The sequence below is a fragment of the Lissotriton helveticus genome, chromosome 2_1 (genome assembly GCF_964261635.1).
Source record: "Lissotriton helveticus chromosome 2_1, aLisHel1.1, whole genome shotgun sequence".
NCBI classification, from domain to species: domain Eukaryota; kingdom Metazoa; phylum Chordata; class Amphibia; order Caudata; family Salamandridae; genus Lissotriton; species Lissotriton helveticus.
The window spans coordinates 1,680,216,544-1,680,504,901 of NC_136059.1; positions in this window are offsets into that span (position 1 = coordinate 1,680,216,544).

The window sequence follows — 288,358 nt, forward strand, 5'->3', positions numbered from 1 at the left end:
CTGTACCTCTGCTTTAAAAACTCTGAAAAAGGCTTTGCACACTATTCCGCGATCTTTAGAGGCTATCAGGCAGGCTAGACGCCATTACCGCGAGGCCATTAGGAACAGAGAGAAAGCTTTGAAACAAAAGGCCTGGGAGGCATTAATGTCCTCCTCAAAAAATAAAGATGCTACGGCCTTCTGGAAGGCAGTAAATGCCCCCTTTGTATGAGGTAACCAACCAGAAAAGCTAGACATTGCTATAAATGGGGATATCTGGGCTGCCCATTTAAAAAATCTGTATGATTGCCCTGAGCCAGAATCTATCCGCTCGGAGGGTAGTACTGTGCTATCCGATAATTCCGGATCTCCCAAGAAAAATCTCCCCCTGTGTATTGTCTTCTCATGTGAGGAGGTGAGTCTGGCTATTAGAGAAAGCCCGTCTGGCAAGGCACCGGGCCCGGACTTAATACCAATCAAGGTTTTTAAAGCTAAATTAGACCTCTGGGCCCCCCTGCTAACCTTAGTGATGAACTGTGCAAACACCCACGGCTTAATACAAACATGGTCAGAAGCAATAATGGTGCCCATTTTAAAAAAAGAGGACAGGCATGATCCGTCCTGCCACCGTCCAATTTCTCTTATAGACGCCTTAATGAAGGTAGCGGGATGTATCATTTTAAAACGTGTGCAAAACTGGGTCGAGGAAACTAATACCCTCTCGATTTTCCAGTATGGTTTCCGACAAGGCATGGGGACGGTTGAGCAGAGTCTTAATTTACATCTTTTAATCTCAAAATAAACCTTTTTATTACTTTTATAGATTTAAGTTCAGCTTTCGATTGTGTTGAACATAAACAACTGTGGGCAACTCTAAAAAGTTTTGGTCTGGACCCCCCAATCCTCAATTTCATTAGAGAGCTATATAGGGATGCAGGAGCGAGGGTACGCTTTGGACAAAAGGGAGAGTGCTCGCCAAGATTTTCACTCAGGAGGGGAGTAAGACAGGGGTGCATTTTGGCACCCCTACTCTTCTCCCTCTATATAAACGATATTGGCGACCATCTGAATAGCTTTTCCTATGACTACCCCGCAGTGCAGGGCCGCCCTGTCCCCATCCTTTTATATGCGGGCGACGCCGCAATTTTATCCCGGACCAGTCTGGGCCTTCAAAGGGCTGTCTCTAAGTTTACACTTTTCATGAGGGAAAAGGGACTGAAGGTCAACATTACAAAAACTTTTTCTATGTTCTGCCGTCAGGGAACGAAGAAAATACCCTGCCCCATTTTTATTCAAAATAGAAAAATAGAGACAACAGACCAATTTCCGTATCTTGGAATTTGTTTTCATAAGAAATCCACTTGGAAAAATGCAATTATAGCTAGAAAATTAGCCTTTTCCAAAGTGATTGGAGCACTGCAGAATTTTGCTATTAAAATTGGGGGTAGACCTGTCAAGGAGTTGTCTGTTATTTATAAGGCTAAATGTGTGTCCATGGCCATCTATGGTTCAGGGTTATGGGGGATTGACCCTGCACTCTGTATCCAACAAACGGAGAATCGTTTCCTCCAGTACCTCCTAGGGGTTCCAAAATCAACCCCTACCTATTTCATTCACATAGAACTCGGTCTACCACATATTTCAGACATTATAACAACGGTACCCATTCTGCTATGGCATAAGCTCTGGTTAACCCCTGAGACAACCTTTAATCACAACACCATAACTGACTGCCTGCAATTAGACGGTGCAAAGCGAATTAAATGGCTGTCTGTGGTAGAAAAAATTATGAATGACATTGGTCACCTGGAGTTTTTAAAAAATCCGCTTAGCATGGAATCAATCTCAAGGAAAGGGTTACGCAAATTGGTCATGGACCATTTAGAGAATAAAAGATGGAACATGGAGAAAATAAAAAAGTCTGTCCTAGCCTATCAACACATTACTCCTCAACTATATCTTATTAGTGATATTAATTGCTATGCTAGAAGGCTCCTAACTAGATTTAGAATGGGTTCTTTTTTCCGACTAATCACATTTCCATCCTGTAACGATTGGTCGAGACAAATGCTGCCTTGTCCCTGTGACGATATAGCCCCCCAATCGAACTTACACTGCACTTTATTCTGTAAATGTTATCAAGTTCCCAGAAAAATTTTGCTTAGACCAATTCTCAAGGAGTGGGGTCTCCGTTCTTGTAGAGACGCTTTTTTTAGACTACAAAGGATGGAGACCCCGGAAGTGATTTATACTCTAATTAAATTCTTGAAATTATTGGTAAAATTCAGAAATTCGATGTAACAAATAAATTGATTGTACATATTTTATAAATTGTTTTAATGCACAGGGTTCTGAGAACCGGATACATTTTTAGTTATGAATGTGATTAATATCTCCCCTACTTTTATCTTAATTGAAATGGCATTGGCTCCTTGTGACATACATCTGTATGCGTACTGTGTTTTTTTATTTTTTTGTTGTATGTATACGTGTTTTGATAACTGTATGCTTTTATGATATGAAAATTTTATATCGAAATAAAGCTTATTTTGACCTTTTTTTTTGAGTAACACATAAAAGTTTCAACAGTTGTTGATCTCTTTCTCCCTCCCTCTATCCACTGTATAATATCTTTTTCCTGGCAGGAGACTTTTATTGTGATTATCTTTCACGGTGTAAGTACACATTCTGAGTAAAAGGGCACATTTGGCCTCTTTCCAAGATCTTGGGACGGTTACCCCCTGTCTATATATTGAGTTGAAGTGGATTTCCAAGACTGGAACTAACTCCTCAATTAATAGACTATAAACTTCATTCGGTAGGGCGTCCATACCCATAGCCTTACCATTCCTACTATTAGCTAAACTTAAATGGATCTCCTCCTTAGTCATGGGGGCGTCTAGTATATCCCGACTCTACATAATTAGACTAGGCAGTTGTATCTTGCTTAACCAAGTTTAGAGAAGGTCTTGGTTGGTACAAATCTCCTCCTGATACAGTGTAGAAAATAGGTAAATTAGGTAGGCTTGCATGTCTTCTGTTTTGTCTGAAAATTTACCTCTCGCAATCACAACCAATTATTTGATGGTGTTCCTTGATCTGTCTATTTTAGCTTTTCCATGCCAAAAATGCACCTGCCCTTTCGCCATACTCAAAATTCTGCATACATCTGGCTTGCAACTGCGCTCTGCACTTTTGATCCAGTTTGATCCTATAATCTTGCCTTGCCTCTTCTAAGATACTCTGTACCTGCTCCCTTGCAGCGATTGATCCCGAACCAACCCGTTGTAGGTCAGCCTTGAGCAATACTAATCTATCCTGAAGTTGTTTTAGGCTCGATCTCTCAGCGTTAGTTTTAATATATCCCAGATTTTGCAAAACCTCTCTTAACTATGCCATGGAAGCATCACATACGACATCTAAAGAGGTGGACCCAATATTACCATTAAAGTAAGCCACACTAGACCGGTTTAGTGCCTCACCCGTCTCAGGATCAGATAGGATGGCTCTTTTTAGTGTCCATCTTGGCCTAGACTATCTACAATATCCTACTAGGGACATACTAATCGTAGCATGAGCTGAAATGTGACCAGGGAGGATACTAATTGTCATTATTGCCTCTATGATAGCCCTGTCCACAACGAGGTAATCTAGCCTGGAAAAGTGACCATACTTTTTACTGTGAAAGGTAAAACCTTGACTAGCTCCCATTCTATACCTCCATACATCTAAAAGCGCCAGATCATGAAGCATATTCTTTAAGGTCTGACGCACTCAGCGACCATAATCATGACTCTTTCTGTTTGACCTATGTTGTATTGGGTCTAATAGGACATTGAAGTCCCCCCTATCATTATTGAAAAACTTACTTCCATCAGTTTCCATTCTAAATCAGATAAATGGGAATGATAATTATGCATGTGGTTATTCCACATTACTCAGATCAAAGCCGGAAATTTTAACTGAGCTTTGGCTCCAAGTTTATTAAGCTCCTCCATCCTCTTCCCCAGCTCCCACTGTTTCTGAGCTATAGCATGGCCGACGTCTGATCTTATAGAGAACGAGTATGATCCAGCGGTGTAAGGGCCTTCTTTTAATACTGTAGTCAGAATCGCCTCCTTACCTGTATAGGTAAGGAAGTTGATTCTGTAAAAAGAATGCCCCTACATCCCAATTCTTAAATACCGGTCGGTAACGGCCGAAATCGGCCGTTACCGACCGGTATTTCGGCTCCTACATCTGGCCCTTTATGTCTTACTTTTAAAGCTCTTCATAATCTCAGGCCAGAGTTTCTCGAAGAGAAGCTTATTGTTTATCGCCCCACCAGACAATTAAGATCTATAAACTCGCATCAACTAGTGGTACCGCGGACCAGGACTGTTACATGGGGAGACAGATGTTTTACCAACACTGCGGCCAGACTCTGGAACTCCCTTCGGCTGGTGATTAGATCAACTCCTTCATTGTTTCAGTTTAGGAAACTGTTGAAGACCTGGTTGTTTGACCAGTAATCTCCCTTTCACTATCATCACTTTTAGAATTTGTTACTGTTCCCATTGAGACACTAATCTGAGTCATAGCGCCAAGACGCCTACGGGCATTCGCTGCGCTTTATAAATTGTAAAAATAAATAAAATAATAAATAAATAAATACCTGAACCCTCTGTAGACTCGGGTACATTAAGAAGCCTAAGATTATTCTTTCATGAGTGGTTTTCAAGGCGTTCCAGGTCTTTCTTCAACTCCTTATTTTGCTTGACGAGCCAGCTTACAATAGCAATGTTTGAATCAATGGCCTGCTTCCTTTTCGGGATTTCTTGCTTTAGGACATCAGTTTGGGCGGAAACTTCTTCGAGCTTCTGAGCTATCACACACTGATTCTGCTCTGATATTGTGAACCTATTCTTCATTCCCTCTTTAAGGGCCAAGAGGATAGAGGTCAAAGAGGTTTCAGAGACTGCCGGGGAAGAACTTCCAACATCCAGATCTGAGTGTGGGACTCTTCCTGCTCATCCCCCTATCCTCTTTGTGCGCCTCCAAGACTTTGAACCTGTTTGATGTCGGAATTGCAACTGGGGCCAGCTATCATCGACTGACGTGGGAGTCTGGACCCCAAGAGAGGGGGATGGGAGGACAATGCACTGACCTCTGGGATTGGGCATGCCACTTGATCCATTCTGATAGAGTTAATATCCTCACTAGCGGAGGAGGAGCTTCGCGGGCATCCAAGATGGTCGCGTGAGCACAGAGCTCCCCGGACCCGCGCTGCCCCCTTACAGATATCCTGACTACATCCTGATTCCGAGGACGGGCTTTTGTTCGTACATCCTTGCTGATCTTCGTACCCTTTGAAAAATCGAACTTGGACGCTGGGGTCCACTTTTGTATCATCTCTACTTTTTGCGGCCCACCCCGAGGCAGCCCGGGGGCTCGGTTGCTCGGCAGGCCGAGGAGTAGTTGATCAACAACGGCTGTGGAGGTCCCCTCTGGTCGACCCCTCCTGACTTTCGTTTTCGTTTTCTGCTCCCGGCTCTGATTGGCAGAGGTGTAGCCCTGATCCACCTTCGGCTGGCCTGTTGTCTCTTTGCTGTTCGGTGCTGGCCCGACTGACTGCCAGCATCCCGGCCTTTTGTACCTACAACAATCTGATCTGGTCTTGTTGACTGCCTGGACACTCCACGACCGGCCATTTTCACCAGGTCGCGAGGCCCCCTTCGGGGTCCCTTTTCCAATATGGCCTCCGGACCGCCTCTTGAGAAGCGCAAGACCAAGGCACCTCTCCGTGGTGGTCAAACTCAGACGAACATTATGGATCACTATTCGCAGGTCAAGGGGTCGCCTGGCGCTGCGGGCCGCGCTTCGGATAATCCTAAGACCGTCTTCTCAGGAACTTCGGACCCATCCTTGCAGGACGTCATGAGTGCCATTGCCAACATGCAGGCCTCTATGGGACAGCAGTACGAGGCCCTGGCCTCTAAGATCGACACGGTGGCTGTTGACATTACGCTGATTAGAGCGGATCTTGCGAAGACTAATGAGCGGGTCGAGTCATTGAGCTTGAAGACTTCTAGTCTTACTGCGGATGTCACGGAGGCACAGACTGAGATCGGTAATCTGCGTTCCTCGCATGACCTGATGGCTTATCGTCTCGAAGACTATGAAAACATGGCCCGTCGCAACAACGTGCGCCTTATTGGTGTCCCGGAGAATCCCGAGATCCTGGGGGTTGACCTCTTGGTGTCCCGCTGGACTCAGCAAGTTCTTTGCTGTTGAGCGCGCTCATCGTGTCCCTGGCGGAAAGGCTTAGCCGGGTCCTCCCCCGAGGCCCATTATTGCCAGGCTGTTCCACTTCAGAGACCGGGATGCTGTTCTGCAGGCCTCACGGGACAAGGGCCCAGTGAACTTTGAGAATGCCTCCGTTTCTTTTTATCCTGACTTTTCACCGCTTGTCCAAAAACAAAGACTTGGATTTCAGGGAGTGAAGAAACGACTGCGGGACTTGGGTTTCAAGTACGCCTTGTTGTTCCCTACCAGGCTCCGGATTAAATATCGGGAACGTGTTTTCTTTTTTGATCGACCCGAAAATGTCAGTGACTGGCTCGACTCTCTACCTATAAGAGATGAACATACTGGGCACCCCGAAGGCGCCGATGGGGGTGTGGCGGAGTGAGGATTGTACCTGTGGATCCTGGCGTCTGAACTTTTCTGCTGTTTCAGCTGAGTCTGGACTTTGGTCTTCTGTTAGGCCTATATCAGCCTGGGGGTGGCGGGGGTTGAATGGGGACTCTTCCTCCTCCTGGGTTCTTTGCATAGCTTAGTTTAGTAATGGGGCGACAGGCACACTGCAAGTTGGGGTGGCTTTTTAGTCGTACGCAGGGTGCAGGGTGGGGGGAGTAACGAGTTCAAGTTGGGGGGTGGTGGGGGGGGGTGTTTCTGTTTCTTCGCAAGGCATCGTATTGTTTTCTTCATCTGCATTGATCATGGCGTTCTATGTGGGTCCTGCTCTGTTTACTTTTCGGGGATGGGGGGTGGCGAGTTGAGACTGTTATCCTGGAATGTCAATGGGTTAGGGGACAGAATTAAGCGAAGTATTGTTTTGTGATTCCTTAGGCGTCACTCTCCCGACATTGTCCTCCTACAGGAGACGCATTTAATAGGCAATGCATGTCAGGCGATGAATAGGCGTGGTTATAGGTTGGTGGCCCATGCGGGGTTTACTTCTGGGTCCAGGGGGGCTGGTATTCTCATTCGGTCCTCTCTCCCTTTTGCAGTTGACGAGGTTAAACTTGACGACAGGGGGCGCTATGCGGTGCTCACTGGTAGGTGGGAGGGGAAGACACTGTCCATACTTTCAGTTTATGTCCCCCCGGGTCTGCAGGCTTTAACCTATGCTGATCTGTGTAGAGTCCTTTTGGACCTCCCTGAGGGCCTTTTGATTTTGGGTTCGGATTTCAATTCGGTTGTTTCTGGCGCCTCTGATCGTCATCCTCCCAGAGATTTACCCAGGGCACAAATGTGGTTGAGTGACCTGCTAGAGACCTTCGGGCTGGTGGACGCTTGGAGACTACTCCACCCTACGCAGTTGCAGTACACCTTCCACTCTGGGGCACACGGCAGCCTTTCTAGATTGGACTATTTCTTAATGCCAGCGGTCCAATCCTCCTCCATCAGAGAAATCCGTCAGCTCCCTAGGGGTATTTCCGATCACTCCCCCTTGTGGCTCCGATATGAGGTCGGGGCGGGCGATGAGGGTAGAGTTGCTCCCATTAATCATCCATGGTACTTTCGCAACCCCAAGACCCGTTCGGAACTAGTAAAAGCTATTGAGCATTATTTTGACGAAAATGTGGGGTCTGTTTCTTCTGCTGTTTCTTTATGGGAAGCGTTTAAAACTGTTGTACGTGGTCAGTCCCTGTCCTTGATTGTCGCTGCTAAGAAGGCTGCAAATATGGAGGTGGTGCGATTGGAATCTGAGATAGCCGCTTTGGAGGATGATCTTCGATTGGGCGACTCTAATATGAAGTTGCGCTCCCTTGCTTTGAAACAAGCTGATTACAAGGCTCTTGTAACTGATGCTGCGAAAGTGATATATAGGGAGCAGCAGGGACGACTGTATGATGTGGGGGACAAAGCGGGTAAATTGCTTGTGTGGTTGGACAAGAAAGAGAGGGTTAATCGTGTGGTTCCTATGATTGAGCGGCCTGATGGTGAGTGTGTCACTGATCCGTCTGGGATCGTCCAGTGTTTCGCGGACCACTTTGAGTCGGTGTACACCTCTGTTTGTGATAGGGATGAGGTGGACTCCCGATTGCTGTTGCGGGACATTGCTTTGCCTCGCCTTTCTGGCGCTGACAGAGACCTCATGGATGCTCCGCTTACAGTGGATGAAGTTGCGGTGGCTATTCGTTCCCTCCGTTCTGGTAAGGCAATGGGCCCCAATGGTTTGCCCATTGAATTGCACAAGTTGCGACCCGAAAAAATGGCGCCCTACTTAAGGGACATGTTCCTCGAGGCTCTGGAGTCTGGCTCCCTCCCCTTGGACCAACGACTCACTACTATTGTAGTCATTCCTAAGGAGGGTAAGCCACGGGATCGTTGTACTTCGTACAGACCTATCTCTTTGCTCAATGCCGAACCCAAGATTTTGGCTAAATTATTGGCTAATCGCTTAGTAACTGTGATCGGGGACTTGATCCATCCGGATCAATCAGATTTTATCCCACACCGCAACACTGCTTTGAATCTGCGCAGACTCCATGGAGTTCTCGCGAGAGCCGGGACGCTCACTGAACCGGCCATTTTGGCTTCTCTTGATGCTACCATGGCCTTTGACACGATCGAATGGTCCTACCTTTGGGCGGCCCTCTCGAAATTCGGGTTTGGGCCGGGCTTTATAGCCTGGGTGAAGCTTCTTTATGAGACTCCCCTGGCCCAGGTGGTTGTTAATCGAAGAGTGTCTTGTGTCTTTACGCTTGGACGGGGCACCCGGCAGGGCTGTCCGCTGTCTCCTCTGCTTTTTGCTCTCGCCCTGGAACCTTTGGCAGAGTGGCTCCGTTGGGAACCGTCTATGCGGGGCATCCGATGGTCTGCTGATTTCGAGGATCGAGTCTCGCTATACGCGGACGACATCCTCCTATATCTCACTTCCCCTAAAAAGTCCCTGAACGTACTTTTTGATGTTCTGACCTCTTTCGAAAAGAACTCCGGTCTTATTATTAATTGGGCTAAATCCTACGTCTACGTTTTGGCGGAAGATCTTCCTCCACTGCCGCGTAGATTTCCGATTCACGTGACGGAGACCGGTTTCAAGTACTTGGGGATTTATGTTTCCTTGGACCCCTCTAGGCGCTATGAGCTTAATTTACTACCCTCCCCTTCAGCGGCTCACGCTCGACGTGGCTCGCTGGCGTAGGTTGCTGCTGTCGCCCCTCGGTACAGTGGCGCTTTTCAAAATGATGTCTCTACCTCGATTTTTATATGCGCTCCAGAATTCCTTTGACCCGATTGCTTCGGGCTATTTTCGTGCAGTGGAGAGCCTACAGAGACAATTGGTCTGGGACGGGCGTGCCCGTATTGCTCTCTCTAAGCTCACGCTTCCTTGGTATGACGGCGGTATTGCCCTCCCGGACATCAAGCTTTATTACTGGGCTTCCCAGTTAAGTGCGATTAATCATGCGACCTACGCTCCAGGCACTGCCCCGGCGTTCTCCATGGACAAATTTATTCTGCCGGGGGGGGGGACCTTCAGCAGAGTGTTGTACTCTGGGAGGCTCCGTGGAACGCTGACTGGTCCCACTAGGATTGCAGTGAGAGTGTGGCGTGATGCGAATACGGCCTTGGGATGGTGTGGTAGGTTCACTCGGGCCACCCCTTTGTATGATTCGGAATGTTTGGGTCATCTGTGGAAAACGAAAGGCTTTGATAAATGGGATATGATTGGTATCAGCAGAGTGGGCGATTTGTGGTCGAAGGGTACTGTCAAGTCCTTTGACGAGCTGCGAGTGGAGTATGAACTTGGTGACAATGAATTCTTTAGGTATGCCCAGGTCCGTCATGCCCTGTTGTCCGTGTTTGCTGCGGGTGATGATATCCCTGAGTCTTCCCCTCTGGAGGACCGCATTTTGGATGGTCATGTACCCGACAGCACGATCTCATTGATTTATAAAAAGCTCATCAATAACAGAGCTGACTAGCTGGTTCGCCTCAGGGCCGCGTGGTGTGCGGACGGACTGGAATTGGACGATGAGGACTGGCAGGCTGCTTTGTCCTCTCCCAAGGAGGTCGCTATTCCTGCTCGTTTGAGGTTCGTCCAGCTTAAGATTCTTCACCGTGTGTATGTCACAGGGCCTTGTCTGGTTCGAATGAGTTTTTCCTTGGATGGGTTATGTAAGCATGGCTCTGGGATGTCTGGTACCTTTCTCCACATATTGTGGGAATGCCCGGAGATGGTTAAGTTCTGGTCCCGAGTGCATGATGTCATGGAGGGTGTCACGGGTGTGTCCCTGCTGCCCGAGGCCAGCGTTGCTTGCTGAATGTTTGGGAGCCCAATGACTACGGCTCAGCACAGATTGTATGGGCGACCCTTGGAAATATGATCGCGAAAAGGGACATTGCCCAGCTCCGGGGTTCACATAGACTGCCCACCTTATCCAAGTGGAAAGAAAACATGGACTGGTGCATGTTTCGGGAGAAGACTGTGTACCTTTCCCGGGGACGGCCCAAGAAATGGGGTAGAATCTGGTCCCAATGGAACGCCTACCGTGGTAATATATGTACTCCCCCACACGATGTACCCATTGATGTGTCCTCATCCCCCTAATTGACATTCACTTTTTACTTATTGTTAATGATTTCGTTGGTTTCCTTGTCCGCCCCTTTCCCCGTACTAGCCGATTGCGATGTATTCATCTACCCTATGAGCTCTGCCCGCACGGACTCATGATACTGTACTACTATGTCCTTGCCTTGTGAGATTTTGTTTGTTTTTATGTATGTTTGTTTAATTTCAATAAAAACTTTTTTTTTTTAAATATATATATCCTCACTAGCAGTGACTTCAGTGTCCGGGCCAGGGAGGCAAACACCTTATAGTATGATTTTAATGAGGGGTGACTCTCACTTTAGCTTGCAGTGTCTTCCTTCCCCTGCCTCTGGTCCTGGCGTTCTTGCCCACTCCTGCCAACCCGACTTTCTCAGTTTTTCTCAACTAATCCCCTTTCTTTCCCAGTCCGTCCAGTTGGTTTACTCTGAGCCTTAGTAGTGATAGCTATTATGTTCACAGATGCCAGCTCATTAGACGGAAGGCTCTGTGCTAGCCCCTCTAATCCTAGTACTTGGGTGATAGAGGCCCCCTAGTCGGAAGAGTATATCTACAAACTCTACCCGTAAGTAAGAGGTTCCTGGTTTTTTTTTTTTGCTGTCTCCATGAACAGGAGCCTGCCCCCTCCCTACTGAGCTAAAGCGATCCGCAGTACCCCCACCAACCTTGTCATTAGGGGACACTAATGGATGAATCACTGTTGACTTGATGTGGCCAAAGGTCTCAGGCGTGATTAAGTTACCTCTTGAATCACCATCCTTCCTAGGATGAAACTTGCCCCTTCCTACCTCCCGGCTGAGAACCTATCCCCTTCCAAGAATTGCAGCAGGATGGCTCGTGTGGCAGGCAGTCTCCTGCTTATCCCATCCGATGCTAGCTCTGCCTCTGCCAACCTGGAAGAGGAGCATGGCCCGCAGCATCGACGCAGCTCTCTCTCCGCGCACTCATAGAGTGGAGCCCGCAGCGAGGGACAGCCAACGCCAGCACCATCCATGGCTACTCCCCAGCTGGGAGGCCCGAAGACAGCAACCCATAGGGAGTCAGGAGCAGTTGGAGAGTATCAGGACCGCTGTAAGAGCCAGCAATAGTGGGGGGTCAGAGAGGGTAAGCCCTCATGAAAGAAGATCAACCAATGAGCTGCCCAGAGGCCGGTTAGCTTGCGGCCGCCATGTTCCCCAACTCAATATATAGACAGGGGGGAATCCATCCAAAGATCTTGGACAGAGCCACAATAGTTCTCATTCTGAAGCCCTCTAAGGATCCTAGCAGAGCCGACACCTATAGACCGATCTCCCTGCTGAATGCAGATTATAAATCTTGAGGAGTATTTTAGCGGGGAGACTGGGCAAGCTGGCCCCACAGCTGATACACTCGGATCAGAAGGGGTTCATCCCCAAGACGCAAATACAGGAGCAGACTCAACAACTTATTGGTACAATAGGCCTTGCCATTGAACGATCTGCCCCATTGGTAGTGATCGCTATGGATGCGGCTCAAGGATTTCGACCGAGTGTGTTAGATGTTTCTGTGGGAGGTCATGAGAACTATGGGATTCGGCTCTTACTTTCTAGACACACTTCAGCCGATGTATGAGGGCGCATCAGCTAAGATCCTCTTAAACGACACACTGACTTCTAGTTTCAGTATTTCAAGAGGGACACCGCTGGGTTGCCCCCTATCTCCCCTATTGTTCGATATATATGTATATAAAGAACCTTTGGCCCAACTTCTGAGATCATACGCCCTGGTGGTACCTTTTAGTTCTCCATCTTATAGCAGTAAGGTCACTCTTTATGGAGACGACCTACTGAATTACATGGCAGACCTATTCTGAAAGCAGATTATCTTGTAGCCAAATGTTGTGCCCTCTCAAGACATTCAGTGAATACTTTTAAAACTAAGGTAATGTGCTGGAATGTTAGCGATTGGGGCGGTAGAGTGAGCTCTAACTTTAGATATTTGGGGATCACAATTATTGATATGTAGATAAAATCACCCAGATCAATTTGCAGAGGGTTGTTAGAGAAATAGATTGCCTACTTGTCAGGTGGAAAAATCTCCCGTTAACCATCTTTGGGCGTGTCAATTTGATAAAAATGATGATATTTCCCAAATTGACTTACCTCTTTAATGCTATTCCTCTTGCGTTACCAAAATCTAGCATTAACAAAATTCAGGGGAAGATCTCCAGTTTTATTTGGGCCTATAAGGGGGCTAGGCTGGCCTGGACAAAACATAGGCGAAGGCTTAATAAGGGGGCGTTGGCCTTGCCTGATTTTAATTTATATTGTGCAGTGTTCCAATTTAAAAACATTCGGATGCTTCTGGGGAAGCCTGATGATTCCACGTGGGGGATGCTATTAGGGGAAATGGTGAGGGAGGGGAGCACAGAGGGATTTCTGTACAAGTTTGGTGCTCCTAGATTTTTACAGAAAGTTTGATTAAAAGTATTGAGTTTCTCACTGAACTTATGGTACAAGATGAGGAGCATGTGGGGCCTAGGTTACTACACAGATCTGGACCCAGTTTGTGAGTCCCCTGGTACTCCGTCATGTATGAAAGACAGATTAAGTCTCCCACTCAGGAGGACAGGCCTCATTACATGGGCAGATCTGTTGACAACTGACTGGTTGCTTCCCTGGGAAGCCCTTAAGGCAAAACAACGGAAATAATCTGTCTAAGTTTAAATGTATCCTACTATATTCCTAGTTTATGGCCTCAAAACAGGAGATAGGGGCGACTGGGAGCTAAAGACTTTTCTCCAAGACACAAGACCAAGGAGGTTGCAAGGTGGCATGAGAAACTTATGGAGACTGAGGAGAAGAAGTTATCGCCTTCCCCACCTAGTATGGAGAGTAGTCTTTCAGGAGAGGGATATTAAATTGACTTGGGACAATTCCCTGAGGGTCTTGTATTGTATCGTCAAACCCGCTAATCTGAAGAGGAATCACTTCTTCACTATTAACCACATTTTCTGGACACTGTTTAAAATTGCAAAGTTCGCCCCTAAGCCTCCTCCTAAGTGAATAAGGTGTGGATATTTGGATGCTGAGGATGTCCATATTTTCTTCCAATGTCCTAGGTTAAGAGCTCATTGGGGTGACAGAGAGCTCTCTGAAAGATATCCTGGGTGTGGAGATTACTCTGAGTGCACGGCTTGTCCTCTTTAGAGTAGATGAGATAACTAGCAATCTCCTGAGGCGACCGCAGAGAGGGCTGCTCTTCTACCTGATACTAAGTGTCAGAAGAGAAATTTGTATGAAGTGGAAGGACTCCATTCCCCTGAAAGTTAAAGACTGGATCAGGGCTGCTGTCAGGGTATGGTGGTTAGATCAGGGCACAGGAATGAGCTGCTCTCCGGCGATATGGACTGATTTCCCATCTTGGTATTGTCCTCTGGGTACCAGCAATATATTCCAATGATTACACCAAGGCACCAACAACGGTGAAGGTCCTGTATGGTGTCAGGACCCAGGTCGAATGCAGTGACCGTTGAGTGGATAGCTAGATGGAGCAGTCCCCTGAGATTTGCAGACGCTCTTGGTATTATGAGGATTTCATATTTTTTTTTTAAAAGGGCACATTTCACAAGAGGGGATTTCTGAGGAAAACAATGGTAAGCCCACTAGAAAGTTGTTTAAAAAGCTATCAGAAGAGAAAGGTTTAAAAATCTTCACCAGATAGCCCTCCCAATGAAGGTAAGGATATGAATTTCATAGAACATGTTAAGTAGTTTACAAGTTAGTGTAGACAGGGAGAGGGAAGGTACAAAGTGTAGCTGTAACAAAGCCTGCAGGTGTATTGAAGACAGGTTGCATACATACAAAGCTGTAATAACAAAATAGGAGAGGAGCAGGCCTCACTGGCAAAAACAATTTTGTGTGTTTAACACCACCAGGACATGTAAAACTGAACAGCACATGCCCCACCTTTTATTTATACAGCACCCTGCCTCATTAGCAACCTGATAGGGTATAGGTACCTTCAAGGGATTTTGTTATTATGTATTTCAGAGCAAATTTCAAACAATACTTCGCGGCCTTTGTCTACATAAGACCAATAGTGCAAAGCAACAATCACAAATATTCAGTCAATATATATAGGTCACTTCAAGTGATCCAAATGGAAGAGAGGGAAAAGATGTGTATGAAAAAATGTATTTAATACTCAAAGCATAAATTTGAAAAAAGGGTACAGAATAAGTAACAATGTTATAGGAAAAATATTTCAGGAATAGTAATCAAAAGAAGGCTCTCTATAACAATTCTATGCGCTTATCCGCCTGTTTACAGTGGATCTATTGGTTAAGCAGACAAAGCGTGTAAGTCGACGTTTCGGTCTCTAATCTTGAGTTGATGAGACCATCCTCAGGACATATGAATCATATCTTGAAAACCCTGTTAAATGAAGTCTTGTTGCCTTCAAAAATAGTATACTGAAGTTTTAAAAAGGCAATCAATGGTGCCCTACTGTGTCTTAGATATCATGGGGTATCTTCCTCTCAAATTAATTCGCTAGATTCAGCTCTAGATGCTCTCAAAGTTTAGTGCGTAAATGTTAGCTGTGCAAAAAATCGTTATAGAGAGCCTTCTTTTGATTACTATTCCTGAAATATTTTTCCTATAACATTGTTACTTATTCTGTACCCTTTTTTCAAATTTATGCTTTGAGTATTAAATACAATTTTTCATACACATCTTTTTCCTCTCTTCTATTTGGATCACTTGAAGTGACCTATATATATTGACGGAATATTTGTGATTGTTGCTTTGCACTATTGGTCTTATGTAGACAAAGGCCGCCAAGTATTGTTTGAAATTTGCTCTGAAATACATAATAACAAAATCTCTTGAAGGTACCTATTCCCTATCATATCTTTTGCCCAAACCCTCAAGGGTATATTGGGTTGCTCATTTTTGGTTACTATATCATTGGCAACCTAGCACCTACCTCAGAGGTGTCTTGTGTGTAATAAAAGAGGAGTTGTTTATGGCTTGGGAAGTAGTTTTAAATGCAAAGTCAACGTAGCAGTAAACTGCACACACAGATGGAGACAGATGTAAAAGGCACGTGGTATACTTCTTTTTAATAGTCTTTCAAGCAAACTAGAATTATTAACAAAATTTGGAAAGGGAAGTGTACCTCCCAACTTCTGCCAGTCCCAGCATAAGCACTTGAAAGCTTTCTTCACCCTCCAGATTGGCCAGAGTTTATAAAATAATAGTTCAAGTTGAATTTGAAATGGGCTTACGGACCTTTTTTACACATATCTGCACAGCCAATGTACCTACGTCAGCAAAATAATTTAAGCACATATCATCAAAACCACCAGTTGTTAATATAACATTGGCACCAGTTGCAAGAATATTCTGAATAGGCTCCTGATTGATATCAGACTCTCTCTGTCTAATATGGTCCAATTTTTTGAGGGTAGGAAATAAAAACATGAACACCAACTTTTATATTATTTTTTAACAGAAGTGCATGCAAGCGATGTTTGATATTTTAACGAGAGTTAGTTCACGTGTGGGCAATGCCTTGTGTAAAACTGGCAATATGAGCATCCACTGTCATCAGGCCCAGGGTGCTGGGAGTCCTGGACTGCTATTACACAAAAAGAGATTATACTTCCAGCGAGGGGTGAGGAAGAGCTTGTGACTAGTGTGGGAGCAAGTAACTTAAGGGCCAGATGTAGGTAATCCCAGATTACCTATTCTTAAATACCGAATCATACCGATTCGGTATTTAAGAACTGGCAATCGGGATGTAGGTAATTTTACCGATTTAATTACCGAATCGTTATGATTCGGTAATTCGGCCCATAGGAATGAATGTCAATTACTGAATCGGTAAATACCGATTCAGTAATTGGGGGAAACATTGAAGGGTGGCAGGGTGTCACTTTGACACCCTTAGGGCATGTATGTCTGCAACATGGCACTGTTTAAAAAGCAAAAGAAATGCTTTTTAAAGGGTTTTCATTATTTACCACAAACTTCTAGTTGGTGGTAAATACGAATTCTTAAACCCCTGTAGTAATGATTACAGTGCTACCTACATGTCAAAATACAGATTCGGTAATTTTAGCGATTAGGGGCCAGATGTAGGAGTCTAAATACCGGTCGCTAACGGCAGATTTCGGCCGTTATCGACCGGTATTTAAGAATTGGCATGTAGGGGGCCAATTTTACCGATTCGGTAAATTTACCGAATCGGTAAATTTACCGAATCGGTAAAATACCGAATCGGTAATTTTACCGATTCGGTAATTTCGGGATGTAGGTGGGACTCTTCAGAGTCCCTAAGGGCTTACAGATTTGGTATTTTACCACCCAATCCAATTGGGTGGTAAAATACCGAATCCAGGTGTGCATGCACACCTATGCCATGTGACAGACAGACATGCCCTTAGGGCATGTCTGTCTGCCACATGGCACACATGCCAGTATTTGGGGTGCTAGAGGGTGTCAAAGTGACACCCCCTGCACCCTTGCTGGAATCGGTATTTACCGAATCGGTAAATACCGATTCGGTAATGCCCATTGATTCCTATGGGCATTGAAGCCCATAGGAATCAATGGGCATTACCGAATCGGTATTTACCGAATCGGTAAATACCGATTGTTACAGAATCGGTAATTCAATTACCGATTTTTCCTCCATCTCCCCCCTTCTATTTTACCGATTCATAAATACCGAATCGGTAAAATTCGGTATTTATGAATCGGTAAAATAGATTTACCTACATCTGGCCCTAGGTATTTTACAGATTCGGTAAAATTACCGAATCTGTATTTTAACATGGCCCTACATACCATACTCCAAATACCGTCGGTAAGGGCCGAAATCGGACGTTACCAACCGGTATTTGCCTTCCTACATCTTGCCCTTATTTCCTTGGCAAACTTTTGCCCAGTAAAACATTACACCTGTGTTTGTTTTTAAAGGAACAGATGTAATTTATTGCCAGGCAAGATTTATGAGTCTGTGCACACAGGCTATAAACAGAGTAACACCTGTCCTTGGGCCACCTATGTGAGAGTTTCAAAAGGGAGGGCAAAATAAATAAAAAAAATTCATACAACTTTGTTCTCCCTGTTTTATGACAATGAAACGGGGACACATTTTTCATTTCTTTTGCTGGTGGTGCGGTCACCAGCGCTTCTTTTTATTGCCTTTAACAGCACCTCCCCAAAAGTAAAATATCCACTACAAAAACTGAGTCTGCAGTTTGCCCTCCTTGCTTTCTCATCAGTGTTAGAGAATTGCTCTAGTGCTAGCTGATGGAAAGACACACATACATTTTTAAACGGTAATGGCAGAAAGCAGTCTTTCCAGACCTGAGCAGGACTTGACTACATCTGTAGCACTTTCATTCAGACAGTAAAGAAAATAGAATGATAAAATGCTGACTCAGTACAACCACTGGCATTGTTATGGGCTGCTCATCACACTAAATTCATCCGCTGTGTCATTCTGAAAAGGAGCCTCCCATCGGCTAATAAGCTGTGCCCCTAAAAGCGACCGTCTACCATACTAGACCAGGTCTCCACAACCTCACCAGTGATGCACAGACTGCTCATAGTGCCTGTCCCAGCCCTTCACTGAAGAGGCCTAATTAGGCTTTAACATCTCTGCCATTGCTTGTATTTTCCTGCATAGGGGTAATGGAAGGGATTACTATGCGGGTTAATTAACAGTAGGTACATTTATTTTTTCTACTAGCCCTTGACAACAAAAGCAAGCATTTGCAATGCAATTGGTTTCGCCTTTAGGACCTTATATGTATTTAGCTATGCCTGGGTGCTGAAAGATCTACTGTTCTTTAACATGGAGGGAAAGTAACCACCAAACTGCATGACACGCCAGGTATGGGAACACCTCTAGAGAAATATTGCCGTTCATCGGAAAATGGTATAGTCCAAAGCTCTGTTTTTAATATAAAATCAGGGCCTTCGGTGGTCATATCAATGAAAATACAAGATTTGAAAAAAATATTATTGTCTACGGTGCTCGTGGAAGACAATTTCTATAGATTGGAATCTTGAGAATTCTAAAGTGATTCTGGTATTTTATTGACCTCTGCTGGTTATTTTCTATCAATATTCGGATCAGTGACAACAACGAAGTGGCCTGTTGGATTGCCACCAAATATCCTATTTACTGCATTCCAGGCCGGAGTTTGTGGTTGGTCCTTATCACTAATGGTTACATTTGCAACTGTAACATCCACGCGGCTTTCTGGAACCTCTCCATAAAAGTGAAGAAAGAGAAAAAAATGAAAATTACTGCAAAGAGGAATTATGTGGGGATAAAAAAGGGAAAAAAGAAAAATAGGCATTTTCTCCCAAGAATGCATGAGCTTAAGGCACACATTTTCTTTCTAAGGAGTGGGATCTTCAACCATGAGCTCCTTGTACACCTTGGTAATTTGTTCTATGTTTCTTACAGTTGACAGTAAATTTCATCACCCTGCATGCCCGCCACTGAGTCTTCCGAATAAGTAACATTACTGAATGAGGAACATGGGGAAATTCTGAACACACCTCACAAACTTCACATCAGTTTATCTTTGTCCAATTTCAAGCTAACATTTGAAAAGTAGTAGGTGTTTCATGCGGTTGAGCTTTATCGTCAAGCGATGATCAATATGATGTGCAACCCGCTTGTCTGAGGAAGCTGACATGTACTTTATTGAGGGGAACTGTCCTGACAGGCCAGCAGACTTGTGAAGCTCTCTGGAATATTATACTCACACCGACATGCAATTATACCGGCAACCAGCCCTTTGGCTGTGAAGTCAAACAACACTGGTCAGTAGCAACCACTGAAAAGGACCAACCGATGGCACGGCACATAACAGCTGCAAAAGGAACATCAACCAGTTTGTGCCAGTAATAGATTCAAACTGCAGCAGTACTGATACTTTACTTACGGTCATGGCTGTGAAACCGGGAGGATTGCCATTGATGTCTGTTATTGAAATAACAGCAGTCGGGTTCCCCTCCATGTCCGTAGCCTGAATTATCAAGGTGTACTGCTTCACTTTCGGAAAGACAAGAGGACAAGAGCATGCAGTTACACATAACTCAAATTTCAAGTAAAATGGCATATTCCTAACAGAACAGATACGGCCTATGACTGGTACATGTTTGTTTGCATAGTGCAGTAAATTAGGGTTTCTCAAATTGTTCCTTGATGGGGCCCAATTTTCCTTTACAATCCCAGGTTACCAGTGTCAGAGGTGCATCCAGAATCAAATTTCGGGGGAGGTCTAATAAAAATTTCGCGGGGGCTAAGTCTTCAAGCAATAGGCAGAGTGGAGCTGCAGGGGCTCTAAGAAGGGGTGAAAACACAACAAAGCCTTGTTAGCAAGTCATTTCTTAAAGTCTTTTAAAGACCTGTGAAGCGCTCGGTTGCGGCTGTGTGCGCCTGGGAAGCTGTCTCAGCCCGGGCTGACGCACATGACGGGGGTGTGAGTACTTTGAGCCCAATGAGCATTGTGCGCCTGACCAGTGTGGTGGGACGCTACCCAAATTTACTATATTACTAAATTGGTTAATACTTTATTTAGTCCCACAAGGCGAACTCACACCACCCTTCTGATCCCAATGTGTGCTGGAACAAGGGTTTATGAAACGCTACTCAAAATCCCAGGACATTCTAATACTTGAGCTCTTGTGAAGAGGTTCTAAGCAAGAGAGATACTGAAACTGACTAGCAATCGGATATCATTTACAGGGAGTTAGTTTTTTCCAGGAAATTTGGCTCTGAAACGCCACCAAAGACCACACTTCTCACAGGACGACACAAAGGCTTGCATTCAGTCAACGCCCCCATCCAACCCCACGCAAGCAAACAACTCTCATAAATCTCTTTGTTCATCTATTCATTTAAATAAGACAAAAAAAAACAGCGATCTTGGATTGATAGTGGGAGCCGGCACAGGGAGACAAGCATAATTAAATTACACTGCTCCCTCCCGCGGCAAACTCTGTGGGAGTATAGGGAATAAGTTACAAAAACTAAGCACAAAGTCAAGCGCTCAAGTGGATCCTGATGCACTGCAATGAAAGCGCTGCGGCCAGCCGTGAAGCGAGGAGGGAGCGTATTTGAACAAGCTCTTTAAAAAACCAGAGAGACGCAAGTGCAAACAGAGGCATGCCGGGATATCCAATCCGCCTCGTGCATCACAGAAAGAACTTTATAAGCAAGCATTGAAAATGCAATAGGACTCGCATTTATGCGAGACCTATTGCATTAGAATCTGAAGTGCGGGTGGGAAGAAGGCACGTACGGGAGTGGATGTCTAGTGTGGTCTGAGAAGTCACGGACTGTGGGTGGGGTGGGGGGAAGGCAGGGGACGAAAAATATTGTTGGAAGTAAAGGGGCCGGTAGCCATGGAAGGATATCAATGATGAATGAGGAGGGAATAACAAGTTTCAAGCCAATCGGAAGGCAGAATTTAAGACAAAAGCCAATGGGCAGAAAGTGGCGGAGCTTCACGCTACAGTATATACTGCATGCTTAGCAAAGTGATGGCAGCGTATTCGCGCTGCAACGCTAGGCGAGACCTGAAAAGGGACATCATGCAGAAAGTTGCATGCCCTCAAGGCACAATGCATCAGTGTGTGATATATCCTGTGGAAACAGGGATGGAATGTAGAAGCAGGCTTTGGATTACACTTGCTGTAACGCACGTGTCACTATCCAATGGCAGATTATTTTCTTTAAACAAATGAAGATCAAGACAGCAGCAGGGACATTAAAACAATATGCTGAACTTGTGTTTTCCTAAAGTAACGATTGTACATTTGAATGTTCTTTCTCTCTTAACTTAGCGTCAAATTCTTATTATACTAAAAAATACAGCACAGTTTAGTTTAAATGCATGTGAGAGTCACTGGTATATCACTTCCTGTTTTTCCATGTTATTGCAAGTGGTGTTTTCCGAGCACGTTAACAAGATATTGTAATGAACTGATCCAAAATACGAAAAGCAATTACAGAATTTAGCTACTTTGCTCTGACAGCCTCCACTAAGAGTGCTCGTGAAAGTAATTCAGCCCACTCTCAAATATCTAACACGAAGCTGAAATTAACTTGGTACATTATAGGTTAAATGCCACAAAATGAAAAGGAACTGAATTTATAAGAAAATTGTGCGAATGGATACTGCTGTTGAAAGACAGCTCCGGGTACATCAAGGTGTGGCTGCTTTTTACAGTCTTCGTGTTCGTGGCTTGTTAAGCTGCAAAGCACACAAAAAGGGTGACTGCACTGAAAAACATATGGTAGACTAAACTGAGCGATGCTGTGTTCATAAAGCTCCCACTGTGGTTCTATGCCTTTTTACAATGCTCATGGGCCTAATGCCTGCAGTATGTCTCAAATACACCGACTATTAAAAGTCATGCAAAGAAGAGAGAGGTTCTGGAGACAAGTGAACTACAGTTCCTGTCTGTTTGTACAAAATGTCTAGCCGCATACAGGCATTATAGAATACTGGTGTTAATAGGTGCTACAGATCGCACTGCACAGAAATAAAAAAAAAGTTTAGATCCTACCTTTTCACAAACTCAAAGATTTCGGTGCAAAGGCATATTTAGTCAGTCAGGCAGGGCAGACCTCTGATGGGATGTTTGAAATAGGTCAACAGAGGACTGAATTTCCGACAACAGGTCTAAGTGTCAGATGCTGAGTTCTGTATATAGCACTGACTAGCACTGGTGGAAGCAAAATGTAGTGACAGTGAATTTTGAGCATTTTTTTCCACTGTGACACTCCTTATTTTGCACCAGTTGTTAGCAGTTCACTGATAAAATCGATTGTATCTACATAATCAGAGAGAGTCACATGCAGAGGCTCACTAATACAAGCTAAAAGCAGTATTTGAACTGGTTGGAGGGAAAGATATTTCACCGAAGCCATCTCTCCAAGGTTTGGGGTTTCCCAGGAAATAAATAGCCACAGGAGGGGGGGGGACTTATGACATGTTTGGGAATAGAGTGGAAACTGCGGGTCCCATACCACCCCCCAAAATTCAGGCCAGGGGGAGAGGATGCACTGCCTTTAGTACTGCACACCATAAGGGCGAAGCCATCTAAAGCAACTCTGGAAATATGGTCATAGTAAAAAAATATATATATGTTTCTTTTACTTCTTGGTGGAAAGGACCACAGATTGTGAATGGACCCTACACATGGATTAGGGGGACAAGATGCAGAGCTGCACCCCCAACGCCTGAGATGAAGGTACCAGAAATTGATGAACGTCTGTATTCAGAGGAGCTATGCAACACACCAGACAAGGAGAGGACAGACCAGACTATTCCTAAGAGCCACGCTGAGCTGAGGACTCATCATAAAGTGTCACAGGGACAATGACACCAACAGATGCTGTTGAGTGAAGCACACAACGAAGTTTTGAAAAAAGGTGATGGTCTGCACCTGCTGAAAAATAGACTGAGTAGGATAGCGCAGGCCAGGTCCATGAAATCGCCCCTGAACAAGATGACTGCAGACCAGGAGTAGAAGCAGATGACAGGACACTGCATGCCTTTATGATACTAGTAGTAGTATGAATTGAATACTAGCATATAATTTTGTCTGTGTTTCAATAATGATTATATTGAAATTGAATTTGGATAAGGTGCACAGCTTTTTATTGATAATCCAATCTGAGTTTAGCTATGAATTTCAAACAGTAAAGATTAAGGTTGGGTGCTCCTGCAGGTAACGTGTCCGTCCAACACGTACGTCAATTGATGATTGAAAGTACACACATAAGTTATGAGTGCATCCCTGATGGAGGGCACACCTTTGGTTCTTTAGAAAGACTCCTTTAGATGAGTTTATAGATTCATTTATTTTCACAAAATGTTCATTTGTACGTTTTATATCATTTCATATACATGTTCTTAGACAATTTACTCCTTTGTACAATCCATAATGTTAATGTAATGCTTCAATGAAGTATACTTCCCTACGAGGACTTCTACCCCGTATGAAATCCTTCACGCTGAAATGATAACCCGAACTTATTCCACATACTAACTGTTGAATTACAGCCTAAACGCCCGTTAATAGCTCCTCGAAAAAGGGCTGATGAGCCCGAAATGCATTGGAGCATTGCATTAACGGTATGGATTGTACAAAGGAGTAAAAGGGAGTCTTGCGAATGGTTACTTACCACGCTTCAAGGTGAACGCCTTTGTGACGCCCCCAGCACACGGCCACAGCAGACGATCTGATTAATGTACGACCCAGATGGCATGAAGTGCGGAACGTAGCACACGCCCCTAGCGTGCCCCTTGATGCGGCGCAATTGCGTAATTGACGCTTCACATGGCATGAAGGGCGAGCGCGGACACACACCCACAGCGTTTGTCACAGCCCCAGCGTGTCATGCCCCCAGCGTGCCCCTTGATGCGGCGCAATTACGACTCACATGGCATGAAGGACGGAACATACCACACGCCCTCAGCGTTTGTTACGCCCCCAGCACACGCCCACAGCAGAATGCAGACACGCCCACAAGGGACTACTTTGTTGGCACGGTTCTTTTACCTTTTAAATGTAAATGGTGGCCGTCTGCATAGCCTATGTCCTTCTGCTGCAACTGCCCTTTCCAACGCTGTATTGGGTGTTGTGATTGGTGCTGTGGTTACTGAGATTACCCGCCTCAAAGGTTTGGGCTCTCTCTTTATAATATTAGTATATATATATTGATACCCCTCAGTTCCTTTTCGCCAGAATATGCAGCGCTCTCTCGCCGGTTCGTAAATCCCCGCGGCAGAACCACGCCGCATTTAAATCCACAACCAATTCCCCCAGCTGGGAGAAAAACGGGACGAACTCGCGTTTGTCTTCACTTATGTGCTTTTTTATTTAATCCTCACAGCATGGAGTTTCTCAAGCAGGCAGGCACAAATCTATGCGTTTCGGGGTAGCATATCCCTTGTTCACGATCCATTTGGCTCCAGGCTCTCAGTCTCAATATAGTGAGTCACATTATTACATCATTTCCTGTTTGATGTTATTTTGGCCCTCGGCCTTCTGGATGATGTAGTTTTTTGCAATTTTTTTTATACATTATTTTATCCGTCTGTATAGCCTATGTCCTTCTGCTGCAACTGCCCTTTCCAACGCTGTATTGGGTGTTGTGATTGGTGCTGTGGTTACTGAGATTACCCGCCTCAAAGGTTTGGGCTCTCTCTTTATAACCCCTTCGGTGCTCATGACGAGCTCAGCTCATCATGAGGTACACCTCTCGTGTGCTCATGACGAGCTGAGCTCGTCATGACCACACCCATTAACATTATGGCCCAGCACAGGAGGAAAATATCATCAGCAGCCAAGGTGTTAATATTAGTATGGATATATTCTTTTTTTTACACTAAAGTCGTATATGATTATCCTAAAGGGAGGATTTTTTAGGGAAATATATATATATCTCCATATGTATGCACTTAATACACATCAGACCTTGGCTGGACAAGTTTCACCAGCTGTCCAGTACCAACTTAGAGGTCACTTCATTTGCCTGACTACCATGTTAAGCTTGTTCATCAGGTTGTTTAGTTCTGTTTACACTGCATGTCTGTATCATTATTGGCACAGTGCCAATCTTGCATCTCTCTGTTTACCATATTTGGCAGTGCGCGCAACAAAACTAATTTTATTTATTTATATGTTTACTTACCTCTAATTGGCCGTAATCCATAGTTTACTACCCCCACCCCAGCCTGCCCCTCCCCCTCCCCACGTCAGCGTCCAGCAGCACTCCCACTACAGGCCGCTACTGTGGTAAACAATGTTTACTCTCTGAATGCGCCCAGCTCAGGGCAGCTCAGCTCTGGGCCATTCTTGAGATATCAGCTCATCTTTGAATGCGCCCAGCTCAAGGGAGCTCAGCTCTGAGCCATCCTTGAGATATCAGCTCCTCTTTTGAGTTTAGAAAGCTTTATTGAATCGAATAAGCTAAGTAAAACATCAATACAGAAACACAATCAATAAAAGAAAAAAGAAAAGGAAAAATGGGGTAATACAATATGAATGTGGAATATAAAAACAAGAACCCCAAATGGGGAAATATAAAAAATATACTACGGGAAAATGCTTTTTAAATTTTATGGGATGAGGAAAAAAAGAAAAAGGGGAAAAAGAAAAGGAAATGAAAAGAGCGAAAGAAAGGCTATAAAAGGGGGACAGAAAGTAGGAAGATAGAGAAAAAGAAAGAAAGATACAGGGGAAAGATGAGGCAGATCAGGGTAGGCGTCTGGAAAGAAAATCAGTTAAGGGTAACCATAACAAATCTCTTTTAATTAAAAGAGAGGTAGTCGTAGCATGTGCACGATCGAGTCTGTGATGATGACATAATAGGTTCCACCAGGCAGTTAGGAGATCTTTGAGGTATCTTTACAATTTGATGTAATATTCTGCAAAGAAATGGCTATAAACAAATCTATAAAATTACGAACATTACGTGAAACATTCCAAATAGGAGAAGAACCACCTAGAAAAATGTGAACAATATCAAAAATATGATTGGAATTTAAAATCTCATTCAACTTACACCATATATGCTGCCAAAGGGAGGCAACCAAGGGACATTGAAAAAACATATGAAACAGAGTGCCATCAGGATGAGAGCATGACCAACATTGGCTGGAGTCTAGGACTTTGAACTTAAACAGGTCATTTGGGGTAAGAAAAAGTCTATTATAAAAAAAATAAAGAGTCTGAGTGGTGCCAGCTGAATGGGAAACAGTATGAATTTTAGACCAGATGGATTCCCAAATTTGAAAGGAAAAATCCTGTGCTAGATCCTTTTCCCATGCAAGTTCAGGATTGGATTTGGGGCGATCAGAGATAGAACGGGAGAGGGTCTTATAAATGGTGGCCGCTTTATGTGGGGTAGTAAAAGTTAAGGGAATGGAATCAGGAGGGGCAATATCTGATAAAGTAGTGTGGTGTGAGATAAGGGTAGATAGGGCTAAATTGAGATCAGGAAACTGGGAAGAATATTTGTTAGATAATTGAAATGAGGAGCTAATGGTAGGGAAATCCAGTAAGGAACCATCAACAGAGAGCTCATTTACATACATAATGCCTTTGTCAATCCATTCCTTCCAGAAGAGGGCCTTGTTATTGATCTTCAGAGAGTGATTGTACCATAACGGGATAAGGGAATGTAAATGCCCTTGAGATAAGGAGGAACGAAACAATGAGAGGGAAAGCGCCCTAGAGAGCTTAAAAGTGGGAGAAAGGAAACGTTTTGGGGGTTGAGATAAATGGATTGCAGCATGAAAAGGGAAAGGCGAAAGCTGAGCTTGCTCTAAAGCACTCCATGCGGTGGGAGGGGGGGGGTGAATCTGCAAGGAATGGCCAGATTTGCTTTAAAGTAAAGGCAGAATGATAACGTACAAGGTTTGGAAAATTCACGCCACCTAAATGCTTTGGTTGTTGAAGGCGAGATATGGATATCCTGGATTTACGGTTATTCCAGAGGAAACGAGTAAGAATACGATTAATCTGAGTGAAGAAATAGGCAGGAAGAGAAATAGGTAGCATAGAAAGATAAAAATTAATGTTAGGTAGAAGCATCATCTTAACAGTTGCCAATCAACCCCACCAGGAGAGGAATAAAGGGGACCATCGCTCTATAAGGGCAGAAAGCTTAGAAAGAATATCCTTATGGTTAGTTTTAACGGTATCTTTAATACATGAAGAGTATAACACACCCAAACATTTAATACTGGTAGGATTCCATGCAAAGCCCGAACCTTGAAACATATGCGCAAAACAGTATTTATTAAGAGGTAAGACTTCAGACTTATCGATATTTAACTTATAACCAGAGACTGAAGAATATTCGGTAAGTAAAGAAAAAAGTGCCGGTAAGGAGGTAGCAGGGTTGGAGATATAAAGTAAAATGTCATCAGCATAAGCTGTGAATTTAATGTCTAATGATTTATAAACAAAACCGGAATAGGAGGTGGAAAGACGAATTTTTTCAAGGAAAGGTTCTGATGCTAAAATAAAAAGAAGGGGGGAAAGGGGGCAGCCTTGTCTAGTACCTCTATGTAAAGGAAAATAGGATGACTGAGCATCATTAACACAAATAGAAGTAGAGGGGGATGAATATAATAATTGGATAAGTTTAATGATGTGAGGACTAAAACCATGCCAGCGAAGGGCCCCAAACATGAAATCCCAATTAACCCTGTCAAAAGCTTTCTCAGCGTCAAGGGTGATGACGGCGAGAGGGGTTGTCATTTTGGAAGCAAGGTGAATGATATTGAGAAGAGCTCTGGAATTATCAGTATTAGACCTGCCTTTAACGAAACCCGACTGATAAATGTTAATAAGGTCTGGAACAAAAGTAGATAAACGAGAAGCTAAAATTTTGGCATAAATTTGGCAGTCCGTATTGATTAAAGAAATTGGCCGATAATTCTTACAAGGGGAGGGATCTTTATCTTTTTTGGGGAGTAAACATAACATAGCTTGGGTAAAAGAGCCTTTAGACTCACCCGCAGAGAGAAAAGAAGATATCAAAGAGGATAAGTGTGGTATTAAACAATTTTTGAACTGAAAATAAAAGTGAACAGTAAAACCGTCTGGACCGGGAGATTTATCTTTGGGTAAGAGAGTCATTGCTTGTAGTATCTCTTTCTCAGAGATAGGGGCATCCAAAGAGGAGAAATCGAGGTAAGCAGAAGAGGATTTGGGTATATTGAGGAAAAAGGGGTCAATTTGAGAAGGAGTTGGGGTAGATACAGGTGTATATACAGAAGAGTAATACTGAACGAAACAATCAAGAATCTTATCGTCCATGCAGTGACGAATCCCAGCGGCATCAGATATAACAGTAATTTTAGATTTTTGTTTCTTGATTTTAAGATAATTTGCAAGAGACCTGCCCGCTTTATTGCGCCCACCATACATCTTGGAATTACATTTTAAAAGTTGGTTGCAGGCAGAGTCACAAGAAAATTGATTAAATTGAAGTTTAGCTTTGATAAGATTAGAGAGAGCTTCAGGAGAGTTGGATGTATAAACAATATGTTCTAGATCTTTAATTTGTTTGAGAACAAGAGAGGATTTGGAAAGGGCCAATTTCTTTTTACGCGAAACAAAATCGATAATAAAGCCTCTGGCCGAAGCTTTAAAAGCATCCCAAACAAAATGGAATAGAGAAGTAGAATTAAGATTAGTACGAAAGAAGTCATCCATAAAAAGAGTGAATTGGTCAACGAACTGCGGGTCCAAAAGAAGAGAGTTATTGAAACGCCAACGGCGAGAGCTGGGAGTAGGTGAGGGTAAATCAATATCTAGGATGACAGGGGCATGATCTGAAATGAGAATAGAGCCAATTTCAACATTCGTCATGAATTGGAAGGTATGTTGTGTGAGAAAAATATAATCTATCCGGGAGTGTGAAGCGTGGACAGGGGAAAAAAATGAAAATTCTAAAGTATCTGGGTGAGAAAGTCTCCAGGAGTCAATAAAACCTCTAGAGGAGATTGCTCGGTAAAAGGATTTTTGCATTTTATTAGGAATATACCTGGTCTGAGATTTACGATCCAAAAAAGGGTCCATTAACTGGTTGCAATCACCTCCAACAATTAAATCAACACTAGTATGAGAGGAAAGGAGTGTGGAGAAATCAGTCCAAAAAATAGGGTCTATACCATTTGGACCGTAAACATTGCAAAAGGAGAAATCAATATCGTTAACCTTAACATCTAAGTACAACTATCTACCATCCAAGTCTGAAATCTCATTTTTTAACTGAATTAACAACGATTTATGAAACAAAATAGGAACACCATTCTTATTATTAACTGACGGTGAACAGAAAATCTCACCCACCCATTGTTTACGCAGAGAGGAAAGATCTTTTTGGGAGAGGTGAGTTTCTTGCAACAGAGCAACTTGGCATTTCAGTCTGTCTAAGTGGGATAGAACCCGTTGTTTTTTAATCGGGTTACGAAGACCTTTGACATTCCAAGAAATGACACGAAGACCATTCATTTAAAAAGAAAAAAGAAAGGTAAGCATAAAGATAGAATAAATTGAATAAAGAGAAAATAGACAAGAAAAGTAGAGAGATTGTCTAGAACGGAGAAGGAAGGAAAAATCTGAAAGGAGAGAGATAAGCAAAAAGGAAGATAATAAGCCAATGCCACAAGTGTATGAAGAGAGAACACATGTAAAAATTGAGCGAGAGAAGAGAAGCAGAAGTGCATGAAAAAATGCCATGAGGGAAGAAAAAGAGAAGAAGAGAGGAACAGTAGAGGAAAAGAGGAGTGGGAGATTACAGCTCCCCTGAGAAAGTAAGAAGAGAGAAGGATGGCAAAAAAACAAGAGGGTTCCAGCCATACAGAACAACTAACGTGAGGATCAGTAGAGTGAGAGCGGTAGCAACAAGAAAAGACGACCGCACACAACAAAAAATGACGTCAAATGCATGGTTGCAATAACATGAAATAAAGGAATGAAAGGGAAGATACATATCAAATGAGAGACCAAACACAACGGAAAAAAACAAATGAAGGAGACTTACCAAACAATTGTGAAGGGAAGGCAGCGAACTAGGGCGACTAAAACGAACAACAGCACAGTAAATTAGGGAGATCAAGGAACCAAAACACTTGAAGAGGAGACCTAGAAAACAAGGTAGCAGAACAAAGGAATATTACTAGGAGGAACAATAAGACGTGGAGATAAAAGAAACAATGGAGAGATTACAGTGAACAAAAACATTAAGAGATTAAGAGTTGCTGTGTTCCATGGAATCTTCTTTGTGAGAGTGGATACATTTGCGAAGATCAGCCGGATCGTCGAAGTTGAATGTCCGGTCCTAATATGTAACCTTGAAAAAGCAAGGATGGATAAGGCCATATCTGGCATTCATGGATCGAAGAGTAAGTCGTAAGTCCAAAAATTCCTTGCGACGTGCAACAGTCTGCTTTGAAACATCCTGAGAGAAAAAGAGTTTGTGACCCGACCATAATAATTGTTTGTGCTGTTTGGCAGAATGCAGAATAGTCATAAGGTCAGAGTAAAGAAGAAAATAAGCGATGATGCCTCTGGGTTTTGAGGAAGAAGAAGAATTATTGGGGCCAAGACGGTGCGCCCTTTGAATGTTCACATCCACATGCTTAGGCAGACCAACGATAGGTAAAATTTGGGACTTCAAAAATTGGATGATGTCTGACCCCTCCGAATTCTCCGGAACACCATAAATGCGCAAATTATTGCGCCTATTTCGATTTTCCAAATCCTCAGAGGTTTTCTTGAGCATTACAACATCCTTAGTGAGGCTATGTACTTTGGCAGCAACATCTTGAGCGTCACTAATTTTTTGTTCAACATCTGATACTCTCTTGTCCAGGTTGGACCATTTCTCGTCCAATCTCTGTAAAGTGGTAGTAGTATCCGCCATAAAAGGGCGAATGAGGCGAAGTTCCTCCATAATATCCTCAAGAGTAACAGGAAATGGAGATTTGGAAGGAGAAGGAGGGTCTTTCTTGAGGCGTTTACCAGTTGAAGCCGGGTCTTTGCGTGTAGCAGAAGCTGCGGTAGAGGCTTTGGAATTGTGTGCATGCTCCATCATTGCAGTGCTGGAGGGACCAGCGCAGTGTGAGAGAAAAGGCAACTCTGCTTGATGCGTGGCTAGGAAATCACATAACAAGCCGCCTCAATGAAGCAAGAAAAAACACCTTAAAAAGGAGAAAATGCAGCCTGAGGCAGGAAGTGGCGTAATGATGGTACCACAGATAAGCGGGTCACAAAGTGAATGCTGAAGCCAGTGACCGACACTAGGAGAGAGAGTCTGACGTAAAAAGCAGTGTCAGGAAACAGCAATGGACGGATAAGAGAAAAAAAATGCCTCAAAAGCAATAGTAGATGAAGAAGACATGGTTTGAAGGCCAAATCCAAGGAACAGAAGCCACATAAAAAAATGTGCACAAAAAACGAGTGAAAAGAAAAAAACAAAATGGCGGCCGTTTTCGAGGAGACATAATTTTTGCATTTTTTCTACATCAAAAAATGCATGTGGCAGTCTACAAATATACCCAGCAGCAGGGGGGTAGTTCCAACGCCGAAAACAGCAGTTTCTGCCCAGAAACGCTAGCTGGAAATGGGTCCTTCGGCAGCAAAGCGCCACCAAAATCGCGGTGCGCAAGGGGGAGCGGCCATCTTGTCCGCCGTGTCGCGCGCCCATCAGCTCCTCTTTGAATGCGCCCAGCTCAGGGCAGCTCAGCTCTGAGCCATCCTTGAGATATCAGCTCATCTTTAAATGTGCCCATATCAGCGCAGCTCAGCTCTGGGCCATCCTTGAGATATCAGCTCATCTTTCAGCAATGCGGCGATCGCAAAGTAAGTGGTTTTATTCATTTTTTTAATTTAATTTTACTTCTCTCGTCGTATGTCGACTTACCCAACCCCCACCCCGCCCTCCCCGCCTCACCGCATCACCGCTCTTACCTGTGCCAGCAGCCACTGGTGGCAGAGACAGAGCCTGGTTGTAGGAGACTTTGAGGTGTAACAGGCGGGTCATCGCTGGCCATCGAGATCCACTGCTGGACTGTCTTCTGCTGCTGGTAGCTGCATCAATTAATTTATAAGAACATGGACGAGCCTTATATCCACCAGGACAAGGGGAATCATGATATTTGCAGCAGAGGTCACATTAAAAGAAATCCCTGGTAGTGGAATAAATCTGTTATAAATAATCAAAACGATAACAAATATATATCAACACTGTATTGACCAACTTATATGTGAGCCTCTCCTTTCTTACCAATAGAATTATATTTATGTCATAAACCAATCAAAGTACTGTACAAATATTGATTATAGTGCAGACGGCGCAGTGCTCCAACCTGTGTCTTTATATTCAATTGTGCTTAAAGTACTATGGCATCCAAGTTTGCCATAAACATTATACACATTAAGAATCCTTCCAAAATCTTTTTGACATTTTCAACAAGGGCAAATCACTTTACCAACCAATAATGTTTCGTCGATGTTTCAACTCAATGGCAACTTAGTGGGCATCATCAGGACTTTAGCCACTTGTCTATGGACCTACAAAATGAGAAGATGGCCCTTAAATATATACACGGGGAGTCTTGTTGAACAGTCATGTAATGATTAGCTTGTCGCGACGCATTAGATTGCGAACCAAGGGACATGATATTAGTTAGATCACTGAGAGAGAACTACAAGAAAGCAACCAAATTACATGCAGAGGAGGTAGTAAAGGAACGGTGGGATTCCATTGCTTGCGCCGCTGCTCTTAAAGATGTAACTGGGTTTTGGAAAGAGGTTAAATCAATGCGGTCTATGGGATCGAACATTACTCCCCAAAACTGTAATATACCTAGTAAAGCATGGGAGGAGCATTTTTCAAGAATATATACAGCCCATACAACAAGCATCGATAGTTACCCCCCAGTTACTAATGTGACAATATCATTAGCTGAGGTTGAAGATGCAATACACCAAAGCGCAGGGAATAAAGCCCCTGGCTCAGATGGTCTGCCAATTGATATAATTAAATCTGAACCGGATTTCTGGTCCCCTCTTTTATGTAATGCTTTTAATAATTTGACCAATACTCCAACTCCAGAAAACCTGGTCAACGAGTATAATTGTGCCCATTTTTAAGAAAGGGGATAGATTCAACCCTAGTTGCTATTGCCCAATATCCTTGATTGATAATACTTTGAAGATTTTGGGCAGGGTTGTTTTTAATAAGATCAGGAATTGGGCAAAGTACAAGCAAATTTTAAATTGTTGCCAGTTGGGTTTTAGGAGTAGTGTTGGAACTGTTGAACAGTGCCTAAATTTGAGTCTTATATTGGGAAAATATACTGTTGCCAAAAAAGTACCTTTATATTTGGGTTTTATGGACTTAACTTCAGCCTTTGATTTTGTTAACCGTTCACGTTTATGGGAGATTCTTTTAAACTATGGGTTGGACGCGGCACTTGTGCACTTTCTGGCGTATTTGCATAGAGATCTGAAAGCACGGTGAGGATCAATAATGAAGGAGAGGTTTCTAGGGATATTCTAATTGGCAGAGGGGTTAGACAAGGGTACGTTCTAGCCCCCTTGCTTTTTATCCTTTATATAAATGAATTAAATAACTCCCTGTCTGAATTAACATGTGACGTTCCGAAAATTAATGGTCAACTTTACCTCGTACTTTTATATGCGATTGATGCGGTCCTAATGGGCCGCACACCAAAAGCACTACGCACTTTAATTTTAGGCTTTGTATCCTTTATGGCAGGTTTGAGACTTTGCACCAATTTTAAAAAATCTTACATAATGTCTTGTGGGCCAAAAAAGCACCATATTAAGCACATAATGTCGGGAAGTGATCTTTTAAAAAGCACCAGCACTTTCCCTTACTTGGGTTTAGTTTTTTCAGAATCAGGATCATGGCGATCGCATGTAGCTCAAGGTAGAAATAAACTTGGTACGGCAATTAATTCTATCATCCGCCTGCGACAGCCCAAGAAGGCAGAGGTGGTGATACCATTATTACAGATCTATAAAACCCAATGCCTGCCCTCGGCGACCTATGGCACCGAAGTATGGGGGCATGTAAATTGTAATGGAATACAAATGGAGGAAAATAGATTCTGTAGAAAGATCTTAGGGGCACAAATTTCATCACCTACCTACATATGTCATAAAGAATTAAATTTACATTATGTGGAGGATTTTATTAAATCCCGACCTGCTTTATTTTGGCTAAAGATATGGCGAAATCCAGCTGCGATTTTAACTCAAGAAATGATCACAGATTGCCTTAAATGTGATAGGAGTAAAAGCATACCCTGGCTTAGTGCAGTGCAAAATAACCTAGCCAGCGTTCAGCTAGAATATACCTTTCATCTTCCCTTAGCTGCAGACGGTATACATTTTTTTTTTTTTGGACTGGATCGTAAAGGGAAAGGAGTTTTTCACAATAATGCCCACTCCCCTAGAGCCAGAGGTGAAACCAGCGTGTGCAACAAGCTTGTACCCACCCCTGTGTAGTCCAAACAGCGTTTCCCCATTAAATGAGTTTCTTGTAACAGAACAACATCCAGCAATTGTCGCCTAATAAACTGATTCACTGTAGTGCGCTTTATCTTATCGCCCAACCCGTTCACATTCCAGCTAAGGATGGAGAACCCCAGGCCCTGTCTAACGGAAGCCATGCGTCGCATCAGAAAAGAACAGAAGATTCGAAGGCTCCCACAGCAGACCCCGGTCACAAAACACTAAGGGCCCGATGTAGGTAAATCTTTTTTACCACTTCTTAAATACCGATTCATACCGAATCGGTATTTAAGAAGTGGTAAAAAAGAGTAGGGCAGATGTAGGTAAATAATTACCGAATCGGAAGGAATCGGTATTTACCGATTCGGTAAATACCGATTCGGTAATGCCCATTGATTTCTATGGGCATTGACGCACATAGGAATCAATGGGCATTACCGATTCGGTATTTACCAAATCGGTAAATACCGAATTTTGCAAGGGTGCAGGGGGTGTCACTTTGACACCCTCTGGCACCCTATTTACAGGCATGTGTGCCATGTGGCACACAGTCATGCCCTAAGGGCATGTCTGTCTGTCACATGGCATAGGTGTGCATGCACACATGTGCATGCACACCTGGATTCGGTATTTACCACCCAATTGGATTGGGTGGTAAAATACCGAATTCTGAAGGCCTGTAGCACTGTGAACAGTGCTACCTACATCTGGGATTTACCGAATCGATCAAATTACCGATTCGGTATTTTACAGAATCGGTAATTTTACAGATTCGGTAATTTTACCAAATCAGTGTAATAATGGCCCTTACATCTCAATGACCCATTTACCGGCCGGTAAAGGCCGAATTCGGCCGTTACCGACCGGTAATGGCCACCTACATCGGTCCCAAAGAAACTAAAACTCAAACCTCCCCCAACCCCCAGTTGCCACCCCCCACCCTGCATCCCTGCATGTAACAAATACACATCCCCAACTCGCAGTGTGCCTGTCACCCCCAACTAACTACAGGTATCTAAACGCAGAAAAACGGAGGAGGACCTTACAACAGGCCGCCCGCCACCACCACCCCAAACCGACCAGATGCCCCCCTATGCAATAACAGAGATTAAAGCCGATAAATGAAACAGTGCAGAAGGGGGGAAAAAGAGAACAAACAACCCCCACCAATTCCTCTGCGCCAGTGGCAGTCTTTGTATGGCACAAAATGCAAACAGATCATTGTTCCTCGTCGTCTGTCCGGGCCTGCGCCCCAGGATCGGCACCTTCAATACGATCCAGCCAGTGCGCGTCTACCTCCGGAGAGTCAAAGAACCAAGTCTTTCCGCTATGTTCAATCCGCAGACGGGCCGGATACATCATAGAGTACTTTATGTCCCGGTCTCGTAGACGTCGCTTCACGGACGTGAATCCTTGCCGCTGTCTCTGTACCAGCTGGGTGAAGTCCGGAAAAAATAACAGCGAAGCGTTCTCGTAGGCCAACGGGCCGGTGGATCTCTCCTTTTGCAGGATAGCGTCTCTGTCCCGAAAATTCAGGACTCAGGCAATGATGGGACGCGGAGGCGCCCCAACCTTCGGGCGGCCACCGGGGATCCTATGTGCCATCTCCACAGTAAAAAACTTGCTGAGGCCCTTAGGCTTGAGGTGTTGCAGGATGAGTTCCTCAACCAAAAGGTACGGGGTAGCCCCCTCGGATCGCTCCGGAACCCCCAGGATACGGACGTTGTTTCAGCGCGCCCGACCTTCATACTCATCAAGTTTCCAATCAAATTGATGTCGGGCCACCTTAAGGTCGCACACCACCTTCTGAAGTTCCTTGAGGAGGCTCCCAGTCTTAATCTCTAGGTCTTTAACCTTCTCAGAAGTTTTGGTGAGGTCAGCCCTGATGAGACCCACCTCTATGGTAACCGTGTCCAGTTTTGTGTCAATCTTCCCCAGGGAGGATTGAACCCCTTTGATGGCGGCCATTAGTTCCTTCATGGTGGGATCTTCGCCAACCGGGTCTCCTTCTGGACCCCCGGTCGGAGTCCGTTTCGCATCAACTGGGGACCCCCTAGAGACAGCATACTTGTCAATACGATTAGACTGGACCTGCCGAGTCGATTTCTGGATTTTCGGCGGGTTCTTGTCAGGGTCTCGTGACGCCATCTCAACCGCAAAAGCAGGAGAAACCCACCACTCCTCAGTCGCGTGGAGACGGGTCTTGTGACGGACGACCTCAGAATAGGTTAGAGGGACCAAGGACACTCCAGTCGCCACCCGGGTACAACAAAGTAGGATCCGACCGGCCACTTCCGGTCCCCGAGGCCGATGTTGTCGCACTCCACCCCGGATGGCGTCACACCCGGGGTCCTGGTCCCCGGGATCACAGGCCCCAATTCTTCCAGCGACGATATTCAGGTGCCAAAGCAGCCAATCAAGCCAAAATTTCACCTAGCGACTCAGGTGTTGGTCCCCCACCCAATGGTAGGGACGGGGTTCAGGATAATGCACCGGATAGTCGGTCAGGATGTGGCGGCCGGCGGAGCCGATGCTCAAGCGGCCATCTTGGTCGCCGGCGCGGCTCCTCCCCCGCAGACGGTATAAATTTAAAGGCAGTGAGAGGGGCGCTATATGATTTATATCGTGAGTAAAGAGGAAAAATCGAGTTTTGTAAACCGTCAATTATTAGATATATCCCCATCCTGAGGTTATCAAGTAACGATTATTATATGCCACAGGACTATCTCAGGAAAAACATTGGAAGATGGAATAGGAGTTTGCTTTTTCGCCTCAGGGATAACAGTATAAAATATTCAATATGTTTCCCGATTGGTTTTAATAGTAACTTGGAGGAGATATGTTGCCCATGCGGCATTGGTTGCAAACAAACAATGTTACATTTCCTGTTCTCTTGCAAATTTTATGTAAGATATACCAAACAATACTTAATCCCCTATTTTAAGGTAAATGCGATCACTGATTATACCTTGGCGCACCAAGAAATACTGCAGTTGGGTTGTGATGACATGATTTTTCGAGTAAGCTCATTTTTGCGAGCAGTGGTATGTTCACGAGCCTCCATGAATGCACTTTGAAACATGTTATACACTTTTTGATTTGGATTTAGCATATATGTGATAGCCTATTTTGCACTTAGTCGGATGTTTACAATTGCTTATTTTGCACTGTGTTTAAAGTTTACAATTTGCGATTTTTGTACAATAACGCTGTTAGATTTTGTGCTTACTGAAGGTTTACATAGCGTCCACTTGCACTTTATTGCTACGCCTTGCACACTGGTTTTATGTTATTTATTGTTTATGAGACTTTTGTCCTATCCCATTTTTAACTCTTCTTAACTCTTCTTGCATTTATTATTGATGATTGTATGTTATATGTGTATTGGCAGTGATGATTTGTACTTTTATGGATATTTTATATCCGAATAAAGACCGTTTGACTAGACTTGACTTGATTAGCTTGTTATATACACATACCTATGTAATTATTCTGTTGGCATGTGTAAACAAAGATACAATAAGGACCAGCAACTTCCCAAGATATAATCTATCAACATCTCACTGTAGCAAAAATGTTGGAAGATGCGGATATTAATTGTGAAAAATATATGAGCATACATATGAATTATTGATCCCCTGAAGAAACTTGGAGTCAGGAATGTTGGGCCTATTATCTGTTCTGAGTTGCGGGTCTTGTTTCATACCTAAGCGTTGCTTTGTGAGAAATTTAGTACATGGAAAATGGGTTACACACAGATGAGAGAATTGGCAAGGTGTAATTGGGCAGTTGATTCTACGCAAATTGTTTTTAATTGGCTCAAGCACCTTTCTCTTTGGTATGGTTTTAATTATGTGTATACTGTTTGGCTTTTGTAGCCCTGAAGAAGTCTCTCGTGAAGAGACAAAATGTGTTGGCAACTGAATTGTTTTTTAACTCTATGAAGATTTGAATAAAGATGTTTTCTAACGGAACAAGGAGTTTGTGGAGGAATTTTGTGCAACACACGCTGTAATAACCTGTAGACACTTTTTAGCTGTAGTATGGCTGCTTACTCTTTGTAACATTTTCTGACGCTCTCACCCACTAATACTCTACGCCATGTTTGTAATTTTAGTTGACTTTGCTGTTTGACCGATTTGTTAAAACCTGGATAAAACTATTAAACAGATTCAAAAAATATATACATCTTCCAAATTTCATCCTGTAACTCATGTAATGGATTGACCAATAGATTTTTGTTGTTAGCCACATTGCTTAGTTGTCTGATGATCCTATTTTTATACTTTACAGTGTTTTGGGTTAGGATGGCTACCCCCTTTTCAGCAGGTGTTATGGTAATTTTCATATTATAGCTTAATGTCATTAGGGCTGTACATTCTGCTCTTGAGATGTTACGTGGAACATTTGTCTTCTGTTTCTCAAATTCTTTTACTTGTTTTGAGGACCACGTTCTCAAAGTCAACATTTCAGCCGGCATGAGGTTCTAGGGGAATAGAATGTAATAGAATGTAGATGGAAGGGACAAACATGTGTCAATGTTGTTCTTAATTCTTTTGCTTTTCTTTAAAAAAATGTTGTAATCTTATTTTCCTAAGAAATGAAATACCTCAGTCTAGAACACTGGAATGTTGCGAGCTCCATAGAATTGAGTATCTCTGTGCTTATAAAGGCTGGCAGTGACGGCCGCTGCCTACATAAAGTGGTAGATAGCAAGCAACAGTGGTCCTTAATATAGACAGTTAAGATAAAAATTACAATTATAGACATCAATCTGTACTATAAGTAAGCAAGTATCCAGCCGGACACTAATTTAATCACTGTTCAAGATTGAAAGGAATATAAAGCAAACAATTACAAAGTGGGATACAGTCCTGTATCCAGTATATAAGACATAAATGACAACACAAGGGAAAAAGGGGTTTTCAGGCAATTAAAGAAGGAGGCGTTAGTAAACAATCAAAAAATTCAACCAGCTAACCTCATGTAGTTTTACACATTTAAATGACAATTTATGTGTCACTACATAGACAGTCGACGGCGTTTTGATCCTATGTACAATGAAGGATCATCATCAGGACTCAATTAGATTGCCTGAACTTGCAAAGCCTGGGAAGGGTAGAAGCTGCACATAATTGCGAACCATCAGTTGTTCAGATAGGGTTGCAGTCAGTAAGGCGGTAACTAAGGCGGCAACCACGAGGAATGCGGTCTGGTAACCGGGTGGACTAGTGAACCTGTAGAGATTAGGATAGCGCACAGGAGTGCGAAGCATCAGTTGTTCGAGGGAGGTTGCAGTACATAGGCGGCAACCGAGTAGGTTAAGGTCGGTTGATTAGTTGCTTATTCCAGGAGCGATCGTTCATAATAAGAGAGATGCCTGAGTTCCTGTAGTTGGGTAAATTGATATTCCGGCTGTATGCCTGGTAACCTTAGTGTCCTGAATGGGACATCCTGGCGTCCTTCCGGCACGGTGGCGCTGTGAAGGAATCCTAACTTTACTACTCCTAAACGGAGAAAAACTCCTAACTTTAAGACTTTCGGTATTCACAGAAGGCATTTAGGAGTCCTACAGTTAGGAGTCCTAACTTTACTAGTCCTAAACTGAGAAAAATCCTAACTTGAAGACTTTCGGTATTCATAGAAGGCATTTAGGAGTCCTAAAGTTAGGACTCCTAACTTCTGTGAATATCGAAATGAGTAAGTGCCTTCTGTGAATACCAAAATGAGTAAGTGCCTTCTATGAATACCAAAATGGTAGTACGTTTAGGTTTTTGTCTTAAGTTAGTTCTGTGAATCGGTCCCGCGCTCCTAATCTGTTCCTCAATATCAGCAATATATTGTTTCAGAATGGTTAGCTCCTCTAATGATGTATCTATGCATAATACCATTCAGTATCCTGAGCAATTGTTAGCTATAAAGCTAAAAGTTTTCTTACGTTACTCATTTTGGTTAAAGACGATTGATACATTCTTTATTTGTGACCCCAATGTTATGATGCTTGTTTTTAGGTATTCCATTAACAGTTTACCACTAAACTCAGTCCTTACTGCTTTTTTAGGGCTCGGCCTACGTCAACCCTGCGTCAGCAGGGGAGGCGGAGCTCCGAGCTCTTATGTTATAAAAAAAAAAAAGTTTCTTTAGGGGTCCAGGCTGCAACATTCCTTAGTACGCGCGTGTTTTTTATGGCATCTGCATAGTGATTCGTCTTCGCTGTGCTGTGTTTTTAGTAGCCTTGACGCGATAGGCTTAATGTAATTTGTCCTTCGCCATGTTGGCATTTTCTGTGTGGTTACGCGCACGGCAGTCCATTAATTTTAATTAGGAGCTGTCAGAGTGCCCTTGTAATGCAATCCAGATGGTGGGAGCGCGTTCACCATTCTGCATTGCATGTATAGGGCGCGCGTTCGTCTGCAGCGTTTTTGGGGCTGAGAAATGTGGACGTCTATTGTATTGAACTTTTATGTGATTTATTATTGCTCTGAAAAATGTGTGTTTGCAAGGAAGTGTTCCAGATTACAAGGACATGGTGTTCGCTTATTTCCTTTGAAGCGCTGTCTGATATGTATTTCTCTTGAATAGCAATACGTACCACCACCACCAGTACTACCACCTAGTGTAGTAAGTGCAGAGTAGTGTGTGCAGAGTGCAGAGCAGTGAGTGCAAAGTAGTGAGTGCAGAGTAGTGAGTGCAGAGTAGTGAGTGCAGAGTGCAGAGTGTAGAGTAGTGAGTGCAGAGTGTAGAGTGTAGAGTAGTGAGTGCAGAGTGTAGAGTAGTGAGTGCAGAGTAGTGAGTGCAGAGTGCAGAGTGTAGAGTAGTGAGTGCAGAGTGTAGAGTAGTGAGTGCAGAGTGCAGAGTAGTGAGTGCTGAGTGCAGAGTAGTGAGTGCAGAGTAGTGAGTGCAGAGTAGTGGGTGCAGAGTAGTGAGTGCAGAGTAGTGAGTGCAGAGTAGTGAGTGCAGAGTGCAGAGTAGTGAGTGCAGAGTGCAGAGTAGTGAGTGCAGAGTGCAGAGTAGTGAGTGCAGAGTAGTGAGTGCAGAGTAGTGAGTGCAGAGTAGTGAGTAGAGTAGTGAGTAGAGTAGTGAGTAGTGAGTAGAGTAGTGAGTAGTGATTAGAGTAGTGAGTAGAGAGTAGAGTAGTGAGTGCAGAGTGCAGAGTAGTGAGTGCAGAGTAGTGAGTGCAGAGTAGTGAGTGCAGAGTAGTGAGTAGAGTAGTGAGTAGAGTAGTGAGTAGTGAGTAGAGTAGTGAGTAGTGAGTAGAGTAGTGAGTAGAGTAGTGAGTAAAGTAGTGAGTAGAGTAGTGAGTAGTGAGTGCAGAGTAGTGAGTAGTGATTAGAGTAGTGAGTAGAGAGTAGAGTAGTGAGTGCAGAGTGCAGAGTAGTGAGTGCAGAGTAGTGATTGCAGAGTAGTGAGTAGAGTAGTGAGTAGAGTAGTGTGTAGAGTAGTGAGTGTAGAGTAGTGAGTAGAGTAGTGAGTAGTGAGTAGAGTAGTGAGTAGTGAGTAGAGTAGTGAGTGCAGAGTAGTGAGTAGAGTAGTGAGTGCAGAGTAGTGAGTAGAGTAGTGAGTAGTGAGTGCAGAGTAGTGAGTAGTGATTAGAGTAGTGAGTAGAGAGTAGAGTAGTGAGTAGAGAGTAGAGTAGTGAGTAGTGAGTAGAGTAGTGAGTAGTGAGTAGAGTAGTGAGTAGTGAGTAGAGTAGTGAGTAGAGTAGTGAGTGCAGAGTAGTGAGTAGTGAGTAGAGTAGTGAGTGCAGAGTAGTGATTAGAGTAGTGAGTAGTGAGTAGAGTAGTGAGTAGAGTAGTGAGTAGTGAGTAGAGTAGTGAGTAGAGTAGTGAATAGAGTAGTGAGTAGTGAGTAGAGTACTGAGTAGAGTAGTGATTAGAGTAGTGAGTAGTGAGTAGAGTAGTGAGTAGAGTAGTGAGTAGAGTAGTGAGTAGAGTAGTGAGTGCAGAGTAGTGAGTAGTGAGTGCAGAGTAGTGAGTAGAGTAGTGAGTAGAGTAGTGAGTGCAGAGTAGTGAGTAGTAAGTGCAGAGTAGTGAGTAGAGTAGTGAGTAGAGTAGTGAGTGCAGAGTAGTGAGTAGTGAGTAGAGTAGTGAGTAGAGTAGTGAGTGCAGAGTAGTGAGTAGTGAGTAGAGTAGTGAGTGCAGAGTAGTGATTAGAGTAGTGAGTAGTGAGTAGAGTAGTGAGTAGAGTAGTGATTAGAGTAGTGAGTAGAGTAGTGAGTAGAGTAGTGAGTAGAGTAGTGAGTGCAGAGTAGTGAGTAGTGAGTAGAGTAGTGAGTAAAGTAGTGAGTAGAGTAGTGAGTAGAGTAGTGAGTAGAGTAGTGAGTAGAGTAGAGTAGTGAGTAGAGTAGTGAGTGCAGAGTAGTGAGTAGTGAGTAGAGTAGTGAGTAGAGTAGTGAGTAGTGAGTAGAGTAGTGAGTAGTGAGTAGAGTAGTGAGTAGAGTAGTGAGTAGAGTAGTGAATGCAGAGTAGTGAGTAGAGTAGTGAGTAGAGTAGTGAGTAGAGTAGTGAGTAGAGTAGTGATTAGTGTAGTGAGTAGTGAGTAGAGTAGTGAGTAGAGTAGTGATTAGAGTAGTGAGTAGTGAGTAGAGTAGTGAGTAGAGTAGTGAGTAGAGTAGTGAGTAGAGTAGTGAGTGCAGAGTAGTGAGTAGTGAGTGCAGAGTAGTGAGTAGAGTAGTGAGTAGTGAGTAGAGTAGTGAGTAGAGTAGAGTAGTGAGTAGAGTAGTGAGTAGAGTAGTGAGTAGAGTAGTGAGTAGAGTAGTGAGTAGTGAGTGCAGAGTAGTGAGTAGAGTAGTGAGTAGTGAGTAGAGTAGTGAGTAGAGTAGTGAGTAGTGAGTAGAGTAGTGAGTGCAGAGTAGTGAGTAGTGAGTAGAGTAGTGAGTAGAGTAGTGAGTAGAGTAGTGAGTGCAGAGTAGTGAGTAGGGAGTAGAGTAGTGAGTGCAGAGTAGTGAGTAGTGAGAGTGCAGAGTAGTGAGTAGTGAGTTGAGTAGTGAGTACAGAGTAGTGAGTAGTGAGTTGAGTAGTGAGTGCAGAGTAGTGAGTAGTGAGTGCAGAGTAGTGAGTAGTGAGTGCAGAGTAGTGAGTAGTGAGTGCAGAGTAGTGAGTAGAGTAGTGTGTAGTGAGTAGAGTAGTGAGTAGTGAGTACAGAGTAGTGAGTAGTGATTAGAGTAGTGAGTAGAGAGTAGAGTAGTGAGTAGAGTAGTGAGTAGTGAGTAGAGTTGTGAGTAGTGAGTAGAGTAGTGAGTAGTGAGTAGAGTAGTGAGTAGAGTAGTGAGTAAAGTAGTGAGTAGAGTAGTGAGCAGAGTAGTGAGTAGTGAGTTGAGTAGTGAGTGCAGAGTAGTGAGAAGAGTAGTGAGTAGAGTAGTGAGTGCAGAGTAGTGAGTAGTGAGTAGAGTAGTGAGTGCAGAGTAGTGAGTAGAGTAGTGAGTAGTGAGTGCAGAGTAGTGAGTAGAGTAGTGAGTAGAGTAGTGAGTAGTGAGTAGAGTAGTGAGTAGAGTGTAGTGAGTGCAGAGTAGTGAGTAGTGAGTTGAGTAGTGAGTGCAGAGTAGTGAGTAGTGAGTTGAGGAGTGAGTGCAGAGTAGTGAGTAGTGAGTAGAGTAGTGAGTAGTGAGTGCAGAGTAGTGAGTAGTGAGTGGAGAGTAGTGAGTAGTGTAGTGAGTAGAGTAGTGAGTAGAGTAGTGAGTAGAGTAGTGAGTAGTGAGTGCAGAGTAGTGAGTAGTGAGTAGTGAGTGCAGAGTAGTGAGTAGTGTAGTGAGTAGTGAGTAGAGTAGTGAGTAGTGAGTAGAGTAGTGAGTAGAGTAGTGAGTAGTGAGTGCAGAGTAGTGAGTAGTGAGTAGAGTAGTGAGTAGTGAGTGCAGAGTAGTGAGTAGAGTAGTGAGTGCAGAGTAGTGAGTAGTGTAGTGAGTAGAGTAGTGAGTAGTGAGTAGAGTAGTGAGTAGTGAGTAGTGAGTGCAGAGTAGTGAGTAGTGAGTGCAGAGTAGTGAGTAGTGTAGTGAGTAGTGAGTAGAGTAGTGAGTAGAGTAGTGAGTAGAGTAGTGAGTGCAGAGTAGTGAGTAGTGATTAGAGTAGTGAGTAGAGAGTAGAGTAGTGAGTAGAGTAGTGAGTAGTGAGTAGAGTAGTGAGTAGTGAGTAGAGTAGTGAGTAGTGAGTAGAGTAGTGAGTAGAGTAGTGAGCAGAGTAGTGAGTTGAGCAGTGAGTGCAGAGTAGTGAGTAGAGTAGTGAGTAGAGTAGTGAGTGCAGAGTAGTGAGTAGTGAGTAGAGTAGTGAGTGCAGAGTAGTGAGTAGAGTAGTGAGTAGTGAGTGCAGAGTAGTGAGTAGAGTAGTGAGTAGTGAGTAGAGTAGTGAGTAGAGTAGAGAGTAGTGAGTAGAGTAGTGAGTAGAGTAGTGAGTAGAGTGTAGTGAGTGCAGAGTAGTGAGTAGTGAGTTGAGTAGTGAGTGCAGAGTAGTGAGTAGTGAGTTGAGTAGTGAGTGCAGAGTAGTGAGTAGTGAGTAGTGAGTGCAGAGTAGTGAGTAGTGTAGTGAGTAGAGTAGTGAGTAGTGAGTAGAGTAGTGAGTAGAGTAGTGAGTAGTGAGTGCAAAGTAGTGAGTAGAGTAGTGAGTAGTGAGTAGAGTAGTGAGGTGAGTAGTGAGTAGTGAGTGCATAGTAGTGAGTAGTGAGTAGAGTAGTGAGTAGAGTAGTGAGTAGAGTAGTGAGGTGAGTAGAGTAGAGTAGTGAGTAAAGTAGTGAGTGCAGAGTAGTGAGTAGTGAGTAGAGAGCAGTGAGTAGAGTAGTGAGTAGAGTAGAGTAGTGAGGTGAGTAGTGAGTAGTGAGTGCAGAGTAGTGAGTAGTGAGTAGAGTAGTGAGTAGTGAGTAGAGTAGTGAGTAGTGAGTAGTGAGTAGTGAGTAGAGTAGTGAGTAGAGTAGTGAGGTGAGTAGAGTAGAGTAGAGTAGTGAGTAAAGTAGTGAGTGCAGAGTAGTGAGTAGTGAGTAGAGAGTAGTGAGTAGTGAGTAGAGTAGTGAGTAGAAAGTAGTGAGTAGAGTAGTGAGTAGTGAGTAGAGTAGTGAGTGGAGAGTCGTGAGTAGAGTAGTGAGTAGTGAGCAGAGTAGTGAGTAGTGAGCAGAGTAGTGAGTAGTGAGTGCAGAGTAGTGAGTAGTGAGTAGAGTAGTGAGTAGTGAGTAGAGTAGTCAGTAGAGTAGTGAGTAGTGAGTAGAGTAGTGAGTAGAGTAGTGAGTAGAGTAGTGAGTAGTGAGTAGAGTAGTGAGTAGAGTAGTGAGTGCAGAGTAGTGAGTAGAGTAGTGAGTAGAGTAGTGAGTAGTGAGTGCAGAGTAGTGAGTAGAGTAGTGAGTAGTGAGTGCAGAGTAGTGAGTAGAGTAGTGAGTAGAGTAGTGAGTAGAGTAGAGTAGTGAGTAGGACATCACAGGCAGCAGCTGTGCAAGCTTCTTACACTCACAAGGAGACCACAGGCAGCCGAGGTGCAAGCTTCTCCCACTCACAAGAAGGACATCACAAGCAGCAGCGGTGCAAGCTTCTCATACTCACAAGAACGACATCACAGGCAGCAGCAGTGCAAGCTTCTTACACTCACAAGGAGACCACAGGCAGCAGAGGTGCAAGCTTCTCACACTCGCAAGAAGGACATCACAAGCAGCAGTGGTGCAAGCTTCCCTTACACACTCACAGCAGGCACTGTGCCAAGGCAGCAGCAGCAACAGAGCAAGAGTCCCTTACAAAGAACAGGAACAGCACAGAGATGCACATTGCAATCTTCTCATACTCACAGGCAGCAGTGGTGCAAGCTTCTCACACTCACAAGAAGGACATCACAGGCAGCAGCTGTGCAAGCTTCTTACGCTCACAAGGAGACCACAGGCAGCTGAGGTGCAAGCTTCTCCCACTCACAAGAAGGACATCACAAGCAGCAGCGGTGCAAGCTTCTCACACTCACAAGAACGACATCACAGGCAGCAGCAGTGCAAGCTTCTTACACTCACAAGGAGACCACAGGCAGCAGAGGTGCAAGCTTCTCACACTCGCAAGAATGACATCACAAGCAGCAGTGGTGCAAGCTTCCCTTACACACTCACAGCAGGTACTGTGCCAAGGCAGCAGCAGCAACAGAGCAAGAGTCCCTTACAAAGAACAGGCACAGCACAGAGATGCACAATGCAATCTTCTCATACTCACAGGCAGCAGCGGTGCAAGCTTCTCACACTCACACGAAGGACATCACAGGCAGCAGCTGTGCAAGCTTCTTACACTCACAAGGAGACCACAGGCAGCTGAGGTGCAAGCTTCTCCCACTCACAAGAAGGACATCACAAGCAGCAGCGGTGCAAGCTTCTCACACTCACAAGAACGACATCACAGGCAGCAGCAGTGCAAGCTTCTTACACTCACAAGGAGACCACAGGCAGCAGAGGTGCAAGCTTCTCACACTCACAAGAAGGACATCACAGGCAGTAACGGTGCAATATTCTCACACTCACAAGGAGATCACTGGCAGTACACACCACATGAACACACTCCATAACACATAGCAACAATACATTGGCATTTACAATGCCATTAGCTCAAACTCAAATAAATCCGAGCCCGATTGCATTTCTAATGCTTGTTCTTTAGTTTTTCAAGGTTATCCAAATCACACTTGCTGCTATTTTGTGTAGAGGTAGATCTTGATTTCAAAAGGGACAGTCCCCCAATAATTTTAAACTACGTATTCTTCAGAATATGACAGAGTCAAAGTAGATTTATTGAGACATAGTTGGAAGCTTTCTTGTGTACAAACTTGAGCATGGTGCTCAGACAAAGCTGCTTCCTCTCCTTTTGCACATTTCTCTGGAGTGCATGGCAGACGGTGGAGCTCAGAGCCTCTTGGTCATGTCCATCTCAGTCACTGGTGACCAGAATCCCAGTATAACAAAAGGGTCCTCAAATCAAACAAGGCATCACTCTACAGCATCAGCTCTTGTTGCACTTCTGGATGTGTGGCATTGCTAAGTCAGAGTACGCATGGCCACTTCCAGTCCTCAGAATTACTGAGCAGAATATGAAACCAAGAAGTCTGATAGGTGCCGGGTGAAGTGGGCCATTCACAACTTCTCCTGCTTACTGTGAGGAGTGAAGGGTCCTATTGCATCACCTGCAGGTGTATTAGTTGATCTTCCCTCAAAGGGCCTTCAAAGATAAGGCAGCCATATTCTAGGCAGAAAACAATCTTAAAACATTGGAAGATCTGCCACAGTGGTGTAGCGAGGTTGCTTATAAGCCCTCATGCAAGATAAGGAAATTAGCCCCCTAGCCACAAATACCGACAAAATGGGTTCAGTGGGTCTCTCACACACCTGGACCTTCATGCTACTACACCTGCTGCACAAGTGATAAGTATGCACTTGATCAGCCAGCTGTATCCTTCTTGGATTTTAGAAGTATACTCTTCAGGAGCTCACAATTGCCCTTCATTATCTTGTAAGAATGAGAGATAAGCCAAGGCAAAGTTCATACATTGTTGGCTGCTTGGATGAGGTCTGCTAGCAGAACAGATGCCATCAGAATGGGTTTTGCTGCTGTTGTTTAAGGTTGATTAGTCTTCTATACATTTACTAGGCCCACATCTGGCAACAGAAGGTTGAACTGTGAGGTGCACGTTCATGCATGTTGTGAAGTCCAAGGTCAGGTGTATCTGGTTCCCCCTTAACTCTACCTGTAGATCGGTGACGTTTATACACAGCGCAAAGGATGGTGCCAGCTCTTGGTGGGTGGAGAGATGCAGAGTGACTCTGGACAGTCTGCTGGATAATCTCAACTGCCCTGTCTCTCTTCTCGCTTGAAGGGTCTGATCAGGTCAGTGGTGGGACCATTGCTCCAGTACCACAAGGAATCTTGAAAAAGATGAAAGAGAAACAAAGTAACATAAACAGCATTTTTTGACATTATACCAATGCTATGTAATTAATTTAATACTGGAAGGGAAAAGCTCCAAAAAATTAGGAGTTATATTTCTAATTAAACCTTTTGAGGAAATATTAAGCGGCCGTGTACGCAAAAGAGTGGCATCTAAATATAGGTAGAAAAGCCTGTTCCTCCACATAATTCATATATGTAAAACTCCTCTCTGAGAAAAAACTTAATTGTGAAGCTTTCAAGACACACCGGCTTTCTAAGTAACAAGACACAATAGACCATCATGACAGCTGGCGGGTTCCTGCCAGGAGTGCCTCTGGCAGTCACCTCTTGCACAGGGTGTTTTCGGATCTCTCCATCAAAACAATGACTCATCAAACCAGAGTCTAACACTACAGTTACCTTTTCCAGTCAAGAGCACTTAAAGCAGCAAAGCAAAAAACCTGGTGTATCATTTTCCCACAATTCTTAATGAAGTCCGTAATTATTTCAGAAAACTCCGTTCTACTGCTAAACTGTAAAATTGTAGAGAGAGGGTCAGATCATGTGATGATGCTTAATTCAAGATTGAGGAAGTTTAATATATGCAAATGGCAGTATCCACAAACACAAAAATACACTTACCACTCCACTCCTTGAAATTTGAGCAGGGTCACTGATTGTTTTGCAATTTTGTGGTCACAGAATTTTACACATATATATGGATCTTCCGCATTTACCACACATTCCAACATCTGCTGCACAAACTGCTGATTTTAACAAACGAAAAACGTGTTTCTAGCTCACATGTATCAAAAGTTAATAAAACCCCATCAACGAGTGTTGCTGCACACTGGTAGGTCCTTCGCTGAGGTTGACTTGTCACCTTTCTGTTACTTATTGCTCTAGTTGTGTATTAAACTGGTACTAATGAGATGAAACCTTTGTCCAGACAGTGTTAACATTTGTAAAAAATGCAAAATATTGAAGTTACACTATCACAAAATGTGCTGAATTTTGCCTTATAAATTGCCTTTTCCAGCGCCTAATTTTGTCAGGAGCAACTCTCTCTCATGCCCTTAGCTGTTATGTGTATAATTCCACCTCATATGGAGTGCTCACACTGCAATGCAGGAGGTACTATTTTACATCTCAAAAGTGCACTGAAACATCTCACATTAAGTTATTTGAATCATTCATTCATTGTATTGAAAAAGTAACGATTTTCAAGTGTGGATATAGGCAGATTGTTGTATACCTGATCTTATGCTATCAGAACACGAAATAGGGCTTTGAGTCAGCCCCCTTCAACCAAAGTTTCTTTAACATATCATTGTTTTATCAGTCCACTAATCAGCAAAGTCATACCTTTTGCCTTGGTATTTTGAATCTGGAAATTGGTGGTAAAAAGAAATCCATAGTCCATGTTCCTACGCTTCCGCTTACTACATGTGCTGTATTCTGCAACACACATAGAAATGCCTCTGATGAGTGTTTTTGTGCAGGAAAATGTACCTTCCTGCACAAAGCAAACACAGGGAGATCATGGACAGAGCACTGAAACTTTTCAGACACTCACCCCCAGGCACAGATCTTGGTTGAATCCATCATCGTTTTTAGCTCACTTTGCCACCCCAGTTCAGACCCAACCATATGCAAATCAGTCTTGACACTGTGCCTCATGGGCGTACACTGCCAACATAGGGCGAACAATGCAAACACAGTTGATGTACGGTGCACTGAAACTTTTCAGACACTCACCCCTCCCAGTCACAGATCTGTGTTGAATCCATTGTTATTCTTTAGCTCACTTCCCCACCCCAGTTCAGTCCCAGCTATATGCAAATCAATCTTGACCCTCTGCCTCATGGGAACAGTCCAGCCCGAACTTCCAAGCCAGGTCTTCCCTGAACCGTAAACAAGCATCCTGGGAGACTGGTTTCGGGGTACTGCCCCTCATCATCCAGGCTAGCTTGAATCCAGTGGCAAAGTGAGCAAGGGACCCACGTCTGGGCATACCCTGCCAACTTAGGACAAATAAAGCAAACACAAGGAGTTGATGGACCGAGCCCTGAAACTTTTTACACACTCACCCCCAGTCACAGATCTGGGTTGAATCCATCATCTTTCTTTAACTCACTTTGCCACCCCAGTTCAGAATAAGCTAATGCAAATCAGTCTTGACCCTGTGCCTCGTGGGAACAGTCCAGCCCAAACGTCTAAGTCAGGTCTTCCCTGAACCGGAAACACGCATCCTGGGACCGGTTTCGGGGTAACACATCTCATCAGTCAGGATAGCTTGAATCGACTGGCAAAGTGAGCACAAAACCAAACCTATCTACAGCTCAGATACCCTTGCATCATGACCCAAGGGTGCTTGCAGTGGCGCCCGGCATGGCTCGTGGGTGGTGGATGCGGGGGTACAGGGAGGGGAGGGGAGGGGAAGGGCATGCAGGGGGGTTGGGTTTGTGTGAAATTTATAAAACATATATAAGCACTTACCTTGCTGCCGGGTCCTGCAACTTTGATCCTGCTCTCCTCGTCTTGACTCGAGGAACAGGAAGCATAGCCAGGCTCCCCTGACCAATGACAAAGCTGCAATGCAGAGTTGTGATTGGTAAACACCCAGGCTCCCCATACCAATCACAATGCTGCAATGTCCTGGTTCGACGCTCAGCCAGGGAATGGGGGCCTAGACATGTTCTCCATGCAGGCTGTAATGCAGCCTGCAAGGAGAACAGGTAAAGTGCGCATGACTGTTGTAGGCGGCCCGAGAGGGACGGCTACAGTCCTGTTCACTTAGGAGTGGGCAAACCACGTCTCCCCTGCCCTGCTCCGGAAGCAGAGCAGCCCCGTCCACCCGCAAAGCAGCATGGAAACATAAAATGATAACAACTCAAAGTTATTATCATTTTATGTTTCCTTTACATTGCACTGTTTAAAAGCAGTGGGGCGACGCTCCTCCACTGGGTGTCTACATTGGTGCTAGACAGTCAAAAGTGCATCAGCGCTAGGAAAAAACAGGAATGCGCCATATGATATTAAATACGGCACACTTCTACCCCTTCCCTTCCACCCAGCCCATCAAGGTGGCTTGTTGCGTTGTGCTGCATGAAAATATGATAAATATGGGCCCTGGTATACATGTATAACTGACAGATGTTTGTTAACTTTTGGAAACATAAGTCGATGTTCAGACTTCGTCACCCGGCCACACCTGGCCTTTAACCTCTTAAGCAGCACACAAATGCAGAAGAGCTGCTGTCACCTCCTTGTTGTCTCACAGCGTGCAGCGCAATGCAGATCAGAGCTGGGGCAGTAATTCATTTGCCCAGATGTTTCAGAATCTCTCTGACATAAATACTGGAGGCGACCAATACACATCAGAAGAGCCGCTTCTACTGAACTGTGAACTGCAACAAAAGATTATGATTTTCGGGCATACCCTAACTATTAAATTGAAGCCGCCCAACATCCATCCCCGCCTGCCACCAATTTCCCCCAGCCATATTACTATGGCGGGGGGGACCACGTTGGATAGAAAGACCGTCCGCCGCTTTTCCACCCGGTCGACTTGTCGACCGGGCGGAAAAGAGTTTAATATGGTGGCGGTGTCTGCTAGACACCGCCATCCATATTATGATGGGGGCGGACACATGTCTTTCCGTGGCATGTGGAAATCTCTTGCGGGGGCCCGTTGCGGGCCCCCGGGGATTCTGGGGGGTGATGGGGGGCACATGGGGGGGTACCTATGGTCCCCCTATGCATGTCGATATGCAACGTGGCAGGCACCGCACGGTGCCTGTCACGTTGTGCATTGAAATGCATGATGTAGCACCGCCCGCCGCAATGTTAAGAATGCGGGATGCGGACGCCAGTGTGGCAGACGCATCCTAATGGCCCCCACGGGACCCCCGCCCTTATGGCAGGCGGTCCCTTTTTACGTCGGGATGGTGGGCGGAATGACCCTCTAAGTGTCTGTGCTGAGCACCGGAAACCACAGGCTCAAATTAAGCACTGCTGATACATCAATAAAAAAAAAACACAACATATTAATTGCAATATTTACCTATAAAATAAAAAAACACAGGCATGTAAAATGATTCCTTAGTACAAAACATGTATATTGTAGTTTGTACACTTCATGCAACAAGTGTAGGGAGAAGGAAAGGAACCGCCCATGAAACGGGCAGCTGAAGTAGTTGGTGTGATTCTTAGTGGAACCAATTTCGCTAAGAAGTATTGCATGAACTTCCTAACTTGTCAGCCCTCGGTTCATCCGTTGTCCTTTTTTTCTTCCATTGTAGGCTGCAGCAAATTTAAACGAATTTCTTCAAAATTTGTCCCGCATTTCTTAGAATAAAGAAAATTTGACCCAGTCCTGCTCATAATACAATGCAGTTCTCAACTATCAAGCGCTTTGGAGGCCCGCTCCAAGCTGCATCAGTAGATCTCTTAGGTTCGTGCATGCAACTCTACCATAACCTCTGATTAGTGATTGTACTACTGAATATTGACCCCCAGAATATCATGGTACAAGAATATTGAGGACGGAACGTTAAGGGGCAAAACATCGAAAAGTAAGTGTATACAGGGAAGTAATTATTTATTCCTAACCAGGGTTTGGTGAAAGAGCATCACCCCACTAGTCAGAGTCAGTCGCAGAAAAATAAAATGGTATTAAAACAATAATATAATTTTATTTTTCAGTGAGAGGCTCTGGCTGACGGTCCGTGTGTGATGGGGAAATACTGGCAACCTCCCAGGACCAAATGAATGAAACTCACCAGACATAGCAGGTTTGCTCAGAAACAGAGTGAAATGTATTTATTGGTACCAAAAGCATGCATCATTGCTAATTAGCAAGGAAGAAGTCAGATCTGCCACCTTACGGGCTCTCAGACCGCTTCTTCCCAGAGTGACAAGTTTCTAGGTGTTATATACTGTATGAAATGCCATGTCAGCGGAACTAGAATAAGGCACCAAGCCAAATATGGCTGACATGTATGTGCAATGTCTGCACCATGTTTAAAACAGCCAGATATGGGCAGACCAGAAAGGCAGGCTCTGCACTGTGAAAGCAACTTGCACAACCAGAATAAGAAATATAATGTAGTCAGGAAAAGCAAGGTGACCTGTATGGGGGTACAGAATTGCTTGTTGAAGCTTGTCCAGTCAAGGTCAGATAGGGAGCCCTTTTGAGCTCCAGGCCTCATGTTAATGTTGTGATCTTATCTAAGCATGATATCTTTTGAAGTGCATACACTTGAATTTATATGGATATTCATATATATTTTACAACAGTGTGTGCGGGGAAGGGTGGGGCCATCACAGGCAGGAGTGGTGGGCACTTAGAAGTGCGCATGTAAGTTTGGCAAAACAGATATGCGCACCTCTATTTCTCCTACCCAGTTGTGTCCGCAGCTGTGTTGGAGAAAAGCTGCATGCTCCCTGGCACTGTCTGAACGGCAGAGCAGGCCGCATGGACCAATCATGATGCTGCTCTCATAGCATGAGAACAGTGTTTGGATTGGCTGGGCAGCCTGTACCTTCCCAGAGACTGCAGGGAGTCAAGCACCGAGGCAGCCGTTGGGCCAGCGGAAGGTACATTTAAACAAAAATATTATGTTTTCCCTCAATTCCCCGTCCACTCCCACCCCCTACTTTCATTGTGCCATGGCCGCCACTGTTCATTACACCACATCTACGCACCTGGAAGATATATGTACTGCATAGGTACATCTATGTGGCGTTAGCTATCGAAAATCTAGACATGCTTTCCTGTGATATTTTAAAAATATATTTTGTCCTTGATATTTTCTCCCATTGAAATTCCAGGGTTGATATTCAGAGTGCACATCTGCACAGCAAGCCTTCTATTTTTCCTTCAGAATCAAAGCTCAGATGCTTCCATCCAAGGCGCATTTATACTTGAACCTCCGGGCTAGTCCCTCTTTGGCATCAGGTCTTGCAGCTCCCTTTGTGAGGCGCGAGCGACAGCATTTTCTTTTCCGCAACTGTGGTGTTACAATCTCTGTTTCTCAGCAGCCCGTTGGTGGGTCAAAGACCTCTTGTGGAATTGGATGCATCCAGTGCTCTAAATGGAAACATATTGGTGCGGGTACTCTCTATTTAGAGTACCTGTTTGCTCCTGACAAGTGCCAGTACTCGTCCATTGAAATGTATTGCAGCAGTGCTGAGAAGTGCAGGTACTCAGTACCAGGAAGTGCCTGCCCATTTAAAGCACTGGATCCAAGCCTACTAAGATCAACACGAGCCTCAGTTGCATCATTTCAGGAGGCCTCAATGGAAATAAGGAGGTCACACAAAATCATTAGATCTCAACTGATCTTGCTTGCCAAGCCTACTTCTGAGAGATCTGAGATCCCCAAGGCCAGCCCTACATTCTCATAACATTATTGAACTTTTGTGACTAAAACAAGAGTGAAAAAATATGTCATGGGCTAACAGTAAAATTAATAGATGTCATTTTGCTCCACGAGAAATGGTTTTATTTTTTTACTTCAAACTGATATTATTGTTTTTGTTAAAGTACAAAATAGCAACAATACAAGTGGTGGGGTAAACAGCAGGGTGTAAAAATGCTAACAACATTGCACCACACTAGAAAGTGTTGGTAGAGCCACAAACGCTTGTCAACAAATGCACATCAAGTATTTCAGTCTTCTTGGAACCTGTCCCTGGAGAATAAGAACAGTAAATGGCATTTAACTGTGAGGATTCGAGGCTCTCCTTTCCACCCATTTAACAATGAGGCAGTTATCTCACTTTAAAGTCAAGTTGTCTCTACCATCAAATTGTCCTACCACGTTTATCCAGTACTTCTGCACCCTGACTCGTTCAAACAACAAACAATGTAATACAAATGTACCACTGTGATCCCCAAAAGCACTCTTCGCTCCCTTCTGCCAACCACATCTTACCTCCCTTTTCCCCACATCGTTTGAAAAGTTTCCAGTTTCCTTGTCTGCGTGTCTGAGACAGAATATTGCTCACATCAATGACAAAACAACAGACACACCCGCTTTCTTCACTCAGAAAGTGTGAGCAAAAGTAGTCTGATGCACAGCTGCAGAAACTGGCATTGATTCAACCTCAGAGTGCTTTCCAATCTTGTCAAATCAAATCAGGCTTTATTCAGTTGCATTGAAAAAAAAACACATTTAGTAAAAGCATAATAATCACTAAACTATAAGATACATTTAGAATGCATATAACAATTATCTTTCTGAATATACCTCAATCTCATAATAGCTTTTAAAAAACAGGCGACATTAAAAAATAACATAGTCCTCAGATAATACCTTTAAGAGCAGGTCTGACTAGTGAAAGTGTCATAGCCTTCACAAAGGAGCAATACAAGCTTTTCTGGGCGCATCAAAAAACCTACAGCACATAGTAAAATGCATTGTATCTTGCGGAGACACATTGTCGCAGCTTCAAGGACCCAGTGAACCACCCTCATGCCATTCTCAAGGGGAAGCTATAGCAACAAATGCAGATGATTGAGTCTAAATCTGGTGAGCATAAAGCATTCCGTGTTATTTTTCCCAATTGTTAAATACGGTTGAATCAACTGGGTCATATTCAACAAGACACTTGCCTGTACGGTTTTGGCAATTCCTCCTGTTTTCTAACCAACATTTGCTGTTTTAAAAAGTGATCCCTCGCCCATTTCCGATTGGCCGTTCGCATTTCTTCAGGGTCAGAAAATAGCTCAACCCTCTCCATGCTTTGACGCAACTCATTCAAGTTCAAGCTCAAGCTCAATTTATTTGATTTAGTTCTCTACTGAGAACAACAAATTTCACATAAAACAGTTTATGTTACTATACACATAAAAGAATCAATACAAATTTAAAAAAGATTTTACAATTTTAAACAAAATATGACATACAAATTTGTCTGGGGGAGAGTTTAAAAGCGTGATCAAATTTTGCACAGATGCGGTATTATATCTAAATTGTATTGGTTTTAAATAGCGCCTTCTTGCCTCAACTATTATCGGGTTTGAGCAAACCAACAATACATGCTTCAGATTTTGCATAGATCACAATTGGTGGAGACCTGTTCTTAATGGGACCATTTAGGAGTCAGTGATTTAAGAGGGAGTAACCCAAGCCACAGTAAAATAATGCACCGCCGAATTTCATGCCTTAAGGAGAAACCTATATATTGTTGAGCCTGTTTGTGACGTGATTCATTTATGTTATTGAGCCTGGGTTATTAAGTGCACATTCAAGTGACATACAATCCCTAAGAATAACCTTGTTCAAATTAGGTTCCACCCTGTCCAAACCATAATCCAACAGAGCAGGGTATAAAGGGCTAACAGGTCACTAAGGTAAATGACACCCAGTTCCTCATGTACACAAAATAACGGAGGGCTTTGGGGAACACATAGCAAGACCCTTAAAAATTTATTTTCTATAATCTAGAGTTGTTTCACATCTTCATATCCCTAGATGTCACAACTGTATGAGACCTTGGAAGTACACTTTGCCTGATAATCCTTCACCAAGGCCTTAATCGGTCAGCTTCCCAATCTTGATACAAACTAAACACGGCTGTATTGGCCCTTGTGAACCCCTCTTTCTTACCTATGATTAAGGGTTGGCAACTTAAGTTTGAGCCAACCAGTACACCAAGATATGAGAAGGCCCTTACCTTCAATAAGGTGTGGTTACTTAACCTAAAAGTTTTAGATGTATTTGAGCGAGGGCCCACCACCATGCCAAAGGATTTGGTGAAATTGACTGACAAGTCCAACTTATCCATAAAGATCATGAAGGTATTCAGTAAGGTTTTGAAACCCAATGCGGTCCTAGCCATCAGATCCGAGTCATCTGCCTTAAGCAGAACTGGAAGCGGGCGCATGCCTATTTGAAGACAATCTACCTGAACGGCCATCAAGGCCTGTTCCAGACCGTTAATATATAAGGTGAATAAAAACGGGGCAAAGGTGTACCCTTGACAAATCATCCTACCAGTTTTGAAAAGGTGAGTACAAGCAGCATCTTTGGTATATTGAACCAACGTAGTTGTGTTAGCATGGAGGTCCCTCAGGAAATAAACACTATCCAGGTCCGCCCCATGGAGACCAAGATACACCACAATTTGTCTTGGTTTACCTTATCAAATTCGGCAGTAAGATCTATGAAAGCCAGATGGATATATTCAGAACAGGCCACTGTGTATTTGTTGATTACCATATACAGATTCAAACACTGGTCGATGGTAGACTTTCTAGGCCTGAATCTGTATTGTAATTCAGATATTATATTATTCTCGTCCACCCAAGAGGACAATCTATACAACAGTACCCGTCCCAAACCTTTACCACTGAGTCAATCAAAGATATTGGTCTGTAACATTGGGGGTTATCCTTATGTCCATTTCTAAACACTGGGATTATAACTGAAGAGGCCCAGGATGAACCTCGCTGGCCACATTGTTTATAATCTGAGTAAAAGCTGGTCCCCATAATGCAAAATAACTAAAATATAGATCAGGGGGGTCACATCAGGGCCCAGAGCCTTGTTTCCCGAAAGACCTAAAATACCATAGTTAACCTACATGGATAGTGGCAGGTGCAGAAGCTTGCCATGAAGTTATATGGCAAACCCATGCACCACTTGATTTTAGAGAATACCTGGTTGATGACTTTATGATGGCTAGGCCAATTAAAGGGACTGTGTTGGCTGGGCAAGTGCACCTGTGGGGCTGTGATTGATGGACCCACACTGGCTGTTGGTGGCACACTTGCATGGACAAGACTTTGGTTTCCAGCAGTCTAATGTAGATTTTCCAAACTGAGGGAATTTGAAGTGGGGCAGTTTCAAGCAGTGGTTAACCATATTAAATGACTAAATTCAGCACTTAAACACAGAAAAAGTGATGGGAGGAAGGCCTTCAAATAATCTTTTTTATGTTTATTTTATTTATTTGACTAACAATCAGTAAGAACTATTAATTTACAACATAGTTATGTAAAAGTACAGTGTCAGAGGTAATACATTTTCAAATATAAAGCTTTATTGTTACAAGGCCATTTCTTAAATGAGGTCTATTAATTTCAAACTTAGCCTTTTCTACCAGTCTTCAAACATACAGAGAGTTACAAAAAGGCAAATTGTCCGTGCTAGAGATCACAGTATCATCTAATACATTTACATTTCATCTAGTCAACCATTAAACCCTAGGAATCATTTATGTGGCCCACAGTTTTCAGGAGCTCTCAGTTTCCTCCTCATCATCACTACCTTCATCTGACTCCATTGCTCTGGGAAGAGTATTTATCATTTTCACCCACCAAGCAATATCCTCAGGTGCTTTTTCATCAAGCATCTTGTCTATGCGAGAGAAAATGAGTTTTGTGACATCGGCGTAGGAAAGGATGATTATGTTGTGAGGGCGGATGATGCTGGGTAGAGGGATCATATATGCGTTGAAGAGTGTTGGGCTCAGGGAGGATCTTTGTGGAACTGCTCAGATGAGGTTGGGGGCGTGTGAGGTGTATGGTGCCAGGGTAACTGACTGGCTCCTTCCAGTCACGAAGGAACAGATCCATCGGAGTGCGTGTCCTTGGATTACGATGTTGTTTATGCATCGGTGTTATGAAGCAGAGAACATATTGCATTATCAGGGCAAGACAAGGGCATGGGTGGAGGTGAACATGAGTCTGCGTGTAGTAAGAGGCACACAGATTTCATGGCCAGCTGTGCTTCTTTCCAAGTCACCTGACTATGCCTATCTTGGAACATTTCACTAATTATACTCTAGGCGCTACAAGCACTCCCACTCACAGGGTACACTCCTGGACTGCTCCTGACAGTGCCTCTTATTGATTCCACAAACAGGTTATTTCATCCCTTACCCTACTCCTTAATCTTTAACAAGGTGCTTTCCTCTAAAGGAGGCAGAAGCACAAAAGGCAATTGTTTGATCTCAGCCAGGTTTTATATCGGAACTGGTGTTTGTGCAGCTGCGCCCTGTCAATGTGAACATGGTACGTGACAGAGACATGCACAGGGTCACACAGCAACAGCGCTGTTCACAGCCACCTGTGCTTCAGGCCAGTGGTTCGTGTTTAATTTGTAAAACGATAAGTGATGTGGCCCAATGTTTTGCTCAGAAGCCCACGTCCGGCGTTATCGAAGTCTTGATTCCACCTCATGCCTCTTTAATCCACCACTAGACACCCCTATTCTCTTTACTTCTACAACACCTTATGTCACTCTGTTTCGTCTTTCTCTTCCTCCTCCTTTCCCCTTTTGTGTTTTTCTCTCTCTTGCTCTGGATCAAAGTCTGTTGAGGAAACGTTTCAGTGCTGGTTCTCAAAAACACGTGCCTGTGGGCCCCATCCGCAGCCGCGGACCTAAATTATGCACTGGCATTAATAAAGAGAGTCTGACTTTTCCCCCATTGAAAAAAGGTTTTTGACTACAGACCAGCTGATGTTGACTCTTTCTCTGTAGTTATGTTTCCAAGTATCTTTTCATCAGTGCCTAATTTAAGCCGGTGGTTTCCGGTGCTCGGCACAGGCACCTAATTGTCAGCACCTGCACTTAATTGTCGACACCAGCACCTATGACATCTGCCACCTGGTTGTGCTGTTTCTATAATGTAGAGATGAGCAGAACAGCAATTGGTAAATTAATTCAGTATGTATTAAAAACAACTAATTCCTGCCGCCCAAGCTATTTTTATAGCTTTTGGGCCTGGAATAGTTTGAATTGTCACACTTGCAACAGTGTGCTGGTTAGTAGTTGTGCTGTTACTGTAATTGCCAACACTGGGAGTGGCAATGGGTGGTGCAAGCTGCAGAGGCCTCCTGACCAGAGCCCTGGCACTTACTATTATTTTTTTTTTACAAACTAAGCACTGCTTTTTCATCACTTCAGTTAAGTATTTTTTTGCAGCAGGCTGCATCGTTTGCCTTAACCTACGGTTCTCAAACAATCAATCACACACAGCGCTCCACAACTCTGTTTTATGAATTTCACACACAAATCAAACATGGATAGCTGTCGGTTTCATCAAATTGTACGGCTTGGTCGTTTACTGATGCCGTGTGGAACCGAACGCATGAATAATGCTATCTAAAGTTCCCTGCACCATCTTTAACACTTCATGTGTTCCCTTAATTGCTTCTTGAATGATGATGTCGAATAATTGGCAGCAGTTAGCTGAAGTGACAGGATCACAGCCACACATACATTTGAGGAAACGTGGCAAGTCTAATATAAAGAAATTCATTTAGCGAATATAGGGCATATTAACATGGGCCGGCGATAAATATCGTAAAGCGCGCTTAGCGCTTCCATATTTATCGCCGCCTATCGTTGGAATTTATCGCCCAGCTAGCGCGCTATCAACATCGCACATTGCTGAGGCGATAAAAACTCCAAAGATAGGGTGGATATCGGTGATATCTTAGATGATAGGGCCTGTGGTCTTAGCAACAGTATCCACCCCCCATGTTAAGTATGCCTTAGGAAGGAATTTAACAGACGTTTAATTCCTGCGTTAAGGAATACTTAACACGATTTAAATAATCACTACCCTTCCTTGTTAATATCGCGAAGCTGCCTTCGCGATATTTTCCCTGGTTGGTTTCATAGCCACGCCTACTTTGCATCTCATTAGCGATGCAAAGTTAGGCGTGCTGGAAACGGGCGATAAGTCAGCAAAACATGCGATAGAGTGTCTTTGCTGATAAGGCAATGAAATTATTGCCGCTTTTCGTCCGAAAACGGCTGCAAAAGTGGCGATAAGGTTATAGCGTCGCATTGTTAACAGCAGTGACCCATGGAGGGAGTTCCGGTGTGGCAGAAAGGCGGGGCGGGGGAGGGGCAGGGTGGGGGATGCTAAAAACCGGAATATGGATTATTGGAGGTAAGTAAACTATTTAAATAATAAAACGAATTTCGTAGCGTGTGCTGTATCGCATTTTGCGACGCAGGGCGCGCTACGAAATCCGTTTTATTTATCTGATCTGTCATAAGACTTCTGACCTCAGAGACCTCACATGGCCTGCAGCTATTGTTTCTGCTCAAAACAAGTATTTTCTGCCCAAAAATTATGCAAACGGGACAAACGGAAGGAAAACAGAAATGAGTAAGATATGGGGAGTGTCTCATTCGAAGTGTGTGAAGTATCGCGCTTGCCAATACGAATTCTGCACAGGCCTACTCGAAATATACTGATCTTTAGCTAATTCGGGGCTTCCCTACTTCAGGTTCCAGTCTTTGGAAAAGCCCATTTGTGAGACTTCATTGAACAGTCTTTGGTCCTTTAACTGACAAATTATGCTGTTTAAAATTATATTGCCCTCTTTTTCAGTATCTTTTTATTGGTACAGGGCCTGATCTAGAGCTCAGCGGTAAGTGAAAATCTGGGAATTTCTGACGTACACAAGGCATGGGAGAAATTTTAATTACGACAGTATAATTCATGTCATTGCACGCTTATGGCATGCAAGGGACCTATCCGCATATATTCTCTTGTTCCTCGTTTGGATGGGTTAGGTATGATGTAATATATGAAAGTGCAGTAATTTAAATCGGGAATCAGCTTTTACCAAGTATAAAAATGTAACCACTGGCAATCACTCCTGGTAGAATTCCAATCCATCATTTTGTTGCCCACAATGCTACCTCAGATTAGACCCAGGCATAAGGATTGTGTGTTGCCTTTGTAAAGCAAAATTCCAAAATGATGGCATTATTCCACGTCGCAGAATTATCTACCATTCGCTGTTAACATTTACAGCAAAGGTGCCATTCACTATAAACATTTCCTGCAAACAACAGAAAGTGAGCTGCTGTTCTTTGCAGTGGAATTGAGTCTTGCACTATATTTTTGCGTGAAATACTTCCTTGCGTAAAAAATTGACATGGACGTGTCGCAGTAAAATATAGCGCTAAATGGCGAGTTAGCATTTTGTATAATCACGCGTAATTTCACATAATTGTGGCACAATTTAATTCAGCGAAATCAAGTTATGCAAATTTTGCACACCCTTATTGGAAACTCTAATAGCGGAGTAAAATCCACCTGCTGACTTTCCTCCATCATAGAGATAGTATTGAACAGGAGAATTAGCCAATAGATTCTCCTCTGTATTTCAACTAATTGGACATTTTACCCCCAAACTCTAAATCATGCTGTAGTCCATAATATGAGAAAGCAGGCAAATTCAGAGGGGTGTGACAGGTGCTGCAGCAACCCTGAATCAGCTGGAGAGATTTCATCAGCACAAAGGGCAATAATGAAGCCTTTGTGCTGTTTCCTCTTTCAGTCTTTCATTTGCATTCAGGTTAAAAGGGTAGGTTTTATTATACCAGGAAGACACTTTATTTTACAGGCAAATATTATTTGCAAATATTTCAAAATGCATCACCAATGAAAGTAAACATAAAGCACAATGCCTTTCAGTGCTGGGTGTGATGGGAGCAAATATTTTAAGTGCCAGTTGACCAATTGTTTCACATGAACCTTACCTTATCTGATCCACATGAGACTGAAACAGATCTAATCTATTATTGCCCCATTTTCATAAGTATCTATTTTCTAGCTGAATCTGACAAACACACCAGTGTATTTATTTAAAGTGACACCATACACATGTCTATTGCTATGTTATGTTAGGTTAGACTTTTATCTTGTCTGCTGATGTATTACAGTTTAATGTATTCTAGGCCCTGTGATACATGGCCCCCTAAAATAATATAACGTTAATTAACACTGGATTACTAATTAGTAGTTTTGCTTTGGAGTTGCCTTAGGGTCTGATTATGTGCATTACTGTGGATGAAGATGCCAGTTACAACTGCAACATCTTCCCCATTTGTGCACAAATTCTACAGTTATGAACACGCGTTGTGGGTGTTTGAAAGAGAGTGCCAAGGGAGTCGCCATTGAACTTTAGGGCCATATATATGACCCATGCGCGCACGGCAGCCAAGCAAGTCACCTTGCTGCGATACCCTGTGTCACAGGAAAAGGGCAAGAATGTGCTGTATTTATCCAATAAGGCCCGTTCTTGTCCTTTGCCCTGGTGCTAGCGCCGCTTTGGCAGCCTAGCGCCTACGCAAGCACCCTTGCACCACGGTGCTAGGGTGCCTGCGTTGTTGGCAGGATTGTTTTTGTGCAGGAAGCGGCACGTTCCTGCACAAAAACAATCCTGAGAGGCTTTTTCCTCTTTGAATGTGTGCTACAGGATGAAGCACACCTAGGAAGAGGAAAAACAAGGAAAAATAAGGATATAACTCCACACTCCTCGCTACGTCTCACCAGGGGAGGCGTATCTCTTGGGCGCATTCCCAGGTTTACCAGGTTTAATAAATGCATCAAAACCATGGCAGTTGCATGGGAACACCCACACAATGCCATGGAATGCCTCCCTTGCTCAGAGTAATGCAATGCAGAGATCTGCACAATGTTGTATCACTTCAAGGGCAACATTTTTATGCATTCCCAGGGAATGCATCAAAACCCATGGGCTGTGCGTAGGAATGCCCAGCGCAACGCCTATGGAATGCCTCCCTTGCGCAAAATAAGATGATGCAGTAATTTGCACTGCGTTGCCTTACTCAAGATTTATGAGGCCACTCAAAACACCAGAACCTTGTGTCACGCATGTACCACTTTGCGTGGTGCAAACATGACGCCAGGCTCTCATAAATATGCCAGCATATTTTGAAGTCATTCAAAGCCATGCCAAGTGGCTTTGCGTAGCTTAAAAACTATAACTTTAGGTTTGTGTCGCTCTTGCACCACCTTGCGTGGAGCAAGAGTGACGTAAACTGGGCCATAAATATGGCCCTCAGTGAATACACACACAAAGTGGCAACTTTGTGAATATCCATAAACATTGTCAATGCCCCTACCGCACTTTTCCGCAATTCGAAACTTAGACCCAAATGAACCAGGAGTAAGTGATACGTGATGGGAACGAGGGGTGCAGCATTGCCTATATTTATATATATATATTATATTTTTTATTTAGGAGAAGGTAATGGATAGCCTATAAACTTATATGTTTTTACCTTATGATAAAAATAGATGTTCCCTAAATTGAGAAATTCTGGTGCACTTTGTGACATTTTCTACGTTATGGATGCATGTGTTATTTAGCCTGAGTGCTTGGAAGAGTATTAACGTGTGCACAATATGCCCATATTTGATGGTATGGGAGAAAAAAGAGAAAACTTCACATAGAAAATGATTTCTATGTGAAAGAAAAAAGAATGCGTTTCACAATTACGCAAACTTTAAATGCACATTTTGCATAATGCTGACAAAACGTAATTGTAGGTTTAGGCATCTTAGACATACATTAATAAATAAAATCGTAATTATGAAAACAGGGGTCCTAAGATCTTGTGTATCCGGCTTGAGTTTTTAAATAAGACCATAAGTAGGTACAAGCCTTCCCTTGCTGTGCTGGAGAATGTCTTCGTTAATGAGGCCCTTTCGGCTTATCACAGTGGGTTTGTATGTGTCATTCAACTGTTGGTTTAGGGTCCACTCCTGTACCTCCTTCGGCTGTTTATCCTGGTTGGCTCCTTAGGAAAAGCTCGTACACACAACAAACTGACATTTATCAAAAATACTTAAATAATACCACAATCTCAGGGGTAGAAGTCGCATATAAAATTAAATTGAGCTCTTCCTCTCGGGGTAGAGGCCTGCCAGTTGTCTAAAGACCAACACCAGCATTCACGGGTACCACTCTAGGCCAGAGAGAAGCCAAGATGTGGACTGTGCACAAGCAGTGCCTGCCAAAGTCCTTTTCTGCATGTGGCTGTGTTACATCATACACTATGTGACCATATGACCTGCTCAGTTGGCATGCCATCTCGGCCACTGTATTTGTGGTTAGCATTACTTCCTCTGTGACTTGATGTTTCTGAATGACTCAGCCTTGTTGATGCACAAACCTATGTCTGCACTGCAGTTCATTCAAACTTCTAGCGGGAAGTAACTTGTAATTGGCAGTCAGATAGATGCTTTTTGAGCCTGACAGGGCTACTATATCTGGGCTTGGTTGTAAACTGTGAAGAACTGGTTGAATTCACAAGTTTATTAGAGCCTCATAAATTGAGAACGTATGTATGACTCTGAGGTGGACCTCCTGTAGTAGCTTTTGAAATTCATTAGCGTCTACATTTTGATGGAGCATGTGCTTAAAATCACCAGACAACCATAACACATTTTACCCTTATATATAGAAAAATATGTGTCCAACTGCACTGCTGCAGCCCATATTTTCAAAAAATGCCTTTGGAAGGCCCTAATTCTATGTGGCTTGAAAGGCTATGCTCATATGCTATTGTGATATATGTATTTTTCAAACCTCCATGATTTTTTAGAAAGTGGATGTCATTTGCCAGCCCCGCAACACTCTGAAAATTGTTTTAGCTCCTCTGCTTTTAACTGAGTTTTTATTGACAATATATTGTTTTTATGGTGTTGATTGTATCAGAGGCTTAACAAGGCTGCCATGAGTGAGGTAGAGTAGAGTGGTGTAGTATGGCAATGTGTGGAGTGGGGTGGTGTGGAGTGGAGTACAGTACAGAGAAGCAGATTCGAGAAGAGTGGTGTGGAGTAGAACGGAGTGGAATAGAGTGGCGTACAGTAAAGTATAAGGGCGTATCGTAGAGTGAAATGGAGTAGAGCGAGGTAGAAGTTTTCATGGATTATCATAGAGGCTAGTGGCGTAAAGTGGCATTGTGTGGAGTAGAGTGGCGTAGAGTAGAGTGGGGTAGAGCAGAGTAGCGTATAGTAGAGTGCCGTAGAGTGGAGTGGCATAGAGTGGAGTGCCGTAGAGTAGAGTGGTGTAGAGTTGAGTGGAGTGATAAATAGAGTAGACTGGCATACAGTAGTGTGGCAAAGAGTGGAATATTGTGCCATAGAGTAGAGTGGCGTAGAATGAAGTGGATTAGACTGGAGTAGAGTTGCCCAGTTGTGAGTGTAAGTAACTAAAGCATCAGTATAGACTGCAGATAGGGTGAAATCAACGTAAATAAGAAGCACATGGAATCCAGTGCCACTGCATCTGCTGCACTTACATTAGCCATACTTCTGGACTGTGTCGGAAATTTCCTTATGTTGATTTATACTGTCAGAGCATCCGCTACACAATAATATTCTAGTTTGTTATGGCATGTACCCAATCCATGAAGTTTTTTTGCATACTTAAAATGTTAAACTCTAATATGAAACATGAGTAGTAATATGATGCTTGCACCAGGGTTAGACAGTGCTGTTGCCATTATCAGGGAGGAGTTGGTTTAAGTGACAAGCAATGACAGACTTAGAGTATTTCCCATGAGTCCTTTTCTCCTCGAGACAGATCCTTTACACGAATCTCACTTGACTTTTGAACACGAGGTATACCTTCCTTTTACATTTTCACAAGGCCTGGGTGGTAAATTCTGCTCCGCTTGCGGAATTTGTGAAATTTTGGCAATTCCACGTTCCACCAACAATGCAGAATTGCCGAAAATTCCGCGATCCGCAGCGTAGCAGAACTTTTTTCCTGTTTGCACTTTCAAAATGTGTGTTCGCTCTAGTGGGAGCGACATACCGGGATCCCTGGGTTCACCGATGAGTTTTCCTAACCGTTTGCATCCGGCCGTGCGATCCCGCAAGAGTTTACGATCGCGAACACGTCATTCGGACGTGCCATCGGACATCCGCGTTCGCAAACAGGAAACACGCATCGCAAGCGGGCGGGCAAGTGAAACAAGATGGCCGCGACTGCATGGGCAAGTTTGCGAGATATTTCCCCCCAAGCACGCAAACAGCATCCCAAAACAGGAAAAATGTATCGCGAACGGGCGGAACAAGCAATTCCGCGTGCTCGTGGAATTCTGCATAGCTCGTGGAAATTTTTTACCGTTTCGTGGAACTTTGCGTAATGCGACTACGCAATTCCGCCCGCCCCTAATTTTCACGTGAACTACCACAAAATTCACTCTGCTGATTTTTAGGTGATTTCCACATCCCAGTCCTAGCCCTAAGCAAGATCTGTATCTGTTGCGATCAATATGCCTAATTAGTGTTTTTTTATAAGTGTAAGAAAACAATTGGTCAGGCGATGCTGCAAACTCGACCTCTTGTACATGATAATCTAAGACATGTTTCGAATACATTATACCCTTAGGCAGCGAAACCATAAACAACAGATCTCGTCTGAGTCAGTGCACATTCGACAGGGATGAAGATGCAAGGGATATGATATTTGAGCAAAATATGAAATGTATCATAAGTAGTAGCTTTTTGCTGTATGGATTATATATACATGTATATTTAAAATACATCTTCCATAAAAACAGACAAAGTGACATTTCCTTCTGTATTCATAGAAGCGTCACAGCGCCACCTGGCACATACGTTTGAGGCGAACCCATGTGGGGTAACTTAAGTAAAGAAAAATCATCTTTCAAACAGGCACAGCTGTGGTTGGCACAAAAGCAACTATGTGTGACTCCAGCATGGCTATTGTGAGGAGGCAGACTACATTAACACTGCAAACCAATGACACTGGATAATAAATTCAGTGTGCTAATGTAAAGCTAGCCACCTCAGCCATTCTCTCTCTCTCTCTCTCTCTCTCACTGTCTCTTTCCTTCTCTCCGTTTTCTCTTCTCTGATCACTTTCTCTCCACTTCACTCCTTCCTCATCTCTCTTTCTCTCTCTCTCTCTCTCTCTCTGGAAGCCCCCCTACCCCGGTCACTCCTACCCCATGCCTGATTTACCCCAGGGAGCTAAGGAAAATGACAGACGCACCAGCAGCGCCCTTAGGCTTTTGAAACAGGCCTCCAGGGGTTCCAGCCCACCAGGAAAAAGCTCAGTGGAATAACAGGTATGTCCAGCCCTGACTCCACCCGTAATGCACGACACATGCATTCCTTTTTAGGTGCGCGGCCAAGACGGCGACCGGAGCAGACGCTTGAAAGAGAGCCCTAGCCCAGGCCCATCCCTTAACCTGGGCCAGCTGGCCATTTATTGCCTAAAATGAAGTAGTCGCAGTGTCGCCCCAATACCCGAAATTGCGGCTGGTACTTGGCCAGGGACACACTGAGGGACGGCGGTGGCAGCGGTCGGCATCAGGCAAGGCCCCCGCCATTGCTGGAAGGACGAACAGGCCCCCGGTACGCTGGTGATGCCCTACCGTGAGGATAGGGGCACTGGCCCCAGGGACAGATTCCAGGCTCCCGAGCTTGAACGGAGCAGCATGCGGCCTGCGAGGCCTGCCAATTGTCAGGTTGACAATGAAGATGCGGCTGGGCACGGTGAAGAGGGAAGATGCACCTGGATGGCCCCTGAATGGGTGGGAGCCAGCCCAAGAGAGGCCACCCACAGATTTAATGACATTGTTAGTGGGACACCGGGGGCTGCACTAGCATGACTGTCACAACGGGAAGTCAGTGCCCCATCCCCCCCACCTACTTTGCTTCCATTTCTCTGGGTGATTGTGAGCAGCGGAGGGTGCGGACAGGAGGCAGCAGAGAGAAACAGCTGGGGTATACTGAGCCCCTGAATGATATTTGTCCCCTGGAGCTAGGCCCCTGAGTGTGGTGCTGGAGATTGGGGCCCGCTGGGGTGCTGGTGTTCTTGAGGGGTCCTTGAGGGGAGTTTGGACTGCAACAAGAAGGCCCCAGAGAGTTGTGAGTCTATCCTGGGATCAACTGATTCTGCTGATGACAGGCACCCCTGTTGGGGCCCGACAGACACCACAGAAGTGGTGAGTGACATAGTGGACTCAGGGTGGAGTGCTGGACCCTGTGTGCCCCCAACCTTGAGACCCAGAGGACACCATGAATGGTCTGGAATTGGGGTTGCATCCGGGTCATGTGGTAGGGAACCCTACTGGCCAGGAACAGCATGAGTCTTGCAATGGAGGGGCAAGGTGGACCAGCAGGCTCTTCATAGGCAGAGGTGGGATTTCGCTGGGAATCTTGGGCCCGGGCTGCAGCGATAGTGAAACCTAGGCTGTCCAAGGCCTCCTCATTGCCCGATGTGGAGGCCGTGCCCTGCAACGGCAAGGGGTGGTGGTGCTTTGTGACACCAAGAACCTACCCTCGACAGACATTTCGGCCAGTTTGAAAAGATATTACAGGCAATCTTGAACACCAAAAGTACCCTAGAGTAGAAGATTGATGCAGTGTCCCTGGATGTAGGCCTGCTTAAGGTGAACCACCGAAAGCTAGTGGAAAGGGTGAAGGATACAGAGTCCACTCTGACCTTGTTGCGCCCCATGTTGCGGGAGTTACAGTTTCAAATACAGGAGATAGAAGCAGACATTAATCCCCTTCAAAGGAAGGCGGAGGATGCTGAAGGTCGCTTGCGATGGAGCAATATTCACTTCCTGGGCTTTCCGGAGCGTGCAGAAGGCCCTAGTGTGGTACTGTTCCTGGAAAAGTGGTTGGCGTCCATGAGGCTGGCTGGCAAGGTACCTAAGTTCTTTTCGATTGAACGAGCATATTGCCTGCCGGGCCGCCTTCTCCACCGTGGGCACCGTCGCACCCAGTGATAGCATGCCGCTTGAATTTTAGGAGCCGGGATTTAATCCTCCAGCTTTTCCAGTCCAAAGGCCCCTGGCAATTTGAGTGCAGTACCATCCATGTCTACCCAGATTTTACTATGGAGGTGCAGCGGTTCCACGGGGCATATGTATTGGTCAAGCAACAGCTAAGGAACCTCGGTGTGCAATATGCACTCATGTTCCCGGTGAGACTCAATATCACAAAGGGGGAGTATACCCGCTTCTTTTCAACCCCTGAGAAGGCTTGGACGTGGTTGCATGCTAAGTGTCTGGAGACGCCAATGACGTCAGACTGACGCATGGTTGACCCTGAGATCAAACCGTGATCACTATAAGAGGCATGGCGGAGGTGCTGCACCAGAGCCATGATCGGTGGGCGCTGCTTCATCCGGACGATGCCTCCACAATTGGATCTGACACAAATGATACAATAGACTCTCCTATGGGGAGCATCCTGACTTGGGGCGGACGCTGCGCTTGGCGGATGACCTGCTGTAAGGAACTCTGCCTCACATAAGTGGGAAGGCCCGTCCCGGGGTGGGTTGGCGAGGCGGACACTGATTTGGACAATGCTCCGAGCAGGGGCGAGGGATGGATGGGTGGTGGTTGGCTGTCCAGCGGACTACAATGGGCCCAGAGGGCTGAATGCTATAGAATATTGCTTGCCCCATAACCCAGTTTACCGTATTAGACTAGATGTCTAAAATTGATATATATCCGTTTGCAGTGTTTACAATGTTTGTGCATGGCTAGTAGGCACCGCGCGGTGCTCGGACCGGGTGGGTGGGGCGGGGGGGGGGTTCTTTAATTGATTATATGTTGCTGGAGTTAAACTTGTGCAATAGGCTTGCCAATACTGAAACCGCTGCATGCACATACACCTGAGAAGCTGGAATGGTGGGGAGATACAGACTGGGTAGACCGTAGGCCCATTTCATTATTTGATATTTATTAATTCATAAAGCACCCGAATCACCCCGTCAGGGGTATCTCCGTGCTATGGGTTCTACAGCCAACCATGGAATAGGAGCGAATCAGAACAATTAGGTTTTTAGCAGCCTTCTGAACTTCAAATAATCTGGGCATCGACGCAGATAAATGGGGAGTTGGGTCCAATAATAAGGGGGCTAGGTGGGAGAAAGCTTTACCACCCAGGCGAGCCATGGGCTGCGTACACTCTATGGCTGCACCCCCACGCAAGTTGAAATTTCAATATAACATGCTACGTGAGGGGCATGACTACTCCTAACAAGAGACATTGTGTTCATTTTTACTTTAAACGGCATTGTACACACATACCGTTCATATCAGAGAAACACATGATGGTGATGGAACTACACAAACTCTCTGTAAAATGGAGGGGTCAGATATACGGGACAACGACATCGGCATATGTAAAGGGGGTACTAATTTGGATCGCCCCAAGAGTCCTGTTTGAGATGGGAATGCACAGGGTGGATCCTTAGGTACAGTACATGGCAGTGGAGGGTCACTTAGATTGCATGGCCCTTTCATTGCTCACTATTTATGCCCCTATTGCTTGGCACTTGGTGTTCTTGGATGGACTCACTCCAATGCTCATGAGGGACCCGCAAGCTCCTGCTATTTGGGGGGTCGACTTTAACTGTGTTCCGAATATCGCTCTTCTGGACCCCTGGCATGGGCTGGCTGTCACAAAATGACCCAGCACTTTCGGGAATGGGAGACTAACGGCATGTCACATGACATTTGGCACCTTCAACTACCAGAGGTCAGTGAGTTCTCTTTTTATTCCCTGGTGCATCACCTGCATACCAGGTTAGATCTCTTTCTTTGTTGTGAGGCGCTCAGCCCACTAATCATTTGTACTGAATACTTTATAGCAAACACCCTCTGATCATTGCACATTATTGTTGGTACTACGGTGGGAGAGGGCCAGGGCCCAACCCTGTATTCTCACTTGGCAGATGCAGACAGAAGCACTTATGGATGTTCCCTTACACAATACCTTGGCAATGCCCATTATGCAATACTTTGCCTCGAATGCAGGCTCAGCTTCCCGCAGGGGAGTGGGATGCCCACAAGGTGGTTATGAGGGATCAATGTATTACTATGGTCTCGAGGGTTCAACAGACCCTGCAGATAGAACTTATGATGAGGGAGAGGGAGCCTAGGCAGCTAGAATTAACGGTGCTGTTGTATGCCACAGAGGCTGACCGGCTGGGAAATTTAAAGGAGGAACATCGGGATCTTGAGGCATGACTAGGGAAACTGAACTATAACCAGTTCTTGGCCCGCTTACACGGCGAAGGAGGTAGAGCGAGACAACTGTTAACATGGCTAGTACGGGACAATTGTTCACATTCTCCAACTGGCTAGCTGCAGTTGGATGAAGGGCACATTGTCAACACTCAGGCAGCTATCAAAGATGCCTTTGTCACCTAATATTGGACACTGTACCTGGATGCTGCTGGTCCTTCTGCAGAGAGCCTGACGGGCTTTTTCCGGGAACGTCCTCTTCCCTGACTAGGTCCGTTGCAATGGGAGGAGCTTGATGCCCCCCTGCTGGCTGAGGAGATCTACTTGGCTATAGAGCAGATGGCTTGCGCCAAGGCCCCCGGCACAAATAGGTTCCCATAGAATATTATGATTCCTTCAATTTCTCACTATCTCCCAGATTTCTCGAGATGTACAATGAGGAGTGGGAGAGGAGCCGGCTCCCAGACTCACTCCGGGAGACCCTAATAGTGATACTCCCCAAAGCAGGCAGCGATCCACTGGATGTTCGGTCATATCGGCCCTGGTCGCTCTTGAACCTTGACTGCAAAATTCTACGGGAGGTTCTGGCGAACAGGCTGTTGCCTGTTATAGTATCTCTTGTGCACATGGATCACAATTGGTTCATCCTAGGCCCTAATACTTGCCTCAACATTCATTTCCTCCTTGGGCTGCTGGGGGGACCCCATGGCTGGCACCGGGGTTCAAATGGCATTCTTCCCTGTTATAGAGAAGGCCTTTGATACCCTGGGTTGGGGGTACCTATTTGTGACCTTAGAGGCGATGCATTTCAGCCCCCGATACGTTAGGTGGTTATGTGCTTTATACAAGCGACCAATGGCGCGGGTGAAGACTGGGCAGCTGATTTCCAACAGTTTTGATATCCAACAGAACACCAGTCTGGAATGCCGCAAGTCGCCAATGATCTTTGCCTTAGCCATGGAACCACTGGCCTGTAAACTACATTTGCATGCACGTCATTGGGTGATCGAGGCACATGGTATCCGTTACATGGTCTCTTCATATGCCGACAATGCCATTGTCTACCTAGTTGACATCTGAGCTTCACTCCTAGATCTGATGGTTCTACTGGATGATTGTGGGGTAGTATCGGACCTTAGTGTGAACTGGCCCAGTCCTGTTTATTTCGAGAAAGGGGCCACCCCAGCCACCGCCCATTGCAGCTGGGTCGCTAAATAAAACTCATATTTTGGAACCACTAGACTCCTCTCCTGCATAGGCCAGTGGAGCCAAGCAAGCAGCACGAGGCGCCTACCCATGCCCCCACCAAGAGCATATTGAGAGCCACAAAAAAAGCAGAGGGGAAGTGCTGCAGAGAAGTACAACAGGTAAGGGAGAATAAGCAGCTTGGAGATCGCTATCCGACCCACAATACAACATACAAAAATAACACCCCAACACAACCCAACAATAGGCCGTGACAAAAAACACACAACAGCACAAATGTTTAATTGTATTGTGACAGACCGCATTGTGTTTTTGCGTTTCTATGATGTGGTTTAGGGTTATAGTAACATGCTTAAAAATGACATTGAATTTGAGGGAAAATATACACCATGTCGTCCTTGGTTAAAAAAAAAATGTATTAACAGCTTCTGTGTGCTACAACAAAAGGTGTTATCCTTTTCTCTAAAAAAACATAACTTTTGTAATACCTTTCTATTATCAAATTTCTAAAATTAGAAACAGATGAACGCAATGTGTAAGTCCTGGAAATTGCGAAAAGCGTGCACCGTCAGCTGTTGGAGTTTTAAAGCCGTTTCTTACTCGAAAAAAGCAGGAAGGTAGTGTGGGTGGATATTGTGCAATCCTTATGCGGTTATGAGCTCTTTCTTTTGTCGCAACCACAATGAATAAAAAAAAAATACTGAAACATGTTAACACAAGTCGACTAAGGAGAAATAAAGTTAAAATAAGCTTTAAGAATTACCGAAATTTCTGGATCCTGAATGTCAATGGCTGAAGTTTTTATAAGAACCCCTACTTGAACAACATAGGGGAGAAGTTTTTAAGAAGCTTGGGGTAGAATTACTACATTCATATACTTTTCGGTTTGACTTTTATGGCAAATCCTTTTTGGAGATATAAAAATAAGATAAGTGATTATGCTATGGGGAATTGCAGGCTTTGCAAATGCTTGAACGAAATAGTATGCAAAAGCCATGCGGTGGGAATGGAGTTTAGCCTCTGCACCACAGTACTCATATGACATCTGCTGTTTTCATTGGTGCAAGGCTGGCAGAAATAAAAGTTGGTCTGGAAGCTTAGCGGCGCACTTATCTGACCATGGTAACAAGACATGCATTTTAAAGTTCTCTCCATTCAATATATTTACTTTTTTATTTAATGAGTTTTATATAGCGCTGGCTAGACCCGGAGGTATCAGAGCGCTTTACATGAGGTTCCACAAAGTTACAAAATTAGATCAGGAAACAGGGTGCATCAGTTACTAGAAAAACATTTAAAGAGTTTAGAAAATGAGATAAATGGAGGGAAGAAGGGTAAGGGGATAGGGTGAAGGGGTAGGAGGGAGGTACGACGGCGAGACGAAGTAAAATCTGTCCCAAGTCCGGCTGGGTAGATGACGGCCTATGGGGAAGTCCATCGCCCATCTCTTCTTTAGCTATCAGGTAACTCCACCGGGCATCGGCCAAATAGCAAGGTATCATATCCAACATGTCCAAGTTGAAAGATTTCTTGCACATGACTAATTGTCTACAAGGGAGAAATAAGAACTCACACTCTGGATCTGTTAGGCAGAAACCTTATTTCACAAGCAGGCATTAGATGCAGTGAACATGAAGTAACTGAAGAGGTTCATGTACTAGGATGCAAAATTCCAAAGTGCATTTATTCATTTGAAATAACCATGTTAAATTAAGTGCGATTATCCTCATAGTATACATTAAATATATATTTAGTGTAGAACAGGGTTCTCCAAAGTCGGTCCTGGAGGGCTAGATCCATGCCAGATTTTTAGTATATCCACATTTAAATAAATGTGGTTATCTTGAAAATCTGGCATGGATCTGTCCACCAGGGCCGACTTTGGAGAACTCTGGTGTAGAATATTAAACATGTTAAGATCAGTTAATGAACGCAAACTGCATATTGTTACATATATTCATATAGATTGAACGCCGTAAGCCTAATTCACAGAGTCAGAAATGTACTCACAATAACATATTCATATTTTTGTAGTACATTTGAAACTTTTAGAGAACTCTCATATAATTCTATACAACTCTGTGCCTGTCACGGATTCTCAGAAGCACTCATATGAGTAACTGTTCTCACATATTGGAAAAGTAAATGCTGTAAATGTCATGCTGAAGTGCATTTTCACTTTTCAAATAATTTATTTTTGTTTCTTCACAAGGAGAAAAAAATGTCTCCTTTAAAAAGCATCTTTCCTAACATTCCACCAACTGTGGAGGGTTCTCTCCAGATTCCGGCAATAGAAAAGTTCCAACTATTTTTATTCCGTGAAACCACCTCCTAAAGGGTTGTGGTTACCCACAATCCTGAAAATTTGTGGTTTTTCAGCTTTTGTAGGTATCTCCACCGTGAAAAACCTACAAACGCTTAATGTGACGAAGTTTGCTCATCCCATTCGATAAATCAATAATCTGGATTCGCATTCATAAGGTGCCTGCGCATTTAAATGAAATGTGATGGTGGATCAGACACAACCAATCAATTTAATAGTAACTTTAGAACTGTAGAGACTCCGTGGTCAGGGCAGGTCTATCTTTATATGCGCGGAGCATGGGCGTCCGCAGAAATGTTTCCAGGGGGGGGCACATTTTTAACTTCATCACCATCCTCCGACATGATTGAGCACAAGTATTAAATATATTTTTTTTACATCTAATAAGACAAAGAGCTTAAATAGACAAAGAAACCAATAGGGGGAAGAGAAAAATCTTGTGAGGCGCCACAGCAGATGACCTGGCAACTACAATGAAACAGAGGGAAAAACTAAAAATGGCCGGAAAAAAACCAAAAAAATTCTAAATCAGGTTGATGTGGTTCTAGAGAGACCCACATCAGCAAACCTTACAATGATGGTACAGTGGACGATTGTGTCAAATTGAAGAGCTAGTAGGATCAACCTCGCTAAGCCACATCCTATCAAACAACATTAATGAAGCACCTCATTAAGTACCAAAGCCATGACTGATTCCATCTATCTACTTGGACAGAAACTCACAGAAGAGTGTTTAGAGCATTGAATTCTTCAAGATGGTCTGTAAGTTGTTCAGACATTATTTGCTTTGTCTTTTTTTCAAAAGTGGGTAACAGCACCATGAGATCAGAGTTATAAACCTTTGGAACATCCAAACCATCTTTTGAAGGCAGAGGGCTAACAACACTGGATTTCCAAACTTTGGGGACAAGTCCAGCTGTGAACAATGCATTGATAATATTGGCAATTCCCTAGACACTGGCAGTAGATATTCCTTGTAATATTCTCACACAGCACAAGTCATTGGGAAAGCCAGGTTTCAACATGGACAGAAGATTGCCTACCTCCTATATAGAGTCAGTGGAAAAGCAAGAGAGGGAAATCTCAGTGTAGAAGTAAAGCTGCAGGAAAACTGAAACAAGGAAAGCAGGTAGCTGATAAATGGGTAGGTTTTAGGTGTACTCTGCAAGTCATTGAACATGGAAGTGGCAGGGCTACATGTCCTCCAATGCACAATCTCTTTAGAACAGAGGCAGAGACCAAAAGGCAAACAATAACGATGGACAGAATGGAGTTCATGGGTTTGGTGAGATGGAGTTCTGAGAGACTTGAGAGTTACATTCAGCTAGGAGTAGGGGGGCAAGAAAATGGAGGACGAGCTTAGCCCTATTTTACGTTATTCAGGGGCCTTGCCCATTCTAGGGAAGAAACCGTGTTTTGAGGTCACTTAATGACAAGCATTAGCATAGCCAATAGGTCTAGCTTTTTGGACCTTATAAGAATGTAGTTATGCAGCAGAATATCCTTAGTGCAACAACATCAACTGTTGCATGGCTAAACACTTATAAGGTCCGATAGGCCAATGCTTGTTGTTCTTGGAAGTAGACAGCTTGTCATGCCCACATGATCGACCAGTTCACACAGTCAAGGGTATGGTCCGGAATGCGGTTTTGGTGCACGGGATGAAAGTTCCCTATTATGGGTGCCTCCTGAGAGGTATACAGGCTTGAGATTGGTTGATAGCTCATCCTTGACTGCACCTTTCTATAATGGATATTCTAGTTAATTACTTTAATTGGGTCTACAGGGTTTCCAGAGGGGACACTTTTGCACAACATACAGCAGTTTGTAACATCTTGCACTAGGCATTAAGACACAGAACTGATATGCTCTACTATTCAAGATTTGTATATACCCAGATCAATTGAGTGGCCTGTATGTCATTTGAAAAGAACCTGTTCACTGCCATGATATGTATCTGAGGGGACCTAGGAAATCGATAGAGGGCAATTAAAAGTAACTTTCCACCCGTAAGTTGAGATAGTTTGGAAGGCTTCATTCCTTCTTCATGGGTCTTGATGGGTCACCATGGCCTGTTAGTCTGAAGGACTCTTCAATGTATTGCTGTGTCACTGCGTACCCTTGTGGCCTCCATCTTCACCGGCCTGCTGCTATGGATCACTACTTGCTTCCCCTTGGTAGACAAGGGTGAGGTTAATTGGTGGCTTCCATCCTTTACTCATGTCGTTCTGCAGTGGGGAAGTTGTCAGAGCCTGCTTCCCTTGCCAAAATGTTTTGTTATATTACATTATGTTATGAAAACCTTTATAGATCGCACTATTATCTGGAGGCCTGCTGGTAGTAATGGGACCCTTGTTTTATGAAGTTATCAGATAAATTATCCAAAGATTTGACTGAAAAGCAGAGTTAAAAAGCGTCTTAATAGCAAGTGTGAAAGAATAGATATGAGTTGAAGAGGGAGACCTTGTAGAAACCTCAGAACCAAGGTCGGAGAATTGAATTAATTTATACATGTGCGAGTGATCGGTTCTAGACCTTGCTTCATTTGAGCCAGTGGGTGAGGGGGTGCGCACAGCACATATTTTTGGGGACCAGTACTTTTATTTCTTTGTCAGACTTTTATCCAAAGCAAGAGAGTGGAAAACACACAAGGAGCAAAGGAGGAAGAAAAAGGCCGAAAAAAGTGACGAAGGTTCAAAGCAAGAACCTGCAAGAGTGAGAGAAAAGGACAGGAGGTTGTGGATCTAGGAAACAGGCGGCGGAATCAAGACTATGCAGCCATGGCTTTCAGCGTGCTAAAATTCAGCAGCTCCTTCTGAGCAAAACTGTGAGCCCCGGGGCTTCTACTTACAAATTAAGCAACGGTCCTAGAGGAGTGTAGGTTCTTACATAATGCGAAACAAACGTGGGAACAGTCAGTGGTACTGGAAATGTAGATGCAGGAATTAATGAACCAATCCCATAAAACTTGAAAGATTTTAGTAGGAAAATTAACAGTAGAACCCCTTTATATGTTTTTCGTTTGTCATCATTTGGTACGTTTTCTGACACAGACTGTTAAATATCAGGCACCCTTTTCTGGCAAACTGCTGTAATTATTTTAACATGATGACCTCTGTTTTAGTTTCCTTTCTGTCACTGCCAAGTGAGGAAATGTTCTAATTTGAACCGAATCTCCCCGCGTAGAGGTGTATGAAAGGGGAACATTATATCCAGTTCAGAGATTAATTTGTAAAAAAGAAAATAAATCCCTGTCCCCAAACATTTGTTAGTGGCCAGTCTGCCACTACCACCACTTGCGTGGGCTGTTGGTTCATAAGCACCTTCAGATATTGTAACTGTAGCTCTACTTTGGTTGTGGCTGACGATTATGGTGTTGTTTCTCTCTTCAAATATTTAATGTTGTCAATCATAGGAGTTAATCTGTTTTCTGAGTCGGAAGGGAACACCTAGATTTATTTCTTTTTTGCCTGCTCCCCACCGCAGCAAAAATGGTTACATACTGTGTCTGTAAGCTTCGAACACAACCAAAAACCGAAATTGGTAACCGTGCATTGTGTGGCCAGAGACGTGCCATCAGGCTTTGGCCTGTGTGAATGATGCCTTTAGAATTGCCATGACCTGTGGCGTAAGGACGGGTAATGACGAGATCTGACCAACGTTGTCTGGCACATTCATGTACCATAAGTAGTGCTGCTCCTAGGGAAAATCAGACACAGGCCCTGCTGCACTGTACAAAGAAACCAAAGTAAAATCGCTCCCCTGTTAAAAAAACATAAGAGGAAATGCAAGCTTGTCTCTCTGCTTGAAGTTCTTCCTGCCTGCCTTTGGTTTGATTAGATGCCTCCTTACTATAACGAGGCCCTTGAGAGGTTAAGAAACGAATTTGCATCTTTCACTTTTGGATAAAGGGGCCCAACCCGGGCAGGGTTCCAGAATCCACCCCCAGACGACAAAAGATGCTAGAGTACACAAAACAGAATTGTAAAAAAATAAATAATAATAACCGACTGCGGACTCTCCACAGTCCTATAGTTACTATTAAATCATTTGTTTGTGGATCCTGAAAAAAAGAGTTATCTTACACAAACGTGTACGATTACCTTTGTGAATTGGGCCCCATGATTCTACTCCTCAATTACGAATTAACAGATCCGTTCTCTCTGAAATTTGTAATCTTTATCTACTTCATTTGGCCCAATTGGACTAACTAACTTAATAACAATGAGCTGTAAAGTGGAAGCCTGTGATAGGATGTGATTTATTCAGCGTACATGTTACAGTCTGGCAACGCCAAATGTGACATGTTACTCATACAGAGTTGCACGTTTTTTACTGGTGTGTACTAGATATGCGTCATTGCAGCAAGAGGCCAAGGTTTGAATGGGCAAGCATAGTTACCAATAGGTGATCTTTTGAAATAGATAAAAATTGGATGCATAAAAACTGAAACCTTCTATCACCCAGTAAAATGATTTCTCAGAGGAGGTGCCAATATTGAATTGTCACTGATACCTTATTAGTTTCTCCACCTTTGAATATGATGCCTTCAATATAAGGGTTAAATAATAGGTGGACATTAATCCTACCTATGCCCACCACCAACTAAGCAGCCACCCGTCTGTCTGTCCAGGGCCGGACTGGGAACCACAACCGGCCCAGGCAAAGTGCTCGGCCGGCCCCCCCTCCCCCTCTGGGGGGTTGGAGGTGCCGCCGAGCTCTTTGCCGTTTTTCAGCCGTTTTTGGTACAGGGCCGATTTTGCAGCTATGCTGCAAAAACAGCCATGTACCAAAAACGGCCCCCACCCATGCGGCGCACCGGGGGATTGCCCGGTGCCTGCTATGGCCAGTCCAGCCCTGTGTCTGTCCATCTTTATTCCACATATTTAATTTTGAATGTGCAGTACAGCTCTGCCAAGGTCCTGTAGGAGATAGGGAGGACAGAAAACATAGGGGCTTATTTACAATTAACTGGCGGAGCGGGGTGTACCTCCAAGATTTGTAGCGCCACTCGCTGACAGTTTTAAAAAGTAGGGATGCACAGTATTTACGAAAAATACTGCGCACCCCTGCATTTCCCCTAGCGCTGGTGCTAAAAAAGCTGCCTAGTGTCAACGCAGGCACCCTAGCACCATTTGACTAGGGTGCCTGTGCTGCAAGGGTGATTGTTTATGTGCAGGGAGCAACACCTTCCTGCACTTATCACTTATTCACTTAATCTCTATGTAAATTAACATGTACTTTACTGGTGCTCATGAAAGCACCGGTGTTGATGATTGAGTGCCAACACCACCTCTCAAATTAAGCACTGGCTGAAAGTCACTGCTAATGCACTGCAAGACAAGTTCTCCCTCGACCAGATAGACTACAGCCAGCTCTGTTCATGTTCTGATGACCTTGAGTAGGTCTTATCAGATTGTTTTAAATGCTGTTTTCCTTTAATTTATTTTTTGGTTAATGTATTGGAATCTATTACAGACATTTGACAGCGATATGTTTGTTTTTCAACACCATGCAACATCCATAAAAACAGTTCCTTTTAGATCAAAACAGGACCTCACATAATGAGAAATGGCATGGGGTCACAAAGATTATTAGCGATATTATTAGTGAGCTGCTGCTGAATTATAATATTGAAAACACATGTCACTATCCGTGAATATTACATGTAAATACCTTTGGAATTTGGACCAGTGCACTGTGCACTGTCAGCGGCCTGGCCGAAGAGGGCATGAAAGAGCTGAAATTGGATCATAAATTCAAAGCTTTCGCAAACAGGGGCCCACAAAATAGGTTTGGCCCAGGAACCCTGAAATTCTTAGGATGCCCTTGGGCAGGAGAATAGAAATTTTACCACAATCAACTCCACTGCTGGCTTATTATCCGAAAAAATTGTACTGAAGGAAAACTCGCAGAGCTCAGCATCAACAAGGGAGTGACCCACTTGCAGGAACTTCGAGAATCACCTGTAGCTATAACAAGAGCAACAAATGCTCAAATCTACCTGCATCAACTAAATACAACCCCAAAGAAAATGATAATTTTTCACTGCAATCCAAGGCTGAGATTTTTCTTCTTTCTGAGTCTAAAGCTTTAGTCCAAAACTGGATCCTAATTGAAACTAAACTCTAAGGGTCTTATGTACAAGCTCCAAGCTCCTTGTGCTGTCATTGTGTCACTTTTTATGATGGTCCAGTGGCTCAGAGCACAGACCGATATCTACGAAGCCATGCAAAGGCACTTTGTGTGGCTTTCCATGGACTCGTAGATATGGTGTACGGCAATGCAGCACAAGTTGCTGTGGTGTCTTACACTGCATCGGGGGGCACTGCAGTGGGTTTTGCCATGCAACACCCATGGGTATGGACACATCCTAGATTTACAAGGGTCTGTAAAAGTGGGAATGCGTCAAACTGTACACCTTCCAAGGGGAGACGTAACGAGGAGAAATATGTTTAATTCTCCTTGTTGTTTCCTTGTTGTGTGAGTGCTGCAAAAGAGGAGGAAAAAGCCTCCATGGACAAAAACAATCATGCCAACAATGCAGGCACCTTTGCACCATGATGCAAGGGTGCCTGCATTGGCGCTAGGCATCAAATTGTTCACTGGCGTAGGCAGAAAGGACAAGAATGCACCATATCTTGTAAATACGGTGCATTCCTGCCCTTTCGAATTGGCGTAGGGGAGCGCAGCAAAAAGACTTGCAGCGCTGCCCTACGCCAATTCATTGTAAATGAGCCGCTACATTTTTTAATTCTTCAGAGCATTGATGTGCCTGAATATTTTGGTAGATCTTTGCCCCATTTGAAATTCCACTTCTCAAAGCCTCTTTTATATGAACTGGTGGATTTTTACAGTATTCTGTATTTAATATACTCTATATTTTGAGTAGCTTCAGTCAGAAGTGTATACAAGTTTCAGTGAGGTATTGATACTAACGAATTTGTAATCAAATAGTAAATAATAATAGTTTCAATGTAATATAAAGTAATATTGGCAAAACTTTGCAAACTTTGTCTACATCATTCCACCTTTCCATTCTGTCGAAGGCTGACTTTTCTGTTATTAGTAATGCATTGTAGTACTCAGATAGTTAAAAAGAGTATTACTTGACGTGCTTCCAAAGTTCATTAAAACTTTGATCAACGTTTTTAATGTGTACCTACATTCTATTACTACTGGATGCTTTCCAAGCATTAATGTTTATGATTGCAAGATAAATCACTTTCTTGTTGGAGAGTTACAATCAATTCATCACTTGCCCTATGTTATTGTAATTGTGTCTACTCTTTAAAAATCGTCCATGTTCCAAATTTGTTACACCTCTACTCATCGTCTTCATGGTTTATGCACAAATTTAAGTAAAGAAATTACTACACTTGTTTATAAATGAAACACAAAATTGCATCTCTTCCTGGTTTTATGAATAGATAAAGCATTGATTACTTCAGTCAGTGCTACAATACTTGGTTGTGGTGATCCTTGCGCTTTACAAGTAACTTTTCATTCACTCATTCTTTACTATTCAAAATATTTGCCCCAACAAATATTACAAGTTTGACACAATACTGGTCATCTATACATGGGATTCTATTAAAAGAAAAAAAGTTTGTCAGTTGGAAAACTACACATCACAAATAACTGTGGTCTACGCCAATTTAAACAGTCAAAAACTGATATTATATAATTCGTAAAAGTTGTGACACATGAACTTACCAGCTGAGGCTGGAGCTGGTGAAAAGACAACATTTTAAAAAAACGTATCTATGTGTCTTTTCCCCCTGCTTTTCATACAAAAAACAAAGCATGCTGAAGCATGTAATTGCACCTAAAAACACCATGAATCAATTTTCGGAAGCAAAATCGATGTTTACATTTAGAACAAATCTCTAATAAAAAAAGGTGGAAACACAAAAAAATGTCTTAAGGATTTTAGAAGGACACATTACAAATCTGGGAGCAATGAACTGACTATCTAATGATGAATTTCAATCACCTTAGAAAACATTGTGTATTTCCAAAAAGAGAAATCTGGTATTACACATAAAAATTAAATCTGGAACTATGCACAAACATAGAATAGAACTGTGAGAAAAAAGATCAAAGTGCCTAAAGGAACAACTAATCTGATAATTTAAGAATATAAGGCATCTGCAGCGATAAAGAGCATTTCAGAGGTCGAGCGACTCTGGAAACAATCGCCAAAGTACCTAATGTGAAATAACTCACTATTCCACACAGGATTACATGTAACCCTCCCTTCCTTTTAATGTATATTTCCATCCCACTCAAACATGTGTAAACAAATATGTAACAAGTCATTTTAGTCACAGATAACTCCTTTTACATTTTCTTTTAAGTTTTTTAAGTAATTGCTAAATGCTTCGGTTGATTTCGTTTTCATACTCATACACAATAACCACTATCTACAGGACATACGTGAGAGTTTGGCTTTCGATGTTTATACCTTTATTTTTTCTTCTGAATCGCAGACAACAAAACGTAATTAAAAGTTACATTTAGGACCTCTCCATTCATTACTTGTTAAAAACTGAAACCTTTAGTAGTTTTTAAACAAAAAAGCATGCCGTCCTTCAAAAACGATACTTTTATTTGGCCAACTCATTTTTGGGAGGTTTCTAACTTCCAGGACCGCGTAGCTGCCTTTCTAAGAACACCACAGTACATTCAAAACAGAGACGTATTTTACAGGTGAGAGGAATCAAATTACAGGTAGTGTACTGAAGTGAAATGAAAGTGTGGTGGCGGGTTGGTCTGTTTCCATCAATTAGCTCAGACAGAGCAAACATTTATGAAAAACGGAGTGATGTTCAAACTGTCCTAATTATAAACTACTTTACATTATAGGTGACCTGCGTCTCCTGGTAAAATAATATTGTACTCCTAAGGTAGTATGGCTGTGGGTTTGTCAGCCAATTAATGTCAGGGTACTATATCATAACAAAAAATGACAAACAAGGTGAAAAACAATTGTGATTTACCGCTAGAATAAATACTTACCCCTATGCATCCTGGAATTTCCCCCCCCAAAAAACATACTGTGTAAAGAAAAGGAATCTCATTTTTAGGGCCACCATCATTGTCGTGCTCCATAAATGATTCCCCGCATTGATGTACATGCAAAAAGATTCCATCAGAATGTGTCATGATTTTTAGAACCAGCCCGCCTTCATTTGTTCCCCCTAGGCAGGAAGCAAAAAGTATCAGAACATCAGCTGTAGGATCCATGTGCTGAAAATTGAATAGTCTGTAAGCAACAAATAGAACCATCAACCAGAATTGGCGGTGGACTGTGCTAGAAATGACCAGTTAATTCATGCAGCTCACTTCTTAATCGGAGTCTTTCGGCTCTTCGCTTTTTGTTACAGCTGGTCTCGTCCCAGTTGGAGGGTTCTTTTGCCTGAAGGTACTTTTAAATCCTGCAAATAACGATCCTGTTCAGATTTCCTATCGATCAGTTTGCTTGTAGCTTGTATATGTCCAGACCCTGTATCTGTGTAGGATATATCATGATGATTCGGCCTCAGGCTGACTCAAGCTTGGCTCCTGGTGGTCTTCAGAAGCGGGCACCTTGACAGCATTAGTTCGGTTTACATTGATTATTTTCAGCTGTGATTCAAACCCGGAATCTTTGGGAGGATCAGGAGCTGTTGCGGTAGTGGCTCCTCCAAAGCATGAATCTTTTGAGGCACACATTGACCGTGCTGATCCTACTTCAGTGAGCTAGTCTGCACATTATCTGAAGGACCTGAAACCTAAACAGTGGTTCATTGTCTAAATCCTGGAACCAAAGGAGTTTGTGTGTGGCTGTCTTAGACCACCTTGGAATGTGATACAGATTTCACATCATTGGCAGCATCAGCAACACTTGAAATACTGCCACTGCCACAGTCCGGCAATGAATCGTTTTTCTCTTGAGGTTTCCAAACCTTCCCATGAAGGGGTACAAGCTCTATAGTTGAGGATAAATCCATTATGGGACCACTGAGTAAGTCGTTTGATTGTACAGGTGCAGGCCTTTTAACTTGATCATGTTCATCCTGTCTTTGATTCAGTATAATTCTTAAATCAATGGGAGGTTCACCTGCTGGTAGACTGGTGACCTTCCCAGAGTTTGAATCTGCAAAGGTTCTCTTTTCATGATGCTCATTCTGCTTTTGTCCTGAATCCCTTTTCACGTCTGTTATTGGGTCGCCAGTTGGTATGATGGTGTGAGGATTTTGCTTAGATTCCAGTGCTGGAAACGTTTCCTTCAATGGGTCTTGCTCCTGGTTGTAGTGGGATACAGGCTTCGCCTTAGGTGGCTGATCAGTAGCGGAGGCAGTGATGTCCGAGCCTGAAGAAGTAGACCTTTTCTCCTGAACCTTCCTGGGGCTAGACACAATCCTCACATCTACAGGAGGATCATCCTCAGGCGAAGTTGCGATGTTTCGAACATGTGCAGAGCTGGGGTGTAAATCCATTTTAAGCTCATCTTCCTTAGGAGCTAAAACATACTTTCCATCACTGATAGACGTGCTCACTGGTTTATCAGGAAAGTCTTCTGTGAGTGGTGTTTTTGTCCCTTTACCAGGATGATCTGCTTGGAGACGTGGTTTAACCGGCCCTTTGGGCCTAGGCGTGTTCTTGAAGACAGGCAGGATGAGGCCACTGCCGCTGGGCGAGGGCATCAGCAAGGGGGACGAGGCTTCTTCAGTAGCCCTACGCACCCTAACTTCTTCTGGCTGGGATGGCTCTTCCACGGTCTCTTTGCTCATCCATATGCCACATGCCACCAAAAAGACAACTGTCGCAAAAAAGAGAACAACACCAGCGCCAAGTATTCCCAGCGCAACAGATCCAAGATCACGGTAGCCAATGACAATAAGAACCGCTGACCCAACAAATCCAGCACAGGAACCAAAAACCACACCAGCAAGGATGAGGTAGGGTTTTGCTGCCACCATGGGATTGCTGCTGTCGCCCTCGTCGAGTTTTTCACCTGCTTCAGGTGCCATACCTCGCCCCTGCTGCTGTCTGCGACTGCCTCGCACAGAGTTCTGTGTGAAATGAGCTCGGGTTGCAGTTCGGCCAAAAACACAGGTTTGCCAAGGGCCTCACCCTACACATACCTGCCTTCCTTCCGCTTGTCTACCGTAAACCCTCTGTCTGCTCTACTGAATCTCCCTGACACAATAGAAACAAGACAAACGACACCGATAAACGAAAGTAATGGCGTTGAAAGCTGTACAGCTGATCGGAAGGCCTGATCGGAAGGCCTCGCGGTGTTTGACGTCACAGGTGAGTCACAGGCTGTATATATGTTTGTGGTTTCCTTATACTGGAAGCGCACGCGCGCGTTGCTTGGTGGATATCCAACAGTATACGGTAGAAAGTTCTATTTGTTTTAATTATGTTTAAACAAAATATAAAAAAATATGTCTCATTAAGGTCAGCACAGACCGTTCGGTACTTGTGTTGTTTTTATTACTGTTACCTTGGTGCTTTTCTGCAAAGAAAAATAGACAAAGGCCGTTTCAACGCCGCCACAATGAGAGGGTGCAAATCCTGAAGGCAGAAACACTCTGAATATACTATTTAATCGCTCGGTGACATATACTTCTCATGGAACTATAGAGACTTCGTCCTAGGCGCTATCTTTTTTATTGAGGAGATTGATTGAAACGCCGATGAAGGTCAGTGATGAAAGACCTGAAAATTCCCGGAAGGATATATTTTTAACCGTCAGGCTCCCTGATTGGAGAGCAGCATTTACCGGAGAATTGGGCCACAGGTGAAAAGGAAGTGCGCCAGAACATTTCAGCAGGTGTTTTTAGGTCAAAGACTCCCAAACAGAGCAGCTGGCAGATTGTGAAAGATTTACTGGGGACATTTCGATAGCTGACCATTGCTTTGCATTGTTTTTTTTGTTTTACAGCTCTTAATTCTTGCTTTCTATTCAATGGTTTTATTTGTTTTAGTCTCTGCATCTAGTCTTTGTCCCTCCTTTCAAACTTCTACAAGTGTGTCTGCGTTACTGGAACTTTTTTTCTTTTTCTAAAAGCAATACATGAGAGTTAATGCGTTTTCCCCATTCTCTGTTATCCCACTTCTCCGAGCACATTTCTTTTCATCAGATTATAAATATTCAATGTCCCACAACGTTGTCCTTCGAGCTACTCTTACTTAAGCTTTCACTTTTATGCTGCTTCACCCATCGATCCTCCAGGCTCTAACCTGTGCACTTTAACTCCAGATTACGCTCTCTTGTTTTTTCGCTTCCTCCCCATTCACATTGCTCTGTCTCTGTTTGCATCCCCCCACCCTAGGTATTGCTTCCCACACCCACGTACCTCATTGTTGCATCTGACTGCCTTCTCTTTTGCTTCTCCTGCCTTCATATCGATTCCCCCATCGGCATTCTTTCACCCCCCCCCCCCCGTCTTACTTCCACCCACCCACTTGCATTACTTTGGTTTTTATTTACCGATCCAACTCGGATCAGTAAACAAAAAAAATAAAAGAAGTGCTCGCATCGTTTTGCAGGAGTGTGCGAAGTTAAAGATACTTTATTGAATACATTTATGAAACATTACAGAGTAAAAAGATATACAGCTGCTCAAGCATTATGTAAATATGATATATAAGACAGCGAAACATTATACCTGAAAAAGATTTACAATTAAGTATAAAATGTGAGAGGAAACATAATACCTGGAGTAGAAAGAACAGAACAAATATAAAATAGTAGCATATCTTTTTTTTAAAGTGAGAAGAGAGAGAAGAAAAGAAAAGAGGGGAGAAAAAGTAGATTAAGAACAGTGTTAAAATAACATAGGGGCTCATTATGATGGAGGGCGGACTGATGTCCGCCCGCCATCATAACAGTGATGGGACTGACTGCCAGACTTCCAGTGGTCCCACCGGCTCAATTAGGATGCGCCGCCAGACTTGCGGCAGTCCCACCGACTTGCGCCGGTCCCACGGGCTGAATTAGGATGCGCCCGCCATGCTGGCGGGCGCATCCTGGCCTTTTACCATTGCGGATGGTGCTGCTGGCTGCAGCACTGTCCGCAATGGTAAAAGGGCATGCACAGCCTTTCCCTGCACCACGTGGCAGGCACCATGCGGTGCCTGCCACATAGTGCAGGGAACTACAGGGGGTACCATGGGTACCCCGCAAGTGCACCCCTCCAGCCCGGGGGCCCGCAACGGGCCCCCAAAGCCAATCCCCGCCAGCGCTTCCATGGCGGCATTGCCATGGAAAGGCCTGTAAACCACCCACATCATAATATGGCCGTATTACTGGCCCAGCTCCGCCCGGCCGGCAATCGTAACAATTGTCGACCGGCGGAAAAGCGCCAGACGGACTTTGCGTCCGCCGCGATACTCACTGTCATCATAATATGGCGGGCGGTATTTCTCTTTACGATGGCGTAGCGATCATCACCGCTAGCTCAGCCGTGGCGATCGTTACGCCATCGTAATGAGCCCCATAGTTAGCAATCATCTATTAATACCAGAAAAACTAAACAAAATAGTCGCTACCACATGGGGTTCCAAAGCTGTGCACACAGGTCTAGAAATTGCAGGAGGGTGTTGACTAGGTGAGCATCACCTACAAGATGATGCAGCAGGACTCATAGGCTTTTTTTAAACCTATTAATTAGCCATCCTTCACAGAATCTGGGATGCTGTGCCACATGGCTAAAACACTGGCAAAGGCATTACCTCCTCGTCCTGTCTTCCTCGCCACAGTAATTACCCATGGGCCTCCGGCTCCACACAGAACTCCAAGTATAAAAAAACGCTCTAGTCTCCCTCTCCCTCCTCCAAGATGGCCCCCAGTGGCTCCAGCCAATCCTATAAAGGGATACAGATACAGTCAATCGACCTGTTCTTTTTTTCTGCACTACTCCGAGTGCTGTCTCCCTGCTGGACAGGTGAGTGGGGCTGGGGTCTTGTTTCAGCAGCCCCTTATGTCCGTTGGTATTTGGAGGGGGGAAGTTAGTCTCATTGGTAACTGTAATTATGTGTTGTTTTTAATTAAGTTGATTTTTTTTTCCCTTTCTTTGCCGGGCGCCTTGTCCTGCTATAGCGGACTTCCTGGTGCTTTTGGTGTGAGCGAGTACGTCGGTGTTCTCGCTTTGTGTGCCACGCCTGCTCTACCCGCTGAGCGGGGTGTTTGTGTGGCTCCTTCCCGACCGCGCGTCCTGTTTCTTGGACGTTGCGCGGTCGGGTGATTTCTCCCATTGCATTTGCACACTTGCCGTTTGCCGTGGTTTTTCTCTGCTGCGGGGGGCTCGCCTGATTCTCTCGTGATGCACCCAGTTGCAGGGAGTGGGGGTCTCTTTGGGAGACGCGCGCTTGGCTTCCTCTGTTTTATGATGCATAATGGGCGGGCTGTGGGTGATAGGGAAATACTGACACCCTCCCAGGAGCATATCATGAATGAAACTCACCAGACATAGCAGGTTGCTCAGAAACAAAGTGAACTTTATTACATGGTACCAAAAGCATGCATCATTGCTAATCAGCAAGGAAGAAGTCAGATCTGCCACCTTAGGGGCTCTCAGACCGCTTCTTCCCAGAGTGACAAGTTTCTAGGTATTATATACTGTATGCAATGCCATGTCAGCGGAACTTAGAATAAGGCACCAAGCCAAATATGGCTGACATGGATGTGCAATGTCTGTACCATGCAAAACAGCCAGATATGGGCAGACCAGCAAGGCAGGCTCTGCACTGTGTAACATTTGCATATCATGTAGTCAAGACAAGCAAGGTGACCTGTAAGGGTGTACAGAATAGTTTGTTGAAGCTTGTCCAGTCAAGGTCAGATAGGAAGCCATTTTGAGCTCCAGGCCTCATGTTAATGTGATCTTATATAATCATGAACTCTTTGGAAGTACATGCAAATGAATTTATATGGATATTCATATATATTTTGTAACAATCCCCCCTTTTGGATATACCTATCCAACATTAGTGTAAAACCAAAATATATATATATGCCATTAGTTACATATCTTTGGATGGCATTACACAGTCTTTGCATAAAATGCACATATTGTCACATTGATACATCTTGAGGATATCACTATTTTATCAGCAGGCTGTTGTGATACCAGCAGTAAGTGTCCAACAAATATTTTCTCCGTTCAATGCATAGTGCTACAGTGACACTTTTTACTCAGTTCCTGGGCATTTTTGCAAGTGTCAGTAATTTAAAGGCACGCAGTGAGCGGTCGTCTTCTGTTCCTGGTCCGCAGTCGTCTTGTTCAGGGGCTGTGTCACAGACCTGCCCTGCGTTGTCCTCTTCAGTCTATTTTTCTGCAGGTGCAGACCATCATGTGTACTTCACTCAACAGCATCAGTAGATGTTGACACTTTATGATGGGCTCTCATGGATCGTGGAAATGGTCTGGTCTGTCCTCTTCTTGACTGCTGTGTTGCTCAGGTCCTCTGGTGACAGATGGTCATCTCTTTCTGGTACCGTCCTCTCAGGCGTTGGGCGCTGCCTTGCATCTTCTTCCCTCAATCCATTCATGGCGTTTGTTCAGTCTGTGGTCCAGTCCACCTAGAACTAAAAGAAACAGCTTTTATTTTTCTCGCAATGACCATGTATCCATAATCACTTTAGAAGTCCTTGCCACATTGCAGGCAGTCCTAAATTCAGAGCACCAGGCCCTTTCAGGAATGTTCCATCAGTTGCTTTTACTAATTTATTTCTTTATTTTTATTTTGGAGTTAATGTACTCCTCCTGGCCTCAAGTTGGAGGGTGGTATGGGGTATGCATGTTATACTTTATTCCCAGATATAACCTCTTCAGCATAAATGTAGTCACTGAGTTATCCCCTTTTATCGCTATTTATGCCCTAGTGGGTCCTAACCTTGGAGAGATGGCTTTACTGAAGTACTGCGCCCCAGTTGCTGCATCAATCTTCCCTGTTGGATACACCTCCATTCATTTTGAAAACATATCCACCCACACCAGCAAATATTTAAATCCATTCACTGGGAGCAACATGCATCTGCGCATTTATCCTCTCTTGTGCAATATCAGATGTTCCCATACACTGGGAAGCAACTTGCATCTGCACATTCATCCTCCCTTGTGCAATATCAGAGGGTCCCTGCTCCAGTCTTGTAAGGGAAAGTAACATACTGCGTGGGGACACAGACATCTATCTTATCCTGGTAGGCCCATACTCTCTTCATTATTCGGCTCACATCCATCGTCAATCCTCCCTCTATGTTCATCTGGTGTTGGAGACCATTCTGCTTCCTTTACATTAGCTTACAACAATTGTCTCTGAATGAGCTGTATTTTTTGGAATGTTTGTTCATTAGTCCCATCTGCACTGGCTGTAACATGCTTTCATTTAATGCTGTGTCAGCAATGGCATCATCTCTGGCTAACTTAGTATTAGCTCCTGGGTATTCTTCACATTTTATTACCGCTATCCTAGTGTACAATAGTATTTCCTTTAACAAGATCCTTAATAAAGGACCATTTTTAATAAGGCGCCCTGTTTCTGTTATGAATCTGTGATATTTTCACCGCTGGCCACAAATAAGAACTGTAAAGCATAATGTGAGTCAGTTTAAATGTTAACAGTATTACCCTTTGACTAGTATTCATGCTTTTGTCACAGCATACAGCTCATCTTATTGGGTAGATGTTCCAAGTGGCAGAGCTGCACTTCAGCTATTGCTATGGCATACCCTGCTCTGTAATCAGTGTCTATCAGTCTGCTGGAGGAACCATCAGTGTACCACTTCTATAGTCTACCTTTTTTAATGGTGTCTAATCTTGGCGTGGTGCCCTTTTCTACAATCTCAACACCAACTTACTTTGGAGTGTCTTATCTGTTTCTAAGAGAATCGATCTCATCCGAATAACCTATTGCAGGTAATACTTTTGACAAATTAACAGGTCAGCATCTTACATGGTGCCATTATAACCTGTGTGCCTGCTAGCAGGAAAATGTTGTGTTGATCCAGACAGCAACCACTGCACCAAATATGGCACCTAGACAATACAGGTATAGTCCAACACAATGAGAGCCATCCTCTCCACCATCACAGCTGCTGACCCCTGGTCACTGCAGAAAGTAAAGTCACATAGTTGTGTCCCACAGGCCTTTCTTTTCCAGCTGTGTCAGCACATCATTGGCAGCATCACTTCATTTGCAATGTTATTTTGCTCTGAAACAGAGATGGAAAGGCAGTTTGTACTCAGGCAGTCCAGCAGTCCCTATGAAGTTGCAGTACACAATGTCTCTTTCAATTTCTTGAAACAGTTTGCAAGTTCATTTTGTGACAGTCATAGCATCTGCATTCATTATCCATTGGTGGCAGTATTTCATTATCCCCAGGAAGGACATCATTCCTTTCTTGGTGGGCAGGAGCTGAATGCCCTGAATTTTATTCTGTCAGGTGATATGCTGCGGATACCTTGGAATATCACAAAACCCAGGTAAGTCATCTCATTTTGGCAGCACTGGCATTTTGACAATGAGGCTTTTCTTCTCTCCTGGAGGTAGTTCAGCAGAGCTACAGTGTCTTTTGTCACAGTCTTTCACAGGCCTCACGTGATGGAGATGTCACAAGGAGCTTATCAGCTTACTGCAAGACAATCTACCGCCTTCCAGGCATAGGTGGCCCAAGTCTCTCTTTACTGTGTGCGGCTTGACATTGGGACTCACAGTGAACATAGTGGATTTGGTATCTCAGTATGATGGCAAAGAGGTTCACACCCAGTGGATGGACTTTAATGCTAAAACCCTCTGAGGAGAGAAAATACTCTGCCTCTACAGGTATAAATAATAATATTGTACTGATGTCAGGCACAACAGGCTCTAAAGGGACCACAAGTTCACGGTAATCACTTTATGGGGACACCATTTTTTCACCAGCCTCTCTTTTTTTTTTTTTTTATTTACTTTAAATATCACTTTGTTGTGAGGGCATTATATCCTTCAGTATCAAGTTTGCGCTCTAAAAAACTTTATAATAAATACATTTATCCAAAACCTCGCCGTTCCCTAGATCTATAAACTTCTTGTTAGTTATGTGTACATCCATCCATTTCCTTTTCAAATGTAACAAACTGCAGTCTAACAGCATCATTCATCATCTCTCAACACATCCATACGTGCACTACAGAGGTTGTATACAACAGAGAATCCTTACTGAAGCAGTAAGCAGTACTTGCCTTGTTCTAACCTATCATTAGGCATTTGTGAATAAATTTCATTTATAAAAAAAAATATATATATATATATATATATATATATATATATATATATACTGTTGCAAAATTATATTTATTAATATTAAAGTTGTGAAATGTATCCCTTTATCTCCCACATTAGTGGAAACACCTTCCACTTTAGTGGAACCATGATATTCTCCTTGGGCATGTCTGATATCTTCATCCTGATACAATATGCAACAATAAAACTGATAACATACTCTTATCTACTCTCTGGTATTTACGCTGCACCCCTTGATAATGCTATTCAGTGGAATAAACCCACCCTGTATATCTCCTGCAAAGTTATTAATTCTCAAAAAACGGTTATATCCCCATCTGCTACTAAACAATGCAATTTACCCTTTAGCTAATGGTACCTAAACAGACCTTTGGTGTCCAATGTGGTTCCAGGAAGGCTAATGTGATATCCCTAATATCATTACCATGAATTGAGACTTAATTTGGACCCTAATGTCCCTAGGCACATTATACATTTAGACATCATTAGAGCAAAATGTACATTTACCTGTAGTGTTGTACCCTACAATGGTAGAATCAGGATATTTAATTAATATAAAGGAATTTTAAGTTGTTTAAACTACTCTTCAACATTACAAGCAGGTATTATATCTATTTTTTTTCTTTTAGAACCTTGTTATTTGCTATAGGCCAAAATAGAAACAAATCTACTGAAAATGTGTATGTTCCCCCTTCAATCAAACACAGCCCTGTGCACACACACACACACACAGTGGCTAACCTCAGCAAAAAATGCTCAGAACTCCCTGTGTGGACAAACTTCACATTACTTGTACAGGACTGCAGACATTTCTGAAATTATTTCTTGTTAATAAAAGTACCTACAGCAGGAAAATCCCAAACTGCTAATTTTACAGGCATTCTAGTCGGTACATTGTCTTCAAGATCCAAACTATGCAACATCAGCTCTAATAAGCATGGTCAGTTTCTTTACACAGACTAGCTAATAAAGCAATGTAGACTACTTATCCTCTTATTAAAACATCAGTCTGAATGGGCAGTAACATAGCATATATATATTTATTTTATCAATGCTAACACTTTTTAAAACCTTAATACTGAATAGCCAATTAAATGCCTCATGGCTATTTCATAGACAGTTTAGACAGGCTCAAAAGATATTGAGAAAAGGAGAGAGCAACCACAGTTTTTCTGACCCTTAATTTGTACAGGAGTTAACCACCTTGCCCCATTTTGAAAGTAGAAAACCTGAAACTGTTTTCACTTCGGTCAACACTATCGACCACTGTTTGTAGAAACTGGGCCTAAACAAACTTTGAGGAAGTAAATATCATATTTAGGCCATTTAAACCTGAATATCCAACAGCATTTACCCTAGCATCAGTGCATATAGTGCTTGCTTTGGCCAAAAACAAAGTACGCAAACTTCTCAGTCTCTCCCTGCGCTGCCATCTCCTCTTTCAAAGTTCTTTGAGAGGTCAAAATGTCAAAGACAAGCCTTGCTCTGAGCCCTGTTAGGCTTCTAAATGTGGACCTAGACCTTTTAACCCATTAGCAGCTGTTCTTCCAAGGCGTTCCCTATGTGTGTTATTTGTTGAAGGAACTTCTCCAGAAGCAAGACTGAGGGTCCGTGCCTCCGTGGTGATATTTTAAAAGGTACGATCACTTTTGAAAGTATCTCTCAAGAAGCATGGCTGAAAAATATTGCTGCTCCGCGCCAGAACGCCCATTTATCTTTCTTTTAAGGTAGGATCTTTATTATTTATTTATTTTTTATTCTTGTGTACTAAGCTTTTCTAGTAACCTAAAAAGTGGCTCAAAATATTTCACTTTTCAGAATGCTATAATTTTCTCCCAGTATTCTTGTGCATGAAAGCAAAAAAAAATGCCTAAATGAAGGTCTCTAGATCTACTCTGCATTTCTTTTGAAAGCCTTTGTATTTGACACTGCAGCCATATTACATTTTAAGTTTGTCACTAGGAGACTGTAATATTGGTGTTGTTAGATAACTTAACATCCACACTTTTCATGTGGTGCAACAACATAGTTTAACCATTTGGAGATACATTTTAATGTGCACATTAAAAATCTGGATATATACTTTGATATACTTTGCACATATTTTTCAACAGTGCTAAATATTCCAAGCCAGTCTAAATCTATTAGCATTTTTTATTTTACAGCAGCTCATCCTCTGAGCAGCCACCCATTAATGTGAATGCCTTTTAATATTTAATATCATGTATCTAAGGCCACATCAATGTCTCATTTTTTATATTTGTTATGTCCTAGTTTTGTAGAAACACACAAATTCTATTCTCCGTGAGGCCTACTTTTTCCTATTTATTGCCTTTTTCCATGGCACAGCAATGGTGCAGCAAAAGCACCCACTCAATCTAAGTAGTTAGAATTCTACCTCCTACAGAGCGGTAGCTATTCTACAAATATCTCCAAATACAACAGGATGTAGAGAAAGCACACAAAGAAACATTTCAATTAACTGCCATAGATATACAATACAACAAAGTTATAGATATTGCTATCAAAAAGGAGGGATATTGAGGGGAAAAAATATATCTATATGTTTGCATCAGCCAAATAAGTGAATCAATCCCATATTCTCCTCCGCACTATCTTGCTCCGTGCTCCTAAACCCCCTCCCTTCACAAATCTATTAAAGCTTGACCCCAGGCCCTGCACTGCCCTTTCTGTCACGTCCTGGGCCAACAGCTGCTGCCAAAATCTTCTTATTCTACTGAAGGTTATTCCAGTGAGGCTATGTACAATGCTCCTAGTAACATGAGGATGTATGCTAGTATTTTCTAAAATACTTATATTGGAAAATCAGTTTAACTAGTCTAAATACACTTATAAAAAACAATATTAATAAGCATTGCCAAAGCCAATAGGTCTGAAATTGGAGGTCTTTTTATTTTTATTTTTCAATGCATGCCTTCTTCTAGGTATTGTTTTTCTAAACCCATATCAGTGTTGAACAACTGGGATCTCACCATTCTAACAAGCATTGGCAAAAGCAAAAATCGTTTTTTGTCTCAAAAAGTACTCATTGCCACAGGAATTCTGTGCACTGTACAAAACTACTTTGTGGGTCTATATGCTCCTTGTGCAAGAGAAGAATACAGTCACTCACAGTGATGCCAGCTGAGAGAGAGAGTGACAGGCATACTTTTTACTTCATATTCTTACCTTCATTTGAAGTTTTCTCTCCTGACGGTTTTTTAAACAGCTTTCTAGTGCGCTTACCATTATTTTCATCTGAGATCCTGTCTTGTGATGTCTGCTTTGTACTTACAATGTGCGCTTACCCTGAAAGATAAATTCAAAATATCTCCTGCAAAGGAAAAGTGTTAGGGCAATTTCCCTCTCTCATGCACTAATGCGCCTAATTTGTTTATATAAATCATGAAACATAGATATTCAGTACTGAAGATCAATACCCTATTCAAATGCAGTCATTCATCCATGACATTACTATGCATATTTCAAAATTATTCACTGTGTTCCGGTGCAACCAGCAATCAGAAGCTCCACTCACTATATTCTGGGAGTGTTTCTTTTTGTGGGTAAAATTAATACCTCCTCCTAGCAGAGCTCTCCTGAAATGGATTTTATAAAACTCCCAAAGAGTCTAGCCATTTGTCAATATTTATTGACATAAAGTAACTTAGTTACTTATCAGTCACCTGCTTCACTACTTCTTATATGTGTAGGTGCACATACATTATTCTCTAACCCAGGCTCTCCTGCAGTGTATCCACATACCAATTAGTTTATTGATACAGAGAATATTTTTAAAAACATTCTCTACAGTCCCCTGTCTATTTTAAATGCCAGTCAATGTCCCTTTTATTAATACTATGAGTTAAATACATATTTGAAAGACTGAAAGGTCACTTGCAGCAAGGCAAGTTAGTTATTTAACTTACATCTCACTTATCAACTGGTGACATCACAGCCCTCCAATATGTCCCACTTTACTGACACCATTCTGATAGGGAAATACTGACACCCTCCCAGGAGCATATCATGAATGAAACTCACCAGACATAGCAGGTTGCTCAGAAACAAAGTGAACTTTATTACATGGTACCAAAAGCATGCATCATTGCTAATCAGCAAGGAAGAAGTCAGATCTGCCACCTTAGGGGCTCTCAGACCGCTTCTTCCCAGAGTGACAAGTTTCTAGGTATTATATACTGTATGCAATGCCATGTCAGCGGAACTTAGAATAAGGCACCAAGCCAAATATGGCTGACATGGATGTGCAATGTCTGTACCATGCAAAACAGCCAGATATGGGCAGACCAGCAAGGCAGGCTCTGCACTGTGTAACATTTGCATATCATGTAGTCAAGACAAGCAAGGTGACCTGTAAGGGTGTACAGAATAGTTTGTTGAAGCTTGTCGAGTCAAGGTCAGATAGGAAGCCATTTTGAGCTCCAGGCCTCATGTTAATGTGATCTTATATAATCATGAACTCTTTGGAAGTACATGCAAATGAATTTATATGGATATTCATATATATTTTGTAACAGTGGGAGTTGGCTTTGGTTGCTTAGCAACCTGATGCTTTATGTTACGATCGCGTGTTTCAGTGCATTGCTGTTTTTTGCGCTTGGTCTTTGACTATCTTGGAGAGTGGATCTTTGAGTTTATCAGCACATGACTCCTTGGAAGCTTCTTGTTCTGGGATGTCTGTTCCTTTTATGGATTTGCTGCAGAAGATTATCAATTCTGCGGTGGCTGCTGCCTTGCAGGACAGGGTTGCTGTTCCTCCTGACAAAAATGCACGTGTTGATGACGTTCCGGCTGTTGACTCTGACGCTGAGGTGGATGTTAATGTCGGGGGTCGTTTTGTGCAGGGTGCCGACCTTAAGGAGGTGCTGTGTCTCATATGCAATAACTTGGTTTTTCCTGGATCTATTGTGCCTATGGAAGATGATTTATTTTCCCAATATCAGCGTCCTGGGCCTGATTCTTTGCCCCTTCCTTCTTCGGTGTTGAAGGTGTTGGAAACTTGAGGGGAGGATGTAGACATAGGCTCTTTTCCTCGTTTCCTGAATTAACGTTATCCTCTGCTGGATTTTGCTGCGCAATTTCCTTCCTCGGTCAAGGTGGATTCCTTGATGGCCGGTATGACGTCGCATGGGGCTGTGGTCTCTGAGGATTCTTCTCCTGCTGACCCTATTGATCGTAAGGTTGAGGGTGCTGTGGAGCGTACTTTTGCGGCTGCCACTTTTTCCATTAGAGCGGCGGCCTATTCCTCTTACGCTATCCAGTCCTTGCTTAAGGATTTCTGTCTCTATCGGAATTGTTGGACCAGGGGGTGGATGTTTCTTCTACCCTGGCAATGATGGGGCAGCGGGTTAGACTGCTTTCATATTTCTCTTTTGACTCTTTGGGAGCAGCGGCCTCGGCTGCTGGGTCTTCTGTCGCTGCGAGAGATGTCGATTATGGCTTCGTTCCTGGAAGGCTGATGCTGCACGGATCAGTCTCCTGATGTGGATCCCCTTTTCTGGGGTTATGCTTTTTGGTTCACCTCTGGACGAGATGGTGATGGAAACGTCGGAGGACCGTATGCTCCTTGCTCCTGAGCGGGCTGGTTGCTTCCGTTCCTTTGGTTCACAGAAGGCTTTTGATCCTTCTAAGAGGGGTCGGGCTGGTCTGCCCTTTCGTGGAGGGGGGCGTGGCCGGGTGCTCCTTCCTTTGTCTAGTCCCGGTTCTCTGGTGCTTCTGCCTCCTCCACTCCCGCTTCCGAGTCGTGACTGGATCGCTCCTGGTGTAGGTCCGGTTGGGGGTCGCCTCACTTGCTTCATTGACTCTTGGCGCGAGACTGTGTCAGTCCAGTGGGTTCTTCAGGTGGTTTCAGTGGTTGTGCGTCTTGGGTTTACCCATACTCCCCCAGACTGTTTCAGATCCACACCTTGTCCCAGAGACCCTCTTAGGCTGATTGTCGCTTGTGGAAAGCATCGATTCCCTGGTGGTCAGAAATGCGGTGATTCCTGTGCCCGGCGATCAGTTGGGGTTGGGCGTATATTCTATCCTGTTTCTGGTGTCCGAACGCACCGGGGATCTTCGGCCGGTGATGGACCTGTGATGGGTCAATACTTTCATCCCTCACCAGACATTCAATATGTTTTCACTTCAGTTGATCCTTCCTCTGGTGTCTCAAGGCGTTTCCTAGCATCTTTGGACTTGAGGGATGCTTCTCTGCATGTGCCTGTTCGTCCCGACTCTCAGCGGCTTCTCCGATTTTGCGTCCTGGGTCGTCATTACCTATTCCAGGTGTTACCTTTTGGGCTCTGCTCTTCCCCCAGATTCTTTACTAAGATTCTGGCTCCTCTTTTTGGACATTTACATGGGGAGGGCATTGGTGTTTTTCCTTATCTGGCCGACAATTTAATTTCTGCTTCTTCTCTTTCTATGGCGGAGTTGCATGTCCAAAGTGTGTGCCATGTCCTGGAGCATCACGGGTTCCTGGTGTACATCCTTAGGGGGCGTGACATGGGTGTTTCCTTTGGTTGCCTGGCAACCTCCAGCCTTTTTTACCTGTCGCGGATTTCTGAACATTAAACGGGTTCAGGGACTGATGTCTGCATCCTTGTTGACCGTACCATGGGCTCGCCTTCACATGTATCCGGTGGTGTCCCTCGTTTTTGTCGCATTGGGTCCCCTGTTCCCTGGATTTGTGTGTTTTGATACCTGTGTCCGCGGATGTTCGAGTGGTCCTGGATTGGTGGTTGGACTTGGGTCTTCTGTCCAGTGGCCGCCCATTTCTGGTTGTTCCCACCCGGGTTCTCGCTACCGTTGCGGGCCTGCTGGGGTGGGGGCTACTCTGGTGGATTCAACGGCTCAGGGTGTTTGGCCTCGGTCTGTATTGTCTTGTTCTTCCAGTTACAAGGAGCTAATGGCCGTCCTTTTGGGTCTGTTGGCCTTTTCGGATCTTCTTCTGGTTCACCATGTGCGAGTCCGGACGGACATTCAGGTGGTGTTGTCCTATGTCGACCATCTAGGGGGGTGCAGGGTTCGTTCCCTCAGTTGCCTCGGCCGTCGGATTTGTTGTTGGGCGGAGTTGATCCTGGCGTCCCTATCTACGTTTTACCTGCCGGGTCCGGGGAACACTGTGGCGGATTGTCTGAGCTGGGTGTTTCCTTCCATGGGGTCTTTGTCCCTCACACGATTGATGTTTGGGAGGTTACGGAGGATGTTTGGTTCTCCGTTTGTGGACCTGTTTGCTTCCCGGTACAATGCCAAGTTCTGCTGCTTTTGCACGATTATGCCTTGCCGGGATGCCTGGAGAGTGGACGTTCTGTCGTTCCTTTGGCCAGAGGGTCTGTTGTATGCCTTTCTCCCTGTTCCCCTGATTCCGATGTCTTGCAGAAGATCAAGAGGGAGGGGTCGTTTGTCCTTCTGTTTGCTCCGGGTTGGATACGTCGCCCTTGGTATCCCCTATTGCTGGACTTGGCTGTATCTCCGGGCTGGACGTTACCGTTCGTGCCTTATCCTCTGTTGGGTCCTCTTCTACCTCTGCCTCTGTTCCGGTCCCTGGGTCTGCGGGCCTAGCTCTTGAGTGGAGATCGCTGATGCGTGCAGGTTGTTCTTTTGCGGTTGCTGGCGTCATTCATCAATCTCGGAGGGCTTCTACTCTTAAGTTCTACGCTACGCATTGGGATAACTTTGCCTCTAGGTGTGTGTGTCACAGGCTGTCGTTGGCTTCTTTGGACCCTGCTAGGATTCTGGATTTTTTACTTGATGGTTTCCTTTTGGGCTTGGCCATTTCCACTCTCAGGGCTAAATGGGCCGCCGTTCGGGCATTTCATGTCCTGCCTTTGGTTCAAAATTTTCCTTTGGTTGCTCGACTTTTTAAGTCGCTTTCTTTGCAACGTCCCCGTCCTGTCTTATGTTCTCCTCCTTGGGACCTTCCTCTGGTGTTGCGTTCCTTGCAGTTGGCTCCTTTCGAGCCTTTGGAATCGGTGGGCCTGATGTTCTTAAACACTCGTAGTGGTGTTTCTTGTGGCTATTGCATCTGCCAGGCGTATTGGTGAGCTGGGTGCCTTCCTGCGGTCTGCTCCATTTTTGGTCATTTTGTCTGATCGTTTGGTTTTGCGCCCTCATCCTACGTTTATTCCTAGGGTGGATTCTTATTTTCACCGTTCTGCTGGAGTGGTTCTTCTGGTTCTTTGTCCTGATCCTTCCTCGGCTGAGGATTGCCTTCTCCACCTGTTGGATGTACGTCGTGCATTGTTGGTTTATTTATCACGCACTTCTTCCTTTTGTGGGGTTGATAATTTGTTTGTCAATTTTGGTTTGTCTCGTCAGGGCCTGACGCCCTCCTTGTCCACTGTCAGTCGTTGGTTTCAGGGGGCCATACTGTTGGCTTATGGTTATGTTTCTGGCCTTCCCCCTCTTCCGGTTCTGTGATTGTGATTGGGTTCTTATATAGCGCGCTACCACTCCAAGGAGTATCTTGGCGCTTCGACTCCTAGTTGTTCAAATATGTGCTGAGAGATAATGATGGTGAGTAATCAGACATAGAGAGGGTCATAGCAGCGCTTTATAACCTGATTCCGACAGAGGGTAGATCCAGGTTTTTAGGTCTTTCCTAAAGCTGAGTTCAGTTGTATTTTGACGCAGAGCCAGAGGGAGGTTGTTCCAAGCCTTCGCCCCGATGACTGCAAGGGATTTCCCTCCCTTGGTCGTTAGCCTAAATCTAGGGACATGAAGTAGATTAGTTGTGGATGACCTAAGGGTTCGTTTCGGGTGGTAGGATTTAAAGTACTTCCTCAGGTACAGCGGGCCTAGTTGGTGGTAGGCTCTGTAGGTGATGGTAAGTACCTTAAAAAGGATGCGCTTATGCACCGGAAGCCAATGCAGTGCATCCAGTGCTGCCGATGCCGAGGACTTTCTGGGCAGTTTCAGGACAAGCCTGGCTGCTGCATGCTGGACCATTTGCAGTCTGTGCAGGGCCGATTTATTCAGCCCTGCATACAGACTGTTACAATAGTCCAATCTGGAGATTATGAGCGCTACGGCCACTGTCCGCCTGGCGCTCAGAGGGAGAAAGTCGAAGAATTTCCTGAGGCTTTTAATAGTTCTAAAACAGGACCCTGCTACTTCTTTGGCTTGTAAATTGAAAGACAGAGTGTTGTCGAACTTGATACCCAAGTTACGAACAGCATTAATTGTCTTGGTAGGGGCTTCCACCATTTCCGGCCACCAGTCCTGGGGTGAGAAACAGTTATTAAGGCCGAAAGGGACAATCTCCGTTTTTGCCGAGTTACATTTTAGATGATTTTGGGTCATCCACTCAAATGTTGCTGATAAACACTCTTTCAGAGTTTGTTCAGCATTAGTTTGGTTCTTGTCAAGGGTCAGCACAAGTTGGGTGTCATCGGCATAGGCAATTGTACTGATGTTAAAGGTGGGGATAAGTTCCAGCAGGGGTACCATATAAAGGTTGAAAAGGGTTGGGCTCAGGCTTGAGCCCTGCGGTACCCCAGATGTCAGGAACTTCTCCTCAGAAAGGTAATTGCCTAGCATGACAACCTGCCACCTCTGCTCCAGATAGTTCTTAAGCCATTCGAACACGGTCCCTGCTATGCCAGCTTTAGTCAGGCGATGAAAAAGGATAGCATGGGACACCGTGTCGAAGGCCGCAGAGAGGTCTAATAGGATCAGGACAGCCATTTTGCCCTGATCTAAGGCCGCACAAATGGTTTCAGCTGAAGATAGTAAAGCTGACTCGGTGGAATGGTGAGCCCTAAAACCAGCTTGGAACGGATGTAATATATTATTGCTTTCTATGTGAGCCATCAGTTGTTTATTGACAAGGGATTCAGTGATTTTACATACTGCAGGGAGGAGGGAAATGGGGCGCAGGTTGGATAATGTCGAAGGGTCAGATATTGATTTCTTCTGTAGTGGCCTGACAGCGGCCAGTTTCCATTTCGGAGGAATATCCCCTGATTGCAGGGACGCATTAATGATGGAGTTAATGCAGGGGTTGACCTCCTGTATTATAGTTCGCAGAAGCGTGGGGGGACAAGGGTCAAACGGGGAACCAGATTTTGTGGCCAATATCCTTTGATGGGATTCTTCCAAACTGATATGGCTAAACTTTGTCCACCTTGGGTGGATTGAATTTGTGCCGGACTTGGCCTCAGAGTTTTTTAAGTCTGGTTGAGGGAAATCTTTAGTCTGGGTGTCAATTATTTGGGCAAAATAATTGGCAATGTCATTGCACAGTGTCTGGGATGGTGGAATTTCTCGTGATAGAGCTTTAGGTTTGGTGAAACTATTGACTATTTTAAAAATGTCCTTATGTTTATTTTTTGATGCTTCAATGCAGGAGGTAAAATAGGTTTTCTTTGCATTTTTAATCATTGCATGATAGAGTCTCCTGGCCTTTTTATAGTCCTCTTTCGCTCCACTCTCATAATTGTGGCACCATTTACGTTCCAAGTATCTAACACCGACTAGATGTTCTTTGAGTTTGTCGGAAAACCAAGGGGCAGACTGTCTTCTTTTTTTTTTCATAGTGCCTTTAGTACCTGGGTTCCTGATCTTATTGCCAATAGTGGCCATCCATCCCTCGAACTTTTGATTATCTTCTAGAGTATCCCCTGATAAGGTGGGTTTGCTCTCTTTGGTCCAATTGTCGAGATCAGGGTGTTCCAAGATTTTTCCCCAGCAGGGGAGGTTTGTCCCTTTGTTTACCGCCACCTTTGTGTATGATCTGTTTCCCTTCAAGGGGATAAAAAATTCTATAAAATGATGATCCGTCCAGGTTTGGGGCTTCGGGGGTTTAACTAGTATCTCAGTTAAATTGGAACATATGCAATCAAGCGTGTGCCCTGCGTTATGTGTAGCAGCGAGCGTTTGAAGTTTTAGCCCTATTACCTGTAGCGTTTCTTTAAAGCTTGAGGCATAACAATCAGTGGAATCGTCAAGATGGAGATTAAGATCTCCCAACAGAGTAAAATTAGCATATCTGAGAGTCAGGTCGCCTAACACTTCCCCCACATTTTCAAGAAATTGGGTGGGATGTCTAGGGGGGCGATATACCAGTATCCCTGCAAAAGTAAAATTGTCTAGAACTTGTATGCAAAAACTTAGGCTCTCAGCGCCTCTTATATCAGGTGGTTCTTTCATAGTGCATTTTATAGAATCCCTGTAAATAATAGCTAGACCGCCCCCACGCTGTTCAGTGCGATCTTGCCTGCATATAGAGAAACCCGAAGGAAGGGCGTGAACTATATCAGGGTTTGACCACTCGCGGAGCCAGGTTTCAGTAATGAAAAGGCAATCCAAATCATTTTCCGTGATGAGGTCGAATATGTGTGAAGAGTTTTTAACCATTGATCGTGCATTAATTAAGCCACATCTTAAATTATTAGGGCTTTCATCCTCAGTGGCAATGTGATATGGTTCTAATATATGTTTACATACATGGCAGCAGATAGGACCCACCCATTTATCTACATTCAGAAAGTGAGTACATCCATTATATGCATAATTATTTAACGCTAAAATATCCTGTTTGGATAAGTTGGTCACCTTGGTGTCCTGTATGGCCCCTAGACTGTTCTCCAGCCCGTCCTCAGCGCGGACGGGCGCAGACGGGCTGGACTCTGGCGCTGATCCGCACGCGTCCGCTGCGCGGAGGCATGCCGTGGCTCCTTATGTAGGGTAGACTGCAGCGCTACCAATTGCAGCCGTCCCCCACCCAAGATGTCCGCTCTCGGCAATCTCCGTTCGAGTCTCGGTCCTCAGCCCTGAAATCGGCTGTGACCGTCCGAGCTGCCAGCGAGGGGAATGAAGCAGGCCAAACTGATGGTGAGTGCTCAGGGAGGTGCAGGGAGGTGAAATCGGATTTTAAAAGTTTAAAAGTCGCCGCAAATATTATAAAATAGAAATGTGCAACCTACGCTATTAATCAGCTAAGTACACAGTTGTTGAATCACTGTTCACCGCTATCTACCTCCCGGCTTCCGCCTCAGGAGGGGTCCACATTAACTCACTCAACACTGCAGGAATCTCTGCAGGTTCTGGGTCGGTCCACCAGATCTGTTTCTGTATCGTGGGCCACTTTTACGGGGGTATCCATGGAGGATGTTTGCCGAGCTGCCGCTTGGTCGTCCCCGCATACTTTTGTGTCCCATTGTCACCTTCAGATTGGGGGTGGGGGTTCTGTTTCCTTTGCCTCTTCTGTACTGTCGGCTGTGGTTCCTTGAGGTGTATGTTTCTGTGGAAATTTTGTACCTCTTGTGATTGAAATATGTTTCTCTGCATGATTTCTGTGGAGTTTTTTCCTTGCATGAAGCTGATTGCTTTGGTATCGGCTCATGGGTAATTACTGTAGCGAGGAAGACAGGACGAGGAGGTAATGCCCCGGTTACTTACCGGTAATCTTCATTACTCCGAGTCCATGTCTTCCTCGCCACAGTATAGTTTCCCTTCCCTCCCGGCCCTGGTGGTGGCTTCATGTCTGCGGCTTGGTTTTTCAGGTCGAGTGACTGTATCTGTATCCCTTTACAGGATTGGCTGGAGCCACTGGGGGCCATCTTGGAGGAGGGAGAGGGAGACTAGAGCGTTTTTTTATACTTGGAGTTCTGTGTGGAGCCGGAGGCTCATGGGTAATTACTGTGGCGAGGAAGACATGGACTCGGAGTAATGAAGATTACCTGTAAGTAACCGGGGCAATAGATCCCAAAGGAAATTCCTATTGGCTTTGCAAGTGCTTGTTTAGTCTTGTTGACATACAGTTTACTTCTGACGCCAGTTGTCTCGTTCCCAGTAAAGGCTGCGTGACTCAGAGGCAAACTATTAAAGCTTCTTGTCTGTGCTCAGTCACAGTTATTTCCCACCAGTGTCAAAGTGCCATAGAACTATTGCATGCCAAAGGGGATAAGCACCACTCGTGGCCTGTCCGCAAGGTCTGAAGAGCCATGCCCTCCTACAATTTTCCCTTACAAGAACAGTGTCTGACAGCAGCCGCGGCCGGCAGTGGGAGTACCTGCAGGGCGGTGACGTGGGGAGGGGGAGGGGCAGGGTGAGGGGTAGTAATGTATGGATTACGGAGCTTCCCAGGTAAGTAAACATTTAAATAAATAAAACGAATTTCGTTGAGTGCACTGCATCTCGAAAAGCGATGCAGTGCGCACAACGAAATTCGTTTTATTTATTTAAATGTTTACTTACATGTAAAACTCCGTAATCCATACATTACTACCCCCCATCCCGCCCCTCCCCCTCCCCACATCACCGTCCTTCAGGTACTCCCACTGCCAGCCGTGGCTGTCTGACAGGCAGAACAAAGGCCAGCCTGACAGACACTCTTCTTGTGTTGGTCAGGTAGCTGTGAGCTAGACATGCGCTGAATGGGTGATGCACCGTTACATCGCAACTTTTACAACGGGAGGCTTTTACAACGGAACTTTTACAACGCAGGATCCATTACATCGGATGCCATTACAACGCATGGCATTACATAGCAGATGCTATTACAACGCATGGCATTACATCGTAAGTATAGGTAAGTATTTAATTTTTTTAATTTTATTAATATTAATTATAATTAAATATATTTATTTATGTTTTTTAATATTATTAAATTATTATTTATTATATTAAATAAAATAATTTTTAAAATAAGTACAGGTGTACAGGGGTGTTTTTAGGTTTCAGGGTAGGGTTTGGGTTTTGGGGTACAGGGGTGTTTTTAGGTTTCAGGGTAGGGTTTGGGTTTTGGGGTACAGGGGTGTTTTTAGGTTTCAGGGTAGGGTTTGGGTTTTGGAGTACAGGGGTGTTTTTAGGTTTCAGGGTAGGGTTTGGGTTTTGGGGTACAGGGGTGTTTTTAGGTTTCAGGGTAGGGTTTGGGTTTTGGGGTACAGGGGTGTTTTTAGGTTTCAGGGTAGGGTTTGGGTTTTGGGGTACAGGGGTGTTTTTAGGTTTCAGGGCAGGTTTTGGGTTTTGGGGTACAGGGGTGTTTTTAGGTTTCAGGGCAGGGTTTGGGTTTTGGGGTACAGGGGTGTTTTTAGGTTTCAGGGTAGGGTTTGGGTTTTGGGGTACAGGGGTGTTTTTAGGTTTCAGGGTAGGGTTTGGGTTTTGGGGTACAGGGGTGTTTTAGGGTTCAGGGTTGGGTTTGTGCTTAGGGCTAATTAAATTATATTTACCATTTATAAATTAATTAAAATATATTTATTAAATTAATTATATTATATTAATTACATTTTTTAATTAAATTAATTAAATAAAATAAAATATTTTAATTAATTTATTTTAATTATAATGTTTAAAAATATTTAAATTAAATTAATTTCATTATATTAATTAATTAAAATTAATTACAATTTTTATTAAAATTAAATTAAATAAATAGATTTAAATTTATTAAATTAAATTAATTACTATTTTAAAATGTATTTTAATTAAATTAATTAAATTAAATTAATTAAATTAACTTAATTACATTTTTTTTAAAAAGATATACTTACCTATACTTACGATGTAATGCCATGCGTTGTAATAGCATCTGCTATGTAATGCCATGCGTTGTAATGGCATCCGATGTAATGGATCCTGCGTTGTAAAAATTCCGATGTAACGGAATGCGTTGTAAAAAACCGCGTTGTAGTGACACCAATCCGCTGAATGCGCAGGGGCCTGTCTGCCGGCGCTGAACTGTGCTAGGCTGAGGATTTCACAGTCCTGTGGGCATGGCTTTCTCGAGGCAAAAGTGCCTTGAGGCCCCCCCCTCGTAATAAGGGGGAGCATCGCAGATTGCCTCAGACATGGGCGCATCCGTTTTAAGCCCTAAAGTGCCATGGGGTGAGTGTCAATTGGTGACATCTTGTAACAGAGTGGGGTCGGGTCAGCAACTCTCACTAACCTCATCCCACTCTGTGACGAGTGATGAACTGTTGCCTTCTCTCATTGGCTGACCTAAGGCCAGCCTTTAAGAGGAGACAGCAGTCCCAGCCCTCCTGAGATATCTGAGTCTTCCCTCCTTAGCTGCAGAGCAGGTGAGTTTTATCTTTTTGAATGTTTTGTGCGTGCATGTATGAATAAATGAATTTGTAAGTGAGTTGTGAGTGTGTGTGTGTGTGCACGTGTGTGAATGCATGGGTGTATGTAAGTGAGTATGTGTGCGAGTGTATGAACATATGGGTGTGCGTGTGTATGTGTGTGTTTGTGGATCACCCGTCCCCTTCCCTAATAAAATTACCATCCACCACTGATAAGCACATACCCCTCTGTAGCATTTCCCTCTCTCAAAAGAGCAAGGTGCAAATTGAGGCAAGATGTAACTTGGGGTAAGAAGTGGGAGAGCACCTCTGAGAAGAACTGATGGAAATACAAAAGACAGCTAGCTTGACATCCCCACCCACATGAACTACAATACTAGGAGGACATGGGTGTTGGAAGGCTTACTTAAGAAGGCTGAGGGGATATATACAAAAACAGTAAAACATAAAAATACCTCTTAAAAACAGATGTCGACATAAGGCATGATACTGTGCAAGAAATCATGTTTAAGAGAGAAAACTAGAAGTCTCTAGCTCCTTCCCAGTCAGAAATATGACCTGGCATGCTAATGTAGCACCTACATACTAATCTCTTTAAAGAACATTCATATTGGAGTTTTGTAAAGATATTTTTCAGAGAATAAAGGTTAATCTCACTAACCTTTTCTGTATTTTTCTGTTTGGACAGTAGAGATTTGGTTTTGGCTGCTGGTACTTTTATTTTTAAGCGGTTTCACCAGCCACGAATATAGCACGGCTCCAGAGAACTGCCTGTAAACCAACTTCCCAACTCAGCAAAGTGCATATTCTGGCTTGGGGAACCAAAACATTAAAGTTAGGCTTGCCCCATGCTCTGTAACTGAGCACAGTCAAATGGAGTCTGATAACTGATTGGCTGGTTGTTGGTGAATTGCTGTTGGTTGTGGTACTAAGGTCCAAAATCTTGCAAACTGCCAGTTGCTTTTGAGATATCCTGGTGTCACAGGTGCCAACAGGCCTGCGGGCCTGGACTCTGGCCACTGACAATAACAAATACACAGCTGGAAACCATAAACCTTCTTTGGTAGTGACTTGGTGTTCAAAGGCAGATATGTCTTGAGCTGAGCAAGCTGGGAGGATGCAATCAATGGTTCCAAACGCAGGGAGACCTTCTCTGTCTATCTCAGCTCCCCTGGCCAAGGGGAGAAGCTGAGGTAATCCACAAGGCCTCTGGAGGAAACTGGACAACCCACAGTCTTTCCTGATGTGCTGCTGGGTTTAAGGATGCCAACTGGTACAACTGAAAACTCAAGCAGCTGGCTGGTGGGACTTCATGTCCAAGAGCTGGCATAATCTCCCAATGTCTCATGCATACTTCTTCCTTTTATTTGGGCTCTGGACTGCCTGCAAAGTAAACACTTTTTCTTTAAGTTGACCTCCAGGGTCCTCTCAATCTGCCGTCCTCCTCTCACAACACGTTTTTTAGTTGCGCTACCTCCTTGACCTTTCACCCAAGCTTATTCACATCTTAGAGAGAAGGCAGTTACAGCAGAACGTGTTGTATTGTTTGTAGTCTCTTCAAGAGGCATGCAGTTATTCCTACGTAGAGTGTGTTCCCGTAGTCCAGTCTGCTGGTGATGAGGGCCTGCGTTACAGTCCTTCTGGTGTTGACTGGGAGCCATCTGCAGATCTAAACCTTCTCATATGAGCTTGCGTTCAGCTATGCCTCAGATGTATAGGAATCCTGGTACACAACTGGTCAAAATGGCCAGTCCAATCAGGTCCCCTGTTTTCATGGAATTCTGGTAGGCCCCCTCCAATCACAGAGCCCATTGACACTGCACAATCATTGCATGCAGGAGCCATGAATAACAGGATCCTCTCCGTGCTGGTTTTAAGCACCCCTGGTGGCACGTTTATTTGCCTTTTAGATGTAAATTGGGCAGGAAGAGGGGGGCAAGCTCTGAGTGTAGCAACTAAAAGTAAATACTAATCTAACATGCCCCAACAGGAACAATAGTATTAGGAGGACAGAGGTGGTGGAGCATGGATGTGAAGTCTCCACACCCGAGATGCACGCTGGCCAGCCTCGCACAATGGGGCGTATTTACAAGCCCCTATCACCACCACAATGTCACTTTTCTCGACGTGCAATATGTGAGGTCATAAGCAGTACCTTTCAGAGGTGTAAGTTATAATTAGCTCAGGTAATTATAAATTCTGAATTTCTATGGTTTTGTGCATGTAATATTACTATAAAGTTGCTGTAACCTTTGGTTTTTTTCAGTGAATTTCTACAGTTTTTTAATGATATTTCCTAACAAGAATGTCACTGTAACATTTGGTTTTTTGTGACTTTATATGCATTTTATGACAAAAGTATAGCCATTGATCATTAGAAAAGAATATTACTGTTCATACAGTATTAAAGAATAAAATATGCTGTGATATAACCAGGGCAAGTGGAATTCTGTGATTATGTGCCCACAGTGTTTTCGTATAGTTATGGATCTGCTGCATTGCCACATAATCCATCATCTGATGCATAATCCGCATATTTTAATAAAATAAATTGTTCCTAGCTCAAACTGTTTAAAAGTTACTAAAATAGCAACAACTTGTGTTCCTGTGCAGTATAAGGCCAATTGTAAAATTTGACTGGTCACCTTTCTGTTGCTTATTGCTATGTTTGCGTGTTAAACTGGTTCTAATGAGGTGCAATTTATGCCCGGATAGTGTTAACCAGTATAAAAATGACAAACTAATAAAGTAAACGTATGCATAATTTGCCTTTTCTTGACGCATACTTAAGTCAACACTGCTGCATAATTTGACCCTCTCCTGCCGCATAATTCAAGTGGTCCTGGATATAACATATAGCACAGTTATAGTGTCAGGGAATAATCATTCATTTGGATGAGAAGATGTGAAAAGTTATATTTCAGTAAAGCAAATAACCAGTGATCTTGTGATCACTTGAATTGAGAAACCAATCAATTTAAAAAACAGTGTGTAGTAGCAACGAAATGTCCTGGTGACATGAAATTTATTTTAACACATTGCTGAAGTCATATGTTGATTCAATGAACGGCGCTTGCATAAAAAAGCAAATTATATGCCTGATCTTCTTTGTGAGCTGACGTTTCACCCACTAATCACCTAGAGTGCTCACTTTTCATGCAAATAGGCAGAGGCTGAGAGCAACCTAAGGTCCTAATTAAGAGTTTTGCAGTCCATAGGACTGCTAAACTTGCGGCGGGGGTGCAGTGGCAGTCGGGGACCTCGCACCAGTCGTCCGACTGCCGTGTTACGAGTACTGTGGTTGGACCTCAATGGGACAGCTGCAACTGCCAGGAATTTGCAATCCCTAACGTTGGTGCGGCAGTCTTGGGGCCACAATATGCTTGGTGGTGCCGCTGTGGCACAAGGAAACATAACCAACATGAAGAAAGAATCAGGTTCTATATGTACTGATGCCGAACCTGCAGGAAAGTGTTGCTTTTGTTGAATGATTTGCTGTTTCTGGAAAAGATAGTGGGCTTCATGGAGTTGACCTCTTCAAGCCCATCAACCACCCACTCATGACACATCCATGTCATGAACTGTTAGAAATGGGGTTTCTGGTTGGCTAGGATGTGCTCCTAAGCCAGACAGAACCCACCACTCTAGTCAGGGTAAGGGAGTTACACACCCAAGATAACCCCTGCTCAACTCCCTGGTAGATTGGCAGAACCGTCAGGCTTATCCCAGAGGCAATGTGTGAAGTGTTTGCGCAACACACACGCACACACACACACACACACACACACACCAGCAACACAATAAATACACCACAAAAGAGACTCCACACAGCAGTATATCAAAATATCACATATATTGTATATAACACATAGACCCCAATCATATAAACCATAAATCACTTTGCCAACTAGGCAATTGTCATGACATCACAGGTAGTGCTGTAAAGCTGCTGCACATGTCATGTTCCATCTCTGCCTCAATCTCTGTCGTGTGGATTGCTTAATGTTCGGTCGCTCTGTAAGCACCACACGGAGATTGCCCTTCTGGTCGACTCGTCCGGTCTGGATGTGTTGTTTCTAACTGAAACGTGGACTCGGGAGGACTGCCTAGTTGAACTGGGCTTGGCCTGTCCCCCGGGTTTTAAAATCATCCACACCCCCCGGCCGAAGAATCGTGGTGGCAGTATTGGCATCATTTACCGTGAAAAGTTTGACTTTTTCCAGCTTAAAATCAGCGAGGTATCGGGCTTCGAGTTAATGGGTTTTTCTCTCAGAAACCTGGAGAGAACACTGATTTCGGGGGTGTTGTGCTACCGGCCGCCGGGCTCGGCTTCCCCTATGCCAGAGTTTCTTGACTTAGTGTACGACCTATCTAATACCCACTCTAAGCTGCTAGTCCTAGGTGATTTCAATCTATGGCAGGGGGGTCCTTTAGACGGAGCGCTTACTTCACTCTGTCAAGCCCTTGCTGACATCCAACTGCAGCAACTGGTCCGCTCGGCGACTCATAAGGGCGGTCATGTTCTGGACTTGATTTTCGCTGGCGCTCACTCGGCAGTGATTAATGACATCTTAGCCCAATGCTGGACCGATCATGCGCTGGTGGCTTTCTCCTTATGCTTAGGAGACCACTCTTCTGAAGTCGCCGGGGTGGGACTTTCGAAACTGGGCCGACCTTGGTCTCGATTGCTCAGTTCATCTCCGTTGCCCTCCTTAATACCTGCTAACTTCTGCTTGAGGAATTCAGTGGAAGAAAGTTATTCCTCCTTATGCCGGTCTATTACCGACTCGCTGGATAAGATGGTGCCCCTTCGCAGAGCGAGAGTGCGAGTGAATCGGGCTTTCCCCTGGTATACGGAGGAGCTACGACAGCTGAAGCTGAACTGTAAACGGGCGGAGAGAGTGTGGAGAAGGGAGTACTCCACCTCGGCTAAAGCCTCGTTTAGGCTTGCACTAAGAGGCTATAAGGATCAGATCAAGCGGGCCAAGGCGGTATTTTTAGAAGCCTCCTTGACTCAGGCGCCTAATAAATCTCAAGCCCTGTTCAAAATTGTCAAGGACCTGTCACATCCTGCTTGTGCGGCTAACACGGTTCGTGCGTCGCAGGCTCTCTGTGACTCATTGGCAAATGCTTTTGAGGAGAAGACTGCTAAGATCTTGGAGGGCTTAATACACACCTTACCTGCGGCTCCCGGCTTGGGAGTTCTGGCTGATATGCCCAGTCAACCCCGGACAGGTGCTGCTGACCTTGATCTGGGAGCTCCGGGCAGTTCTCCCAGTCGACCCCAGCCGGTCGGTGTGGGAGCTCCGGCGGAGCGGCCCAATCGACCCCAGACGGGCATTGCTGGCCTTGGTCTGGGAGCTCCGGGCAGCTCACCCAGTCGACCCCAACCGATTGGTGTGGGAGCTCCGGTGGAGCTGCCCAGTCGACTTCAGACGGGCACTGTCGCCCTTGGTCTGGGAGCTCCAGGCAGTTTACCCAGTTTACCCAGCCGACTCTGGCTGAGGTCTTTCCCTTCTCCTTCCTTTGAGGAATTTTGTCAGGTGGCTCATTCGGTGTCCTCAGGGTCTCCGCTTGATCCGCTGCCCCCCAAATTCTGGAAGGTTTTCCACGCAGAACTCTTCTTGCCTTTGTTCTCGATCTGTCTCCAATCTTTGGAGTCGGCATCAGTGCCAGAGTGCTGGAAGTTAGCAGTAGTGTCACCTCTGCTAAAAAAGCCAACTTTGGATCCGGCCTGCCTTTCCAACTACAGGCCGATCTCTTTGCTCCCTTTTCCGATTAAGATCTTGGAAAAGTGGGTGACCCGCTCACTCTCAGGCTTCCTGGAGAACATCGGGTGGTTCGATGAGACCCAGTTTGGCTTCCGCCCCGGACACGGGACGGAGTCCGCGCTGGTGACCGTGTTGGACAACCTTCGTTTGCGTGTCGACAGTGGTCGGGCAGCCTTTTTAGTGCTGCTCGACATGTCGGCCGCGTTCGACACGGTCTGCCATCGGACCCTGGTCAGGAGGCTGGAGGAATGTGGGGTCACTGAGGGGGCTAGAGATTGGCTGATATCCTATCTTGGTGGCAGGCAACAGTTGGTTTCACTTCCGCCATTTAGCTCTGAGCCAAGGAGTATAGGACAGGGGGTTCCTCAGGGCTCGGCCATCAGCCCTATATTGTTCAACCTGTACCTTTGCCCTTTAGTCCAGCTAATTAAATCTTTCGGTGTCTCGGCATTTAATTATGCCGATGACACCCAGCTGGTCTTCTCTCTGGAAGGGAACAATGCGGTCTCGCTGGACACTTTCCATCGCTGCATGGCAGCTACAGCGGACTGGTTGCGAGCTAACTCCCTGCAATTTAATAGCTCGAAGACGGAGGTGCTCCACTGTTCCACTGAGCGGATTCCACGGGCACTCCCTGAGAACTTTTGGCCCAGTACCTTCCCTGAACCAGTGCTGGCAGCGGAATCAGCTCGTAACCTGGGGGTAATGTTTGGCCCTAACTTACAACTTGACATACACGTCAATAAAACCACCGCAACGTGTATGATGCTGCTACGCATGTTACGCAAAGTCCTGCCCCTTCTCCCCGCTCAAGCCAGGCCGGAAGTAGTCCGTGGGACCATACTAAGTCGTCTTGACTATTGCAACGGGCTTCTTCTGGAGGCTCCAAAAAATCTGTTGGGGAAGTTACAACGGTTGCAGAACATGGCCGCCAAGCTGGCTCTTTCCCGCCCTAGGTCCAGCTCTTCCACTCTTGCTCTACGAGACCTACACTGGCTCCCGGTAGGTTTGCGGGTACAGTTCAAAGCTGCATGCTTGGTGTTTAAAGCGGTACACCTTTTGGGCCCCATTCCTTTGCAAAACATGTTCGCGTGGTACTCGGCTCCACGGCTCCTTCGTTCTTCATCGGCTCACCTCCTGGTGGTTCCAAGGTTTCATAGAGTGAGGATGGGTGGTCGCTCCTTTAGCGTGGCAGCGGCCAAATTGTGGAACTCCCTCCCACTTTCTCTGAGGAGCTACAAGGACTATTTTCCGTTTAGGAAAGCATTAAAAACTTACTTATTCCCATAAACGGCCTGAGCGGTTAAAGTGCACGGTTCCTCGATCAAAGCGCCAGGATGCCCTTTGGGTGACAGGTTTTGCGCTCTACAAATATATTAAATAAATAAATAAATAAATAAATAAATAAAGACACCATCCCTGTGCACACAAGGCAAATCCTGAAGTAATGCTTGCTTTCCTGACCATGCAAGGCAAACATTACATACATTAGAACACATCAGGGCCTAGAATACAGGTTAGGTCCTACATAAATCATAGATTCTGGACATACTATGCCAATCCTGGAAATGTGAGGAAACACAACAGACATAATAACATCAGGGCATACATATGAAGCAGTCAACTGTGGGCCATATAGGAAACACCACAACATCCCCATCTCCCCAGTAAAAGTAGTCATCACACATATCCAGAGCACCTGCGTTTCTTTTATGAGTTTTGCGGTAATGTGAGCACCAAGCGCAGGTTACAGGGCACCTGCTCACCTACTGTTGTAAAAATGGTACTATCTGGTTGTTTCCCTAGATTGCGGCAATACTCGGATCGGGGCTTCCTTTGGGGTCTCACCCCATCCGATAAGAATCTGGGTGAAAGCAGCTCCAACACGGCAACTATGGCCCCAAGGTATCTGCAGGCACGGGGGCACACAGACCTCCTACGCTGGTGGGAAAACCTCGCTAAGTCCCCCGCATGTGGGATGATCCAAAGCAGCTGCCTACGAAATACTGACTAAGTTGGGGAAACCCTCCTTCTGCAGACTCCATGGGGAGAAGGGCACAACCAAGGCAGCTGCCCTCAATAACACATGGCGATCCTGGGCATGTCCCCAAGACGAAGGACAGCACCTCAGCTTGCGCCCATCAGCTTCAGTATAGTACGAGGGGTACACAGGACACCCTGGTCCTGGGCACTATATACGGGGAGAGTTTCAACCTCTCCAGGCGCTGGTGCAGAAAAGGGCAACCGACTGGACGACGTAGTCAAGAGTGAGCCCCATGTCCCTTCCTCTCCTCAGGCACCACTCCTATGGCGATCACACAGCGCCCATCATGCTTCGACTTCTCCTGATCAAAAGCAGCACTCCACACCTGGGAGGGAAGCTCCGGTCTACCGACACTGTTGCAGCCAGGAGCACTCACACAGAGAGGTGGGGCAGAGATTTGAGCACTGTGGTCCCTCTTCTCAGGTGATTATAAAGCACTCCCCATGCCAGCGGTTTGTCTTCAATAAGTAAAACACCAAACAGAATGAAGCGCTCACTCTGCACTATTTGCTGGTACCAGACGACAAGCCAAGGGCAGCGCTCACCACGCACTGCATCAGAACAGCACTCAACACATACTATGAAGGAAAAGAGCACCCACCACATGCTCTTTCTAGGTAAAGAAATGATGCCCAAGTTATAGGGAAAAACCAGAAGCAGTCCCCAGTGTTCTCCCCATGCTGAGTTCCTGTGAGAGCACTGGGGTCATGCAGGTTCAGGAAAGTAGACAGCAGGCCAGCACACATGGTCCTTGAAGCAAAGAGGCAGTCCTTCCAGGAGGTCAGAACAACAAAGGAAAGTCCCAGTGGCGTTTTTCCTGGCAGCATAACAGCTCCTCCTGGCCAGGTGCAGTCTGTAGAGCCAGCAGTGTCTGGTTACAAGTCCCACGCAGCATCTAAAATCATGGGGTCACAACCCCTGTACTTACACTCAAAAAGTCTTTGTTCTGGGGGTAACTTTAAGCAACTTTAGAAGTGCACAACACCCCCATTCATCCCCAGCCCTGGCTCCAGACAGACTGCAGGGGGGCGGAGACACAATTGTGAAAGGCTGGCATAGCCCTATTCAGGTGCAGGTGACAACTCCTCCTACCACTTTAGCCCAGGAAGACTAATCAAGATATGAGGGGCAAACCTTAGCTTCCTTTGTGACTGTCTAGAGTGAATGCACAAAACTGGTTCCCTGTCAGTCTAAAACAGATGTTGATTGGAGTCAGGCTGAAAAGCAGAAAAAGTCATAAGCACACAGAAATGTCCACTTTTAAAAATGGTAATAAAAAAATGCTTTCTCCAATAGGCAGTTTTGATCTCCACTATTCCAAACATACCAAAGATGGCAACTCTACCCCTTTTCATATCAGAAATTGCCACTGAAACACATAGCAGGGAATTCCCTATGAGAGAAGCAGTCTCACAGCAGTGAGAAACCAAATAGGCTATTTGTCACTACCAGGACATGCAGCACAACAAAGGCACATTTCATCCCTTTTACCTACACTGCACCCTCCCATAGGGCTACCTAGACCCTACCTTAGAGGGACCACCTAAATATAGTAAAAGGGGAGTTTCAGACTTGGCAAACACTTTAAATGCAAAGTCAATGTGGCAGTACACTGCGCACGCAGGCCTTGCATTGGCAGAGGCCTGAGACAGGTTTGAAAGGCTACTTCTGTGTGTGGCGCAAGCAGTGCTGCAGGCCCACTAGTAGTAGTTACATTACAGGCCCTGGGTATATGGGATACCACTGTACAAGAGGCTTACAGGTACATTAAACATAGCAAACAGGTGTAGACCAATCTTACCAAGTTTAGAGGAGAGAGCACAAGCATATTTGCATTGATCAGTAGTGGTAAAGTGCCCAGGGCCGAAACACAACAAAGACAGGTAAGAAAAAATACACGAGGAACGCAAAAACATTTGGGATAGCCCTGCAAAAAGGGCCAGGTCCAACATGAATGAACTAAACGTAGTTGCTAAAAAAGAAGCTGGCCAGACCCAAACAGGGATCAGGTAGCAGAGAAGCTTACTATTATGCAGGCCGTAGCAGTGGGAGAAAGATGGTCTGCATCTGTTGTCTTTGTGGTACAACTTCAGGAGCTCCTCTGTCAGCTTCTCTGATGTCTCTCTGCTCTATAGTCCACTTGTGGAATCAGGAGGGGTATCCTCTGCATTTGATTGCAGTATTGCTGAAGAGTAGGACCATACTTGTTGTGCCACAGTCCATCCAGTCGCCTGAGACACTTATACCAACATGCCATTGAACATTCCGTTATTCCATTCTCTAGTGCTTGCTTCTGTATCATGAGAAGATCCTGAAGGGTGGACAAGAGGGATCCAGTGGTTTAGTATACCTGCAGGATCACATCCGCTTTATTAGACAGCCTGCATTATAGCAGCATTGTGAGCAAAAACATTTCCCTTAGATATTACCTCTTGGTTGCATTATTTTTAGTACATCAAACAGTCATTCCCTCCTTGGGAGCTGAAGAGTACAAGCCGTCCTTAAACATAGAAGTGAGTTTGAAGGCCTATTTTGAATCAGTGAAGATGGTGACACATTTTTGTCTAGCTCATACACACGCAAGGGTAAGAGCAATTAATTCAGAAAGTTGGGTAGAATGCACCTGTATAAACAATGACTCTCAACTATTTCCTACAAGGTGTACGTAGAACATCTTGTAACTTGTTTCCCTTCATTGTCTTTAAGGCAAAAAACCTCAGCATAATATACAACACAACTAGGCAGAGCAGTATCTGTGAAATCTGTGTGGGGTTTTATGTGACAGGTAATGGAGCAAGGCTTCGCACGAAAAGCGCCTTGCTTGGACTCAGCCCTCTCGAAATAAACTGTAATACACTAACAAACATGTTTCGTCCTATTAACTATGCAAAACACGACATTACTAGTAAGCTGGGGAAGCTTGTCTATGTGCTTTCACTAACAGTAACTCGAGTCATGTAATATGGTCGCCGCAACGCGGGGACTTTTCTGCACATGCGTCTGTCACACTCACGTGTCATGACGTATTCTCTCTGCTTGGTGGGAATTCTTGCTTCTGCGCATTAGAACTAAGATGGCTACTCTGTGTTTTCACATGCTAATGCTTGCGCTATTGCTTTTACTAAGTTTTTCGTTCTGCATAACGACTAATGCTTTAGTTAAAATAAAGTAATGGGAATAGAGTAGAGATAAGTGGTATACAGTGCATCCATTTATTTCTTGTTCTAAAACTGTTTCTTTTCTACTTTCGTATGTATCGTATTTTAGGCCTGACATGTATTTCTGAACTCCATCTTGGGAGGAACTGCGCCTGTGCAGAGAAGCCCAAACTCCTGAAGCACTGGCATTGAAATTCTGCCAAATCTTGTCTTGCTAGAAGATGTTCCTGGGAACTCGACCTCCTGAACCTCCAAGAGGATGTCAAATTATACATTGTATTTGTTATTGATACATTCACTCCTGGGTGGAATAAAAGTGCATGGGAAAATAAAATATTGGGCGGGAACCTAAATCTGAATATTGAAGAGCATGACCTCATAACTGGTATGGTGTGATGACCTCTCCTTGTCTTTTGACTAATCAAATTGAGGGAATTCACACATTTGCAACATTGGAGAGTGGTACACTGCCCTGGAAAATGGTATATTTAAGGTAGGCATAGCTAGTTAGATTGTCCGACTCGTCCGAATAGCTGACCTGTCACTGACCCAACGCACTCAATAGGCGATCGAGAGAAGGGGTGCTGGCTGAGCACTCTGTCAGAAGACTCGGGACCATAGGTGCTGGCGGAGCACTCTGTCAGAAGACTCGGGAGCAGAGGTGTTGGCGGAGCACTCTGTCAGAAGATTCGATAACCCAACGGGGTTCCTGAGGGAGAAGATTCGCTAACCCAATCGGGGTCCGACTGTTAGCTGCAGAGAGGGGTGTGACGCAGGCGTTGCACTTTAGCTGTGGGTGCCGGTTCTGACCTGTGGTGGTCCTGTCCTGATCCAATTTGGTCCTTACTTATCTTGATTCTGGTCTGCACCTGTTCTATCCTGCTGGCACCTGCATTATCGGGGTCCTATCCTTTTCCAGCTTGTGGCCAGGGTTGGTCTTTACACCATTCTAGGTAAATATAAAGCTGAGAGGGACATGTCATTGTCCTGTTTCCCTTTTCTTACCCTTCCTATATTTCAGTGCTTAAAGAACGTTTCATGATATTTCCGTATCATATTGCTTTGATTATACTTTTCTTAATTGAACAAACTTTGACTAGTCTGGTATGGACTCACACCTTTAAGAAATTATTTAGATGAAACATTTACATCTTTCCAGAGTCTGGTTATTTTATGAGTACAAATGTTTATTTACTACCTATTTTCTTGCTAACTAACTTGGGGCCAAATGTAGGTAAATATATTTTACCGACTCATAAATACCGAATTTTACCGATTCGGTATTTATGAATCGGTAAAATATAAGGAGGGAGATGTAGGTAAATCCAGATGTGGATTTACCGAATCTGTTAAAGTCAGTATTTACCGATTCGGTAAATACCGACCGGTAATGCCCATTCATTCTTATAGGCTTTGAAGCCCATAGGAATGAATGGGCATTACCGGTCGGTATTTACCGAATCGGTAAATACCGAATTTCACAAGGGTGCAGGGGGTGTCACTTTGACACCCTCTAGCACCCCCAAAACAGGTTCGGGTGCCATGTGGCAGGCATACCTGCCCTAAGGGCAGGTCTGCCTGTCATATGGCACAGGTGTGCATGCACACATGTGCATGCACACCGGAATCGGTATTTTACCATCAAATTGAATTTGATGGTAAAATACCGATTCTGTAAGGCTTGTGGGACTCAGAAGAGTCCCACCTACATATCAAATTTACCAAATCGGTAAAAATACTGATTCGGTAATTTACCGATCGGTAAATTTACCGATTCTGCCCCCTACATCTCAAAATCCATTTACCGGTCGGTAACGGCCGAAATCGGCCGTTACCGACCGGTAAAAGCCTACCTACATCTGGCCCATGATCTCTTAGGACTCTAGGTACCGGTGACTAGGATTGGTAAGTCAAAGGTATAGGTCCTAAAAAAAAAGGTTAAACTAATCACTGGTTAAGCATAGAGTTTACTTGTTCAAAGTGTGTAAGTGTTTATAGGCCCAGGTGAGTATGGTAAAAATCCTGGGCAGGTGAACCCGCGCTCTATCAGTATTTTTGGTAGCAGCAGTATGGTTAGGGTTTAGTTAAGATCGGTAGTTAGTCGCTTGATTGAACTATACTGATTATTGATTATGTATTGATTTATATGTATTAACCAAAACCTGTTTGTATTGTTCTATGTTTGTTTTGGAATCACCGGGGGCAGAATAGCGGGTGGTAAATGGAAGCCACTTTGCATCAAGGTCACATGCCTAAGGAAGTAAGTGCATGGTTAGGTAAAACTGGAAGCACTGATTAGGGATTTTTTTCTGTATAAATGTGTGAATAAATGATAGCAAAGGAGTTCTCTGGTGAAACTTTTTCCTTATATCACCTAGAAAGGGTAATCCTGAGGGAGTAACAGGTTCTCTAATACTTGTATGAAGAGTAGGCGGAAGGGATCTACTCGCAGTGTATGAAGAGTAAGCGGAAGGGATTTACTCGCAGTAAAAGAAATCATCTTTCCTTTGAAATTAGTCACTTAGGCACAATGGCGAATGTTTTTACGTTGTTAATTAATATTGTATTGTAAAAAGTGAAAAGAAATAAGTTTACGTATTACCTTGCAAAGGAGGGAGTCAGTTGCGGAGCTGTGCTGACGTCACTCAGAGACGCGCTGTTATTGGTTGAGACAGCGGTGTGCAGCTGATATAATTGTAAAAGAGGGGTGAGTGCCGGACCGTGAGAACTTGTCTCACGAGAAAAGCCGCGCAATCATCGGTCAAAAGTTATTTGAATTCTGAACACTGATTGGTTCTCTAAAATAAGAAACGCGCTGGTATTGGTGAAGTATTTAGTAAAAAAGTGAGTGTGGCTGCATATTAAAATTATTAGTGCAAATTATATGTGGCATTTAGATCCAACAGTTATAGGAAATAGACCCGATAGGAGGTACTTAGGTTTTGCGCAAGAGCAGTACATAAGGGGAAGACCTTATATCATGTACGGAGGAGAGAGAAAGATGTCGCTACTTAAAAAGATTAAGAATTTCTTTAAAAAGGACAAAACGATTTAAACTAGAGAAGGGATTATTATTCCTCCACCAAGTACGCCTGCATCATACATGATGGTGGAAAGGGGCTACCACACCTTTGTGTGGTTAGAGAATTGGACGGAGTATACAAAAGACGATGGGGTTTTGGCATTTACAGAACATGGTACCTTTAATGGTAGAGTTTTGTCCAATTTGAAAACACGCATGAATGAATTAGATCCCAGACCTAGATTGACTCAATACGAAGCATTAGAAGAATGGGAGACTGAGGTTTTCAAGCGAGAAAGACCCAGAAGCGACAGAAATGGAGACAGTCTATGTTGGTAGAAGGATTATATCCTGTACGGACTTCAGAGGAAGTGTCAGGACGCGAATACACAAGAGAAAACCAAAAATGTAATGATTAGTGGGGAATCAGATGATGACTATTTGGATGATTTGTTAATGAAAAGTCCGCCACCTTACCATGAAGAAACAAATAGAGTGAACCCTAGCGCCCTGTTCTTAAATCCACCTTTGGTTCCGCAAGTAATGCATGAAACCTCGTTAGAAAAAGTGTTACAGGACAGGGAATGAGAAGCCATAAATAAACAGAGAAGTGAACTAATTTAGAAAATTTCACAGCTAAATATGAGTCCTGAAGCCTTGACCATTCCAGGAACCATAGGTCCCATTGTTCCTTTATATGGAGAAAACCAGTCCTGTCCTAGACCTCCTGTTTTAACTACATCTTTAGTGCAACCTAGAAAGGAACCCTTGATAGTTGATGATCAAGCAAGTGAATATGAGTCAGTGATTTCCCTGATGGATTTACCTATAAGGGAACCGATGGGTGATTCTGTCAGGAAAAACACTCCTGGAACTTCTAGAGAGGTACTGATGGAAACATCCTCAGGTACAAGAAGTGCTACTGTAGTATCCCCAGAAGAAATAGAGAGATGGTCCCGAGAAATAGAAAAGCCAAAATCTCAGCTGAAGGTATTGGATATTTTTAAATTAAGAGTCGAATTAGAGGAATTGATGGCTGGGAATGTAGGATTAGACAGGTTAAACACTCTCAGTGAGGACGAATTGTTGTTTATATGTCCAAGTATCACTCGCAATACTAAAACATTTCATGAAAAACTAATGAGTTTGGCTGCTGAAATGGGAATTGATAATGGGAAATGTAAAGTTTTACAGAAACCTTACCGAGCTGAATTTTCTGACAAAGATTTAGAAAAAATGAATGTGTCAGGAGGTAAAGTGCAGATTAAGGAGTTACTATCATAGTTGCAGAAGTGGGGTGATTTAGACAAGTGGAAAGCAAGATGGGCAAAGAAAAAGGAGGAGGCCCAAGCGAAAAATAGTGCAAATGAATATTTACTAAAAGAACCAGAAAAAGTGGAAAGGTTGTGCCCGATGAGAGAAGTGCCTGGAGGAGGTTATGTGCATGTCCCATGGTCTCAACAAGATATTTTATCATTTACAAATGATTTCCCGAAACTTAGAGAGAAACCTGTAGAGTGGTACAGACAAGTCGAGAGATTTGTAAAAGTACTGCTAAACGATTTAGATGGGTTATTTGACATTGTAGTTCCTGTGCATTTATGGACAGAATGTAAGATAGCAGTTGATTGGCCTAATGATGAGTACCCTAGAGACCCGAAGACAGGAGCCCCGTCAGATGAAGTCATGAAAAAATATAATCAAGTAATACTGTACTTGAAAGGAAAGGTATCCCCAAAAGAAACTGACTGGACAAGAATGAAAAGACCTACCCAAAATAAAGATGAATCAGTACATGCATATTATGAACGCCTTTTACAGGTATTCAAGCAATACAGCAGATTGGAAAGCATTGACACGAAAGACATGACCCATTTTATTTATCGGTTTGTGTCGGGGTTAAAGCCAGAAATTTCGCAAATGATTAAAGATCATAAAATCTGTTGGCAGGCCAAGCCGATAGATTAAATACTTAAGTATGCAAAATATTGTGGAGATGAAATTGATAATAAACTAAAGAATTTAGAAGAAAAGGTAATGTGGGCACAAGTAAAACTAGCAGAGCAACAGGAACTTCAGTTGAATCAATTGAAAAATAATCAGAATCAAGGAGATGGAAATGGGGGTAAACCAAGAGGTAGAATGAACAGGGAGGAGGCCAAGAAGAAATTTCCTTGTCATGGGTGCGGAAAAATGGGGCATTGGAGGAACGAGTGTAAAGCTGTCTTGAGTAACCCTGTACAAAACAATCATTTGAATCCACTGACGCAGAATGGGGTGTCAAGGAAGCCACAGCAACAGGTAATATAGAACCAGTTACCATTTGCACCTATGCCAGATTCTGGGAGCCAAGAAAATTACAAAGTGGATACCACAAATTGGGAGGGAAGTGGAAGGAGAGACGAAGTAACATCACAATTTCTTTTGAGTGACCAATTTTTTGAGGAAGATAGTTACTGACGGTGCCTGAGAGGGGAGGATGAGGAGTGCGTACTTGGCGCATCCTTGCCGGTAGATCAGTCAGGTCCATACATTGAGGGGAAAAGTTGAGGTAAATGATGTTACCTTTTTGTTGGATACTGGTGCTACCCGTTCTATTGTGAGAACAGCAGACGTTCCAAACCTACCCCTCTCGGGAGAAGCGATCCAAGTAGTGGGCATTTCTAATCAACAAATTAGTACCCCTGTTACAGAACGTATGGAGATCAGAATAGGGAATTTTAAAGAAATGCAAACATTTGTGGTGTGCAACTCCAGTCCAGTAAACCTATTAGGTAGGGACTTACTGTGCAAAATGAATTGCACAATCTTTTGCACCCCAAGTGGTGTTGAAATTCAAACCCCAGACGAAGATGGAGTTTATAAATTAATGTTGGACAAACAAGAAACTGAAAATAAAAAGATGTTAGTGACAGACCTCCCAAAAGAATTGCAGCATACGTGAATCCTGAAGTGTGGGATTTCACTGGAAAGGATGTAGGATTAATGGCAAATGTTGACCCGGTAAAAGTGAAAGTAGGTGCAGTTTACCCAAACATTCGACAGTACAAAATGAGCCCAGAAATAAAAGCAGGTGTTGCAGCAGAAATAAAGCGGTTAGTTGAACAAGGCATTTTGCAAGAAATAATGAGCAGTCCATGTAATTCGCCAATAATTGGCATAAAGAAACAGAGCGGGAAATATAGGGTCATACAAGACCTTCGCAAAATTAATAAAATTGTCGTCCCATGTTGTCCAGTTGTGCCAAATCCTGCAGTGATTTTGTATCACATACCGTGGGGAGCCGGATGGTTCACGGTAATAGATCTGTGCCATGCATTTTTCTCCAAACCTTTACATCCAGATAGCAAATATCTTTTCTCGTTCAAATTCGACAATCATGTCTACGTTTGGAACCGTGTCCCTCAGGGGTGCACAGAGAGTCCATCGATTTTTAATCAGATTTTGAAGAAGTGCCTTGAATCTCTGGTTTTACCTGGACTGTCTGTCCTGGTGCAATATATAGACGACCTGTTGGTGGCGTCTAAGACTCGAAATGACTGTGTTGTTGATACCATTGCATTGCTGAATCATTTGGCAGAAGGAGGGCATAAAGAGTCACCTGAAAAGTTGCAATTCTGCACCACATCGGTAAAGTATCTGGGGCACCAGATAGAAAGAGGTGTCAGAAGAGTTACCTCTGAAAGAATCAAAATAATTAAAAACATTACTCTACCTCAGACACAGAAGGAAATCAGAATGGTTCTTGGAGTTGTAGGTTACTGTAGGCAATGGATTATAGGATTTGCAGTCCTAGCTAAACCTCTGATACAGATGACAACAAAAAGAGCAAAGGACCCAGTAGAGTGGGATGATGAAAGTATGACTGCTTTCTTTTTTTTTTGTATATATTTTTATTGATTATAACACAAGAGTAAAAAATGTACATATCGGGTGCCATTGGTGGTACATATTACAGCGGTGAACGGGGAATGAATTGAGGAAATACAGTACAATTATATGCATCTGAAAAATATCATTACCAGCTTATAGCTGAGGCAAAACAATACGATACAGATAACCAAAAGCAAACCTTATCAGAACCCGCCCACCAGGGATACAGGATATACAGATCGAACATTCGACACCCGGATACGAGAGATAAAAAGATCAGGAGAAGATACCACATCTCTTGTGAAGAAGGGAAAAGGGAAATAGAAAGGTCATAGAACAAAATAAAGGAAAAATAAAAAAATTAAAAAAAACTCAACCCCCCCACCCTGCACCCCTGCGGATGGCTATGACCTAACCCCACTAGCAGCGTGCCTGTCGCCCCCTAAACTACACCCCAGGGAAGGGAAAAGATGGAGGAGGAGAAGTATTACAAAATGATACGGGCTCCCGGACTCCCCTCCCCCGCCAAAAGCAGACATCCCCTACCGCGGTATTAAGCAAGTTATAAAAGACTAAGAAGCAAAACAAGAGGGGAGCCACGACAGAGAAAAGACCATCCCACCCAGTCCCCGGCACCACAGAGACAGCAAATCCCTTTTCGATCATAGTAGTCACACCAAACCCAGACAATAAGAAGTCCATCTGGCCCTCACTCCCACAGATACAACCCAGCTGAGCCAAAAGAGAGTCATCGTACCGAATTCAAGTCAAATTCAGCCCTGGCCCTTACGGTCCATTGCACCAACCCCAGCCAGTAGAACCAATATAGTAGCAAAAGAGTCAAAGTGTTGTTGAAAAAGGAGATCAATATAGCCAGACAGAGTCAAAAAGGTTAAGTCTCGAAGTCTATCAAATACACGGAAGTCAATCCAAAAGATATCAGGGGAGGTTTCCAGAAGAGAAGGTAGAAGTGAGTCCTGTGCGGGCGATGACTTTGCCGATCTTGCTGGGTGTTCAGGGGCGCCAGTAACGTATCGTTGTAATCGTGAGGGCACAATCGGCACCAATTTCAAATCATAGTCGGGGTTCTCCTCCTGAGGCAGATCAAGCTTCGCGGGGGTAAGCGTGTGGTGCAGGTCTAACACAAGGCTGGAGTCCAGTCTCAAACAAACAGTCTCGAGGCGTGCAGTTAAATTGTGGAGAGCAGCCTCCATTTGCAGGCGAAGAGCCCAGATGGCGGCCATTACGGTCCCCAGGGTCGGTCCGCACATCGTCCGATCCATCTCCGCGTGGGCGATAGCAAAGCAGATCTTCAGCCCCGGAGGCCGGCTACTCCGGGGAAACCAACATGCGCGGAGTGGGCGGAAGCGACTGGCGACTCACAGGCTTGGCAACCTTTACACCACCGCCGAGTGTGGGGGCCCCACCCGCGGACCCCGAGGGCTGCAGCAGGGTCCCGGGACCTGGCCCCCCACCCACCGTGGCAACCACGTCTCGTCGCTGTTCGTCCAGTATTCGCAGGGACCAAGGACCACCACCAGATAGAGAGTATGTTCCACTCCGATGAGGCCGGACTCTGCCGGGGACCCGCGGCCGATGTTGTTCAACTGAAACCCGGCTGGGTCAGTACTCGAGGCCCTGGCTTACACACTGGAGGAGGCCCAAAAATGAAAGACGGTGTAACTTTGTCAATAAAGGCGGTAAAAACTCCGGGATTGCCCCCCTGGGCTCAGCAACGATTCAGACACACAGGAGTCTGGTGGGAGGTCAGGATGAAGGTCAGGATAAGTCCGCCAGCGACGGAGGTCAACGGAGCCGGGAGCTTATGCGGCCATCTTGGTTGCTTGCGTAGCTCCTCCCCCTATGACTGCTTTCTTGAAGCTGCGAGACTGTCCCTGTTCAGCTCCAGCCTTAGGGATGCCTGATTATTCAAAAGAATTTGCATTATTCTGTGATGCACACGACAAAGGTCTGAGTACACCAACCTTTCCCTATCACAGTACAAAGTCCCCAACAAGACATAAGAGAAGAGCCATTGTTGACATTTGAATATGAACTGTTCGTGGACATGAGGAAGGAGGATTAAGTGCTGCTTATGCTGTTTGTACTCTGTGGGGTCCAGTGGAAGCATCCTATTTACCTGGAGTCAAGTCTGCACAAGTAGCCAAATTAGTTGCATTGACAAGAGCCTGCAAATTTGGGAAAAATTTGAGAGTAACCATATACACTGACAGTCAGTATGGTTATGGGGTTGTGCATGACTTTGGCCCACTTTGGATGCAAAGGGAGTTTCTGACTTCTTCGGGTACTCCTATTAACCGCATGCGCGCTAGCGGTTTTCCCGCTGCGCGCTGCGTTTTTAAAAACACCGCGTTACATGACGAGCTCAGCTCGTCATCAGCGTATGAGCGCGGAAGGGGTTAAGAATGGACATTATGTAAAAGACTTATTAGAAGCAATTCAGTTACCAAAAGAAGTGGCTGTGGTCAAGTGTGCTGCTCGCCAATCTGGAAATGACAAAGTGACAGCAGGTAACCGATATGCTGAACAACTAGCCCACCATTGTGCCAAACATAAGATGGCAATACATGAGAAAATTGATGCACATGGAAACAGCTGCCAACTTATGTTGCTTGGAAGAGTGAAAACATGGGAAGAAGTGAAAGATTTGCAAAATGAGGCAGAAATGAAGGAAAAGGAAGAGTGGGAGAAAATAGGATGTCGGAGAAGGGCTGAGGATGGTGTTATTGTTTACCTTGATGGGAGACCTGTGTTACCAGATTGTATGCTTGCTCCTATGGCTAGGATGTATCATGGAAGTACACATGTAGGTAGAGACGTTATGATTAGACAGTTCAGACAGAGTTGGTTCAAAGCAAGATTCAGGAATGTAGCAGAGAGTCTTTCCCAGAGGTGTATAACATGTCAAAGAATGAATCCTGGTAAGAGAACTGTAGTATTGCCAGGAAAGATTGGAAAGGCAGAAGGTCCCTTCATAAGACTCCAGATTGATTTCATCCAATTACCCCCTTGCCGAGGACTGAAGTATGTCCTAGTCATTGTCTGCCTGTTTTCAAAATGGGTGGAAGCCTACCCTACCCGCAGGAATGATAGCATCACTGTAGCTAAGTTACTACTGAAGGAACTCATACCACGCTTCAGTTTTCCAATAACGATTGAATCAAACCGAGGATCCCATTTTAATAATGAAATAATTCGTCGGATCTGTGAAGCATTCCAAATTGAGCAAAAGCTGCACTGTGCATACCACCCAGAGGCTTCTGGAGTGGTAGAACAACTGAATGGCACAATCAAATCTCGATCAGGAAAGATGTATGAATCTACCCGATTGGAGTGGCTGATGCTTTAACTCTTGTTCTGATGGGACTCCGAAGCATTCCAGACAGAAACAGAGGTTTGAGTCCCCATGAAATACTCATGGGAAGAGCAATGAGGCAAGCATGGGTACCAGGACACAAGCTGATAAATATATCTGATGATATAGTGCTCGAGTACTGCAAAGAACTGGCTGACCAAGTGCGTTCTATCTCTCACCAGGTTGGGGAAGACGCTGTTGCCAGACAATCAACTCCAGCACATGACCTGAATCCAGATGACTGGGTAGTGTTAAAAGAACATACTCGAGAATCTTGCCTGGCACCAAGGTGGGGAGAGCCACATCAAGTAATATTGGTTGCTACCACAGCTGTAAAGTACAGGGGAATCCCAAACTGGATCCACGCGAGTCACACTAAAAGGGTGACTAAACCTGATGATGTAGGAGCTGAAGGTTGTGCAGCTGAGGGATCTCAAGAAGTTGATCGTGAAGTAGTTGATTTAGAACAACCGAGCACCAGTCAGGATGAATGGATTCCAGTAGTCGACATATCTGCAGATTTTGTGAGAACCAGAAGTCAAACCTATCTAGATAGACAGAGTGATAGTGAGGACGAGACAGGAATAGAGTAAGGTACTCAGATCTTAGAAGTCCAAGTCAAAAGTGATTCTGAGGAGGACCAGATAGGGAAAGGTTGGTGTACTCAGACCTTTGAAATTCCAGCCAGTACTCCAGAGTTTGAGGAGGGAAAGATAGGTATTAGGGCGAAAGCTCAGGCAGAAGACAATCAAGAAATCCAAAGACCTGAGCAGGATCAGATATGTGTAGAAAGTGTGTTCAGAAAGAAGGCGGCGAACAAAGTCAAAGTCAAATACAGCAAAATCCTGAACAAGGCCAGATTAGTAGTCAGGCAGAAGAAACAAAAATAAGACCTGGACCAAGTCAGATAGAGAGGAATTCAGAAGATGACAAAGAACAAGTAGTGCCACAACTGAACAAAAATAAAAGAGCATCTGAAGAAAGTCAGAGCACAGTGCCAGCTAAAAGACTCAGAAAAGGAGATAAGTGGCCTGGTTTTGTCAAAAGACTGAAATTTTGCCTTAAAACAATAAATGTAGAACCAGAGCAAGTAAATGAAATATCAAGCCAAACTGGACCATCTACAGAGCAACCAAGAAAGAGGAGTCCACGTTTGAAAAGACTGAATAATAAATTTAAAGGACCTGTGTGGACTTAAGTCATACTTGAAGATTTTGAAAATTTAGAGTTAAGTGATGATAAACTGATTGTTGATCAGACTGACGAAAAAGTGAGACCAACTTGAGAAAAGGGATCACAGATTAAAAATCTGTGAAAAAGTTACAAAAAAGGGATAAAATCTCCTTAGTCGAAAATGGCTGATTATAATGTTAATGGAAGACCGAAAAGAAATTGTTTAAAAACATGCTGTAGAATATGTACATGTAGTATAGTAATGTCAGTTATAGTATGGTTTGGATTAACATTAGCTATACCTTACCTAATGAGCAAAGAAATGCAAAATAACACTAATATACCTGAGCAAGTAGATTCACCTGAAGCTGTAGATACACATACACACGAGAAAGCAGTTAGTTTTAAGCAACATGGAGTAGATTTGGAAAGCACCAGATGAGGGAGATTTACATTATAGAAGAGCTGGAAATAGAACTCATTTAAATGTATTGGCTAATCTGTTAGTACATTATGTAGAAGCTATGGAAATTAGTTATTGCTACGTGTGCATGAAGTTGCCCACATCAGTAGCTGAAGGGGTAACTTACCATCACTTACCTCTGACCTATGGTACTTCATGTAGTATTTTAGCTAGTCTGTTTTATAGAACTGGAAAATGAGAGTATTATTATTCTAATTTTGATGTAGTTTTTTCTGAAGTTCCTTTACGTAGAAATGTAAATTGTATTTCTAGTACTAGAAACTCTACCCACTTTATGAGAGATTATTTTCTAACAGTAGGATCAATAGATATAGCTAAGGCTCACAAAGAAAATCTAACATGTACATTACAAGAGAAAGAAAAGATGTTTTTAAATTTAGTCGAGAAAAGGAGACAGGATTTCCACAGAAAAGCCACTGATCATAAGCGAAAGATTCCTAAATGGGCTGAAAATAATGAGTTTACCTCTAATGGCAAGACTCAAGCTGCTATGTTGCTGGATTTCGAAAAGAAAGGGAAACTCTGTCTCCATAGGGAGAAAACAGATTATTATAACAATATATTCATTGGTTCCAGTGAATGTGAGCACAATTTCAAAGTTATTGGGGGTTGGGGTTTCAATGATGGAACTGAACCAGTATTCCCTGGAATTTATTACATTTGTGGGAACAAGGCCTGTTTTAAACGACCTCATCATTGGTACGGGAGTTGATATTTTGGAATAGTATTCTCAAAAGTGTACCACATAGAGAAAATCACTGGAAGCAATGAAGAAACTAGTGGACTAACTCGTAGTAAAAGAGCAACATTTGCTGAAATTGTAGGTGACATATTTAGTGCAATAATACCTTCAGTGGGAGTGGTTCTGAACACTCAAAGAATTTGCAAATTGTCAACAGTAGTGGATCGCTTATCGACTGACACTGCTAGTGGATTTTTGATGATCAATACCGAATTGGTTGCGGGAAGATCAATGGTTTTACAAAATAGACTTGCTCTTGACATATTATTGGCAAAAGAGGGCGGAGTCAGTAGAATGCTGAAGACGCAACATTGTTGCACTTACATTCCAGACGAAAGTGTGGATATTAAAAGGTATGCAAGAAATATTACTAATTTAAGAGAAGAACTGAAACTACTGGAGGTTGACAGTGCATGGAAGAGACTAATTAATGGTCTCTCCTCAATAGTTAGTTGGTTCACTAACATAGGAAAGAGTTTTGTAGGTAAAATACTGATGCCAATGGTGGGAGTAGCACTACTGACTTTAGGGATAATAATTTGTTGCAAGTGTCGCAAACACAAGAAAACATATAAAGTAAATCAGAAAGGAAAGAAAAGAAACTTCAGTGAAATGGAGCTTGAAGAATTAAATGGGGATTTGTACAAGAAGATGAAAAACTTCCACATGAATAATAGGGAAAAGCCTAAAAGAGTGTTTGAAAAAATAGAAATTATTAAATGTTGAAAAGTAGGCATCTGTTTCTATAGTTTGTGATGATATAAAATATCATCAAAGAGGGGATTGATGGGGCAAGGTTTCGCACGAAAAGCGACTTGTTAGGACTCAGCCCTTTCGAAATAAACTGTAATACACTAATAAACATGTTTTGTCCTATTAACTATGCAAAACACAACATTTCTAGTAAGCTGGGGAAGCTTGTCTATGTGCTTTCACTAACAGTAAGTTGAGTGATTTAATATGGTCGCCGCAACGCGGGGACTTTTCTGCGCACGCGTCTATCACACTCACGTGACAAGACGTATTCTCTCTGCTTGGTGGGAATTCTTGCTTCTGCGCACTAAAAATAAGATGGCTATTCTGTGTTTTCACATGCTAACGCTTGCGCTATTGCTTTTACTAAGTTGTTCGTTCTGCATAGCGACTAATGCTTTAGTTTAAATAAAGTAATGGGAATAGAGTAGAGATTAGTGGTATACAGTGCATTCATTTATTTCTTGTTATAAAACTGTTTCTTTTCTACTTTCGCATGTTTCGTATTTTGGGTCAGACATGTACTTCTGATCTCCATCTTGGGAGGAACTGTGCCTGTGCAGAGAAGCCCACACTCCTGAAGCACTGGGATTGAAATTCTGCCAAATCTTGTCTTGCTAGAAGATGTTCCTGGGAACTCGACCTCCTGAACCTCCAAGAGGATGTCAAATTATACATTGTATTTGTTATTGATTCATTCACTGCCAGGTGGAATAAAAGTGCATGGGAAAATAAAATATTGGGCGGAAACCTAAATCTGAATATTGAAGAGCATGACCTCATAACTGGTATGGTGTGATGACCTCTCCTCGTCTTTTGACCAATCAAATTGAGGGAATTCAAACATTTGCAACATAGGGGGGTGGTACACTGCCCTGGAAAATGGTATATCTAAGGTAGGCTTAGCTAGTTAGATTGTCCGACTTGTCCGAATAGCTGACCTGTCACTGACCCAACGCACTCAATAGGCAATCGAGAGCAGAGGTGCTGGCGGAGCACTCTGTCAGAAGATTCGGGAGCAGAGGTGCTGGGGGGGCAGTCTGTCAGAAGATTTGATAACCCAACCGGGGTTCCTGAGGAAGAAGATTCGCTAACCCAATCGGGGTCCGACTGTTAGCTGCAGAGAGGGGTGTGATGCAGGTGTTGCACTTTAGCTGTGGGTGCCGGTTCTGACCTGTGGTGGTCCTGTCCTGATCCAATTTGGTGCGTACTTATCCTGATTCTGGTCTGCATCTGTTCTATCCTGCTGGCACCTGCATTATCGGGGGTCCTATCCTTTTCCAGCCCGTTGCCAGGGTTGGTCTTCACACCATTCTAGGTAAATATAAAGCTGAGAGGGACATGTCATTGTGCTGTTTCCCTTTTCTTACCCTTCCTATATGTCAATGCTTAAAGAACGTTTCATGATATTTCCGTATCATATTGCTTTGATTATACTTTTCTTAATTGAACAAACTTTGACTAGTCTGGTATGGACTCAAAACTTTAAGAAATTATTTAGATAAAGCATTTAAATCTTTCCTGAGTCTGTGGTTATTTTATGAGTACAAATGTTTATTTACTACCTATTTTCATGCTAACTCCCTTGATCCCTTAAGACTCTAGGTACCGGTGACTAGGATTTTTTAAGTCAAAGGTATAGGTCGTAAAAAAAAAGGTTAAATTAATCACTGGTTAAGCGTAGGGTTTACCTGTTCAAAGTGTGTAAGTGTTTAGGGCCCAGGTGAGTATGGTAAAGATTCTGGGCAGGTAAACCTGCGCTCTATCACAGGCAATAGTGAAAAGAGTTGTTTGATTCTGTGCTTCTCCATCTAAAGACATAGGGAACAATAAGGCTGTGTTCAGCACTAGGCATCGCAACAAGGTAATGCGAGAGATAGAAAGCAAATAAAAGTCAGATTGCGAAAACCTGCCCATTGGAAGGTATCGGACCTCATTGATCAGTAACAGCCCAATCACAGCATGAGGTACAGCAACCGTGAGAGGCAAACCAGGAACCATATTTTCAGACCCTTCAACAAGATAAGTGTGAAAGTCCATATGCAAGAATCCGACCCGGCAGAGCAAAGATTAAATATTCAAGTTTATTCATCAGGAAAGAAGATCTCATCCAATAAGGAATGCAGCAGAGAACCAACTGCCATAATTCCCCTCAGATTAAACCAAGGCTTATGACATGCCTACATTCCATTGACATACACAGCATTCTAATATGCTTAGGAAGAGAGATGACATCAGCATGTCACTGGGCACAGGGAGAAACAGTAAAGCAAAGGAGTACTGCCAATACCACAATAGGTCACTGCCACCACAGTATCAAGAGTGGAGAATTATAAGAGATTGGTTTCTTGTTGTACCATGGACCTGTGTTAGCACGCTGACGGCACATCCCTCCCTCTTGTGACAATACAGAGTGGAAGGTTTTGCATACTTGGGAAAACCCAGAGCAGGGACTGAAGGCAGTCCATTTTTTCAAAAATAGAAATATTTGTTCTGCTTCCATGAGCAAGGGTAGGGCAGTATCCTTTTCACAAGGCGTTGTAGGAGTTTCACATTAGTCTACTCAACATCATTCAGGACAAACCACTTAACCTCCCCATTGGCGTTAATGCGTGAATATCGCTGGATTTCCAGCTATATTCAGGCATTTCGCCACTATCGCTGGATATATGAGCACAATGGAGATAAACGTTGCTAATAGCATGTTTTCTCCACTAACATATCCAGTGATAGGCAGCGATAACAACACGTCTACTGTCAGAACAACACATCTATTGACAACAGTAACACGCCATTCCCACAAAGGTGCGTACCTGAGAAAATGTGATTTCACAAGGTTACTTCTAGATGGCTTAGATGCAATGAGCAGACAAGTGTCTCTGAGGAAATATCAAGACCTAGATACCAAATACAGGGTAATCAAAAATGTATTTTTTCACTACAAGCCTTGTGCACACATTTGGCCAATGCAGTGAACAGATGGAGTCAAGTTTGCACTTGTTCACAGAATCATATCCTGTCAATAATCGGCTGCAATATCTCATGGGACAACCCTGTTTTCCTAAGAATCTAGGTAAATTATTTTGCAAAGTCAACGGTGGTTCTTTTCTGAGTCATTGATTATATTCTTTAAAACTGACTAAAGGATCCATAAATATATTCCCCAGAAGAAACATTTGTCATAGAAAACCCACAGTCAAATATATTTATGGAAATATCAAATGTTTATGGAAAACATTTATAGAAAAAGTATTTCCTAAACAAACACTGTACTTCAAAAGGACATGGGACGGCCCACCACATGTGAGTTGTGAACAAGTAAAACAATTCACTAGTAAAGATATAAAACAACTCTTCAATTACCAATTCAAATATTCAATGTAAGTTGACACAAGGGTATCTTTGAACTTAATTTTTCATCTACAATGTTAATTAGAAAAGACTGCCCCAAATTAAAGGTTTGCTGACATTTCAATCCACAGATTGATTTAAAACAGGGTCTTCATCAGGACGTAAAGGATGCACCATGAAAGCTAAGACAGCAGAAAAAGGTCACTAAAAGAAGACAATACATTGGCCGGACGAAGCAAAAGTTAAAGTTACGTATCCCACAGCACTCAACTGAAAAGAGACTAAATGAATAAGAGAAGTGAGATGGTTTGCTGGTGACGAATCAAAATGATGCTTGAAGTTGCATGGACTGCTTTTGTGTAATCAATGTAACACAACCAGCTTGATGATTTGTTTGGTCTTATTTACGTATCTGTTTCATCTGTACACAGATAGTTTTATGTTGGAAATAATGTTTTATGAGATGTACCATGTAACTAGACCATTACACTACATTTAGATTACCCTGTTTTTCTTCATGGACTGAAGTTAGTACTCCCTTAATAACAACACTGCTTCTTTTCTTTTATGGGTTCAGACTCATACAAGGAGCATATTTGTATTTGTTGGATTATGCTACCTGGTCACATAATTAGGAATCTAAAATAATACAGCTCAACATAGTCTGTTAGTTAGATTTGGGGGTCTTTAGTTGGCATAGGTAGGTACCTGTGACAAATAGGGACCCTTGTGTCTAGTCAGGGTAAGGGGTACACTCCTAAAATAACCCCTTGGTAGCTTGGCATGCGCAGACAGGCTTATCTCAGAGGCAGTGTGTAAAGCATTTGTGAACACATACAGTAATCAAGTTACAACACTACAGACGGACACCACACAAGTTGTACATTAAAAATAAGTATCTTTTATATAGATTTAACACAAAACCACAAACGACAAAAATCCACAATACTGTACTTAAAATGGTAGAATTGGCTTAGTTTTCTTTAGATCTTAAAATGCGACACTTTGAGTCAATGTACCTTAAAATGCGTAACGCAATACAAGGAAAGTGTTGCAGGGAAGGTGATGCGTCGGTTCCCTACTGCTGCGTAGGGGACGGTGATGCGTCGGTTTCTTACTGCACTTCCGGGGCGATGCGGTGAGCAACGCTGTGATGTGATGAAGTTTTGGTGCAAAGAAATAAAGATATCGTCTTCTTCTTGATGCGAACCGCGACAGGCCCTGCGATACGCTTTGCGGTGATGCGGCGGCGTCTGCTGTGACGTCGATCATCTTATCCTACGATGCGCGGTGCTTAAACAATGATGCGAGCCGTGACAGGCCCTGCGACACACTTCCCGGTGATGCAGCGGAGTCTGCTGCAATGTCGATCCTCTTCTCCAGCGATGCGCGGTGCTTCGACAACGATAAGAGCCGCGACAGGCCCTGCGACATGCTTCCCCGTGATGCGGCGGCATCTGCTGCGTCGCCAATCCTCTTCTCCGGTGATGCGAGGTGCTTCGGGGGCTCTGTGATGACTCAGCGGTTCTTGGGGTACCCGACAGGCCCAGCGACACACTTCCCGGTGATGTGGCGGTGTCTGCTGCAACGTCGATCCTCTTCTCCGGCGATGCGAGGCGCTCTCGTGTTGTGAATCTGCAGCTGCAGTTCGGCGTCACGCTACTTGCTCGTGATTCGCACTTCCAGCTCCTTGCGATGCGCAGTTCCTCAAAAAGTCCAGCACAGATGCAGGTACTTCAGAAGACCACTTGGGGAGGTGGTGGGTGAACTCTGTTGTCCCTGAGACTTCAGCAGGAGGCACGCTCTTTTCTCAAGCCCTTGGAGATCCCTACAAGTTGATGAAAGTACACAAAGTTCCTCTCTCCTTTCTTTGGCAACTATTGATGAGGAGAGGATATAGCTTATCAGCCAGAGCAGCCAACTGTTGTGCTGGTGGGGAACCAAGTTTGAGTCTTGGGGTCTACTCAACATCCTATCATTCAGGACAAATCACTTAACCTCCCCATGCCTATAGAAAATGAATGTGTAATGTAATCGGTGCTCATGTAAAGTGCTCCAATACCTTCTGGTTGAGTTCACGTTATACGAAACTGCAAAAAAATTAAATGAACGGGGCTTAGCACCTTGACATGCAAAGTGGGCATACCCAAACTGTTAGCGACTGAAAGCAGTCACTAACACAGCTATCGGCTATTAGCAACGCAAGCGAAGCTTTAAAAAAAGTCCCGCTAAGCACAATTATCGCTAGAATCTAACGCCTGCTAAAAACATGATTTACCTGTTTCTTCAATTGGAGGTGGATTGTCAGGTTAAGTCCCCATTGGCGTTAATGTGTAAATATCGCTGGATTTCCAGCGATATTCAGGCATTTCGACGATATCACTGGATATATGAGCACAATGGAGATAAACGTTGCTAATAGCATGTTTTCTCCACTAACATATCCAGTGATAGGCAGCGATAACAATAAACGTGCTAAGCGCGTTTTGCAATAGATATTGCAATTCCTTGCTAATATGTCCCTTGGGGACTTATTTATGAGAGGCTTGCGCCCCCGGAGCGTCACTTTTTCTGATGCTCTGGCGGCGCAAACCTTGCAGCCATATCTGTGAGGCCAAGCAAAAGCACTTTGCGTGGCTTTGAATGGCCTCATAGATATGGAGTATGACAAAGCAGCGCCTTACTCTCTGCCAGGGAGGCATACCATGGGCGTTGAGGTGGGTGTTCCCACGCAACACCCATAGTTTTTTACCCTGATCCATCTTTACTTAATCACGTAAACCTGGACAGCACCAAAACCTTACGCCTCCCCAGAGTGGCTTAATGAGGAGGAATATTTGCATTTCTCTTAATTCTTTCATCTTTCTTTGTGCACTGCACTCTTCAGCACACATAAAAAGTGGCAAACACCTCCGGGATTGTTTTTGGGCAGGAAGGTGCCCCTTACTGAACAAAAACAATTCTGCATGCAACGCAGAAACCCTTCCACTATGCCGCTAGGCTGCCTAGATTGGCGCTAGGCAGCAAATTGTGAGTGCACCATATTTCATTAACACAGTGCATTCCAGCCCTTTCACATTACACCAATTCTGCATAAATGAGGCGGCTACAGTTCAATCAAGAGGAAGGATGCATGTTGGGACTTAACCATGGAGTATTATGAGATGCCATGGTGAAGGAATTTTAAGGGAGGAATGGAATATAGAATGTTAGATAAGACAGTTAAGCTCGGAAATGGTGGTTGCATGTGTTGAAGAATGACGATTGTCAGATTAACAAGAGAATCAGGATTTCAGCAGCACCTTTAAAGAAACTTCAAACTAAACAACAATCCAGAATTGGAATTCTTAAAAACACAAAAAGTCTCTAACATGGAACTCCCTTCCTCTTTTAAATGCAAAACTGCGAAGATATAGGCTCTTTCTCCTCCATCTGACTTTTCCAAGACTCCTGCACCTTACGTTTGTGCATCTGAAAACAAAGAACACAATTAAGCTCTTATTTCTCTTAAACCTCAAATTCTACCTCTAATTACACAATTGATATATACACTATGCAAAACCCCTTCCTATTCGTGATAATTTAACCTATCAAAATGTTCTTTTCTCTATATAATAAATTCTTTAAAAACTCCTAGGGAGATGCGGGGAGGGGGGTAATGTTAGCTTCCTTGTCTTTAATGAAATCCTGATTCTCTTGTCATGTTAATCTGAGACTCCTCAATTCAATACAAGACCGGAGGCTACCATTATGCATGTTGAAAGCCCTTCCACACAACATCAGACATGTGCTCAATTGGTCTAAAATAATGTTTTGCAAAGGTACCCAGGTTTGACCAATCTGCCGCCTTCAAAATATTCTCTAAACTTACACCAGACCATTGCACTCCTTACTGAATGTGCTTTATATCTCTCCACATTCACTCCTGTCTCTTTCATAGCAAACTTCACCCATCTTAAAATTGTTGCTGTACTTACTGCTCCAAAAGGTTTTACAAAAGATATCAATAACTGATTCTCACCATCTCTTCTCTTCTCCAGAACTCTACACTCCTATTCTCTCAAGCACTCTACTATACATAGCTTCTTACAGTCTTCATATCTTGGGTAAAAATACAAATTTGTTATTGATTTCGTTCTCTTCTGAATTAAAAAAAATACATCATCTGGTCCAAACACTCTATTACTTACCTCCAGACATTTTACTTCTGATACCCTCTTGGATGAAACCAAACACAACAGAGTTGCTAACTTTACAGTAATATTCGTGTTAAACAAATATTTGTTTGTTGCATACGTTGCATTAGGAGGTCTCTTAAACCGCACTCTCTTCAAAATTCTACATACTAAAGTATTACGTCCTACAGATTTACCACCAACCACTGCATGCCCTGCAGAGATAGCAGACGTATAACAGATAATTATTCTACAACTTAAACCTTTCTCAAAATTCTCAACCAGAAAATGCACAATTTATCCTACAGGTGCCTCCACAGGATCCAAATTCCTCTCCAAGCACCAACTAACCCAAAATCTCCAAACGCCCCTGTATCTTCTTCTTGTCCAAGGTGCCCATGACTCCTCAAGTAACTCTGCAGCCCCTTGTGAAAGTCCTTGGAATGCTCCAGAATTCCTAACACTTTCCAAACAAGAAGGTTCAAGAGTCTTTCCCATACCAGAGAATGCTCTTCGCCTACCTCGTTGGACAACAAACCTTCTTTCGCCGGAATCATCAAAGGCATCTTGCATGCCAATTCCAAATCTGCCGGGAACCATGCTTGAGACACCCAAAAAGGAGTTACCAGAACCAACTGGCATCTCTCCGTCCTCACCTTCAGAAAAACCCACTGTAATATTGCAAAAGGAGGAAACCATACCCCCTCATCTTCATCCATTTCTGTTGAAAAGCATCTATCGCTTCCGCTCCTGGTTCTGGCAACCAACTGAAATATCTTTCCACCTGATATGTTAACCTTGTTGCAAACAGGTCTACCTCTATCGGCACAAAGTGCCCATCTATCCTTGCAAAACAAACTTGATTCAGCATCTAAACCCTGTGATCTCTTACATGCCTCGAGTTGCAATCCACAACCACATTCATGCTCACTAGGAGGTATTCTGCCCTCAGAGAAATCTTATACTCCAGAAAGAACATCCAAAACTCTTTTACAATGTTTGAAAGATCCTTTGATCTGCAACCTCCCAGCATGTTTATGTAAGATACTGCCAAAATATTGTCCATCGTTATCAAAACGGTTCACCCCTGAACATGCCTCGAGTTACAATCCACAACCACATTCATGCTCACTAGGAGGTATTCTGCCCTCAGAGAAATCTTGTACTCCAGAAAGAACATCCAAAACTCTTTTGCAATGTTTGAAAGACCCTTTGATCTGCAACCTCCCAGCATGTTTATGTAAGATACTGCCAAAATATTGTCCATCGTTATTAAAACGGTTTACCCCTGAACCTCCTTCTTGAAACTCCTCAAAGCGTGCAAACCTGCCTTCAATTCTTGGCAATTTATGTGCACCCTTCTCTCCAAACTTAACCAAGCACCACCTGTCTCTTTCATTCCCAATCGTGCTCCCCAACCAGATACACTGGCATCCTTCTCTAATATAAAATCCATCACACAACCAAAAATTGCCCTTCCGTTCCATGCATCCAAGTTGCGTAACAACCAACTCAATTCTTCCTTCACCTCCAATCCAATTTTACTTGGTCTCCATACCATAATCCTCCTCTCAAGGCTTCCGCCTTCAATCTCAGCAATGCTCGATAACGCAATGGTCCTGGAAAGATCGCTTGAATTGAAGATGAAAACAAACCCAAAACTCTTGCCAAATCCCTCAAGAATAATATCTCCTTTAGCAATACTCGCACAACCTCTTTCTTTATCATACTCACCTTCTTCTCTGGTAACATCAAAACTTCTCCTATAGAATCTATCTTGAATCCCAAAATCTCCATACTCTGAGATGCAATCAAAACTGACTTCTCCTTGTTTATTAAAAAAACAAAATTCTCTAAAAGTTGGATTGTTTCCTGCAATGTATTCTCAATTCTTCCGCATCCTGAGACATAATCAAAATATTGTCTAAATATACAATCAACAGGAATCCTCTCTCCCTCAAAAAGGCCACAACCACTCTCATCACCTTTGTAAAGCACCACGGTGCGAAAGACAGATCAAAGGGAAGACACTGAAACTGGTGCAGCTTGCTTCTCCATCTGAATTACAAGAAACTTTAGCTTTCCTCCTTCATTGGAATTGTAAAATGCGCGTCCTTCAAAATTAGTTTTCCATCAAATCTCCTTTCTGAAAAATGTCTCCGCTTTGACATGTCTGTAAATCAAATTTTGATTTAAACCTCGCAAATGTATCACCGGTCTCCAACCCTTGTCCTTTTTTTCCACCAGAAACAACGTGCTTACATACCCTCTCATTTGTTCTTCCACCAGACAAATTGCACCTTTCTGCAACATTGCAACTATTTCCTTATCCGCTAGTTTTATTTTTTTCTGAGTTAAATTTAACTGTTTTGGGTCTTTTGCCTGTACTGGTCTTTTTACAAATTCTATTTGGAACCCCTGGACTGTATTCAGAACCCACGGACCCCTTGTGATCCTTCTCCATTCGTCCTGAACCATACGTAAACGTCCTCCTACTCTTTCTCGGCACGACTGATCCTCGACGTACCGCGCCACGACCACATCACCCCCCACCTGAGAAACCTACACTGGCTCCCCGTGAACATGAGGATATCCTTCAAGCTCCTCACCCACGCACACAAGGCACTCCACAAGACCGGCCCAGCCTACCTCAACAGACGGCTCTCCTTCTACATCCCCAACCGCCAGCTCCGCTCCGCCGACCTCTCACTCGCCACCGTCCCACGCATCCGAAGAACAACTACCAGTAGGAGATCCTTCTACCACCTCGCCGCCAAGACATGGAACACCCTCCCACTGAGCCTACGACAGACGCAAGACCTGCTGACCTTCAGGAGGATACTCAAGACCTGGCAGTTCGATCAGTAGCCCCCCCCAGCGCCTTGAGATCCTCGTGGGTATGTAGTGCGCTTTACAAATGATTGATTGATTGAAGAACCAGTAGTAATCCCCATACTCACAACTCGAACTTGAAGCCAACTGTCCTCTTCCTCGACTACCACTCCTTGCTCTGCCAAACTGTACATGTTGTGGGAAAAAACCAGAGGAACCCTGGAAACCTCTTCCTGTTCCCCTGTGCAGGAAGTTGTATTGGGATCTCTGGAAACCACAGTCAGCATAAGATCCCCGTCTGCTAGCCCTTACAAAAACCCATCCAAACACCTTCCTCATATTATACTAAGGCTGATCTAAAGCCGTATATGTGACCACATGTTTGCCTAAACCTTTCAGTATCCCTTCTCCAAAAAGTAAACCTTTCGCCTCACTATTCGTCCCCCTTTCTGCCATTTCACCCAAGTTTGGGTTTATTTTCATCAAAACAGATTCCCTGCGCTCTGTCAATAAGCCTGCAATCGCATTCCCGAGAAACACCATCGCCCTTTGGCTGCAGCCTCTTAGTACCCACACATCCACCTGCTCACCATTCAAGTGAGCCTCCTCTGCCATGTTCATTATTTTCACATGTGGGCCTAATATATCCAAGAGCTTGTCTTGGCATTGTTTTAACGAACGCTTCAAACCTTGCAAGGGTCCCTTTCCGACTTGTACAAATACATATTCAACTCAGGGTCCAGGTTAGGTGTAAAACATACTTTACTCTCAATCTGTGGCGTTGAACACTCTGCTTTTAAAATATTCCTGACCTCCTTTTCAAGCCATTTCCTAATCCATTTTAATCAACCTACTAACATGGTCCAATGGCCACCAAACCGCACTTCTAGGATGTTGCAGATCAAAAGAACTGAACATTTCAGCTCCTAATGGATCCCTAATGACTGAGTTACTTGTTATTGCTACTTCATCCCTTAAATCCTAATTTAAATCATCATCTTGATCCATATCAATTCAATTTCAATTTCAAAAGCTTTATTCGATTTGTACATCAAATCATACAAGCAGAAAGATACATAGTTTAAAATATTTAAATTTATCATACTAACATTTATATAAAAAAGGGAAAAGGGAGTAGGGAAAAGTGCAAAGGCTGGGATGCAACAATTAAAAATACTCTTGCCAATTTAAAGCAACATACTATTACAGAAATACAAGGCATTCATAAATGAACAGACAGGAAAACAGTAAGGTTTACTCAATAGGCCTTTCCTGGCAACTGTACATAACAATTTAAAATAGTCATAATATACTGTGGATAATACCTGAGTTACAAAAATTGATAAAAACTTGAATACATATATATATACAGACAGGAATGAAGATAATAGCAGCATAATACAATTCCTGGCAGCTGTATAACATAGGTACAGACAGGTAAGTATATAAAATGTTATAGTACAATACTTTTCCTGGCAGCTGTACACTTCAGAATAAAAGTAGCCAGAAAAAAACAGATTTCCTCATTCTCTAATGAAGATAAAAGTGTCAGTGCAGTTTCTGTGGTACGAATATTATATTTAATAAAAATCGGTTTAAGGTATTTTAATCTGAAGAAATGAAAGAATTTGCAAAAAAGTAAAAAGTGGCAACTACTCTGGCGGGAAATACTATCACACGGGCAGGGTATCTCTGAACTGGTTCTTATATTTGGAAATGCAACCAGATGGTGAACAATACCCAGTCTGACACGAGTTAAGACATACTGATGAGAGGGACGGGTCACATACATAAGATAGCGTTGGAACCCCGAAGTTAAGTTCAGATTTTTATAAAGTTTCACGGTAATTAGATTGCTAGAAACTTTATCTCGCTCTGCCTTTCGGAAGTTTAGAAACGTTGTCTTAATTTCCTTTTTTGAGATAGAGACAACTCCTTCAGGCTCACGGAACACATCGATATTAAAAAGGAGGAGATACCAATAGTGGATGTATCTCAACCACTGAATGCGTAAAGAGTGGTCCAAGCCTATACAATCAAGAATAATATCCTGAGTAAATCGAGTCTCTGGCTTAGCCCAAATAGAACGCCACAATAAGAGTGGCCGGACTGCTGCTAAGTCAGATATAAACTCGACCCCAACCTCTTCATGGATCAGTTGTATGGAGGCAGAAGGGGGGACACACAACAACCTCCTTAGAAACTTATTTTGCTCCTTCTGCAGGGAAATACCCTCACTATGGCCCCATACACCTGCCCCATACAATGCAGAAGAGACACAACAAACATTGTATATGTTCATCATATCTAAAATGCTTCGTGAGCCAAGTTTGGAGGCAAAGCGAAAAATACTGCTAGTAGACCGCAGCATTTTTAATCTAATAGAATCAAATTCCGAGGTCCAAGACCCACTATTGTTGTATGTAATTCCTAGATAACAAAAGGACTTAACATGAGTCAACTTCTCCTTATCCAGGAAGAAAGTATGTTTGGACAGCTTAGCTGCCCGTCCGCATGACATAACATATGTCTTGGTTTTATTCACGCGGAGCCGCCTAACTTGAATAAACTGCATAAAATTATCGATTAGGCGCTGAAGGCCAATCTGTGTTCGGGATAAAAGAACAGCGTCATCCGCATAAAGTAACAGCGGAACTGGTTTACCACCAATCTGGGGGGCGTCTGCTGGGATGTCAACCAAGGAACGGTCGACATCATTAATAAAAAGGGAAAATAAAAGCGGGGCCAGAACACATCCCTGGCGTATGCCCCGGGATACTTTGAAAAACGGGGTGCATTCGCCAAGGGTGCCATAGCGGACTTTACAGGAGAGTTTTTCATAAAGTCTAGCTAAGAAATAAACAATTTCCCTCGGAGCCCCAGCATCGAGCAGAACCTCCCAGAGAATGGCGTGGTTAACCAAATCAAAAGCGCTGCTCAAATCTGCAAAACATAAAAAGAGGTTGCCATTTTTAGCCACAGTAAATTTGTTAATTAAAAGATCCAGATTGACACATTGATCCAATGTGCCCATGCCTTTCCGAAAGCCATACTGGACTCTAGTTAAAATATTAAAATCAGTTGCCCAGTCTTCCAGCCTCTTGAGCAAGATCCTACTCATTACCTTTACAGATGAATCTAATAATGAAATTGGCCGATAATTAGAAGCCTCTGATTTATTACCTTTCTTATGTAAAGGGATAATAACCGATTGACCCCAAGTAGGCGGGAAATTGGTTTCAGCCGCACAATTAAAAATCCTTGCCAGGATGGGAGCCCACAAAGCTGGTTCATCTTTATATAAATCCAGCGGGACCCCATCAGGGCCAGGGGCCTTGCCTCCTTTGCTAATAGAAATTGCTTCATGGCTTTCTTCTAATGTGATTCCCAGCGGGAGGGGAAGCCAAGGGGTGGGCTCGGGTGACAATGACTCAAGGGGTAACCCTTCCGGATTAAAAATTTTTGAAAAGTGACTAACCCAATCACTGCACGCCACATAAGATGTGAGTTCTGGAGCATCTTCTTTATTGAGAAAAGGGCTGTTAATTGTTTCCCAATAAAGTTTGCAGTTTTTGGTCTCGGCAGCTTCCTTCAGCTTATCCCACGCCTCAGTCTGTAATACCTTTTTCCTATTGTTAATTGCAATTTTATATCTAGCCCTAAAATATTGTACATCCATCTTATCACGTGGTTTGGTACCTAAAGCTTTTTTCAGTTCTCGGAGGGCGACTACACAGGTCTTATCAAACCACCCCTGCTTCGGACCACTATTGGATGACGGGGCTTTTGTAAAAATGCCATCAATAATACTGTTCATGGAAATAAAGTGAGCTAATAAACGGCCTGGGTCACAGTCATTATCTAGACAAAAACCAACTTGATACTTGCAACTGGTCAGGACCTCCTTCTGTTTAACCTTAGAATTAAATCCAGTCCATTTAATCCTTAGACCCTTCGGTCTTATAGGTACTAGGTCAGTTGTACATTTTTCACCTATGACTGTCGAAGTACCATGCCCTAAAAGGGTAACACGAATGCTGTTATGGTCACTGAGACTTTCTTCATTTATATACAAATCAGTAAAGTCTCCGCTGCTAGACAAAAGAATATGATCTATAAATGAACCTGCATCTCTGCCTGTAAATGTAGGGCATGTTATTGCCTGGTTGTTTAAGTTACAGTTTAACAGGGTCATATCTAATATATAGTCCTCATAGACCTTACCTGACCCTTCTAAAACTATGTTTTCAGCTTCCATCAATTCATCTTCATTAGATTGATCTTGAATGTCGCCGAGGACTCCTTTTCTCTGCGTGCCGCTAACTCTTGTGATGGAGTTAAATCCATCCTTGCTTCTCTTATCCAAGGTTTTTGTTTTCTTTTGTTTCTTGCCTTTTCTTAATACTTCATCATCTGAACATGACCAAAAATCCTCTTCAGATCTATCAACTCTTCAGATCTATCAACTTTTGTCTTCTTCTCTAAAACAATCTTCACTATATCTCTCATTGATGCTTTAACCTCACTCTGTATCAACCTCCTTAAACTATCCTCACTAACCCTCCCTTCAACAACCTTAGTTTGAACAACATTCTCCTCTGAAGTCATCTTCTCTATCTTCTTCTATTTTAACTCACAATTGTCAAAAATATTACTTAAGTAAAATTAACTTCAAACTCGTTTTTCCTGCTGTCCGGTACATTTTCTGTTAACTGACTACCTCCAACTCCTTAGGTTGCCTAGAAATGTAACAACCAAACTCTTGCTCCCCATTGCAATCGCGTTTCTATGCTTCTTAATGTAAATTTGTCCAAGGCATGATGGCCGCTGTGATCTTGCGTGATCATAACGAGCCAATCATTGCCTAACTTCCTCATACGTGTATTCTCCCTTTTTCTTTTCTTTCCACTCGCTACCGGACAGCAGCATGAGCAAACAGAACGCACTCCTCACCACCTCATGCGTGCTACTTCACGCGCTCACCTAATGGTAAGAGATTCACCCGAATCCTACCGCTTTTCAAAATGTAAATAACCTTACATCAGATAAATATATATATATTTTATTAAAACTCTTTTTATTGATGAAAAGCCTACACAGTGCAAACACTTTGCAAACATGAGCGTTCAAGGGTGCATAGTTTTTGTTAACTTTTCCCCCAGACCACGGATCGCAGCCGTTCCATGACAATTGTATAATCAGACAACTTTAACTTAGTCTACCCTGGATCTCGTCCCTGTCTTAGCTGCAGGGGGTCACATATTCCTCCCCTGTCCCCGCTGCATTTTTCCCAAATCTGTGACCACTTGTTGGGACACCCTCTTGATTCATACACTGTCCTCTGTGTCAACCTGCCCTAATTCATGTCTCTTTCACATGCTGCAAGTTCCTGCGCCCTCCACACTCTTGCAATGTTCGGTTTAGCAATGATCATTCAAGTGTCACCCATATTCTCTCTTTAATGTTTAAATCAGCAGGACCCCTTATATTCAGGAGGCACATCTTTATACTATAGCCAATCTTATTACCCATCACTTCCTCCATACACTTAGTCAACTCAGACCAATACATCAGAATACATGTACATTTCCAGAGTATATGCACAAAGGTGCCCTCTTGCCCACATCCCCTCATGCATCCTACTTTGGTTCTATAGCCTATCCTTACCAAAGCATGTTGTATGTGGTAGTCTCATCTGTGTTAGTCTCTGCCTAGAGGAGATAGCAATCTCTCTGAGGGAAGCGATTGCCTCTAGCCAATCCTCATCCTCCAATCCCGCTATGTTGTGTTCCCATCTAGCTCGCAGCCTGAGGAGGGGTCAGACATGTTGTTTATTAGTTTCTTATAAGTCATTGAACTATATTTCTCCATCATGTACTCATCTAAAACCCTGTCCTCTAACGGGGAGGATTCTGGTGGTGTTTCCCCCTTTGTTATCACTGCTTGCAGTGCATGCTTGATCTGTATGTATCTGAAGTGTTCAGTGTTCACGAGTTCGTACTCTGTTTGTAGTTGGGCAAACGTGACTATCCCTCCCGCCCTCCACAGATCCCCAACCCTGGAAATGCCAATCAAGTCCCTTCAGTTGAAGCCCTTAGGGTTCCTTAAATTGCCAAGTAATTCTGCATCCCAGAGTGGGGTAGCCCGTGTGACTTTACCCTCTCAACCCAGGCTCTTCGTAGCTGCCCGCCACACTTGGACCACATGCATTGTGGATCCTGACAGGTTCAGTTTGGTGGAGTTGGTATAAAGTGACCCTGTGAAGTCTTCCCCCAGGAGCAGCCACCTATCCATTTGGTATCCAAGCTCCCCCTGGGGTCTATACATGCATTGATTAATCGAAGTAACTTGCACAGCCCAGTAATGTCTTTTGATATCCGGGAGGCCAATTTCCTCATCATAACCACCCCAGTGTGAGATTCTGCATGGCTATTCTGGGTGGTTTTCCCTCCCACAATATTTCTCTTTGGGTGCTTTCTATAGATTTAAAGTAATCTGCCCCTACCGGGGAGGCAAGTTTTGCAGGACATATAAAAAGAGTGGTAGGGACATCATTTTGAATAGCGCTGCATGCCCCAACAGGGACAGCGCGAGAGATTTCCAATGTCTGACAACACTTCTACGTCTTTGCAGTGGGAGCAAGACGTAGCGTTCATAGAAATGGGTCGGATCTTTAGAGACATGGATCCCCAGATATTTGAATCCCACTTATACTTCATTAATGATGAGATCTCTGGGTAGGGAGGGCAATTTACCCCAGAGAAGATAGATGACTGATTTGGACCAATTTATACTATAGCCAGAGTATTTCCCAAATGTGATAAAAATATGCATCGCTTTATTCAGGGAGGCACCGGGTGACGCCATATACAACAGTATGTCGTCAGCATATAATTATACATGGTCCTCCCTGCCCTCAGCCCACTTAACTCCTCCTATGATAGGGTCTTTCTGTATCCACATCGCCAATGGCTCTAACGTCAGGGCAAAGAGCAGTGGGGAAAGAGGGCAGCCTTGTCTGGAGCCCCTCCCGAGTGTAAACATTGGGTACTTCTGGTTGTTGACTGCTATTTGGGCCAGTGGGTCTTTGCACAGGAGCTGAACCCAGCTCAAAAACCCGGGGCCAAATCCTCTTTAACACTGAGAGATAAATATAAATGTTAAGCTTTATTTTTTCTAGATTAACCAAGCCAACCACAATACACAAAACCCCACTAAAAATATTTCCTTTACCAATTATAACAAACTATACTTGTCACAACAATATTTAAACAAAAAATCATACATACATCCTGCTTCTGGAAATTAGAAGCTGCCATACAATCAAAAGCTCGCTCTCATACCATTACACTAAAAGTACCAATGACATATAACAGGGGGTACTTATCTGATCAGGAGCATCATTTAAAAGAGGAAGAGAGTTCCATGTTAGGGACTTTAGTATTTTTAAGAATTCCAATTCATGATTGATGTTTGGTTTGAAGATTCTTTAAAGGTGTTGCTGGTAGGAGTGGCAAATAAAAGATTATGCATAATGGTAGCCTCCGGTCTTGTAATTAAATCCTGCTGTATTACTGTATCTTGACTATAATCTTACCTGATGATACCACACTTTTATACTGCACATACATCAGCACCAGTTCACCAAGCTCCTGTTGGCTAAATGCATGGGAGGCTGGTAACTTGGTTTGTTATGCCAGGAAAACTGGGCAACAAAACTGCGTTTATGGATTGTAAGTCCAGCAAAAAAATATACGTTTCTGTACTAGGGGGTAGGTAATTGGAGTTTATGGCTGTCAAATTTCATTTTCCTGTATATAACATTTTAATGGCTTCAGAGTGTGTAAGAGTGACATTCCTTTGCCAAATGTATGACATCTTGAGTGACACATTAACACTAGTAAACCAAGCTATGCAGTCTATGTAAACAGAGAAACAAAACTAATTACATCATTTGGGCAATGTGAGGCTATAGAAAAGGCCTTAAAATTGCTGCAACACCTAAAATTAATGCTCACTAACCTAATTACCATTGAAACACATTTTTGTGCTGTAAACAGTTATGGCACTATGATATTAAGCACAGCAACAAGTCTGTCACTCACTAAGGATCTTGACTGCACCTTGAAGTATATACTGAGGGAGTAGTGAATTAGGCACCCGAAACTTTTCACAGTCATGACAATCACAGCACCCAGAAACCCTTATAGAAGGAGTTGCTGTGGAAAGTGAGGCATAGGGCGCAGCCATGAAGTCTTCATTGAGGGGGAAGACAGTGAACACAACCAGCTGCTTTCTTACTGAGGATAGTCACTGGACCCCAGTGGTGTAATTAATTCATCTAGTTTCTGCTGAGCTTGCCAACTAAACAAGAGAGAGGGGCCCAACAAAACAAGGGGACGGAGCACCGTAGGAACTGTAAAATTGACTCTCCCCTCGGTAAAGCAAGTAAATACACCTATAATTCTTCAAGCATTCAACTCACAACCTTGCCACACACATCAATGGGTCATCCTGACACCCCAGCTACCACTAAATGTGTCAACACAAGGTCTTAGGATATCTGTGAGCTAGTGAGGTTATGTTGTTGGGAGGCACACACCAATCAATACTCCCCTTACAGTAGAACATCATGATTCAGTAAGCTATGTGTGAACTGTGCTAAAATGAGATTTAAAACAGACTTACAAAATAAATATTTATTAAAACATATACTCATAAATTATGAAGACATATACTGAGACAAAGAAAAAATATAAATACAATTGTATTAAGATAAATATATTAAACTCAATGGCTCTTTTATTCACAGGTCATAACGGTATTCAAAACATATATTATTTAATATTTCAAAAGACACATTTCATCCAAAATGAAACTCGTTTCACACATTTCAATGGGTTAAAGTGCTTGAAACATCATTCCATAGGGCTAAAGACTTTTCTTTTTTACCCTCAATCTTCCAGCATAAAACACATAAGTAATTCCAATAGCATACTTTAATATGTCAATAATTATGCCTTCTGGGGACAGCCTCAAGAGGATATATCAGTATATCAACTCCAAACTTCATTGCAAGGGTATTAATATCCAACTTTGTTGAGCAGCTCCCTAAATAATTATGGTCTTGATGGTCTAGGTGATCTTTTTATTTGGAACCAGCAGCATCAAAAGCATGATTATTAAGGAAACTGCTCAATGAAGGTGGCCCAAATGTTACACACTATGTGTTTTATGTTTGGTCCCTCCGGGCATGCCTGCTTGGGTAACGAGCTGGCTATTAAGACCCTACGTTGAAGTTTGGAGCTAATGCTCTGAGGAATACTTACCTAATCCTGTGGAGAACTTTATTTTTGAAGGTGCCAAGCTCAATTGAAAAGTGTTACTGTTGGACCAACTGTAGTTCTTCTTTATGGATATATATGTGCTCTTGAGATTGTCCCAAAAAGGCAACTGCATTGGCCATTTCAAATCTGTTATTAGAATTACATATACGTTTTATACTGGAAGTTTGAGAAAAGAAGAGGAAGAGAGACCTTTTTGTCCTGAAGAAGGACTAAACCCACTGAAACCCACCGAAATATATCAATGAGCATACAGGATCATTTCTGATGATGCTTGTCCTTTAAAATATAAAATATTAATTGGTTTTGCAGGCCCATAAACGTTTTTCTTTAATTTAATCAGTTCAACCTGTAACTTACAATAGGGGTCTGCAGCTCAGCACCAAAATCTTCTTTTCTGCAATGGATCTTTGCCACCATTTTAGAATGGAGCATCAATCAAAATCATATCTATTAACATTATCAATTTAATTTAGTCAATGATGAGAGATTTGGATCAGTCCAAAAACCTGTATTTATCGATAAGAGTTTAGAATATTGCTTTGGTCTCTTTATTCAAATTAGTAAATCAGAAAAATCAATTTACAGATATATCAAGAAAGTCATGGTTAGAGTCAATCAAGTAAATTACAACGTGTTCCATAAAGGAATGTTAACCCCTACTTTACTCTAAGCGAATCCTAACCTACCAGAACCCATGATGTGTCCTTTTGGAAAAGAGCAAGATTTAAAGAAGCCTTCAAATAGAATCAGATTGTAGTCGAACTCCTCATGAAGAGTAGGTCAAGAAACTTGCACAAGTCTCTTCTCTCAAAGCAGCATCAGCAAACAGTTGCAGTAACAACTGCCCAGAGTTAAGCTAAGGAAATAGTCACACCAGTAGCCATAACCGTTAAAAAAAATAGACACCCACAAGGTAGTTGGCGATAGAAATCACCATCAGCAGTTGCTCACAGCGAATAGGGCAAAAATTGCAAAGGGAAAAAGGATGGTCACAGAAGAATGGCCTGGACAAGTCTGGACAGCACAGCCTTAATTCTAACCAGAAACACATATATTATAAAATTCAAAAACATATGTAATAATCCATCCCGCTGTTAGGTCATATCCGGCCAATGAGGAAGGAACGCCCAGTGGTCTGCTGCCTCTTCCTTCATTCCCACGGTAAATGTACAAAGTCTGCGAGTGCTATCTTAAAGTGTCAACTTAGTTGCTAAACATTCATATGTGTTAGCTCCACAAGAACAGAGCAGTGAATTTATTCCAAAGGCAGAAACATTCTAGTTGTAAACTACGATATTATGTCATGAGATTCACGTCTTCTTGTGAGCAATATTTTTTTAATACACTATTCAGCACTGTGCATATGTGGCAGCAAGAAAACTAATTAATACATTGAGAACATGTAGCTTGAAGAAATACATTTTATAGTCAGCACCTTCTATGGCATTGACAAGTTTAATTAAGCCAAGTTCAGGTCATCTAACGAGTACTTTTATGCATGATTCACCATTTCGAAAAGGTACTTATTTATTAAAAGTAAAACATTAGGAAAGATAGAGAAAGGATGAGGTGTAGTCTGTCTTTGCAATGGAAACCCAATAGAAATGACTGATTAGTGCAAATAAACAAACTACATGTTAAGTTAGCATATGTTTTTAAAGGCACATTTTCTTAAGTTTTAGTTCTGCAAGGTGGTTTCACATTAATGTCTAGCTAGACTTTTCGGTCCTGTTATTATATTTTTTTAGGCTAAATTTCCTGGTCTATCAGTTTCAATACCATACAGTCTGTGAATGAAAGAGCCATTGATTTTATTATACTTCTCATAATAGAATTTTCTTGATCATTTCTGTTTGTCTCAGTATATGTAATCACATTTTCTGAGAATATGTTTTAATAATTAATATTTTTGTAAGTTTGTTGTATATTTCGTTTTTTTCACTGTTCGCAAATGGTTTTCAGGAACTTACAGCCTGATTCATGTACAGGCCGTTTTGCGTGGCCCTAATAGCGAATCATAGCGACTCGCTATTGAGGACACGCAAAACGGCATTCATGTAGGAATTGCTAATTAAATAGCGATTCCTACATGTTCTTTATTTGCGAGTAGCAATTTGCTACTCGCAAAAACTCCCCATTCATTCCTATGGGCCAAGAGGCCCATAGGAATGAATGGGGAGTATCCCTTAATTGCGAGTAGCAATTTGCTACTCGCAAATAAGATAGCGATTTTAAGGGTGCCAGGGGTGTCCAAAGGACACCCTGTAGCACCCCTAAAAAGCACATTTGAACAGGTGTTGCGCACACACATGTCCAAAGGACATGTGTGTGTGCAACATGCAACTTAAAAAAATGCTTTTAAAAGCATTTCTCTGAGTATTTGCTATTTACCGAGAGGTCTGACCTCTCGGTAAATAGCGGCCCCAAAAGTGCAAAATCGCAATTTTTTTTGTGTCATGAATAGCATTTGAGGAATCTCTATTAGAGATTCCTTAAATGCCATTCCTCGCAAATATGCGAATTCTTACATAGCGATTTTTGCATTTGGGATTGTGAATACCAAATGCAAAAATCGCACTCGCGAAGGGCCAGATTCTCAGAATCTGGCCCTTTTGCGAGCGCTATTGGCTACATGAATCAGTCTGATTGTTTTCTACTCAAACAGGAGTTTTTTGCGGTTTTGCCTGCCACCGACAAAACTTCAAGCTCCAAGAAGTAAAGATAAAACATTAACCTTTGATGTAAATCAGGAGAGAAAAAGAGATACACATTTAGTGGCTGAATTTCACAACGGTAAACAAGAAAACATGGAATCAAATTGTGTGATCCAAAGGGACTATTTTATTTCATTGTACCCCCTTTTTCTTCTTGATATCCCATGAGATAGCCTTCAAATATGTGAGTTTGGGATATGCACTGTACAAAAACTCTCTAGGCCACATATATGGTGCACATGACGAGTCGCCGCTGGAAGTGTGAGCTTTCTGTGACTGCCTGTTAGCAGCCAAGCCCCACGAACGATCCTAAGATTGTAATAGCCAGCTATGGGCTCCTCATTTGCATCTAGGCTGAACAAGTCTGGAATGTTTATGAGTTTCTGCAGCCAGTGCCAATAAGCAATAAAGTACCAAGGGTGAGGTTGTGCTCAAATTCCAGCTACCATCACAGGGTGTTAGCCTATTCATGATAACCTCTCCTTTTCTCCACCCTGTCTATGTAGCCAGCAGCTGAAGGCTTGCAACTCACATTAGGAATCACACACCAAAGAGGAGCAGTAAATGTGTGACTAATACATTTCAGTTAATAGTTTATTGTGTCAATTAATACAAATTGTTACACAAAAATTCAAATAAAATCTCCCCAGGGCTTACTTACTTCGTTACAATTGGTGCATACCTAGCGAGTTTTGATGTTTTGTATATACTAAAACAAAAAAAACAAAAGATTTTTACACACTGCACTTAAAAACAGACAAAATCAATGAAGAACTGTTATTAAACCAATAAATCAATTCAATACTGAAGGATCCTTCCCCTTGTGTGCAAACTTTGCAAGCCTTGCGGAGAGGGTTGGAGTCTTCGAGTTATAAAGTGCATTCATAATGATCTTAAAAATGTTAAAACAATATTTTAAGTAAAAGATTCAATGTTATTGTAAAGTCCGACAATGACATGTATAAACCGAGTACTAAATATACTTAGGCGATTTCATTTCAATGAAGTTAAAAATGTACAATCCTAAACGAAACATGGGTTCTTCGTCCATTTCAGTGTAGTGATGCGGGAACCGGCACTGAAATGTATTAGTCTCACCTGTAATGTGTGGAACTTGGCAGGGCTATAATACAGATGATAACAATAGTCAGGCAGATCCCTGCCACTGCTGAGGACAAAAAGGCTTGTGGAAGTTTCTTTATTAGCTCCATTCGAATCTAATCAGGATCAGCATTTATAATACAGCGCACATCCATAACATACTGAGATATAGCAATGGAGGGACTTGTGATAATAAATCTGCTCTGGTATGTGGAGACACATATATATATATATATATATACTTTAACATCAATATCAGACAAACACATTCATTTTCATTTAACAAAGCCCAAAAACATTTTCATTTCCAACATCTATAAAGACACCATCGCTAGTGCAGTACAAAGTTTTAAAACATTCCTCCCCAACTGACTGAAGGGGAGGGCTAATCAGGAAGGTATGTTGATCTGCAGTTGGACCTAAAGAAATAGACAAAGTATATGTAACATTGTTAGGTACATCTCTGTTAAAAAGTCAATAGCATCAGTCATTTTGCCTGAGAGAGGAAGATAAGGGCCGGAAGTGGGCTTTTCGTTGATGACGTATCATAGGCATTCTGATCAATGGGGATGAAAGCAAGAATGGATCAGTCAACTCCTCTCGTGCTGTCCTAAAATGGTGGGTACCTGTTTGGTTGAGGATACAGGGAGAAAAATGTGACTTTTAATATAGCTCATGGGTGCTTTGCAATTGGTTCGGGCAGTTTGTTTCCACTGCCCCAGGTGGCCGTAGTTGAAACAGCAGGTGTGACAAGACAGCACAAACTCTCCCTGCCACCAACCTCGGTACATTCCCTTCCACCTCCTTGACTGCCTCCGCCCTTCCTACAGACCATCAGTTTCAAATATTTTAATTGAAAGACACTAATTTTATTCAATAGATTCTTTTTTCTTGAACGTCCGCACAATGATTACCAACAGAAACCAATTCAGATGCATTTTGATGTTGGCAACCCAGACAGATCTTTCTTAGCTGTTCTTGTACCTTTGGTAACAAACCTTGTATAGACGTCTCCCCCACAGCCACTGGAGCAACTTCGGAAGAGTTCACAAAACCAGAATGACAGTCAAATATAAACTTAAATCAATCTAGGAAAGCAGTTGGAGAATCATTATTGCTTTGCTTACAATTGTTAATTTTCATCCATTCTATTTTAACAAGGCAAACGTGCAATTGTGTTCAATAAAGTATCAAATATTAATGCAGCCTTGTCTGTTGTCAGGGCCGGCTTTAGGGCAGTGCGGCTGATGCGGGCGCACTGGTCGCTATCCTGTGGAATGTGTTGCTTTCCTGAACAATAACTTATGATTGGAGAGATGAGGGGCACTTTTGCCCGGTGGTAGTGAGGGAATCCGAGGAGGCGGTCATGGGGTGTGAGGGTGTAAAAAAGGATTGTCGCACAGGGCACCACCAGCACTAAAGCCGGCCCTGTCTGTTGTTGCCAGCACGCCTTGTTACCCAACCATTCTCTGGCTTCTCCAACCAAAACTAATTGCAACAGTTCATTTAAATCAGCGCAATTAGGATTATAACTTTCAAAAACAGTTGGTAATTTATGTCTGGATTTCTGTGGATTTTTGGGAAACTATCTTGTGACATATAAATGTTGGATATGGACCAAACGGACATGCATGGTAACCTTACCTCAATCTCCTGGGCACCGGCGTTGTTTTAAGGGCAGGAAAGCATGTGGTTGTACTCTATAAAGGACACTGGAGCCATCACTTTCTTCATCATTGGGAAGCGAGGGTAGTTCCCCGGAAACCTACTGGTAATCTTCATTACTCCGAGTCCTGATCTTTCTGCCAAAAAGAAGTATCTCATGCGTAAGGAATGCATCCAGGAAGACGGATGAGGAGGTAATGTACTTGGCTTGGGTCCACATTGTAGGTCGCAAGCACTACATTCAGTAGTCGGTCCCAGACTATCCCAGGTAATAGTCAGACTGTACACCTGATCACTACAAGCATGTATACTGAAATGCTGAGGGACAACTCCCGACCATAATAAGGGTATCACTTGGCATGTCATTGTGTCAGCCTGTCATCTAGTTCTCACATTTGCTACATTACCTCCCTGAACCGGATCACAAGCAACCTGGGACTAGTTTTGCCCTAGTTTGGGCTCATCAGCCAGGTACAGCCTGGTTCCAGTGACATGGTGCAGAGAAGTACAGAATATCATTGACTGACAAGAAAGAGGTGAAGCAGCCACAGTGAGACACATGGATCCATCCAACCAAATGGAAGTAAACAAGTAATTAATGTTATTGCTAAATGCGTATGTAAGTATGTCTGTGTGTGTTTGTGTGTATGTGTGTGATAGCCCAAGCATATTGGTTATAATTCAATTTTTGACATATTATGGGCATCCATTGCATGATGACGTCCATACCTGATACAATTATGACCCTGGCATAGTGGAGGTAATTAGTTGCATATTGTGGACCACACCATGTTAAATGCTGGCAATGGCACAGTGATGGTAATTGTTGACATACTGTGGGCATCCGTGCCGCCTCTCATAAAATTCTGGTCTGGTGATTGGGGGTTTTGCAAGTAATATTGTATTTGCTATGAGACTGATTTTGATTCAATAGTTTATTTTTTTTTTACATCCACACAATGATTAGTGGAAGAAAACAATTCAGAAATATTCTGATTTTGACAACCCAGACAGATCATTTGTAACTTTTTCTTGTACCTTTGGTAACAAACCTTGTACAGACGTCTCCCCCACAACCTCTTGAGCAGCTCCAGAAGTGTTCACAAATACCAGAATGACAGTCAAATATAAACATCAATCGATCTAGGAAATCAGCTGGAGAGTGACCTTCGTTTGGATGGGCATCATAGCATGATGATACCCACTCCCATCCTTGGTACTGTTGTCCTGGCACAATGGTGGTAATTCTTGGCACATGGCGGGCATCTAAGGCATGATGGAGCCCACTTTGTGTTTTTGGCCCTAGCATAATAGTGCTAATTCTGTCATGTCTTAATACGTTCATCCCTGATATACTGTTGATACTGACATGACATTGGTATTCCTGGCATTTTGTGGGTATTCATGCAACTTTAAAAAAACCTAATACAGATTGCTCAGATCTCAACAGCTACCGACCTATCTCAAACAGCCCCACCCTGGCGAAACTCCTGGAAAAATGTGTTCAGATCCAACTCTGTAACCACATAGACAATGTCCAACTCCTTGACCAACTCCAATCAGGCTTCCGTCATGGTCACAGGACTGAATCAGCGCTCATGCACATGGTGGATGTCAATAAAAATGCTGGATCTAAATGAATCATGCCTTCTGATACTACTTGACTTATCTTTTGCCTTTGAAACTGTTAAACATGATAGTCGAGTGACCCTACATGAATGAAGGATGGGCTTATTAGGGATCGTATGGCAATGGTTTACTTCATCCCTCCACAACAGATCCCAAGAGGTCTAGATGAACCAATCCCTTTCTAAGCCTCACGGTCACTCTGGGTATTCCACAGGGATCCGCCCTCTCACCCAGTCTCTTCAATCTATTCATGGAACCGCTAGCAAACTCCTTAAAATCTGCTAACATTCATTATCACATGTATGCAGATGACACACAATTATATCTCAAAATCTCCTCCCCAGATGACATCATATCCCTCAACTCAACTCTACAAAACACGCATCTTTGGCTCACCAACAATCACCTCAAGCTCAACGCTGCAAACATGGAATTCCTACTCATCTCAACCCCGAAGAATATTCCCAAAATCGATCTCTGGATGAAACATCATACAGTAATCAAATGTTCTCCTCACATCATTGACTCTGCTAGATCCCTGGGAATTACATTAGACAAATACTTAAATATGCAGGATCACATCAGCACAGTCACCAAAGAAGAGAATTATCAGATGAGCATTCTACGAAAACTTAAACCTTACCTGCGTCAGGAGGATCTCAAGCATGCAGTTCAAGCTCTTGTGTTGCCCAGACTGGACTACGGTAGTGCCACACTATGCGGCCTACATATATAGATACAAATAGGCCACTCTAATGGCTACCCTTAATGGGGCTGACAGACTTGTCTCTAGAAAAAAAAGAAACAAGTACATTTCCCGGCTCTAAAATCCCTGAACTGGCTACCTAATAAGGCAAGAATTCAACTAAAGATAGCATGCATGGCGCATAAAGCCCTACATTTCAATATCCCCAGATATTTGGCTCATAAAATAAAAAAAATCAGGTGGTTGTAGACCGTCACAAAGCGCGAACACCCTGCTACTGAAACCACAATGTTTCCATAAAAAGAAAACAGAATATAAAACTTTCTCTGGTGTCGCTTCCAAGATATGGAACTCTCTACTACCGGACGTTCGCCTAATCACAAAAAAAAGCAAAATCTTTTCAGATGAACAAGTTTTTACCCTAAGCTATCACTGCTGTGTTTTATTGATTGTATGCACAAAGAACAATTGCAATTGATGGACAGAATGCAGACTAATGTTATACATTCACTCGAGCACAGAGATCTGGGCCTAAATCCATCGTTTTTGCTCACCATGCCATTCCAGTTTGGACCCAGATATATACAAATAAGTCTTGACCCTGCGCTCAATGGGAACAGTCCAGCCCGAACTGCCAGGCCAAGTCCTCCCTGGACTGGAAACAAGTATTCTAGGACCCTGTTTTGAGCTTTCAGCCCTCATCAGCCAGGATAGGTCTCCTTGTGTTTGCTTTGTTTGCCCTAAGTTGGCAGGGTATGCTCAGAAGTGGGCCCCTTGCTCACTTTGCCACTGGATTCAGGCTAGCCTAGCTGATGAAGGGTGTTACCCAGAAACCGGACACAGGATGTTTGCTTCTGGTTTAAGAAAGACCTGGCTTGGCAGTTCGGGCTGGACTGTTCCCATGAGGCACAGGGTCACGACTGATTTGCATATACCTGGGTCTGAACTGAGGTGGCGAAGTGAGCTAAAGAATGGTGATGGATTCAACCAAGATCTGTGACTGTGGTTGAGTGTCTGAAAAGTTTCAGCACTCTGTCCATCATCTCCTTGTGTTTGTTTTATTGATTGTAACCATACCAGTGTCTCTTGTTATGATGCCAGACCTTTTCTTCGCTGACTACCTCTGATAATAAGCGTAGTAATTTGTGTTTTTCTCAAGTCCCTTTACTTCATTCATAGATGTGATCATGTAAGTTATTTCAATTATACCCTACCCTCCCTTCTTGTAAAGAGCTCTGATACCCACTAGGGTCATGTTTGTGCTATACAAAACTTTATAAATAAATATATAGTGCAAACACCAGGTAACATGCAATAGGTCCATGTTGTATTGGCATAAGGTTCAGCATACTGTGTGCTTCTAGGGCATGATGCTGTTTTCCTTGATATTCCTGGTCCTGGTGTAAATGTGAGAATGCTTGGCATATTGCGGGCATAATGGTAACCACTGCTCTCTCTTGGTGTAATGCTGCTCTTGGAAAAATAGCGGTAATCCTTTGTATATTTTGGGAATCCATGGTATGATGGGGCCCAATGCACACCCTTTGAATAATGGTGACCCTGCTATTGGGATGGTAGATCCTGCCATATTTTGGGGGATCAATAGCATGATGGTGGCCATCCTTTATGATTCCAGCCCTGGGACTTATGGTGATGGGACATCCTGAGCATCCATGGACTAATGGTGCACATTCCTGGTATAATGCTGGCACTGCCATTGTGGTGGTAATTACTGACAAATTGTGGGCATCCCTGGTGTGATGGTTTCTTCTTCTGATATGACACTGACTTAATGTTGGTATTTTTTGCCATATTTTGAGCGTCTATTGCAAGGTGGCTGTTAGACCTGGCACCTTGGCGTGGGTCTCCCTTCCATTTTTGCTGTTGCCTCATGTGTTTTTGCTGGTGTTAGATGCTTTTGGCACTGTACCACTGCTGTCCAGTGCAAATGCACCCTATTGTAAATTGCTGTATGAATTAGTGATTCCATTAGTGGCAGATTTGGTTTACTGGTCAAACCCTAGTACAGTGCACTGAGTATGCCTAGGGCTTGTAAACCAAATGCAGCACTGGTTGTGCTACCCACAGAAGCAGCCTGTAAAAGTGTGTCTAAGCCCTGCCATTGCAGAGCCTGTGTGCAGTCTGGTACCGCCATGCTGACTGGGCAAGTGCACCCACTTGCCAGTCACTAAACCTTCTCTTTTCTTCATATCAGGCACCCCTATGGTAGGCCCAAGGTCAGGGTGCATTGTAAGTATAAGGTAGGACATGCCCTGGTGTGTGTGGCATGTCCTAATAGTGAATTACAGCCATTTTCGTTTTCCTCCGTAGTCCAGAATGGGCAGTCAGATTATTACATTTTATAATCCTACCTGACTCAGGGAACATGGTAGAAAATCGAGTTTAGTATGCCTGAACTCAGAATGATAAAATACATCTTTTAGTGAAGTTGGTTTTAACATTCTGTGTTTGAAAATACCACTTTTAGAAAGTATGTATTTTCTTGTCTAACTATCCAAGCCTGCCTCTGCTAGGTTGTGTATTCCTTGTCTGGAGTTTGAGTGACAGGGCTGGGGGATTCCAGGAGACCGGATGAGTCAGCCCAGTGGTGCATCTAGATGGGAGGGAGGAGTTGCACCTGAGACCTGAATAGGGCTGTGCCTTCCCTCCACAATGCTGGCTCCACCTCCTGTGGTGTGTCTGATGTCTCTGCCCTGCACTTTAAAAGGAGAGAATAAGTCATGTCAACAGAGGGCTCCAGGGCTGTGCCTTTCCTCCACAATGCTGGCTCCACCTCCTGTGGGGCTTCTGATGTTTCTGCCCTACACTGTGAAAGGAAAGAAGGAGTCATGTAAACAGAGTGCTCCAGAACTGGTTTGGACTAGGAAAAGGCCCCTCTGCCCTCAGAGGACAAAGGATTTTGGGGTCTAAGTATTGGGACCCTGATCCCAAGAATTTAGATCACTTTTGGCCAACAAGAAGAAACCTTTGCTGAGGAGAAGAACCTGAAGAAACTGAGGAGAGACTATCCCTAAGCTGAAGTGCTGCTTGGGGGATTGGCCTGCAGTGGTTGCCTGACTGCCAAAGAAAGGAGAAAGGAACTTTGTGTGCTTTATTTCAACTTGTGAAGGATCTCCAAGGGCTTGAGAAAAGCGCTTGCCTCCTGCTGAAGTCTCAGGGACAACAGACTTCAAATCCCCAGCTCCCCAGACTTCTTTGGAAGTGCCTGCTGCTGTTTTGGGCCTTCTGAGGGACTGCATGTCGCAAGGAGCTGGAAGCGCTACTCAAGAGGGAGAAGCATGTCGCCATCGCAGCTGCTGCCGTTGCATCGTGGATGTCGCCGCTGTAGCTGAAGCATTGCACCGCATCTCAAAAAATGTCCCACAACCCCAAAGAAGCATGTCGCCATCGCAGCCGCTGCCGTCGTATCGTGGATGTCGCCGCTGTAGCTGACGCATTGCACTGCATCAAGAGAAGTATCTCGCAATGAGGAAGAAGCGTGTCGCCATCGCAGCCGCTGCCGTCACATCTCTGAGTAAGGATGTCGCCGCTGTAGCTGTCGCATTGCACCGCATCACAAGAAGCGCCTCGCATCCACGGAGAAGCGTGCCGCTGTCGGAGCTGTTGTTGTCACATCACTGAACAAGGGTGTCGCCACTGCAGTTGTCGCATCGAGCGGAAGCGTCTGGCATCGTTGGAAAAGAGTGTTGCCGCAAAAGCTGCTGTTGTCGCATCACTGAACAAGGGTGTCGCCGCTGCAGCTGACGCATCAAGCCGAGACTTCTCGCAACATCGGAGAAACGTGCCGCATCAGGAAGAACTACACGTCTTTATTTCTTTGCACCAGATCTTTGCCGCATCTTCATCTCTGCAAAACTTTCGTTGCCCTGCGTGTCGCATCTGAAGGTACATTGACTCAAAGTGTCCCATTTTAAGAACTAAAGAGAACTAAGCTAACACTACCATTTTAAGTATTGTATTGTATTGTATTGTAATTGCATTTATATAGCGCTTACTACCCCTGACGAGGCGTCGAAGCGCTTTTTCGGCGGGTAGCACGCTACTCCGGGACCCACAGAGGATTAGTGTTGAATTAGTATAGTGAAACATGCAAGTACATTTTAAGTGGTGGAGAGGTTAGTCAGTTTTTTGGATTTGGAATTATAGCAGAAGGATATATGAAATATGAGGTAATTTCAGTGGTGTATATTAGTCTGTTACTTGGAGTGAGAAGGATAGCGGATGGATAAAAGGAGAAGAAAGATTTGCTTTCATAGAGCACTTGTTACCCCTGATGGGTGTTGAAGCGCTTTTTGGCGAGTAGCACGCCACTCCGGAACCCATAAAGGATTAGTGTTGAAAATTAGTATAGTATTATGGATTTTATTCGTGTGTGGTCTTGTGTTAAATCTGTATAAAGAATACTTATTCTTGATATAAAACTTGTGAGGTGTCCATCTGTAGTGTTGTCACTTGATTACTGTATGTGGTCACTAATGCTTTACACACTGCCCCTGAGATAAGTCTGTCTGTTCACGCCAAGCTACCAAGGGGTTGAGCAGGGGTTATTTTAGGAGTGCACCCCTAACCCTGACTAGAGGCAAGAGTTCCTATTTGTCACAAGTGCCTACCTGTGCCAACTAGAGACCCCCCAAATCTAACAGTGGCGTTCTCCCTTTGTCAAATGCTGGCCCTGGCATAATGGTGGTAATGCTTGGCAAACTGTTGGTATTTAGGGAACAATGATGCCCACCCCAAGTATAATGTTGTTAATGGCTTAATGGTGGCAATTACTGCCATAATGTGGGAGTCCTTGAAAAGATCATGCCACCCTCTGGTTTAATAGACGCCAGGGCATAATAGTTGTACTGTGAGGCATAGCACAAGTGTCCATGGCATGGCATAGTGACAATTGTATGCGATGCAGAATCTATCCATAAATGACAATAGTACATATTAGTGCTTGATTAAAATAACAAATTGATGTCTGGGTGCCACAAATGTGTTAACTAAAAGTAAACAGTTAATACGCCTGGACTAAACTGCTGTTTTTTATGAAAACGATCCGCTTTTGTTTGGGAGAAAGAATTTAGTTTTTTTTGTTACAAAATAAAAAGCTCTTATCTAATTGTAAAATATGTGCCTTTTTCATAAACTGAACAGCTGATTTTCAGGGATAAAAATTATTACATTGACAAATATATTTTATAGAAAATATCAGTGATGATAACTACCTTTGTATGAAATCATTTTGACATGCACGTTTTACCTGAACTCGGCCATCATCTATGACCACTACTATGTACCCAAATCCAACGTATTACTTCGGAATTCTACAGATCCTGAAAGAACCCTAGCTTGGGAGATAACCAACGTGTCGGAATTTTGATGAAGGAAATGTGGTCTTGGGAAGAAAATCAACACATCTGGAGCCCAGTGTTTGTGCTGATTTATAGTTTCCTTTGCCCTGCTGTACATTAAAACTTACCTCCGTTTAGGTGAAAAAAAGTTAATTGTTTTGCTTGACCTACATCCTTCTTACTTTCTTAAGTGCGTTGTGCACACACAACTAACATTTAGTTAAATTTTTCATCCTTGCCATTGTTCTGTGGCTGATAAGGGTTTTCTTAAATGTTTAATGCCACACTGTTTCAAAAATTCACACATCATGTGAAATGTAAATTGCACACGTTACAGCTGAGAACAAAACCAGGCACATCCTCTTTCACAAATATGTCATGCCAAAATCATACTTCTGCTTCATGGGTGGGTTCGCAAGCAAACTTGACCATAACCCATTGTGACAAAAGCTAGATTAATACAATCATGTAACGGCATTGTATGGGTTAAATAAGAAAAGGATCCATAAAATCTAGTCCCAACTTCTGTCATGCCCTCTATGGTATGGTGACTGGCAAAACTAAAGGAACCTTGGTGGTTCAAAGTTTGTCAGTCACCCACCTTGTGCACACACTCTAGCTTTTCTCACAACACTATTTACACGAGCTTCATCACATGCCACACCCCAGTCAAACAGTGTTCGTCCATAGGTGGCTAAATCTCTGTCAGCTCTGCAAACCATAAAAAAAATTCAAATATAATTTGCATGTATGATGGAATGAAAGGAAATGGTCCTTGACCTTGAGTGGATGGGCATTCAGAGAACAACTGACCAAACCTGGTTTTGGTCTGACTCCCAACTTCATTAGAATATGACCCAAATACTTCACCTCATCTGTTCTAAAAATCCATTTATCCTTTTGCTATGTTACCACTCGTTCAAGTAAATTTGAAGAACATTTTCTATTGCTTCATTGTCTTGTTGAATTGTTTCACCAAAAATCAAGATATTATCCTAGTATGACGACATTTTGAATCCCTTAAAGCATTTCAGAAATAAGTCTTTGAAAAACTGTTACTGTGGACACCAAGACTAATGGCATTAAAAACAAGCATTAGAAATGCAATAGGACTCGCAAAACAGCCACTGCCCGACCAAAACACAGATACGTCAACATAGTAAGTTTGGGCTAGGGGTTAGATATTCCAACTCACTGGTAGAGGCTTCAGAAGTATTCTTTTTGCAGTTTTATATAGCGCAAACTCAATCCGAAGGTACAGGAGCGCTTTACATGAGCGCCAGTTACATTACACAAGGATACATTCTTTAATTTATTTGTACTACAGAACCTTCTTTAACTGAGTTAAAGGGATTGTGCAGGGGAGATTACCAGCAATAAGGGCGATGCAGCCACATGTACAACCGGCTCGAGATTTGGGTGTATGTGAGGGCACCCTTGACGTTACTCCAACCCCAAGATCCACACAAAGATCTACTTCGATCTACAGGGAATGTGGGAAGAGCTATGTTCAAATCACGCTCCATGGAACCTAGAAGAACGCCGGTTCCATTAGAGATAAGCGTACACATTTAAAGGGGCAGTTTTTACGAAGCCCTGTCCACTGGGACTAACTATGCTCTTTAGACAGAGCTCACAATATAGACACTATTCCGGCAGAAGAACCGGAATATGTATCCACAGTGTGTCCCAGAAAATATTTTACATTAGTCCATTCTTTTCAAAATATGACCAGCCCTACACACACTGAGAGTGAAAGGGAAAGTGCAAACCTGTCGCACTTCTCCTTGAACCAGCACACTTTAAAGATAACAAGACAAGAGCGAGAGAAGCATATAAAACAGTTAAAGTAAATTTTAAAAATCGTAAATCAGAGCACACACAAATAAATACCAAATAGAGTAACAGGCGGGAGGAGAATCACCTACCTAAATGTTGCTGTTCACAAGCTGCCTCTTCTCCACGTGGACACTGATGCGATGATTAACTGCGTCCAACGTCACGGATGCTCTGACTTTCCTTCCTGTTGTGTAATCATATTGCACTGTCCTCCCCTCCCACTGCAGCAGTGCGAGGCAGGCCTTGGGATGAGTGGTCACAGAGAGGTGAGCTCCCTCAAGGCTCAGCCGACACAAACCTCGTGTGCATGCTTTTGATGATAAGCATGCGCACAAATGAGGGGGGAGAACATACAGACGGGAGCTGCAAACGACGGGGTGTGATTAAGAGGCAGCAAAGCTCACAGCCACCTTTGAATGGAATGTGAGTTAAAACGCGGAATGCCTTGGATGCTTTTAGAATTTAAAAGTGAAGGCGGGCGTTGCGCTTAATATTTAAAAGTGAAGGCAGCTGTGACACTTTGATATAAAAGTGAATGTGGGCTAAGTGAAGGCGGACGTCGCGTTTAGATGTCGAAGTGAAGGCGTCAGACTTAGTATTTTAAATTAAGGCTGCCCTCGTCCTGAATAATTCAAAATTTGCAAACATTCGTGACAAGAATTTTCAATTCTATTAAGGACTAGGAGGCGAGGATTATGCTTTCTCATTTCTTTATGAAATGCTCAGCAGCCAATAAAAAAACAGAACTACAAATCCCATGAACACTTGGGAACAACCATAGAGGATACACTATATAAGGTCCAAACACTAGTCCGTCTTCCTCTTTCTTTGGGTAAACAGTTCCACATCAAAAAACAATCCCAGGTACAGCAACAACAAAAGTTCCAAACAAGCTGCCGAAATCCAAAGGATCCTGAAGCAGAAGATGGAGACATCCTGGGTCCGTGAACAAGGAGGCAGAGGAAACTCTCGAGGCAGAATAACCATATCACTTCTGGTCTGAACCTGCAAAAGACACATAGCCGTAATATCCAAATAACGGAGAGAAGAATCAAAGCAGATCAGGGGGGGAAAGAAACAAGGAAATAAAAACTGCAACAGTATGCAATATTGTACAATACATGATAATGCAACATAGTTACCATAGGGTGGGATAATCCTCGCCTCCTAGTCCTTAATAGAATTGAAAATTCTTGTCACGAATGTTTGCAAATTTTGAATTCTATGTCAGGACAGGAGGCTCCGATTATGCTTGTTTAAAGCTCGTCCACCACAACAGAAGCAACAGTAACAATTGGTTTATAGTAAAATTGCTTGAAAACAGAGTCTGAAGACCAGTCTGCAGCTTTCATGATGTCAAACAAAGTAGCACCCATGGAATAAGCCTTTGAGGCCATCGCGCCTCTAGCAGAATGTGCACCAAACACAGAAACATCAATGCCTGCCTCGGACATGAGCCAGCGCACCCAGCGAGCTAAAGTAGCCGGTGCAACAGGACGGAAAGGCTTCTGCAAGGCGATCAACAACTGACCTTGCATGTCAGCGCGTAAAGAAGCGGTACTCACCTCGTAATCTTTCAAACACTGGACAACACAAAGATTGGGATGATCCGGAAAAGAAGGATACGTTATGGAGGAGGTGTTGGTTTTAGTCCTCCTAGAGAGATTGAAAGTAACCCCCTCAGGGGTGAAACAGCGACCCGCAAGATCCAAAGCACGAATATCCGAAACACGTTTGCAAGAAACTAGACACAGTAACATGGTCAGTTTTGCAGACAACTGTTTGCGAGATAACAAAAGATTAGTAGGCCAATTCTTCAAAAATTTCAGAACAATCGAAACATCCCACAAAGACACATATTTCGGTGTGGGAGGTTTCGCGAGGCGAATACCTTTTAGGAGTTTGGACAGCAAATGATGTTCACCAACAGGCTTACCATCAACGTGGATATGGCCTGCCGAAATGGCAGAACGAAAACTATTAACGGTCCGATAAGCCAAACCAGAAGTGGCCAAAGAGGTCAAAAAATTAATGACTAGACTGATATCCGCTGAAACGGGATCAACCTCCCGTTGAACACACCAATCACTCCAGCGTTTCCAGGCTCCTCGATACCGCTTGTGGGTATTGGGAGACCAGGCGTTACTAATGAAGGTGGCAGCTTCGCTAGAAATTCCTGGGATCGACCAACGATCCCCGAGATTCGCCATGCCAGCAACTGGAGAGTGCCGGCTAGAATGAGGGGATGCGGATCTCCGAGGGGATCCAGCAACAGATTCCGCTTCAGGGGAAGAAGGAGGGGAGGTGCACAGCACATTTCCAAGAGAACCGGGAACCACGCTTGAGCTTTCCACAAGGGAGCAATCAGAATCAGCTCCGCTCGAAATCGTTTGGTGTAAGCAAGGACTCTGGGAAGCATCATGAACGGGGGAAATGCATAACAAAGAGTCGACGGCCACTGTTGGAGAAAAGCATCCGTGGCCAGAGCTAAGGGGTCCGGTCTCCAGCTGTAAAACCGGGAAAGCTGTGTATTGAGGCGAGAGGCGAAAAGGTCTAGGTGACACTGACCCCAAAGCCGAAGAATGGCGCGGAAGACTCGAGGGTGAAGTCTCCAGTCGCTGAAATCCCGAAGATGTCGGGAGTGCCAATCCGCAACCTGATTGTCGCGGCCCGGGAGGTACTCTGCAATAACCGTGATCTTCCGGTGGAGGCAAAAATGCCAAAAATCCTTGGCAATCTCCGCTAATATCTTGGACCGTGTCCCGCCCAATTTGTTGATATAGCGGACTGCCGACACATTGTCCATCCTGAGAAGAATGCAACAATTCGCCTGTAGGGGGGAGAAACACCGAATCGCAAAGGAACCCGCTAGGAGTTCCAGACAATTGATATGGAGAGACAGCTCCTGGGGAGACCAACGACCCCCTGTCGAAACTGACCCGCAACGGGCTCCCCAACCCCATCGACTGGCATCTGATTCGATCACCAGCTCCGGAGACGACCCGAACAGGGCTCGACCATTCCAGGCCTCCATGTGGTCTAGCCACCACTGCATCTCCATCCGCACCTCCTCTGAGAGAGGAATTTGATCCGAGTATCGGAGGCCTTTCCGGAGATGTTGAATCTTCAGGCGTTGCATCGCCCTGTAATGGAGAGGGCCCGGAAAAATTGCCTGAATGGAGGACGCTAGAAGACCTACCACACGTGCCAACGACCTCAATGACACAGTCTGTTTGGAAATAACAGACGTCAACTCCCTCCTGATGTAGCGGAGTTTCTGATTGGGCAAGAGAAGCTGACAAGTCAATGAATCTATCTGAAACCCCAGAAAATCGATAGACTGAGTGGGAACCAAAACCGATTTCGGAACATTGACTAGAAATCCCAGAGACTGCAAGAGAGTGACAGACCACTCCAGATGTTGCAGAAGCTTGAGAGGGCAATCCGCCATAAAAAGAATGTCGTCCAGGTAAATAATCAATCGGACCCCCCTGGAACGAAGATGCTCTACAACTGGCCTCAACAATTTCGTGAAGCACCATGGTGCCGACGAAAGGCCGAATGGGAGAACTCGATACTCGTACCACTGATTCAGCCATTGAAACTGTAGGAACCTGCGATGGGGCCTGTAAATCGGGATGGACAAATACGCATCTTTCAGGTCCAGACGGACCATCCAATCCCCTTCCCGTAGGAGATCCCGCAGAAGATGGATGCCCTCCATCTTGAAGTGCCTGTAGATCACCCCGCTGTTGAAGTCCTTCAGGTTGAGAACCAGGCGAGACCCGCCTCCTTTTTTTCTCGACCAGAAAGACTGAGCTGACAAAGCCCTGTGGATGGCGTTGGGTAGGAACAATCGCCCCTTTGCTGAGGAGCAATTCTATCTCCTCCGACAGACAAGTCTGACAGTGACTCGAAAAAAGCATAGGGGTCGGCAGACGGGTTTGATGTATTGGGTGATAGAACTCTATCTTGAACCCTTGAACGGTTTCTAACACCCAAGCATCGTTGGAGATCATAAGCCAATTGTTCAGAAAATATTGCACTCTGCCCCCCAACATCACATCGCAAGCTGGAATGAGGCTCACCTGTAGCTCCGGAATCTTGATATTGGCCTTGGTGGCCACCAGAACGTCCTTTGCCGTACTGTCCTTTTCCTTTACGGGAAGGATAGAAGTTGGCGCGGGTGGAGTAGCCAGAGTCGTAGTGACCACCACGTTGCTGCGAGGCACCCCTCTGGGACTGTTGTTGAGATCCACGGCCGAACGATCGTCCCCTTTGTCGTCCGGCCTTGGTGAAAACCGGACGCATGGCCCGGCGCAAGGAGGCCTGCGCTTTATCGATGCCGCTGAAGGCGGACACAAACTTAGTCAGCTCCTTTAAGAAAGGCTGTCCAAACAGAAGGCCCTGCGCTTCTGGACCGGCCTCAGAGGTAGCTAATTCTGCCAATTTCGGATCCAGTTTCAGGAGAATGGATCGACGTCGTTCTGCTGAAATGGCACAATTAACATTTCCAAACATGCACACTGCCCTCTGGGCCCACTCTATGAGTTCGTCAGGATTAACAGTCGCCGAGGCCTCCTTGGCCTTGAAACCCAGGTCTAGGATCTTAGCTAGGGGACCCAACATGTCCATCAATTTATCCTGACAAGACCACCAGGAGCGGTCCAGGCCTTTCTTCGGATCCTTAGAGTATTTTTTAAGGTAGGTGACCATCATAGGGTCCACCTCCGGAGTCTCAGCAATATGGTCCGCAAGGTCCGGTCTCGGGCACTCAGAGCGAAGCCGAGCCCGGACAGGCGCCTCAAAGGGATGGCGAACATGCGCCTCAAGATAAGCCGCCACCGCCGGAGCAGGGAACCATGACGTTGAATTTGGATGAACCATGTCCTCCGGTTCGAAATTGAGAAGGCGGGGACGCTCAGGAGCGTCAACAAAATGCTCCTTACGGAGGCGTTTTGTAGGAGGGGAATCATGATCTGAAGAGGCTTGACCATGGTCGGAATCCTCCGTATAAAGAGACGCAGAAGATTTGGGCTTGTCTGAAGATAAAACCTTCGCCAGTCTCTGCAAGTCTGATTTGTGAGGGTTATGAGGGGACTTTGCGGACTTTTGGGAAGGCGGCAACCAGCCCTGCTGAATAGCATAGGCATTGAGATGACGTTTTAGGGGATTAATAGCCCTTACAAGTGCCTTGTTAACAGAAAGTTGAACACCTTTATCCAACTCCTCGACCAAGTCATATTCAAGAGAAGTATCCTCCTCCTCATCATAATAACAGTCTGCATCTGCGTCATAGAAATCAGCCATTGCACCAGTGTGCAGAAAGTCAATGCCCACAAGACTGTAACAATATGGAGTATCAGAGATACCAGTAAAGGGGGAGTGACAACCCCAAAGCAGGCTTGAGTAAGGCTGGAAACAACCAAACACTGAGCAAACCGATTAGAATGTGGAGGGAGATAAGCCTGCCAACTATAAAGCACTCTAGGCAGAGCCTATGCACATGAAATTACAACCAGAACACTTTCCTGTGCTCCGGCGTCAAAACGGGGTCGAAAGTGCAGGGCTGTGGGCAAGAGCGCTGGGAAGCGTTCAGTCAGTGAACCGGCGTGAGGAAAGAGCCAGCAACCGGAAATAAACGCAGCGCGCATGCGCGACGCTGCAGCCACTGCCACAACCGGCTCGAGAGCGCTCGCGCTCCCCCAAGGAGCCGACGACCCCTGCTCCCGCTCCACTAAGCTACCGGGCACAAGCGGCCAGGCGCAGGGAGGCGACACGCGCTCCCAAGAAGACGCCGCGAGCAAGCGTTTCAAGAAATACCGGCACAAAGGAGGAGCCGAAAGTACAACACACGCGAGCACCGCGCAACAGCTGAAACAATGCAGCGCAACCTGAAACAAAGCAGCGGAGTACTTTAGGAAAGTAAGCGCATGCAACAATGTAACCAACTTTCAAATGTAGCAGAAGTAAATGGAAATAGACTTAACTGGCTGCGGAGCAGCAAAGAAAGAGGAAGACGGACTAGTGTTTGGACCTTATATAGTGTATCCTCTATGGTTGTTCCCAAGTGTTCATGGGATTTGTAGTTCTGTTTTTTTATTGGCTGCTGAGCATTTCATAAAGAAATGAGAAAGCATAATCGGAGCCTCCTGTCCTGACATAGAATTCAAAGTTAAAGTGTTTTAAGTAATTAAAAGTTACAGATCACCAGGTGCTCAGTGTGCGCACCTTTAAAGCATGCTGCCTGTACACAGAGTGCGCTGAAGAAGCAGCAGCTTTCACAAGAGGAACAAGCCCAATCCTACTTAAAACAAAGCCCAACACCAACTATCTTCCTACTAAAAAAAAACCAAATGACGGTTGACATCGAAAATTGCTAAAAGCCTAAAAAATATAACCAACGAAGAAGGAGGTATGGCAAAAGACGTACCCCCAATACAACTGTGGAATCAGGAGGAGGTGTGAGGGAGGAATACTATATTTAAATGTAATCAGCTATGGTGCTGAAACTACACACAAGCAAACAGAAACAGAGCAGGAAACCAAGAAAAAAGTAGTCCCCCAGAGAACAGACAAAGAACTGTAGTGTGATGAGACTTACTCCCTGCTGCATGGGAGGAACAGAAGAGAGATGGGAGGAACAGAAGAGAGAAAGGAGGGACAAAGAGGCAGTACTGACCACTGGCAAGCAAGGATTTTTGAAGGACACTGAAACAAAACAAATCGAAAGGTGGGGGTGCCTTTAACCCAACATAAGAAATTCCAATAGGTCTCGAATGTTCAACCTAAAAACTGGTAAATGAATCTTGGAGAAACAAATGTAATTTCATTTCTAGATTTAGGGCCAAAAACTACCTGATAAGCAACCTTAAGATCTAACTCTATATGCTACGTAGCTTGACCTTCAGTTGCCAATACATTTTGAGTCTAGGAAGAGGGGAGCTTTCAACTCAAATTACTTCATTTAAATTCCTAAGAAAGATATTTCAACTTCTACCCCAATGTTCTGTGATGATGTAGAGGGGTTCTGTGATGCTGTGATATTGCACAGAAGTCTCCAGTCAACACACCTTCTCAATGGATTTGAAAGATAAATAAAGATTATCACAGAATATGGTATACACATATTTTACCATTTAAAATGTTAAAGGGCAAGACTGTAAAAGAGGACATGTCATAGACTGTGGATCTTCTGGGGAGAGAGGGGTGAAAATCCAAGACTCATAAGAAGATATAAGTAAACAGAATGCAACATGTTTATGACTGCAATCATAGTGGGCTCTGCAGGGTAGTACAAGGCAACAGAGGTGTCTGCAGCTCTCACAAGAGTAGAACCTGAGAGATCCGTGGATGTTTTGACTCCATCATGATAACACATATAATAGTCCCTCTGCTTTGACTCCACCAGGATGCAGGCACATTAGACCCTCTGAAGTAGTGTAACATGTGCACCTTTTATGGGCCCACTTGTGACATTGTGTAATAAAAAATATGCAGGTGGATCTTGTTTCTCAATGCAAAAGAGGCAAGGACTTAAAACTGTCTTGCACTGTTATGCTTATGTTTCCAGGTGACTTTACTATTAAGCAAGGGGCTTTCAGACCACTTTTGAAATGTTAAAATAGCTCATGGAGAAAAAATAGGTACAGAAATCGTTTATACTACACATTTTTCTCATGGGTGCTATTTAAAAATTAGACACCTTTGGTGAAATTCCCAAAAGGCAGAAAATAAATATCGGACAATTGTTGCCATATGAGTGCTCCTATGTTTGAAGCTATTTTCTGACTTCTATGAAATTCTAAAAGAATTCCAGAAGTACACCGGAACCTTACAATAGTCATATTTCTCCTGGAATTTCCCCAAATGGGAAATTTCACATTAAGAAACATAAAGCAAACGTGTATTTGCATGAATAGGACACTTTACCCTGCACACTTTTACTCTGCGTGCCATTACTCTGCAGTTTTTACACCGCAAAATCTTTTACAATGCAGGGCTTTACAACGCAATCCATTACAACACAATGTACTATTCTAAGTCCACCGGGGTATTACTTTGGGGAATGCGTTGTAATAGTTTGCGGTGTAAAGCCCTGCATTGTAAAAGATTTTGTGGTGTAAAACATGCGGGGTAATGGCATGCATTGTAATGCATGCAGGGTAAAGGATACAACACAATTTACTATTCTAACTCCACTGGGGTGTTACTTTGGGGAATGCGTTGTAATAGTTTGCGGTGTAAAGCCCTGCATTGTAAAAGATTTTGCGGTGTAAAAAATGTGGGGTAATGGCATGCGTTGTAACGCATGCAGGGTAAAGGATGTTTCCCCATTTGCATGTTTAATTGTTTCTTCACTAAGAAAATGATTTGCCTAGGAAGAAACATCTTCCTCTATAGCCCCTGTCAGTTTGGGGTTGTTCTCTATCCATTCCTACTCTAGAAAGTTTCTTACTTTTGCCACTGTCAGGAGCAGTGTTCCCTCGAATGTGCGCGTGTGCGCGTCCGCGCACCTCTCTTCCCCAGAGCACGCACTGCCGTGTGTGGAGCGCGCACACACACCGGACATCCCACAAGAGTGTTCGCGCTGCCACTTTTAAAAGGCAAGCATCGCGAAAAACAAGCATTTCCTGGATGCGGTGAGGAAGGGAGCGGCAGGTAAGTCTAGCTCAGCTTGGGGCAGTTGGGCTGAGGGCACTGTATTCTTCTGTTACTAAAGAGCGGGTGCGGGCAGATTGAGCGCTTTTGCTTAAGTATTCATGTTAATTGCAGCCCCTTTACGAGCTGTGATTAACATGAATGCTTTAAAGTACACCATCTGCCCAGCAGCCGCTCTTTAGTGACACAAGAATACAGCAAGTTTAAAAAAAACACGGCATGTATCTTTAGATTAACCTGAAAGGATAAGGCCTGTTTTTAAACTTGCTGTATTCTTGTGAGCCAACATGAATTATTGAGGCGCCCATTAAAATGTATAAATTATTGAAAGGAGGGGCTTGCTGCATGCTAGCGCTATAAAGCGCTTTCCTAAATCCATCACCCAGAGGAGGCTAGGCTGGGAAACCCCCTGTACATCTACTTACAGGTACCGTCTCCTAAAAAACTCCTTTTTTCTTTTCAGTGAACTTATCGCCCCCACTCCCCTCCCCCCTTTCCCCAGGCACTTCATTGGATGGGTTTTTGAAACTTTGCAGTTGATGTTATAACCAAAGAGATCGAGCTCGCTGAGTGCCACCTATTACTTTCCTCGCCTTCCTCCTTCATGTCCCCTAATGGCCCTGACAACAGCTCGAAGTTGGGACAATAGCGTTGAAAATATTACCTCGGCCATAGAGCAAAGCCCCAGAGACTCAGGGCCAACAACAGCTAGTGCAGCAGCGCTTCCTCATTGGCATTGGCACTGGGGGAGGCACCCAAATCTCAGGTGGGAAAAGGAAGAGAGCTGCAGTAGGCTCCAAATCAAAGAGCCCATGTACTTCAAACCTTGCACCGAAGCAGGATAAGGGGATACTAGAAGGGCACTCTCTCTTTGATATAATGAAAGATATATGCAGCAACCTCAAGGAATCCCTGCTGAGCATGATTGAAGAACCCATTTATGCTCGCTTGGGCGTTATTAATTCCCAAATAAGCAAATTGAGCTCCCTCTCTGCCGCTCATCAACAGATTGTGGCATCACTAGATGTTGCATGTCCTGGGGCCATGATTAGTGCTATTTGATCTATTCCTCCTGAAGCCTCCAGTATGGCACCAGGTGGCCCCCAGCCTACAACAAATGCATTGTTAACCCAACCAAAGGCGGCTAGGGGAGAGCAAGTGGGAGACGATCCAATAGTAAAGAAGAGTTGAATGGAAAGTGGCTGGGGAAAGCTCAGAGGGAAGTCACTAACATTAAGAAGATAAAGTAAATTTATTTCCCCCAACTTCTCCCTGAATGTACCCCGTATGTTGTGGTGTTGAAGGACGTTCCGACTATACCTGCATCTACGCATGAAGATTAATTAAGCCTGCAGAACAAAACTCATTGGCTCATTAGCAAGATTGGATGGCTCTCAGATTTGTCATCTGAAGTTATATGGGCAGAAGAATCCCCTGGATAGGCCCGGGTAGAAAGGAGATAAATGGAAATTTTGTGCTCATCAATCTCAAATCTCTAACGTTGGCAAAATCACTCTCAAACTTTCATGATGGCCAATTCCAACCCCAGGGATCTATACAAGTGTTACTCTTGAGCTACTTCTATAGCCTTTCTGTGCTAAGAGAGTCAAATGATAAAGGGAGCACCGACCGCTTCGTTCCCAATAGGCCTATGTTTAATGTGCAAACTAGCAGTGCTTTTGAAACACTGGCCTCTTTGGAAGACCTAGATGGACACGGTCTTAAATTGGTCTTTGTCTCTGAGGTAGGTGACCTCGAGCTCTCGAAACAGGAAGCATCTCAACTTTTAGGCAAAGGGGACTTGCTTATTACCTAGGACTTCCAACCCGACAATGCATTTCATAGAATTCAACAATCACAGATAGTTGCAGCATTGCCCATAACTCAAACATTAAGCTGTGCTGGAAAGACTGTTAGCCTTATTTCATGGAATATTACGGGAGCCTGCTTAAATATTTCGAAAACTGACTGGATCACTTTTGTCAACTCTTTTGAGATCATATGCTGTCAGGAAATATGGTTGACGGAAGGATTCCACATTGATGGGTATCATGCCTATTTTCAGCCAGCAATGCCTTCTAAGGCGGGAAGAGCCAAAGGTGGACTCGCCACCTTCTTTTCTGTCAAAATAACGGATTTTCAAAACTCTGAATGTTAGCCCTCCCATAGTTTCCTGGTCGCTCTCATAACCTTTCCTGTCGAGTCCGATATGTTAATCAATCACTCATCGACTCATTGTAAACCCTTACACCCACTGAGACTGCACATTTTAGTTCTGTTGTGAAGGATTTCTGGAGTGTTTGCGACTTTGCTTCTTTAATTAACTTAATGAATAAGACTCTGCTTGGATGTTTGATAAAATACTGTGATATTATTTTTTTGCTATTTTAGAGCTTTAATAGAATGTGTATGTTTCTTTACATGCCTTTTAAACAAAAAATAAAGACTTTTTTTTTTGTTAAACCAAACCAGTGCGCTCTGGTAGGGGCAGAAATGCCGACCTGGCAGCGTTGTTTACCCGGGAACCATATCTCGCACCACAGAAACACTTGTGCTAGTAAACCATAAATTATATTTATCTTACAGAATATTCGCAGCTGACTAATGCCCCCAGATCACGCGGGAAACCTTCAGCCATTAGTGCTTTCAATCCTGCAGATTTTTAAGCTCATAATTACATTATCGAGTAACCAAACTGCAAATCCCACACTGAAAGGTGCTAAAAAGCCAGACCTGGTTGAAGATGTCACATACACCAGGTCACTTGGCAACTATGGCCTGTTGGTAAAAATGTACAAGCCGTGTTTTTAAACTTGTATTCTTGTGAGCCAACATGAATTATTGAGGCGCCCAAATTAAGCTGAAAGTACACGCCCTATACCACACACAGAAACTACAATTCAGGAATTGGACAGCCGATATTCAGACAATTTAAGATCTCACTATAAGGGTACCCAAAGGGGAAAATGTAGGTAGACTGGTTTGATTGTTTTTGTCATACTGAAAACCGGACGCTATGAATTATTGAGTGAAAATAGATCTGAATATTCCTAGAACGCATGACTGCAATTCAAAAAGGTGCTGGCTACACAGCATTTGGCAGTTATTGCTTCACACTATCTGATGCACTGAAGGGAGTAATTGACTTCTCCCCATTAGAGATTCACCTCTACAATCAAAAGTTTGGAGTGATATTTGGCGCTGCACACACACGCAGTCTGGTTTCTGGCGCACACTTCCATGGTTGCAGCGCACAGAGACCCTCCACTGCCGTACACAGAGGAAAAACATTAGAGTGAACACTGGTCAGGAATAAACCTACGTGTTCCCAGGTGGAGTGAACTACCTATAAATGTATGTGTTTTGGTGTCCTCACTTAATTTTGGAGGTGAGAATTCCAAGGATTCCTCACAAACTCTCACCAAGCCCCACCTACATTTGTGAATGCAAAACCATTACACCAGAATCTTTGTTTATGCTAAACTAATTTGCAATGGCTATGATCTAGCAAATCTATTTCAGTTGAGGATAGAGTATTTGCTTCTATAAATTAATTTATGGCCAAACTCTTGTTTTATTTCGTTTCACAATAGCAACACATACACTTCCCTAAAACCTAAGTCAGGCAAGATGACTAACAATCCTCCCAAAGGCAAGAACGCCCTATCTCTCCTTTCCCAATCACCAACAAATATACCAGCTTAACACTTGCTTCATCAGTCAAAACGGTTATACCAATTGATTAGGGATTATCTTCCCCTGCTTTCAACCCCCTCCCTCATCCTGGTTAGTCGAGATTCTAAGTACCATAAGTTAATGTGGGCATGTGACCTCCCTATATTACATACAAAGGAACTTCAAGAAAAGGGACCAGTCTATCTCACAATTCCTTTAGCCTTTATTTTATCAATGCCTCACACTTCCAATACCCTGTAGAGCTGTTCCCTTTGGTTCTGCGGTCTGACCTTCCCCCACACTGCAGCCATTGATGTAGTAATTGCACGCTTCATTTCACACAATGCAAAAAACTTCTGCCTGCTTTGATGAGAGTGGAGGAGGGTCATTTGTCTGTTTGGTGTACTCAATGTAACATATGCTAGGAACCTTGGGATGGATATTTGGAATAACCACTGAAGCATCTACCAGCGAGGACCAGAAATTCTGTAGGAGCCGAAAAAACCATAAGTGTATTAACTTGCCTCTGTCAACAAATCTCTGCCATTAAACACACAAAAGGGGAGAGGGCCAAATTATTTATACTCCAATACCCCAGACCCCCTAAAAGGACTATGTTCACAACAACAGTGGGTATACAGAGTTCTTCAAAATAAGTAAAGGGAAATTCCCAATTTGGAAAAAACTGCCCTCACTCACATACCGAAGTATGTGACATGCTTCATCATAGGGCCTGCTACAAACGCCCTGGTGTAGCCACATCCAGGGCGGAGCATTAGGGAGGGGGAAAAAATAATAAATTTCCACGTTACAAGTGGTACAAGACAATACGTAAATACGTACAATGAGTAACATACATAAGTGATACCGTGTATAGAGGAACACCTAGTGGATCAAAAGTGTGACACAAATGAGTGCAGTAAGGACGTGTGTTAAAACTGATTAGGGGTGCCAAAAGAAAGAATTACTTTATTAGAACCAATTATTGTACCCTTATCAGGATTAAAAGAAAAGAAAGGATGGGAAAATGCCTTATTGAGAAAATGAGGTTTCTCAACGCTTCCCTCCTACCACTGCTCGAGTCAACATGTTTCGACCATAGATTTGTGCCCCGAAAGGTCACCCTGGTCTTCTTTAGGACTGTCGCAGTAGGATCCACCGGTTACCCTTGTCTTAATAAGATCCTTGGGTAGCCCAGCTAGGTGTAGGTCACTAGGATCCGTACTCTGCTGGGTCTGTTTCTAAATTAGTGGAGGGAGTATCCCCATATGAATCATGGGAAAACATTCACAAGTTTAAACAAGTCAGAAACTCGAACTGATGGCCGCCCGGGGAGTTTTTTGCCCATGAACACAATCGTTCAGTACGGCAATTACCGCCAAAACATACTCGGGCTCCGAACCACCGCGTAGTAGAACTCTGTATACCCACTGTTGTTGTGAGCAAATCTCTGCCAACATCTTGCAGACAGGCACTTATCTCATTCTCAAAGATTCCCTCAGATTACCAGTAGGTCGTTATCTTTATCAAAGATTTTCCAGCACTAGCAGGTTGTGCAGACATTTCTTCCCATTCACTCTCCAAAAGGTGTTGCCTTATTTCTGTTTACCATCACATTTGGCTGAGGGACATCCTGTCTTTCCGGTTCTGTGTGAGGCCAGTTTTTTATTGTTATCTTAAGTGAAGACCCATTCTCAAAGGCCTTCTCGCCAAGGGATTTAAAGTGCAGAGCAGGACCTAGGGCCTGATTACGAGTTTGGCAGACAGGGTTACTCTGTCACAATTCCGTTATGTCCTATGGAACTTGTAATATGGCAGACGGGGTATCTGTCACGTTTGTGAAGGAGTTATTCCATCTGCCGAGATCCAAATCAGGCCCTTAGTGTCTAATTTTTGCGTAGTGAAACCATTCCACCAAAGTAGGGAGAAGATGTTGTTACGGTATTCAACCCGGGTTAACCTGTTAATGCTAAAGAGTTCTACGATTTTCTTGAATGCTCAAGCTAGCCATTTGGTGAACCGTTTGTCCTTCATAGCTGGGGTGAAGCCTGGGTTCCCAGAATGGGTATCAGCAGAGAGGGAAATGTTGTGAGTTTTTTGTTTGACGATCACTTTGTCTTATACTACCAGGGTGGCCCTAGTAAGTAGGAAGGTGTATAATCCTCAAGTTATGCATTTCTTTTGCATCAATGCCTCCCCACATGTGCAACTCTTCACCAGTCTGACCCAGGAAGCACCAGTGCTTTTCAGAATCTAACTGATGAAATAAGTAACTGGTAAGTCTGAAATTGGATTATTTCCACATTTGTAGTCTGTTCTGTACGGTTGGGTGAAAAATGTTCAACTAAAATTCAGACTCAGAAGACCGATACCAGAGAATTTTGTTGAAAGGGGTCGGAGTCAACAGGAACGTATGTGTATGACTGCAGTGTTGAGTTGTAATAAACTTGTCAATTTTCTCGAAGCCAATGAAAAAACATTTTTATAAAACCTTTAGATTTTTTTACCGATAAAGACATACACTTTTCAATAGCCAATATTTTTTTTGCAAGCAGTTGATACAACCACAATTGCATTTTTGCTGAGAGAATATTTAAAAGCCACAGCTCTTAAGCAAGACAGGATTGAGTCTTTTTTATCGATTTGTAATTATTAATATAACTTGTTTTATGTTTTATGCAGCATTGTGTCTAATAAGCTATTGCGTTTAATACATTACTGACATAGTTTTGTTCTGGCCCAAAAGCTGTGGGAAGAGATTTTGCACCCTAGTTGCCGCCCTCATGATAGGGAAAAAGTAAACTGATTTTGCCTTATCCTTTGAACTAATAAATACAAACGGTGTGTGGAGGGTCAAGGGGAATATTTAACGACCTGTCTGTTCACTCCCCTGTTATCAATGTAGAAAACACACAAAAGAGCAGAACAGGTCTGAAGATGGTATGCACCTATACCTGTGACTATGAAACAGTGGGATATGAAGTGAGCCAATGCTGTTGAAAGATATTGGTAACACAAAGCTAGAATAGTTCCCATCAGACCACCCTCGTGGTGGAGTTAGCGTCACGTGGGAATTGCTGATCAATCCATACCATGTCCGACCATATAGTGCCGGTGTGGAAAATGGATGTCAGAAATCTAGCCATGATGTTTACCATAGAGTGGACTAGATAATATGCAGTGCTCAAGTGATGGTGATAGATGAAATTGACTACACTGATTCTGGAAGAGCGTACATAAAGAGATCTGTGTGTCAAAGGTTAAAAACACGCCTGGTAGAAAGGCTACCAAGTGGCGCTGTGCAGACGGTCGACATGTTTCAGCCCATCGGGCATTGCCCCGGCTTTCTTCAGGACCTAAGGTGTAAGGCAGCTACTGCAACCATAACTACAAGTGATGTGAAAATTGAAAAAATAACAAGTTTACTAATAGACAGATACATATCTACCAGGAACTTAATGCTTAGACGTCCACTGGCGGGAGAGAAGCTTGTCTTCTTCCTATCAACAAACAAAATTTTTTGTAAAACAACACTAACTTACACAAACATATCCACCTGAATACAGAGAGACAGTACAGAACGAGCACACCTGCATGAATACTTGGCATTCTGCATATATGGAAAAAAGCATAATAGCTTAATCACCTAGAGGCATTTCCTCCCAGTGATACTCACCCAGCCTTGTGTGGGTGAAGACCTCACCTCACCCGGCAACCGCTCGGGAGTATGAGGCCCCGCTCTGTGGTGTAGAAAAGGGACATAGTCAGCACACTACTCCACTATGCCCAAGCCAATTGCTCTACACACATAACCCAACGCACGTGTGATGGGTTCCCAACTGTCGAACCAAGCCAAAGCCCCCACACAACATCCCATATGACACATACAATGCGACATACCTCATGTCACAAAACATAATCTGGACCTATAAGGGTTTATTGACAATTCCTTAGCTCCTCATTCAATTGCATAAACAAGGCGCTTATTGTGAAACTCAGTCTGAATGACATAAGTGGGAGGAGCTAATAAGCCCAAAGGTGATCAACAGGGCGGCCCACAGTAAAGGGCCCCTGCAATCTCAAGAAATATAGAACAAAAAACAAAAATGTCCCATTTTAGCAGCACAGTCATGTCGAGAGTGAGGACCATCCAGGCTGCTGCTGATCTTGTTAAGTCAGCGAAAATTCTCATAGGTAGAAGCTGGCTAAGATAAGGAGAGTTCAATATGATAATCACCTGTCCGTCGGTGCCCCTGTCCACGAGTCAAGCGGAAGTGGAGGTGTTTGAAAGGCCGCCCATCATCCTTAAGTAACCGACAACCGGTGGATGGTAGAGCGAACGGGGCGTAACACAACTGTCGGGACAGGCGCGAGGAGAGAACACTACTCCTTCGCGCATGCGCCAATGGTTGAAAAACAAAAGCAATGATTTAACTTCTATTTTAAACCTATTGCGTCGTTTGTTAAAGGGGTTTCTATGCTGGTCTCTGATACACCTGTAACATTATTTGCCTCCTGACAGGATGTTATTCTATATTCGAATTTGTGGCTGCCCCTGAATTAGCGCGCAGAAGTTCGACGGGAGACACTGTTCCCTTAGACATGCGCCCGACCTATGGCGTTAGACAAGGCTAAGAATTTGTGAAAAAACTGTTAGACCAATGTTTATAGCATGTATATCACGCTTGGAGAACCATCAATTGTACCCTGGGACAATTAAAAACATTGTGATCCTACTATCTAGTTTAATGCACGCAACATCAAAGTGATGTGCATTTTCACCATGAAGACGGTCACAGTGAATATAATGCTAGGTACATGGTGGATAAAATATATTTGCTGCGCTCTAGGTGTAAAATCTGCCCAGGGCATTATATCCACATCCAGACCTCATGGAGAGGAGAGCACGAAAAGAGAACAGTGATAGTTAGAAAAGCATTTCTACTCCATGAAGGATTATCATATTTACACAGTTGATGTGATAGAGTATCTTCGCATGTTAATGAAGAATGGAATAGATATTGCTATCATCTAATGTCATTACGGGAGGGAATGTGGTCATGACTAGGTGGACAGAAGGGTAACGCACACAATTAAGTTGGGTGAGCTTTTTAAGGTGCAAACAAACAGTGTTCGCATCCACTTGAATAGACCCGCAACTAAAAAGTTGCTCTAACTAATAAATACAAACGGTGTGTGGAGGGTCAAGGGGAATATTTAACAACCTGTCTGTTCACTCCCCTGTTATCAATGTAGAAAACACACAAAAGAGCAGAACAGGTCTGAAGATGGTATGCACCTATACCTGTGACTATGAAACAGTGGGATATGTAAGTGAGCCAATGCTGTTGAAAGATATTGGTAACACAAAGCTAGAATAGTTCCCATCAGACCACCCTCGTGGTGGAGTTAGCGTCACGTGGGAATTGCTGATCAATCCATACCATGTCCGACCATATAGTGCCGGTGTGGAAAATGGATGTCAGAAATCTAGCCATGATGTTTACCATAGAGTGGACTAGATAATATGCAGTGCTCAAGTGATGGTGATAGATAAAATTGACTACACTGATTCTGGAAGAGCGTACATAAAGAGATCTATGTGTCAAAGGTTAAAAACACGCCTGGTAGAAAGGCTACCAAGTGGCGCTGTGCAGACGGTCGACATGTTTCAGCCCATCGGGCATTGCCCCAGATTTCTTCAGGACCTAAGGTGTAAGGCAGCTACTGCAACCATAACTACAAGTGATGTGAAAATTGAAAAAATAACAAGTTTACTAATAGACAGATACATATCTACCAGGAACTTAATGCTTAGACGTCCACTGGCGGGAGAGAAGCTTGTCTTCTTCCTATCAACAAACAACATTTTTTGTAAAACAACACTAACTTACACAAACATATCCACCTGAATACAGAGAGACAGTACAGAACGAGCACACCTGCATGAATACTTGGCATTCTGCATATATGGAAAAAAGCATAATAGCTTAATCACCTAGAGGCATTTCCTCCCAGTGATACTCACCCAGCCTTGTGTGGGTGAAGACCTCACCTCACCCGGCAACCGCTCGGGAGTATGAGGCCCCGCTCTGTGGTGTAGAAAAGGGACATAGTCAGCACACTACTCCACTATGCCCAAGCCAATTGCTCTACACACATAACCCAACGCACGTGTGATGGGTGCCTGTGAGAAGTTGGCCTGATGTGCAGTGTTCACTATTCTAGTGATCACTATATATCAGTCCAAACAACCCTTATTGATGATTGGTTGTAAGTCAACCTTATAGACCAGCTATCCTAGTAGCATGGATACGAGCAGTCCAAGGCTAAGACTCTAGAGGGCGTGTTAAGCCAGCTGTTTTACCATCACATTACCCCTTGAACACCCAGTGAAAGGACACCACACAAGTGTTATGAAAATAAACAATGTATTTATTAGAATCACAACAACCCTGTACTCTTTATGAGGACAGGGTGCTAAGCACACAACAAAACTCTTACGAAAATTCTTAAGTTAGCACGGTATACACAAATGCCCGAGGGGCACGAAGAACCATATACTTTAAAAGTGGAATGCGAAATTACTAGCAGGTAAGTACAGTACTAATAGGCTTTGGAATCGCTAGGACTTGACTATAGAATCGTTAGATTACTTCTAGGAGACCTAGGGGACTCGGGTGCAGAGTGTGCACTCTCACGCGGGATGCGGGACAAAGTCTATGGAAGCTAGTAACGCTAAAGTTAGTGTTCACGGGCGAACCCGACCTGGTAGGGAGAAAACGACAGTGGATCCTGACCCTTGGATAGTGAGGCTATGCTGGGGCACCGAAATGCCGAAGTTACCTAGCCCAGGGGCTGCAGCTGCATAGGTCTCAAAAGACGTCGGGAATCCTCGTTGCCGGACCAGGAGCCTGGAAGAAAGATGCTGGCAGGCGACCAGTGAAGATAGTTCGAGTTGATCCAAGCCTGGATCTGGAAGATGGATGACACCTGAAAGCAGAGGGGACCAAGTTCGTGACTACTAGCCAGTAGTCAGTGGGCACCAGGAGGGCACCGGATGGTAGTCACCTCGACTAGGTGAGTGGGCGACGCTGGCTCTGCAGATCTCACGGACCAGGAGGCGTTGTCGGCGACCAGGATGGAGAGGCGAGCTGTCCCACGATGGATGAAGCTGTCGGCGTCGAAGAACCCAGGATTGGGCAACAAAGCCTTGGCTAATTCAAGCCCACGCGGTGGACTCAAAATGGCGTCTTGAGTGGACCAGGAGGGTCCGGGGTGCTCCTCTTCGGGAAGGGAGCAAGGGCCAGTCTGGAGCAACCAGACCAGCAGCAGTGATGTCGTCGGGCGTCGTTCAGAAGGCCACAAGCCAGCGGGCTAGTAGCCAAACAACGCGGTGAGCAGCAAAAAGCAGAAGGGCCCCACGCAGATCGTGGAGATGCTGGGAGGCTGCACTTTGGTGCTGGAGCTGCTCAGGGTCGGGGCTTCTCGGACCCCAAAGCACTCACCAGGAAATTACTCGGCGGGCTTGCTGTGCAGAAGTCGTGCAGTCTTGCAGATGGCCGGTCCCTCAAGGTCTCGTCGCACCCACGGTTCTCAGCTGGGCTGTAGAGGTGGGTAGAGGTCAGAGGTGCCAGGGAAGCCGGTTCTCGTCGAGCTGGGCAGTCGGATTCCAGAGGAAGGACTTGCAGCAGACCGCAGTGTTCTTGCGATGGTGCCTGCGGATGCAGGGTGACTACTCCTTAGCCACAAGGGAGAAATCTTAGGAAGAAGTCTTGAGTTCCTTTCGTAGAAAGTAGTTTCAGGATTCAAAGATGATCTAATTTGGAAGGGGGCCTGCTCCTACCTTTATCTGGGAAAAGGGGGCTGGCACGCGACTAAGTCCTGCCCTAGGGGTGGGACCAGGAGGGGGGTGGTTACACCCACTTCCTTGGCGGGCTTTTCCCCAGCACAGGGTCTGGAGTGTCCCTGGAACTGGTTCAAGCCAGCCTATGCACAGTGAGCACCGGGGTGCCACGTGCAGTCACCTTCCTCTGAAGCCCTGCCTACCTACAATACACAAAATCCTGTCTGGGACGGTGCTGGCACCGCCCCTGGCAGGAAACCCTTTGTCCTTATCTCCTGCTCTGGGAGGACTCCCAGCAGCAGGAGGGCAGACTTGTGTCTCGGTGGCAGCATCCATTTTGTGGATGCTAAGGCTCTGCCTGACTTTAACCGGGGTTAGGGGTTACATACATGTCGTGTCCCTCTAGAAGGGTGGAATGCTAACCCCGTCGCCAGAATTGGCGAGGGGTTAGTATTCCAATTCGTATGACACCTTACTCGACATGTTTTGATAAAGCGATACCAGAGTTGGCATATAACCGCGAGGATTATAATGCACTTAAGAGTATATGGTATGCGATATCATGGAAACGGCTAAGGGATGGATCCCGAAAGCCGCAGACAGGCTCAGCTCATGCCAGAGCACCATCTCACATGATTCCAAGCACTCTGCCTTCAGGATTGTTAAGGCCTGCCATAGGAGTGACTGATAGGAGAGCTGTGTGTCCATTTAGGGTTAGATATAGGTATACTATATCTAAAGCAAAGGGTGAGTACACCACCTTGCCCCAGCTGTCGTGCAGCCAGTTGTGTCGGTTTAGTTAGTCAGCCCAGGGGTGGCATAATACATGCTTCAGCCCCTGGGAGACTCCTGAGTACACCTCAGCCCTGGGTACAGGGACTTGGAGAGGGCCCAGTGCCAATTCAGTACCTGAGTACAATTTGGATAGAGAGAACAGCTAGGCTGTGGGTCTGATTAGCAGGCCCACAGCCAGGGAAAGTCGTAAACCAGTGCAGCAAAAAGCAAAAATCTGGGTGATCATAGGATTGCAGACCCTACTCTCCTACATGACCCCCCCCAAACTTTGGGACAATAAACTAACCTTGACCAGGTGAGTCTTCTTGCTCTAAGTGGAAATACCTGGAGAGCCCATCAGCATTGCTGTGATCAGTACCAGGTCTATGCTCCACTGTAAAATCCATCCCCTGTAGGGAAATGGACCACCTAAGCAGTTTGGGGTTTTCACCCTTCATCTGATTTAGCCACAAGAGAGGCTTATGGTCGGTCTGAATGGTGAAGTGAGTGCCAAACAAGTAGGCCCTCAGTTTCTTCAGGGCCCAAACCACAGCAAAGGCCTCCCTCTCAATAGCTGACCAATTTTTCTCTCTGGGTGTCAACCTCCTACTAATGAAAGCAATAGGCTGATCATTACCATCAAAATTCAGTTGAGACAGAACAGCCCCCACACCCAACTCAGAAGCATCTGTTTGGACAATGAATGGCTTGGAGTAATCTGGACTCTTTAGGATAGGTGCTGTGCACATGGCCTGCTTTAGGTCATTGAATGCTTTCTGACAGCTTGCTGTCCACTGAACTTTCTTTGGCATCTTTTTGCTTGTCAGGTCATTAAGAGGGGTCACTATGGACCCATAATTTCTGACAAACTTCCTATAGTACCCAGTCAGGCCCAAGAAAGCTCGAACCTGAGTCTGGGTGATTGGAGGAGTCCAGTCCTTGATGGCCTGTATCTTACTCTCCAGTGGCTGAACCTGGCCTCCACCTACAAGGTGGCCCAGGTATACAACCTGTGTCTGCCCTATCTGGCACTTTGTGGCCTTGATAGTGAGGCCTGCCTTTTGCAGAGCCTCTAACACTTTCCTCAGGTGGACCAGGTGATCCTCCCAGGTGGAGCTAAAGACAGCAATATCGTCTAGATATGCTGCACAGAAGTCATCCAGCCCAGTGAGGACTTGATTCACCAACCTTTGGAAGGTGGCAGGTGCATTTTTCAGTCCAAAGGGCATTACCACAAACTGATAATGCCCTCCAGGGGTAGAAAATGCTGTCTTGGGTTTGGCCTCCTCAGCTAACCTGATTTGCCAATACCCAGCTGTCAAATCAAATGTACTTAAGAAGTTGGCAGAAGCCAATTTATCTATAAGTTCATCTGCTCTTGGTATTGGGTGGGCATCAGTCTTAGTGACTGCATTGAGGCCTCTGTAGTCTACGCAAAACCTCATCTCTCTCTTACCACCCTGGGTGTGAGGCTTTGGCACTAGAACTACTGGGCTAGCCCAAGGGCTATCTGAGGGCTCAATGACTCCCAGCTCCAACATTTTCTGCACTTCAGTTTTGATGCAGTCTCTAACATGATCAGGCTGTCTGTAGATTTTACTCTTGACAGGCAGACTGTCTCCAGTGTCAACATCATGGGTACACCAATCAGTTTGGCTGGGTGTCAGAGAGAACATATGTCTGAAGGATTTCAGGACTTGCCTGCAATCCTGTTGCTGATGTTCAGTGCGGCTGCCACAACAGACAACACCATCAACTGATCCATCATCAGGATTCTGAGTGAGCAGGTCTGGGAGAGGGTCACTCTCTTCCTCCTGTCCCTCATCTGTGGCCATGAGCAAGCTCATGTCCTTCCTGTCAACATATGCCTTGAGCCTGTTAACATGGAACACTCTGAGAGGGCTCCTGGGAGTTCCCAGGTCCACCAAGTAGGTAACCTCTCCCTTTTGCTCAATGATGGTGTGGGGCCCAGACCATTTGTCTTTCAGAGCTGCTGGGGCCACTGGCTCCAGCACCCACACCTTCTGTCCTGGCTGGTACACAGTCAGAACAGCCTTTTGGTCATGCCAAGCTTTTTGAAGTTCTTGGCTGGCCTCCAGGTTTTTAGATGCCTTCTCCATATACTCAGCCATCCTGGAGCGGAGACCAAGTACATAGTCCACTATGTTGGTTGAAGGCTTTTTGAGAGGTCTCTCCCATCCTTCCTTCACCAAACACAGGGGTCCTCTTACAGGATGCCCATACAGAAGCTCAAAATGGCTGTAACCAACCCCCTTCTGTGGGACCTCTCTGTAAGCAAACAAGAGGCAGGGGATCAGGACATCCCATCTTCTCCTAAGAGTTTCAGGTAGCCCATGAATCATCCCTTTGAGGGTCCTGTTGAATCTCTCAACAAGCCCATTGCATTGTGGGTGGTAGGGTGTGGTGAACTTGTAGTTCACACCACACTCCTTCCACATTGCAGTCAGATATCCTGACATGAAGTTTGTACCTCTGTCAGAAACAACCTCCTTAGGGAAGCCCACTCTGGAGAACACTCCAACTAGGGCCCTTGCCACTACAGGTGCTGTAGTGGTCCTAAGTGGAATAGCTTCAGGATACCTGGTGGCATGATCCACTACCACCAGTATAAACTTGTGCCCTGATGCTGTCTGGGGTTCCATTGGACCAACAATGTCAATCCCCACCCTTTCAAAGGGAATCCCCACCACAGGTAGTGGTATGAGGGGGGCCTTTGTTGTGCCACCTGACTTACCACTGGCTTGGCAAGTGACACAGGAGCGACAAAACTCCTTGGTATTCTCATTCATATGGGGCCAGTGAAAGTGTGAGACAAGCCTGTCCCAAGTCTTTGTCTGACCTAAATGACCTGCAAGGGGAATCTCATGGGCCAAGGTGAGAAGGAAACCTCTCAGAGACAAGGGGATGACCAGCCTCCTGGTTGCACCAGGCTTGGGGTCTCTTGACTCAGAGTACAGGAGTCCATCTTCCCAGTATACCCTGTGGGCACCTGTGGCATTCCCTGCAGCCTCAGCAGCAGCCTGCTGTCTGAGGGGTTCAAGGGAAGGGCAGTCTAACTGTGCCTTCCCCAGGTCTGCTCTGGAGGATCCCCCTGAGCCCAGAAACTCAACTTGATCAAGTTCAAGCTCTTTAGGCTCAGTTTCCGTCAGTTCTCTCAGATCAGCCTCCTCAGAGACTTGATCCTCAACCTGGGGCAAGGGGGAAGGCAAAGCCTTACCCTTACTGCTCTTCTTCTTGGAAGGTGTCTGGTCCATAATTTCAGGATCCAGCACCTGTTCAGTGGGGCATTTTCTGGCCTGTGACCTAGTCACAGCAAGCACATGTGCTGGCAAGCCTAACATTTCCATGTGAGTCCTCTGCTCCACTTCTGACCATTGTGATGACTCCAAATCATTGCCCAACAAACAATCAACTGGGAGGTCTGAACTGACTACAACTTTCTTTTGTCCCTTCACTCCACCCCAGGAGAAAGCCACAATTGCCACACTATGACTAGTAGTGACATTGCTGGCATTGGTCACCAGGAAATCAGTACCTGGCATGATCTGTCCAGGGTCCACAAAGTTAGGTGTCACCATGGTGACACTGGCACAAGTGTCCCTATAGGCCTGAGCCATTTTGCCATTAATCAAAGGCGTCTGCCTGTATTTGCCCAAAGTATTGGGACTTATCTCAGGGGATATATCCATATCCCCTGTACAGACAAGGACAGCCTGAGTGAGTGTGCCAACTAAGTTGTCAGACCCCTCAGTTCCCAAGGTTAACCCAACTAATGCCTTGGGAGGTACACTACCACTACTGACTGTACTAGGGGGTGCAGTTGCCTTAGGGGCTGTAGTGGCAGGAGTTTGTCCTCCTTTTTTGGTGCACTCACTAAACCAGTGAGATTTACTTTTGCAGTACTGGCACCACCTTTTTGACTGGCCTTCTTGAGTCTTCTTCTTCTGGGAAGCCTGACCCCCACCCTCTTTGGTTTGTTGGGGACCTGGTGAAGACTTCTGGTCATTTTGTTCACTCTTTGCATTACCCTTCTGGTCTGCTTTCTTCTGACCACCCTGGTTCTGGTTTTGGTTCTGCTTGATCCTTGTCCTGACCCATTTGTCTGCCTTCTTTCCCAATTCTTGGGGAGACGTCAGATCTGAATCAACAAGGTGCTGGTGTAACAACTGGTTCTGACAATTGTTTAAAATTTGTTCTCTCATCATAAGATTATACATTCCTGTGTAATCTGTAACCTTGCTACCCAGCAACCAGCCCTCCAAAGCCTTAGTGGCACTATCCACAAAGTCAGACCAGTCCTGAGACTGAGTTTTCTGGGTGTCTCTGAACAGCAACCTGTACTGCTCAGTGGTTAGACCAAACCCATCAATCAGTGCATTTTTCAGGACCTGGTAATCATTAGCATCCTCCACTCTTGTAGTGAGGAGCTTATCTCTACCTTTACCATCAAAGGAGAGCCACAGTATAGCTGCCCACTGACTTCGGGGAATGCACTGCACAGTGCAGGCCCTCTCCAAAGCAGCCATCCATTTCTGGATATCATCCCCTTGCTTAAAGGGGGGCACTATCTTAGTCAGGTGTTTAGTATCTAAACCCTTCTCTCTATCTCTTGGGAGATTGCTGCCACCAGTGGGAGCTAGCCCACTCATCTGCTGCTCTCTAGCAAAAGCAAGCTTTTCTTTGGCCAGGGCAAGTTCTTCCCTTTCAATCCTCAGAGCAGCCTGTCTCATTCTAGCTTCATGCTCTATTCTCTGAGGGGAAGTCACTCTCCTCTGTGGAGAGTTTCTCCTCCTCTGGGAAGAGGCATTAGAGTGCAGAGATCTATTGGAGTCCCTAGAAAGAGATCTATCTCTCCTAACTCCAAGGTTAGGCCCACTTCGGGTTAGTACTGGGGGGCCCCCAGATCCTAGCCCAAGTAAGTCTAAGTTGGCCCTGGTTAGCCTTCTGACTACCTCAAGACCTTTGTCTACCTCATCCCCAGAGAGTTCCTCTTGATCCTCCTCCTCAACTGCAGTAGCAGTGTTGGGGAGGTCTGGATCCCCAGAGGTTCCCTCTAAGGCTGGCATATTCTCATGTAACTGAGAAATCTTTCTGGCATCATATGTCTCTAAGAGACCTATCAGAAAGGGAATGGTGGGGTTAGACCCCTGCTTCAGTTTCCTGGAGGTACAGACTTGTCTCATCTCCTGAAAACTGAGAGCTGCATATCTTGAAGTGACCTGTGGAGGGTCAACACTGACCAGGGGAGTCTCAGTAGATTCTCCCTGGGTAGACATGCTTTTCTAGTGAGGTGTAAGTGGTGCACTTACCTACACTATGTGTTTGCCTACTGATCCCTTGCTAGAGTTGTAGTTTAGGGTGTGCTAGGCCCTAGGAGCTACAACAGCTGGTTCAGTAGAACTCAGAGTATTCTAAGCTAAGTTATATGTACCTTTAGTACTTATGTGATCTTTCACAAGATATTCTTAGGATATGTGTGGTAAAACAACAGCAAGCTCAAATCCCAACCGCTGCTCACCAATGTGAGAAGTTGGCCTGATGTGCAGTGTTCACTATTCTAGTGATCACTATATATCAGTCCAAACAACCCTTATTGATGATTGGTTGTAAGTCAACCTTATAGACCAGCTATCCTAGTAGCATGGATACGAGCAGTCCAAGGCTAAGACTCTAGAGGGCGTGTTAAGCCAGCTGTTTTACCATCACATTACCCCTTGAACACCCAGTGAAAGGACACCACACAAGTGTTATGAAAATAAACAATGTATTTATTAGAATCACAACAACCCTGTACTCTTTATGAGGACAGGGTGCTAAGCACACAACAAAACTCTTACGAAAATACTTAAGTTAGCACGGTATACACAAATGCCCGAGGGGCACGAAGAACCATATACTTTAAAAGTGGAATGCGAAATTACTAGCAGGTAAGTACAGTACTAATAGGCTTTGGAATCGCTAGGACTTGACTATAGAATCGTTAGATTACTTCTAGGAGACCTAGGGGACTCGGGTGCAGAGTGTGCACTCTCACGCGGGATGCGGGACAAAGTCTATGGAAGCTAGTAACGCTAAAGTTAGTGTTCATGGGCGAACCCGACCTGGTAGGGAGAAAACGACAGTGGATCCTGACCCTTGGATAGTGAGGCTATGATGGGGCACCGAAATGCCGAAGTTACCTAGCCCAGGGGCTGCAGCTGCATAGGTCTCAAAAGACGTCGGGAATCCTCGTTGCCGGACCAGGAGCCTGGAAGAAAGATGCTGGCAGGCGACCAGTGAAGATAGTTCGAGTTGATCCAAGCCTGGATCTGGAAGATGGATGACACCTGAAAGCAGAGGGGACCAAGTTCGTGACTACTAGCCAGTAGTCAGTGGGCACCAGGAGGGCACCGGATGGTAGTCACCTCGAGTAGGTGAGTAGGCGACGCTGGCTCTGCAGATCTCACGGACCAGGAGGCGTTGTCGGCGACCAGGATGGAGAGGCGAGCTGTCCCACGATGGATGAAGCTGTCGGCGTCGAAGAACCCAGGATTGGGCAACAAAGCCTTGGCTAATTCAAGCCCACGCGGTGGACTCAAAATGGCGTCTTGAGTGGACCAGGAGGGTCCGGGGTGCTCCTCTTCGGGAAGGGAGCAAGGGCCAGTCTGGAGCAACCAGACCAGCAGCAGTGATGTCGTCGGGCGTCGTTCAGAAGGCCACAAGCCAGCGGGCTAGTAGCCAAACAACGCGGTGAGCAGCAAAAAGCAGAAGGGCCCCACGCAGATCGTGGAGATGCTGGGAGGCTGCACTTCGGTGCTGGAGCTGCTCAGGGTCGGGGCTTCTCGGACCCCAAAGCACTCACCAGGAAATTACTCGGCGGGCTTGCTGTGCAGAAGTCGTGCAGTCTTGCAGATGGCCGGTCCCTCGAGGTCTCGTCGCACCCACGGTTCTCAGCTGGGCTGTAGAGGTGGGTAGAGGTCAGAGGTGCCAGGGAAGCCGGTTCTCGTCGAGCTGGGCAGTCGGATTCCGGAGGAAGGACTTGCAGCAGACCGCAGTGTTCTTGCAATGGTGCCTGCGGATGCAGGGTGACTACTCCTTAGCCACAAGGGAGAAATCTTAGGAAGAAGTCTTGAGTTCCTTTCGTAGAAAGTAGTTTCAGGATTCAAAGATGATCTAATTTGGAAGGGGGCCTTCTCCTACCTTTATCTGGGAAAAGGGGGCTGGCACGCGACTAAGTCCTGCCCTAGGGGTGGGACCAGGAGGGGGGTGGTTACACCCACTTCCTTGGCGGGCTTTTCCCCAGCACAGGGTCTGGAGTGTCCCTGGAACTGGTTCAAGCCAGCCTATGCACAGTGAGCACCGGGGTGCCACGTGCAGTCACCTTCCTCTGAAGCCCTGCCTACCTACAATACACAAAATCCTGTCTGGGACGTTGCTGGCATCGCCCCTGGCAGGAAACCCTTTGTCCTTATCTCCTGCTCTGGGAGGACTCCCAGCAGCAGGAGGGCAGACTTGTGTCTCGGTGGCAGCATCCATTTTGTGGATGCTAAGGCTCTGTCTGACTTTAACCGGGGTTAGGGGTTACATACATGTCGTGTCCCTCTAGAAGGGTGGAATGCTAACCCCGTCGCCAGAATTGGCGAGGGGTTAGTATTCCAATTCGTATGACACCTTACTCGACATGTTTTGATAAAGCGATACCAGAGTTGGCATATAACCGCGAGGATTATAATGCACTTAAGAGTATATGGTATGCGATATCATGGAAACGGCTAAGGGATGGATCCCGAAAGCCGCAGACAGGCTCAGCTCATGCCAGAGCACCATCTCACATGATTCCAAGCACTCTGCCTTCAGGATTGTTAAGGCCTGCCATAGGAGTGACTGATAGGAGATCTGTGTGTCCATTTAGGGTTAGATATAGGTATACTATATCTAAAGCAAAGGGTGAGTACACCACCTTGCCCCAGCTGTCGTGCAGCCAGTTGTGTCGGTTTAGTTAGTCAGCCCAGGGGTGGCATAATACATGCTTCAGCCCCTGGGAGACTCCTGAGTACACCTCAGCCCTGGGTACAGGGACTTGGAGAGGGCCCAGTGCCAATTCAGTACCTGAGTACAATTTGGATAGAGAGAACAGCTAGGCTGTGGGTCTGATTAGCAGGCCCACAGCCAGGGAAAGTCGTAAACCAGTGCAGCAAAAAGCAAAAATCTGGGTGATCATAGGATTGCAGACCCTACTCTCCTACAGTGCCCAACTGTCGAACCAAGCCAAAGCCCCCACACAACATCCCATATGACACATACAATGCGACATACCTCATGTCACAAAACATAATCTGGACCTATAAGGGTTTATTGACAATTCCTTAGCTCCTCATTCAATTGCATAAACAAGGCGCTTATTGTGAAACTCAGTCTGAATGACATAAGTGGGAGGAGCTAATAAGCCCAAAGGTGATCAACAGGGCGGCCCACAGTAAAGGGCCCCTGCAATCTCAAGAAATATAGAACAAAAAACAAAAATGTTCCATTTTAGCAGCACAGTCATGTCGAGAGTGAGGACCATCCAGGCTGCTGCTGATCTTGTTAAGTCAGCGAAAATTCTCATAGGTAGAAGCTGGCTAAGATAAGGAGAGTTCAATATGATAATCACCTGTCCGTCGGTGCCCCTGTCCACGAGTCAAGCGGAAGTGGAGGTGTTTGAAAGGCCGCCCATCATCCTTAAGTAACCGACAACCGGTGGATGGTAGGGCGAACGGGGCGTAACACAACTGTCGGGACAGGCGCGAGGAGAGAACACTACTCCTTCGCGCATGCGCCAATGGTTGAAAAACAAAAGCAATGATTTAACTTCTATTTTAAACCTATTGCGTCGTTTGTTAAAGGGGTTTCTATGCTGGTCTCTGATACACCTGTAACATTATTTGCCTCCTGACAGGATGTTATTCTATATTCGAATTTGTGGCTGCCCCTGAATTAACGCGCAGAAGTTCGACGGGAGACACTGTTCCCTTAGACATGCGCCCGACCTATGGCGTTAGACAAGGCTAAGAATTTGTGAAAAAACTGTTAGACCAATGTTTATAGCGTGTATATCACGCTTGGAGAACCATCAATTGTACCCTGGGACAATTAAAAACATTGTGATCCTACTATCTAGTTTAATGCACGCAACATCAAAGTGATGTGCATTTTCACCATGAAGACGGTCACAGTGAATATAATGCTAGGTACATGGTGGATAAAATATATTTGCTGCGCTCTAGGTGTAAAATCTGCCCAGGGCATTATATCCACATCCAGACCTCATGGAGAGGAGAGCACGAAAAGAGAACAGTGATAGTTAGAAAAGCATTTCTACTCCATGAAGGATTATCATATTTACACAGTTGATGTGATAGAGTATCTTCGCATGTTAATGAAGAATGGAATAGATATTGCTATCATCTAATGTCATTACGGGAGGGAATGTGGTCATGACTAGGTGGACAGAAGGGTAACGCACACAATTAAGTTGGGTGAGCTTTTTAAGGTGCAAACAAACAGTGTTCGCATCCACTTGAATAGACCCGCAACTAAAAAGTTGCTCTAACTAATAAATACAAACGGTGTGTGGAGGGTCAAGGGGAATATTTAACGACCTGTCTGTTCACTCCCCTGTTATCAATGTAGAAAACACACAAAAGAGCAGAACAGGTCTGAAGATAGTATGCACCTATTCCTGTGACTATGAAACAGTGGGATATGTAAGTGAGCCAATGCTGTTGAAAGATATTGGTAACACAAAGCTAGAATAGTTCCCATCAGACCACCCTCGTGGTGGAGATAGCGTCACGTGGGAATTGCTGATCAATCCATACCATGTCCGACCATATAGTGCCGGTGTGGAAAATGGATGTCAGAAATCTAGCCATGATGTTTACCATAGAGTGGACTAGATAATATGCAGTGCTCAAGTGATGGTGATAGATAAAATTGACTACACTGATTCTGGAAGAGCGTACATAAAGAGATCTGTGTGTCAAAGGTTAAAAACACGCCTGGTAGAAAGGCTACCAAGTGGCGCTGTGCAGACGGTCGACATGTTTCAGCCCATCGGGCATTGCCCCGGCTTTCTTCAGGACCTAAGGTGTAAGGCAGCTACTGCAACCATAACTACAAGTGATGTGAAAATTGAAACAATAACAAGTTTACTAATAGACAGATACATATCTACCAGGAACTTAATGCTTAGACGTCCACTGGCGGGAGAGAAGCTTGTCTTCTTCCTATCAACAAACAAAAATTTTTGTAAAACAACACTAACTTACACAAACTTATCCACCTGAATACAGAGAGACAGTACAGAACGAGCACACCTGCATGAATACTTGGCATTCTGCATATATGGAAAAAAGCATAATAGCTTAATCACCTAGAGGCATTTCCTCCCAGTGATACTCACCCAGCCTTGTGTGGGTGAAGACCTCACCTCACCCGGCAACCGCTCGGGAGTATGAGGCCCCGCTCTGTGGTGTAGAAAAGGGACATAGTCAGCACACTACTCCACTATGCCCAAGCCAATTGCTCTACACACATAACCCAACGCACGTGTGATGGGTGCCCAACTGTCGAACCAAGCCAAAGCCCCCACACAACATCCCATATGACACATACAATGCGACATACCTCATGTCACAAAACATAATCTGGACCTATAAGGGTTTATTGACAATTCCTTAGCTCCTCATTCAATTGCATAAACTAGGCGCTTATTGTGAAACTCAGTCTGAATGACATAAGTGGGAGGAGCTAATAAGCCCAAAGGTGATCAACAGGGCGGCCCACAGTAAAGGGCCCCTGCAATCTCAAGAAATATAGAACAAAAAACAAAAATGTCCCATTTTAGCAGCACAGTCATGTCGAGAGTGAGGACCATCCAGGCTGCTGCTGATCTTGTTAAGTCAGCGAAAATTCTCATAGGTAGAAGCTGGCTAAGATAAGGAGAGTTCAATATGATAATCACCTGTCCGTCGGTGCCCCTGTCCACGAGTCAAGTGGAAGTGGAGGTGTTTGAAAGGCCGCCCATCATCCTTAAGTAACCGACAACCGGTGGATGGTAGGGCGAACGGGGCGTAACACAACTGTCGGGACAGGCGGGAGGAGAGAACACTACTCCTTCGCGCATGCGCCAATGGTTGAAAAACAAAAGCAATGATTTAACTTCTATTTTAAACCTATTGCGTCGTTTGTTAAAGGGGTTTCTATGCTGGTCTCTGTGGTTCTGAAAAATCTAGGTTCATATTATAGTATTGGACTCGAGAATAAAAACTTCGTCAAAATAGGACGAATTTGGTATCAAAAGACCGAGAATGACGAGTACATCAAGTACATGTATTTTCGGCATATTCGAGTGACGATCTCACCTCGAAATCGTCATTTACCTTCTAAACCCTTAGCTGCATGTTGCCCTCTACATAGGCCTTAGTCCAGTTGAATTTGATTCCACAAGGACACATACTCCTTAATCGACTTCTCCCTGACCTCAGTACAAGTTAGAACCATTGCCCCAGGCCGAACTCGTTAGGTCAGTTCCCTCCCAGTGGCCGAGCAAGATAGCATCTAGGCCCAACCGGCCATAAAGCCATTTCAGCGCGCACACCTGCCATATCTCGCTCACATCTTTCTCCACTCCTTTTCCTCACTTATTTTATGATGGGGAGGTGACCATTTTTATTAGGGGTCCAGCGATATCTGATGAAATGTTGGGCCTTGCCGGATGATTTGTTATGAGCAGCACGACGTGAAATATGTACATGTCATCATGACTCTGCTTTTCTTCTGTAATCAGTAACCATAAATGAAATACCGCGAATCCAAGGAATGTTTTGCCCAAGGGTGAAAATTGTGTATAAGAAGAGAAACCTAACCTTGTGAAAGTGTGCAGTCTCCTGAATATACTGGTATTGTACTTCTAGGACCCTGTCACCTTGGTTGCAGCCAATAAACGAATCTTTGACTTCACCTGGAAGACTCTGAAGTTTCTGTAGGTCTGACTCAGGAGAACCCGAGGTCTCTGGGTGTTGATCCCCTGGCACCGCTGGGTTACCGGTTCTGTAGGTTCGGTACCGGTTCTTAAAAACCCAGTACCTCATTTGGCGCCCAGCGTTTGGGGCGATTCCAGTGGTACCAATCAGCCTGAAGATCGTGAGGAGCTTCGTGTGAAAATTCCGGAGGAGGGCCCACCACCTCATCGACCCCTGCATGTCGACGTGGTCCGAAGGTCTTTACTGCGAGGTTCCCCGCTTCCCGACGGCTACAAGGACTGCTGCCCTGGCTATCGCCCTGATGTTGGACCCTTGAAATTTTCGGTAGAGCGAAACGCTGAGACAAGTCTTCTGGTGAAGCCATCGATATTTTTCAGTTAAGTATAAGTGGAGCGTCTCCTAGTCCTTAGTTGGACTTACTTTGTGGTATCTTGGAGATACATAAAGGTTTTATTGGTACTTGCAAGCACCATAACCGAAGGACTCGTGTATTCACGAGAAATATCGTAATCGATAAATCCTTTGAAGTTTTGGAACTAGACTAGAGAGCGAGGATGCCTAGTCTTAGACTCGGGAATTGTTTTTGTCTTGGTAGTAATAATAGGGACTCCCGATTGGAGGACTCATGTCCGGTTCCTCCAGTTGGAACTCCGACTTACGAGCTGTACGTTAAACATGGGGTAGGCCCCATTGTTTACAACGAGGTATGGATTAAATACACTAGGAAAGATGGTGTTTTAAAATGGCCCCAATATGGTAGCTTTGATTCTGAAACATTAGACAACCTTGAAGTTAAACTCTTCAAAAAGAAAGCCCGGCCGGCGATGTTTGACTCTTTCCGCCTATGGCGAAAAGAAGCCAAACAAAAAGAAATTAAATTAGCTAAGAAAAATAAGAGAGAAGGGGGACTTTCAGTAATGCAAGCTGCCGTGCAGTTTAAAGATAATGAGGAAGAACAGATAAATGAGCAGTTGCACAGGCAACGTAAAATGGCAATAGATAAGTGTTATCCAGTTTTGCCGTCTCTTCAGCAAGGGACAGCAAAAGAACGTGAAAAAGACCAATTAATGTCGCAATTATTAACTTCACCACCCCCCTATGCGCAGAATGCCACAGCACCCCCGCAACCTTTAGTTGCACAAGCTGCGCCTCCGGCTCTTCCACAGCACCCACCAGCTGTTCTTCAGCTGGCTCCTACTTCTTCGGTGCAGCCTCCTTCAGGCCCACCGACAACTTCTGTTTCTCCTGTGTTTTCTACGATTTTGCCTAGTACCACATCTATTATTACTGATCCCTCTTCAGCCATCTCTACCACAGCCTTATCTCACCCCGTATTTTCATCTGTTTGTCCTTCAGTTTCACCTTCCCTTCGGCAGAAAATGGCCAGCACTGTTACTAATCTTCTTTTACCCATTTTTGGGTCGCCTGCTGCGACCCCTAACATAAGTAGAAGACAGTTGCGAAGTCAACTGCCTGATTATCAAGAGAGAGATTCCCTGAATGGTTTAGCTCGGAAATGGGTCATGGACACTGCAAAATATGATTTACAGTCTGTCATGGAAGTTTTCCATCAATGGGAAACAGCGACACAGAGATATGTGTTCGAACAAATGTGTGTCTTTCTTGGCGAAGATTTAGAAGACAATGATCAAGAATGTATCCCACAAGAAATGTGTCGTGTACGATTTAAGTTTGGAGAGGGTATGATTGTAGGTCCCGATGTAGAAAAAGCAGTTGAAATGCTATTATCATATCGAAGTAAGGGAAGCAGTTCTGGGTCACCATCGGAATTTAGTGCATCTAGTAGGAAAAAGGCACGACAATACCCTATGAGAGAAGTTCCCCCACAATGGAGAGAGGGTGACGCGACAGCTGTCCCACCTGTCCTGCCGCACTTTCACCGCGTATGGGTACATGTTCCATGGAAGCGAGCTGAAGTTTTAGCACTCAAACAAACACTACCAGATCCGCGTAAAAATCCTGCAGGGTACTATAAAGAATTATCGCAAACTGCTGGGTCATGTATAATGAATTTGGCCGATATCGATATGTTATTCGGGAACGTTGTTCCACAGCCTTTATGGGGAAAAATTCGTCATGTAGATCATGACCAGGAATTAGGTGACACGTGGGCTAATATTACTGCTGCAGATGCACGACAAGTTGGTGGTGCCAAGCCTGAGCCCCTGATAGCGGAACTACCTGGTAGGATAGTAGATTACATGAAAACAATAATGCCTGCAATACGCGTAAATTGGGATAAGTTATCTGCATGCAAGCAAAAGAAAGAAGAAACTGTTTCAGATTTCTTCACCAGATTTGAAGAAACATTCATTGACCACAGCGGTCAGGATATGACCACAGAAGGTGGTCAGAGATTGTTCGTCGATAAATTCGTGCACAATCTACTTCCAGACTTGTGTAGGAAATTAAAAGATTCAGAAAGTTCTTGGGCAGTCTCATCTTCAGCCCAGATATTAGCTACCGCACAGTACTACGAGAATAGAGACAAAGATGAGAAAGATAAAGTAGAGAAGAAAGCTAGAGAACTCAAAACAAAGGTTTTGCTACAGCAAGCCTATCCGCCACGTGGTGGTGGTAATAGAAATAATAATGGTCCGAATCAGTACCAGAACACTTTTCAGCAGCCTCAGAGAAACTTGCAGAGATTCGATTACAATCAAAACCGCGTAGATCCCAACCAGTGTTTATACTGCAAACAAGAGGGTCATTACAAATATGACTGTCCTGCCCTGCCACAACGGGCAAATGGATTTTCTGGCGTAAGAGGTCGTGGTAGTCAGCAAGCGCCTAGAGGTAGAGGGCGTGGAAACGCCCCTCAGGACACACGTCCCCTTCCACCACAAAACTCTATGAACAGGTTTGACCAGCAAAATAACGTATCTGACAGGACAGCTCAATACTACGTCGATGAGTATTACACAGAAAATGAGCAGTGGGAGAGTAATGATTGCTAGGACAGCCTTAGACAAGGAGAGGGAGTTGTTTCAGTTCCAGTAGATCAGAGTGGACCTTACGTTGAGGTGATTACATCGGGTGTGTCAGAACCTTTTCTGTTGGATACTGGTGCTACAAAGAGTTCGATTATGCACTCCAAACTCCCTGGCGCACCTTTGTCTGGCGAAATGAACGTTTCCGTAGGTTTTTCTGGCGCCCCGGTTAGAAATCCGATTTCTGACCCTTTATCTCTTTCTGTTGGTCCTTGTGAATTCGAAGCACCCCTTATTTTGACAACAGGTTGTGGTGAAAATTTGCTAGGATTAGATTTGCTAAAAAGATTGTATGCGACTTTGTACTGTTCCCCCTCAGGAGTACAACTTACTTTAGGTAAGAAAGTGGTTTCTCCCATGTATTTGTCGAAAAATGCGCTTCCAGCAGAATTGGCACTTCTTCCAGATATTCTTTGGGCTACTGGTCCAAATGATGTAGGTCTTTTAGAAATTCTACCATATGTTGTAACATTGAAGTCGAATGTCAAAATGCCACGAATTCCCCAATACAGAATATCTAATGAGGGTGAAAAAGCTTTGCTAGCGATTGTTTACGAGTTAATCGAGAAAGACGTAATTGAAGAAACACGAGGCAATGTTTGCAATAGTCCTGTTCTGCCTGTTTTAAAATGAACTGACCCTTCTCAGCCACCTGTGTATAGATTCGTGATTGATCTTAGGGAAGTAAATAAGATAGTGGTGCCACAATTCCCAGTTGTCCCCGACATTACAACATTATTGACTATGATTCCAGCATCCGCATCCTGGTTTTCGGTGATTGACCTGAAGAATGCTTTCTTCAGTATCCCGATTGCTGAGGAAAGCAGGGATATTTTTTCCTTTAGTTTAGGTGGTCGCAGCTTCCGCTTCAAACGCGCTCCTCAAGGCTACTGTGAAAGCCCCTCAATATACAGTCAAGCTCTGAAAAGTCAGCTTGACACAATGATTTTGCCCAAAGGTTCCACTCTCGTACAGTACGTGGACGATTTGCTCATAGCTGCGGACACTGAGAAAATATGTAAAATGGCCACGTTGGAATTACTGCGTCATCTATGTGATCTACATCACAAGGTGTCACTTTCCAAACTTCAATATTGCCGACAAGAAGTGACCTACTTAGGTCATCTCTTATCGAAGGAGGGGAGGAAACTGACCCCAGAAAGAATTCAGGCAATAGCTAAATTGAATGTGCCAAGAACGCAGAGAGAAGTACGCGCTTTCTTGGGCATTACATCGTACTGTAGACAGTGGATTCCAAATTTTTCGTTATTAGCCAAACCCTTATTGGCACTAACGTGTACAAATACACCCAATCCCATTCCTTGGTCCGATGAGTGTCAGAAAAGTTTTCTCGAATTACGCACAGCATTATGTTCGGCCCCTGTGTTAGGTAACCCCAACTACAGTAAGCCTTTCACATTATATGTCCACGAGAAGGAGGGCTGTGCATTGTCCGTGCTGACTCAGTTATACGGAGATAGACAGCGGCCATGCGCCTATTTTTCGTCAACTTTGGATCCGGTAGCACGAGCATTGCCAAGTTGTTTAAGGGCCACAGCAGCAGCAGCTGTTTCTATTCGACAGTCTGCAGGTTTAGTAATGAATAATACACTAATCGTGATGGTCCCACATGCAGTAGACACATTGTTAAATAGGACCAAGACACAGCACTTAACTAGTGCTCGACTGTCCAGTTATGAATTGACGCTACTAGCGAGCCATGTGCACATCAAAAGATGCAGTACCTTGAACATAGCCACATTGTTACCAATTACTGAGGAATCGGATGCTTCAGAACAGCACGATTGTTTCCTCAGAACAGAGGAAGAGACAAAAGGGAGAGTTGATCTATTCGACACTCCTCTTGCTGAATGTGATGGTACATTATGGGTGGATGGTTCCTGCTTTAAACTCCCAAATGGTAACGTGACTACAGCGTATGCTGTCACAACTTTGCACACAATCGTTGAAACTGCGCGAATACCACATGGTTCAGCTCAAGCCGCTGAACTCGTGGCACTAACGAGAGCATGTGTGTTATCCAAAGGAATGAAAGTGACTGTCTATACCGACAGCCAGTATGCTTTTGGAGTGGCTCACAGTTTTGGACGATTGTGGAGAGAACGTGGGTTCCTGACTTCGCATGGAGCTAAGATTCAGCATGGTCAGTTGGTGAATGAGCTTCTTGAATCACTGACGTTGCCCCTGAAAGTAGCGATCGTGAAGTGTAGTGCACACAAGAAAGTGATTGATGATGTTGGTCGTGGGATTTGCATTCGCTGACGAAACTGCTAAGGAAACGGCAAAGAATATGATGAGCCGAATGTATGTCGCGAGCCCAGAAAGATGGACTGGTGATGTTGGAATATGTGAAGACACGATAGAAAGTGTGAAGTCCATCCAAGCTGAGGCCACGAAGAAAGAGTTAAGCATGTGGAGAGAAAGTACAGGGAGAATGGATGCAAATGGTTGTTGGATTGAATCGACAGAGCAACAGAGATGGTTGTTACCCGATGCATATGTGCCTGCAGTGGTTACAATGGCTCATGGGATGGCCCATATCAGCGCGAAAGGGATTTGCGAGTCGTTGGCCCCAGTGTGGAAGAATTCAGGGATTCCCAAGTGTGCAGAGAATGTTGTCAAGAATTGCATGGTATGTCTGAAGCACAATCCTGGTAAGGGGACCCCAACTCCAGCTGGTCATTTTGCACCTCCTACGTATCCGTTCGAGGTTTTGCAGCTAGATTTCATACACATGGAGAGGTGCAACAACTTAAAATATGTGCTTGTGGTTGTTTGTGCCTTCTCAAGATGGGTAGAAGCTTATCCCCTAAGGGACAATACTGCCTTGTCCACAGCGAAAGCCCTTGTGAAAGAGTTCTTCCCCAGGTTCGGAATGCCTAGAATGGTCTGGTCGGACAACGGAAGTGAATTTGTGAGTTGTGTGATGAAAAGAGTGTGTGAAGGGCTAGGCATTAGGCAGAAGTTCCACGCTGCAAATCACCCCCAATCAGCTGGATTAGTGGAATGTTACAATGGCACGCTTAAACTTAAATTGGCCAAAATCCAAGCGAGCACGGGTCTTAAATGGCCCGACGCTCTACCCTTAGCACTCCTATCCACCAGAATGACTGTGCATTCGCGAATGAAGCTCAGCCCCTATGAGATAATCTTTGGTCGGCCAGCCAACATATGGGGAGTGCCTAGGCCCATGAAGTTTAGCGAGCTGCAACACCCCATTTTGCTTGACTATTTGTATGAATTGACGGCTAAATTGCGTGTTTTATATCAACAGGTCCACAACACCTTGCCTCCGGTCTCTGAGACACCGGGTCACTCCATTGACCCCGGCTCCTGGGTATTGGTCCGCAATTTCCAGAGGACAAGAAACGACCAGCCCAGATGGACCGGGCCTCACCTCGTCCTCCTGTCCACAAGGTCGACTGTTAAAGTGGAGGGGAAGGCCAACTGGGTCCACGGGATCCATTGTAAGAAGATACCCTTCCCTCTGCCACATGACCAAGGGGTCCGAAAAGGAGGCACTGACTCAGAACGCACAACTGATGAACGTGTAAAAGAAGCTAAACGTGATTGTAAGAGTGGGAACATTTTTCAAGAAACTACGCCGCCATCAGAACAATTGAACTCTGTGGAACCTGAGCTACTATTTCTGGACCAGACAGTACCCGGGAAAAGATGCTACAATTTGCGACCAAGAAAAACAGACTAAAAGTAAAAGTGATTTATTTTATGATCCGAGAGAAAAACCTGTGGACTAATAAAATACGTTTTTTTTCCCAAAATCCTATTTTTGAAAGTGCAGATTCTCCCATCTAGGTAACTTGCTTATTTTTGTTTTTCTTGAACCGCCATCCGGGTTCCGCTGCTAGGGTCGCGGTTGATTAAAGACTTTTGGGTGCAGCTGACGACAATAGGTCGCTGGTTCCAGTTGGTCCAAGGGAGTCACCCTAGACTGACGGAAGCATCCTTTAGCAGAAACAACCTACCGCCGCGGGCAGCACCTTAGAGAGGATGGAGTTTCCTGATGTGGAGAGAACTGCCAAACAAATGAACTTTAAGCAGAGACTTTTGAAAACAATGAAAAAGAAAATTTTTATAATAATGTGTATTTTTATGCTACTTAGCGTAATGGTCTTTTTGATAAGCTATGTTTTATTCTCTTTTCATGTGACATTCGCGCCCACTACATCACCCATACCTCCTCCTACTGTTTCCTCTCATTCTTTCCTCCCTTTGCCTGACCACGAATCAAATAGGAGATTAGAGTTCATTAATAACTCCTTCGTTCAGCTATTACACCAACACCAACTTGTAATGAACACAACCAACTGTTGGGTGTGTGGTCTCATGCCCCACACCACGGATAGAGGTATCCCCTATTTGGTCCTGCCATTTAGTCACAATGGGTCAGTATGGGCATATAGGACAATGTTCATATATGCACGAGAAATCCAACCCCTACGTTCTGTAAAAGACAACCTCAAGACTAGCGCCCTAGTCAAGGGTATAGTTGACATGATCAAGGAAGTAACTTCTTACGAAGATACCCCGGATGATGAGATACTTGCATATGTAGGTTGGAATGTGACCGGATATGGCACTACATTAAGTGAGAAACAGCAAGCCAAGAGGTCGTCCCCTATCTGGATCGTACCCCATCAAGGTCACCTGTGTCTGCAAGGTATTGGTAAGAATCCCAGAGCTCAGCTAGGGAAGAGTGTCTGCACAGAAACGTACGTTTTTGGATCTCAGACTTCCCCTGCCTTTTTAGCCGCTAAGGGTACTTATTTCATCTGTCATGATAGAGCCTATACATGGTTGCCCCCTGACTTCTCGGGCTCATGTTTTGTTTCATTCCTGTTACCTCCCACCTACACAGCAGCGGCGGATTACCATCGGACAAGGGTAGTTAGAGGTGTTTTGAGTAAAGAAGACACTGCAGGTCAAGAATTTGGTGACTTTGCAATGGGTGTTCTGCCGTTCTGGGGAGCCATGGTTAACAGCAGAAACATAAGGCAATTAACAAGGGTAGTTGAATCCACTGTGATTGAAACTGCTGGTGCCCTTAGTAACCTGACTGCTGAGCTCCAGTCGGATCGACTGATGACCCTTCAGAACCGGGTCGCTTTGGATGTAATACTTGCGGACCGAGGTGGAGTATGCAAATTGATCCAGTCCAGTTGTTGCATTTTTATTCCAGATAATGCTCCAACAGTGTACGGGGCCATCTCCAAACTACATAAGATTTCCGAATCTATTCATATGGATAAAGGAGATTGGTCATTAATGGGATGGTTCTGGGGACTGATATCTGCCTGGGGATGGAAAATTCTGATGGTCGTTGGGATGGTCTTAGCCATTCTTCTTCTGTTCTGTCTATGCATACAGTGTGCTCCTGCAATATGTGGCCTCTGTGTTACATCATGTGTAAGGAAGCCTGTGTCAAGACATGAGCTCAGCACTAGAATGATGTTGCAGCAACATCTCAATGACTTTAGGAATATAGATCTGGACTCAGATTGACATGAGGATAGATTAATTGCCTATGTAAGGGCAAAAGGAGGGTCTGTGGTTCTGAAAAATCTAGGTTCATATTATAGTATTGGACTCGAGAATAAAAACTTCGTCGAAATAGGACGAATTTGGTATCAAAAGACCGAGAATGACGAGTACATCAAGTACATGTATTTTCGGCATATTCGAGTGACGATCTCACCTCGAAATCGTCCTTTACCTTCTAAACCCTTAGCTGCATGTTTCCCTCTACATAGGCCTTAATCCAGTTGAATTTGATTCCACAAGGACACATACTCCTTAATCGACTTCTCCCTGACCTCAGTACAAGTTAGAACCATTGCCCCAGGCCGAACTCGTTAGGTCAGTTCCCTCCCAGTGGCCGAGCAAGATAGCATCTAGGCCCAACCGGCCATAAAGCCATTTCAGCGCGCACACCTGCCATATCTCGCTCACATCTTTCTCCACTCCTTTTCCTCACTTATTTTATGATGGGGAGGTGACCATTTTTATTAGGGGTCCAGCGATATCTGATGAAATGTTGGGCCTTGCCGGATGATTTGTTATGAGCAGCACGACGTGAAATATGTACATGTCATCATGACTCTGCTTTTCTTCTGTAATCAGTAACCATAAATGAAATACCGCGAATCCAAGGAATGTTTTGCCCAAGGGTGAAAATTGTGTATAAGAAGAGAAACCTAACCTTGTGAAAGTGTGCAGTCTCCTGAATATACTGGTATTGTACTTCTAGGACCCTGTCACCTTGGTTGCAGCTAATAAACGAATCTTTGACTTCACCTGGAAGACTCTGAAGTTTCTGTAGGTCTGACTCAGGAGAACCCGAGGTCTCTGGGTGTTGATCCCCTGGCACCGCTGGGTTACCGGTTCTGTAGGTTCGGTACCGGTTCTTAAAAACCCAGTACCTCATCTCTGATACACCTGTAACATTATTTGCCTCCTGACAGGATGTTATTCTATATTCGAATTTGTGGCTGCCACTGAATTAGCGCGCAGAAGTTCGACGGGAGACACTGTTCCCTTAGACATGCGCCCGACCTATGGCGTTAGACAAGGCTAAGAATTTGTGAAAAAACTGTTAGACCAATGTTTATAGCGTGTATATCACGCTTGGAGAACCATCAATTGTACCCTGGGACAATTAAAAACATTGTGATCCTACTATCTAGTTTAATGCACGCAACATCAAAGTGATGTGCATTTTCACCATGAAGACGGTCACAGTGAATATAATGCTAGGTACATGGTGGATAAAATATATTTGCTGCGCTCTAGGTGTAAAATCTGCCCAGGGCATTATATCCACATCCAGACCTCATGGAGAGGAGAGCACGAAAAGAGAACAGTGATAGTTAGAAAAGCATTTCTACTCCATGAAGGATTATCATATTTACACAGTTGATGTGATAGAGTATCTTCGCATGTTAATTAAGAATGGAATAGATATTGCTATCATCTAATGTCATTACGGGAGGGAATGTGGTCATGACTAGGTGGACAGAAGGGTAACGCACACAATTAAGTTGGGTGAGCTTTTTAAGGTGCAAACAAACAGTGTTCGCATCCACTTGAATAGACCCGCAACTAAAAAGTTGCTCTAACTAATAAATACAAACAGCATTAAGTTCCTGGTAGATATGTATCTGTCTATTAGTAAACTTGTTATTTTTTCAATTTTCACATCACTTGTAGTTATGGTTGCAGTAGCTGCCTTACACCTTAGGTCCTGAAGAAAGCCGGGGCAATGCCCGATGGGCTGAAACATGTCGACCGTCTGCACAGCGCCACTTGGTAGCCTTTCTACCAGGCGTGTTTTTAACCTTTGACACACAGATCTCTTTATGTACGCTCTTCCAGAATCAGTGTAGTCAATTTTATCTATCACCATCACTTGAGCACTGCATATTATCTAGTCCACTCTATGGTAAACATCATGGCTAGATTTCTGACATCCATTTTCCACACCGGCACTATATGGTCGGACATGGTATGGATTGATCAGCAATTCCCACATGACGCTAACTCCACCACGAGGGTGGTCTGATGGGAACTATTCTAGCTTTGTGTTACCAATATCTTTCAACAGCATTGGCTCACTTACATATCCCACTGTTTCATAGTCACAGGTATAGGTGCATACCATCTTCAGACCTGTTCTGCTCTTTTGTGTGTTTTCTACATTGATAACAGGGGAGTGAACAGACAGGTCGTTAAATATTCCCCTTGACCCTCCACACACCGTTTGTATTTATTAGTTAGAGCAACTTTTTAGTTGTGGGTCTATTCAAGTGGATGCGAACACTGTTTGTTTGCACCTTAAAAAGCTCACCCAACTTAATTGTGTGCGTTACCCTTCTGTCCACCTAGTCATGACCACATTCCCTCCCGTAATGACATTAGATGATAGCAATATCTATTCCATTCTTCATTAACATGCGAAGATACTCTATCACATCAACTGTGTAAATATGATAATCCTTCATGGAGTAGAAATGCTTTTCTAACTATCACTGTTCTCTTTTCGTGCTCTCCTCTCCATGAGGTCTGGATGTGGATATAATGCCCTGGGCAGATTTTACACCTAGAGCGCAGCAAATATATTTTATCCACCATGTACCTAGCATTATATTCACTGTGACCGTCTTCATGGTGAAAATGCACATCACTTTGATGTTGCGTGCATTAAACTAGATAGTAGGATCACAATGTTTTTAATTGTCCCAGGGTACAATTGATGGTTCTCCAAGCGTGATATACACGCTATAAACATTGGTCTAACAGTTTTTTCACAAATTCTTAGCCTTGTCTAACGCTATAGGTCGGGCGCATGTCTAAGGGAACAGTGTCTCCCGTCGAACTTCTGCGCGCTAATTCAGGGGCAGCCACAAATTCGAATATAGAATAACATCCTGTCAGGAGGCAAATAATGTTACAGGTGTATCAGAGACCAGCATAGAAACCCCTTTAACAAACGACGCAATAGGTTTAAAATAGAAGTTAAATCATTGCTTTTGTTTTTCAACCATTGGCGCATGCGCGAAGGAGTAGTGTTCTCTCCTCGCGCCTGTCCCGACAGTTGTGTTACGCCCCGTTCGCCCTACCATCCTCCGGTTGTCGGTTACTTAAGGATAATGGGCGGCCTTTCAAACACCTCCACTTCCGCTTGACTCGTGGACAGGGGCACCGACGGACAGGTGATTATCATATTGAACTCTCCTTATCTTAGCCAGCTTCTACCTATGAGAATTTTCGCTGACTTAACAAGATCAGCAGCAGCCTGGATGGTCCTCACTCTCGACATGACTGTGCTGCTAAAATGGGACATTTTTGTTTTTTGTTCTATATTTCTTGAGATTGCAGGGGCCCTTTACTGTGGGCCGCCCTGTTGATCACCTTTGGGCTTATTAGCTCCTCCCACTTATGTCATTCAGACTGAGTTTCACAATAAGCGCCTAGTTTATGCAATTGAATGAGGAGCTAAGGAATTGTCAATAAACCCTTATAGGTCCAGATTATGTTTTGTGACACGAGGTATGTCGCATTGTATGTGTCATATGGGATGTTGTGTGGGGGCTTTGGCTTGGTTCGACAGTTGGGCACCCATCACACGTGCGTTGGGTTATGTGTGTAGAGCAATTGGCTTGGGCATAGTGGAGTAGTGTGCTGACTATGTCCCTTTTCTACACCACAGAGCGGGGCCTCATACTCCCGAGCGGTTGCCGGGTGAGGTGAGGTCTTCACCCACACAAGGCTGGGTGAGTATCACTGGGAGGAAATGCCTCTAGGTGATTAAGCTATTATGCTTTTTTCCATATATGCAGAATGCCAAGTATTCATGCAGGTGTGCTCGTTCTGTACTGTCTCTCTGTATTCAGGTGGATATGTTTGTGTAAGTTAGTGTTGTTTTACAAAAAATTTTGTTTGTTGATAGGAAGAAGACAAGCTTCTCTCCCGCCAGTGGACGTCTAAGCATTACGTTCCTGGTAGATATGTATCTGTCTATTAGTAAACTTGTAATTTTTTCAATTTTCACATCACTTGTAGTTATGGTTGCAGTAGCTGCCTTACACCTTAGGTCCTGAAGAAAGCCGGGGCAATGCCCGATGGGCTGAAACATGTCGACCGTCTGCACAGCGCCACTTGGTAGCCTTTCTACCAGGCGTGTTTTTAACCTTTGACACACAGATCTCTTTATGTACGCTCTTTCAGAATCAGTGTAGTCAATTTTATCTATCACCATCACTTGAGCACTGCATATTATCTAGTCCACTCTATGGTAAACATCATGGCTAGATTTCTGACATCCATTTTCCACACCGGCACTATATGGTCGGACATGGTATGGATTGATCAGCAATTCCCACGTGACGCTAACTCCACCACGAGGGTGGTCTGATGGGAACTATTCTAGCTTTGTGTTACCAATATCTTTCAACAGCATTGGCTCACTTACATATCCCACTGTTTCATAGTCACAGGTATAGGTGCATACCATCTTCAGACCTGTTCTGCTCTTTTGTGTGTTTTCTACATTATCCTTTGAACTACCTTTCACATTTTAGAAGTGGAGCAACATTGATATTCTATTCTCTTTATAATAATAATACAAGGAGAACTGAGGCAAAATGATTGAAATGTGGCTTTACTTAGTTTGTTTTTACAAAAACACTCAACAACCACAACCTGCGAAACAGAGCCAAACATTAGGCATGGGCTCTTTCTATTAATATCTGAACTGAGTCACAAGTTATGGATAGCTAGTCTTGTGTTTACAAGGCACAGGATTTCTGCCACTGTAAAACAAAGATATCCAAGTTTGACTTAATGCTGGTGCAAGAAACCTTGATGTAGTGAGCAAGGGGTGGAAGACACAGTAGCGGGAAGGAATTCTGAGAAATATCACACAGGGATGTTTCTCTTCCTGTGAAAACACGTCCAGGACAGAGAATATGGAAAAGGTGAGAGACCAGGTCCCACCTGCTCAGAGACTCCAGTAAGCAAACCACAGCATGAGCACTTCAGAATAAAGGAGATGAAATAGCTAAAGGCATTGCTGAAATATTCTCTTTCACACACACAGGGAATGGGAGTTTGATTACTATGCCATTGCACGTTCACACAAAACAACTCAAATAAACGCCACAAAAAGTGAAATGACACAAAATTGCCAGTCCTACTTAAAGGGCCCCCATAGCCTCCTACAAGGGTCTCATTTAGAGAATAGGGGAGTCACCTCACCTGCCACTGACCGCGTGCTTCATCATCGGTACTTCTTCTCATCAAGTAAGGTAAGTACCACCTTAATGGGCTCAACCAAATCAGAGTTTGGAAGCTCAAAATTAAATTCTTTCTGGAAAATGCAGGGTTCCTGGTAAAAGTTACTAAGGAAAAACTCTATATATCCCTTTATTCCATAGATATGCGTATCATCATTTAAAAAAAAATGTGTCTGGAAACATAATGGTTTCTACATCCGAAAATAGTGCCTCCATGTTTCAGCCGATTTCAGTATTCCCCGGTGGGTCACTCGGATATCTTCAAGGTTAGGACTCCCTGTCTATCTATCCCTACTGCTAAAAGGGGAAGCCGTTCAGCCTGGAAGAATAAAACCGCCATTGATGGTATAGCTAATAATGAATACCTCAAGGCTAAGTTCTATAAAACCTACAATGATATACTTGCCCCACAACTGGTGGCACTTTATAATGAGTGATGGATATGGTGAACTACCACTATCCTTTTGCAAGCAACAATAATAACCTTACCAAAACCAGGCAAATATCTCCTATCAGTCATATACCGTTGTCATTGCTAGCCCTAGAGAGTAAAATACTGGCCCACGTAGTATCCAGTCGACTCACACTGTTGCTTAGCATAGTACAACCAGATCAGACCAGATTTATTCCAGGAAGAATGATATTGCATAATGTCCAGGAGGCATTATTTGCAGTACTAGATCAGGCCGTGTTTACCTGCAGTGCCATTTATAGACGCTGAGAAAATCCTTTGACTCTTTTGGATGGGTACTCATGCATTCAGTTTTTTTTTTTGAAGATCATGACTACGATTTTATACAATTAAAATGATGGATTTGCTATAAACATTTTTAACAGCCAAAAGAAGAGTCAATTATGGAATGTCTCATACGTTGCCCCATTTGCAGAGGCACCAGCCAAATATGTTCTTTCACTCAATATTTTTTGCAATCACTTGCATGCTGCATCAGAGAATTTCATTCCCTTGGAGGGCTGTCATTTACTAGCAGGAGACAAATCCTTTCCATGTTTGTAGAAAACATACTGATAATTATTTGACACCCAGAAATCAGCCTACTGCCAGTGATTGGCGAACTTATTTATTTATTTATTTTTGACATTTAATAGAGCGCGAACAAATGCCCGCAGGCGTCTCGGCGCTGTACTCTTGTAGACTCTCCTAGCTTTGGCTTCTAGCTCTTAAAGATTGAACAACCATGTTTTCAGCTGCTTTCTGAATGACAGGAGATTTGGGCTGGATCTGATGGATTGGGGAAGTGTGTTCCATAGTTTCGGAGCAGCCACCAGAAAACGTCTATCTCCCCAATTAACTAATTTAGTCCGTGGTACTACCAGATCGTTCATCTTAGCAGAACGGAGTGGCCGAGGAGGATGATATGGCGTGAGGTGATCTCTCAGGAATTGTGGGGCTTGTTGGTGCAGTGATTTATACACGATACACAAGGTCTTGAACTTGATTCTATTCCTAACTGGGAGCCAGTGAAAATCTCTCGAGGTATCAGTTATTGGTTTAAATCTAGGGACACCCGAGAGAAGTCTGGCCGCAGCGTTCTGTACTGACTGCATTTTCTTAATGACCCTGATTTGGGCACTGGCGAACAAGCCATTGCAATAGTCTAGTGCAGACAGGACAAGGGCGCTTACTAATGTCCTGCCTACAGATTTGGGGAGAAATGGCAGGATCTTTTTTACCAGGCGTAATTTGTAAAATGCCACAGAGGTCGTCTGGTTGGCATGAGCCACAAAGTTCAAGTTATCATCAAAGATGACACCTAAGTTTCTCACCTTCGGAGTGGGTTTAGGCAAGGCTCCGAAAGATGAAGGCCACCATGCAGAGGACCAACTGGGGCTAAGGTGACCAAAAGTTACCACCTCGGTTTTTTCGGAGTTCAGTTTTAAATGTAAATGTAAATGTAGCCGTACTTGTAAAGCGCACTGATACTCCTGAGTGTCCTGGCGCTGTATTCATACCGCTAGGGAACCCTTCCTGGTTTTTCCCCGTGAAATGTCCACTCCTGGGCATCCCCAGGGTGCAACCAGGCATCCCTAGCGCTGTAGGGGGCCGTTGTGGAGACTAAGCAAGCTATTGCCCAGAGTTGCAGCGTGGGACCCATGCTTAGAGTAGGCACCGAGGCGAGAAATCAGGTCCGAGGAATTATAAGCCCAAGATCCGCCGAGACCAGCCAAGGCAGGAATTGAACCCTGGTCCGGGCCAGACCTCTGCATCAGGGTCTGCCGCTCTAACCATTGAGCCACACTTCTCCACAAGGCTTGCTGACATCCACCGTCCGATAGCCAACATTCCTGCCTTAAAACTCTCCGCTACTGTTTCCCCATCATTTCTGACGCTCAGAATCAACTGGGTGTCATCCGCATATGAGGTAAGGTTCATCCCATGCGCTTTGATGGTTTTAGCGAGGTCCGACACGTAGATATTAAATAGTGTCGGACTAAGGGATGAACCTTGAGGTACCCCACATGGCAAGGACAACTCTGTTGACTCGAATTGTCCCAAGGCAACTGCCTGAGATCTATCCGCCAGAAACGATGCCAGTAGATTCTTAGCTAGGCCTAGCACGCCCATCCCCTCGACACGGTCAACCAAAATCTTGTGGTCGACCGTGTCGAAAGCGGCCGATAGGTCTAGAAGCACGAGTAGTGCTGAGCCTCCTTGGTCTCGGATTAGTCGGATGTCATCCGCCACTTTAATAAGCGCCGTTTCTGTTCCATGAAACTTGCGGAATCCAAATTGAGTTTCATCGAGCAGATGGTTTTACTCGATAAATTCCGCAAGTTGAATGTTCATGGCTTTTTCTGCCACTTTGGCTAGAAATGGGAGGTTAGCTATGGGCCTGTAGTTTTTTAACTCCGTTTTATCTAGGCCGGATTTTTTCAGGAGTGGCTTCAGTAAGGTTTTTTTTAGTAAAGTGGGGAAGATTCCTGTGCGGAACATTAGGTTGCAGATTTGGGTTATAACTGGGACCAAAGTATCCATTAATGGGCGGAGAGTTTTCAAGGGGCAAGGATCCAGTGCTGAACCGGACTTAATGGATTTGATGATATCCTGGGTTTGATTTTCTGAAATTTCCACAAACTGCGAGAAGGTATTGTCAGTATGTGGCGTGATTGTATCATCATAGTTTTGTTTATCAGAGGAGGTAAATGATGAAAAAATATCATTTACTTTAGTGAAAAAGTAGGAAGCTATTGAGTCACAAAAACTTTGTGAAAATGGGGGATTCAAGTCAGGAGCACCTCCTGCAAGTTGTTTGGTTATGTCATAGAGCCTTTTATTAGAGTTATCTGCGCTCTCAATTTGCTCCCTGTAATATTTTTTTTTGGCTTCCATGATCAGGAGTTTGTACTGAGTTAAAAGCTTCTTGTACTTATCTTTGCTTTCCTCATCATAATTTATCCTCCAATGCCTTTCTTTATTTCTACAAAGCTGTTTATATGTTCTGAGTTCCTCTGTATACCAGGGTGCTGAAGGAGAGTTTCTATTCTTGGACATTCGTTTAACTGGAACTAGTTTATTGGTAGCATGGACCAGCCAGTCTTGGTATTGCTTTGTAGCGGTCTCTGGCTCAGTAGACAAGATGGGTTTAGAATTATCAAGTGATACTTTGAGATTAGGAATGTTAATGTCTTTCCATACCTTGAAAGATTCCTGTCTCAGGGGGGGAGTTTTAGGAAAGGGTGCCTCGCTGATTTTTATAGTACCTAGTATCAAGTGATGGTCTGTCCAAGTCATAGGGAGGACGTCAGTTATTAGCCGATTTTGTAAATTGGTAAATATACCATCTAAAGTATGCCCTGCATTATGGGTGGGTCCCATCACCAACTGTGATAGGCCACAAACCTCCATTTCTGACTGTAGGGCCATGGTGTCTTTATCTTCAGTACATTCTTGATGGAAATTATAGTCTCCTAACAGTGTTATTGACTTCTCGGTAGCAAGGGATTCTAAAATTGTGGCAATTTCTGTAAGAAATCCCAACCGAGTCTCGGGTCGTCTATATAATAGAATGCCTCTAAAGTTATAAGTGGGAGACAGATAAATATCGAACTTGAACGCCTCACATGTCGTGGTAGGTATTGTCGTGGTGCGCATTTTAAAAGTGTCCCGGGCTATTATAGCGATTCCACCTCCTCTTTTGCCTATTCTGTCCTGTCTATAGGCTTTAAATCCTTTTGGAACGGCTATCACAAGATATGGATCCGATGTTTTATCCATCCTGGTCTCTGTCAGGAACATTATATCAATATTCCTGTCTAGTATTAGATCAGCAATTTCTTGCCTATGTTTAGCCAAGGAGCGAACATTAATAAGAGCAATAGTGGGTTTTTGTATTGTCTGATTTTGATTGTCGCTTCCCACCAGTTTGTTTAGGAGAGGGATGGCCGCTTGACAGTGTTTGCATTTTAAAATAGTGGTAGAAGATATGGAGTCCAGGCTGTATCTAGTACATCCTTCCTTTGATTGAGGGCGTAGATCATTTAGCGAAGAATGAGTATAGGGTGGGAGGCGAATAAGTGTGGCAGAGCCAGGGGGGGTGGCCCTAGGCCCGTGTCCGGCACGGACGGGCGCAGACGGGCTTGCCTTTGGCGCGCCGCCGGCGCGCCCGCTGCGCCCGCCCGCTGCGCGGACGGAATGACCCCATTATTTTATACCCTGCCGAGGAGGGCGTGAGGCGTCCTGCCACTGGACCGCCAACCCTTTCTCCCTCCAAGACGAACTTGTGAGCTGTTGTCTGCTATCAGTGATTAGAGTAAACTGGAACACATCTGAGGTTTTTCCCATAGCCCCCGTCCGAGGCAAATATGGTTAAACGATTGATAAACTTTCCACTCATGTTGGCAGATGGACCCACCACCTGCTGCTGATGGCTGGCTGAATAGCTTGTACTTATTTGCTAATATCAACATTCCACTGCCACATACCTTCTTGTAACAATACATATGCTATTGACCTGACTGATATGGGCAGGTAAACAAGCATGCCTGGAATGGGACATAACGACACCTGCTTCCAAAAAGAGCAGATTCACTGTTCCAGACTTTGACTGACATTATATGGTAGCCCAGGCCCACTAAGCAACATAGTGGAATTTTCCACTGCCTCTTATTATCTACTTTATAACCAAAATGGAGGCAATAGATAGTGACACCCTTAAAACTGCTTCCTTTACGCCCATACCATACCCTAAAGATGGCAACAGTACTGTTGCTTCTACAAATAGAAAATTGTAGATGCTGGGAAAAGGATCTGGAGACCCAGACCTTTATTCACCTAAAACCTCACTATAGAATAGTCCCACATGACAGTCGACTTTAGAACCAAAGGGGCATATTTATCAAACTCTCATGCGGCGCAGCAAGCCACCTTGCTGCGATGAGTGACAGGAAAAGTGCAGGGAGGTGCTGTGTTTAATAAAATACTGTGCATTCCTGGGTTTTCCATGCGCTGGCACACAGTGCGCTGCCTAGCATCAACGCAGGCATCCTTGACCCTTGGTGCAAGGGTGACTGCGTTGTAAGCAGAATTGGTTTTGAGCTGGACTCGACACCTTCCTGCTCAAAGACAATCCTCTGAGGACTTTTCCTCTTTCTATATGTGCTGCAGAGTGAGAAATAAAGATATCTTTCCACATTATCACTCACTTGGGGAGGCGTAGCATTTTTACACATTTCCAGGTCAACCAGTAATAGTAAATCTGGGAATGCGCCATAATCCATGGATGGGTGTGTGGAAATACCCACGCTCCACCCATGGAACTACTCCCTGGGGCAGAGTAATGCAAAGCAGCAATTTGCACTGCGTTACTCTAGATTTATCAAGCCAGTCAGGGCCACACAAGGTGGCCTTGCGCGGCTTCATGAATCTATCTTTAGTGTTGTGTCACCCTTGCGCCCCATTGCGAGGCACAAGGGTGAAGCAACACTATGATAAATTTAGTCCCAAGTTTATTAAAACATCGAATTTCTTTGCGCGTGCTGTATCACCAAATGCGATGCAGCACGCACAACAAAATTTGTTTTATTCATTTATATGTTTACTTACCTCTAATACGCTGTAATCTGAGTCTACTACTCCCACCCTGCCCCTCCCCGCCCCACTTCAGCGCCCAGCAGCACTCCCACCACGGGCCGCTACTGCTGACTCACGTGGGTCATTGGTATTGAGAACAAAAATGTATCTCACTAGAACAATTTAAGGAAAAAGGAACAGTCAATCCCTTTGACATATTTACGTACTTTAGTGTTTTCATGTTATTAAAGTTCGATACAGGCCCTTTCCAAAAGAACCCTTTGAAATTGAGCCCCTAACCGGAAGTGGCGATTTCTTTATTGGGGCATGGGGGCATTGCCCCCCTCATGTTTGTTTTGTTGGCCATGGGCCCCATATTTAATGTTCTGATTGATTTACTTTTTAGCTACAGTGCCAGCGCACTGCTTTTATTATGGCATGGTCAGGGCTGGGTTTACCTTTTTCCATGAGTGAGGGCGGGTGGACATGGGTGGGGAGTTGGAGCTTAAATAATTGGCATATAGGTTGAGCTAGGTTTTGTGGTGAAGTGCGCAGGTCAGGTTGGACAGGTGCCTTGCTGTGCCCAGTCTGACATGCGCACTTGAACCCTCTTCTATCAGCGTAATGTAAGGAGCCCGGGGGATTCGAAACATAGCTCCCGACAACTGACAGCACCCGAACAAGCCAATCCATGCTCACTTCTCATACTGTTTACTGGCATAAACAGCAAGGTAGCGTTGTCTACATTAGCTCTGAAAACGTGGGAGTGGGTGGTGGGACTGGGAATTGCTGTGTTTGTCACAACTTCCATGAACGCCCGTAGGCAATCAATCAATCAATCAACACATTTATAGAGCGCGCTACTTACCAGCTAGGGTTTCAAGGCGCTGGGGGGAGGGGGGCGGGGGTGCTGCTACTGCTCGAAGAGCCAGGTCTTGAGTTGTTTCCTGAAGGAGAGATGGTCCTGGGTCAGCCGTAGGTGGGTGGGGAGGGAGTTCCATGTCTTGGCCGCCAGGTAGGAGAAAGATCTTCCTCCGGTGGTGGTTCTGCGAATCCGTGGGACAGTGGCGAGGGCGAGGCTGGCGGATCGGAGCTGGCGGGTGGGTGTGTAGAACGTGAGGCGGTTGTTGAGGTATTTGGGGCCCATGTTGTGGAGAGCCTTGTGTGCGTGGACGAGGAGCCTGAACGTGATCCTCTTGCTGACGGGGAGCCAGTGCAGGTCTCTCAGGTGGGCAGAGATGTGGCTGTGACGGGGGATGTCAGGATGAGTCATGCAGAAGCGTTCTGTATGCGTTGGAGTCTTTTCTGTAGTTTGGCTGTGGTTCGAGCGTAGAGGGCGTTCCCGTAGTCCAGTCGGCTGGTGACGAGGGCCTGGGTGACCGTCTTTCTGGTTTCAGTGGGGATCCACCGAAAGATCTTTCGGAGCATGCACAGGGTGTTGAAACATGATGACGAGACGGCGTTGACTTGCTTGGTCATCGTGAGGGAGGAGTCCAGGATGAAACCCAGGTTGCGTGCGTGGTCCGTGGGAATGGGGGCGGTCCCAGTGCAGGGGGCCACCAGGAGTCGTCCCAGGTGGAGGGGGATGGTCCGAGGATGAGAACTTCCGTCTTGTCCGAGTTCAGCTTCAGACGGCTGAGCTCCATCCATTCCGCGACGTCTTTCATTCCTTCCTGGAGGCTGGCTCGAAGTTGGAAGAGGAGTGGCGCATCAGCCAGGGTGCCTGACTCTGGACCACGGGGTTCACGGTTCGATCCCCTACACTGGCAGCAGGTTATCCCAGCAACATGTTAGAGAAAGGCGGAGGCCGTCATCGGCCCCTCCCGCAGGTATGGCGGGGCACCGGGCCCCCTCCCCTTGCCTGCAATCCATGGTGGGGCATGCCCAGCCACGTCATCATGACGCGGTGAGCGCGCCTCACCATCAATTGGTGAAGAGAGCTCCCAGTTCACCCGGAAGCGGTAGGATTGCTTCCGGGTCAAGGGGGAAGCCGGGGTCAGGCCAGTTAGAACTGGTCTGACCAGACAGGGGTTTTAAAAGGCCAGGGAGCGCAGGAGTGCCTTTTTGACTCCGCGCTCCACGGCCTGCCCCTCCAGCCTCTAGGAGGCTGTAATTATTTTTCTTTCAGGGAAGGGTACCCTTATCCGCCAGCCTCGCCAGAAGGCTGTACTTTAACTTCTGTTTTGTTTTTCAGGTCCCAAAGCCCGGTTCGAGGATCGATCGGCTTCGTGGAGGCGGCTTCCGGAGAGTCGGGCGGCCTCACATTGAGGCTTTACAGCAACCTGCACTGTGGCCACGAGAAGCGGCATCGCTATGGGGGCGGTCGGGGGGGCCAAGCACCGGATCAGTGGAGGACTCTCGTTAGCGGTGGCTTGTGGGGACCGGAGAAGCAGGGACACGTCCAATGGCCGTTTTTCAGGAGAAGGAGCAGCTGTCCTGGCAGCACAAACTGAGGAGGATGGTAGCCAGGGGCTCCGCGGAGAAGCAAGCAGCCTTATTGACATGGAGACAGCGGGGGCGGAGTGTAAGTATTCCCACTCCCGCCAAAAAATGTGTGTACTGGGAGGGAGGGGTGGGGGGCGGGAGGAAGACCACAGACGACTTCTAGGTGTGAAAAAAGCCGCTTTATTTGGAACAGGTGCACATTACAATAAATAAACCTCGGCAATGCCTTACAAAACTAAACCTCACTAACTTTAACGTACTAACCCCGCCCCCCCTCCCCCGCCCCTAACTGGTCTTTTGAGCCCCGCCCCCGCCCCAGCATTACAACATTAATAACATACAATATCATATTCGACACAATACATATGCTTATAAAACCAACATCTTTATTAACGCAAACACCCCTGCCTGCCTTTTCATCATTTACTAACCCCCAAACACTGTAAATGCCCCAACCATAAAACCGCTCAACAATCCCTGTCAAAGACCCCCTGATAACCATCCCATCAAAAACTCTGCCAACCCTGGCCACACTTCCGCCAAACTCCGCATACCCAACAACGAGGCACCTGCTCCAAGCGACAAGATAGAAAATCCCCCCTTGTGCACCAGAACCAACAAAAATGGCCCCTGAAGGAGAGGCGCAAATAAAAAATCCCTGAGGAATACAAAACCCCCCCACCAGAGAACCCAAGTGCAAAACCCACCCCGCAGGAGAGGGAAATAACCCAAAACAGGAAAAAAAGGGGGAGGGAGGGAGGAGACAAAACTAACTCCGCTACACTCCCAGCCACCAGGTCACCAATGACAAAATGGTGGCCGGGAGTGGGCGCCCAGCGCATTTAAGCGCTGGGCTGCTTTTGGGCTATTTTTGGGCTATACCGAATTACAGCCCAAATCTTAAAATGGCTGCGTGATCCCTAATCTCCACCCCCCGCCCCTCCCAAACAGACCGGGGGGAGCCTCCCGGTGGTCGCCCCCCCCCTAAGCCCCCCTTGGGAGGGAGGGGTGGGGGGAGGAAGACCACAGACGACTTCTAGGTGTGAAAAAGGCCGCTTTATTTGGAACAGGTGCACATTACAATAAATAAACTTTGGCAATGCCTTACAAAACTAAACCTCACTAACTTTAACGTACTAACCTTGCCCCCCCTCCCCCGCCCCTAACTGGTCTTTTGAGCCCCGCCCCCGCCCAAGCATTACAACATTAATAACATACAATATCATATTCAACACAATACATATGCTTATAAAACCAACATCTTTATTAACGCAAACACCCTGCCTGCCTTTTCATCATTTACTAACCCCCAAACACTGTAAATGCCCCAACCATAAAACCGCTCAACAATCCCTGTCAAAGACCCCCTGATAACCATCCCATCAAAAACTCTGCCAACCCTGGCCAAACTTCCGTCAAACTCCGCCGCCCAGAAAGACAGGGGGGGAGGTAACTAACCCCCTCTTTCTGCCCCCCAAAACCGGAAACAACCTCAAACGTCTAACAAGAGGGCAAACCGGAACCGTCCCCCCCACCTCAGGCCACCCTGTGGTGATCCCGCACCACCAAGCACCGTGACGGCACCTCTCTCAACTCGAGCTAGTAAAGCCCCATCCCCAACCGGGACAGATGAACCCCATCGCCCCTGAAGAATTCCACCGCCTCAAATTTGATGTCCCTGTGACAAACCCTACCAAAACCCAGCTCCCTGCAACAACTAGAAACCTCCAGGTTAACCTTCTTGCGCGCCCGATCAATCGCTCTAGGATTGCGCGCCCCCCTCCAAACTCTCCGGGGCACCAATTCCGTCCACAAGACATGGCAACCCGCCCACTGCTCCTTCAACATAGCCAGGTCCCTCTTAATGGCTCTCAGCAACACCACCCCCTTCACCCCACACAGGTCATTCTCGCCCAGGTGTAATAGCAAGACATCCGGGCATTGCCCCCCAACCAACCAGGAATTCAAGGACTGAACCAAGTCCCTCCACAACATGCCCCCTTTTCCCCTCCACACAATGTTAAAAAAGCGAGCATTGAAACCCAGCATCTGTCCGAAATAGCACTCCCGAGCTTGCACCTGAGCCCACTTCACAAAGGAATGCCCAACGATCCATATGTTCAACGCCGGGGAAAGGGGGCCCGCAACCGAACCTGAAACAAGAAAAACAATATGAACATCATGGGGAGGAGGAAGTCGCAAGCGCGTCATCTACAGTGCTCCGAACGTAGCGCTGTAAACAGTTAGAAGACCATCGCCCCAGCCGCATAATCTCACCCCTGGACCACCCTCGGTTACTGGCTTCCGTCGCCGCCCCAATCCTGAACGAATGAGTCCCAAACCGGTCCCCATCCAAACCCAACTCCCATAACGCCTTCCGCATCACCATCCGAAGCTGGTAATCCGTCACCCTGCTCCCATCTGCGTGCAAAAACACCTGCGCACTCCCCATACCACCAGACACACTCTTCCAACGCCTCGCCCACCATAAAGGGCACGTGAATCCCGCAGAAACTGCCTCCAACCAAATCCCTTTGCCCCGACACCTCTGATCGGTTTTTGCACCTGTCAGCCAAATGTGAACCCCCTGCTCCGCTAGGAAAACATCCTGCCACAACAAACCCGCCTTGGCTCTGGCACCCAACAACTCCAACACCCTGAACGCCCCAAAAAACATCCAAACCATAAGAGTGGAAAACAGGCAAACCTCGAAACCGTCCTTGCCACCGCCGGAAGAACCGCAAGCAACCGTGCCAACAACTGCCACGACACCGGCCTGCGCACCAGAGCCGACCTGCCCCGTTCCCTGTCCCAACCTTCCAACATCCTTCTTCCCAGTTCTCCCGCCGACGGGGCATAACCCCACAACAACTTACCCATGAAGGCAATACCCGCTAACTTCCCCGCAATCGTCACCTTTGAAAGGCCCTTGTCCATCAATGCCAGCAAAAACTGCACCACATCCTCCGAGCGTCTCCACTCCTCCACCCTCCTACGTGCACCTGACGCCAAAAAGACGCCCCACGCCAAAGCATACGCCTCGCGAGTAGAAACAGACAACAAACCTACCACCAGTTGTACAACCCTACGTTGCCTACATACCACAGATGTTCCGGCATTGGTGTTGGTGCCTTGACCGCCTCCTTGGCCAGCCCACGGAATCTCTCCCACTATGAACGAGACAAGGCATCCACAATGTCATTGTCCACACCAGGAATATGCAGGGCCTTAAAAGCAACATCATGCCTCAAACAACCAAGCACAAACACCCGCAGCAGCTTCAACACCTGTTCGTCCCTGGCCGCCTGCCTGTTGATGATTTGCACCACCGCCATGTTATCAATCCGAAACAACACTCTCTTATGTGCCAGATCCTCGCCCCACAAAGTCAAAACCACCAAAACTGGAAACAACTCCAAAAAGGCGATGCTCCGACCACCATTCTTCCATTGCTCCGGCCAGCTCTGTGCGCACCACTTCCCCTGCCAATAGACTCCAAAACCATCGCTGCCTGCCACATCCGAGAAAATCTGAACATCCCATGGCAACTCCTCCTCCCTGACCAGTGGAATACCATTGAACGAGCGCAAAAATGTGCTCCACATTCGCATGTCTTCCTTCACACCCACCGACAAACGCACATGGTGGTGAGGCAAATGGTGACCTGACAGCGCTCTCCCCAGACGTCTGCAGAAAGTTCTTCCTGCTCTAACCACCCGGCAAGCAAAATTGAGATGACCTAGCAAGACCTGGATATCCCTCACCGTCACCTTGTCCTTAGACAGCATGACCCCCAGCAACAGCAGCATGGCCTCTTTCTTTTCCGGCGGCAAGCGCGCCTGCATCCTGACAGAGTCAAGCTCAATGCCCAGGAATGACTTTGTAGTACAAGGCCCCATCGTCTTCTCCGGAGCTAGAGGCACCCCCAACTCCTTCATCAATGCCTGAAATTTGTCCAAGGCCCACTGACATTCCACCGTGCCCGGTGAACCCACAAAAAAAAAGTCGTCCAAGTAGTGTGTAATCAGCCCCAAACCAGTCTGATGTGTAAAATGCCACTGTAAAAAGGTGCTGAAACACTCAAACAACGCACAAGACATCAAACAGCCCATTGGCAAAGCCTTATCCATGTACCATTGACCATTAAACTGTATGCCCAACAGACTCCAGTCGTCCGGAGGTACGGGAAGCAAGCAAAATGCGGATTTAATGTTGCATTTCGCCATCTCCGCAGTTGCGCCCGTGGTCACCACTAGTGACATTGCAACATCAACTGAGGAATAAGACACTGAGGCTGCTTCCCCATCAATAAAATCATTGACAGAAAACCCCTCAGGCCATGATAGGTGCTGAATGAGCCTGTACTGACCAACCTCCTTCTTGGGCACCACCCCAAGTGGCGAGACAATCAAGTCCTGCAACGGCCAATCCTGGAATGGGCCCGCCATCCTGCCTTCACGTACTTCTTTATCCAACTTGTCCTGTACCACTGTCTTGTGCTCGAATGCTAACTTCAAATTTTTGGCCCATCTCCTCTCCCTAGGCCCCTCATACCCCAAATGGAAACCTTCTGCAAACCCCTCCAACAATACCTGCTTCGCTTCCTGATCGTCATTGTCCCGCAAAGCAGCCCTCAAGGATGCCAGATTAACCGGCATAGGAGCCTTTTGGCCCAGCCCCTTGAGGTCCCTTACCCCCCCCCCCCCCCCTATTTCCCTGTGCCTGCTGAGGGGGTCCTGCTGCTTTACCACCATCTGGGTGCCACTGCTGGCCTCCCTGCGGCCTGAGTCCCCAACATTTGACCAGAGGGTGCTTCCTCCCGCACTGCGAGCATTCGTGCCTGAATCTACAATACTCTCGCGTGCACACTCCCTTATTGAACTCCCAGCAAGGACCTGATCCCCCCGGCATGGCAGCTGCAGACCCCACCCCTCAACGGGTGGGCTTCCCTGGAAAGGGCCGATAGACTAAGGGCAAGCCTCTGGCTGTGAATAACTTCTTACCCCCAGCAGACGCCCCCATGGTATGCTGCCACAAATCCGTATCCAGCTCACCCCACTTTGCTTCCTCGTCCCAAGCCATCCTGGCTCTAAACTCCTCGTCATACTGGGCCCAGGCATACCCTCCCACTGTGATCTGCGCTTTCCTGATTACGTCCATATATTTAAATATGGACACACTATGCTCGGGAAACTTCTCGCAACACACACTAGCTTATATTAAGAATGCTGCCGTCCAGTTCTCAATAGTAAGCGCCACTTTTGGTCTTTTGCCAGTTCGTACTCTTCCTCCTTTGACCCCTCCTTGGACCTTACCTCCCTGTGCAACAACTTTAAGATCTCCACATACTCCCCCTTCCAAATCCTCTCCTTCGTGGCCAGTATCAGGTGAGCCCCCAGCGGTTTAGTCACCCCCATATACGGAAGCCTTTTAAACTTCAACTCCTTATTCGGCACCGGCTCTTTACCTGCTACCTCCGGATCCGTATTCACCCCCGTTTCCACTTTCGATCACGGCAATGTCTGACCCCCCGTCCCCACTGCCTGGTCCTTGACGTACTTCCCCTTGTGGAGCTTACCACCCAGCTCATCCCCAACAACACAATCACCTCCATTTCCCACAGACACCATTATCGGTCTGGCCCGTGGGATCGCCTGCTCAACTGCCTCGCGCACCCCTTGTCCCCAGTGGAGCCTACCACCCAGCTCCTCCCCGGCACAGTCTCCTCCAGACCCCTTTGACACCATCTTTGGCCTGGCCTTTGTAACAGCCCGCTCACCTGGCTCAAGTACAGGCGCTCGCCCTGGCGCCATTCTCCAAGCCGACCGTCCGGGTGGGGCCGCCGTCCGAGGAGCCCCTGCTGCGGGGCCGTATTCTCTCCTGGAGCCCAACGCTGCCGCCGGCTGACCAACCTGCGTGGCCTGTAACACATTAGAATACAGATGAGAAGTCCCCCCCCCCCTCCTCATCCTCCCTCCATTCCCCTTCCTCGGGGCTGTCCTCATCGTAATCCAACACCACCACTTCCTCCAACTCCAGAGGCTCCTGCACGTAATTAACAGTCCGGGCCCTATTCAACCCAACATTGCTACAACCAGCAGAAAACACTGCCACTGGGGGAGCCAGCTGTGCCCGCTGATACTCCCCTTCGCCCTGCTTGAAGGGAAGAGAAACATCCACGGTGCCAGCCGCCCGTCGGGCCGTGCCGGTTGTTGGGGCCAGTGAAGTCGCGCCGGACTTTCGTGCACTGGCCGCGTCGGGATCCCCCGCCGGTACGGGTCGTGCCGCGCCAGGCTCCGCCCTCCCTTCTCTTCGGCGCCATTGGGCCGTACACCGCCCTACCGAGTCTACTGACGCACCACGGACCCTATCCTGAAAGGAAAAACATTGGACTGGAGTGCTGGGAGTACGACCACCGCTAGCTGACCTGTTGCCCCTAACACCCCGCAACCCACCCCATCCGCCCCCCCTGGCCCACCTCTGCCCCCCTCAAAACGCACCACACGCCCCTGCGCTGGGAATGCAGGGAGGGGGACTCCTCCCTGCTCATCTTCATCGTCCTCCTGCGCGACCTGCCCTGAGAGGACCGCAAACCGCCCCCCCTCTACCTCCCCCCGCCTCCCGCCCCTCTCCAGACCCCCCATCCCGCGACCCGGCACACCCCCATCCCCCCAACCCAAAACAGTGCCCCATGCACCCCCCGGCCGCCCTCACCGCCCCCTCCCCCCCACCGCTCGCACCCCCTCCGCCCACGCTGGGAACACATCCAAGCCCTCCCAGGCCTGCCCACCCCCCGCCGGATCCAGCTCCCCCTCAGGCAAAACGCACACACCCTGGCCCTGCACCCTCACTGGTGACTGAAACCCCTCCAACCCCCCATCTGTGCCCACTCCCCCTCCCCAGAGAACTGCCCCCAAAGGACCCCCACTGCTGCCTGTGCGGGGATGGCGAAGAAAACAACAGGGGGCTAACCGACCACCCCCTCCCCTCCAAGGCCTCCTCAACCGGCCTGTCTGCTCTCGCCCCCTCCGCCTGGTCCAGAGACCCCCCCCCTCCAGGAAAGCACCGACATCCCCTGCCCACTCTTCTGCCTCCCCCCCTACCAAGTCCACCTCCTGTGCCTCCAGGGGCCCACTCGCCCGCCTGCCCACCTGCCGAATCACCTCCATATCCTCTTCCGTGATTACAGCCCCCGGCCCCTCCCCCCCCTGCCATCCCACGCCCTCCAACGCTGGGGCCTCTGCCACCAAAATTGGACCCCCCCCCTGCGCATCGCTCCGCACTCGATCCGCCACTGGGCAAGGCCTCTTCTCCCCCTGCCGGTTCTGTCAACCATCCTCTTCACAGTCCGGGGCCCCTGACAGCAGCCCAGGCCCTCCCACCCGCTCCCCGCCCTGGCCTCCCGAAGCCGATGACAGCGCCACAGGAGCAGATTGCTTCCCTCCCCGGGCCCCGCCCGCCTTCCCCACCTCCCCCGGCGCTGAAACGGCTCGCCGCTCAACAGTCCCGGAGTCCGCCCGCCGCTCGCCAGGAACCAAGTCCGCCACCTCAATCAACCACCCGCCCCCCCCTTCGAACGCCCACCAACCCTTTCCCGCCCGACTCACCTCGACAAAAGACAGCGATGGGAACGCCGCACCACGACTCGCAGCACCACGCCGCAGGGGGGCCGTCTTCCGCCCACGCGGGTGGCCCCGCTCCACAGCCGACACCAGCGTTGGTCGCTTCGGCGACAGACAAGCCGCCTCTGCAGCGGCTACTCCTGCCGATGCTTGTCGAGCCGGGCGCGATGGCCCGGGCAAGTCCCCCAGCACTGGGTCCAGCCTGCCCGCCTCGCTGAGCAGGCGAATCGCCTCAAGGACCCTCACATCGTTCTCCGACATTGTCCCCAAGCACCACACACGCCACTGTCACAACCCTGAACACCTGCACAAACCTACCTGAGTACCGCGGCAAAACACCTGCCCTGACACTACCAAAGCGCTGCTAACTGCCAAACGGCCCAAACTACCTGACAAAACTAACTCCGCTACACTCCCAGCTACCAGGTCACCAATGACAAAATGGTGGCCGGGAGTGGGCGCCCAGCGCATTTAAGCGCTGTGCTGCTTTGGGGCTACTTTTGGGCTATACCGAATTACAGCCCAAATCTTAAAATGGCCGCCGTGATCCCAAATCTCCACCCCCCTGCCCCTCCCAAACAGCCCAAGGGGGGGGAGCCTCCCGGTGGTCGGCCGCCCCCCCAAGCCTCCCTTGCGTCATGTAGCTGTTGGCATTATTGGGTTTGTCCTACAGTAAACCAGTCCTAAGTCTTGGCCAGCTGCACTCTGCAGCCTGTGAGTTATAATGCACTGCTTGCAATCTTGGGAGTACGCAATGCGAAACAATAAGTCCGGAATGCAGTGTGTCGTTGGTTAAAAGCAGGGCTGGGTTAAGTTGCCAACCAGGTGAGGGGGGCCGGGAGAGCGGCAATTCATAATGTCCTTGTCCGAAATATTTTTAGGGTCGGGCTGGGTTCAGGCGCATGAGAGCGCGCGCCCAGTTATTTGGACAGTTCAGCACGTAATTTGTTTATCGTGAAGGACCATGAAGCGAGTTTTTAATGTGCGTGTGTGTAGGCTGGCTGCTTCGGTGCCAGAGGGGGCGGGCGCCCAGACTACATTTATTCAGCTTGGTTGGTATCCATATTAGGTTAAGTGGCAAGTGGAAATTAAAATTTGGAAAGCGTGAACAATGCATGTTTCAAGGATCGTGCTGCTGGCTCAGTTAAGTAACATCATGGTGCCAGGACCCCTGTTTCAAGGATTCGATTCCGGATGGCCCTATTTGGCTGCTAGGAGAATCTAAAATTAACATGGTTTTCTTGGTATGTATTTGGTTTATTTAACAAATGCACCACTTAATTTCTACTGCGAGTCTTCCCCTTTATTGCAAACGGAGATCGTTTCCCTATACCGGCACATTTGAAGGTTTTCTTACTCCACGCTTCTTTCATGTGCAGTTTAAACAAGCATTTTCAATGCAATAGGTCTCGCATTTACGCGAGTTTACGTTATTGGCATTGTAAATGATTATGCCTTTTATTTATGTTTTAAAAACGAAAAAATAAATAAAAGGCATTTTTATTTGCAATCTCAATAGCTCAAATGCGATACCTATTGCATTGCAAATACTTGTTTATATGTACAAGTCTTCATACATTGCTTTTATCGGATGGATTTGTGAGAACTTCACTATTAAACAGATTTTGGATCACGCCGTGGACTCTATTTGTACTATCTAGACTATACAGTTCTGAGTGCTGCGTTAAAATTATTGCACGTCTGTTACCGCCAAGTGACCCAACTCTGAGCGTAAAGTTGTGTTAATGCTGAAAGTCCTATCGCACTTCCGCAAGTGATGACGTGCAGAGCAGGTGTGATTCGCATATGTGGTAAACATGCGTTAATGGTGTCACCCAGGGGTGTTCAAACCAGGTAATAAAGGACTCGGGCAAATTTTCAGTAAGACCCCAGGTGCCTAGGAAAAGTGTTCTGTCTAGATGAAAAGTGTGTACGTATATTTTATGCACATATCTTGAAAATTTGTCATGAATCCTGTCCTCCTGGACTATGGTTGGACACCCCTGATGTACTGTACATGACAAAAGTCATGAGTGACGTCAGTACCTGGACAGAATGGAGCATTCGAATGAGGGAATCTTAAAACGAGCGGCTTACTTACTTATCAAGCAACAACTCGATGGATGGCAAGACAGTGGTCTGGCGAGGTTCCCTGTCTCGGTGCCTCACGAGCGATGTTTTTATGGTTAGAACAGAAGTGGAAAAGCGAAAGGAGACTGCCGAAGCTAATGTGCTGGCCGTACAAGGGTGATATCAAGGGGCGAAATAAAGCGGCCATATTGGAATGGAGTAAGTTAGTCGGTGTTAGTAACTTATAGCGCATGAAAAGCATTAATTTGTCAATAACAAATTCTTTTAAAAGGGCTAAGTTAGTGAACCTGTATTAACGTGTAACATTTAAAGTTGCTTGATAAGTAAGTAAGCCGCTCGTTTTAAGATTCCCTCATTCGAATGCTCCATTCTGTCCAGGTACTGACGTCACCATACTTTTGCAGATCATTGCATTTGCTAATATCCAGCCCCCGTCGATTGACTTGCGGTAAACATTGTTGAGTAAGTAAATGTTGTCAATATAGTCACACTATATCTAATGCGGTAGATATTCTATCCTCATACTTTATCCCCCTCTGTTCCGGCACAGCTATCTTCGCAACAATCTTTATATGCTTGCTGATCTCGAAAAGCCGACCGGCACGCTAAAATATAAGTGGAGGTCCTTATAATTGACAAACACTCCGCTTTTGTTATTATTATGACGACCCGGAAGCGGTTGGGAAGCCGGCCAATCACAGCACGGCCCCAACCGGAAGTCCCGCCCCATCGCGGCGAGAGGGAGAGAGAGCTGCCCGAGGAGCCACGAAGGCTCCGCATTGAGTCCCGGTCCCGAGATGGGGGACCGGGTGAAGAGCGGCCGGGCGCATGGGGAAGGCAGGGCTCTCATGTGGTGAGAGAGCCCCGCAAAGCGCTACCGCCGCCCGAGAGCCAGAACCGCCGCCGAGCACCGCCAGAACAGGTGAGTGTGTTGAGGGAGAGGAGGGGTGAGTGGGGGTGGGGTGTACGCGTGTGTGTCTGATTGAGTGTGTCTGTGCGTGCGTCTGTCTGTCTGTGTGTGCGTGTGTCTGTTTAAGGGGGGGGTTCGTGTGTGTATGCAGTGTGTGTATGTGCGCATGCGTGTGTGAGGCTTTGTTTGTGAATGGGAATGTGAGGCACGGCGACGTGCGCGCTCCCGAGGTCAAATCTCGGCAAGGGAAAGCGCGTGGAACTCTGCTGTACACATTCCCCGAAAAGTAACTACATAAGTTGTCTCGCCAGACAGCAAAGCTTCGCTTTGCTTTCGTCTAGGCGAGACCTAAAAACGACTGAAAAGCTCACAAACGAGGCCACATGAGCCTTCGCAACAGAAGGGAACGATAGTGGCAGGGGAAGACGGGCTCAAACCAGCGGGAGTTTTTGTCTTTCATGCTTTGGTGCCTAGAACTGATGTGTAATGGGGCTCAATCATGATAGGCATTACTTAATTGAGTTGTCATCGTTACACTTGTTAGCAGTGGACACTGGTTGCTCCTCATTAGTCCTAGTTTAACACTCAAATATAGCAATCAGCAACAGAAAGGTGGCCACTCAAGCTTCATAAAAGGGCCTGTTACTATGTGGTAATATGTGCTGTGGCACCGAATGCCGCCTATTAGACGTGGAGGAGAGGTGGGAGTGCTCCCATCTCCTCCCTGAGTTGGGGCAGAGCCAGATTCGCAAGGGAAGCCCAAGATAATGTCCCAGGGTCTGACCTGTGTGACATGGCAATCAGAGGCTGGAGACGCTGCTTTGGGGGTGGACCAAGCGCTTTTTAGAGTCAGCATTATTGAAGTATTAAGTGGTATTACACCCTACTGTACACCCCAGGTAAATTCTGTTGAGATTCTGCTTTGAGTTTGACCAAACGTTTTTAGCTTCAGCAGTCACTATGTAACCTTGAATGCGCGATTACGCTCAACATGGCAGATGCGGACAAGCGCACCTGGGAGGAAGACATTTGTTGTACACCTGCTGGGGGGCCGGGGACATGGTAGGCAGGAACAAGATTAGCCCATTCTATACTGGAATGGTGGATTACTTTACATAATGTAATCTCTAGCACTGTTGCAGTGCAGTGACTTGGAAACTGCAAAGCAAGTTTAATTTCGAAGGGGTTCACGTGGTTCACCTTTTTTAATAGCCTGCCTCTGTAATTACTGACGCGCAGTATGTATGCCCATAGTAGGTTACCATTGGGCAGCCGGTTCCCTTGTAGATACACAATGTGCATTTGCGTGAACGTCAAGGCGTGAATGTTACTGTGTGTTACAACGTAGGTGGCAACAGGTGTTTTGTTACCGTGTAAGGGTTACCACTTAGGTGTTAACAAGTATTTGTGCGGTGTGACTGCTATACTGCATGGAGGTGGCTGCAGTGATGATACCACATGGCCTTTAGGGGGTATTACCAGGTAGGTGTAACGCATGGGTGTTACCATGTGTTACAGTATGTGTGTTACAGCGGGGGGGAGGGTTGAACACAATTGATCATGTCCGTCTTGGCATGACTACATCGCATTATACGCAGGAGTATTATTTATTCATTTATTCAAGAGTTTTATATAGCGCTGGCTAGACCCGGAGGTATCAGAGCGCCTTACATGAGGTTCCACGAAAACTACATTACAAAATTACATCAGTTCCAATTTACATCAGTTGCTAGACAAACAAATGCAAGAGCATAGAAGACGAGATGATTGAAGTGTAGAGGGGAAGGGGGTAAGGGTAAAGGGATAGGAGGGAGATACGGCCAAGAGACGGAGAGGCAGGAGATCACTTAATATGCCCGTGCTTAAACACATACAAATGTGTCCTCATGTTATGCGATTGGGATATGTTATGGGCTCGCAACATCATGTCTTATTTTAACTATTCTGGATTTACAACGCTCCGAGTCCCTTAGCTTCAGGTCAACCACCCCTGAAATGAGCCGACGCACTATTAAACTAATTGTAAGCGCTCTCATTTGAAAGTACAGTGTCAATGTTACTCATGTAAGGAAAATGGTACTGGGCTTAGCGCTATCGAAGTCTCTCTACAAATCTGATGTCAAATGTCCCTCATGTAATGCAAATGATGCTAGGCTTGGCACTTTTTTGGTTGGAATTGGGATAGCAATATTCCTCATTTAATGCAATAGATACAATGCAACGCGTAGCGCTCTCAAAGTCTCTGAAAAAACGATTTCAATGTTCTTCAGGTAAATGGAACTGATGCGATGATAGGCGCCCTTAATTGGAAGCTTTTCTTTAATGTTCCTCACTTGATGTAACTAGTGCTATGCCAGGCGCTATCATTGAAAATCTGATTTCAATGTTCCGTAGGTAATGCATCTGGTACTATGCTAGGCGCTATTAATTGGAACTATGAATTCAACGCTCCTCACTGGATGCAACTGGGGCTATGCTAGGCGCGCTCATCGAAAGTCTGATTTCAAGGTTCCTTATGTAACGCAACTGGTGCTAGGCTAGGTGCTCTTAGTTGGAACTTTGAGTGCAATATCCCTCACTTAATTCAACTGGTGCAACTGAGGCTATGCGAAGCGCCTATGCCAAGCGGTTAGAAGTGAAAGTCTGATGCCTTACGGTTTGCGTCACATCACCGCAATGTTCCCCACTTGATGGGCCGGGTACACGGTATGCTGAGCCTGTTCTGTGATGAAAGTAATTGATTACATTCCCCTCTTGTCAGACACTGTGGGTTAGCCTTGGGCATCTCACTTGGTTGGCTATACTTCCCATAAGGGTCCAAGATGGGGGATGGCACTTGCCCTTCTCCTTCAGAGGCTTCATTCATTGGGTCATATCAATGGCTTTGACACAGGTGTTGCGAAAAAATCATTTAATCTCTTGCAAAATATACGCAGAGGTCCCCATGTTTGCAACTGGTGCTATGCTAGACACCCTCACTGTAAGCCTAATTTCAATGTTCCTCAGGTAACACAGCCGTTGCTATGCTAAGCGCTCGCAGTTGAATGTCTGAGGGCAATGCAACTGGTGCTAATCTAGAGACATTCATTGAATGTCGGTTTTCAATGATCTTTATGTCATACAACTGATGCTGTCATAGGCTCTCACAATAGTAGTTCGGGGCAAGGACCTGTAACAGTTACATTGAATTTTGGCCGGTTCACAAGGAACCCAAGGTATATATTCAGCATCTTACCAGTTAATCTTATGGTTGCCCCAATGAACATAACCCTCGCTGAAGCGAACACCGCTTCACTTGCTAAAAGAATGATGACAACCGAATGGGCTCGCCAGAATCCCCATTCCAAATTTTGTGGCATGACTTACTAAGGGTGGTATGCTTAGCACGTTACAGCAACGTAATACAAGGTGAGGTAACGTGAGTACATTATTAACACGTAGGGTGTCAAATGCAGTACATCCCAGGCACGTATATTTTGGGCAAAGAGACAGGTTTAGTATCACGCAGTATCGATACAGCCTTTGGCCGACATATTAGATATCGGGGTGGTGTCGGAACAGTACCTATGCGCCCTAGGCTGGGGGTGTGAGTGAAAAGAGGGGGCCAGTCTCATGAAGTAGGGCTGGCATGTATAGTGTATCTTTCATCAGAAAGCCAAAAAACACTAAACATTTGTGTTTGTTTTAATTTATGTATGACCGGATCCATGGCGGATACCTGGGAAGTGCTCCACACCGCAACAACTGCAAGAGGTGGACAGCCAAGGGGACCCGTAGATCCGGAACATGAGTGGCAAGCGACGACATCGAGTGTGATGGGCGATCAATCAAGGGCTCAAGAGGTGCCAGCACTGTGTTGGTTGTTTTTAGGTGTGTTAACCAGTATTCTACCTTTACGGGGCCTGTGCTCGCAGGTGCCACCGTAGTGGACACTGTGATGGTTAGGATATTCCGTAGTGGAGCATAGTGGTCCGGTGTAGGTCATTCACGGACTTCATGATATGCTTAAGGGAGATCTTGGGTCCTGTGGTTCCCTGGGTAACCTTCCAATTACACCAACAATGAGTGTCAGTATCTGGGATGACGTGTCTTATCGGGCACAGCGTGATACCATCAATTGAGCCCAGTTAGTGGCCCCATGGCGGTAGGGTGGTGTGTAGGTATGTTACCAATTGGTTGTGCCATCCATAGTAATTTAGCAGTACGCTGCTTCACAGGGGTGTGCCTTGCCAGCTTGGCCGAACCCAGGAGTAATAGGCGTATGCAACACCTCAGCACCCCTTGTCGGAAACAGTATTCTGCCTTTACGGCACCCGAGCACCCAGTTGCTATCGTAGCAGACACTGCGTGGTGGGGATATTCCATAGTAAGGATGTAGGCATACACAGAGCATTTCCCAGAGCGTAGTGGTCAGGTGTAGGTGATTCACGGACTTCGGGATATGCCGTGGGAGATCTTGGTATATTATAGAGATTAGGGTTAGACCCATATAGTCAGTGGGACCTGGGTAATATGTAGGTATATATAGAGTGGTCCCAGACAGAACACAGCGGATTTGAGAAAATCACAATGTTTTAGTTAAATAAATTCTAGAGAAATAAATCCTTTAGGGTGCAAGGTGTTTTTATTTTCACCGCACCAAAGTCAAGCAATGATCAAAAAATTTTTAGATGAGAGATATATACACAGTATACATAAATTCAATACGCCCACAGGGAAAGGAAAAAGTATTGGGGAAGGGTACACATTTTTTATGATAGTTTAACATCACTAATCAAAGTTTTCATGTGCATGACTCTACAGATCACAATCACGAAATTTAATAGATCCCCATACACGGGGTCAGAAGACAATACGTGAACATCAAAACAACATTTCAAAATAGAAGCTTAGAACAGGTGAGACTAGGCCCGCGAGGTGGCAGTATAGAACCCATCCTTAATATCAGGGAGATCAAATGGATCCGTTTCTTTGATTCTGTACGTAGAGGGCTGAATGAATCTGAGAGCAGTTTCGCTCAAATGGCTAACCTCTGAAGTGTTTGCGTTTAACCACCTTGTGGTAGGTTCACGCATTCTTTGAATTATCATCAGTATGTTATCATACTCACACTACCTTATGAATCTTTTGCGAGTATATTAACTTTGAAATGCGTTTAACCACCTTGTGGTAGGTTCACGCAGACTGTGTTATAACATCATAATGTAATCTCGCAATATTTTCCACTGATGTACCCTATATAGGACCACTTATTTTGACCCACTATGACTATGTTGTTAAACTATCATAAAAAATGTGTACCCTTCCCCAATACTTTTTCCTTTCCCTGTGGGCGTATTGAATTTATGTATACTGTGTATATATCTCTCATCTAAAAATTTTTTGATCATTGCTTGACTTTGGTGCGGTGGGAGATCTTGGGGCCTGTGGTTCCCTGTGGTAGCCTTCCAATTGCACCAACAATGAGTGTCAGCGTCTGGGGTGCCGTGGCTTATCGGGCTCAGCGTGATTCCATCAATTGGGCCCATCTGGTGGCCCCATGGCGGCAGGTCTAATTTTCCTGAATCAGACAGCCCTAGCATATCTATCCTGCACTTGGGAGAGGGTGGAAAAGGACTGGGTATGCCTGGACACCTGGGTAGAAGGATGGGTCGACATGTCAGTGCCTGACACCCTGGCGCAGATGTTCCAGAGCTTCCAATAGGAGGAAGCGAGTCTGTGAGGCCATTGGGTCACTGGAAAGAAATACCTAGTAACAAAAAATGGTGAGGCTAGCTAGGGCTTGATACTTACAGATTATAACCCAGGGATGCATTTGGGGGGAGTCGTGCTTCTTAAAAGACGGCGTCCATTTGTCTTCACCAGGGCTGAAACCGTCGCAGAGAATATTCTTGCCTAGTTAGTGGTGTATAAGAATGGCTAGTTATGTGAATTTTAAGGACAGGGCATGACCTTTCAGTGTAGGAGGGTAGGGGGGCCAGATAGTCGGTCAACTATGCTGGCCTGTGGCGGTAAGGTCATGATTGGTGAGCAGTAAAGGTCCTTAGAGGGCGGCACCATTCTTGAATGGGGTCGCCCAAGGGGAGGGACAAGTGGTCTCTCCTAGAACTCCAGGGGCAAGTACAGCTTGTTGGCTACATTGGTGCGGGGGAGGGGAGAGTCACGCTTTCTCTAGGCTGGTTGGCCAACCCGCACGTGCACAATAATGCCAGTAAATGGCACCGAGATGCAAGGGCCCCCTTTAATGGAGTTAATAGAGCGTACGGGGGTAATCGGGGGGCGGTAGTACCCTCACGGTAAATGGGCCCTCTGCGCATGTGCACTTCGACGGAAGGGCGTGGTTAATAGGGCGTACGGGGGTAACCGGGGGGAAGTACCCTCACGGTAAACAGGCCCTCTGCGCATGCGCAATCAGACAGGAGGGCATGGTTTAAGTGACAAGGATCTGACACCAGTTAGTGACCTTGCCGTAGGCCCAAATAGGATATGCAGAAAAGTTATTAATGTGTGATTATGATTCAAATATTAGTTCCGGATAGGAAATACTTTGTATTAGAAGTATGTTAAGGTTAGCCATTAGATACCTGTTTACATGAATTGTAATCTAGTGTCAAGTAAGTTTTCTGCATAAATAATTGTGTAAATATTGTTTATTTCAATTTTATTTGCTTTTATGTTTTAATAAATACGGCGGGGAGTTGTACGACCCCCTGCCTCCAAAGAAAATCCTCTCTCATGTCCAATTTAATAATTGATGGTGAAATACAAGGCGGGAGAGGGGGTTGGTCGGTAGTCCCTGGCCATAATCTTCCAGACGGACCCCAGCGCCGGGTCACCGCTCTGGAGGTAGCTGTGAGCTTTACAAATGCTGGTATTTAATTTTCATTTCACCAGTGTTCTTTCCCGCTTCTCACTTATGAACGGTAGTCCTCAAAGCCGGCGTCACCGTGCAGGCCTGCTAGTGCCATTCAATCACACTCCATTCACACTACATTCTAGTCCACTCACGCACAGCTAGATCAGTGGGAGATGTGACATCATGTAGGGCTCATGTGCTGACATATGGAGACAGCTGAAGAAGACGTGACTGAGCACCAGCCCCCCACTTCCTCGACATCTCGGCTTAGGGTCTGCTGACAGCTTGGAAATGCTACTATCCCAGTACAACTACTGTGCACGCCTTGGAGGGAGACATGGCCTCCAGTGGAAGAAACTGTGATGGATGGTGAGTCACTATTGGAAGGTGTGAGTGCAGAGGCGGGCTCAATAGTGGGTTTAATGCAGTGTGTCTGCAGTGCACACATTAAAAACGTTACCTCTTTAACCAGGGCTTCCGTGTTTTAAATATCTCACCCGTTTTGTGTTCCAGTCCAAGAATACTACAGGCTCTGTTCATAAAAAATCTGGAAATGGGTACTTACTTTCCTGCAATTTTTAGAAGATTCTAGGACTGTTACAATTCTCCAGGAGTTGTTCTGGGATAATGATGTGCATTCCAGGTTACTCCCATGTGAAAGCATTTTAGCATGCCTAAAAGTGCCATTTGAGTGCAATTAACTAACTGAATTTTTGTTTTTTTTAATGTATTTATTTCGCCAATTATTATTATTTTTTTCCTGTGTACAAACCCCTTCCCTTAGAGACCTGGGATTTTGGAGTGTTCCGTCCCAGCTCTCTCCCTGGACACATACTTCTTTCTGCCTTTCACAGGAACACCTCTTCAGCCATATACACTATAGGAATGCGCACACACTGAGTTGGCGAATGCACACAAACTACACAACTTTGTCTGTTCTTTCCGACTAAGGTACGCATTCTTGTCCTGGAACAGTTGCAACGCACATTTGGAGCATATTTGCTCGCACTTCGCAATATTAGATGTTAACTCTACCATAGCTTTATAAACTAAAATATTATTTTACACTCGTAAATTCAGGTGTTCGTGCCCCTAAACTGAACTCGTGTTTGTGATTGCTCCGTCTGTGGTTGGAAGACATCATATTAAATTAACAATGAGTTCTTGGTTTCGGTGTGATGTAGTTTGTGTACTGTGTCCCATTCTTATATCAAACAAATGTATATCCTTCTGAGAGAGCAATATATCAGTGATAGAGAGTCTGTGTGCATGTCTGAGTGCGTGTTTGTGAGTGTGTGTCTGTGAGTTAGTGAGTGTGTTACTCTTTGTGTGCGCGAGCATTACTGTCTGTGTCTTTGTGTGTGTGTGTGTGTGTTGATATGTGTGTTAGTATGCATGTGTATTTGCATGCGCACCTGCCTAAGGTCACAAGTTTCAGCACACATTCCATATACTTCTGGGTGTAGCTACTGTCTAGGACAGTGTGAGTGTGTGAAAATGTCTGTGTGTGTGTGTCACTCTTTGTGTGTGCGCTTGTTACTGTGTGTGTGTGTTAGTATGTGCATGTTAGTATGTGTGTGCATTTGAGTGCGCGTCTGCCTAAGGTCATAAGTCTCAGCACACATTCTGTATACCTCTGTGTTTATGTGAGTAGCTGCTGTCTAGGATAGCGCGAGTGTGTGTAGGTGTGTCTGTGTCAGAGCTAATGTGTTTCCTCTTGGAGAGTGACTGGTGTTTGCGTGAGAGGTCACCACGGTTACCCAGTCGGTCTTGGGCCTCTGACTGGGGTCTGAACAGGTCGAGCTGGTTTGTTGACAGCTCAGAGGCCGTTCTGCCCTTCCGCCTGGCATATACGTTTAAAGTGTGTATTCAACTTAAATAATGCTGCCAACTCCTCGCACTGACATTCTGTGAAGGATGTGGGTGGCTGGTGGAAGGTGGGAGTTACTTACACAGTAAAACCACATCATGATCCCTTCTACGGTGCAACCGTACACCTAACAGGTCCTGTTTCAACATCCAATCAGTTTAATGACGAATATAGCTATATATAGGCTACAAGTTTTTTTAAATCTCTGTCCACTGCTGTTGGCACTGTGCATTGTGGTAAAGAAGTGCTTGATGCACCATATACAGTTCTATCCTTTTAACCTTCCGTCAAAAATGTATCTACCCTTCCTCCTTGAATCCACCTCTTGAATCATCATGTCCATCCGTCTTGCCACCAAAACTATTCATTTCACCATCCATTCACTCATCAATCCATGTCATATTTCCATTCATCAAGTTATCCATCCTTCCACAACACCATCTGTTCTTCTATCCAGTTCATCCATCCATCCACCCTTACCTTCCTGCATGTTATGTTATGTTAAAATGGCTTTTGTAGAGCACACGGCTACTCAAAAAGAGTGTCCCGGCGCTTTTAATTAACGAAGGCTGCAGTGAACTAACATAACACAATTAAAAAAGAGAGAATCACAGATAACAAGAAAACAACAAACACAGGGGGCCTACTGGGAGAATAACCACGTTTTAAGGTCCTTTCTGAAGGCTAATAAGCTAGTGGCTCCCCAAAGTGACAGGGGCAGAGAGTTCCACAGTTGGGGCGCCAGTAATCCAAAGGAGCGACCTCCCAGGCGTGCTCGCTTCACTCGTGGAACGGTCGCCAGAAGTAAGGATTCTGATCTCAGGGAGCGAGCCGGTTGGTAGAAGGTGAGTCTCCTTTGGAGGTACTTAGCCCCCGTTGCATGGAGGGCCTTGTATGTCAGAGACAGAGCCTTAAAAGCGATTCGCTTACGGATTGGGAGCCAGTGCAAAGTCCGGAGCAAGCCCGCAGCACTGGCACGTCTGTTCAATCCGTAGATTGCTCGTGCCGCAGCGTTCTGCACAACTTGCAGCCGCTGTAACAGGTACTCTGGCAGGCCCAGGTATAGAACGTTAGAATAATCCAACCTGGAGCCTATCAGGGCCTGCACAGTCAGCTTCCTGTGCTCCTCCGATAATAGGGGATGAAACCTCCGTAGCATTCTAAGGAGGCCGAAACACATACCCGACACCCCGAGAATCTGGGCCTTCATTGTTAGCCCCGTGTCCATCTTAACACCCAAGTTCTTAGCCAGTTGGGATGAACACGTACGGGGGGACATATTAATAGGCCACCAAGCCTGCCAATCTGGTTCCATATCGCACCCAAAGAAGAGTACCTCAGACTTATCGGGATTGCACTTGAGGCTGTGTAGATGGAACCATTGAAACACAGCCCCAAGGCAATCCCGGATACTCTCCCCCTCAAAGTCTCCTCCTCTCTTACACAAGAAGAGGAGCTGGGTGTCGTCCATTCACCCTACAACCTCGTCCATTCACCCTACAACCTCTTCCATTCACCCATAACTCACACATCCATTCATTCATCCATCAGCACGTTTCCCCATTCATCCATCCATCCTCCTCAAACACATTCATCCACTCACTCACACACCTACCCATCCATCAATTTGTCCATCCATCCTCTTCACCAGTCATACATACATACTTGCGTGCATGGGTACCCCAATTCACCCATTCACAACTGGCAAATAACACGATCGATTTCTGAAAAACGAATGTATAAAACGTTAAGGTATTCCATGTCAGCGATTTAGCTCCTGGTTATATTTCACATGTTTTACTTAATCTTGCATTTCTAAAGAGTGCTTACTATTTCCAGGATGTTGTATTTCTGTATTTTTTGTGTAACATATTCCTCTTATACAGTGTATACTTTGAACTGAGTAGCCTTCAGGCATTTTTAACTGCCACCATTGAGAGCTCTGGAGCAAAGGCTCAAGGCAGTGCAAATTTCTCACAGTGCCGGTCAGTGGGTCAAAAAGGTGTTCAGAATACTTTCTTGGTAATCCAGTCCATGGCCTCTCTGCTGAACAAACAGAGCAATAGTCACTTATTCCTGTTGCAAATGTGATTCTGTGCAACTGTGTGTGAAGGAGGTACACAGTTGCCAAATATTGAGAAGGCAAAAGAAAATGAAAATGAAAATACAGTACTTACAGGTGAGTAGGTGTGCAGTTTGTTTGGGGGTTGTGAAGTGATGTTCTCTGGTTATAATGAATAAGCAGCTACCTACATCCTTATTATATGAAATCTATTTATTGATGTCATAACTTCACTTTCACAATTGCTTTATTAACCTTCTTGTTTTCTCAAATTTGCTTAAAAAATGCACCATTTTCCCACTCCTTTTTCAAAATTTTCCTGGAGGAGAGCCACCCCTCGAACCCCCTTTATGATTGTCAGGCTCACTCGCTACGCGCACTTACCACAAGGCACTCATCCTGCACTTTTACGCTCCTTCGCTTTCAAATGTACCAGCCCCACTGCTAACCAGTATTATTAGATTGGAAGTGACTAGAGGCTGAATAGCCAAATAGTACCAAACGTTATTTGATAGTGTTAATTGTGTGAACTATTATTTTTTATTTTTTTGTATCTGTTTGTTAATTGTTATTACTTAATTAATTGTTAAATGATTATGTTAATTGTGTAATATTTTACAATATTGGTGGTGACGTTTATAGGGGAATATAGTGGGAGGTAAATATTTTTGACAAATTAATTATTTGTTTAATTAATGTTAATTATTTTGCAGGAGTGGAAATGCTAAATTATCCCCTCCGCTATCCATGCTATCCAACACTTTCCCTCCTGTTGCACTCACTGGAGTGGGAATAGTAATTTATACCCTCCCGCTATCTAACACTTTCTCTACTGTTGCACTCACTGGAGTGGGAATAGTAATTTTTACCCACCCGCTATCCAACACTTTCCCTACTGTTGCATTCTCTGGAGTGGGAATAGTAATTTTTACCCTCTCGCTATCCAACACTTTTCCTACTGTTGCACTCGCTGGAGTTGGAATAGTAATTTTTACCCACCCACTATCCACCACTTTCTCTACTGTTGCACTCGCTGGAGTGGAAATAGTCATTTTTACATACCTGCTATCCTAAACTTTCCCTACTGTTGCACTCGCTGGAGTGGGAATAGTAATTTTTACATACCCGCTATTAAACACTTTCTCTACTGTTGCACTCGTTGGACTGGGAATAGTAATTTTTACCCACCCGCTATCCAACACTTTCCCTATTGTTGCACTCAGTGGAGTGGGTATAGTAAATTATTCCCCTCCGCTATATAACACTTTCCCTCCTGTTGCATTTTCTGTAGTGGGAATAGTAATTTTATCCCTTACACTATCCAACATTTCCCTAATTTTATAGTTAATGTAGTGTAAAATATAGTTTGTAAATAAATATTCATTTGAACATTTTAATTTATTATATATATATATCCATACTAATATTATAAAGAGAGAGCCCAAACCTTTGAGGCGGGTAATCTCAGTAACCACAGCACCAATCACAACACCCAATACAGCGTTGGAAAGGGCAGTTGCAGCAGAAGGACATAGGCTATGCAGACGGATAAAAAAAATTATAAAAAAATTGCAAAAAACTACATCATCCAGAAGGCCGAGAGCCAAAATAACATCAAACAGGAAATGATGTAATAATGTGACTCACTATATTGAGACTGAGAGCCTGGAGCCAAATTGATCGTGAACAAGGGATATGCAATCCCGAAACACGTAGATTTGTGCCTGCCTGCTTGAGAAACTCCATGCTATGAGGATTAAATAAAAAAGCACATAAGTGAAGACAGACGCAAGTTCGTCCCGTTTTTCTCCCAGCTGGGGGAATTGGTTGTGGATTTAAATGCGGCGTGGTTCTGCCGCGGGGATTTACGAACCGGCGAGAGAGCGCTGCAAATTCTGGCGAAAAGGAACCGAGGGGTATCAATATATAGACAAGCAGGTCACAGACACATGGGAACATTGTTTGAAATTACCGAGGTGTCGGAGTAATCTGTGACCCACCATCGAGACTTTCAATGCGCCAAGGCTGCTGTGTGAACGGCGGGTTGAGACTGCTCGACGAGACGCCTATGCTTTTACTGGCGTTTCCAACTGGTGCTTGTAAAGTGCTTGATGGTTGAGAGAAGGGACATATGGAGAAGTGAACTTTAATTTTTGCCACTGTTCCCCATGAGCACTGGACGGCGTCATGCAGCATTGTGGGACTGGTAGTCCCCGTTATTGTAGCAGCGTGAGGAAGAGTCCAGTGCAGGTGAGCCTCATCAGACTGTGAAGGTGGGGCTACGCCTTTAAAATCGTCAATGGGAAAGTATGGCTGAGACTGCTGGCACTGATGAAAGCTATGCGCTGAAACCGGTCTGCCGAAATTCTTTAATAAAGCAGCCTTTCTTCACCCCAGTGAAACCCTGCTGAGTCCTTTGTTCTTCTACCGGAGGGTGAGAAGTGTTGAATGGATATATATATATATATATATATATATATATATATATATATATATATATATATATATATATATATATATATATATATATATATATATCCATACTAATATTATAAAGAGAGAGCCCAAACCTGTGAGGCGGGTAATCTCAGTAAGCACAGCACCAATCACAACACCCAATACAGCGTTGGAAAGGGCAGTTGCAGCAGAAGGACATAGGTTATGCAGACGGCCACCATATACATTTAAAAGGTAAAAGAACCGTGCCAGCAAAGTAGTCCCTTGTGGGCGTGTCGGCGTTCTGCTGTGGGCGTGTGCTGGGGGCGTGACATATGCTGGGGGCATGTGGTACGTTCCGCCCTTCATGCCATGTGAGTCGTAATTGCGCCGCATCAAGGGGTACGCTGGGGGCGTGACACGCTGGGGCCGTGACAAACGCCGTGGGCGTGTGTCCGCCCTTCATGCCATGTGTAGCGCCAATTACGCAATTGCGCCGCATCAAGGGGCACGCTGGGGGCGTGGTAAATGCTGGGGGCATGACAAACGCTGGGGGCGTGTGCTACGTTCCGCACTTCATGCCATCTGGGTCGCACATTAATCAGATCGTCTGCTGTGGCCGTGTGCTGGGGGGCGTCACAAAGGCGTTCACCTCGAAGCGCGGTAAGTACCATTCGCAAGACTCCCTTGGGGGACTGCCCGTTGTCTCACACATACTGGGGGTGCCTTATGCAGTGCGTGCCTTTGCCTGGGTGTGTCTAAAAGGGCCGAACGCAGTGTGTGGCTTGGCCTGGGTGCGTCTAAAAAGCACTCGGGCCGAAGAGCGTCGGTGTGGGTCATAAAAAAATAAGAACAGCGGGAAACAATCATTCAAGACTCACACAATTCTAATTGTTAGGCGGTCGCCGCTGGCCCTCAAGCGGGGGCACACGCGACTGAGCTTGTCTGCGGGGACAATTACTGCAGCCTCACATGTGGGCTGTTACTGAACTATCACATTAAACCAAATTACACGCGCCTGCTAACATCAGCCAGGACTGTAGCCGGGCTCAGGCAGCGGATCACTACACTAATTACATGCGCCTGCTAACATGAACCAGGGCTGCAGCTGGGCCTCAAGCGGGGGGGGACATGCGCCTGCTAACATCAACCAGGGCTGCAGCTGGGCCTCAAGCGGGGGAACACGCGAATGACCGTATCTGAATACACAAATTACACACATTCTGTTTCATACCCGGACAACGTCGGGACGGGCTGCTAGTATATATATATATATATATATATATATATATATATATATATATATACACATATATATATATATATATATATATATATACAAAAATATTATATTCATATTACAGGTTTATGCATATATATAGATAAGTATTTATAACTTTTGTTATGTTTCTAACATTTTATAATAAAATAATTATCGATTATTATTAAGTTAATATATTTTTTTTAAAATACATATGTATGTTTAATTTGTTTATATTATATTTATGATTTCAGTTTTTAACATTTGTAAATACTTTTAACTATGTTTTTATTAATTATATTTATTATTCTTTTATATATTATTTTTTAACATATTTAAAAAAAATTTTTTTTTACAACAATATTTAAATCAACGAAATTTTGGTTTCAATATTTTTGTACTTACCATTGCAGAGACAGGCTGTCGATATTCTGTTCATCGATATTCTAGACTCGATATTCCTGTAGCTCAATATTCTGTTTGTCGATATTGTGTCAGAGATCTAGACCAGATGTATCAATGTATCTATGCATGACAACAGATGTTGAAAACTGTACTCACAGAATAATGATTAAGCAACAAACTATTACCTTGGTTTAATGTAATAGTTCGGAAAATTAAAAAATAAAATACAAAACTTTCCCTGTTAGAGGTTGAAGCTAAATAAATATATAAAGGGGCTCCAATTCTTCATCTAAGCAAGGCGGCATGAGCAATTGATAATTATATGCCTTTAATCTTAATAAAGAATTACGACACAAAATAAATAGTTAGCAACTTGCCTCCAGGGAATGAGAACAGGTATTCCTGGTTCTTTATGTAGAATCTAGAGCCATCTAGCGAGAATTCCGTGTAAGTTGCATTATCATTAATATTAGAAACATGGCAGGCCTGCTTTATAAATCAAAAATGTAAAATCAGGAGCACGGGGCCCTGCTAAACCACAGAGCCTGGGGCATGATGTCCCTCGGTTTCTCCTCCCACACCTCTCCCCTTATAATAGACCTTATGGGGGTGCCATTTTGTACACACTAATTGTAACACATCTGGGGCCGTATTACAGAAAGTGCCCCGGTGGTGCAATGGGTGTTTGGACCAGCTTTGAACACCCCCGGAGGACTTTGGTGTTGTAACTTATCACTTGGTTCCTCCCACTTCTTCCTTTTCCCCCCCTCGCCCCTTCCCACTTGGTATGGCCCGTGCTGTCTCCTGAAGGCAGCAGTAGAATGTTGGTTGGTTACGATCCTGTCAAGCAGGGAGCACCAATGTTGAATTGAACTGATTAAACGTTCAGGAACCTTACAGCGTGTGGAATTTATTACTACATTTTGGCGACGAAGGAAACGGAGCTGAGCCAGGGTCAGTGTGGTGCTCTCCCCTGGAATTGTATGAGCTTGGACAAGGAATATGAAAATATGAAGAAATTAATTGATGATTTACCTTGGGCGTTCGTGTGAAAATGAGATAGTAAAGAGGAGTAAGACCCAAGTATATGAGCTTTGGAAAAGGCGAAAGTTCGTGAGGTGAGCAGCTTAAGCTTATTGAGGAGAGCTGAGCGGTGCGGGGAACGTATTTTTAATCGTTGTCACCGCGTTTTGAAGTTTAAAAATGAGCCTTGGTGACTGAGTTGAAAAGTGAGCGAGGCAAGGGTACGAAGTGTTCTCTGTTCCCGCAAGTGATTTTGAGGTCAATCAGCGCAATCAGCGTTCGAAGTGAAACTCCCCTCAGTTCATCAGAGCGCAGCCAATTGTTCCGTCATTTTTCATAAAATTCTCCTCAAATTTACAGCGCAAACCCGATACCAATTGGATATTGCACTGCCGCCGTGTGGCCATTTTGAGCATGAAAGCGCATGAAAATCTCCAGTAAGAGCAGCGCATGACAATTCAACCGTGTCATGGGAAAGTGAGGCACATTTAGTGGCGGTTTCCCTCGTTGGTGTAAAATGCCGGAAGGAAAGAAGTGTAACTCTCCTCGGTGCTATGCGTAGGAATGTAACTACACCGTAGCAGTAAAGCAGCATCAGTGAGTTTCGACTGAAGGGAATAAGAAGACCCGGAGCTTACGCACACGAGTTTCTGCGAAAGGCTTATGGGTGAGTCTTTGTGGCTGGGAGGAGGAGAAGTGAGCGGGGCAGGGAGCGATCTATTCTCTGAAACCCCATTTTGAATTTATGTGTAGCACGTCTGAGCGCGAGTGGGAGCTACCCTATGGGGAATTGAAAGGTCACAAAGTCTGATTTGAATTGAAAATAAACAAGAGCAGAAGCAGCCAGGCGCACAGGATAGCTTGTGGTGGTAAAGAGACTTTGAGTATTCAACATTAAAAAAAGCTGCGCGAGGTCAATGCTCATGGAACAATTACATTAAAAGCTGTGCATAATTGGTATCATAGCAGATGTTTTCCCTCTGAGATTTTAACTGAACAAGAGCGCGAATGTGCTTATTAAGAAAATAATAGAGGCTTCAATTAAATAACGCGACGAAGTGGAGCAACAAAAAAGAGACTTTAAAGTGTAATATTCGAAACTAAGGGAAGGAAAGGTGGAAGGTAACACTTTAAGCGTTTCAATTGAGTTTCCCCTCAGATCTCCAGCGGTCAGTCAAGAGCAAACGTCATAACGTAATTGCGTCTAAAGGCCATTTTGAGTGAGGAAGACACCGAGCAGGGTTGCGAATTAAACGTGTGTGTTATGTCCGTAAGGGAACTTTTTCCCAAATTGCACCAGTCGAGTGTATAAAGATTAAAAGGATATACAGGAATGAGTAAAAGTGAACTGTATTTACAAGGTGAATAAAAGGTAGGAATTTCTGGAAACAAGTATATTTTGTCAAACTTCAAAGGAAACGGGAATAATACAGGCAGTTTAAAATAAAATAAAACTAAAGTTGTTATAGGTAACCAATCAAAGTAATATTGGTCTATCTTTGGAAATATAATTTTTTTTTGGGTTATCAGAAGTTTCGGAAGTTATTTGGTGAGGAGGAATCTTTTAGAGCTACTTAAGGTGAATGACAACTGTGCTCCAGAACAATCACGCCATCGCGCTGGGTGGAATTGTGAGAATTTACCTTACCTACACTCTTCACCTATTGCGTGCATCTCTAATAACATAGTACCGTGAGAAACTTACTGATTGTGTTCTATATATCCGGTTTTATTGCAAAATTAACATGGATATAAACAAATGGTATAATTTATCACCGCCGGAGCCATTTTTTGAAAGGGATGGTATTACTACAACTACAAGGGAAGAGTGGAAGGAATATTTTCGCAATTTTGTAGCAATAATAGAAAATGAGGAACAACCATTACCTCCAAATGAAAAGGGGAAAAAATTGTTGAATAGATTAGGTGCAGGAGGGGAAGAAGTCTACATTAACATTGAAAAGAAGGACCAGGAGGGAGCTGGAAGGAATGTTGGTGAAGAAGTTATGGAAAATACAGGGGATCATTATATGCAAGTGATGTCTCGTGATGTACAAAGATATGAAGTTATCAGGGATGACAAGGATGACAAAGTGGGGATGAACGTGAGTAAAGTTAACCCTGTGTGTACTATCAACTTAGGAGGAAGTGAAATTGATGTAGTTGGTGATTCTGTGTCACATTATTCTACGGTGAGCACGAGTTTGTGGAATAGTAAGTTAGCTGAAGCATTTGGATTTGAACTCAAAGAGACCATCATATCCCTTAAAACGTACATAGGTGATGACATTAACATAATAGGGGGCAAAGAGTTGGAATTGAGATACAAGAAAAGAAGTACTAGGAAAACGATTTACATCACAGAAAATGAACCCTCCGATCTGGGAGGGGCGGAACAAAAGAAATTAAGAATAATGATATACCTAGAAAGTAATGAACACAGGAGTGATCTGGCAAGAAACAACAGTACACAAATAGCCTGGTTTGAGCGGTTAAACGAAAGGATACCACCATATAAGGTCGAGGTGGCATGGAAAGGAACTGCTTGGAGAGTGGAATGGGAACAAAATGTGGTTATGGACAAACTCAAAGTAAAACATGGTACATATAAAGGACTAGAAAGGAGAAATAATTTAAGCAAGGAAATTGTGAAGGAAAAAAGTGAAGAAGTTAGGAAAAAAAGAAATGAATTTATTAGAAAAGGAAAATGTATGGTAACTTAAACTAAAGGAGTAAAGGAGGAAAAGTGTAATCCTATTCGACACAATCTTTGGAGAGAGTGGCATGAAATTATATGGAATGAGCCCATGTCCAGTGGTTCAGGTTCGGAGTATGGAAAGAGATCCGAAGTGAGAGGATGGTCAAGACCAGACAACGATGATGAAAAGGTGAATGAGGCCTGTGGTGTTACAAGGCGCAGACGCAGTGCGGTCTGGTCCAGGAAACTACCCAAGGAAAAGACCTTAAAGTTATTATCACTCACCTGGATGGAGGTGATGATACGAGGGAGAGAAGTCTGGAGCACAATAGTAAAAGAGTTCCCTGGTGTCTGGGAAGATTATGAGGAGACAATGGAGGAGGGTAAAGAGGCTCACTATCAGGTTCAATGCCCACTCCTCGAAGTAAACTTATGAACTGACAGGTGGCTGACTGGTATAGCGGAAAAGCAGGAGTTCTAGGTATCAGTTGACCCTGCAGCATCCGCCGGGGCAGTCCATGTTTCTACTTTGGTATGGCCAGGACTTTGGTTGGCCATCACAGAACTAATAACTCTTGTTGACAGTAATACCACCTGTGAAATCTTAACTGAGTTTAACTAGAAGTCTGAAATGTTGGCCCCTTAGGCTATGTCAATGGGGTAGTTATCCCTCACCAGTGTCCACATTATTTCCTTGAGGACAGTCACTTGTATTATTAGGAGCATGATGTCTTACAGTTACCTGTTAAGAATTTAGGGGCTCGGGGTGGACGGGAAGTTGGGGGTGTTTAGCCCACGTATTTCCCTTCACTATCAGATATAACCGGGAGAGTAAGGGGATTCAGAGTCTCTTAATGGTTGGTAGGAACCGGGGGGGGAAGAGAAGTTAGAGTCTCAGTCAATCCCCCTCGTCCCTGTGTTTCTCCTCCCCGTCCTTACATAGACAGTTTCGCTTGTTTATAGTGGCCCTCTGCCAGCTTTGGTAGAGGCCAAGGGTTCATCCTTCTACATTGACCCAGGTGTTTACCGGGGCTAAGGTCCTCTGTGCAGGACCTTTTGTTATGCTTGTTAGCGCATTTGTAGTTATCTCATCCCTCTATGCTCTTTTGTCTTTCTCTCTCTTACTCTCTCTCTTTCCATCTTTCTCTCTCTTTTCCCGCTCCTTCCTTTTCTCCACCCCGCTCCTATCTTCAGTTGTCCCCTGCCCTTTCCCCTTTCCCCCTGTGGTCTCCCTAGGGAGGATGATGTGTTGTAACTTATCACTTGGTTCCTCCCACTTCTTCCTTTTCCCCCCCTCGCCCCTTCCCACTTGGTATGGCCCGTGCTGTCTCCTGAAGGCAGCAGTAGAATGTTGGTTGGTTATGATCCTGTCAAGCAGGGAGCACCAATGTTGAATTGAACTGATTAAACGTTCAGGAACCTTACAGCGTGTGGAATTTATTACTACATTTGGTATTACAGAAGGGCCACATACACTTGTTCAGCCCCTTCTGTAATACCAATAGTGCTGGCTCATTTGAAGCACCATCACTATCTGCAGGGACATGCCCTCATTTGCCTCTGTCCCGAGTCGTTTTACAGATGAGGGGGCAGAGCAAAGAAGCCCTCAAGAGGTCTCTCCAGCACTGTAGTCAGTCTTGAGTGGTGCCCACTTCCAAAACCAGAATCTTAGGGGCAGATTTTCAAAGAAGCCACGAGTGACAGGGAGGTAAAAGGAGAATGCATAGCTACAGATATGGGTCTCTCCTCCCCTTTCCCTAGCACCGGCGCTGCTTTCAGCTGCTGTTCGTCAGGCACACACCTTAGCGCCATAGCGCTAAGGTGCATGCCAGAGCTAGCTTAGGTTTTATGCAGGAAGGGTACCCCTTCTGTACAAAATACTATGCCTAGACAAGTTCAAACACTGCATGTGTGCTGGACAGTGTAGCACACATGCAAAGTAGGAAAAGAAAGGACTAATGAAAACATGTCCCTTGTTAACGCCTCCTTTCAGATGGCATTAACTCACTGTGTAAAACTCTGACTACATTTGTTTGTAGATAGGGTTTTGCTCAAAAGGCAACGCTGGTTGCATGGAAATGTCCATGTACCACCCATGTAACGCCCCTTTGGCGCTAAGTAATGCAAAGCAATGCTTCGCACTGCTTTGCGTTACTTGTACGTAACTTGCCAACACAAAACAGGTTTTGCACTGGAAAGTTAATTGGCAAAATTCATTTAGTGCTGGTTAACGTTACAGTTGGTATGCTAATCCAGTGCAAAATGTTTGATAATCTACCCCTTAGTATCTTAGCATTTATTGCTGTGACTCACTGAGTAACTTGTGTGGTCATCAACCCCTTCAGCCACTTAAGAAAATTAAAATAGTGCGGGATTCACAGGAAGCAGAAAGCACACAGCTTCAAAATGTTTCTGTAGGAAAGTCCCCCTTTTTGCATCGTTACCCCCAACTTTGTGCTCGACATCGGATGCAACCTAACTTGATGTGCCCTGGGTCCTTGCCAATCAGGTTCCCAGGGCCTGTGTGCTTTCCAAAACCTGTACCTTTGTACCCACAATTTACACATCTCTGGCCACAGGTAAGCCCCGTGTTAAAGGTAAAATGGGTACAAAGGGCACTGTGACCAGGGAAGGCCTCTAAGGGCTGCAGCACCTATTGTGCCACCCTTAGAAGCTCTGCACATTAACACCCACACACTGCCATTGCAGGCTGCGTGTTTTGGTGCAGAAAAAAGTGAAGAGCCCACATGGCACACATCCTTGTAAAATGCACTCAGAAGGCCTCTTAGAGATGCCCCCTGACAAACGACCAGTCCTGGTGTGGTTCCTGAATGGCTGCCGGCTATATGCCACCACCAGACAGGTTTCTGGACCCCTGGGTAGAGAGCCTCCACTTTCTGGGTCTAGAGACAAAGCCCATCCTGGGCAGAGGTGTCATGCCTCCTTCCCCATGAAGGGGCTGGGTCCACGAAGGGGAAGCTTCAATGACCTGCTGCCTTTTGAAGCTGCCCCGCCTTTTCCTGCCCCCAGCAACAGGCTCCCACCGGCTCTGCCCCCACTTTGGGCGGGAGAATTGTTGGAAAAACAAAGCTAGGAAGAGAGGTGTGCCCAGCTTTGACCCGACCCCACCCCTCAGGTGGGTAGGCGTAGTGAAGCACACATCTCAGTCCCCTCCATCTTGAAGATGTGTGGACTCAGCCAATTAGTGAGGGGTCATGCCCACTCCCACTAGAGGGTGGCATAATAGGGGTGTACCCAGCCCAAGGGAGACATTGGTCCCAACCTGAACACGCCTTTAAAATCCTCAAAATCTAGTATTTCGGGGCAACCCTGAACCTTGCCTCCTTAGATTCAAGGACCAAAGAGCCATGCTAACCAAGCAAGAAGAGGACACCTTCTGCTTTGGCCCCAGTCCTACCGGCCTGTCCCAACTCCGACCTGCCTACAGCGAAGAAACCGGCATGTCCAGCAGCCCCCCAGAGCCTCGAGGACCTGCCCTGCACTTACCTTAAAGAATCCCTTGAGCACTGGATTTGCTCAAGCAAAGATGTCAAGACCAGAATCCCGATTCAGGCAAATCTGTGATTCTGCACCACTCTGCACCCAACGCACACGTCCCGGATTCGAGTGGCCCAAAACCAGAAGAAGGTCTCCCCATCAATCCTGACCTGGAATCTGGTGATCCTCGATCTCCCTCAAACCTCAAGATGACACCTGCAGCTTCAACCTGAAGGGTCCCTCAGAACGCGACTGGAGCTTGTAAGAAAACCTGATACCAGAAGACACCACTACACCTGACGCCCCACGGCTTGGATAACCCAACCAAAGATGTCCAGGAATCCCCCAAGATCCCAACGTACCTCTCCAGCCTGTAGTCACCTTCAGGAAGTCTCCTTGTCTGAGCCTGCAGCAACTTCACTGAACCAAAGGTCTCCATGGAAAAGCACAGGGTCCTCGATGTCCTTTTTGCACACTGCAACCGGCCGCCCCAGTGCCCCTGGTGGTGCAGCTCCTGTGCTGGTCGTTGGTCCCAGCAGTGCTGACCTTAACCCCAGGAGCTTTACTCCCACGCCCAAGTGGCCTGCTCGTCAACATGGTGGCTAACACTGGGTCCCAGCACTCTGCACCTGGCGCCCCAGTGCCGCTGGTGGTGCAACTCAAGTGCTTATTTAGACCTTGGAGAACCTTGGTCCTAACCCCCAAAACTACCACTCATAAGTTGTGTATTTACCTGAGAAACCGCTAACACTTTTTCTCCCATAGGAAACCATGTTGAGAGATATTGGCCTAAAATGTTCTAAGTGTTGAACTGATGTTTGTATGGAGAAAAGAGAACTAAACTGCAAATTATAAAAAGTCTTACTTATCATGCATTGTAAGAACCCTAGGTGTGGTTTCTAGGTATACCAACCCCGGTACTCGAAGTTATCCAGAAGTAACTAAAAACTATTCTGAAAGTAATTACTGTGCAATTCAAACGGCAATTTAAAGTGATATAAAACTGTAATACCTTAAAATCCATCCTTAATTGCATTTCTATGTAAAGGTTTACAATTGAAAGTATATTTTACCTACCTGTACCAACTCTTGCTTGGTTCCAGAAATAAGATACAAGTATATCTTTTTTTATACTTACCCAATAGGTGTGAATTCTGTCTCTGAGTGTGTGCAGGGCCGGCTCTAGGGCTGTGCAGTCGGGGATCCATCGCACCGGGTGCTGACTTGGGGTAGGGGCGTCATTTTTACAAGTATATTAGCATTTTAGAAGGACCTGCTGCAGCGTTCCTGGCCCCAATCAATTTGCAGGCATCAATTAAAATATCAAGATAACTCTGGTGATTAATTGTCTTCCTGGAAAGAGACCTGAGGTTTGTCAAGTGAAAGTTTTGACTCATCTAAGGTAGCGCAGAGGGTTAAAATGCCTGCTGCTAAGAACATGTACCATGCATATAAATAACTGCATATAATGTAAATAGGTCAGTGGGTTACTGCTTCTGTAAGAGAGCTCCTTTTGTTACTTGTCCCTTAGACGTCAAAATCCTAATATAGAACATTGATCTATTAACTGTCATCGAGCTGCATGCAAACTGCAAGGTATATGTTAGAGCTATGTGGTTTTTTGCCCAGTCTTTCATCATTCTAATCTTGTGAAAAAGGTTTGTTTGGGTAGAAAACAATTATTATTATTAAAGAGATTCCCTAACAATGTTACGTTTTAAATTATCAATTTGTTCTTTTCCAGAATAAGGAAAACTATATTGCCTACCAGTATCGATGACATGTCACTCCTACACTACATCTTGTAGTCCTGTCGGATGTAACATTTTCTATACACTGATTTACACACACATGATTCATTGTCTCTTTGTAATGTGTGTGCGATGTAAAGTGCTCTGACACCTCACACTGGTGTGAGCGGTGCTATAAAACAAATTGAATCTGAGAGACAGTAGTTATGGAAACTTGAGGGGCACTGTTAAAGTGTGCTAGTGAGGGAATCCGTAGCAGTAGGGGTCATTGGAGGGGCGCCAACGGACATTGTCACTCAGGGCGCCACCAGTGCTAAAGCCGTCCCTGAGTGTGTGCCATCAGTCTTGATTGAGTGAATACAATAAATGCTTAAAACACCCTCTGGATAAGCCTAGCTGCTCGTCCACACTACCACAAAGAGAGCTGTTAGTACCTACCTAATTTAGCCTCTGCTTTACCTCTGGGGACTCCCTGGACTCTGCACACTATAGCTCACTTTGGTATGGTACATACATAGCCAGCTCTCTCCAGCTTCCAATGATGGTTTTACACCTTGAGTGTGTCAATCGTCTGGATTACTGCATGTGCACGGGCATATCCCAGGAACACCTCGGATTCTGCAGCGCTAACCATAGAGCTTGAGACTACACCTGTGAAGTAAAGACTATTGGAGCAGGTGTGTCTGCAATGGCAAATGGCTGGCCAAAAGCATTCTCGGAGGCTACAATACAAGCAGAAGCAGAGGAGGAAATCAACGTCTTGGAGGCCAGCAAAGGACCTCCTGAAAAACCCCTGCCCTGTCTGCCATGACCTTCTGCAGGACCCTGAAAACTAACAGCGTGAGAGCAGACAGAAGGCCCCTGGGCCATAGAATAGCAAGAGAATTGAGAGTGGAGAGAAGAAGAGGGTTGCGATCATCCTGGTATGTGAAGAACAGTTCCAAATACAAATGGCTGAACTGGTACAAAAGAGCCTGATAATGGCAGGACTCTGGCAGTGGCACACAGAGTAGGGGAGGACCATGCTCAAATGATCATCATGCTTATTTACCCTCTCCAGCAGACAGATAGGCACAACAGACAGGAAAATGAGCTTTATCCAGTTCCAATTGGTCCAAGCTAGAGACACGAGCTTGGTACACCCAGTGCCCCTCTATGATTGACATAAGCAAAAGCCAATTGGTTTTTGGTATAAACACAAAAGGCCTAACCACGAAAGAGAATGGCAAAAGACAGGGCGCCACAAATGATGGCAGCAATTTCTTTCCAGTCAAGATGCCCTGAACAGCGGGTTCCTCAAGGCCACCCCCACCCTCAGGCACTGGCATCCACAGCCACTGACATCTGAGATCAGTATCAGTGGAAGAGGTGCAAGAAGGGTGCCCCTATCCAACAGTTCATGAACCAACCACCACTGAAATTCCCTGCAAATCTGTGGAGTAACAGGAATCAGTGCCACGCAAGACCTCGAAAGGCTGAAGAGACGATGGATAAGGAATTGGATGTCCAGATGAAAAAAATCGCCTGAATCCAGGTTGCATCTTACTGTGATCTCAATCCTTTGCCGATGGCAGGAAAGTGTTCAGCAAGGCTGTCAGGCAGGACACCAGCTTCGACATCAATTGAGGAGAAAAAACACCTAGCCCAAGTCCATGCAAAAGACCGCCTCAGCTCAACTGACTTTCCTGGAAGGGCACCATATTTTATTTCCAAAGTTGAGGAACAAAACTCCAATGGATTGCAGCACCTTGAAGATCTGACGCACATCCTTGATTCCGATGGAGAAAGAAAAGGCACAAATTAGGCAGTCATTCAAATAAGGAAAATCCTGGATACCTGGGAATGAAGCATAATGACTAGTTGAGCCAAGACCTTCGTGAAGGCCCTGCGCACTGAAGGACCAACGTGAGCACTCTGAACCGGTAATGATGATCCAGCACACAGGACAAGAGGTACTTCTCAGATCCCGGGTGGTTTGGAATGAGCAGCTAGGCATCATGAGATGCAGGGAGGTCAAACAATCACCGGGAGTGACCAAGAACAGGATAGCTTGTAATATCAGTCTTAAAGGGCTGGTGGGGCATGCAATGTCTCACTTTTCGAGCTCAAGATAAGACAAACATCTCAACGACTTTCAAACTAAAAACAGTAAGTATTGAGATAATAAATCATGTTTGCAGCATCCAAGAGTGGAAGGATAAACACATGGACTAAGAGTTTTTAAAAGGTAAAATAGATAAATGCTGTCTCACAAACGCAGGAAATCTCGCAATATAAAGATTTGGAAAAGCAGGACGGACGAGGAGGTAATAGATCCCAAGGAGGAGGACTTGGCTGTATCAGTCGCCTAATTTATTTAAAGTGCCTCTCAGGCCCAGCAGGAATGCCACACTGTTCCCTCATTCAGGGCGAGCCTGACCATTGTGTTTATTAATTACTGCAATAATATTTGGGTTGGTATGTTTTACCTTTGAACGGTGGTTTGAACCGCTTCAGGTGATGAAATCTGATGCTTCCATGTGTTGTCACATGTGTCAGTGTTGGTGAGTCATCAGCATCACGTTTTGGAGATGGGCCCAAAGATCTGTCATCAAGTAGAAAGCTAAGTCATTTAATGTTCAACGTGCCCTACATTTATTGCAATTAACCCGATATGGCATTGATTGAGGTCTCTTAACACAACGATCATAGGGTTTATAATGTTGTGGACCTGCTTTGAATTTAAGGCTAGTGATATTAATTCACGTACAGAGGTGTAGCCCGTGTGTCATGAGCCCTAGTGCAAGGAAGGAAATGGACTGTGAAATACAGCAATAATTAGGGTTCAGTAGATCCCACAAGCCTCTGTGCCTCCCCGGTGGCACTGCACCTACTGAATCAATGGAAGCTGCACTCCTATTTACACTTCATAGAGGTCTACATCCATATCAGAACATTCCAGCATCTGACAGTGCAGTGAACGCAGCACGTGATAGGGCATCGTCAGAAAAGTATTTTCACCAATGCATTCTAGTGAACTTTTGACATTTCGAAACATGTAAAAGGGAGATTAAGAGAATAAGATTGCTGTAAATGAATTTCCACATAAAAGTCCCCTACCCCACTTTATGGCACAGTTGTGCACTATACCTTTGCAAAAAACACAAGACAGAAGCAGCTGCTACCACAACAAAAAGGGTAAGGAATTTTTGGTTCGATTATCCCTAGCAACACTGAAGTCTACTTGCAGTACAAAAAACAGAGGGAGGTGAACATAGAGTCTCCCACAGGAGGGGATGAAAGATTTTTTTGTGGGGAAAAGGTACGTTCTCCCAACACTATCAAGCATATATATAAAAAGGTATCCTCACCCACTGTCTTTCATCGGTCATACCTAGTTCATCACCATCTGCTCCTGAAATACAATTCTTTCTATTGTAGGACTTTCCCTCACTCCAGTAGTGGCACGCTTCATCATCAGGACTCATCCTGGCCCCTAAAATCAAGGATGGGGTCAACTATATTCCAGGGAGCATTTTAAATAACTGATAGCCGATGGGGTCGTAGAGAATAAAAATACCTTAAGCACCCCTGGTTTCCTCTTTATTAGTGGTTGCTCAGGTATTGTTAAAAACTACAAAATGGGTAAAAATAGGGGATAATGGCCTTGTTATCCTATTCACTTGTCAACATGTTTCAGCCCATAGAGAGTGGTCACTAAGGGTCCTTGGTCTTTCATCAGGGCAAATACCTGCCCTGGAATGTATGTTTTCCTGTCTTTGTCACTTTTAGACGGAAGACAGACAAACACAAAACATATAAGCATGCAAAAAGCAGTGAAAAACAGGCTTACCAGCCTGGTGTGTGGCGATAATTTCTACTTTCTGTTCCCTATGCAAATTTTCAGCAGAAATTAAACCAAAGTAGGTAATCGGGCAACGTGACACCCTTGACGAATGTGTGTGTAACGGGGTGGGTGCGCCTACCATACATGACTGGTGGGACCCTCGCAATGCTGACCATCCACCGACTCCTCGCAATGCTGACCATCCACCGACTCCTTCCTTTCAGCCAGGTCAGCGGAACGAAGGACGGTGCTATCCGGAAGAAGAAGATAACATCAGCGGCTCCTTTAACTGGGCGTATGCTGAGAGTAAGGAGGACCTGCCCCCGAGTGACGTAAGGGCGACGGGATTGGAGAAAAGCCGGGAAGTCCTGTACGTCGGGTGTGCAAGCACCCCGGAGGAGGAGGAGAGAAAGGCGGAAGCGAGCGGAACGGAGGACGGAGGCGGCGAGGAGAAGAGTGAGGAGGAGAGCGTGAAGAAGCCCAGCCCAGACGACCAACCCGGAAGGAACGGAGAGAAGCCAGGAGGCCAACGACCCTGCGGACCGCCGTGCCACGCTCCCGAGGGAGGAGTGTGGCTGTCACAGGTACGGCGGCGTTGGGCGGCTTGGTTGGGGAGGAGAAGTGAGAACGTGTAGATCGTGTACAGCCCCAGTTCGTACCTACCCTGTGTTGTGTTCCTTCCCCTTCCACGCATCCCTACCCCCCCTACTTCTACCTAATTTTCCCTCCCCTTCACGAGCACCGAGAGCACTGGAGAGTGAAGCGGCACTGTACACTGGGTTTCCCTCACATCCCCCGGACCCCCCTGGTGCGACCTCATTGAGGACTGAACCCTAACGGCTCCCTTTTCTGTTGGTTCCCTTGCATGCACCGGAGCCTGAAGCCACGGAGAGCCATCCATCTTCCGAAGCCACGGCAGAACCGCCTTAACCCCTTCCACGACCAAGGAAAGGAGAAAACAGACCTCCGCCACGGACCCCAGCGCGTTTGCCCGTGAAAGACTGACTCTGAGGAACAAAAAGACCTTAATGTCTAAACCTGTCAGGGTGTTAAAAATAAAGCCATCGTTAACCCCTCAACTTGGTGTCACGGTCGTCCCTAATCCCACGCCTACACTGGTGTCAGAAGTGGGATCTACCTCCACAGAACCGACCATGGCAATGGAACAAGTAATCCAGACCCTCATAGACGGGCAACAAAAACTGGAGTGGGCAATAGGTCAGCAAATCAACACGGCGGATGCCGACAGAGAGTTGTTCAGAACGTCCATGACACAACAGATGGACAATCTCCATAAAGTAGTACAGACCCCAAGTGCAGCGGTACCCCGACTAGGAGGACATCACCCCTCGGGAGTGGCCCTGCAGAAATATATGACTGGGGAAGATCCGGACGCATTTCTGCTGAACTTTGAGCGGGCGGCGAGGGCATGTGGGTGGCCTGAGGAGAAATGGCCGTTCTTCCTGGCTCCCTTGTTGACAGGAGAAGCCCAGGCCGCCTATCAAGTGGCCAACCATTCCGGTACGACCTCATATGTCGACATCAAAGCAGTGATTCTAGACCATCTAGGCATGGATGCGGAGGCATACCGGCTCCGTTTCCGAAAAGAGAAAGGAATCACCGGTGAGAACCCCAAAACCATGTACCTGAGGGTGAAAATGGCAGCAGAGAAATGGCTGAGACCCGACATCCATACCAAGGAAGACATAATGACCAGTGTTATCCTTGAACAGTTCATGGAAGTACTGCCATATGGCACCCAAAGATGGCTCAGACAGCATCCGGGATTAACGGCCGCACAAGCCATTGAGATGGCCTCCAATTACAATAGGGCAGCTCCCAGGTCTTTTACATGGGATATGGACAAGAGCGGCAAGCCGAACCCGAGTACTGCCAAGCCGGAGAAAAAGAAACCAGTCCCCGAACCTCCTAAACCCCGACAATATCGACAGGAAGGACCTTCCCCCATGAGAGGGCCCCAATGTTATGAGTGCGGAGAGTGGGGACACATAGCCCGAATGTGCTCCCATCGAAGAAGCACCGAGGAACCTATGGAGGTCGGCTACATACCTAAAGCCGTGATGTACTCGGCCGAAATGGGTCCTTCATTCTACATACAGGTACGGATAAATCACAAACAAGTAAAGGCCCTCCTAGATTCAGGGTGCCGGCAATCGGTAATACAGGGGAAACTGTTACGTCCTGACCAGATAGGCCGGAAGGACACCGTGCATATTAGATGCGTACACGGTGACGTAAAGTCGTACCCTCTAGCCCACATAACCATACACCCGATAGGTAGAGAGCCCTGTTTGGTGAAGGTGGGGGTGGTGGAGTCCTTGCCCGAAGAACTCATATTGGGGGTAGATAACCCTGAATTTTTGTCCCTATTCAAACGGGAACTTGTAGATCACCCGACCGAAGCATACCTGTCGGTCGAACCATGGGTTTTAGATAGGGGTTTTAAGTTTGCGCAATCTAACGACCCTACCCTACTGAATGCGTGGGAAGCGGCTCATGTCGCGCAAAGTACCCCCACCCCGGGGTTCCCTAGGTTCAGGATAGTGAACGACTTACTGTACCGAGAAGGGAAAGCGGGCGATCCATCCCAGCTGGTCGTACCAAAAGAGTTCAGGGAACAGATCCTGTTTTACGCCCACGCTCACCTTACGGCCGGACACAGTGGGGCAGAAAAAACAACCCAGAACATAGTACGCTTATTCTTCTGGCCCGGGATATACAAAGAGGCGGAGACATACTGTAAGCAGTGTGAAGTCTGTCAGAAAAAGAACCTGACACGACCCCCAGCGGTACCCCTACAACCTCTGCCGATTATCGGCAACCCATGGGATAGAGTAGGGATGGATCTCATTGGTCCCTTACCCCGGACCACCAGAGGGCATACATACGCTCTAGTGGTGGTGGACTACAATACACGGTTCCCTGAGGCCTTTGCTCTCAGTGCACCGACCACAAAGAACGTAGCGGAAAAACTAGTAGAGCTGTTTTCCAGGGTGGGGTTTCCACGTGAGATCCTAACGGACCAAGGCACCCCGTTTGTCTCTCGGATGATGGGGGAGGTGTGCAAGTTGCTGGACCTCCACCATATCAGAACATCAGCCTACCATCCACAAACGGACGGCCTCGTGGAGAGGTACAACAGGACACTAAAAACCACTCTAAAAAAATTGTTGAGCGCTGAAAACAAGGATTGGGATAGGATGTTGCCCCTAGCCCTGTACGTAGTGAGAGCCCAAGTACAGAGCAGTCTAGGGTTTTCACCTTTTGAGCTCCTCTATGGACGGCAACCAAGATCCCTCCTTGAAATCACAAGGGAAGCCTGGGAGAGGGAGGAGGCGGCCGAACAAAGGAGTCTTCTGGAGTATACTCAACAACTGAGGTCCAGACTGGGAAAGCTCAGAGACTTAGCGTATTCAAACCTGGAAAAAACCCAACGAGGCCAGAAGCAATATTATGACAAGGGCAAGAAGTGGAGAACCCTAGTAGTAGGGGACTGGGCCCTTGTACTCCTTCCTTCTTCGACACAAAAGTTTAAAAGTGAATGGAAGGGTCCATACAAAGTTCTAGACACCTATGGGAAAACAACCTACCAGTTACAAATGTCTCCCTCTCGAAGACAAACATTCCACATAAACCATCTCAAACGGTGGCTAGGACCACCTCCTAGAACCGCACATTTGGTGTTACCCTCCAGCGTCCCAACCACCACTTTGGGGGATCTCCCGGTAAACACCGAGCTGAAGGAAGCAGAAAGAAAGGAACTGTTCCATACATTGAGCCCTTTTTCTGCTATATTCTCGGACACCCCGGGATGTACACATTTAGCAGAGCACCGGATTAAAACCAAGGAAGGACAGGTAGTGAAACAAAGGGCGTACCGCATACCGGCGGCAAAAAGGGCAGATGTGAGGAGGGAGGTACAGGACATGCTACGCCTGGGGGTAATACGACCATCCAGGAGCAACTGGGCGTCTCCCATTGTCATGGTCCCGAAACCTGACGGGTCCACCCGTTTTTGTATGGACTTCCGTGCTTTGAATGCTATCTCGTCCTTCGATGCGTTCCCCATACCGCGGGTGGACGAATTGATCGAACGGATAGGGGAGGCTCGTTTCATCACTACCCTTGACCTTACCAAGGGTTATTGGCAGGTCCCATTGAGGGAGGAGGACAGGCATAAAACCGCCTTCGCAACAGAGGATGGACTCTTTGAATTTAATGTACTCCCTTTTGGACTGCACGGTGCCCCTGCCACCTTTCAAAGGCTTATGAACAAGGTGTTAGCTCCCCATGTCCGATATAGTTCCGTATATCTGGATGATATAGTCATTTTTAGTACCACATGGGAGGAACACCTAGGACACCTGGCCAATGTGTTGAAGGCTCTACAGGAAGCGGGGTTGCACGTGAACGCACGAAAATCAAGAGCTGCTTTCCCCAAGGTGAAATACCTTGGATTCATGCTTGGGGAAGGAGTGATAGCCCCACAAGAGGAGAAAATTAAAGCCATCACCCAGACCCCCTTTCCGTCTACAAAAAGGGAACTACGAGCGTTTCTAGGCCTAATTGGGTATTATCGACGCTTCGTTAAGGACTTTGCTGCCCTGTCCAGTCCCCTGACTGACCTACTCCAGAAAAACGTCAAAAACTCCCTACCGATGCCTCCCACCGAAATAGCCCAAACCGCCTTTCAGGCGCTAAAGATAGCTATGACTACCAGTCCGGTCCTCATACCCCCGAATTTCGAAAAAACATTTTCCCTAGCTACTGATGCATCCGATTGCGGTATTGGTGCTGTGTTGTCCCAGGAAGGTGAGGATGGTGTGGAACACCCCATACTGTTTGTGAGTCGGAAACTACACCCAAGGGAACGTAAATATCCCACGGTGGAAAAGGAGTGCCTGGCCATCCGCTGGGCAGTCGACAAACTGCGTTACTACTTGGAAGGCAAGACCTTCGTTCTCTTCTCTGACCATGCCCCACTGCAATGGATGCAGAAGAACAGGTCACAGAATGCAAGGATCCTAAGGTGGTTTCTGTTTCTACAACCATTCTCTTTCACAGTGATACACAGGAAAGGAAGGGACAATGGGAACGCAGACTTCCTTTCCAGGATGCCGATTCCCCCCAAACGGGAGAATCCAGGGGGGGAGGAGTGTAACGGGGTGGGTGCGCCTACCATACATGACTGGTGGGACCCTCGCAATGCTGACCATCCACCGACTCCTCGCAATGCTGACCATCCACCGACTCCTTCCTTTCAGCCAGGTCAGCGGAACGAAGGACGGTGCTATCCGGAAGAAGAAGATAACATCAGCGGCTCCTTTAACTGGGCGTATGCTGAGAGTAAGGAGGACCTGCCCCCGAGTGACGTAAGGGCGACGGGATTGGAGAAAAGCCGGGAAGTCCTGTACGTCGGGTGTGCAAGCACCCCGGAGGAGGAGGAGAGAAAGGCGGAAGCGAGCGGAACGGAGGACGGAGGCGGCGAGGAGAAGAGTGAGGAGGAGAGCGTGAAGAAGCCCAGCCCAGACGACCAACCCGGAAGGAACGGAGAGAAGCCAGGAGGCCAACGACCCTGCGGACCGCCGTGCCACGCTCCCGAGGGAGGAGTGTGGCTGTCACAGGTACGGCGGCGTTGGGCGGCTTGGTTGGGGAGGAGAAGTGAGAACGTGTAGATCGTGTACAGCCCCAGTTCGTACCTACCCTGTGTTGTGTTCCTTCCCCTTCCACGCATCCCTACCCCCCCTACTTCTACCTAATTTTCCCTCCCCTTCACGAGCACCGAGAGCACTGGAGAGTGAAGCGGCACTGTACACTGGGTTTCCCTCACATCCCCCGGACCCCCCTGGTGCGACCTCATTGAGGACTGAACCCTAACGGCTCCCTTTTCTGTTGGTTCCCTTGCATGCACCGGAGCCTGAAGCCACGGAGAGCCATCCATCTTCCGAAGCCACGGCAGAACCGCCTTAACCCCTTCCACGACCAAGGAAAGGAGAAAACAGACCTCCGCCACGGACCCCAGCGCGTTTGCCCGTGAAAGACTGACTCTGAGGAACAAAAAGACCTTAATGTCTAAACCTGTCAGGGTGTTAAAAATAAAGCCATCGTTAACCCCTCAACTTGGTGTCACGGTCGTCCCTAATCCCACGCCTACAGTGTGACAACAGAGGCATGCCCCCTCCTCCTACCATGTCGCCTAAAGAGGTATGTGCAAAGGGAACAGAAACAGTAAGAGGCTTGATGATGAAGCATGCATTAGTAGAGTGGCTAAGGACCCTACAAAAGAAATAATTGTATTTCTTGAGCAGACGGTGATCAAGTAGAAATGCCCGACGGAAGACAGAGGGTGATGTCTATTTGGCGTAGTCTGAGGAATAGCACAATGGAGCTGTCGACCAATAGAGTCCTTTTAATTCACTAATCAACTGGAGAGATGGCCCATGACCGGAAAGGGAAGCAAGCGGATATAGAACACAAAACTTGAAAACTACCCAGAGTTCCCTGCTTCTTTTTCTGCATAATGAATGCGTCACTCAATGCCTGAAAGGGTTTTGTTTTTATATATATATATATATATATATATATATATATATATATATATATATATATATATATATTCACTGAAAAAACCATAGGTTAGAGACCATATATAGTTAGCTGGACATTTTATTGACATAAAACCAATGAAATTCCATATATAGTTAGTTGCACTAACTATATATCGCGCACCCGCAATCCACTGCTGATGATGTCACATATTACATCATTCATGACATGGTCAGTGACATCACTGATGACATCACTGATGACATCTCAAATGACATCACTGATGACATCACTGATGACATCTCAAATGACATCACTGATGACATCATCTAGTGTCTGTGTGTTTTTGTAAAGTTTAAATATGTTTTACATATTGAAGAATGAGTGGATGTATGGAAGACTGAGTGTGTGTGTGGCTGGCTGGGAGGTGTGTGACTCTGTGCATATCAATGTGTACTTGTATCAGTGATTGTATAAGAGAGTAAGTATGTGTTAGTATATGTGTGAAAAAGTATGGTGTTCTGTGTTTAACTGTATAGATGAGGAAATCGAAGTGTGATTGATTCTTCACAGGACTGACTAGGTGTATGAGTGCATATGATAGTGTTGTAATAATGAGTGACTGTATGTATGAGTGATTGTACGGGTGAATGAGTGAATGTGTGTGTAGACGTAGGAATCAGTGAGTGCGTATGTAGTAACTGGTATTGGTGTGTCATGATGTCATCAGTGATGTCATTTGAGATGTCATCAGTGATGTCATTTGAGATGTCATCAGTGATGTCATCAGTGATGTCACTGAAGTATGGTGTTCGGTGTTTAACTGTATAGATGAGGAAATGGAAGTGTGATTGATTCTTTACAGGACTGACTAGGTGTGTGAGTAACTCCATGGATGAGTGGCAGTGTGCGAGTGTCTGCATAGGTGTATGAGTGCATATGATAGTGTTGTAATAATGAGTGACTGTATGTATGAGTGATTGTATGGGTGAATGAGTGAATGTGTGTGTAGACGTAGGAATCAGTGAGTGCGTATGTAGTAACTGGTATTGGTGTGTCATGATGTCATCAGTGATGTCATTTGAGATGTCATCAGTGATGTCATCAGTGATGTCATTTGAGATGTCATCAGTGATGTCATCAGTGATGTCACTGACCATGTCATGAATGATGTAATATGTGACATCATCAGCAGTGGATTGCGGGTGCGCGATATATAGTTAGTGCAACTAACTATATATGGAATTTCATTGGTTTTATGTCAATAAAATGTCCAGCTAACTATATATGGTCTCTAACCTATGGTTTTTTCAGTGAATTTTCAAGGTTTTGTAAATGCAAATTCCTAACTATATATGGTCTATAACCTATGGTTTTTTCAGTGAATTTCATTGGTTTTTAAAAGCTAATATCTATAGCTGTAAAATATATTCTTTATTACGTGACGTATCACGTAGCCACGTGAGACGCCTCATGACGCGTCGCATAACCGTGACGTATCGGCTCTGCAGCGCAAACAAAACCCGTAACGTAAGCGTGCCGGAGCACGCTTACAGATATATATATATTTTTTTACCTTAATTAGACAAAATCCACACGTGCACATATCTTGAGGCCTTGCAAAGGCACATCAAACAAACAGTCCCTACAATTTTGCCAAGTTTGCTGGAAATCTATTCCCTTCATTTTTTTTTTACTGTTTCTCTTGGTTTTCCCCTTGTTACGCTTACCGGGACGCTTCCCGGTACGCGAACCGAACGCTCCAAAAACACAAGATGGCGGACTCCCGTTACGCTGCCGGTTAGCTGCCCGGTTCGCGTACCGGGAAGCGCCTCTACCGCGAAAAATCGCGGGGGACTTTAATATCCCCCTCATCAATCCTAGGGGGTCAGGAGGGGTCTACCTTGCCCCCTTTCCTTCATTTCCCCCTTCGTTTTTCACCACATCTTGTCTCTCGATCCTACCGAGAGACAAGATGGCGGCCGCTCCGGACTGTTTAGAATGTTGACAGACACCGGAGAGCCAATCCGCTTCGCTTCGCGAAGTTCCGTTACGCGTCAGGTACGCGAACCGGGGCACTAACCGGAGCGCTGTCACAGATATATTTTTTTTTTAAACGTTAATTTCTCAAAATCCACTGGAGCACATATATTGAGACATAGCAAAGGCACGTCGGGCAAACCATATCTACAATTTTGCCAAGTTTTGTAGTGTAGTTCCTATCATCCCAATAGGCTCTGCGCATTGGAATAATACCTACAGCAGTAAAGGCCTAGACCAGACGTTAACTAGGTCTACTACTGTCGATACTAGACTTAAAGTTTTGGGTTTGCCAGCTTAGCTCAGAGTTCACTAGAAACTTTCTCGAATGTTCAGGTAGGACTTAACTTCCCTGATTAGACAAGAAGGGATTTAGTTTCTGACAACCATAGAACATGACAACTTTGCTCTCCCCTAATCAAGAGTAAATCTCGAGAGTCGTGTGAACAAAAGGCAATTTATTTTACTCAGTCAGTACGTGCATTCTTAGTCTCATCAGAATGTAGAGAAAAGGAAGAGACGGGCGTGTTCAATAAAAAGGTGTTATTTATTGATCAGTCTCTTTTCTCATACAAGAGAAATGGATCGATATTATTGCAATACTTATAGTTAAGTAAAGTGTATACATTAAAAGCAATAGTATAAAATAATACTGTAAAAACATTGATATGGTTTCTAAGCCATATGATGTTTAAAATGATTAAAATAGATTTACACACATATATACATTTGACTAAACGTACTCAACTGGTGTTTCTAAATACGCCTACCCCGTGTACCTGACCTAAGCCTAATACGTGGGCGGGAATAGAAAGTTACAGTTTAAGTTAAGTTTGTTTTTGCCAAGTGAATAACTAAAGAATTCTCTGTGAGGGGTTATTCAGTTCTGTACCTGGAAGTTAGGATGAATGAGGAATGGTATCTCTTTCTCTGCTCTCGATATTCCAGGCTGCCTGCGAGGGCTACCCGGAAGCGCCGGTGCTGGGTCTCTTGGCAGGAGAAAGCAGCTTCTCTCAGCGCGTCAGAAAGGCGGGGCTGCTGCCAGCGGGGTCTGCTCTGCTCTAGGCTTCGGCAAGTATGGCTGCTCCGTCTCGTCACCACGCGTGTGTTTGCATAGGGCAAGATCGGTATTATTTATACCTTTAAGGTGCCGAGATTGACGTAAGGATGGACATAGATACGTCAATAAAGATGTCATACGACTTGCTCGTTAGCACATTCTTTTGCTGAAGTTCTCGGTGAAATCAAAACAATGGCCGCACGGTTTTGCCCAGGTTGTCATAGGTTTGATTTGTTATGAGAACTCCGTATGCCTTATCAGGGGCTGGAGGAATATCGCTTGTCTAATTAGATCTCAAGCGTTATGACCTAATCAGATAACACGTTCCTGTGCCGTAGTGTGACTGCGTCAGATAACGGTATCTGCATCATGGGGGTTTTCCTTGCCTCATGGGCTGACTGCTAGTTAACTTGTTGGTTAGTTTAACCAGAATAGGGTCAGGAATAGGGGGATCGGTTCAGAACCTATAGGAATACATGACAGTTTCATGTAAATCTATTCAGCCGTTCGAGCTAAAAGTGAGTCCAACCGCCCTATGGAAAAATGAATGTGAAAAACGCGTTTTGGTACCCCCCTTTTTTCTCGGCCCCCCCTCGACGAACCCCCCCCAAATTTTCAGGCGCTGCTCAGAAACAAAATGTGCCATTTTCCTGAAAATTTCAGCCAATTCCGTCCACAAACGCCAATGTTATTAGACATAGAATTTTCAGAAATCGCATAGAGAAAAAATCCTAACTATATATACCCACTGGCTATCGCCAGTAGGTAATATACATATATAAACATATATAATCTGCATATCTATATAAATATAAATGCATGCATACATATACATATATGCATACATATGCATGTTATTTACATGAAAGTTTTAAAAACACTAATAAAAGCAAAGCTAAAAAGCCACCTCATTACAAACAGAATGGCTTTAACTTAAACGAGGGCGAGATCTATTGCATTTTCAATGCTTGTTTACTTTGGTTCTATCAAGAAGGCATTCAGATGTGTCACACATTTGCCATAAATTCTGAATGTTAGCACTCTAGTTGCTCATTAGATCACTGTAGTAAAGCTAGTGCTCACCAGGGAAGTCTGCTGCTAATCATGCTTTGCAGCCATTTTCCCGCATTTTTTATCCCGCAGACTTTCAGTCCGCATACCATTATCCCGCAAGGTCATTGACCTCGCATACCATTATCCCGCACTTTTTCAAAACGCATGTGCATTTATCGCGCATGCCTTTACAAAGAATTACGTTTTAAAGGCATGTATGGTAAATGCATTTGCGTTGTGAAAACCACGATGACGAGAGAGGTAAGTGGGTTTGTGTTAATTTTTTCGTGGGTTAGTGATTGTGTAGTGTAGTGTTGTGTAGTGTAGTGTTGTGTTAGTATAGTGTAGAGTTGTGGTGGTTGTTTAGTGTAGGGTCATGCTGGGGGTAGTGTTTTAGGGTTTAGGGTTGTGTTGTAGTGTTTGCGTAGTGTAAGGTCATGCTGGGGCTAGTGTTTTAGGGTTTAGGGTAGTGTTGTAGTGTTTGCGTAGTGTAGGGTCATGCTGGGGGTAGTGTTTTAGGGTGTAGGGTAGTGTTGTAGTGTTTGCGTGGTGTAGGGTCATGCTGGGGGTAGTGTTTTAGGGTTTTGGGTAGTGTTGTAGTGTTTGCGTAGTGTAGGGTCATGCTGGGGGTAGTGTTTTAGGGTTTAGGGTAGTGTTGTAGTGTTTGCGTAGTGTAGGGTCATGCTGGGGTGTAGTGTTTTAGGGTTTAGGGTAGTGTTATAGTGTTTGCGTAGTGTAGGGTCATGCTGGGTGTAGTGTTTTAGGGTTTAGGGTAGTGTTGTAGTGTTTGCGTAGTGTAGGGTCATGCTGGGGGTAGTGTTTTAGGGTTTAGGGTAGTGTTGTAGTGTTTGCGTAGTGTAGGGTCATGCTGGGGGTAGTGTTTTAGGGTTAAGGGTAGTGTTGTAGTGTTTGCGTAGTGTAGGGTCATGCTGGGGGTTGTGTTTTAGGGTTTAGGGTAGTGTTGTAGTGTTTGCGTAGTGTAGGGTCATGCTGGGGGTAGTGTTTTAGGGTTTAGGGTAGTGTTGTAGTGTTTGCGTAGTGTAGGGTCCTGCTGGGGGTAGTGTTTTAGGGTTTAGGGTAGTGTTGTAGTGTTTGCGTAGTGTAGGGTCATGCTGGGGTGTAGTGTTTTAGGGTTTTGTGTAGTGTTATAGTGTTTGCGTAGTGTAGGGTCATGCTGGGGGTAGTGTTTTAGGGTTTAGGGTAGTGTTGTAGTGTTTGCGTAGTGTAGGGTCATGCTGGGGGTAGTGTTTTAGGGTTTAGGGTAGTGTTGTAGTGTTTGTGTAGTGTAGGGTCTTGCTGGGGTGTAGTGTTTTAGGGTTTTGGGTAGTGTTGTAGTGTTTGCGTAGTGTAGGGTCATGCTGGGGGTAGTGTTTTAGGGTTTAGGGTAGTGTTGTAATGTTTGCGTAGTGTAGCGTCATGCTGGGGGTAGTGTTTTAGGGTTTAGGGTAGTGTTGTAGTGTTTGCGTAGTGTAGGGTCATGCTGGGGTGTAGTGTTTTAGGGTTTTGGGTAGTGTTGTAGTGTTTGCGTAGTGTAGGGTCATGCTGGGGGTAGTGTTTTAGGGTTTAGGGTAGTGTTGTAGTGTTTGCGTAGTGTAGGGTCATGCTGGGGGTAGTGTTTTAGGGTTTAGGGTAGTGTTGTAGTGTTTGTGTAGTGTAGGGTCATGCTGGGGGTAGTGTTTTAGGGTTTAGGGTAGTGTTGTAGTGTTTGCGTAGTGTAGGGTCATGCTGGGGTGTAGTGTTTTAGGGTTTTGCGTAGTGTTGTAGTGTTTGCGTAGTGTAGGGTCATGCTGGGGGTAGTGTTTTAGGGTTTAGGGTAGTGTTGTAGTGTTTGCGTAGTGTAGGGTCATGCTGGGGTGTAGTGTTTTAGGGTTGTGTTGTAGTGTTTGTGTAGTGTAGGGTCATGCTGGGAGTAGTGTTTTAGGGTTTAGGGTAGTGTTTTAGTGTTTTTGTAGTGTAGGGTCATGCTGGGGGTAGTGTTTTAGGGTTTAGGGTTGTGTTGTAGTGTTTGTGTAGTGTAGGGTCATGCTGGGGGTAGTGTTTTAGGGTTTAGGGTAGTGTTGTAGTGTTTGCGTAGTGTAGGGTCATGCTGGGGTGTAGTGTTTTAGGGTTTTGGGTAGTGTTGTAGTGTTTGCGTAGTGTAGGGTCATGCTGGGGGTAGTGTTTTAGGGTTTAGGGTAGTGTTGTAGTGTTTGTGTAGTGTAGGGTCATGCTGGGGGTAGTGTTTTAGGGTTTAGGGTAGTGTTGTACTGTTTGTGTAGTGTAGGGTCATGCTGGGGGTAGTGTTTTAGGGTTTAGGGTAGTTTAGTTGTTTAGTGTATGCTAAAGGCATATTCGTTCTAAAAGTTTTTGTTATTTTAATTTGCAGCCTAATAGTACATGCAGGATTTTTTTTACGGACTTTTTAAATTAAATGTTTTAAGAGTTACCACTTTATTCCAATCAAGATGGCTTCAGGTGTGCCATACCTTTGTAATAAGTAGGACTGTTAGCACTCTAGTTGTTCTTTAGAACACTCTGGGACATTCTGTCATTGGGCTATAGTTGGGCTACATCTGGCTGATATTTGGGCTACATTTGTTTTTTTTTGTCTCTGGTGGCCATCTTTGGGCTACATTGGGCTACATTGGGCTACATTGGGCTACATTTGGGCTCCAACATATATATAGCCCAATGTAGCCCAATATATATTTTTCAAAGTTAATTTTCGTAAAAACCACTGGAGCCTATATCTTGAGACATAGCAAAGGCACATCGGGCTACCAGTCCCTACAATTTTGCCAAGTTTGGTGTAAATCCATTCAGCCGTTCGGGCTAAAAGTGAGGCCAACCGCCCTATGGAAAATTGCATGGGAAAAACACGTTTTGGGACCCCCCTTTTTTCTCGGCCCCCCCTTGACGAAACCCCCCCAAATTTTCAGGGGCTGCTCAGAAACAAAATGTTCCATTTTCCTGAAACTTTCAGCCAATTCTGTCCTCAAACGCCAAAGTTATTCGACATAGAATTTTCAAAAATCCCATAGGAAAAAAATCCTAACTATATATACCTACTGGCTATCGCCAGTAGGTAATATATATATATATATATATATATATATATATATATATATATATATATATATCTGGCACAATCCTGATACATAAGCGCCCTTTCTCCTCCCTTGGATAGACGTGACCAGGAACGGACCAACGAAACAGCAAGTATATTCAAATGTTGTGCTTTATTCCAAAATCAGCAGGCAAGATGCGTTTCGACCGGGGAACCCGGTCTTGATCACATGACATGTCCTGACCACCCAAGTGCTTTAATACCGTCATATTGAATAATAGCTCCTCCCAGCAGTCGTAGACATGAACATCAGACTTTGAATGTTTATACACATTTCAGACGACCAATGATCTTATTACTTGAAAATTCGTTCAATAAATATTAATAGTTAAATCAAGGTAAGTCTAAAATGAATTAATTCCATGATCTAAAAAAGCGGGTTGTAGTATATATATATATATATATATATATATATATATATATATATATATATATACATATATATATACATCAGCAATACTGGGCAAGTGCCCAAAATTATATATCCTAATGATAAATCCGCTAAAAAAGAAAGAGCTAGTGAATTTATCATTCTATAGTGTTTAGACCACTGTATCAAACAAATTCATTACAGTTTTCTCCTATTAGTGTTTCAAAAAACATATAAAGTGCAATATTTTAATTCAACAGAAATGCAGATTATCATTAATTTCATGATTAGCTTGCCGTTTTTTTTAAAACATATTTTTTTTAAAAGAGAAAGAGGCAAATTGCATTGGCCCGCAGTTTTTCAATCTTTGTTTCTATAAAGTGCTAAGTGCAAAGTAGTGCAAAATCAGAGAGCATTTAGATTAAAGTGTCATGGTAATTTTTGGACAAAACCTATCTATTTCATTTGGATACAAAACATATTGAATGTTGCGCGAATACATTTATTTTTGTTATTCATAAATATTATTTGATATCAACAAAGTGCACAATAATATTCCATAGACATAGGTTTAAAATCATGTGCAAATAGCAATCAGTGCAGCGTCCCACCTCATAAACACCAGATAAAAACCAGTAAAACCAGCTTGCCAGTAAAACTAGTTAAAATCCGATAAAGATTAAGCTAAAACCCGCATAAAAACCATCTACACATAATTAAAACACCAGTCCTAAAATCATCATCTTAATATATATCAAGAGTATAGCAGCTTATCTAGAGATTCATTATTCATAAAAAGTTATACAAGTCTTCCCCAGTGTTTAAACCGTTCGGAATTTTTGTATCGAATTGTACAATATATTGGCTTTCCAGTTGTCGTAATTTCTTTTCTTTGTTGCCCCCTCTAATGGAGCTTGGCACGGCATCAATTACAAAATATTGGAGATCATTCAAATTATTTTGATGTACTAATTTAAAGTGCCGTGACACAGGATAACTGGAATCAGAGTTAACAATCGCCAGTAAGTGCTGAAGAATGTGATTGAACACTTGAAGTTTTGTACTGCCTATATATTTTAACTGACAAGTACACTCTAAGACATAAACTGCATAGCCAGTTTTACATGTAAACGGCCCTTTGATTTTACATGGACTTGGGGAAAAAGCATCTAACAGTTCTGTTTTCTTTACACCAAATTTACAAGCCCTACAGGAGCTACATTTGTAGAATCCTGTCCTGTTTGATAACCAGTTTCTTTTTTCTTGTACTTCTGGGCTAGATTTTACCAGGGCATCCCTCATTGAGGGAGCCCGTCTGAAAGTAATAGATGGTGAATCTTCAATTTCTGAAGATAGAGAGGTCAGATTTCAAAATTGGCCAGTTCTTGGTAATAATTCGTCTGACCTGTTTGTCATGACAGCTGTACATAGTTATTAATCTAACCGCTGGTTTCTCACTCTTATATATATATATATACACAAATATGGCTCAAGGGCAATGGAGCGGTTTACAACAAAACCAAGCTCCATTGCATATGTTTTTTTCACTTTTGGGCACAGGGAGAATAAGTAATTTTTATCACAGAATGTTGACCTGAGACCAGAATTAGAGCCTGGCTCCCATTGTTTCATGGTCGGCAGCGCTAGCCAATAGGCCTGGTTTTCTCCCCGAAAGCCTTACTACCACAATAAATACATTATTAGATATGGAGACTAAATCAACCATGTGATGTTACCGCTACGATTCTTTCTATAGATCCTGTCATCAACTTGCACAGGTCTTTTTTTATCTGGCCTTTCGACCAAGGGGAAGTTAACTGGAGTTGAGATACTCTTCTAAAGCCAGAAGGCGTCTCTTCCTCCATGAGGTGAAATATTGCTTCGCTCCCTCAGTATGGAAGAAGCCAGTGCCTTTAGTGGAAAGAAATCGGGTGGGGGGCTTATTTAAAAGAAGTACGGTCAAATTAGCAGAACTAAGAATCATTTCCAAGAGGAGTAAGTTGCCTATGTAATTAAGGATGTGGCTTATAACATGTATCACTCCGAGGTTTCTGATACTGCATCTAGGCATATCACACAATAATGGCCATGTGCTACAACATGCCAGACGTAATGCATTTGCCAATGCTTGTTAGCAGTCTCAGGAAAATGAATAACAATAATGGTTTTGTTATGAATAATTAGAACTGAAAATCTTGCAATTCTGAAAATATGAGGCTGTCGATTAAACACTACAGAGGTCCTTTAAAGAGGCAATAATCTTCAGAGCGCCACAATAAGTTCTGTGCATCCCTTCACACTTGTTTCCTCTGCAGGCTCTCTGCGAGACACATACACCCTTTTCTCTCATAATCTTTTTGAAAGCATCCATCTGCATATTTCACAGCTCATCTCTCCTCTTCCACCAGCCCAGCTCTTCTCGCTTTCTTCCTCACTTCCCCATCTCCCCATACACATTTATATGTAACTTTGCTCCTGGGGCCCACCGTCGCTGATTTTTTTCCCGGAGGATGAGAGAGAAAAGCACACAACAGGGAAAGGAGGAAGTGAAAGGCGGAAAAACCCCACAAAGGTAGAAAGCAGAAATGAAAAGGAACCTGAGAAAGTGAGAAAATGGGCAGGGAGTGTCAGGTGATGGATTAAAATATGCATGAGGTGGAATCAATACTAGGCAGCCTTGGTTTTCAGGAGCCACGGCATTCAGATCTGGCTGCATACTTCGGAGAAAAAATGTGGGCCCCAGCACTGATCCTTTAAAAAAATTAAGCACTTTATTTTACTCTCTCCTTGTAAGAACTTGAACTGCACTGTACCGTATTGAAACACTTTCGCATATACGCACAATTACAATTGGCACCTGTTGCCAGTGCTCTATGTGCTCTGCAGAGGGGCCAAGGACTGTACCTGTTGGAACACTTTAATGACCAACTGACAGGTACTGTGAGAACCTCACAGGGCCTTCAGTCTCAAATGCAGAGCTTTCTATTGTGGCAGTTGTAAATACCCAACCACAAACTGAACTCTTCACAGATTCCAACAGGTGACCCATTTCACTGTATCCAGGCTACAAGACGAATACGATGCATAAACAAACTACAGAAAAACAACAACCTGCTTACCTGCAATAGTACTAGAGAAGTAAATTAAGTGATACATGTGAAATATAAACAGCCTGACTCCAACTCACTGACATAGGTTACCTTAATGGCTGTACAGTCGACGCTTAGACACTAATTTTGAGAAATAGAACAGTGTTGTTCACCGTAAAGGGCATAAATATAGGACCCGATAGAGACCAGTTTCAAAGTCGGATTTTAATTACTGCTGGGTTTGAAAACCGGGTGGACCCGTTCCACTTAAATAAAGCTCTGGAGGACACCGCTGCAGCTTGCAGGCCTAATGTTCGTTCTGCTGATGCCCTGGAAAGCTGCGGCGAGACCTTCTGAAAGGAGAGCAAGGTTTTTCGATCCTATCTACTTTGTTTTTCTTTTCCTCTTTTACAGGGGAGGGTTCGTGGTGTCTCCTGTTACTCAAGGTACAGGTAGGGCGTGGAGGAAACAATCAACAATCCAGGAGAAGAATCATGAGTAAGGGCTGCATGATTCCAAAACTCTGACTCCTTCCATCCCATGCCACTGCGCCCTCGCTTTCAGTCAACAAGTCGGTGCGCGTGCTGAGGTCACAGGTGAGGCTAGGACGGCGCGCGAGCTCCATGACGCACCACCACCACCACCACCACCACCCATGCGCGGCTCCAGTAGACATGAAAGAGCTACGATAAATAGCTCAAATATATCCGAAAATAAAGCCCAGAGAGATGCGTGTGCTCTTTTTGAGCATACACATAACCACATCTGTTGCTTTACTATTTCAAAAATGCTCTCCTTTTTTATTCATTGTGCATGTCTGAAATTATTGGATTCTAAAAGTAATTTGCAGTGCTCTTTGGCGAAGTCGCAAAAGTAAAAGCACGGGACTAATGAACAAAACTAATATGAGAATGAAAAAAAGAGTTCTTGTGAAATGTATATCAGTTTGGGCATGTCATCGAGTCGAAACCGTAGGCATTTATTGTGCAACGTGCCCTAAATGTATTCTCTCACATACTTGGCACAGCTGCAAAATGAATGCAGTGTGCACCCCCTGCCCTTAAACACTCCCCATAAAAGCTGTGGTCTGTAAAACCGCTTAATAAAAACATATCGTTTGACTTCCTTTTTGGGAAGTCAAAAACTGCATCTGCTGTCATCAAACATTGTAGCCATGGAAGTTTTAATTGTAATAGCGTTTATTATAGTTCATATGGAGCCGGTACTGCCACGTTGTTTCTGTATGCGAGCGGAGGCAACTTTCCAGGACCGTAAACATAGGTTTGAGTTGATGGTCTATGTATCAATTCATCAGACCAGCGGTAGGGGGAAAAGGCCCACCGATAAGCTGTCTTGTTGGCCCTTCAAGGCCCTTGGAAACACCACAAACGTCAGATTGCAATATCATCCACGACTGAGCCAACATTTGTAACGTGCACGTTTAACGTGATAGATTTCTGGTAGGGGAAAGTCAACTGCGACAAACTAGTTGCCGTTGTGTACCTGACTGGGGATGTCTGTACCTCTCAGGCCTGTTTGGAAAGAAAGATTTTCAACTCCTTTCTGAACACCCATCGGTTTGCATGGGCAACTCTTATACCGAGAGCTTGCACTGGGCTCACCACCCAGTTCAGAGCAAGAGGTTTTTCATATGTAGTGGCTTCTGTCTATGTCTATTGTGTTCATATGTTTCCTGTATACACCCTTCTCTCACCTACACCCCCGAATGTCCTTCCAATGGTTACAACTATCACCCGCATTTATGTCCTGTAAAACTGGCAGGAATGTGTACCCCTTTTTCTCCATTATACCCCAGGCCACTACCTCACACCCTCCATCAAACCTGCCTCTTGAGCCTGCGGGTCTGTCTCTCGACTGCACCGTGCGAGGAACGAGGGAGGTACCATAAACTCCCTTACTTCTCTACTAAGAAGCTGCTGATTTTGTCTTGTTGACTCTTCTTTTTAAGTGTCAAGAGCATTCCAAGTATAGATAGTGCTGTAGGTAGAGATAGGCTTTGGACAGATAGAGCGATGGGCGAAACTGAAGGCCCTATTTATGAAGGCCTTATGCCACCATTTTATGCACCATACTGGACCCGATTTAAAAAGTGATGCATCTAGGCAGATGAGTCACTTTGTAAATGCCTGCGCTACATTATACCTGCGTCAGGTACAATGTATGCAGGGTGGGCATTCCGACGCAGGAAAGCCATGTAGAAGTGGCGCAGTGAAATCTCACTACACCACTTCTACGACTTGACTGTTTCAAATCCTTACGTCTGCTTCAAGCAGGCGTAAGGAGTGACGCAGGGCCTTTCACATGGGACTCGCCCATGTGTAATGACACCATTGCTTTAGGTGTGTCAGTTGACCGACACACTCCAGCAATGCGTCATAACTGCACCACCAGATCCATCGAGATTCCGGATGTACCTGGTCAATCCTTGCGACATGGAGCGCCGTACTGTAAATAAGGCACATCCATGGTGTTGCAAGGAGGGTGCAATGAAAAGAGTTGCATCGCTGTTTTTCCCCAGCGATGCAACACTTTTCATAAATGAAGCCCTAAATGTGCACCCACTTCTACCCATCGTCTGGTGTGTTGGAAAAATGGGATGGGTGGGGGCAAGCAGAGGGGGACAAGAAAAAGGAAGGGGTGATATGAGAATAAAAATAAAAAATATCGACATGGGGCAGTGTTGAACCCACCTTTCTTTGCAGCCAGGTTAGAGGGGACACTGCCGCACGCAGCTTCTGTGCCCCTTTGAAGGTCTGCAGTCCAGTCGTGAGCCCAGTTCGCACTTGCTATAGGCCAGCCATGGAAGATCAGTACTTCTTACCATGCACACATAAGTCATTTGTCTGCTCAGGACCCCTACTCATCTGCAAATGGAGTTCTGATGGCGGGTACGAGCGACTGAAGAAACTCTCTTGTGCCTAACACCACCCAGTGAAACAGTCCTACTCAGCAGTCCTGTTCTAGAACTGTGCATCACTCTTATCAGTGCTATGTTATCCAAAGATTTTGTTCACCAGGCACTGGATCCAAGGTCATCGAAGCAGTGGGGTAGCTTCTGGGGGGGGTTTGGTGTGTGACAACCCCAAATATTTGTGTTCTTGGCTTGGTAATTTGTTCTGGGTCGGGTCTGCTATGTCTGTGACAGTTTTTCTCAGCGTGCACCAAGCATAAGTGACAAAACTGTGACCATTGACATAAAGCAGGATAGAGAGGGGGTGGACATATATACCTGATGGCTGAATTTTAAAATATGAAACCACATAACCTGGAATCAATACCAGCTTCCCTGCTTGTTCAAATCATGTGATCCTAGGCAAACATTTTATTTCATGGAGCCTCCTTTTTCTTTACTACCAGATACAAGAGTGCTGTTAAATACCTGAGTTCGGTATGTGAGTTGTAGAAGCACCTTTTATGTTTGAGGTAATAAACTATAATGTTGCTCCATCTATAATAAGAAACAAGGCCACATTTAGGGTTTACATGGCTACTGACTTGCTTCTTAGTCCACTAAAGCATTGTCATTGGGGGTGAGTCATTTATGTTTCTAGGTTGATAAATAGAAACTATCACTTTTAATAAATGTTGGCTATGTAGTGGTATAATCTGATATGCTAAGGAAATGAGTTTCCGCATTTTAATTAAATACACTTTTTAGACTTTTTGAGAGACTGTATCATATTTTTTCATTATATCGTTTTCATGGCTTGGCTCATGCAAAGACTCTTAGAACTAAGCCAGACCATTAGCTAGGCTCTGCTTGGCGTGCCTTTTTTAATTTGGTGGTGTACCTACCTCTATTTGCAACTTGGGCTTGACATACCAGTCAGTCAATAGATAAAATGATTTGTGAAAGGCAAGGACTGGAAACATGAACTCTGCCTACATGCATTGATTTGACAGCGTCTTCCATCAAGGCTTCTCGTAGCAGAGACGAAGAAGAATGGGTGCAGTGAAAATACATTTAAGACAAGTGATCAGAGGGCAGTGACTCGAGGTTGCTGTGTTGTTAGTGACTGCAGTCATGAGTTCCAAGGGAGAACTAAAAGGCCCAGGTGGAATGGGCAGGGGTGCAACTTAAGGAGATTGTTGGGGGTGTGACACTCCCCAAATGCATTCTTGACATGGTTGTTAGATCTGGGGGCCCTGAGTCGGGGTTGCCATGCCTGTGTTGACTTTTCTCATCATTCTTATTTTGATAAGAGCTGTCAACTTGCTCATTGTTTGGATTGGAAACTTAAATGCAAATAGTGGTTACTCAAAAAATAGTAATTCTGCATCTATAAAAATACTCCTTGAATGGGTGCAAATTTACTACTTTTTGGAAATCACAACATTAACAGTAGTAAGCTTGGAAAGCTATGACAGTCCCAGGTTTCCAGTCATAGTACTGGCAATCAAACACCCAATAGGTGATGGGATGAATGCTTGCAAATAGTATAACCAGTGGCAATCAATTTGGGCAGCATTCCAACCCATCGTTTTTTCTTCCACTGTGCCACTCCACACAGAGGCCCTTCTAATGCAAATGAGTACTGGTACTGTTCCTCATGTAAACAGTCCATCCCAAGCCTTGGTCATCTCAGCTCTCCACCCTGCAGTTCACAGTTTTTTAGTAGAGAAATTTAAAATTCACATCCTGCCTAATCTCTCTGACTAAGCTACTCCCAAGCTTCGATGCACTGCGCAACAATCGCAAGATTTTCTAGGTGGGAAGAAACACATCATAATGTTCATGCTGAACAAACACAAAAATGATTTAAAATGCTGTTGGCGCAGAAATACACCATTTTAATACACATAGGTCGCACTCCTTCATTATCATTACACATGCTCCTTGGTGCCAGTCTTCCTGCATCAGGGCACTGTTACCCTCCATCTAGTCTCACTAAAACCTCACTGTATGACTTCACTGAAGGCTATGCAAAATACTGGTAGATTTTTCCCAGGCAGGACTTTCATGAACATCAATTGGTAGTGTTTTTTTTATCGATCTGTACCCCGTGTTACACAGGGCTTGACACTGTAATTTGTATTTTACATACTACAAATTGAACATAAACATTTCTATCCATGATAAAAATGTGACATCAGAAATGCATTAGGAAACCTAGATGTGAGCTGTGGTGCCAGCGTTGGGTCATATAGATGGACTTATTGGTTCTAACTAATACGGCTTTGCAACTAGTATAATCAAGATGTATGGAACAGGGCAATCAGCTGTACATCTCTGCTGAGCACCAGAGGTGAAATCATAACTCATTGCCTCATCTGGAGCACCTGCTTATTAACTCGTGGACCAGAAAATATTTTAGAGTTCACAGAACTCATATTTAAATGGTGTGTCCCACACTTTTTAAGTGAAAGGGGTTTCCTGCTGCACAAGGACTACTAAAGGTTCTCATATGCAGTTATTATACTGAGGCACTGTGATGGTCTTTTGGGGAACATACCTTCAGGTTTTCAGCTATGATGCGTTGAAGTACCAAGAATTGCCCTGTGTACGCTTCCACCTTATTTCAAAGACCAAAAATGGCAGAATACAACAAAGGAGATTCGGTTCCTCCACATCTGCCTCAGCCAAATCCCATTCCGGCTCCTGTATTTTCCAATGAACATGCCATGTTTAATGGCTCCATTCATCGTTGTCATTAGGACAAGCCCATAAGTATTATCTTACGTATTGCAAACAATTCCTAAACAATTGACATGTTCTCAGAAGAAATGTACCTTATTTTGTACATGAAACAGTAAGAATAAAAGCACAAAAATGAATTGAGAATTAATCCATCCTTCCACTTCTCAATAAATACTTCATGGCATGATAGTGGTACTTAAAAAGGTTACTGTCACAGTTAAAGTTTGAAAGTACTGCTATGAAAATCATTCCTTAGCGTGAGAGCGTGTCTCTTCACGGCTGGAGGGTTGAGTCTGCCTCACTCTTGGCTTTGGGCTCTTCTGGTTTTGTTCCAGTCTCGGAGGCACAGTAGGTATTTTATCCTGATGGTTCTGACCCTGCCGAGAATGTGTAACTGACCTGTCACTGACTGGAGTAACAACTGCTGGTGTAGAAGTGAGGTCATCAGAACTAGAATCTGCTGTAGATTTTTGCTGAGGGTTCTCAGACTTCCTATGATGAGGTATAGGCTTTACATTGCTGACAGAATCCAGGACGTCTGTAGCCAATAAGTCTTTTGGCCACGCCAATGGAGGATTTTTTTTCTCGTGCTTCTCTTTTATGTGAGGTGATGGTACTAAAGCATTAGTGGCTGAAGTAGCACCCGGCTCAATGAATTCTCCATGACTTGGAGCTGTGGAGGCTGTCTCTTTATAATGTTGGTTCTGCTTGTGATGTGATACGAATCTTACGTCAAATTGTTGCTCATGTGATGACATGGTGGCGAGTTCCCCGGGGACTTTAGCAGAAATAGTGTTCTCAAAATAATCTGAATCCAGTGTGTTCTCCTGCTGGCTTTCAGCCATCGGCGTATTTGACACAATTCTCACATCAATGAGAGGGCCAGAAGCTGACCCAGTCCTAATGTCTTCAGAGTTCGGCTGTGTAGTGGTTTTCTCTTCTTGGTGTTGATTTTTAGTGTCCTGTGGTAAGATCATCAGATTGTCATTAGGATAGCGAGATGATATAATGGTGGTCTCTGAAGCACCGGAAGATGTCTCTGTCTTTTCCTGAGGTCCATGTCCTTGCTTGGCATTGCCTGCAATTTTCGTATCAACTGGTGGAACAGCAATTGAAGCACTGGCCGTGTTAACAAAATCTTTGAAGACAGAGCTTTTCTGCTCTTGGTCTCGCTCCTTCTTTGGTGTGGAGACAATTCTCACATCGATGGAAGGATCATCACACTCTGAAATGTTATTGCCTTCAGAGATAGCATCTGCAGGGGTTTTCTCTTGAGGGCTTTGTTCCTTCTTTGGACGCGAAACAATTCTTACATCAACTGGAGGGTCGTCAGGCAGAGTGATGGTGACATCGCCAGTTTGTGGAATTTGGGTATCCGTATCCTTTTGTTGCGTTTCTAGTGAGGGACCAGTTGAGGATATCCCATCACTGACATTCGAAGGAACTGCTATAATGGTCTGGTCTACAGAGTGTGCGACGTTTGGCATTGGAATCTGAGCCTGATGATCTTTTGGTTGATTTGGCCTCACTTGTCCTTTGTGGCCAGCTGCTGGTTTAGGAGGCTGTACCCGTGGACGACCAGGGGCAGGTGGGTTTATCAAGGAGGTGGCCGGATCTCTTGTACGTCGACGGATCCTGTCAATAATCGACTGTGAGTAGCGCCCCGGGTACTTTTTGTCCGTACAAATACAACAACATGCCAAAGAAATAGCAGTTACAAAGTAGAGAACAGCACCAGCTCCAAGGATACCAAGACCAATCGGACCAGGATTCAAATATCCAATGGCAATAAGAACTCCAGACCCTGCAAACATTATACAAGAAACTATGACGACAATGCTTAGAATGATGCGTTTCTTTCTTCGGTTTTTGCGATGGGTGTTTGTCGTATGAATGCTGTGTTTAGACACCTGTTGAGCTGCCGCACCATGTCCTTTCTTCATTGCTACACCTCGATCTCTCATTCCTGCTGGTCCGTTCTTCATTGCGGCCGCCTGAGCTCTCGCCCTCTTTGGCCCGTTCGTCATTGGCACAGCCTGAGCTCGCGCCCCCTCTGGCCCGTTTTTCATGGCCACAGCCGGAGCTCGCGCCCTCTCTGGCCCGTTCGTCATTGCCACAGCCTGAGCTCTCGCCTCCTCTGGCCCGTTCATCATTGGCACAGCCTGAGCTCTCGCCCCCTCTGGCCCGTTCTTCATTGCCACAGCCTGAGCTCTCGCCCCCTCTGGCCCGTTCTTCACTGCCGCAGCCTGAGCTCTTGGTTTCTCTGGCTTTTTCGGCACTGCTGCAGCCTGAGCTTTAGCTCTCTCCTGGCCGTTCACCATTGCCACAGCCTGCTCTCGCGCTTTTTCTAGTCCCTTCTTCATTGTCACAGCTCGTGCGCTCATTGTCTGTCCAGTTCAGCCATCTGTGTAAAATGAACTGCGTTGTTTGCAAGCGCCCGTGCCTTGTCTACTCCTTAATTAGTAGAGAGCTGCTTCTTCCAGTCAGGGACGCCCTCGAAACACGAGGAACTAGAAAAACCACATTGGCAGATGAGGTTAGATCCCTTTTCAGGGCTCGAAAGGCGGACGCTGTTAAGGAGCCGCCCTATCAACAAATCTCTTGGCACCGTTTACAAAGTGCAGCCTGAACAGAGACTGAGTTAGGCCAAACAGTGTGAATCAGTAGAGTAAGAAAACCTGGGGTGGGGGGGCTGCAAGGTAAAGTGAGGAGAGCCATCTATCTCCTAGTTATATTACAATTCCACTAAATCGGCAGTCCTCATATGCCAATGTGTCTCTCTCTCAACGCTCACCTTCACAATAGGCTACACTATTTAGAAAACCATTGCGTTCAAATCTATCAGTGTAATAAAAGCCTGAAATTCCGGTTTATTTCCTCATTACAAAATGCTAACACATATGTGAGTGTTGTTTTCTATACTAAAACTGCAAAGCAATCCCACAGTGCTTTTCAGGTAAGGCTATGCCGATAGGTCAAATAACAACAACAACAAAAAAAATCACTAGCCTGAGAACTGCCTGGCTATATCCCACTATTGCCTGGGAGTAGGCCTTGTGGGGTGGTGTTGAGGGTAGCTCTGTAAATATATCAAGCAGAGTTGCATGGTTACTCATTTACTGTATGGGAAAAACTGTTATTATCTAAGGCCGCTTTTGTCAATAAACAATCCTTTCACCATGCTGAAGCTGCAGGGTTCAGAACTATAATTCCTGGGAACAGGCTATATACTGTCTAAGTGGATAGCCTGTAAATGTCCAAAGTAAGATATTATGTAAATATTCAAAACGTGTTATCCTGAGA